The following is a 288358-nucleotide window of genomic DNA, read 5'->3' on the forward strand; positions in this document are numbered from 1 at the left end:
CTTGATCCCTGTCTCCTGTACAATGTCACGAACCTCATTCCATAGTTCATCAGGCGCTCTATCAGATATAGTCCCTTAAATCTATTCCTCACTTCCACTGTATAATCATAAGGGATTTGATTTAGGTCATACCTGAATGGTTTAGTGGTTTTCCCTACCTTCTTCAATTTAAGTCTGAATTTGGCAATAAGGAGTTCATGATCTGAGCCAAAGTCAGCTCCTGGTTTTTGCTGACTATACAGAGCTTCTCAATCTTTGGCTGCAAAGAATATAATCAATCTGATTTCGGTGTTGACCATCTGGTGATATCCATGTGTAGAGTCTTCTCTTGTGTCGTTGAAAGAGGGTGTTTTCTATGACCAGTGCGTCCTCTTAGCAAAATTCTATTAGCCTTTGCCCTGCTTCATTCCGTATTCCAAGTCCAAATTTTCCTGTTACTCCAGGTGTTTCTTGACTTCCTACTTTTGCATTTCAGTCCCCTATAATGAAAAGGACATCTTTGGCGGGGGGGGGGGGGGGGGGTTAGTTCTAAAAGGTCTTGTAGGTCCTCATAGAACTGTTCAACTTCAGCTTCTTCAGCCTTACTGGTTGGGCCATAGACTTCGATTACTGTGCGATTGAACGGTTTGCCTTGGAAATGAACAGAGATCATTCTGTCATTTTTGAGATTGCATCCAAGTACTGCATTTCAGACTTTTTTGTTGACCATGACGGTACTCCATTTCTTCCAAGGGATTCCTGCCCACAGTAGTAGATACAATGGTCATCTGAGTTAAATTTACCCATGCAAGTCCATTTTAGTTCACTCATTCCTAGAATGTCAACGTTCACTCTTGCCATCTGCTGTTTGACCACTTCCAATTTGCCTTGATTCATGGACCTAACATTCTAGGTTCCTATGCAATATTGCTTTTTACAGCATCGGACCTTGCTTCTATCACCAGTCACATCCACAACTGGGTATTGTTTTTGCTTTGGCTCCATCCCTTCATTCTTTCGGGAGTTATTTCCCCATTGATCTCCAGTAGCATATTGGGCACCTACTGACCTGAGGAAATCCTCTTTCAGTATCCTATCATTTTGCCTTTTCATACTGTTCATGGGGTTCTCAAGGCAAGAATACTGAAGTGGTTTGCCATTCCCTTCTCCAGTGGACCACATTAGGTAGATATATTCCCAAGTATTTAATTCTTTTCGTTGCAATGGTGAGTGGAATTGTTTCCTTACGTTCTTCTGTTTTCTCATTGTTAGTGTATGGGAATGCTAGGGATTTCTCTGTATTGATTTTATATCCTGCAACTTTACTGTATTCATTGATTACCTCTAGCAATTTTCCAATGGAGTCTTTAGGGTTTTCTATGTGGAGGATTATGTCATCTACAAACAGTGAGAGTTTTGCTTCTTCTTTTCCAATTTGGATTCCTTTTATTTCTTTTTCTGCTCTGATTGTTGTGGCCAAAATTTCCAAACATATGTTGAATAGTAGTGGTGAAAGTGGGCACCCTTGTCTTGTTCCTGACTTTAGGGGAAATGCTTTCAATTTTTCACAATTGAGGATAATGTTTGCTGTGGGTTTGTCATATATAGCTTTTATTATGTTGAGGTATGTTCCTTCTATTCTTGCTTTCTGGAGGGTTTTTATCATAAATGGATGTTGAATTTTGTCAAAGGCTTTCTTTGCATCTATTGAGATAGTCATATGATTATTATCTTTCAATTTGTTAATGTGGTGTATTACACTGATTGATTTGCAGATATTGAAGAATCCTTTCATCCCTGGAATAAAGCCCACTTAGTCATGATCTCTATGATAAGAAAGGCAGTGCTACACAACTGCAAGACTCTTGACACCTTATAGCATCTCAGGGAGATATCTGTGCTATAATTCAAACTGAATGCTGTTTTTTTTGTACCTGATAAATCCTTTAATGTAACGCATTTGAACCACATGAAAAATATGATTTCTGCTCTAAGTGACCCATTCCCTAGTCTTGACAATCTTTAAAAAAAGAAACCTGGTGTGGGAGGCTTATGGCTAAAATATTTACTTTTAATTCCACTAATGTTATTAACTATGCCATTTGTATTTTGCTTGTTTCACAGGATTATTATTTCTTGTATTACCAAGTATATGACCGAGCCTTCAACAGAAATGATGACTAGACTTGAAGCAGTTGATCAAATGTATAGCTCGATATATGATCAATGATTGTAATAGTGTAACTCTAGAAGGCAATGGCAACCCACTCCAGTACTCTTGCCTGGAAAATCCCATGAATGGAAGAGCCTGGTAGGCTGCAGTCCATGGGGTCGCGAAGAGTCAGACACGACCGAGCGTCTTCATTTTCACTTTTCACTTTCATGCACTGGAGAAGGAAATGGCAACCCACTCCAGTGTTCTTGCCTGAAGAATCCCAGGGATGGGGGAGCCTCATGGGCTTCCATCTATGGGGTTGCACAGAGTCGGACACGACTGAAGCGACTTAGCAGCAGTAGCAGCAGGTCATGAGGTATGATCATTTTAATATGTTGTTGGATTCTGGTTGTTAGAATTTTATTAAGGATTTTTTCATCTATGTTCATCAGTGATATTGGCCTGTGGTTTTCTTTTTTGCGTGGCATCTTGTTGGTTTTGGTATTAGGGTGATGGTGGCCTCATAGAATGAGTCTGGAAGTTTACCTTCCTCTGCAATTTTCTGGTAGAGTTTGAGTAGGATAGGTGTTAGCTCTTCTCCAAATTTTTGGTATAATTCACCTGTGAAACCATCCGTTCCTGGGCCTTTGTTGGCTGGAAGATTTCTCATAACACTTTTAATTTCCGTGCTTGTGATGGGTCTGTTAAGATTTTCCATTTCCTCCTGGTTCATATTTGGAAAGTTGTACTTTTATAAGAATTTGTCCATTTCTTCCACGTTATCCATTTTATTGGCATATCAGATCAGATCAGATTAGTTGCTCAGTCATGTCTGACTCTTTGCAACCCCATGAATTGCAGCATGCTAGGCCTCCCTGTCCATCACCAACTCCTGGAGTTCACTCAGACTCATGTCCATTAAGCCAGGGATGCCATCCAGCCATCTCATCCTCTGTCGTCCCCTTCTCCTCCTGCCCCCAATCCCTCCCAGCATCAGAGTCTTTTCCAATGAGTCAACTCTTTGCATGAGGTGGCCAAAGTACTGGAGTTTCAGCTTTAGCATCATTCCTTCCAAAGAACACCCAGGATTGATCTCCTTTAGAATGGACTGGTTGGATCTCCTTGCAGTCCAAGGGACTCTCGAGAGTCTTCTCCAACACCACAGTTCAAAAGCATCAATTCTTTGGCACTCAGCTTTCTTCACAGTCCAACTCTCACATCCATACATGACCACAGGAAAAACCATAGCCTTGACTAGACAGACCTTTGTTGGCAATGTCTCTGCTTTTTAATATGCTATCTAGGTTGGTCATAACTTTCCTTCCAAGGAATAAGCGTCTTTTAATTTATTTGCTGATTGTAGTCTCTTATGATCCTTTTTATTTCTGTGTTGTCTGTTGTGATTTCTCTATTTTCATTTCTAATTTTGTTGATTTGATTCTTTTCTCTTTGTCTCCTGATGAGTCTGACTAATGGTTTGTCAATTTTATTTATCTTCTCAAAGAACTAGCTGTTAGCTTTGTTGATTTTTGCTATGGTCTCTTTTGTTTCTTTTGCATTTGTTTCTGCCCTAATTTTTGTGATCTCTTTCCTTCTACTAACCCTGGGGTTCTTTATTTCTTCCTTTTCTAGTTGCTTTAGGTGTAGAATTAGGTTACTTAGTTGACTTTTTTCTTGTTTCTTGAGGTAAGCCTGTATTGCTATGAACCTTCCCCTTAGCACTGCTTTTACAGTATCACATAGGTTTTGGGTTGTTGTGTTTTCATTTTCATTAATTTCTATGCATATTTTTATTTCTTTTTTGATTTCTTCTGGGATTTGTTGCTTATTCAGCAGCGTATTGTTCAGCCTCCATATGTTGGAATTTTTAATAGTTTTTCTCCTGTAATTGACATCTAATCTTACTGCATTGTGGTCAGAGAAGATGCTTGGAATGATTTCAGTTTTTTTTTTTTTTTAATTTACCAAGGCTAGATTTATGGCCCAGGATGTGTTCTATCTTGGAGAAGGTTCCATGTGCACTTGAGAAAGGTGAAATTCATTGTTTTGGGGTGAAATGTCCTATAGATATCAATTAGGTCTAACTGGTCTATTGTATCATTTAAAGTTTTTGTTTCCTTGGTAATTTTCTGTTTAGTTGATCTATCCATAGGTGAGAGTGGGGTATTAAAGTTTCCCACTATTACTGTGTTATTGTTAATTTCTCCTTTCATACTTGTTAGCATTTGCCTTACATATTGTGGTGCTCCTATGTTGGATGTATATATATTTATAATTATTATATATTCTTCTTGGATTGATCCTTTGATCATTATGTAGTGTCCTTCTTTATCTCTTTTCACAGCCTTTATTTTAAAGTCTATTTTATCTGATATGAATATTGCTACTCATGCTTTCTTTTGGCCTCTATTTGCATGGAATATCTTTTTCCAGCCCTTCACATTAAGTCTGTATGTGTCCCTTGTTTTGAGGTGAGTCTCCTGTAGACAACATATATAGGGGTCTTGTTTTTGTATCCATTCAGCCAGTCTTTGTCTTTTGGTTGGGGCATTTAACCCATTTACATTTAAGGTAATTATTGATAAGTATGATCCCATTGCCATTTACTTTGTTATTTTGAGTTCGAGTTTATACACCCTTTCTGTGTTTCCTGTCTAGAAAAGATCCTTTCACATTTGTTGTAGAGCTGGTTTGATGGTGCTGAATTCTCTCAGCTTTTGCTTGTCTGTAAAGCTTCTGATTTCTCCTTCATATTTGAATGAGATCCTTGCTGGGTACAGTAATCTGGGAGGTAGGTTTTTCTCTTTCATCAATTTAAGTATGTCCTGCCATTCCCTTCTGGCCTGAAGAGTTTCTATTGAAAGATAAGCTGTTATCCTTAGGGGAATCCCCTTGTGTGTTATTTGTTGTTTTTCCCTTGCTGCTTTTAATAGTTGTTCTTTGTGTTTGATCTTTGTTAATTTGATTAATATGTGTCTTGGGGTGTTTTACCTTGGGTGTATCCTTTTTGGAACTCTCTGGGTTTCTTGGACTTCAGTGACTATTTCCTTCCCCATTTTAGGGAAGTTTTCAACTATTATCTCCTCAAATATTTTCTCATGGCCTTTCTTTTTGTCTTCTTCTTCTGGGACTCCTATGATTTGAATGTTGGGGTGTTTAACATTGTTCAGAGGTCTCTGAGGTTGTCCTCATTTCTTTTAATTCTTTTTGCTTTTTCTCTCTCTGTTTCATTTATTTCTACCATTATATCTTCTACCTCACTTATCCTATCTCCTGCCTCTGTTATTCTACTGTTGGTTCCCTCCAGAGCGTTTTTGATCTCATTTATTGCATTATTCATTATATATTGACTCTTTTTTATTTCTCTGAGGTCCTTGTTAAACATTTCTTGCATCTTCTCAATCCTTGTCTCTAGGCTATTTATCTGTAACTCCATTTTGTTTTCAAGATTTTATATCATTTTCACTATCATTATTCTGAATTCTTTATCAGGTAGATTCCCTGTCTCTTCCTCTTTTATTTGGTTTGGTGGGCATTTATCCTGTTCCTTTACCTGCTGAGTATTTCTCTGCCTTTTCATCTTATTTATATTGCTGTGTTTGGTGTGGCCTTTCTGTATTCTGGCAGTTTGCAGTTCCTCTTTATTGTGGAGGTTCCTCACTGTGGGTGGGGTTGGACAGGTGGCTTGTCAAGGTTTCCTGGTTAGGGAAGCTTGTGTCGATGTTCTGGTGGGTGGAGCTGGATTTCTTCTCTCTGGAGTGCAATGAAGTGTCCAGTAGTGAGTTTAAAGATGTCACTGGGTTTGGTGTGACTTTGAGCAGCCTGTATATTGAAGCTTAGGGCTATGTTCCTGTGTTGCTGGAGAATTTGTGTGGTATGTCTTGCTCTGGAACTTGTTGGCCCTTGAGTGGTGTTTGGTTTCAGTGTAGGTATGGAGGCGTTTGATGAGCTCCTATTGATTTATGTTCCCTGGAGTCAGGAGTTCTCTGATGTTCTCAGGATTTGGACTTAAGCCTCCTGCCTCTGGTTTTCAGTCTTATTCTTACAGTAGCCTCAAGGCTTCTCCATCTATACAGCACCGATGATAAAACATCTAGGTTAATGATGAAAAGTTTCTCCAGAGTGAGGGACTCCTGGAGAGGTTCACAGAGTTACATGGAGAAGAGAAGAGGGAGCAGGGAGATAGAGGTGATCAGGAGGAGAAGAGGGGAAATCAAAAGAGGAGAGAGCAAGCTAGCCATTAATCACTTCCCTATGTGCTCTCCACAGTCTGGACCCTTCAGAAATGTTCATGGAGTTACACAGAGAAGAGAAGAGGGAGGAAGGAGACAGAGGTGGCTAGGAGGATAAAAGGGGGAATCAAAAGGAAAGAGACAGATCCAGCCAGTGATCAGTTCCGTGAGTGTTCTCCACAGCCCAGAACACACAAAGAGATTCACAGAGTTGGGTAGAGAGAGAAGGAGGAGGGAGGAGATAGAGGCGACCTGGTGGAGAAAAAAGAGGGTCAAAAGGGGAAAAGAGCAATCAAGCTAATAATCTCACTTCCAAGTAAAAATAGGTACTGAAGATTGGGTTCTTGAAGTTACAAAATTGATAACAAATACCAAAAAGCAAGGATTAAAAATCTAGAGTAGAGGTTAAATTCTCAAAAAACAATATTAAAAAAAAAAAAAAAACTAAGTCACAAAATTATAAAATATATATATGAAGTTTGCTTTTAAAATAGGGTCTTTTTTTGCAAGGTAATAGTAGGTTATGAAAGTGAAAGTTAAAGGAGCAATAGAGGACTTAAAATTTAAAATTTTTTAAATTTATAAATGATAATAGTAAAAATATTTCTAGGACTTTCTCTGGAGCTGTTGCAGACAGTGTGAGGTCAGTTCATTTTCAGATAGTTCCTTGATCCGGCTTATACTTCTCAAGATCTATAGGACCCTTCCTATGTAGTCGGTGCTAACTACAGGGTTTTAATCTGTTGGACCTGTCACTTCCAAAGTGGTTCCCTCTGTTTACTTCAGCTTCTGTTTGCTGGTCTCTTCAGTGTCTAATTTGCGCCTTGACACAAGGGGGCGATGGTGGTCACTCTTTTAGGCTCACTTGTTCAGTCGTGCTGTGGGGAGGGAGGAACACTGCAAACAAATATCATTGGCGTATGTGGGGAGTGCTCACAGTGTTTCAAACGCACTGGGTTTGCCCCTGCTCATGGCATATGTGCTTTCACGGTCTACACTTCTCAGGCTCTAGGTTGCTCTGCCAGGAACTGTCTGAGGCGGGCCCTAGTTTGCATGCCCTTCCCAGGTCTAAGTTGCTCAGGTTCAGGTTCTCAGGTACTCCCCAAAGGTGCAGACTCAGTTGGGCCTGCGTTTTGTGCCCTTCCCAGGTCCAAGCAGCTCAGGTGACCAGGTGCTTGGTGAGCACAGTCACCCCCCAGGTAGGAGGTGTGTCTTATCACCTCCCGCATCCCAGCTGCTCGGTTTTCTGGGTGTACAATGGGCATGCCTTCTCAGGTGTGTCTCTTCTAGGGAGCTGATCTCTGGCTGCGACCCTCCCTGCAGATGTCAACTGTCCAGAATCCTAAGAAGTCTTGGTTAGTAAGGAAGCCTGCTTGCAGTTCGGTAGAGGAGGCCTCTCTGGGGCCACGATTGCCCCCTTCTGGCTCTGGCTACCCCCGCCTGCCTCTCTCTGGCAGGGGATGGGCCAGTCCATGGCCAGCTAGTTCTGCTCAGTCCTTTGTTCTGTGAGCAGGCCTGGCAGTGTCTTAGGTTAGGGCTTTTCGCGGGATAGTTCTCTCTCTCTCTTTCATTTTTCTCTCTCTCTCTGGCAATCCCACAGTCTGGGTTGCTATCTCACGTTAGTTTCCTCAGATTGCCCTCAGGGTAGCCCGCGCCTTCCTGTCCAACCACTGCTTGCTAGTGGTGGGTGCGAGCATCTGCACTGCTTCTCCACTGGGAGTTGCCATTAGGCACGTAATCTGTGGGTTTTAATTATTTATTTATTTTTCCTCCCGGTTATGTTGCCCTCTGAGATTCCAAGACTCGCCACAGACCCACCGGTGAGAGTGTTTCCTGGTATTTGGAAACTTCTTTTTTAAGACTCCCTTCCTGGGACAGATCTCTGTCCCTACCTCTTTTGTCTCTCTTTTTATCTTTTATATTTTGTCCTACCTCCTTTTGAAGACAATGGGCTGCCTTTCTGGATGCCTGATGTCCTCTGCCAGCATTCAGAAGTTGTTTTGTGGAATTTGTTCAGCGTTCAAATGTTCTTTCAATGAATTTGTGAGGGAGAAAGTGGTCTCCCCATCCTATTCCTCTGCCATCTTAGGACCGTCCCCCTGGATTTATAGTTTTCATTTTTATTTGTCTATCACTTCATCAGTTCAGTCACTCAGTCGTGTCCGACTCTTTGCAACCCCATAAATCCCAGCACTCCAGGCCTCCCTGTCCATCACCAACTCCCATAGTTCATTCAGACTCACGTCCATCAAGTCAGTGATGCCATCCAGCCATCTCATCCTCTGGTGTCCCCTTCTCCTCCTGCCCCCAATGCCTCCCAGCATCAGAGTCTTTTCCAATGAGTCAACACTTTGCATGAGGTGGCCAAAGTACTGGAGTTTCAGCTTTAGCATCATTCCTTCCAAAGAAATCCCAGGGCTGATCTCCTTCAGAATGGACTGGTTGGATCTCCTTGCAGTCCAAGGGACTCTCAAGAGGCTTCTCCAACACCACAGTTCAAAAGCATCAATTCTTCAGTGCTCAGCTTTCTTCACAGTCCAACTCTCACATCCATACATGACCACTGGAAAAACCATAGCCTTGACTAGATGGACCTTTGTTGGCAAGGTGATGTCTCTGCTTTTCAATATGCTATCTAGGTTGGTCATAACTTTCCTTCCAAGGAGTAAGCGTCTTTTAATTTCATGGCTGCAGTCACCATCTGCAGTGATTTTGGAGCCCAAAAAAATAAAGTCTGACACTGTTTCCACTGTTTCCCCATCTATTTCCTATGAAGTGATGGGACCAGATGCCATGATCTTCGTTTTCTGAATGTTGAGCTTTAAGCCAACTTTTTCACTCTCCACTTTCACTTTCATCAAGAGGCTTTTTAATTTCTCTTCACTTTCTGCCATAAGGCTGGTGTCATCTGCATATCTGAGGTTATTGATATTTCTCCTGGCAATCTTGATTCCAGCTTGTGTTTCTTCCATTCCAGCGTTTCTCATGATGTACTCTGCATATAAGTTAAGTAACCAGGGTGACAATATACAGCCTTGACGAACTCCTTTTCCTATTTGGAACCAGTCTGTTGTTCCATGTCCAGTTCTAACTGTTGCTTCCTGACCTGCATACAAATTTCTCAAGAGGCAGGTCAGGTGGTCTGGTATTCCCATCTCTTTCAGAATTTTCCACAGTTTATTGTGATCCACACAGACAAAGGCTTTGGCATAGTCAATAAAGCAGAAATAGATGTTTTTCTGGAACTCTCTTGCTTTTTCCATGATCCAGTGGATGTTGGCAATTTGATCTCTGGTTCCTTTGCCTTTTCTAAAACCAACTTGAACATCAGGAAGTTCACGGTTCACATATTGCTGAAGCCTGGCTTGGAGAAATTTGAGCATTACTTTACTAGCATGTGAGATGAGTGCAGTTGTGTGGTAGTTTGAGCATTCTTTGGCATTGCCTTTGTTTGGGATTGGAATAAAAACTGACCTTTTCCAGTCCTGTGGCCACTGCTGAGTTTTCCAAATTTTCTGGCATATTGAGTGCAGCACTTACACAGCATCATCTTTCAGGATTTGAAATAGCTCCACTGGAATTCCATCACCTCCACTAACTTTGTTCATAGTGATGCTTTCTAAGGCCTACTTGACTTCACATTCCAGGATGTCTGGCTCTAGGTGAGTGATCACACCGTCATGATTATCTGGGTCATGAAGATCTTTTTTTGTACAGTTCTTCTGTGTATTCTTGCAGGCTCTTCTTGATATCTTCTGCTTCTGTTAAGTCCATACCATTTCTGTTCTTTATTGAGCCCATCTTTGCATGAAATTGTTCCCTTGGTATCTCTAATTTTCTTGAAGAGACCTCTAGTCTTTCCCATTCTGTTGTTTTCCTCTATTTCTTTGCATTGATCACTGAGGAAGGCTTTCTTATCTCTTCTTGCCATTCTTTGGAACTCTGCATTCAGATGCTTATATCTTCCCTTTTCTCCTTTGCTTTTTGCTTCTCTTCTTTTCTTCTTTTCGCTTCTCTTCTTTTCTTCTTATTTGTCTATAGATATTTTAAATTTACCCTTTGATATCTTCTTGGTCCTTTAGTAACATAGTTTAACATCCACATGTTTGTGATTTTTAGAGTTTTTTTTTTTTTTTCCTTATAGTTGATATGCAATCTCATAGCATGGTGGTCAGAAAGGATGCTTGATACGATTTGAATTTTCTTAAATTTACTGAGGCTCATTTTTTGGCTCAGCATGTGGTCACTTCTGAAAAATATTCCATGTGCACATTAGGAGAATGTGTATTCTGATTTTGGATGGAATGGTCTATAAGTACCATTCAAGTTTATCTGATACATGTTTCATTTACTGCTTGTGTTTCCTTATTGATTTTCTGTCTGGAAGATCTGTACATTGTTGACAGTGGGGTGTTTAAGTTACCACTACTATTTGACTACTGTCAATTTCCCCCTCTATGGACATTAGTATTTGCCTTATATGTTGAGGTGCTCCTGTGTTGGGTGCATATATATTTACAATTATCATATATTCTTCTTGGATTTATCACTTGATGGTAATGAAGTGTCTTCCTTGTCTCTTGTAACAATCTTTATTTTGAAATCTATTTTTTTCAATATGTATATTGTTGCTCCAGCCTTCTGTTGATTTCCATTTGCATAGAATACCTATTCCCATCCCCTCATTTTCAGTCTGTATGTATCCTTAAGTCTGAGGTGGGTATCCTGTACACAATATATGTAATGATCTTGATTTTTTATCCATTTTGCCAGGTGTATGTCTTTTTGTTGGGGCATTTAATCCATTTACATTTAAGGTACAAATATATATATATATATGTTCTTTTGCCATTTTGTTAATATTTTTCTATTTGTTTTTGTAAGTCTTTTTTCTTCCCTTCCTCTTTTGTTCTCTTGTGATTTAATAACTAAGTTTACTATGTGTTTTGGATTCTTTTTTCTGTTTTGTGAATGTATCTATTGTGGATTTTCAGTTTAGTTACCATGAGGTTTCGAAATAGCAGTCTATATATACAAACAAGATTGTTTTATGTTGATGGTCTTTTAATTTCAGTTGCATTTCCAATATCCTGCATTTGTATACTCCTAGAAGAAAACTGCAGAGAAGGCAATGGCACCCCACTCCAGTACTCTTGCCTGGAAAATCCCATGGACAGGGGAACCTGGTGGGCTGCCGTCTATGGGGTTGCATGGAGTTGGACACGACTGAGTGCCTTCACTTTCACTTTTCACTTTCATGCATTGGAGAAGGAAATGGCAACCCGCTCCAGTGTTCTTGCCTGGAGAATCCCAGGGATGGCAGAGCCTGGTGGGCTGCCATCTATGGGGTCACACAGAGTTGGACATGACTGAGGCAACTTAGCAGCAGCAGCAGCAGCAGCAGCAGAAGAGAACTGAGTACCAAAGAATTGATGCTTTTGAACTGTGGTGTTGGAGAAGTTGACTCATTGGAAAAGACTCTGATGCTGGGAGGGATCGGGGGCAAGAGGAGAAAGGGACGACAGAGAATGAGATGGCTGGATGGCATCACTGACTCGATGGACATGAGTCTGAGCGAACTCCAGGAGACAGTGATGGACAGGGAGGCCTGGCGTGCTGTGATTCATGGGGTCGCCAAGAGTCAGACATGACTGAGTGACTGAACTGAACTGAACTGATACATGTTTCAATGCTATTCTCTCAAATCATCCCACCCTTGCCTTCTCCCACAGAGTCCAAAAGTCTGTTCTTTACATCTGTGTCTCTTTTGCTGTCTTGCATATAGGGTCATTGTTACCATCTTTCTAAATTCCACATATATGCATTAATATACTGTGTTGAAGAGGAACTAAAAAGCCTCTTGATTAAAGTGAAGGAGGAGAGTGGAAAATTTGGCTTAAAGCCCAACATTCAGAAAACTAAGATCATGGCATCTGGTCCCATCACTTCATGGCAGATAGATGGGGAAACAGTGGAAACAGTGTCAGACTTTATTTTTGGGGCTCCAAAATCACTGCAGATGGTGATTGCAGCCATGAAATTAAAAGACGCTTACTCCTTGGAAGGAAAGTTATGACCAACCTAGATGGCATATTCAAAAGCAGAGACGTTGCTTTGCCAACAAATGTCTGTCTAGTCAAGGCTATGGTTTTTCCAGTGGTCATGTATGGATGTGAGAGTTGGACTGTGAAGAAAGCTGAGCATCGAAGAATTGATGCTTTTGAACTGTGGTGTTGGAGAAGACTCTTGAGAGTCCCTTGGACTGCAAGGAGATCCAACTAGTCCATCCTAAAGGAGATCAGTCCTGGTGTTCATTGGAAGGACTGATGCTGAAGCTGAAACTCCAATACTTTGGCTACCTGATGCGAAGAGTTGACTCATTGGAAAAGACTCTGATGCTGGGAGGGATTGGGGACAGGAGGAGAAGGGGATGACAGAGGATGAGATGGCTGGATGGCATCCCTGGCTCAATGGACGTGAGTTTGAGTGAACTCCAGGAGTTGGTAATGGACAGGGAGCCCTGGCATGCTGCAATTCATGGGGTCACAAAGAGTTGGACACGACTGAGCAACTGAACTGAACTGAACTGAATACTGTGCTGGTGTTTTTCTTTCTGACTTACTTTACTCTGTATAATAGGCTCCAGTTTTATCCACCTCATTAGAACTAATTCAAATGCATTCTTTTTAATAGCTGAGTACCATTCTACTGGGTATGCATACCACAGCTTTCTTATCCATTCGTGAGACGGGGCACTCAGGGCCGGTGCTCTGGGATGACCCTGAGGGATGGGATGGGGAGGGAGGTGGGAGGGGGGTTCAGGATGGGGGACACATGTACACCCATGGCTGATTCATGTCAGTATATGAAAAAAACCACTACAGTATTGTAAAGTAATTAGCCTCCAATTAAAATAAATAAATACATTTAGAAAAGAATGTATGCAGAAAAATAATAGTAATAAATTTAAAAAATGTTTTAATTAAAAAAGAAAAAAAAAGGGATGAAACCCTCAAAACCACAAAAGGCCAATGTAGAGGCAGGCGTATTTAAAGGAAATAAAAACGTGATTAATCAAAAAAAGAAAAAATTCTCTAAAGCATAGATTTAACAGTACTAATAAAATCAACAACTACAGCAACAGCTGGAGGGATGGGGAGAAGAAAAGAGAAAAAAATCCAGAAGCAACTATGGAGCACGTTAAGAATAACTAATGTTTATCTGGATCTCAGCTGTCAGTGTCTTTTCCCTCACTGTGAGTCACAGTCCACCTTGCCTCACTAGGATGCCCACTAATACTGGGCTGGTCTGTGAACTTGATTTGGAGGTAGTTCAGACTCTAATCCGGTCCTACTCCTGCATATTCTTGCCTCTAATCTCTGCATCTGCCCATGCTAGTGGGTTTTCTTTTGCAAGATCTCTCATTGTCTATTTATATATTCCACAGACACCAAGTCTGCCTAGTTGATTGCGTTGATTTAATCTGTAGCTTGTACCATTGGTGGGAAGGTTTTGAGTTCTCTTCCTTAGCCATACTGCCCCTAGGTTTCAATTGTGGTTCTGTCTCCACCTCTGTGTGTGAGTTATCCACAGGTGTTTACTCCTCAGGCTGCCCTGGAGGACTGGGTCTGCCCCAGGGAGGACTGGGTGTGGAGGTGGTGTAGCTGCTTGGATTGCAGGGGCCCTGGCTATACCAGGTACTCAAGGAGGCCAGCAGCTCAGACAACAGGGAAAATGGTGCTCTTAGGACTTTTTCTGGTCTCTAGCTGCTCTGTTCCAGTGGGGATCACATGTAGGAGTGGCACGGGCACTTGGATCATGGGTACCTTGGCAATGACGGGTAAGCAGGGGTGACAGTGCCAACTGTCGCCATAAGAATGGAGGTATTAGGGGTTTTTGTCTAGCTTCTTGTGGCTCTGCCCAATGAGGACTGAGCATGGAGGTTGCTGCTTATATTGTGGGAAGTCTGTCAGCGCCAAGTGTACAGGGACAGCAACTGCCTCAGCTGCAAGAGCTATGGTCCTATTATCCTATTACAGTCTTTTCTTAGCCTCTGGAAGCTGGTGATCAGAGGGCCTGTTTGGCTGGTCCTTCTCTGTTGCTTGGCCCATTCATGCACTTACAGGACTCCCCAGTTTGAGTTCTTTTTTGTTTCCTTCACAAGCATTTCCCACTACATTCCATCTTCTCTCTCAGGTCCCCTTGGGCTGTCTCCTGCAATAGCAGACCTTGCCCTGGAATTGCTCTCCAATCTCTATGCTCCAGTTACAAGTCGCTGTACTTTATAAGGGACTTGCACCCCTTTCCAGGATATGTATGGCTGCGGCAAGGACTGTCTGTGTGATTCTCATTCCATTCAGACTGTCACAGATCAGCTGCTTCACTCCGAAGCACCTTCAAATTCTTCACCTCTGTCCCAAACAGTTGCCCTGGTGTGGGGATCTGACCCCTGCTTCAGTTCCCCCACTCCCAGGTACACATCTAGTCCTACTCACTCTCTTTTTTTTCATCATCCTTCCTTTGTCCTACCTACATTGTTCTATATATTCTTTTCTGGTGGTCAGGTATTCCTGCCTGCTCTCAGCAGGTGTTGTGCAAGATATCTTGTGTCTGGAGGTGTATTCCTGATATACTCATGGAGAGAGATGTACTCACATCCACCTACTCTTCCATCATCTTGGATCTCCTAGATGATACCACTTTAATGGCAGAAAGTGAAGAGGAACTAAAGAGCCTCTTGATGAGGATGAAAGAGAAGAGTGGAAAAGCTGACTTAAATTAAAGCTCAACATTCAAAAAACAGATCATGGCATCTGGTCCCATCATTTCATGACAAATAGATGGGGGGAAAGTGGAAACAGTGTCAGATTTCATTTTCTTTGGTTCCAAAATCACTGTAGGTGGTGAGTGCAGCCACAAAATTAAAAGACACTTGCTCCTTGGAAGAAAAGCTATCACAAACCTAGACACAGTATTAAAAAGCAGAGACATCAATTTGCTGACAAAGGTACATATAGTCAAAGCTATGTTTTTTTTTCCAATAGTCATGTATGAATGTGAGAGTTGGGCCATAAAGAAAGCTGAGCACCAAACAATTAATACTTTCAAACTTTGGTGCTGGAGAAGACTCTTGAGAGTCCCTTGGACTGCAAGAAGATCAAATCAGTCAATCCTAAAGGAAACGAACTCTGAATATTCATTGAAAGGACTGGTGCTGAAGATGAAGCTCCAATACTTTGGCCACCTGATGTGAAGAACTGACTCATTGGAAAATACCCTCATGCTGGGAAAGATTAAGGGCAAGAAGAAAAGGGGGTGATGGCAGATGAGAGGGTTGGATGGCATCACCAACTCAGTGGACATGAGTTTGAGCAAAATCAGGGAGATAGCGAAGGACAGGGAAGCCTGGCATGCTGCAGATCATGGGGTCACAAAGAGTTGGATATGACTTAGCTACTGAACAACAACTATATGCTACTATATGCTCTACAGATAATTAATGAGAGTGCACTGTAGCACAGGGAATCTACTCAATGATCTCTGGTGACTTCAGTGGTAAGAACAATGTATGTAAAAAACAATGGGCATATGTATATGCATGATTCATTTTGCTGTACAGCAGAAACTAACACAACATTGTAGAGCAATTACATTCCAATAGATGCACGATGCTGGATGCTTGGGGCTGGTGCACTGGGACGGCCCAGAGGGATGGTATGGGGAGGGAGGAGGGAGGAGGGTTCAGGATGGGGAACACATGTATACCTGTGGCGGATTCATTTTGATATTTGGCAAAACTAATACAATTATGTAAAGTTTAAAAATAAAATAAAATTAGAAAAAGAAAAAAAAAAGAAAATTTCTATATATAAATATGAATCAATGTTATATACCACATTAACAAACTAAGGAATAAAAGCAATATTATCATATCAATAAATGCAGAAAAACCTTTTGACAAACCCATATATGATAAAAAGCCCTCCAGAAAGTGGGCATAGAGAGAACAAATGTGTGTGAGTGTGTGTGTGCTCAGCCATGTCTGACAGCCTGAGATCAGTTCCCCAGAGGGGACACATGGCACACCTGGGACTGTGCTCTCCCGGCACACCTGGGAAATTGAGCAGCAGAGACTGGGCAGGTGAATAAGATGCTAAGATGCATGGCCCACCTGGGACAGTGTGCTCCCCAAGCACCCAGTCACCTGAGCTACTCGGACCTGGGAAGGGCACAAAACACACAGCCCATCCGGGTCTATGCCCTTGCAGAGCACCCAAGAACCTGAGAGCTTAAAACTGGGAAGTGCATGAAATGCAGGGCTCACTTGGGACAGTGCCCTTGCAAAGCACCCTGGAGACTGAGCAGGTAGTTCAAGGAAGCACACACTGCCTTGGGCTCTGGTAAATCCAGTGTGGTCCATCCACTGCAAGCACTCCCAACACGTGTCAGTGGTATTTGTAGTGTCCCTCCATCCCCACAACACAGCTGAACAAGTGAGCCTAAATGAGTGGCCACCTTCGCCCCCTTGTGTCAGGGCAGAAATTAGACACAGAAGAGACTTGCAAACAGAGGATGCCAAAATAAACAAAGAAGGGGGAACTGCTCTGGAAGTAACAGGTGCAACAGATTAAAACCCTGCATTTAATACTGGAGACTTATGAGGGGCATGTATAAAGCAGAACAAGGGACTATATGACACTGAAATGACCCCACACTGCCCACAACAGCTCCAGAGAAACTCCAAGATATATTTTTACTACTATCATTTTTTAATTTAAAAAATTAGTTCTTTATTACTCCTTTAACTTTCATTTTTATAGCCTATTATCTTTCAAAAAAAAACTATTTTTAAAAAACAAATTCCATATTTTAAAAAAAATTATTGTGATTGATTATGTTTTGTTTTTTTATATTGTATTTTTGAGAGTCTAACCTATATTCTAGGTTTTTAATCTTTGCTTTTTGATATTTGTTATCAATTTTCTACTTCTAAGAATCTAATCTTCAGTATCCATTTTCACTTAGGGATTTGACTACCAGCTTGATTGCTCTCACCCCATTTGGCTCCCCTCGCTGGCTGCCACGGACCATGCAGAAGCGTGGCTGGGAGGAGCTACCCCCCGCCCAAGGCTAGGGGCGGCAGCCGAGAGGAGCAACCCCACGTCCAAGGAGCAGTGGCTGCGCAGGCGCAGGAGGGCCAAGAGGAGCTACTCTACGTTCAAGGTCAGGAGGGGTGGCAGTGAGGAGATAACCCTCGTCCAAGGTAAGGAGCAGTGGCTGCACTTTGCTGGAGCAGCCGTGAAGAGATACCCCACGGCCAAGGTAAGAGAAACCCAAGTAAGACGGTAGGTGTTGCTAGAGGGCATCAGAGGGCAGACACACTGAAACCATAATCACAGAAAACTAGTCAGTCTAATCACACGGACCACAGCCTTGTCTAACTCAATGAAACTAAGCCAAGCCATGTGGGGCCACCCAAGACAGGCGGGTCATGGTGGAGAGGTCTGACAGAATGTGGTCCACTAAAGAAGGGAAGAGCAAACCACTTCAGTATTCTTGCCTTGACAACCCCATGAACAATATGAAAAGGCAAAATGAGAGGATACTGAAAGAGGAACTCCCCAGGTTAGTAGGTGCCCAATATGCTACTGGAGATCAGTGGAGAAATAACTCCCGAAAGAATGAAGGGATGGAGCCAAAGCAAAAACAATACCCAGTTGTGCATGTGACTGGTGATAGAAGCAAGGTCCGATGCTGTAAAAAGCAATATTGCATAGGAACCTGGAATGTTAGGTCCATGAATCAAGGCAAATTGGAAGTGGTCAAACAGCAGATGGCAAGAGTGAACGTTGACATTCTAGGAATGAGTGAACTAAAATGGACTTGCATGGGTAAATTTAACTCAGATGACCATTGTATCTACTACTGTGGGCAGGAATCCCTTGGAAGAAATGGAGTACCGTCATGGTCAACAAAAAAGTCTGAAATGCAGTACTTGGATGCAATCTCAAAAACAACAGAATGATCTCTGTTCATTTCCAAGGCAAACCATTCAATCGCACAGTAATCAAAGTCTATGGCCCAACCAGTAAGGCTGAAGAAGCTGAAGTTGAACAGTTCTATGAAGACCTACAAAACCTTTTACAACTAACACCCCAAAAAGATGTCCTTTTCATTATAGGGGACTGGAATGCAAAAGTAGGAAGTCAAGAAACACCTGGAGTAACAGGAAAATTTGGCCTTCGAATACAGAATGAAGCAGGGCAAAGGCTAATAGAGTTTTGCCAAGAGAATGCACTGGTCATAGCAAACACCCTCTTCCAACAACACAAGAGAATACACATGAACATCACCAGATGGTCAACACAGAAATCAGATTGATTATATTCTTTGCAGCCAAAGATGGAGAAGATCTATACAGTCAGCAAAAACAAGACCGGGAGTTGACTGTGGCTCAGATCATGAACTCCTTATTGCCAAATTCAGACTTAAATTGAAGGAAGTAGGGAAAACCACTAGACCATTCAGGTATGACCTAAATCAAATCCCTTTATGATTATACAGTGGAAGTAAGAAATAGATTTAAGGGACTAGATTTGATAGACTGAGTGCCTGATGAACTATGGAATGAGGTTCGTGACATTGTACAGGAGACAGGGATCAAGACCATCCCCATGGAAAAGAAATGCAAAAAAGCAAAATGGCTACTGGGGAAGCCTTATAATAAATAGCTCTGAAAAGAAGAGAAACAAAAAGCAAAGGAGAAAAGGAAAGATATACGCATCTGAATGCAGAGTTCCAAAGAATAGAAAGGAGAGATAAGAAAGCCTTCCTCAGCAATCAATGCAAAGAAGTAGAGGAAAACAACAGAATGGGAAAGACTAGAGATCTCTTCAAGAAAATGAGAGATACCAAGGGAATATTTCATGCAAAGATGGGCTCGATAAAGGACAGAAATGGTATGGACCTAACAGAAGCAGAAGATATTAAGAAGAGGTGGCAAGTATACACAGAAGGGAAGAGGAACTAAAAAGCCTCTTGATGAAAGTGAAAGAAGAGAGTGGAAAAGTTGGCTTAAAGCTCAACATTCAGAAAATTAAGATCATGGCATCTGGTCCCATCACTTCATGGCAGATAGATGGGGAAACAGTGGAAATAGTGTCAGACTTTATTTTTGGGGCTCCAAAATCACTGCAGATGGTGATTGCAGCCATGAAATTAAAAGACTCTTACTCCTTGGAAGGAAAGTTATGACCAACCTAGATAGCATATTCAAAAGCAGAGACATTACTTTGCCAACAAATGTCTGTCTAGTCAAGGTTATGGTTTTCCAGTGGTCATGTATGGATGTGAGAGTTGGACTGTGAAGAAGGCGGAGCACTGAAGAATTGATGCTTTTGAACTGTGGTGTTGGAGAAGACTCTTGAGAGTCCCTTGGACTGCAAGGAGATCCAACCAGTCCATTCTGAAGGAGATCAGCCCTGGGATTTCTTTGGAAGGAACGATGCTAAAGCTGAAACTCCAACACTTTGGCCACCTCATGGGAAGAATTGACTCATTGGAAAAGACTCTGATGCTGGGAGGGATTGGGGGCAAGAGGAGAAGGGGACGACAGAGGATGAGATGGCTGGATGGCATCACTGACTCGATGGACGTGAGTCTGAGTGAACTCCGGGAATTGGTGATGGACAGGAAGGCCTGGCGTGCTGCAGTTCATGGGGTCGCAAAAAGTCAGACACGACTGAGCGACTGAACTGAACTGAACCGATACTTTCCACATTATATATCCCTTCTTACTTTGCTATAAATTAATTGTCCATATATGCATGAGTTTCTCAGCTACCTATTCTGTACTATTGATCTATTGTGTCTATTTACATGCCAATAACATATTGTTTTGATTACTATAGCTTTGCAATATAGTTTGCAATTAGGATGTGTGATACTTCCAACTTTGTTCAACATTCTGAAGATTGTTTTGACTAACTGAGATATTTTGTGGTTCCATACAAATTTTAGAATTTTGTTTCTCTTCCTGTTAAAACTGCCACTGACATTTTGATAGAGATTACCTTTACTCTACAGCTGTTTTGGTAGTATGACTATTTTAACACTACTAATTCTTCCAATCTATGCACACAGAATTTAATTACATTTTTTTTGTCTTTAGTTGATTTTATCACTGCTTTATAATGTACAATTTAAATTATTTTACCTCCTTGGTTAAATTTACTCCTAGATATTTTATTCTTTTGAATTTACTTGGAAATGAGATTGTTTCCTTATTTTATCTTCCTGATATTGTGTTGTTAGTGCATAGAAATGCAACTGACTTTTGTATATTGATTTCATATCCTGCAACTTTACAAAATTGGTATGTTAAATCGAACATTTTTTGTGAAATACAGATTTTTCTATACACAACAGCATATTTTCTGTAAATAGAGACAGTTTTATTTCTTTATTTAAATATGGATGCTTTTTATTTCTTTTGCTGGCCATTTCTCTGCCAAGATTCAGTACTATGTTGCATAAAGTAGGAAGTATGTTTCATAATCTTAGATGAAAAACTTTCAGCTTTTCACCAGTGAGTATGATGTTAGTTGTGGGCTTGTCATAGATGACCTTTATGTTATTGAGGTATGTTTCCTTTATACCTAGCTTGTTGAGATTTTTTATAATTAGATGTTGAGTCCTGTCAAATATTTTTGTATATCTATTGACTGTGTGCTCAGTTGTGTCCAATTCTTTGCAACCCTATGGATTGTAACCTACTGGGCTCGTCTATCTAGGAAATTTTCCAGGCAAGACTACTGGAGTGGGTTGCGATTACCTACTCCAGGGGATTTTCCCAACCCAGGGATCGAACTGGCATGTCTTGTATCTCCTGTACTAGTATACATATTCTTTACTGCTGCCACACCTGGGTACCCAAGATTTGTGTGTGTGTGCCTAAAATCTGTACAAAGTGCTAGAATGCCTTACTGCCAAGGGGTGAAGAAACAGTAGAAGCTAAATCAACTCCAACTTTGTATCTGAAGCCAAGAAAAGATCACATGATTTTTATTCTTCATTTTGTTAATGTGATGTATCACCTTCACTGATCTGCATAATTCCATCCTTGTAATGAATCCCACTTGATTATGTTGTCTGATCTATTTAATATATTGTTAAATTCCATTTGTTAATATTTTGTTGAGTATTTTTGCATCTATGTTCATCATAGATATTAGATTGTAACTATTACTTTTAGTGTTCTTATCACACTTTAGTATGTCAGTAATTGTCACCTGTAAAATTAGTTTGATAGTTTTCTCTGATTTGTGAAGTTTTAAGAATGAGTGAGTGAGTGAAGTCGCTCAGTCGTGTCCGATTCTTTGTGATCCCATGGACTGTAGCTTACCAGGCTCCTCCATCCATGGGATTTTCCAGGCAAGAGTACTGGAGTGGGTTGCCAATGGACACTAATTCTTCACTAAAATTTTGGTAGAGTTCACTAGTGAAGCCAACTGGTTCTTCATATTTACTTTTTGGTGGTTTGATTCAAATGATTCAAGTCCTTTACTTGTAATTAATCTGTTCAGATTTTTTATTTCTTCATGATTCAGTCTAGGTGGATTATATGTTGATAGGAATGTTTCCATTTTTTCTAGGTTGTCCACATGTTGGCATATTATTGTTCATGGTAGTCTCATGATCTTCTATTTGTGTTATATCAGCTATAATATCTTCTCCTTCACTTCTAATTTTATTTATTTGAATCCCCACTCTTCTTTTCAGTATCTAGTGAAATGTTTGTTTCTTTTATTTATTCCTTCAAAAAACAGCTCTAAATTGTATTGGTTTTTTTTCTATCACATTTTTATTTCAGTTATTTCTATTTTGCTTCTACCAACTTTGGGCTGAGTACATTCTTCTTTTTATACTTCCTTGAAAGGTATAAAGGCAGGCATATTATTGATCTTCCCTTTTTATTATTGTAGGGATTTATTGCTGTCAACTATTCTCATAGAATTCTTTTTGATGTAATCCATAAATTTTAGTGTTTTGCTTCCTTTCTCATTTCTATAAAGATATTTTTAAAATTTCTCTTTTGATTTTTTCCTTTGATTTATTGAGTATTTAGTAGCATATCATTTAATCACCACATATGAATTTGTAACTGTGAATTTTCTAGATTTCCCCTTGCAATTTATTTCTAGTTTATACCAGTGAGGACAAAAAACGTCTTATACCAGTATGGACAAAACAGATGCTTGATATGATTTTAATCCTCTTAAATTTATTAAGCCTGTTGTTAGTCTATAGTAGTATCTATCCTGGGGAATGTTCCATGTGTGCTGTGTGTTCTGTTAGATTAAATAATATGTAAATGTCAGTTCAGTCCACCTCATCCAAAGTGTGGTTTATGTTCAATGTTTCCTCATAAATTTTCTGAAAGAAAGAAGATCAAAAAAGAATAGATGGAGGAATTGAAAAATATAAATTAAATTCAATGGGAGCACTGAATATGAACTAGAAAGAGTGAAACAAAAAAGATAAAAGATCATCACATAGTTCAGTTGCTTTTAAACATGGCTGCTCATTAGAAACATATGTGGAGTTCTGGTGAAAAACAGCAATACCTGGGCATTTGTATTTTTCAAAAAGTTTTCAAGATAATTGTGATATGCATCTGGATTTTAAATAGTGAACACAGGTTTTTCTATTAAATGGTAGTGATGATACAGAGTTCTATTGTTTGTAGAGCAATCATGATACAATGGTATTAAGTGTGTAATAGTTACATAATCACAATAGTAAAAGATGTTTATTAGTTTTCACAATCAAGAAAAGAATAGTTTTCACAATCAATAGCCAGACAAAAAAGAAATTACAATTGCCAGCCATATTGGGAACAAGATTAACCTAACAATATTTGGGGGGGGGGGTCAAGCAGAGTGATGTGGTAGGTGGAATTGCATACATGCACATGTTTTCATCCACTCAGCCAGTCTATGTCTTTTGGTTGGTGCATTTAATCCATTTCCATTTAAGGTAATTATTGATATGTATGATCTTAATACTGTTTCTTAATTGTTTCGAGTTTATTTTCTGTAGGTCATTTCTTTCTCTTGTGTTTCCTGCCTGGAGAAGTTCCTTTAGCATTTGTTGTAAAGCTGGTTTGGTGATGCTGAATTCTATTAACTTTTTCTTGTCTGGAAAGCTTTTGATTTCTCCATCAAATCTGAATAAGAGTCTTGCTGGGTAGACTATTCTTGGGTGTAGGTTCTTCCCTTTCATCACTTTAAATATATCGTGCCATCCCCTTCTGGCTTGTAAGGTTTCTGTTGAGAAATCTGCTGATAGCCTGATGAAAGTTCCCTTGTATGTTGTCATTTTTCCCTTGTTGCTTTTAATATTTTATCTGTCTTTAATTTTTGAGAGTCTGATTACTATGTGTCTCCATGTGTTCCTCCTTGGGTTTATCCTATCTGAGACACTCTGTGCTTACTGGATTTGGTTGAATGTTTCCTTTCCCATGTTAGGGAATTTTTCAGCTATTATCTCTTCAAGTATTTTCTCAGGTGCTTTTTCTCTCTCTTCTACTTCTGAGACCCCTATAAGGTGAATGTTGGTGTATTTGATGTTGTCCCAGAGGTCTCTGAGTTTGTCTTTGTTTCTTTTAATTCTTTTTTCTATATCATATTCTGTGCAGTGATTTCAACCATTGTCTCTCAGGTCACTTATCCATTCCTCTGCCTCAGTTATTCAGCTATTGATTCCTTAGTGCATTATTCATCTGTTTGTTTGTTCTTTAGTTCTTATAGGTCTTTGGTAAACATTTCTTGCATCTTCTCCATTGTTTTCCCAAGATCTTGGATCATTTTCACTATCATTATTCTGAATTCTTTTTTCTGGAAGGTTGCCTATCTCCACTTCATTTAGTTGTTTTTCTGGGGTTTTATCTTGTCCCTTCATTTGGGACATAACTTTCTGCTTTTTCATCCTAATGAACTTTCTGTAATGTAGTTTTTGTTTTAGCTGCTGTGGGACTTCAGTTCTTTTTGCTTCTTCTGCCTGCCCTCTGATGAAAAGTTCCAAATTTTTAAAACTTGGAGCTGAGAATTCATCTCCTCTGAAGATGGGATGGGGATAAAATACAAGATCACCCAAACATTTCCCTTAGGACCCACAACAATAGCTCTGTGAGTCTCACACTTTAAAAAAAGTGAATTTTTAGCCTTAAATAATGTTGTTACATACAGACATTTTCTGATGGAAATGCAAGTATAAACGATAGGGATAGAGTAGGATATTTAGGGCTTCCCTCATGGCTCAGATTGTAAAGAATCTGCCTGCAATGCAGGAAACATAGGTTCAATGCAGGAGACACAGGTATAGCACAGGGAACTATAGTCAATATGTTGTAATAACCTATAATGGAAAATAATTTCAAAAATAATATATGTGCATTTATATAACTGAATCACTTTGTTGTGCTCCTGAAACATTGTCAATCAACTATACTTTAATAAAATATATATATTAAGAAAAAAATGGGAAATTTTGTAAAATGAATATTCCAAATTTGAAAGAAAAATTACACATGTTGGCTAAATAATCTGTAGTAATCTTCAACATTACCTAGCCTTTTACCACATTTTCTTCAAGTATCTTTGGTCAGTCAGTTCAGTCGCTCAGTCATGTCTGACTCTTTGCAGCTCCATGGACTGCAGTTAGACAGGCATCCCTGTCCATCACCAACTCTCAGAGCTTGCTCTAACTCATGTCCATCGAGTTGGTGATGCCATCCAACCATCTCATCCTCTGTCTTCCCTTGCTCCTCCTGCCTTCAATCTTGCCCAGCATTAGGGTATTTTCCAATGAGTCAGTTCTTCATATCAGGTGGCCAGAGTATTGGAGTTTCAGCTTCAATATCAGTCCTTCCAATGAATATTCAGAACTGATTGGATCTCCTTGCAGTCCAAGGGACTTTCAAGAGTCTTCTCCAATACCACAGTACAAAAGCATCAATTATTCAGTGCTCAGCTTTCTTTATAGTCCAACTCTCACATCCATTCATGACTACTGGGAAAACCATAGCTTTAACTAGATGAACCTTTGTCGACAAAGTAATGTCTCTACTTTTTAGTATACCATCTAGGTTGGTCATACCTTTTCTTCAAAGGAGCAAGCGTCTTTTACTTTCATGGCTGCAGTGATTTTGGAGCCCAAAAAAGTAGTCTCTCATTGTTTCCATTGTTTCCCCATCTAATGGTATGAAATAGTATGGAACTAACAGAAACAGAAGAATATTAAGAAGAGGTGGCAAGAATACACAGAAGAACTATACAAAAAGATCTTCGTGACCCAGATAACTACAATGTTGTGGTCACTCACCTAGAGCCAGACATCCTGGAATGTGAAGTCAAGTGGGCCTTAGGAAGTATCACTATGAACAAAGCTAGTGGAGGTGATGGAATTCCCATTGAGCTATTTCAAATGCTAAAATATGATGCCATTGAAGTGCTGTACTCAATATGCCAGCAAATTTGGAAAACTCAGCAGTAGCCACAGGACTGGAAAAGGTCAGTTTTCTTTCCAATCCCAAAGAAAGATAATGCCAAAGAATGTTCAACCAGCCACACAATTGCACTCATCTCACACGCCAGCAAAGAATGTTCAAAGTTCTCCAAGCTAGGCTTCAGCAGTACATGAACCGTGAACTTCCAGATGTTCAAGCTGGATTTAGAAAAGGCAGGGGAACCAGAGATCAAATTGCCAACATCTGCTGGATTATCAAAACAGCAAGAGAGTTCCAGAAAAACATCTATTTCTGCTTTATTGACTATGCCAAAGCCTTTGACTGTGTGGATCAAAACAAACTCTGGAAAATTCTGAAAAAAAATGGGAATACCAGACCACCTTACCTGTCTCCTGAAAAATCTGTATGCAGGTCAAGAAGCAACAATTAGAACAGGACATGAACCAACAGACTGGTTCCAAATAGGGAAAGGAGTACGTCAAGGTTGTATATTGTCACCTTGCTGGTTTAACTTATATGCAGAGTATATCATGCTAAATGCCAGGCTGGATGAAGCATAAGCTGGAATCAAGATTGCTGGGAGAAATATCAAATACCTCACCTACACAGATGACACTACCCTTATGGCAGAAAGTGAAGAAGAACTAACTGCTACTGCTAAGTCACTTCAGTCGTGTCCGACTCTGTGCGACCCCATAGACGGCAGCCCACCAGGCTCCCCTGTCCCTGGGATTCTCCAGGCAAGAACACTGGAGTGGGTTGCCATTTCCTTCTCCAATGCATGAAAGTGAAAAGTGAAAGTGAAGTCGCTCAGTCATGTCTGACTCTTAGCGACCCCATGGACTGCAGCCTACCAGGCTCCTCCATCCATGGGATTTTCCAGGCAAGAGTACTGGAGTGGGGTGCCATTGCCTTCTCCAAGAAGAACTAAAGAGCCTCTTAATGAAAGTGAAAGAGGAGAGTGAAAAAGTTGGCTTAAAACTCAAAATGTAGAAAACAAAGATCATGGCGTCTGGTCCCATCACTTCGTGGCAAATAGGGTAACAATGAAACAGTGAGAAACTTTATTTTGGGGGGCTCCAAAATCATTGCAGATGGTGACTGCAGCCATGAAATTAAAAGATGTTTGCTCCTTGGAAGAAAAGCTATGATCAACCTATTCATTGAAAGGACTGATGTTGAAGCTGAAATTCCAACACTCTGGCCACCTGATGTGAAGAACTGACTCATTGGAAAAGACCCTAATGCTGGGCAAGATTGAAGGCAGAAGAAGCAAGGGAAGACAAAGGATGAGATGGTTGGATGGCATCACCAACTCGATGGACATGAGTTAGAGCAAGCTCTGAGAGTTGGTGATGGACAGGGAAGCCTGTCATGCTGCAGTCCATGGGGTCCAAAGTGTCAGACACGACTGAGCGACTGAACTGAACTGAAACTGATCTTCACGGTGTCTGTAAAATATACATGGCCCTCACTGGGCAAAACCCTAGGAACATAATACTTACATTTCCACACAGGATATACCTAAACAAGTAAACACTCTGTGCGAGTGCAAGTAGGGCCTTCCATTCCTCTGGACCACGACGCACTATGCAACCTCTGTCTTTATCCTAGAGAAGTGCTTCCATCCAGCACTCAGTAACACCCACCCCGTGGCTGATGGGGGCGCCAGATGTAGATAGTGACCAGGGACCCCATTCTAAATAGTGTGGAGGAGGGTCTGCTTATGACAGAGACGGCCAAGCAGGGGACATAAAATAGGAGAGGCAGTGGAGTTGTCCGGGTGGGGTCCACGTCCTGTTACTGGGTGCATTCTGTACACACAAGCCCCTTCCTTGCCTGCAGTCAGTTCATGAAGACTTGACTTCATTAAGGAGGGGTTGGGGAAAGGTGGGGTCTGGCTCCATGCGCCTCCAGCTGGCGTCCCCCACCCCAGGGCAACCCCGCCCAGATTTGACAGAGCTAGCCCAAGCGGAGAGAGAGGCGGGGAGAAGCTGCCGGGTGGAAGGCGGGGCCGGCCGCTTCAAGCCGGCCAATAGGCGGCTCTCCAGGGCTGAGCCAGGAAAGGGCAGGGACGCAGCACCACCGCCTCCAGAGTTTCCCTTGTGGATGCACGGCCCTGGTGACTCCGCTCCTCCCGGCGCAGAGGGGTCTCAAGAGGCCGGAGGAGCGGACTCAGGGCGGGATTTCCGAGAAAGGAGAGAGGAAGGGTGCTCCACCCGCTCTGGAGTGGTTAGGTAAAAGATGAAGGGCCGGCGGCGGCGGCGCCGGGAGTACTGCAAGTTCGCGCTGCTGTTGGTGCTATACACGCTGGTGCTTCTGCTCATCCCCTCGGTCCTGGACGGCGGCCGCGACGGGGACAAGGGCGCCCGACACTGCCCGGGCCTGCAGCGCAGCCTGGGAGTGTGGAGCCTGGAGGCGGCGGCGGCGGGCGAGCGCGAGCAGGGCGCGGAGGCGCGGCCAGCCGCAGAGGGGGGCGCTGGCGGGTCCCCCAGGTCTCCGGGCAACCTCAACAGCGCCATCGGGGAGGCTGCGTCTCGCGAAAAGCAGCACATCTACGTGCACGCTACCTGGCGCACCGGCTCATCGTTCCTGGGAGAGCTCTTTAACCAGCACCCGGACGTTTTCTACTTGTATGAACCCATGTGGCATCTGTGGCAGGCGCTGTATCCGGGCGACGCCGAGAGCCTGCAGGGCGCACTCCGAGACATGCTGCGCTCGCTCTTCCGCTGCGACTTCTCAGTCCTGCAACTGTACGCGCCGCCCGGTGACCCTGCCGCGCGGCCCCCGGACGCGGCCAATCTCACCACGGCCTCCCTCTTTCGCTGGCGGACCAACAAGGTCATCTGCTCGCCGCCGCTGTGCCCTGGCGGACCCCGGGCCCGCGCCGAGGTCGGACTCGTCGAGGACGCTGCCTGCGAGCGCAGCTGCCCACCCGTGGCACTCCGAGCCCTGGAGGCCGAGTGCCACAAGTATCCGGTTGTGGTCATCAAGGACGTGCGCCTCCTCGACCTGGGCGTGCTGGTGCCCCTTCTGCGCGACCCAGGCCTCAACCTGAAGGTGGTGCAGCTTTTCCGCGACCCGCGGGCTGTCCACAATTCGCGTCTCAAGTCCCGGCAGGGGCTGCTGCGCGAGAGCATCCAGGTGCTGCGCACCCGCCAGAGGGGCGACCGCTTCCACCGCGTGCTGCTGTCGCACGGTGTGGGCGCTCGCCCCGGGGGAGCATCCCGCGCGCTGCCCGCCGCGCCGCGTGCCGACTTTTTCCTGACCGGCGCACTCGAGGTGATCTGCGAAGCCTGGATGCGCGATTTGCTGTTCGCGCGCGGCGCTCCCACCTGGCTGCGGCGCCGCTACCTAAGGCTGCGCTACGAGGACCTGGTGCAGCAGCCGCGCGCCCAGCTGCGACGCCTGCAACGCTTCGCCGGGCTCCGCGCGCTCGCAGCCCTCGACGCCTTCGCGCTCAACATGACGCGCGGCGCGGCCTATGGCGCCGACCGGCCCTTCCACCTGTCAGCGCGCGATGCCCGCGAGGCCGTGCACGCCTGGCGCGAGCGCCTGAGCCGAGAGCAGGTGCGCCAGGTGGAGGCCGCCTGCGCCCCAGCCATGCGCCTGCTGGCTTACCCTCGTAGTGGGGAAGACGGCGATGTCGAACCGCCTGAGGACGAGGAGACACAGCCGGAGACCGAGGCGGACAGCGCCACGTAGCCCTCCACCCGCGCCCCCGGGACGGATCCGGGTAAGGTGGCCCCGGGTCAGGGAAGGGACAGGAAAGGGTCTTCTGGGAGCTTGGATCAGCCTGCAGGGGAAGGGGAGGGATGCCGTCTCAGATGGATCTCAGCGGGTGAAAATAGGTCCGAGCAGTGGGGTAAGCCCAGCTGGGAGCATTTGGGAGAGTCATCTGGATCTCTAGAATAGCCACCTGCCTTCTCAGAGGAAGACCCTGAGAAGGTAGAGGTTAATAGCTGAGGCGGGACCCAAGCCTCCGCACTCTGTTTCCTCTCTGAAGTAAGAGGTAGTATGGTCTGTTGAGAATGAGGGAGTGGGGAAAGGAGAGGGAGGAGGGGTCTGAGCGGAGTAGCGAAGGTTTGAAAGTTACAATGAAGCTCGAGATTGGGAATTGACATGAAAAGTATAGTATTTCGTGGACCATTTGAGGTCCATCATTATCATTTAATCTTGAGGCCACTCTGTCCTATGGGGAAACCTTTTGAAGCAGTGTTTGCAGGCACAGAGAAAACCAAAAAGCAGGATTTGAGGGAAAGTTAGTCACTGTTATCCTACCTGCCCCTAATCCGTTTCATATTTCTTCTCTGCCTCTGCCTCTCTGACTAGCAGACTCCGAGGCTTTCCTTTGGATTTACCAAGCAAACAGGCGTAGTCAGGCCTCTCTTGGGACAGTTTTTGTACGTGTATGTGTGTGTGTCTCAGGATCTGGTGTATTGGCCGGGAATGGATTTTGATTTCCCCTGGTGACTCCCCCCACCCCCGCCCCCAATTGCTGGCGCCCGCAGGATATTTGACCATATCCCGTTCACATTAGCTCACAAAAGCTGCCTGATCTGCTTCCTCTAATGCAGACAGAACCTCTGGGCTGGGCTTCCCCAACTCTGCCCCGTCCCCTGGAGAAATGGAACCTTGGATGGGCATTAACATCTTTGGCTGTGACTGCAGAAGGATCTTTGTGAAAAGATATCCACCCCCCATTTTTTTTTTTTTTTGGTTCTTTCTGTGTAAAGCATATATCCAAAGCTATCCTAAGATGCCAAAATGGGGCTTAAATGATCTCAAAATGTGTTCAGTATCTGGGTCAGCCTATGGCCTGTTCGTTGGGCTGAGGGAAGTTTGTTCTGCATGATGCTGACCTCAGGAGTCTAGTGAGTGGAATAGGAATGTGATTCCCCAAACTTTGTATGAGTTGAAAGGGTGCAGTCCAGAGGAGGAAAAGCATCGTGGGCTGGGCGGAAGTGACTTAAGTTTCCATTCATTAGTTTACAGTGTAATTCAGTATTCCTCTGGGATGAAGCTCTAAGGACAAAGTTGAAGATGTTAATGAAGATGGATTTTGTTGCTGTTAATAGAGCCAGGGTTGCAGAGTGATTATGGAAGCTGATTTTTCTCCCAGTGATCAAGTGGTTTTCTTAGTTTCTGTAATTGCTTAGAAAGTCTGTGTTCTTTCCTAAGCAGAGTGAAGGTAAAAGGCACCGGGTGACTTGGAACTTGTCGCTTTTTAACAAAATCATCCTTTCATCTGCTAATCCTGTGTTTACAGATGTAAGTAACATAATGGTTCCCAACCCTCCTTCATGGGTCTGAGGGGCCATCTCTTGAGGACAAATTGCTGCAGTGTTTTATGGCTTTAAGAGCTGACAGTCTCCCAGAAATTTTTAGTGTTATTTTTTTCCATTTTTACTAACATTTGGCACTGACTGGGGTGAGGTAAGAAAGTGAACTGAGAGTAGGATTCGAGGCCACAAGTCTTCATCCTCTAGGAGGTTAGAGTCTGTGTGGATCGCAGTGACTATGGGGCCAGACACTGGTGCTGGAGTTTGGAACAGCCAATTGGGGCTTCCTTTGCAAGCTTGCAGGGACATTTGGGAACAAGCTTTAAGCTCTTTCATTCTCTGGTGATTGAACCCTTCCTCCGGCCTTTCTGCTGGAATTATCAGGCAAGCACCATGTCACCACCAATCAATAGATTTATTAAAATGCTTGTATTCCTGGTTCCTAGAAGGATAATGTTATTGGCCAACTGATGAGTTTCCAAAAGTCTGTCACATTTCACTCTAGGGATGGGAAGGGGATGGATCCTTAGGTACCAATGCACTGAGTTAGGCATAGTGGTTATATCATTGTTATGACTGCCAATAAAAATAATAAATAATCTATAATAGGAATAGAAAAAGTTTTATTTGAGCCAAACTGAGGACTATAGCCCAGAAGACAGGAAGACGGATGACTCTGAAGAACTTCTCCAGAGAAACGTGGTTTTCAGCCCAGTTTTATATTTTTTCAGAACAGAGAACACTAAGCAAGTCAAGAATCCATTCTGTCCAGGTTTTAAAAAAAAAAAAAATCAGCACCTACACAGCCTCAGCCCCTGGGAAGTGAGTCATCATGGAAGGAGCACCAGCATTGGTATCCCAGGAAGGGAGACATTTAATTTTTATTTTTAACATGGACAATACTTTACTTCTGTGCCCTTTTCATTAATAAAGTAGATGAACAGTGTATGTTTGATAGGCCACAAACAGGCTGTTTTAGTTAGCGTCACATTTGAGTTAAATCATGTATAAACCAGAAGGACTTCCCCATACTGCCATATGTGAGTATTTCTTTCATCACGGCATATTATCGGTTTTATAGATGAGAAATCAAAGACTCAGAGAAATCAAATAACTTGCCCAAAGTCACACCTGGGCTGCTGAAGGTCAGGCAACAGTGGTGTTAGACCCCAGAGCTCAGAATCTCTCCGTTATAACACACCCTCATCTGCCCCCACTTACTATCTCCTGGCACACCTTTGGCACTACTACAGCCAGGTTTAGTGGCTAGTCTAGGGTGAGAACCACATTTAGCTTTATTACTAATATTGAAAAAACCAATAAAATATCCCTGAGCACTGCCAACAACAGCTACACAGGAGAGCCTGTGACTCTAGCTAGGGCCGTCTTCCCCATGGCTGTCCTTCACCTGGGACCCTGCAGCATGCCCCTGGCTCAGAAGTGAATTAACCTGAGTGGCTTCTGGATGCTCCAGACCTGACAGCCAGGATTTGGCAGGGTGGGGGGTCAGTGCACTTTTTTTCAGGTCTGGGTGGGAATTGTAGCAACAAACCAAGTCACCAAGGAGCCAGGCCTATTCCATCTTTTCCATCTTCTTGGCTTTCCTTCATCAAATTATCTTCCCAGTGTCACAAGATGGTAGCCTCAGCAAGAAGCATCACTTCCTCACCCAACTATGCAGGGTTGTGAAAATGCAGAAAAGAAGGAAGCTGGTTAGTAAGGGGTGCAGTTTTCCCTCATATGTCTCTCTCGCCTTCAATCTGGTTATAAAACCTTCCCCAGAAGCCCCTACCCCAGCTGACTTCCTTCTATGTCTCACTGACTAGAACTGGGTCACATGGTCTGACCTAACCCAGTAATTGGTGAAAGGGAAAGGCATCCTCTTGACTGGCTTAGACCAGTGGGTTCTCAGCCCTGGCTGAGCTTTACCTTCACCTGAGGAGTTTTTGGGGTTTGTTTGTTTTTTTAATGTTGCTATTAAAAGAGCTCAGTCCACAGAGATTCTGATATAATTGGTTTGGGGTGGGATCCAGTTATTGGGATGTTTTAAAAGCTCCCCAGGGGATTGTACAGTGCAGCCAAAGTTGAGAGTCACCAACTTGGACCAGTCTTGCTTCATGCCCTGGGCTGAGCTGTTGCCACTGGATCAAGATCAGGATGGGGACTAAAAGGGTGACGAGCAGTGAACTGTCTGCCACAGTCATTCATGTGGAAGAACTTGGAGCTGTGAAATACCACACAGCTGTACAGAGTTAATATGGCAATAGGGAAAACAGCTTAAATTAATCATGGCTCTATATATCACCCTCTCACGTTCCTTCAGTGCTTCCCCAGTGGTGCTAGTAGAAAAGAACTTGCCTGCCAATAAAAGAGATGAAAGAGACATGGGTTCACTCCCTGGGTTGGGAAGATCCCCTGGAGAAGGCCATGGAAACCCACTCCAGTATTCTTGCCTGGAGAATCCCATGGACAGAGGAGCCTGGTGGGCTAGTCCATGGGGTTGCAAAGAGTTGGACACGACTGAGTGACTTAGCACACACACAGGCTCACTTCATAGAAGTAATCACTATGTTTCTTGTGGTGTATGTCTAGGAATGTTTTATGCAAATTCAAACAGAAATATAAAGCCCTTTTGTACTTAAATCTTTTTAACTCCTTAAAATTTTAAAATTGAGATATGACATAACTTTATATTATTTTCAGGTGTTACAACATAATGGTTCAGTATTTATATGTATTGCAAAAGATCTCCACAGTTAGTCTAGTTAATGTCCATCACCACACATAGTTACATAGTTTTTTTCTTATGATGAGAACTTTTAAAATCCACTTTCTTAATAACTTTAAAGTATATGGGAATTCCTTGATGGTCCAGTGGCTAGGACTCAGCATTTTCACTGCTGAGGTCCCAGGTTCAATGCCTGGGTAGGTAACTAATATCCCACAAGCCGTGTGACATGGTCATTGTGTGTGTGTATGTGTGTGTATACACACACAATATAGTATTATTAACTTTAGTCACCATGCTGTACATTACATCTCCATGACTTATTTATTTTATAACTGGAAGTTTATACCTTTTGACCCCCTTCACCCGTTTCAACCTCTGCCCCCTGTACCCTCTGCTTCTGGCAACCACTAGTCTGTTCTTTGCATCTGTGAGTTCATGGGTTTTAGGAAGGGAGTAGAGGGCTTGATTTCACATATAACTGAGATTATACAGTGTTTGTCTTTCTCTTTCTGACTTACTTCACTTAACATAATGCCTTCAAGTTCCATCCAGGTTGTCACAAATGGCAGTCTCATTCTTTTTTTATGATTGAATAGTAATTCCTTGGATACTATATTTGCTTTATCTGTTTATCCATGGATGAACACATAGTTATTTCCATATCTTGGATATTGTAAATAACGCTGCAGTGAACATGGGAGTACAGATATCTTTTTGAGTTACTGTTTTCATTTCCTTTGGGTAAATACCCAAGATTGGAATTGCTAGATCGTATGGTAGTTCTATGTTTAACTTTTTAAGGAGCCCCCATCCCATTTTCCATAGTGGCTTCACCAATTTACATTCCCACCATTCTTGGGTGACAAGGAGAGGCATTTTGCCATACTGGATTTCTGCTGTCATCTGTCTAAAGTCCACAAACATGACGGCAAAGATGAAGTTATCAAAAACATGCCTCTGAAGAAGATGGTGGAGAGAATTCGAATTCACAAGTTCCAGATTCTAAATAACAAGGTAATCACTACCTTGGACAAGTACTTGAAACTGAGCAATGGGGAGAATGTGGCCTTTGAGTATGTTCACCTCTCTCAGTCACCCACCCAACAGTCCCTGGTCATCAGTTAAAAGCATGTATATCACCTGTTTTGAAGAATCCATTACCAACTACATTTATTAAATATAAGGGAATGTTTTTCTTTCTATAAATTGTTTAGTGATATTTTTAGGGACTATTTTCAGTATTCTTGTGCCAGTTAAAGTGGGGTGCTTTTGAATCTAAAAACTTAATTTTATAAAGTTGACTTTCCTAGATTAAAATTGTATATGCTTTTGATAATTGGAAATTCTGAGAATATTCAGAAGACTAAGATCATGGCATCTGGTCCCATCACTTCATGGCAAATAGATGAGGAAACAATGGAAACAGTGATAGACTATTTTGGAGGGCTCCAAAATCACTGCAGATGGTGACTGCGGCCATGAAATTAAAAGAGTTGCTCCTTGGAAGAAAAGTTATGACCAACCTAGACACCATATTAAAAAGCAGAGACATTACTTTGCCAACAAAAGTCCATCTAGTCAAAGCTATGGTTTTCCCAGTAGTCATGTATGGATGTGAGAGTTGGACTATAAAGAAAGCTGAGCACCGAATAATTGATGCTTTTGAAGTGTGGTGTTGGAGAAGACTCTTGAGAGTCCCTTGGACTGCAAGGAGATCCAACCAGTCAATCGTAAAGGAAATCAATCCTGAATATTCATTAGAAGGACTGATGCTGAAGCTGAAGCTCCAATACTTCGGCCACCTGCTGCGAAGAGCTGACTCATTTGAAAAGACCCTGATGCTTCCAAAGATTAAAGGCAGGAGAAGAAAGGGATGACAGAGGATGAGATGGTTGGATAGCATCACCGACTCAATGGACATGAGTTTGAGTAAACTCTGGGAGTTGGTGATGGACAAGGAGGCCTGGTGTGCTGCAGTCCATGGGGTCTCAAAGAGTCGGACATGACTGAGCAGCTGAACTGAACTGAGAATATTGGCTGCTAATTGTTGCCTTCACATTCTTACAGAATTATTTTCCATTTTCCTCTGGAATATTCCAACAGCTAGCTGTGTCATAAGATACTGCTGAAATCATCCAGTTATCCTTTAGCAAAGGATCAGTAATGTTTAGAGAAAGATTCGTGGACTTAAACAAGAAACTTTATGCCAGTGAATTGATTTAGAATCCTTTACCGATTAGCATTAATCATAATGATTAAGTATTTAGCTTTTGTTTATGGATTTTTCTGATGGTGTTTTGTGAATAACCTTAGCTAAGTAATTCTTCCCTCCCCTTTTGTGTGTCAGTGTTTCAGAAAATAGTGAACTTGATTCCTCTGCCATCCCTAAATCCAGTTGTGACAAAATCTAATTTGTGGGCTGTGATTTAAAGGTTACAGAAATAAAACTGCTGCTGCTGCTGCTAAGTCACTTCAGTCGTGCCCAACTCTGTGCGACCCCATAGACGGCAGCCCACCAGGCTCGTCCATCCCTGGGATTCTCCAGGCAAGAGTACTGGAGTAGGGTGCTATTGCCTTCTCCCGAAATAAAACTAATAAAACCTAAAAAGTAAAAAAAACTTCCCCTATCTTCTTTTTAATGACTATCTAGTATTTCATTGTAAGAATGTATTGTAACATATTTAACTAGTTCCTAGTCCCAACATTTCATTGCTACATTTTTAATTGCATTTCTAATTTTAATTACATTTTAATGTACATGTAAGTACATCCCTAAGAAAACTTTCTGCAGTATAGAAGAATGAGTATATAGGATATATATATATATATATATATATATATGTACACACACACATATATGTATATATGGATTTCCCTGGCGGCTCAGATGATAAAGTGTCTACCTACAATGTGGGAGACTGGGGTTTGACCCCTGGATCAGGAAGATCCCCTGGAGAAGGAAATGGCAACCCACTCCAGTATCTTGCCTGGAAAATCCCATGGACAGAGAAGCATGGTAGGCTACTGTACATGTGGTCGCAAAGAGTCAGACACAACTGAGCGACTTCACTTCACTTATATACCTATAAGGTATATAGGCTTCTTTACATTTTGTGCTCTGCAACAAGAGAAGCTACTGCAGTGAAAGTTGCACCAACTTCCACCCCCACCAGGTGTTTCTTGGAGTGTCTGTTTCTTAGACTTTCAGCAACAATTTTCAGCAATTTTTCTATTTTTTTTCAATGTGGCTAGTATGATGGATGGAAAATCCTTTTCCCAACACCATTGCCCTCTCTGACCCTACAGTTCATCTCAGACAGTGAATAATTTCTGCAAACCTCAGGTTGTGGTAACCAGATGCCAAGATGAAATTCACTTCTTAGTCCTTCTTCAATGCACCTGTATTTGCAAAGTGTCATTTCTGTGATTCTTTTGAAAGACTAGACATGTTTTGAAATCTAAATGATCATCCTGGTCTACCCTGATGGTCCAGTGGTTAAGAATTCACCTTGCAATGCAGGGGATACAGGTTCAATCCCTGGTCCGGGAAGATCCCGCATGCCATGGAGCAGCTAAGCCCATGCACCACAACTACAGAGCCTACATTCTGGAACCCACAGGCCACAACTACTGGGCCCATGTGCTACAAGTACGAAGCCCATACGCCCTAAACCCTGTTCTCTGCAACAAGAGAAGCCATTGCAATGAGAGGCCCATGCACCGCAACTAGAGAGTAGCTCCTGCTTGCCTCAACTAGAGAAAGCCTGTGTTCACTCACAAAGACCCAGCACAGCCAAAGATAAATAAATAAATAAATATTTTTAAATGTCATCCCTTTATAAAACCACACTTACACAGGCTGTCAGGTTGTAGCAAGCTTCTTATTAAGCTGACCTTCCACTACTGCTACAGGGGATTGTACTCAGTGACTTGAACTTCAGCTATTTCGGGACACTATCACTGGGGAACTGAGGCTGCTTTTAAATAAGATTGAACTCTATACACTTTCACTGTATTCCTGAGAGCCTTCTTTATTGTGTGGGGCAGGAGTGGCAGGCAGAAGTGCCTATTACATTGTTGACGCAGGATTCAGAGGGGTTTTTCAAAGAGGCTTTTTTTAGTCTGGGCAGGGATTTGTTTCCCATGAATACAAATGGAATATAAATAGTTGGGGGTTATGCTTTTAAAAAACATTTATAAGCAGCTGGCTTAAAATTCCTCAGTACTTCTTTTCTCAGCTCTCAGCATAAGCAGCACAGGAAAGACTGAAACTAAAAAAAGCCAAATGGGCCTTCCTTTTATGTGTCCAGTCAAAAAAGGTGGTTAATAAATGAACTTCTGTCTCCATGGGTCTTCTGGCCCCTCATCCTCTCGCTTCATAGTGGAATCCAAGGAAATTGCTCTACTGAAAGAACTAAGGACTTCCCTGGGGTCCAGTGGTTAAGACTGCATGCTACCAATGCTAGGGGCATGAGTTTGATTCCTGATTGGGAAATTAAGAGCCCACACACCACCATGGTATGCCCCCCTCCCCCCAAAAGTTTCTGCTCAGGTGCAATATTAAAAAAAAAAAAAACAGTAGGAACTAAGAAAAAGTGCTGGCCCAAGTTCAAAAGCACAGAGAAGTGGAGAACTATTGGAGAACTGAACAGGAAGCAGTTTCAGTTGGAGAAAAGTTACCAAGCTCAGTGATGTCTTCATGGGAACAGGAAGCCTTCAGCTCTGCTCCAGCCCACAGGTGCCAAGCCAGCGGCATCTGGCCTTCTGCACATGAGAGGCCGTCATGCTGGGTGCTGAAAAGATGTCAGAGAAGCAGCTGATAGTGAATGTTTTGAAATTTTGGGGTTAAGAGGCTGTGGACGACAACCACCCTGTTTGACTTCAGTGATCACCAGAGCGAGCAGATTCCCCTCCCCTGGAATGCATGCAGCAGGGGGCTGGGCTGTAGAGTCACATTCCAAAGATAACCACTGAGGTAGACCTTTTTTGCCACGTGCCATGGGGGAATCTTAGTTCCCTGACCAGGGATCAAACCTGTGCCCCCCTCAGTGGAAGTGCAGAGTCCTAACCACTGGACTACCTGGGAAGTCCATGTGCTAAGTTGCTTCAGTCGTGCCTGACTCTTTGGGACTACATGGACTGTATCCTGCCAGGCTTCTCTGTCCATGGGATTCTCTAGGCAAGAATACTGAAGTGGGTCACAGTACCTTCCTCCAGGGATCTTCCTGACCCAGGGATCAAATCCACGTCTCTTATGTCTCCTGCTTTGGCAAGCGGGTTCTTTACCACTAGTGCCACCTGGGAAATCCTGGGAAGTCTGTAGACTTATTTTTTACTCGTGGAATGGAAGCCCTTTCTGTTAAAATGTTAACCTTCAGGTAGCAGCATTAGAAGGAGACCCGGAAGGCACAGGAGTGTTGTGAGGACACAGAGAGATCTCTGGGCCCTGATAGCAAGAAGCCCCAAATCTGGCCTGAAATCCAAATGCATAGAGGGCTGGCGTGGACAGATTAATATTGCGTGATTAAGATGGTTTGGTCTTGGTAACCAGCAGGCTGGAAACAAAGAAACCAGCTTAACTGAAAGGCTGAAATAGAGCATTACAAAAGCATTTGTAAAATATGGGGAGCAGGTTGGGGCTGGAGACTGAGTTCTTCTGTAAAGATTATGGATTGGGAAAAGTTATGAGCAGCCTCCTGCAAACTAGGTTGAAGCAGTCCTGACATACGTACAGCTCAGGTGAACATCAAGGAAAAATGTCTCAGGGATTTGAGGGTCACTTTGCCCATGACTGAGACCAGACATTACCAAAAAGGACTCATTACTGCCTTAGAGAGTTTATGAGAACAGCAAGCCAAAAACACTAACATCAAGATAATGTTTTAAAAATAGGACTTCCTTTCAAACAGCCTAGAACTGGCATATGTTAAATATACAGATTTTAGAAGCAATAAAATAGATGCTCTCCCTTCCTCTAATAAAGGATTATCAATAACAAGGATGCAAGAAAGGAAAACAATATATATTTCAGGTTCTGCAAACAATAAAAAAGTTAAACTTTGTTGCCTTTTTGTCCATTCCACTCCCCACCCCATCCCCCAAGCTGGGGATTGCCAAGGGGACCATTTTGCAAAAAAGGAGATGGTTGGCTAAAAATAAACACACATGGCCCTCCCAAAGAACAACAAAACTCCCAGCATTATTAAATGCCTTTTAGATTTGTTTTTATTTCTCCACAGTCAAAGGGGAAGATAAATTATTTTGAGCTCAGGAAAAATCCATCTCCTGCTCCTAAGTATGGCAATCTCTGGCAAGCCTGTGGGCCCAGGAGAGGAGAATGTCCTTTGGGAGTGAACCTACACTTGGTCATGGCACCATTTTATCCCCACTAGACTGTAGATAGTTCTAGGAAAGGGTGGTGCCTTGATGTCTCAGAAGGGAGATAGAACCAGAAGTGATGGGCTAGACTTGGGCTGACCCAAAGACTCTGTACTCTGACTAGCTATTCTAACATGTGAATCCTGAAGCTGATGTTGGGGGCAGCCCTAGCGCCCCCCACTCCATTGACTTATAGCCTTGTAGGGGCTAAAGGGCTGCCTAAATGACAGGTCCAAGCTCTGGGTACTTCCTAGCCCCTGCCACCCCTACTTGGTAGATGGCAAATATCTGCAACTGGGCAGTCAAATAGATAGTATAAAATACTGACTCCTATTCCTTTATTTAAGTTGGGGATGACTTGACTCACAAAAGCAATTATGTATGCTAATTAAAATTGTGCCTCAGAGCAGCTCAAAGGAAAGGAAAATCCCAAGTCAACGAGGCAAACTCACCTCTTCCCAAGTTTTATTAATGCTGGTTTGGAGTACATTCCTTTTGTTCTGAAGTGAGCTAAAAAAATTTGGGTAATTTTTAGCCGGTAGTGGGTATGATAAAAGTGGAAATAAAATATAAAATTAAAATAAATAAAAGAAAATAAAAGAAATAAAAGACAAAATTATTTTATTCTCATAATGACCATTTCATTTCTGCACTGGCTGACTCTGGGGTTTGGCTAATGAATCACATGGAATGAGGTTTTACTCTGAATTCTGGAGTAGAGAAGTGAGTCCTCTTCTCCCACTGGGAGTAGTGAGGGGTAGGGGTGTGGCTCAGCTTTGGACATGGGCTGGTGGCTTCTCCCCTAGTTTCTCCCTTTACTCCCCAGGCAAGAGTTTTGTTTGTTCATGGCTTTTTGTTTGTTTGTTTAAAAAAAAAAAAAAGTCTCTGTTTTCACCTGAAGGGAGAGTTGTATTAAGTAGGACTGAATTATTGACTAATGCAGATAGACTGGTGCCCCCTGCCACTGCCACTTAATTTTTCAGATTAAAAGTTTGGAAACGATTTATAGCATGTATACTGCTTAAAGTACTTTTCTAGGCTGTTTAAGGGGGGCTTGCTTTATATTAGCAAACTCAATGTTTCCTATTCCATTTTGCTTCACAATCACAGAGAGAGAATGCTTGCACTTTGACATAGCTGGTATTTCAAGTATTATTTTAACATTATCCCTAGGCAGCTCCCTTAAAAAAAAAAAAAAAAAAAAAAGACAACTTAATGGCTGTATTGTCACAAACATTGTCAGTCATTTCCCTTTTCCTTGGCACTGCATCTCACCGATTTGAGGTGAAAACAGGAAGGTGAAGAAAGCTTAACCCAGGTTAACAGATAAGCTTAGATGGTAACATCACCCACAGGCTACGGTTCCAGAATAGGATATCGGAAGATGACCCCCCACCCCCACCCCGCTCAAGAACCTTTTGCCCTTGAAAAGGAGGCTGAAGGCCTATCCTCGGCCCATTTGTTCTGCAGGTCTGGAAGGAAGGCTATTACAATAGGCTGGAAAATAATTCCCCTGTGATAACAGGATGGGTTGAATACCCGGAAACCTCAGCTCCCTCAGCCCAAGTGCCAAGTCCCGGCACTGACGTCTTTAGCATCTGTGAAGTGGCTTCTGGTGGGGAACATGGGGCAACTAACTGGCACAAGTGTGTAGGCAGGGACATGCAAAACCAAGAAAAACTGGAAGGAAAGAAGGGCGAAGAGAACTAGTGCAATTCAAGGAAGGGAGGGAGGTGCCCGTGCAGGTTGGCAGAGCCACTGGGGACACCCAGGCCTACCTAACGTGAAATGGGCCAAGAAGGCCAGAGAGAGGCAAATTCATTTGGCTGAATCTTCTGTTGTCAACCTTGAAAGCCAGCAGGAAATTATTTCTTCCTCCTCCCCATCCCAGCTTCGAAGGTTGAAAAAAGTATGATTAAAATGCTAGGAGTGTTTTCCTGAGTTGTTCCACCGAGGGAGCCTCAGCCAAGCCAACTGCAAGCAATTGCAGCCTGGAATGAAAATTTCCCTTTAATGGCAGTGAGGCTGTTAGTAGGTCAACCAGCTGTATTTAGGGCCTGGCTGGTCACTTAAATACTCAAGGGAACTATAGCAAAGGAGATAAAATACACCCAATTCATGGGAGTATGACTTTCTATCTTTAAGTGAACAGTCTGTTTTTTAACAGTGCAAGTGAATTTGTGAATTAATTTGAGTATTAGGGAATGACAACACTTCAGTGCCACATATTAAAAGAACCATTTGTAGATGCATCACAAAACAATATATAGAAGTCTCTGTGATTCTGGAAATTAATTTCACTAAGATAGTTTTTTAAATTATCTATTCTTTCTTATCATAGGTCTTTAAATAGTTTTGACTTAGGAGTGACCAGAAGGGTCTACAGCATTTCAGGTGGTTCAGGCAGTAGCAAACATTCTCCCCAGATGCTGAGCAAGAAGAAATCATTTTGATCAAGAAATATAGTACCTTAAAATTTAACTCTACATGATTAAACATCTAGCAGTTGGGAAAAAGGGCAAAGCTATATTCTTGGCAACTGTAACTGGCTGATAACCTGAGAGTTCAGTTTTAAACTGTGCACAAAAACTTGAATACTTCATCGCTCTAAATAAATCAGTCCCTATAGTATTAAGAAGAGTGGGGTCTGGAGTTAAATTCTTAATCCTATATCTAAAGGATTTAAGAATTTGGGGGAACATCACACTAAGAATTCATGGAAATGTTTGTTTTAAACACATCCAAAAAGTAATGAAAAATGGTAGGAAATTAACTGAGAGTTTTTATAGGATCTACTTGGAGGTGAAGTCAGAACTGTAAGGTATTTGAGCCACCCTGTTCTGGTGCAGTAACATTTAGAAATTGAGACCAAACCCAGAAGATGGGAATCCATTTCCAGTGTAAAGAAAGGGCCTGGTGGGGTTGCTGCCTGTGCCCTGTCTGGCTCAGCAGGACTTCAGAACTGTTCTTCAAAGACCCCAGAAGCAGTAATATATCTTTGAGGGCACCTATCTCTTCTCTATGGGTTTCCTAGGTAGCGCAGTAGTAAAGAATCCGCCTGCCAATGCAGGAGATGCAGGAAATGTGGGTTTGATCCCTGAGTCAGGAAGATCCCCTGGAGTAGGAAATGGCAACCCACTCTAGTATTCTTTCCTGGAGAATCCCATGGGCAGAGGAGCCTGGTGGGCTACGGAGTTGCAGAGTCAGACACAACTGAGCACACACACACACGTCTCTCTCTCCTCCCACCTTGTAATGCTGGGCGATGTTATAAAAAATCTGAACTTATGAAAAGCAGCTTTTCAGGCAGATATTTTTAAAAAAATCTTTAAATAAGGTTTTTAATAAAAGGATTTAAAGAGTACTTATGGGTCTGGAGGTTGGACTGATAGCATCTCTATAAATGTCTGTCGAGACATGGGCTCTGATCAGGCAACATTTAGCACTTGGTTGGTTATAGACAGACAGCCACCCTGAGTTACTGCCAGGTTGTTCTCAGATCTTTAAAATGACCCCAATGGAGAGCTAAACTCATTGCATAAAGAGTGATTGCGGAAAGCTTTTTATTTTGAAATAAGTATAGATTCATGGAAAGTTGCAAAAATAGTACAGAGAGATAGAGTGTACCCTTCACCCAGCTTTTCCCAAAGGTAATGTCTTACACATCTTAGATGTAGATCAGTATCAACACTAGGAGATTGACATTGGTACAATCTACAGGCCTTAGTCAGTTTTCAACAGTTTTTACATTCACTCATTTTGTGTGTATTTATGTGTATAGATTTGTCCAATTATATCACATATGTGTAAATACTATCACAATCAAGATACAGAATGGTTCCATCAGCAAAAAGAAACTCTCTTATGCTACCCATTTATAGTCACATACCTCACCTTACTTTCCCTGGCAAACACTAATCTGTTCCCCATCTCTGCAAATGTATTATTTCAAGAATGTTATAATATATAATATTATATGATTATAATATATATAATCACATATATTCATGATATATAATACTCATATAAATATATATAATCATTATATAAACATATAATATTAAATGATTATAATTATATATATAATATATAAATATAGTAACATATAATATTATATATTAATATATAATTACTGTATAATAATATATAAATATATTATACAATTATAATTATATATTATATAATATATAATATACATTGTATAAATATACATAATTATGTAATGTAAATATAATATACCTTATATTATAATCACATAATATATAACCTTTTGAGATTGTCTGTTTTCATTGAGCATAATTCTCTAGAGATCTATCCAGGTTTTTGCATGTCATCAATGTGCTAAGTCACTTCAGTCATGTCTGATTCTTGTGACCCTATGGACTGTAGCCTGCCAGGCTCCTCTGTCCATGGGATTCTCCAGGCAAGAATGCTGGAGTGGGCTGCCATGCCCTCCTCCAGGGGAATCTTCCCCACCCAGGGATTGAACCTGTGTCTCCTGTTGCTCCTACACTGCAGCCAATTTTTTTTTTTTTTAGGAAACTATTTGATTTAAAAAAAATTAATTTATCTATTTTAATTTGAGGCTAATTACAATATTGTGGTGGGTTTCGCCATACATCAACATGAATCAGCCATGGGTGTACATGTGTGTCACACCATCCTGAACCCCCTTCCACTTCCCTCCACACCCCATCCCTCTGGGTTGTCCTAGAACACTGGCTTTGAGTGCCCTGCTTCATGCATCAAACTTGCACTGGTCATTTGTTTCACAGATGGTAGTATACATGTTTCAATGCTATTCTCTCAAATCATCCCACCCTCACCTTCTCCCACAGAGTCCAAAAGTCTATTCTTTACATGTGTGTCTCTCTTGCTGTCTTGCATATAGGTTCATCATTATCATCTTTCTAAATTCCATATATATGCATTAGTATACTGTATTGGTGTTTTTCCTTCTGACTTACTTTACTCTGTGTAATAGGCTCCAGTTTCATCCACCTCATTAGAACTCACTCAAATGTGTTCTTTTTTATAGCTGAGTGATATTCCATTGTGTATATGTACCACAGCTTTCTTATCCATTCGTCTGCCAATGGACATCTAGGTTACTTCCATGTCCTAGCTATTGTAAACAGTGTTGGGATGAACACTGGGGTACACGTGTCTCTTTCAAGTCTAGTTTCCTCAGTGTGTATGCCAAGCAGTGGGATTGCTGTGTCATATGGCAGTTCTATTTCCAGTTTTTAAAGGAATCTCCACACTGTTCTCCATAGTAGCTGTACCAGTTTGCATTCCCACCAACAGTGTAAGAGGGTTCCCTTTCCTCCACACCCTCTCCAGAATTTATTGTCTGTAGGCTTTTTGATGGCAGCCATTCTGACCGGAATGAGATGGTACTTCATTGTGGTTTTGATTTCCATCTCTGATAATAAATGATGTTGAGCATCTTTTAATGTGTTTGTTAGCTATCTGTATGACTTCTTTGGAGAAATGTCTGTTTAGTTCTTTGAGCCATTTTTTTGATTGGGTCATTTATTTTTCTAGTATTGAGTGCAGCTGAATTTTTTACTGCTGAACCATTGATTCATTCCTTTTCATTGGTGAGTAGTGTTCCATAATATGAATGTACCACAATTTGTTTAACCATTAACCCATTTGAAGGACATTTGGATTGTTTCCAGTTTGGGACTATTACAGATAAAGCTGCTATGAATATTTGTGTATAGGTTTTTATGTGGATGTAAAATTTCATTTCTCTGTGATGAATGCCCAGAAGTGCAATTGCTGGATTGTGTGGTATATGTATGTTTAGTTTTATAAGACACTACCAAAAAGAATATGAAACTACCAAACTGTTTTTCAGGGTGGTTGTACCATTTTACATTCTCATCAGCAATCTTTGAGAGGGAAATTTGTTGCAGCCTCATCAGCATTTGGTATTTGTCTTGTCACTATGTTGCATTTTAGCTGTTCTAATAAGTATGAAGTGGTATGTCAGGGTGGTTTTAATTTCTGTTTTCCTAGTGGCTAGCGATGCTGAACATCTTTTCATGTGCTTATTTGCCATCCATGTATTCTCTTTGGAAAAATGTTGATTCAGATGTTTTGCCCATTTACTAACTGGATTGTTTTTTACTCTTGAATTTTGAGAGTCATTTGTATATTCTAGATAAAAGGCCTTTGTCAGATATGTGGTTGCAAATATTTTCTCTCAGACTGTATCTTTTTTTTTTAATCTTCTTAACCAGATCTTTTGCAAGAGCAGAAGTTAAAAAATTTTGATGAGATCCAATTTATCATTTTTTCTTTTGTGTATTGTACATTTGACGTAATGTCTAAGAACTCTGCCTAGCCCTGGGGCCCTGAGGATTTCCTCCTGTTTTCTTGTGTGAGTTTTATATATTTTTTATTTAGCCATTCCTCATAAATTTTAGGATAAGCTTATCTATATCAACATTTAATTCTGATTTATTTTGAGTTAATTTTTGTATAAAGTATGATGTTCAAGTCAAGGTTTTTTTGTTATTTTGTCTACGGATGTCTAAGTGCTTTTGCACCATTTGTTGAAAAGACTGTCTGTCCTTCAATGAATTGCTTTTGCACTTTTGTCAAAATTTAGTTGGCCATACACATATATATGTCTGTGTATGGGCTTTTTTTCCCTCACTGAACTATCTGGCCCTCACCAGCATTACATGTGATTAATATAGTTAAATATAGCTTAGTATTGAATAGAGTGATTATTCCTACTTTGCTAGCTTGCTAAGTCACTTCAGTTGTGTCTGACTCTGCAACCCTATGGACTGGAGCCTGCCAGGCTCCTCTGTCCATGGAACTCTCCAGACAAGGATGCTGGAGTGGGTTGCTGTGACCTCCTCCAGGGGATCTTCCCGACACAGGGATTGAACCCATGTCTCTTGCATCTACCTGCATTGACAGGTGGGTTCTTTATTGTTAGCACCACCTGGGAAGCCCTATTCCTACTTTATTCTTTTCCAAAAAGGTTTTAGCTATTCTGATTTCTTTGCCTTTCCATGTGAATTTTAGAATAAGCTTCTCTATATGTGTAAAAGTCATTGATAGAATTTGATAGGAATATTATTAAACCTATAAATCAATTTCAGGAAAAACGACATCTTTACTTGAATCTTCCAATCCACAAACATAGTTATATATCTCTATTGATTTAGATCTTGTTTGATTTCTTTTCTTGGTGTTTTGTAGTTTTTAGCATACAAGTCCTTTAGTTCTTTGGTTAGATTTATACCTAAGTATTTAATTTGAATGATTATAAATGAGTATTAAAATTTGCTCTAAAAATGTTCATTTCTAGTATATATAAATACAATTGATTTTTTAATATTGAGTTTGTAACCTGCAAATTTGCTGAATTCATTAGTTCCAGGAGTTTGTTTTGTTCATTCCTAGGAATTTTCTATGTACATAATCATATAATCACAAATAGGGGCAGTTTTATTCCTTTCCAAAAATATGGTTTTTCTTTTTCTTGCCTTATTTAATTGGCTAGAACGTCTAGCATTATGTTGAATATGCATGTTAAGTGCAGATCCCTTTGTGTTCTTCCCAATCTTAAGGGGAAAATATTCAATTTTTGCCTATAAGTAATGAGGTTAGATGTAGGTTTATGTAGATTTAAAAAAAATTAAGTTGAGGAAGTTCTCTATCTGTAGTTTACTGAGAATTTTTATCATGAAAGGGTGTTAAATTTAGTCAATGTGTTAAATTTGTAAGTTTCTTGAGGTGGGTGCTCTGATGATTGGTTTGAGACCTTTCCTTTTATCTAATATAAGCATCTAATACTGTAAATTTCCCTATCAGTACTGCTTTGGCATGTGTCACAAATTTTGGTGTGTTGCATTTTCATTTAATATATTTTTGTTAACTTCCCATGGACTATTTAGAAATATATTCCTTAATTTCCAACGTCTGGAGAATTTCCCCCTATATTTCTGCTATAGATTTCTAGTTTGATTGCATCAGGATTAGAGAACACACTCTGTATTGTTATTTCAGTTCCTTTCAATTTGTTCAGGTTTGTTTTATGAACCAGGATATGGTTTGTGTACAGAATGTTTCATATATGTTTAAAAAGAATTTCATATATAATTTGATATATGTTTAAGAAGAACAATGTTTCTACTGTTATTAGGTGGAATGGTGTATAAATGTCAATTCAAACATTTGATTGATAGTATTGCTTTGTCCTTTTCTATCATTGTTGATTTTCTGTGCAGTAATTCTATCAATTGCTCAGAAAGAGGTATTGAAGTTTCTAACTATAAATTTGGATATGTCTATTTCTCCTTTCTATTTCAGTTTTTGCTTCAAGGAATTTTAAGTTCTGTTGTTTGCTATACACATACACATTTGGGGTTGCTATCATCTTCTTGGTGGGTTGAACATTTTACTAAAGTCTATTTTATCTAATATTAATAAAGCTACTCATTTCTTTTAATTAATATTTGTATGGTTATATTTTTCATCCTTTTACTTTCAATCTACTATATCATATTTGAAATGAATTATATATATATATATATATTTTATATGAGCATATAGATGGATCATGTTTTTAAAATCATTCTGTTGGTCTTTTTGTATACCACATTTGTGGGGTTTGACCATTTATATTTAATGTAATTATTGATAGTATAGGGCTTATATTTTCCAGATTCTTTTTCTTTATCAGATCAGATCAGTCACTCAGTTGTGTCTGACTCTTTGCGACCCCATGAATTGCAGCACGCCAGGCCTCCCTGTCCATCATCAACTCCCAGAGTTCACTCAGACTCATGTCCATCGAGTCGATGATGCCATCCAGCCATCTCATCCTCTGTCGTCCCCTTCTCCTCCTGCCCCCAATCCCTCCCAGCATCAGAGTCTTTTCCAATGAGTCAACTCTTCGCATGAGGTGGCCAAAGTACTGGAGTTTCAGCTTTAGCATCATTCCTTCCAAAGAAATCCCAGGGCTGATCTCCTTTAGAATGGTTATTATAAAATATTTAATTCCCTGTGCTATATAGTAGGTCCTTGTTGATTATTTTATATATAGTACTGTGTATAAATCAACTTCCTGATTTATCCCTCCCCTACCCCTTCTCTTTCCCCTTTGGTAACCATAAGTTTGTTTTCTATGTCTGTGGGTCTATTTGTATGTTATTTTTTTTTTAGATTCCATATATAAGGGATATCACTTGATATTTGTCTTTCTTAGGCTTATTTCACTTAGTATGAAAATCTCTAGGTTCATCCATGTTATTGCAAATGGTATTATTTCATCCTTTTTTATGGCTGAGTAATATTCCAGTGTGTGTGTGTGTGTGTGTGTGTGTGTGTGTGTGTGTGTGTGTATACACCACATCTTCTTTAGCCATTCATCTGTCAATGGACTTTTAGGTTGCTTCCATGTCTTGGCTATTGTAAATAATGCTGTATTGAACACTGGATCTTTTTAAATTATAGTTTTCTCTGGATATATTATATGCCCAGGAGTGGGATTACAGGATTATATGATAACTCTATTTTTAGTTTTTTTAAGGAACCTCCATACTATTATTCATAGTGGCTGTACCAATTACATTCCCACCAAGATAAGAGAGTTCCCTTTTTTCCATATCCTCTTCAGATTTTATTATTTGTACTTTTTGATGATGGCCATTTTGACCATAGTGAGATGATACCTCATTGTAGTTTTGATTTGCATTTTGCTAATAGTGATGTTGAGCATTTTTTCATGTGCCTGTTGGCCATTATATATCTTCTTTGGAGAAATGTCTATTTAGATCTGCTAATTTTTTTGATTGGGTTGTTTGATTTTTTGATATTGAGCTATATGGGCTGTCTGTATATTTTGGAAATTAATCCCTTGTCAGTCACATCATTTACAAATATTTTCTCCAATTCTGTTGGATGTGTTTTTGTTTTGTTTATGGTTTGCTTTGCTGTGCAAAAGTGGCTTATTTAGATTACACCTATGTAACTAATCATAACCTGCTGTTCTCAACATTTTACTACAAGTGAAGTGTAGAAATTTTATGTCCATTTATGTTCCATTATCCTGTGCCCTTTATAATTCTCTTGTAATATTTTCTCTGTATATTGAGAACCATGTTATACAGTGTTATAATTTTTGCCTCAACTATCAAACATAATTTTTTAAACTCAAAAGAATAGTCTATTAAATTTACTTGTATTTTATCCTCTTCTTTCTTCATTCTGATGTTTCAAGTTCCTTCTTTTATCATTTCCTTTCTGCTGGAAGAACTTCCTTTCACAGTTCTGTTGGCAACAAAATCTAGTTTCCTTCATCTGAGAGTGTCTTTATTTCACCTTATTTCTGAAGGATATCATTAAATATAGAAGTCTGAGTTGACAATTATGTTCTTTCAGCTCTTTAACAATGTGCCACTTCCTTCTGGCTGCCATGGTTTCAGATATGAAATCCACTGACATTCATATCATTGTTTCCATAAATTATGCATCATTTCTCTCTAGTTGTTTTCAAGATGTTTTTGTCTTTACTTTCCTGAAATTTGATTATGTGTATTTTGGTGTAGATTTCTTTGGGGGTTTGTTGGGGGTTCACCCAGTCTCTTGAATCTGTACTTTAATGTCTTTTGCCAAATATGGGAAATTTTTAGCCATATTTATCAAATGCTTTTTCAGCCTCAATCTCTTTTTCCCTCTCTTTTTAGAAACTTTAAAAAATGAACAGTAGATAACTTATTGTAATACCACAGGTTTCTGATGCTCTGTTCACCTCTTCTCACTCTATTGACTCTCTTTTGTTCAGATTGGATAGTTTCTATAGTTATGTTTTCAGATTCTCTAATTCTTTATCTGTCATCTCTATTCTACAACTGGGACCATCCAGTGAGCTTTTAAATTTTTTTTTAATTTTTATGTATTTATCTTTGGGTCTGTTGGGTCTTTGTTGCTGTTTGAGGGCTTTCTCTAGTTATGGTGAGTGGGAGCTCCTCTAGTTTCAGTGTGCAGACTTCTGATTGCAGTGGCTTCTCCTGGTGCAGAACATAGGCTATAGCGTGCACTGGCTTCAGTAGTTGCAGCATGCAGGCTCAGTAGTTGCATGTCCTGGGCTCCAGAGCATGGGCTCAGTAGTTGTGACTCCTGGACTGTTGTCTCATGGCATGTGGGAACTTCCTAGACCATGGATTGAACCTGTGTCCCTTACATTATCAGGCAGGTTCTTAACCATGGGGCCACCAGAGAAACCCTAAAATTTTGGTTATTGTATTTTACAGTTCTAAATTTTCCATTTTGTCCTTTTTTCATTTTTGTTTTATATTTCTTTACCAGGAATTTTTTTTCAAGTTGTGCTTATTTGGAAGTACTTTTATGATGGTGGCTTAAAATCCTTCTTGGAAAATTTCAGTATCCATGTCATTTCAGTGTTGGCATCTGTCAGGTGTCTTTTCTCACAAGTCAAAATCTCCCTGGCTCTTGGTTTGACAGGTGGTTTTTATTGTATCCTGAACATTATCTGTATATTTGAATATGTTATGAATCTCTGAATTTTATTTAAGTCTTCTATTTTAGCAGGCCTCCACTGACAGTGCACTGGTAGAAGGGGTGCATCACCTGGTTATTGCCAGGTGGGTGGGGTAGTCCAGAAGCCCTGGCTTCCCACCAGGCCTCTGCTGACAGGAATGTGTGCATGCACACTAAGTCACTTGTCATGTCCAACTCTCTGCAACTCCATGACTGTAGCCTGCTAGGCTCCTTTGTCCATGGAATTCTCCAAGCAAGAATATTTTCCATGCCCTCTTCTAGATCTCCCCAACCTGGGGACTGAACCTGGGTCTCCCACATTGCAAGCAGATTCTTTACCATCTGAACCACTAGGGAAGCCCTCTACTGACAGGAGGGTTTGTTGTTTTTTGTTTTTTTTTTTTCCTGAGGTGGTTGGGTTTTGTCTTTCTAGACTGACCCTCTCCCTCTCCTTTGGCTAGAGAAAACAGGCTTTTCATGGGGCCTTTATGGTCTATGGCCATTGACATTTCTGGTCTGCTGGATTCTTCGGCACCCATTTTAGGATATAGAGGAGGCAAAAAGAAAACCCAGGCAACTCATGGCTGTGTTGTTCCACAATTCCCAACATCCCTAATCAGTCTACCTTCTTTTCCCTTTCTTTGAGAGTCTTTTCTTTATTTTATAAATCATGTTTGGGAAGAATTTTAGTTATACTTGGTGGGAGGAATAAGGAGAAATGCATCTATTCTATCTCACCTAGAACCATAGTCAGCCCATCTGGAAACTGGTTTTTATTAAACTTAATTATACTGAAATTTGACATGCTGGGGCTTTCTTTATGTAAATAACCTGTACTAACAGAATGCTAAGGGTCATTAGGCCTCAAGGCATTTATGAAATCAGCTCTTTCCTAATGCTTAGTATGATTTTTTATTGTACATTTTTAATCATCCTGAAAGTGCTTCTTACCCAAACACTGCATCAGTAGTTTTATTAAGTTTCATCACATTAGAAAATAACATCAATGGCATTACTTCATTTTTTTTAATGGTTGAGTGATATTGCATTTTATATATGTACCATATCTTCTTAATACCATTTGCAACAACATGGATGGACCTAAGGATTATCATACTGATCAAAATAAGACCAAGAAGGAGAAATGTCATATGACACCCCTTGTATGTGGAGTCTAAAAAGAAATGATACAAGTGAACTTATAAAACAGAAAGAGACTCACAGACTTAGAGAATGAACTTATGGTTGCCAGGAGGAAGGATGGGGAGAAGGGATAGTTAGGGTTTTTGAGGTGGACATGTACACACTGCTATATTTAAATGGATAACCAACAAGGACCTACTATATAACACATGGAACTTTGCTGAATGTTATGTGGCAACCCAGATGCATGGGGAGTTTGGGCAAGAATGGATACATGTATATGTATAGCTGAGTCCCTCTGCTGTTCACCTGAAACTATCACAATGTTGTTAATAGGCTTTATCCCAAAACAATAAAAATTAAAAAGAATGTCAAATTTGGCACATATCCAGGATCAGAGGAAGAATCACAGGAAAGCCAGAAACTGGTGGCAGAACATGTTCATGCTGCTCCCATAAAGTGATACAGCACTGTGTTTTAGTGAAAGGAAAAAAGCCCAGATCCCACAAAGGTGGGAAGCTGGACACGTTGCTTACATACAGCCTCAGTTTTACAGAACAGCTGATAGTGGTTGGAATGATTGATTTCACACATGAACTGGTACACAAGTGAAAGATGGATGGTTACATAAAGAAAGTGAGGTCGCTCAGTCATGTCCAACTCTTTGTGACCCCATGGACTGTAGCCTACGAAGCTCCTCTGTCTGTGGAATTTTCCAGGCAAGAGTACTGGACTGGGTTACCATTTTCTTCTCCAGGGGACTTTCCTGACCCAGGGATTGAACCCGGGTCTCCCACATTGCAGTCAGACACTTTACCTTCTGAGCCACCAGGGAAGCCCTGGATGGTTACATGGTTGGTGCCTAAAGATACAGCTTCAGTCCCAGCCCTTACCCCACTCTACCCAGCAGGTCTCAGAAAGTTCTCCTCAACAAGCACTCCACAGCAGCAGCTGCAGAAAGCACAGTCACACTATAAGAGGAGCCCCCATCTTTTTCCTGTCTATCCTCCCCAAACGCCTTTTGGGTCACGAGCAGAAATTATAAATACTGATTCTGTATGGATTTACAGCATTTGATAATGCAGCTTAGGTAAGGAAGATTACAGGTTTCATATTTAAGAGGCCTTATATTGTCAAAGTTCAACAGGCTTTCCATCTGTGGATTTCTGTATTCTGAAGTTCAAACATCCTTTGTTTCTTTCCTTCCAGGTCAGTCACCATAGACCGGGACACTCAGCATGTGGTCCCAGCGTTAGAAGAAGCCACGCTGTGGGGGCAGTCTATCACACTGTCAGAGACTGGGGCTTGACTTGGTACCAACTGCTGTGCAGTTGGAACAGGAATATCATGAGCTGTTAAATAATGACTGACACATTGGTTGAAACGAAGTTTCCAGTAAGGAAGTGACAGTGCAATGCAGATAATTATGGCAATAAAATAGGAAGAGCTTTAGTTCCCAGCCTGACCCTGCCTCTGTTGGAGTCAATTCAACAAGGCATTCTCAGAACAAAGAAAAGACGTGATTTGGTACCATTTCCCATCAGCAGGTGCCTGGACAAATCATCAATGTGAAGACGGGCCAAGTGCAGTCCTGTGTATCTTGATTGAATTACTTAATATTAAATAAAAGATCTGGGTGGTGTATTTTAAAATCTGACTCATCCAGCTCTTCTTCAAATAGCTCCCCTGGCCCCCACCCCTAAATGGATTTTTTAAAAGTAATTTCCTGGGGTGGGAGAACCCTAATGAACTGAAGGAAATGTTTGCTTTTAAATTGTTCTATCTGATGTTTTTGTAATTATACTATTAAATGATTCTGGAGTCACTCTGTTAATGACAAGATTTGTTTTTGCTTTATTTTTCTAGGGAGCAGATTTTATGATATAGTTCAATTGCACGATTTAAGGAGCAGTTAGTCTACATATAGAGGAATACAAGGACTATGAGAGAAACTGTAGGAAGCTCAAGAATCTTAGCAATTCGCCAACCTGTTAAAGATGTTTGCAGGCTGGGAGAAGTCACAGGTTTCAAGTGTTTATTTCAACTCAAAGACACATTTTTAAAGTCTAAAAGTGTTGCTGTGATTTTTTAGATCCAATCTTTAAAAATTTTTTCAAGCATCTAAATTAGTGGTCAGGAAAAGCCTTTTCTGAGAAGACTCTGATAGTAAATAGCTCAGGCTTTATGAGCGCCAGTTGTTCAGTGCCCTTACAACTCAGCTCTGCGTGAAAGCAGTCAGTCACAGACAAAATGAGTGAGTAGAGTGTATGCCAATAAAACTTTATTTACAAAAACAACCAGTAGACTGGATTTGATCTAGGGGCCACTGTAATTTGTCCATCTCTGTTTTAAATGAAGTTGGAGAGGAATAGCTTCCACCCAGAACAGAACCTCTCTGTGTGGGAAAGAAACAAACTAAGAACAAGCCCATACTGCATTCTTCTACTAATGGACAATACTTTTAAAAGTATGAAACAAGATGAGCTCAGCCAGTTAATCTTTTTATTTTGATTTTTGTTTAAAAAAAAAAAGGAAAGAAAAGAAAAAGGCTTTGAGAAAAATGTGTTAAATATCAGTAAAGGGCAGGAAAACATGTAGCTAGCTTTACAATATCAATCTAAACATATACACAAAGGCAAACATTAAGTAAAATGCTAGGGAGAGGGAACACATTGGGGGCCTAACTCCAGTTTTCTTTATTGCACATAAAGGTTGCTGATAATTCCAAGTCTTCACGTTTTCACAGTTAGACATATTTTAATATTATTTTATATAACATGTTTATATAACACACTATGTTAATTTTATAAAACCACCAGTTTGCTACTATTGAATGGAAGTAAAAGACAAAAATTTCCCCAATTACAGTATGGAGGCTGTCTATAAAAAATTCCCCTGAAGGTCACAACAGCCCCTATTAAATTCATCCTAGTCTATTTTAAAAACTGCTTTTCAGCTACTAAATGAATCTTGATGGCCTCCCCATTTAATCATTTTAATGGACATAGTAAAACTTCCTAAGTAAGAAATATCAGATGTATTTTATGTAAAAAACAAACCTAAGTGACCCTACTATGAAGTCATACTTTTGAATGAGTGATTTCAGTGACAGATTCCAAACCCATAGACTTAACACCCATATGACTGAAAAACCACCCCATTGCTTCTCCAAAGCTCACAGCTGGAAAACCATAACTAAAGTCGACCCCCAAATGTCCATGCAGTTAAGACACTCACCCACTGACACTGGGATCTTAACTTGTTTGAAGTGCTTTAGACAGCAGATATAGAGTTTTTCATGATGTTTCCAAGTCCTTTTCCATCTGAGTTCCTCCAACACATACAGGCCCACCCAGATAATTTTCCACTGGCCAAAAGTCGAGCTGACCATGACACTTGGTAGTTCTGTGAAGTTTTTTGAAAAGGTGGCTGTCAGGGTAAGAAAGTGACCTCTCCTAAGTGCTCTTGTGTCTGTTGCAGACCTTTTCAAAGGGCAGCAGAACAGGCAGCCCTCCTTGTCGTTTTCTCCAAGGCTCATGTAGCAGAAAACTGGCTGCCTGTGTGTGCCATGTGGGCCGTAGTTAGAGTATACCCTGCTTATAAAAATAAAACATCAAAAACTTTGGTTTTACTCTTTACAACTTCTGCTAGCCACTGGCTGACAAATGGGTTTGTTAATTTACAGAAACTTGCTTATGAAACTCAGAACTGGAAGAAAAATGGTTTATTTCTAGGTTTTGTTTTGAAAGGATTGTCAAAGAGCCTACTTGCTTTTCCTCATTAGACACTAGCATTGGTTTCCAGAATACTTCTCTGTACGTTGTTCTTATTAGGTTTTAGAAAGAGGGGAGGTCTTTTCAGGTATCCACATGGTGAAAACAGCATTCAGGTGGGTTGTTTCTAAACTGTAAGTCTTGGTCACGGAATGCCCTCAATTTACTGTACCTGTATCAGAATGCAGCAATTGACACTGGTGATTCAGACTGTCAGTTAAAAACACAGAAGGGATCAGAATTCAATGACAATATTTGACAGACTAGCTCCTTCACTAACTCATCTACAGAAGCAACATCAAAAAGCAAGCATGAAGCCTGTCAAGTGCCCCATTTCTGAAGCGGAAAAAGAAGTCATATAGTTACTGAATCAGCAAGCTGACTTTCCTGATGCCCTCAGTCCAGGTTCCATTTTATAGCAGATGGGAAAATCAGCTTTCTGATCCACCTCTTAGAGCTCACAATGGGTACCAAGGTAGATTTCCAAGAGGATGACTTCACCCCCAATGAGTTGCTTGTTTGCCCTGCCAGCAATTTCACCTAAGTGCATTAGCAGTGTTTCTACATTTAGAAATCATTTTGTTCACATTAGATAGCTGACATGAAAACATTAACTTCCACTGCGGACAAAGAAAGGGGGAGCTATGATGGGGCTTGGGCATGTGTGCGTGAAACAGACGTCTGTTTTTGAAACAAACATTATTTGTTTGCCCTAGACTGAAATGTTCATGGATAGCTGAGAGAACATTTTTTCAGGTTTTCTACAGAGATATTTGTTGACTGAACCATGGAGGACATTTTCAGGTCTAGAGAACACAGCCTAAAGAACTCCTTGCTGTTTACTTGATGAAACATTTGATGTCACGGTGTGATTTTTGGCTGCAGGACATCAATGGTTGTTTGTCTGGTCACTCCAACAAGTACCCTGATGGCCAGAGTCCATTTAATCACATATGCCCTTCCTATGCCTGTTTCCTAGGAAGAAATACAGCCTTCTTTAAATTCCAAATTTCCTTCTTTAGTTCAATTCTCCTTGTAGTCCTCAAAAAGCGTATGAGAAGGAATTGCAGGTGGTTTTGTCTTTCCTCTGTTGGTGCTATACAAAAGTTTGCATCTCCTTAATTAACCTGCTACTGACACCATTGCCACATGAGACAGCAGATTTATCACAACTTTCCAAGTAATATTGTTACTCTGCTCTAGCAATGAATGGGCCCATTCTTATTTCGAGGAGTCCAGCATGGATGCAGGCATGAGTACAAGCAAAATGTGAAGAAAAAGATCACTTGACTGTGAAAGGGACTATTAATATAATATCAGGTTAAACTGCAAAGATAGCATCTCAGAAACTGTTACATTTGACTAGTCAGCAGTCCATTTAAAACAAAACCCCCTTTCCCCCCCAACAAATGGGAGCAAAGATGACAATTTTTAATCCCCCCATACATACACTCTAGTCACCCATCTCTCCCTCTCATGCTCTAAGATTTTCAAAAGTGACCTTTTCAGTTGTACTTTACAAAGTATGTTCTTGACTTCTGCAAAGATTATTAGCATGAAACTCTCACAACTATGCTCTCTGTATTGCTGATCAACCTGTTTGTTCCACATGACTAACAATTTAAAATGTTCTTTCCTAGACCATTTCTTTAAGGTTCCAAATAGGGTCCACTGCAAGTTCTAGACTAGAGGCTCTCAACCCTAGCTGCACATTAGAATTCTTGAGGATCCACAACAAAACATGGCAGCCAGGCATCAACCTACTGAATCTGAATCTGAGGGTAGGGCCCTGGCTTCAGTATTTGTAAAAACTGGCCAAGTAATCTTAATGTGCAGCCAGGTATGAGAACCTGTGCTCTAGAGCTTTTGACTACTGAAATGCCACCCCCCCAACCCAGAACAAACATGTTTCTAAGATGACTTGGGATCACTCTCTCAGGGGAACTTTCTTTAGATGGCTGCTAACCATTACTTAGCAGTTTCGATCTGATTTCTGCCAGACTGGCAGCAAATACTCGGCCTTGAGTGAAGAGGTTTCGGCCTTTGTGGCACATTACTTTTTTGTCACTCAGCATAGGCAGGATACTTCTGAGAGGTGGAAGTTTTCTAATAAGTGAACTCACTTCCCAGGACCCCTGGTAAAGTCAGGATTAATCTCCACATCTTGCAAACAAAAATTAGGACCACAGGTCAGTGACTTAATGATTCACTGAATGAAAAATCTAACCAAATAACTACAAATCTAGCTAACTTTTGGGCTCAGCAGATCTCCGTTTACTTATATTTAACCAGGTTAGAATAAAATGTTTGCAGTGGAGAATACAAAGCCCATGGTAGACCATAAAATCAAAATGGACTTTAGATACAAAGGAAAGAAGGGAATAAAAATGATTCATTTATATTATGTTGAATCATATGAAACTGCCATTTCTGTTTTCTTAAATGGTTGAAAATCAGCAATTTCGTATGACTCAGCCTATAATAAATTTTTCCTGGTTTGCACAATTTATCAATTCAAAAACAAAAGTGTCAAACAATGTCTTATTTAAAAAAATATGTCAGCTAAAAAGATTAAATTATTGATTTCATTATGAGTGTCCTAGACTGAACTGGACCAATATTTTGTCTGCTGTAATAAGAAAAATGCCCACATTTTATGAAAGCTTTTTTTTTTTTTTAGAAATTGGGTTTTCAAATAGGCTATCACTGAAGCATAGGAAGACTTTCTAGCCTAGTTTCTAAGAGTTCTCTCAGTATTTCACTACTACAGGTGTGGACAGGTGAAATAGCTCATCCACAAAGAACCCAAACTTTTGACAAAAACCTAAATTTTAAACCACATTTGCACATTAAGTTGGTACAAGGTTCCCCAGATACCATGAAAATGGCCCTCTTCTACATGGCATTCAATGTCAAGACATTCAGACTCTCAAGCTGTCTACTATAGTCGACAGAACCTTCCAACCTTCCACCAGGTTGAATAATGCTTAACTTTCCATTGACTCATCTCTGATTCCTCATGTGGCCACTGAAATCTCATGCATTTATGAACACAAAATTTGGAATTCTACTCAGTCATTAGAATACTATCTTGTATTTTCTTTGCAGTTAATTTTGTTTGCAGTGAGATTTCTTCCCTCTGAATACTAGCCTGTTGCCTCTTAGGCTTCTTGCTGCTTTCTCTTTCATAGATAAGACTGCATCCCACAAATTGTGGTGTTATTTCTAAAGCCACAGTAGAACCCAATCCTATTCATTATTTCCCAGGCAGTCAGCTCATATGGAATACCTTGAGAACTTACAGATTTTTGCAATGATATCACCATCAGTTTCTAAACAGTTTCTCCTGTCCTCAGATTAGTTAAAAACAACAGTATAACACTATTTTGCCTTTGGTTTCAAACATTCCAGTAACTTCTTACTTATGGAGATTTCCAGAGAAGGAATTGGAATTCATTTCTCCATGTTGAAATGTTCATGGACATATTTTCCAGTCTTCAGTCTAGAAGAAACACAGGGAGTCAAAAAGGGGCAGGAATCCTGATAGGAGGGTGCAGTCACACAACCTCATTGCTGGAGCCTCCAGTCAAATTGCTTTCTCATGTTTTCTGTCCATTTAACACCAGTTTCTCACAGTCCTTGGAGGTCTAATAGCAACTGCCATCCTTCACAGTCTTAGCCTGTTCTCCCCTTGTATGCCTATAGCCAATGAAACCTACACCGCTGTGTCTGGATACAAAGCCTCTCCTGGGAGGAACCCCTACCACCTGCCACACCTTTTTCAGATCTGCAGGTGAATGAATGAAGACAGCGTTAAAGCATGCTATTTGTTTAACTCTGAACAGCGCACTACGTGAAAAAAGTGGGAATAGGTCTGCATTTGCCTTGATTTAGAGACACTTTCACCCCACCAGCTGCATCTTGGCTGAAATTTTAAATAAGATATCTTCAGACCCCAATAAAACAGAAGTGTTAGTTCCATTCAGTCAAGGCCCCATGTCAACATGGGCTTGCAGCCATCCTCACCCCGCCAGTGGGTCCTCCCCAACCCCATCACTCAGGGCTCTGGGCAGGAAGGCGCACATTATCCTCCAGGGGGAACACCAGGCGGGTGCCCCGGCTGGAAACCTTTTGGTCTCCCATTCCTAGGTCTCGTTCCAGCACCTCCTCAGAGCTGCTTTTCATTCTCCGACCACCCTCGAGGCTCATGGAGGCTGTGTGGGAACCTGAGGAGCCGTTCGCAGTCACTGTGCTATCCCCGAAGGTCAAGGTGAGGTCACCCTCGGTCAGGATGAAATCAGAATCTTCCTCTCTCAGTGGCTCTTGGTTCTGAAAAGTGCAGCAAACAACAGCAACATCATCAACCACATCAACCACAAGTGGGAGACCAATATCTTCCCAGGCCAAAGCCAGCCCCAACTCCTTATCTGAAAATGGGGATCATAAACCTGGCCTGCCTTGAGCCCCTAGTGTGATAACTGGGAGTAAACTCTAGAGTGCTAGTCCATGTAAAACTACTGCTGAACCAGGACTTTGAAGACCAGTGAGCAGTTCTGATTTTAAATGCCTGATAGCACAGGGACAAAAAGTAACAAAAGGAAAGAAAGGGTGATTAGCCTGGATTTTCAGCCTCTCTTGTGGCTCAGTGGTGAAGAATTCTCCTGCAATGCAGGAGATGCGAGTTTGATCCCTGGGTTGGGAAAATCCCCTGGAGAAGGGAATGACAACTCACTCCAGTATTCTTAACTGGAGAATCACATGGACAGAGGAGCCTGGCAGGCTACAGTCCATGGGGTCATAAAAGAGTCTGACATGACTGAGCGACCAACACTTTCACTTTCAACCCAACAAGAAACGAATGGGTAAGGTCCTCGGGTGAACCCGCAAATTAGATTTTGGATCTTCTCTTTTCTGGGAAAGTATTCTGGGAGGTCGGGTAGGCTCCTGCTCTACACAAACCATCCTAAACCCATCTGGTTTACATTTAAATTGCTCTTTGTCTTACTAAGCAATTGAGGAAGAGGATGAGCCATAATTAGGATTTCCTTCCCATTCCCACAGAAACATCCTAATGGGAAGGAAGCCCTCAGGTAGATGAAGTGAGGGACTGAGAGGGAGGGGACATTTTCTTGAGCATCTATTGTCTGCATGTCACAAATGTCACAAAAGCTCTCATTTGATCCCTGCCCCTTCCCTGTGAAGGGCGCATGCACTCAGGTCACAGAGAAGAAAACTGGAGAGACCCCATGGGATCTGCCCAAGGTTGTCCGGCTGCTTGGAAACAGAGTTAGAATTTATGCTGCTGGTAGATGGGTTCTCCCCACAAAAAGGATGTGAAATATTACCCTGTTGGGAAACAGGACTGGCAGGCATCTCATGCTAAGCAGTGGTGGTAACAGAACAGACAAAGCTGAGTAAAGCAGGCTAAATTAGCCAAGTGGCAGCCACTTGAAACTATAAGACTACAGGGAGAGCATCGGGAAGCTGCGTGGGGTCAGACACAACCTTTCACCCTCTGGATGGTTTTACAAGCAAAGTGAGGGGTGGTGCACTCCCTGCACTGCTGCCAACCTCCCACCCCCCCTGCAAGGCCATCAAATACTGGGAACATCTTCCTTAAATGGCAAACACATGGTTCCAAGCTGCTCCAGGTAAATGGTTCTTTCTTTCCTATTTCCAACCTACCTTCAAAGCACATCAGAAATCCTTTGGCCTCTACCTGAGAGGGTCTCCTTGGTGCAGGATGCCGAATCTGCCTCCCTGACAGCCACGTGGTCCCCACTCAGCCAGAGGTTCAGTCACACTCCCGTGTTCAGGCCTGGGATCCTCATCTATGTGAATAACCACCAAACAGTACTGACCTCCCTCCTCTTCCTGGCACCCTTCCTTCAGCTGCTGACCTCATAGGAAAGTGAGAAGTGTTAGTCGCTCAGTTGTGTTTGACTCTCTGTGACTTGATAGATTCCCTGGTGGCTAAGAGGTAAAGAATTCGCCTGCAACACAGGAGACCTAGGTTCAATCCCTGAGTTGGGAAGATGCCCTGGAGACGGGAATGGCTACCTACTCCAGTATTCTTGCCTGTAAAATTTCATGGACAGAGGAGTCTAGTGGGCTACAGTCCAAAGGGACACAAAGAGTTGGACACAACTGAGCATGCCACTCTGTGACTCAATGGACTATAGTCCACCAGGTTCCTCTGTCCATGGAATTCTCCAGACAAGAATACTGGAGTTGGTTGCCATTCCCTTCTCCAGGGGATCTTCCCAACACAGGAACTGAACCCATGTCTCCTGCATTGCACACAGATTCTGTACCATCTGAGCCACCAGGACCTCATAGGAGATGTCTGTTAAATGCACTGACCCAGGGAAGACCCTTGGGTTCTGCCTGCCTCACCTCTCCTATCCTGGCCCATCTCTGGGCATGTACTGGTGACAAGCACATGCTTGTTTTCTGCATTGTTTCTTAGTGATGGGTTCTCCACTCTCCACAGCATCACTCCACTTAACCAGGGCTTTTAACAGGCAAGCACACGAGGCCTCTTGCCTTCTGCCTCCAATCCTCACTGGAATGAGGCAGGGTACCAATGTACAGTTCAATAAAAATCCTCTAGTCAGGCAAAGTATAATTCTAAAACTCACTCTAATCTGCCCCATTCCCCATCTCCATTAGTTCACAAAGTCCTGAACCCCCATCTGTTCTGTGATGGTTTCCTTAACAACAGATGGCATCATGTTCCCTGTTTTAGCACGCTCCATTTCTCCCATTCATACACGTGCTAAGTAATGTTTTTGTTTATCTCTGTCAAAATCTCTCTCCCAGGGCTCCTTAGCTCCCAGTGTTCAGGAGGAGACTCTCCTGGCACATATTTTGCTGTTTTGAGGTTTGGAGTCACGTGGAGACAGAGAGGAATACAGACAGAACAATTGCGTGTGTGCGGAATTCCCCAAATGGAGCCAAGCCACCCCATCAGCAGCACAGAGCTCCTCAATGGGAGCCCTGGGACGGCCCACTCTGACCCCTCACAGTGGGAAGCAGAGCCAAAGTTCACCGACAGGAGGAAACAAGACTGGATGGTGACCCATTCCACAATGAAACCCCCAAGCCCAGAAAAATAGTACCATGGTAACGGTCACTCAGAAACAGGGATGCAGTAAAACCCAGTGGAGAAGGATTTCCAGATTGATGCTTAAGGAATGTTCTATGCAGATGATAAAGCCATCCCACCCCTCTAATTCCAGATGACAGGATCAACAAATTTTTGTTCAGCTGAGGTCTGGGTAATTACATAACTAGCTTTCCAGTGAGGGCTGCTTTGGAAATGTGACAAAATAACCCTGCAGACACCTGCAAGCAAGAGGGTTGTGGTAATTTGTGCATTTAAATAGCCACAGGTGGCGCTAGTGGTAAAGAACCTACTTGCCAACACAGGAGATGAAAGAGACATGGATTCGATCCCTGGGTCAGGAAGATCCCCTGGAGGAGAGTATGGCAACCCACTCCAGTATTCTTGCCTGGACAGTCCATGGTATTCTGGTGGGATTCTGGTGAGCCTGGTGGGCTACAGTCCATGGGGTCACAAATAGTCAGACACAACTGAAGCAACTTACCACACATGCACATTTTCATTAAGTGGAAGAACACTGTTTTCTAGGCAGTTCTCAAACCTAAATTTTGTTTAGAGTGAGTACAAATAAGGAATAATGAAAACCATCCATATCTCCCAAAGAACCTCAGTGAAGTATAAAATGTCCTACAGGTGATGGGGGAGGGCTACCCAACAGTGTGTCAAACAGTCAAAAGAATGGCTCATCTGAGGCCCTCAGCCAGTACTCCACTCCACTCTGTCACCTCTGACTTCCTCAGTTAAAATTCCAAAGACTTTCTGCTGTCACTTTCTCAGCAGCAGGCCTCTCCATGTCTGGAGCTGAGACCCCAGTCAGGACCCCAGCCCCAGGCAGTAGAGGCAGTATGGAGGGTGGTTCTAACCTGCAGAACAAGTCACCCCATCTTGGGTTGGCTGCGGGGAGTCCACAGCCGAAACATGACCCCAGGAAGCAAACATTGGGCAGAATCTTGAAGTGGTGAGGGGAGCACTTTCAATTTAAGTGCCTGGAAGTATATGGAGTTTACTCTGAGGTGTGAGGCAATAGCTGGTAAATTTGCAATTAGATAAGATGTATATAAAGTTTTAAATAGTGGGTGAGTTATTTTACTATTACAGAGACACGAAAAGTGACCCTTGTAAAAATGAAGAAAGAATGAAGGCTTTAGAAACTGCTTAAAAGACACTAGAGTTGGAATGCCAAGACACAAGGAAGCCCAGTGAAACAAAATCAGCGTGATCAGTCAGAGCTTCTTCAGCAGAAGAGATCAGGACACCAAGTCACTTCCCTTTGTTTCTGATGACAGAACACATCCAAATGACCCATGCTGTCACTTTACACAGAGGTCCAAACTAAGCAAAGTATTCCACACTCAAATAAAAGATGTATCGTGCTTGGGGCTGGTGCACTGGGACGACCCAGAGGGATGGTATGGGGAGGGAGGAGGGAGGAGGGTTCAGGATGGGGAACACATGTATACCTGTGGCGGATTCATTTTGATATTTGGCAAAACTAATACAATTATGTAAAGTTTAAAATAAAATAAAATTAGAAAAAAAAATAAAAAATAAATAAATAAATAAAAAGCAGATGGGAAATCATAAAACTAACTTTTTAATCTATTGGTCTGTATCCTTCCAACATAAAAGATAATTAGCATTATTATCTAGGCTCATATTCCATTAAAAACTCACCACAAGCATTAAAAATCACTTTACAAAACCAAAGGGAAATGGTGCTCTCAGCATCCGACCCATTTTTTTGTGTGTGTAATTTAAAAACAGTTTATCAGAGATGGCACAGGAATTTCATTTTTATATGAGGAGGGGCTGGGGAAGCTGGAAGGCTCAACTGTCTTTAGGTGAAGGAGACATTGATGCTGTTCTCTGCCATGTTTGGTGGCAACTGAAAGCAAAGGCCATGGCAGAACTGCAGTATTACCATGGCAACTCGGCCATGCTGTACTTACCTCATATACCTGGGGACTGGTTAGACATTGAGCGAGCAAGCCACACCAGGCTGGGAGGGTGGTGGTTAATGGGGGTCCACTGTGCGTGAGGATGGGCTTCAAATAACTTTAAAGAAGAGAATTAAGGAAAACTGCCTGCAAAGAAAACACACACCCAACAAAATGTGTTCAGAAATCCCAAGGAGTAAATCATCTGGCATTCTATTCCTCTTTCCCCCATTTTACCAGTACAATACAGAAAGTATGGTACTTGTAGTCTGCAAATATCTGAATCCAAGAATAAACTATAGCCCATCATCCTTAAGTGTTAACCGTTAACTTTCAGGTTGCCAGTTCCCCATTTTCAGTTAAAAATACTTGATTAAAATACCTTTCTCTCTTCTTTGTTATGGTGAATGAGAATTTTGGTTTTGATCAGCCTTCCAGCTTTTGACACACAACGAGCTCATGTTTTGGAAACAGGAAATCGTGTAGCTGGAATGGAGATATTACAGCACCTGGGTCCCCTTTGCTCAGAAGTCACACAGTGGAAATGTTTGAGGTGGACAGGAACTTAGAGGACAAGGCAAAATGGCTTCACAAAGGTCACTCAGACCTCAATCTCCCACCTTCCCATACTGGACTATTCTTCCCTCTACCTGCTGCCTCTCTCCCAGACTCTCTCAACAGTTTCTCCACCTTGATATTACTGGCATCATGGGCCAGATTACCTTTGCTGTGGGGACTGTCCTGCATTGTAGGATGACTAGCAGCATCTCTGGCCTCTACTTACTACATGCCAGGAGCACCCCCAACCCCTCCCTTAGGTGTGACTAGAAAAACGTCTCCTGACATTGCCCAATGTCCCCTGTGGGGAAAACCTGTCCTCGATTGAGCCCCCTGCTCTAACACAAAGGTCAACTGTTCTGTGGAAATTGGCTCAGGGTTTACGAATCTATGGATATGTGTGCTGCCAAATGCATAGTCCTGTGTTGGAAGCACCACGAAGCATGTATCACTTTATGATGGAGGTGGGACCATTTCTGATATCCCCAGTGTAAGCAATGGGAAAAGGTGGAGACCAACAGGATCACCTCAGATACAGGAATGGCCAAGAGACTTTAAAGGCAGATGGGGAGTCACAGCTGTACTCAAGAATATGACTGCTCCAAAGCACTTCCTGTCTTCATTCAGAGCACCAGGAGAGAGAAAATGTTGCTCTATATCCTGCTTATTTAACTTATATGCAGAGTACATCATGAGAAATGCTGGGCTGGAGGAAGCATAAGCTGGAATCAAGACTGCCAGGATAAATATCAATAACCTCAGATACGCAGATGACACCACCCTTATGGCAGAAAGTGAAGGAGAACTAAAGAGTCTCTTGATGAAAGTGAAAGAGGAGAGTGAAAAAGTCGGCTTAAAGCTCAACATTCAGAAAACTAAGATCATGGCATCTGGTCCCATCACTTCATGGGAAATAGATGGGGAAACAGTGGCTGACTTTATTTTTCTGGGCTCCAAAATCACTGCAGATGGTGATTGCAGCCATGAAATTAAAACACACTTACTCCTTGGAAGGAAAGTTATGACAAACCTAGACAGCATATTCAAAAGCAGAGATATTACTTTGCCAACAAAGGTCTGTGTAGTCAAGGCTATGGTTTTTCCAGTGGTCATGTATGGGTGTGAGAGTTGGACTGTGAAGAAAGCTGAGCACCAAAGAATTGATGCTTCTGAACTGTGGTATTGGAGAAGACTCTTGAGAGTCCCTTGGACTGCAAGGAGATCCAACCAGTCCATCCTAAAAATCAGTCCTGGGTGTTCATTGGAAGGACTGATGCTGAAGCTGAAACTCCAATACTTTGGCCACCTGATGCAAAGAGCTGACTCATTGGAAAAGACACTGATGCTGGGAAAGATTGAGGGTAGGAGGAGAAGGGGACAACAGATGATGAGATGGTTGGATGGCATCACCGACTCGATAGACATGGGTTTGGGTAGACTCCGGGAGTTGGTGATGGACAGGGAGGCCTGGCGTGCTGCGGTTCATGGGGTCGCAAGGAGTCAGTCACGACTGAGTGGCTGAACTGAACTGAACCGGAGGAGACGGAAGGGCGACCCTGGGGTAAACTTCCGGCTGGCAATTACTCACCAAAGGAAGATGTGTGGGCTCTGCTGGGACTTGTTATAAACAGAATAAGCTCCCTCTGCCTGCTCTCCTCATTCCTAGAAAGAGCCCCTTTAGCCCTATCAGTTTTTTTGTGTCTTCACTTCAGAAGCTGTCATTGGCTGGATTCGCAGAATGACTAATACAAGAGTCCCAGAGAAGCTGGAGGCTGCCTTGCACTTCCCTGTCTTGGGCAGTTCAAAGACAAGCTGCCTCTTCCCAAACACAAAAGGCCCTCTAACAAGTTTTTTTAAAAGGGGAAAAATATCTACAGATTTTAAATATTCAAGTTGTTGGAAGGGCAAAAATGAAATATCAAACCTCTCTCCCACCCAATCTTTCTGGCAATTTACCATTACAACTTTACAGAATACATTTTTTGCCTATCTCCTGATTTATGCACTGTAGTCAGAAGCTTTTAAGAAGGATGGTAAATTTAATTCATTTACATTTCTGCCTCTTTTCAATTTTCCCCTAATTTTTATTATAATTTTATACTTTAGATATTTAACATTTGTGTTCTGTAACTAATAAGCAAATCTCTGCTTTGTCTATGGATTGAGCCTAATGTTAATGACCAATAAGTAGCACTTATAATAATGCAATTTATGAATATTATTCACTATAACCAAGCAGAGTGGTTGGGACACTATTAAAGTAAATGTAATACAACATCATTTAAACTCTGTCAGTAGAGAAAATTTGAGTGTCCTGCAAAAAAAAAATATTTTAAAATTTCTTTTTGATTTTATTTCTTCTGGGTTATAACAAATCACTGCTTCTTCAATGGTGTCCCCTTAGCTGTATTTTGTTTTGTTTAATCCTTGTATTACTTTTCCCCCTTCTCCCAGAGGCTTCATGGTGCTAAACTTTCTGAATTCTTACATGTTTAAAAGCCACCATTCTTTTTTGTTTATTTTTGATTAATAGTTTGGGTGTAGAATTCTAAGCTCAGAAAAAAATTTTTCATCCTAGAACTTTCATTTTGTTGATGGTTTCCCTTCTTGTGCTTGTGATATTTTTTAGTTTTATGTAGTCCACATTTATTTTTGTTTTTGCTGCCTGTGCTTTTGATGTCAAAGACAAAAAAAAAATCAGTGCCAAGATCAATGTCAAGGAGCTCTTCCCCTTTGTTTTCATCTAGGAATTTTATGTATTAAGTCATTACATTTAAGTCTTTTAATCATTTTAAGTTGATTTTTGTGAGTTGTATAAGATGAAGTCCAGGTTCATTCTTTCACATGTGGATATTCAGTTTTCCCAACACCATTTATTGAAGAGACTGCCCTATTCCCATTGTGTATCCCTGCCTGTTGTTCTTGCAAGGATTTATTTTTGGGCTTCTTATTCTGTTCCCTTGATCTGTGTGTCTATTTTTATGTCATTGCCATACTTTTTTGATTACTATACCTTTGTAATGTAATTTGAGATCAGGAAGTGTGATGCCTCCAGCTTTGTTCTTTTCCCTCAAAATTGCTTTAGCTATTCAGTGTCTTCTGTGGTTCCATACAAATTCTAGGATGGTTTTCCTATGAAAAATGCCATCAGAATTTTGACAGAGACTGTACTGAACCTGAGGTTGCTTTGGGTAGTACACACATTTTTAACAATATTAATTCTTCCAATTCATGAACACAGGCATCTTTCCATTTATTTGTGTCTTCTTCAATTTCTTTTATCAATGTTCTTTAATTTTCAGTATATAGATCTTTACCTCCTTGGTTAAATTGATTGCTAAGCATTTTATTGTTTTTGATGCTACTGTAATGGAATTGTTTTCTTAATTTCTTTTTTGGAAGTTCATTATTAGTATATAGAAATGCAATTGATCTTTGTATGCTGATAATATCTCCTGCAACTTTAATGATTTACTTTAAAAACTCTGAACAGTTTCTTGATACAATCTTTAGGGTTTTCTATATATGAGATCATGTCATCTGCAGAGATAATTTTACTTCTTCCTTTGATTTGTATACATTTTATTTCTTTTTCTTGCTTAACTGCTCTGGTTAGAATTACCAGTACTGTGTTGAATAGATGTGGCAAGAGTACATACCCTTGCCTTGTTGCAGATCTGAGAGGAAAAGCTTTCAGCTTTTCACCACTAAGTATGATGTTAGCTGTGGATTTGCCCTTGCTGCTGTTGTTTAGTCGCTAAGTTGTGTCCAACTCTTTATGACCCCATAGATTGTAGCCTGCCAGGCTCCTCTGTCCATGGGATTTTTCCAGGCAAGAATACTGGAGTGGGTTGCCCTTTCCTTCTCCTGGGGATCTTCCCCACCCAGGGATCCAACCCACATCTCCTGCACTGGCAGGCAAGTTCTTTACCACTGAGCCACAGGGAAGTCCCAATGGCATGAGAGGAACTGGTAATTTTGTGTTTTGTGACCTGTCTGGTAATAGATGAATGTACCTATTTGTAATAACTCACTGAGCACTTATGATTTGTGTACTTTACTATATATATTCTTTATGTCAATACAAAATTTTAAACATTTTCAAAATCTGCAAAGACCATATATAAGCTACCTACCCCTTTGATCACTATGTCAATTTAAGAAATCGGGACAAGATAATCTACTAGAATAGAATCTGCTCTGCATGTAGTCCAATGAAGGCAGGATCAGACTTGGCCAGATTTGGTCCAGTCAATAGGAATAATCCTTCCCACATGAATTAACTGGCCAACCTCCACTTTCATTCTTGACCACAGTATGGTTCAAGTGTAATTTTAACTAATTTACCTACATAGGCATATTTCCCTTGAACACAAAGCTCTGAAAAGCCACGTGAGTCTACCAGGCTATGGGCTGGCTACCCTAATGATGTGCATGTTCCTCTTGGCTAGGGAGATGCTTGTTATGACTACCCATGATTGAGTGAATGACCATTGCATGTGTCCCAAGAGAGGACTGGGTGCATCTGTAGCAAGCACACATCTTTCCTTACTCATCAGAAGTCACACTGACAACCCAACAAGAGAATTTCATCATCAGTGTTTCACAAATACAGGGAAGCCCCTTAAAAAGGATACTTGTGGTCAAAGCTGTACCACAGCCTGAATAGCCATGCACTCTCCTGCTTTGTTCGGTTTCCTCTGGCAGAATCTGAACCATCCTAGGAACAAACAAGAAGACAGATATTTAGTTGCAGAAAGGGGGTTGATATAAGGGAGGAAAGCTTCCCTTTTAACCACAGTCTTTAGAGATTTGAGCTCAGAGTCAAACCTCCTGTATCACCAAAATTTCAAAGATATATCGGGAGGTAATACTTTAACACATTATTGATCAGAGATGTATTAACATTATAGACATAAGTTTCTGCAAAACCCCCCCAGTCAATAATGTGTTAAAAGAAACTGAATAAATCCAAAGGTAGACCAATCACTCCCCAAAGAAAAAGGCTTGGTTATGTCTGGGGGTTAGATCAACTCAATGAAGCACACAATTTCTGAGTAATTTTCCTCAGAGTGCCTTTTGGCAGATTAATTACCCTAAAGTAGTCTAGATCCTAACAAGTCAAAATTAATTTTTAGAGAATACTAAAGAAAGCATCTGTAAAACCAACTTTCCCGGCTCCTCACCCTGCCAAGCTGGCCTAGAGAAATCACACAGTTGAGTTTCCTAACAAACCAATCAAGGGTTCTTGGTGGTCCTTACCCAGCCAGGCAACTGCCTTGTGTTCCAAGCAGTCAGTAACTTGCCCTACCAGCTTTAGGAAGGCAAAGGTGATGGGCAGGGCAAAGAGAGCCAGAACCAGCATCTCTGTTATTTTCTCTGCCCTCAAGTAGTACCTTCCTTTACTATTGTTCCCATGCCTTTCCAACTCAAACATCCCCATCATTTCATTTTCAAAAGAACTGGCAAAAATCAAACATTTATTTAAGGTTTAGGAAATCTGTTCTGTGCAAGTATTATAAGCAGCACACTTAATATTAAAAAGTGGACTGATGGCAGAAATCTGAGGGCACTCCTGGGGTTCCATGTTGCTGGATGATAAGCTCTAGAAAGTACAGGCTACTTGTGAAACGTAGCATCTTTATCATCTTCCTCTGGACTGTTCTAGGGGGAGGCAGCTCTACAAGTGAGGGGCAACAGACAACAACCAAATAAAAGTTGAGTCACAATTTAAAGTATGTATCAACAGTTCTAAATCTCAGTGGGTGTAAATTCTACCTGTAGTAACAGATGCCAAGGATGAGTCAAAAATTTCTGAGAAGGTAAGATATACACAAGTAGAGGCAGAGAAGTTAGCAAGCACTATTTACATTCCTAAAGTTTCCAACGGCCAAGATGACTTTTAAAACAGAGTACCCCATGGTATTTGAGGAATGTTTAATAACCTGTATCTGGAGAAGGACATGGCAACTCACTCCAATATTCTTGGCTAGAGAATCCCATGGACAGAGGAGCCTGGTGGGCTACAGTCCATAGGGTCGCAAAGAGTTGGACACGACTGAAGTGACTTAACACAGTAACCAATATGGAAATGGCTCAGTTAAATGGGCCCATCTGTGGATGAGGAAACAAAAAGAAGAGACCCTAGAGACCAATTTTATTTCACATTTTAATAAATTATGCAGGAGAAAGGGGGCACAGAACGTCTCCATTTGTAGACAATGATCATTTCTTCAGCTAACTAATTGCTAGTCTAATAACAACTCTAGGGAGATCTCATAATACCACATGAGTGAGTGGAAAAGTGGTAGATGACCATTTTGAGAGATGACTGTTTACAAAGAAATTAAATGCTTATTTATCAAGTGACAGGCTCTAAGTTCTTGGTTCTGTCTGTAGAATCTTACTAAAGACAAATCTAGCAAGATGATAAATATCTTCCAGAAGGATGCTATATACCATCAGGCATAAGGTAAGTTCCCGAAAGTCAGTTTTGTTTGCTCTCCCACTAAAACAACAATAAAAATGGAAAACCCCTCTTCTGTTATCCTAACCTCTGCACTGCCAAACCACAATGCATTCTCATCAACTGTAACACTTAAGCTCTTGCCATCTCACCTCAAGGAAGCTACAGGAGACTGACTTATATAAGCCCCAAGAGGGACAATGAAAATGAGCAAAGCAAGGGAAAGGTTTCTTTCTGAAGGCAAATTAAGCAAATTTTTCCTCGGCCTACAAAGAGATATGCCTGCTGCTGCTACTGCTAAGTCACGTCAGTTGTGTCCGACTCTGTGTGACCCCATAGACGGCAGCCCACCAGGCTCCCCCATCCCTGGGATTCTCCAGGCAAGAACATTGGAGTGGGTTGCCATTTCTTTCTCCAATGCATGAAAGTGGAAAGTGAAAGGGAAGTCACTCAGTCATGTCCGACTCCTAGCGACCCCATGGACTGCAGCCTACCAGGCTCCTCTGTCCATGGGATTTTCCAGGCAAGAGTGCTAGAGAGGGGTGCCATTGCCTTCTCCGGATATGCCTGCAGTCCACAAATAAAATAAAGTGACTGCAGAAATATAAGACACTAAGAATCAACCCTGAAAGGTTACAAATTCAGGGCAAATAAAAGGTGCAGCTCTGCAACAGGGGTGTTAAACACCTCTAATTCCCAGAGAAGGGGCCAGAAGCATGGTTATCAGTTCAGTTCAGTTCAGTCGCTCAGTCATGTCCAACTCTTTGCAACTCCATGAATCGCAGCACGCCAGGGTCCCTGTCTATCACCAACTCCCGGAGTTTACCTAAACTCATGTGCATTGAGTCTGTGATGCCATCCAGCCATCTCATCCTCTGGCGTCGCCTTCTCCTCCTGCCCCCAGTCCCTCCTAACATCAGGGTCTTTTCCAATGAGTCAACTCTTCGCATGAGGTGACCAAAGTATTGGAGTTTCAGCTTCAGCATCAGTCCTTCCAATGAACACCCAGGACTGGTCTCCTTTAGGATGGACTGATTGCATCTCCTTGCAGTCCAAGGGACTTGAAAGAGTCTTCTCTAGCACCACAGTTCAAAAGCATCAATTCTTCGGCACTCAGCTTTCTTCACAGTCCAACTCTCACATCCATACATGACCACAGGAAAAACCATAGCCTTGACTAGACGGACCTTTGTTGGCAAAGTAATATCTCTGCTTTTGAATATGCTATCTAGGTTTGTCATAACTTTCCTTCTAAGGAGTAAGCATCTTTTAATTTCATGGCTGCAATCACCATCTGCAGTGATTTTGGAGCCCCCAAAAATAAAGTCTGACACTGTTTCCACTGTTTCCACATCTATTTCTCATGAAGTGATGGGACCAGATGCCATGATCTTCGTTTTCTGAATGTTGAGCTTTAAGCCAACTTTTTCACTCTCCTCTTTCACTTTCATCAAGAGGCTCTTTAGTTCTCCTTCACTTTCTACCCATAAGGGTGGTGTCATCTGCATATCTGAGGTTATTGATATTTCTCTGGCAATCTTGATTCCAGCTTGTGCTTCTTCCAGCCCAGCGTTTCTCATGATGTACTCTGCATATAAGTTAAATAAGCAGGGTGTCTGGACAGGAAGAAGTTGGATTCTTCCCCAAAGCCTCTGGGAAAATCAGGGAGGATCTGTGTGGAACAGGACTGATTTAAGTTGACCCAGAAGATAGCCAACAATTGTTTCCCAGCAAGATTTTGGTGGTGACCATGGACAAACTGGTAAGCCCTTGCTGCAGGCTCTGAGCCAGGGTCGGTATGGGTGCAGGTGATCCTAAAATATGCGGGGACTTGCTCTCACACCACATCCTCCTCAAAACCTCCAACCCCACCAGCAAACAAATACCACCAGCTCTGCTTATCACCAAATTTTTGAGCATAAGACTATGAGTGGCTTTTCTCTTGCATTCATTAAGCACCTACTGTGTGCCAGGCCCCACGCTCAGTGCTGCCAAACACAAAGAAGAATGAGACCCCACACCAGCCACTTGAGAAGCACATTTCCAGAGGAGGAGACAGACAGACCTATGCGTATGTGGTGAAGAAAAAGAAAGCATGTTAAAGACCTGGGCAGTGGCCAAAGGTCCTATTTTGAAATAATTTTTCTAGAATTAATGAATAATGATTTCTGGGCAGAGTTATATTTCATTGCATTCTTATGATTAAAGTATATATTTTTTATGTTAAGTTCACTATAATAATAAGAAGAGCTTATTTTTTTTTCAGAGAGGCAGTAGAATATTGCCCTTCCCCTCAAAGATTTCTACATCCTAAACCCGGGAGCCTGAGTGTTATGTTACTTGGCAAAAGGGTCTTTGTGGATGGACTTAAGGTTTTCCAGGTGGGCCCAGTATAAACACATGGACCTTGATAAGTGGGTGGGGGGCTGGGGGTGGGCAAGAGAGTGATGTGGTGATGGAAGAGGCAGGAGAGGTTCAGAGCATGACAGGGGCTTGCCCTGCTGGTGCTGGCGCTGGCTTTGAAGGTGGAGAGGCCAAGAGTCAGGAAATGTGGGTACTTCTAGGAGCTAAGCTTGATTCCTGGCCAATGGCCAGAAAGGAAACAGGACCTCAGTCCTACAAGTATGTGGAAGTGAATTCTACCAACAAGCTGAATGAGCCTGGTGATGGCTTCTCCCCCAGAGCCCAACCCCACAGACATCTTGATTTTGGCATTGAGAAACCTGAAAGAGGGAAGCCAGTAGAGCTTACCAGACTTCTGACTCACAAACCTATAAGACTGTGTTGTTTTAAACCTCTGAGTTTGTGGTAATTTGTTATAGCAGTGATAGCACACTAATGCAAAGTTAAAGAGTACACAGTTGATGACAATGGGGGCCAAGATTTCTCAGAAGGGGTAACAAAGGGTTTAAAAACAGGGAATTAAGTGCTCAACTTTGGCCACCTGATGTGAAGAGCCAACTCATTGGAAAACACCCTGATGATGGGTAAGACTGAGGGCAGGAAGAGAAGGGGATGACAGAGGATGAAATGGTTGGATGGCATCATCAACTCAAGGGACATGAGTTTGAGCAAACTCCGGGAGACAGTGAAGGACAGGGAAGCCTGGCGTGCTGCAGTTCATGGGGTGGCAGAGTCAGACACGACTGAGTGACTGAACAACAAAGCACTACACTGCCTCCACCAGGGCTTCTCAAACTGTAAACTGCACACAAACTTCCTGGGCCCTCTGCTAAAATGAAGATTCTGATTCCACGGGTCTAGATATGGCCTGACAGTCTGTATTTCTAACAAGCTCTCTGGTGATGCCCAGGTTGCTGTCCATGGGTACACTTGGAACAATGGGAAGAGGCTTGTGGTACCTTGTGGAGAAGCAGACAAGACCCTCTATGATCTCACTTCTGCCACTTTCTACCCTCATCCTTCATCACACTGTCACCAAGCCCTTAAGGAGAACGACTCATCTGTCTTATTTGCAGATGTACTCCCAGAGCCTGAAAGAATGTCTGAAATATAACAGATGCTCAATAAATATGTGTCAAATGAATGAATAAATCAAGTTTGAACTTCTAAGAAAAAAAAAAGGAAAGGGAAACCGGGGGCCACGATGGGAGGCAATCAAAAAAAGAAAAAGCGTCATGGGGAAAGGGGTCAGAGAATAGTAATCTGAGCAAAGGCACTTGAGCAACTGTTTTGAAGTTAAAGATGTAAGGGCCTGGCTATCAGATTTCAGCCTGGAAGGAAGCTGGGGGAAGGACCCAGAAACAAACAAATCCAACTTGCCCAGAAAGGTATATGTCAGTGCAACAGCTGAGTTTTTGCAGTTTTCAGTCACACACACACAGGCACCACAAACATAGAAGTTTCCCTTCCTCCACATTCCACTAATATCCTGCTTGTGACCTTGTCCTGCGGAGATGACAGAGGCGGGATACATTCAGATTCATGCTCCGAGCTACTCCACATCGGCTGCATCAGTGAGCATGCTTCTGTAAACTCGGGGAAGGAAATGAATGATGTGTCTGCCTGTCCAGCCAACATAAATCTCAGCTGTGTCTGGCATAAAACATCCCCTCTTGAATGGGTTGGGAGGCCACCCCCAGGCCCAGGCAGCTTGCCTCCAGCTGGGCTTGTTTTTGTTTTGGTTGCAAAGTCACCAAGACCTCCGGAGAAACAAGGCAACAGAGTTTTTTGTTTTGTTTTGTTCTAATGAGTCAAACTTGCCAGGGACATGAAGCTGAAGTCTATCCACAATATTCTTATGCTTCCCTCACCCAGAGCCAAGAGTTCTGGCCAACAGCTCCCTTCCTTCGCCCACATGAGCTAATATTCTGTGGTTCTGTAGCCATGACTCTGTTTATAACCTCAGGCTTCTAGCACTGGTTAGGAAAATGGTGCTCCTTATAAAAAGTGCTTTCCCATCAAATAGCACTTTTTTGTTTGCATGTTTGTTCATTTAGCAAGAGCATTTAGAAATGAGGTAGAGAGAAGTGCCCTTTCTTTTCTAATGGGGAACAAACATCTGGACTTTCCCCATCTCTGATTTCAGTTTCATGACAACACTGAGCATGTGACCTGGATCCAGTTCAGGGGAAGCTGCGAGAACCCAGGGTTTCACCCAAAAATGAGAAGACCATTTACTTCTCTGTTTTACTGGTTTCTCATGACCACTGAGTGCTCCCAGCCCTATTGTTAATGGCTTATTGGAGCAAGACAGTCAGGCCAGGAGGATGTGGAGAAATGAGGCCCTTTCTGCACGAGGGCCTGAGTCATTTTTTCAGAAGGTGACCTGAGAAACCATGCTTGAAGTTCACCTTTTTTCCCCCCATCTGACAGAAAGACTCAAAAAGCCAAAAGGCCTTCTGCATAATATGTATGAGGCTTAGAAGGCAGCCAGTTAAAGGGAAGGTGTGACACAGTTCCTGACTAGGGCCAGCTGAAGGGGCACCACTGGGAGTGCAGCAGAAGTGACCATCACATGTGTGATCAAAACTGGCCCAAAGGATGGCCTCCCAAGCTCACCCTGGGGCTAGGGGTGCTACCTTAGCTATCACTGCATGAACTAAATGCACTGCCAAAACCCTTAACACTTAGGATGCACTGCTTTTTAAACATTTCCACAGCAAGTCTGTTAGTAAGTCAAGCTACAAGCCCAGTGTCTCTGAGAGATACAGTAAGTTCAGCTGCTGCTGCTGCTGCTGCTGCTGCTGCTAAGTCACTTCAGTCGTGTCTGACTCTGTGCGATCCCATAGACAGCAGCCCACCAGGCTCCCCCGTCCCTGGGATTCTCCAGGCAAAAACACTGGAGTGCATTGCCATTTCCTTGTCCAGTGCATGAAAGTGAAAAATGAAAGTGAAGTCGCTCAGTCATGTCCGACTCTTCGTGACCCTATGAACTGCAGCCTACCAGGCTTCTCCGCCTATGGGATTTTCCAGGCAAGAGTACTGGAGTGGGTTGCCATTGCCTTCTCCAAAGTTCAGCTACATGGAACCAATCAAACCATTTCACATATTTCCTTTGACAGATGCTTACGTCCAGAGGCAGGAGCAATTGAAAACAGCAAAAGGGCGGGTGGGGTAGGGGGGTTGGTTAAGGGTGTTGACGGGTTTGGAACTGTCAAGATGAAATTGCCCCAAGCCCTGGCTATCTAGCTGGTAGTGACCTGCTTTTCTTACAAAATTAATCTTGACTAGCCACAGGTCTAGGCAGGATGTGGTGTATCCTACCACAGCCATTATTTTCCTTTCAGTGAAATGAGGATGTCCATTACGGATTTCACCCAGCTTTCCTCAGGTCCAAGTTTGGAGATACCCAAACTGTTAGATTCTAAGTTAGCTGCAAGAGGCACAGTTCCTGAACTCCTACTTTCTAAAGTCCTTAAAGTGAAAGTCAAAGCATTAGTTACTCAGTTGTGTCCAACTCTTTGTGACCCTATGGACTGTAACCTGCCAGGCTCCTCTGTCCATGGGATTTCCCAGACAAGAATATTGGAGTGGGTCACCATGCCCTCCTCCAGGGGATGTTCCTGACCCAGGTATTGAACCCCCGTCCCCTGCATTGCAGAGAGATTCTTTACCATCTGAACCACCAGGGACTTAAAGCTCTAGTCAAATAGCAACTTTTCCAAAGGAACTTCTCATTGAAACCACACGTTACCAAGTGGCACAATGGCCGATTCTAATATAGTCACAAAGGTCTTCTGGAGCACCATTAAAGTGGGCACCAAATCTCCAATGAAGCTCACTGAAAGTTCATCCCAAAATGCCTAGAACTTTCAGAGGTCCCTTATGGGGCCTCAACCAAAGAATGGCCCATCAGGCTGTGACCACCCTCATACAGAGAAAGACCTCAGAGAAAGCTGTGGTGGCACCCCTGGGCCCAACACAGCACCACATTTTGTGAGACTTGTTAAAATCTGATGTGGTTGCTGGAGTCATTTAGAAGATCCTAGGGAATCTAAGACATGCAAACTCGATTTGGGATTAACTGCAATGGTGAGTGTGATTCAAAGCTGACTGGAAGAAAAACAAACACTTGATATGGCTTTGCAGATGATACCTGCACATGGTCAGTGGAGTTTCCCATACCCTGTGCCACTCTTGCTCCCCTATATTCCCATCAAATACCAATCAAGACCCCATGGGCCAGGCACTGTGCTCAGTACTGGGTATTCAACACTGAACAAAATAGTTCTTCATTCCCCAGGCCAAAGAAAAACATTTTGGAAGCAAATTTCTGCTCCTATCATAACTTCCCTTTCCCCCACCATGCCTGCCCAGGAAATGCCGGCCTGAGAAAGGGGAAAAACCTGGAGGCAGAATCATCCCACCAGGCCTACAACAGGGGTGATACTCTGCCTCTGCTTTGCTGAGCATGCGCCCCCAGACACATTGCCTCTCTTGCATCTGACACCACCCAGGTGCCTGCTGCCATTGACTTGGCCTCTGGAATTTCAAATCATGAGTTCCCACTCCCATATCCAAAAAGCACACACTTCCATGTCCCATGGGACCTTTAACCACAGGGTACTCTTCCAAAGTGTCCAATGAAAGGCAGGGGGTCAGTGTTGCTGGGTAGTTTCCTCCAGCTTTAAAACATGGCTGCCACCTCGCTGATGCTTGTTCCATCCAGAGGGGATGGTCTCTATCTCTTCCCGCTGAATCTGGGCTGGCCTGAGCAACTCGTAACCAAGAGAAAGTCCTGGAAGTGATGTTGTATGACTCCCAAGGTTAGGCCACAGAAGGCCAGAAAGCTTCCACCTCACTTGCTGGGACATGGGCTTTTGGAAGCCAGAGCCATCAGGTAAAAAGTCCCACAACCGAGGCCAAGGAGAAGCCATCACAGGCATCCTGCTCACCAGTCCTAGTCTGTGTCCTCCAGCCCAGTTACCAGACACAAGAGCGAACAAGCCTTTGGAAGATTCTAGCCCTCAGCTGTTGACTGACCCCAGCTTTTTTCATGGAGCACAGGCACGCTGTCCCTACTACGCCCCTTGCAAATTCCTGACCTAGACAACGCATGTGGATGAGAAATTGTTGTCCACTTTCCCACGTTTGGGGCACCTCATGATGCTGCCAGAGTAACTGGAGCTGACGGCAAAACCAACGGCCAGCCTATGCCTCTCCCCGCTCCCCCAGCACAGTCTCCATCAGGATTCTCTGCAGCAGCAGGAACTCTGAGATGAGACACAGGGCTCTTGCCCTCACTGCTTCTATAGCCTCCATCCTTGGCACTCTGTTCCAGGCTGACACTGCTGCCACTGTCCCACCCAAGCCTTAACTGTTAGTCCTGCTGCAAACTTCACTGCCTATGGGGCTGAGGGCTGCTGCTCTGCTACTATGGGACCATGGAAGCTGCCAGACCCTGGAGGAGCAGGAGGGCCAGCCATCACCCAGCATCCCTTCTTTCTGGCTTATGCTCCCTAGGCTGGAAAATCAATCCCATCTTTCTCCTTCCCAGAACAAGCTATCATGAGCCAATTGCCAATGTATCCATGTATCCATTTTTGGAAGGGGAGAGTCAGTCATACAGTAGATGCTCTTTTTGGGCCCTTAATATGTTGTTTGAGAACAGGGACTCTGGAGTCAAATCCTGGCTCCATCATTTTCAAATTGTCTGACCACAGAGACACACTTTAACTCTCAAACTTCAACTTCTAATCTGTAACCTGGGCATAACAGTTCCTACTTCATAAAGTTGTTCTCAAGATCACAGTGAGGGAATCCATGTAAACTGCTTGGCATGTAGTAAATGCTCAAATAAATTCTAGCTATTTTTAATAACACCTTCCCACAAAGAAGCATCTTTTGTGACTTACCCCTTGTAAGACTTGGAAGCTGTCATTGTTGGGTGGTGGGTCTTGGTCTGGGTCAACACCAACTCTGTAAGTCATCAGGGAGAAAGACAAGGAGAGAAAAACATAGAGTGTTAGCTTAGACCATGGCAGCCAGGCCAGTTAAGCAGCTAAGAGGCTGACCACCTTCCCAAGGTGGAAGGAGTGGTTAGCTAAAAGAAGGGGAAGGCTGTCATGCAGAAAATTATGAGAAAGTGGTCGTACCACCCAGGGATAGGCTGGGTAATCGATCTGTATGCTAACACCTTAAGCAAGGCCTCTGGGGAACGGTACAAGCAGGAAACTGTCTGTCTGCCTTTCTGCAGCAGACGGTCCTAGGTAGCCAAAGGCAGGTCCTGCCTCTTCCTGTCTGCTGCTTCCTCCCTTCCACCTGACCTGAGAACTCACAATTTGAGATCAATAACTGAAGATGGAAAGAAAAAGCAAGGTGGCAAAATTCACTAATAATGAATTCCATGAAAACACTAGGGTCATTGTCTTAGCAGCAACATACCAACTATTGCTCTATGTATCTGTTGATTCTTTATCCCTGAAACTTCCTCATTTTAAGGCAGAGAACAGTAGTACTGATGACACTGATAATATGGGGGCAGTGGAGGAGAAAACAAGGATGCCAGGAAACAGTCCTGGAATCCAGGAAACAATTGGAGTTCACTTCTCCCTCCAGTACTGCAAAGAATGTGTGCTCAATCGCTAAGTCATGTCTGACTCTTTGCGACCCCACAGATTGTAACCCACCAGGCTCTTCTGTCCATGGGATTTCCCAGGCCAGAATACTGGAGTGGGTTGCCATTTCTTCCTCCAGGGGCTTCCCCAGGTGGCTCAGGTAAACAATAGCCTGGCAATGCAGAAGACGTGGATTTGATCCCTGGGTCTGGAGGATCCCCTGGAGGAGGAATTGCAAAGAATGGCTGGTATCATAAAAAGAAAACAAGAAACACAGCTTTCAGCACATCTGATCGGAGTTTAAAGAGTGCTGCCAAATGGCCCTGACCAGGGGTTTTATTTGTAGTCTGGAACCAGGGCGCTGACTGCAATGAACAGACAGTAGATATGCAAAGCCCCATATGTGCCTTATTTTCTCTCCTCTCCCTCCCACTTCTCCACCTATGATGCCCAGGATAAATCTTGAGAAGTGAGACTAATGCAAAGAAGGAATAGAAGACAACATAGATGTACCCCTTTCTCAAACGCAACCTCTACCCACCCTTATTCCAGGCTTGCCGAGCACTAAGCCAAGGTTTGTGTCCCCAGATGGAGGCAGGGAGGTACAGAAGGAAAGGGAACATTTACTCCATATTTTGCTGAAGGCAAAGTTTAAAAACTACAAGATGAATTCATGTATTAAGCAAATATTTACTGAGTGCCTACAATGCCAGATCTTATTCTGAGCACTTAGTTAAAACCTGTAATGTACCTGGCACCAGATTTCCTCCCTGGGGACCTGAAGTTTGATGGGCTTTTGGTAGTTAGTTAAATGGACTCTGTTGTGTCTACAGGCTGCTTTCTGAGGCCCAGAGGCTTGGCCTCACAGTTGGACATTAGCCAGGGACTTTTGAGCATCAAACCTTTCAGAGACTTTTGGATGCAAAATTCATCCAATTCTGAGGCACCAGGGCTAGCTACCCACAGAGGTCACATAAGAGAGCCTCAGTGTGCCTGAAGGGTCTGACATACCAGAGGAGAGGTCACACTGAATTCCTAGCTGTTGATCTTTAACCCTTACCGGTTTTGAGGTTCTCTTAATGAATGTTTCATAGAGAAAAGTCCTCTAAATGGTGTTAGCACCTGTAAGATCTGGTGTTAGCATCTGTAAGATCAACAGCTAAAAGTCCAATATTAGGCCTTATTCTGTGGATTCTGTTGGTGAATGGAGCCACTTCATGGCAGACTCATTTACTTAGATGAGTTTCCTAGTAAAGACTCAGAGAGGGGCAGAGCATGGGTTACCAGTAGTCTGTCTCCCAGACAGCCTACCGGAATGCCCATGACACAGCAGCCCTCTGCCTAACCATGGACAGGCTACTGTGGAAGCAGGAGCATCAGCAGTTCAGATCCAACCAGATCGTCTCTCCTTTCTTGACCACGAATTCTGAAAAAGATGTATTAGCCTTTATAAGTGGCTTCCACACCAGTAAAGATAAAACAAAAGGATTTTATCAGCCTAGATGAAATAGGAAGCCTCTGGGTATGAGAAAAGGCTTAAGTGTGCCTTGTCCTACAATGAAGAAAACAAAACCACACATAATAAAAGCTGCCAGATGAAATCTAGCCCCCTCGATTCTTTCCACTAACCTCTTCTAGGAGAAGAGAACTAAAATAAATTCTGTTTAACAAGAACTGCTTATAAAGACTAGTGTTAATCCGCTCAGTTGTGACCAACTCTTTACAATCCCATGAATCGTAGCCCGCCAGGCTCCTCTGTCCATGGAATTCTCTAGGCAAGAATACTGGAGGGGGTTGCTGTGCCATCCTCCAGGGGATCTTCCTGACCCAGTGATTAAACCCTGGTCTTCTGCATTGCAGGCAGACTCTTTACCGTCTGAGCCACCAGGAAAGCTCACTTATAAATACTAGATTTGGACTATTTTCATTCAAGTCCTGGCAATGTAAGAGGAATTCATCTATTTAGCCTGTGCCCACATGGCCAGGCCAGAATTCAAACAGTGGAGCACAAAACATTGGAAAACACTGATAAATTCACAAAATTAGGCCCATCTTAACCTCATCTCAAACTTGCTTGACATTTATGCTTGGGGGAACTTGAGAGTGATTCTAGATGCACATGATTCAGTAGAACTTTTTGCAATGATGGTGGTCTTCTAGATATACACTGTCCAATATGGAGGCCACTGGCCACATGTGGCCATTGTGCAGTTGAAATGTGACCAATAGGACTGAGGAACTGCATTTTAACTTTTATTTCATGTTAATTAATTACAATTTAAATTCAAACAGACACATGTGGTGAGTGGCTAAAACTGCAAGGAGATCCAACCAGTCCATTCTGAAGGAAATCAGCCCTGGGATTTCTTTGGAGGGAATGATGCTAAAGCTGAAACTCCAGTACTTTGGCCACCTCATGCAAAGAGTTGACTCATTGGAAAAGACTCTGATGCTGGGAGGGATTGGGGGCAAGAGGAGAAGGGGATGACAGAGGATGAGATGGCTGGATGGCATCACTGACTCGATGGACGTGAGTCTGAGTGAACTCCGGGAGTTAGTGATGGACAGGGAGGCCTGGCGTGCTGCGATTCATGGGGTCGCAAAGAGTCGGACATGACTGAGTGACTGAACTGAACTGAATAAGTACTGGGTTGGCCAAAAATTTTGCTTGCATTTTGAAAAACCTGAACAAACTTTTTGGCCAATCCAATACTAATTCTGGCCCTGTCTCTCTAGCATCACTGTTTTCTCTACAGAAAAAATGACAACTGTCTGTTACCTTCTGCCACCTCAGTGATAAAACCTGAGATTCTTGCTAGGATCCTGCAGAGACACAACTCTGTAGTCCCACATATATTAAATAAAAATTTGTTTGAACTGATTACTCAGACATTGGAGAGATATCTCACTTCACCAGCATAGAAAAGAACACTGATACTCTCTGAAAGTTCTTCTCTATAGATAATCATCAAAAACATGAAAAGAACAACAGGATTAGAAAATTTCCAGTTTTTCACTCACAGGGTAATAACTGCTTCAAGCAAAGGTCATCAGAGTATAATTTTACCAATGGGTAAAAGGCTGATGGGACTCTGACTATTCATATGATGTTAAAGGTTTTCTTTAAAAAAAATATTTATTTGGCTGCATCAGGTCTTAGTGGTGGCCTGCGGGCTTCTCTAGTTGTTGTGTACTGGGCTGTAGAGCACACTGCTTCAGTTGCTCTGGGGCATGTGGGATCTTAGTTCCCCGACCAAGAATCAAACCCATGTCCCCTGCATTGCAAGACAGATTCTTTATCTCTGGGCCACCAGGGAAATCCCTACAGGTTACTTGTTTAGTTACAAAGGGAAAACAGTGCTTTTATAAGCGGCAAGACCTGGGATCTAAAGTGGTCAAATTTAACATCACTAATAATGAGGGACAGCTGGACAAGACACACAACCTGATATGATGCAACAAGAAGTGCATAACTTCCTTTTACATTATTTTTGGCCAAAAATCAAATGATTCTCTATCTCTAGTCAAGAGGAAAACAAATCCGAAAATTCCAGATTGTAGAGCAGCAGTGGCCACAGGACTGGAAAAGGTCAGTTTTCATTCCAATCCCAAAGAAAGGCAATGCCAAAGAAAGCTCAAACTACCACACAATTGCATTCATTTCACACACTAGTAAAGTGATGCTTAAAATTCTCCAAGCAAGGCTTCAGCAATACGTGAACCATGAACTTCCAGATGTTCAAGCTGGTTTTAGAAAAGGCAGAGGAACCAGAGATCAAATTGCCAACATCTGCTGGATCATGGGAAAAACAAGAGAGTTCCAGAAAAACATCTATTTCCGCTTTATTGACTATGCCAAAGCCTTTGACCGCATGGATCACAATAAACTATGGAAAATTCTGAAAGAGATGGGAATACCAGACCACCTGACCTCTTGAGAAACCTGTATGCAGGGCAGGAAGCAACAGTTAGAACTGGACATGGAACAACAGACTGGTTCCAAATAGGAAAAGGAGTACATCAAGGCTGTATATTGTCACACTGCTTATGTAACTTATATGCAGAGTACATCATGAGAAACGCTGGGCTGGAGGAAGCACATGCTGCAATCAAGATTGTAGGGAGAAATATCAATAACCTCAGATATGCCGATGACACCACCATTATGGCAGAAAGTGAAGGACCTCTTGATGAAAGTCAAAGAGGAGAGTGAAAAAGTTGGCTTAAAGCTCAATATTCAGAAAACTAAGATCATGGCATCTGGTCCCATCACTTCATGGGAAATAGATGGGGAAACAGTGGAAACAGTGGCTGACTTTATTTTTCTGGGCTCCAAAATCACTGCAGATGGTGATTACAGCCATGAAATGAAAAGACGCTACTCCTTGGAAGAAAAGTTATGACCAACCTAGACAGCATATTAAAAAGCAGAGACATTACTTTGCCAACAAAGGTCCGTCTAGTCAAGGCTATGGTTTTTCCAGTGTCATGTATGGATGTGAGAGTTGGACTGTAAAGAAAGCTGAGCACCAAAGAATTGATGCTTTTGAACTGTGATGTTGGAGAAGACTCTTGAGAGTCCCTTGGATTGCAAGGAGATCCAACCAGTCCATCCTAAAGGAGATCAGTCCTGGGTGTTCATTGGAAGGACTGATGTTGAAGCTGAAACTCCAATACTTTGGCCACCTGATGCGAGGATCTGACTCATTGGAAAAGACCCTGATGCTGGGAAAGATTGAGGGCAGGAGGAGAAGGGGACGACAGAGGATAAGATGGTTGGATGGCATCACCAACTCGATGGACATGGGTTTGGGTAGACTCCGGGAGTTGGTGATGGACAGGGAGGCCTGGTGTGCTGCGGTTCATGGGGTCGCAAAGAGTCAGACACAACTGAGTGACTGAACTGAACTGAACTGAATGCAAGACAATTATCCTGGAAAACCTTAAAAAATAAAAAATAAAAAAAAAAACCTCAATGTCATAAGCGATCAAAAGGAAGAGTGTAGGATTATCCTCAATTAAAGGACTAAAGAGATGACAACCAAGTCAGTCAGAGGAATAGGGCAGAGAGCCACCATGGGCCTGAATTTTTTTAAAAAAGAAAACAAAAAAAGAGATGACAGCCAAAGGAAACTTTGATTGGATCCTGGATCCTACATGTGTGTATAAAATTTGTGTTACTAAAAGTATTGTGATCATGAGAAGATTAGGTTCCTAAGGGATACATGCTGAAGTATTTTAGGGGCAGAAAGTCATGATGTCTATAATGTACTCTGAAGCACTCTGAAATGGCTGAGAGAAAGAGAAAGAAGAAAATGACAGAATGTTAACAATTGGTGTATTCAGGTTAGAACTTGGATATTCAGTGCTTTTTTGCAGATTTAAAATTTTCCACAATTTAAAACAAACATTTAATTATATCTTTAGTGAAAACGTTTCACAAATATTGATACATGAGTACTATTTCTGTCTCTCTGATTTAATCTAACTTACTAATAATGATGATTCAGGATCTCATATTAGTCCAGGGTCTAAAAACAACAAATTGTAAAGATTCATGGACATAAGGTGCTAAAATAGGTAAATAGGTAGATACAGAGTCTAGCAATTACATGTTTTTTCCCCCAGATAAATCCTCCAATCTTTTGTTGAGCTGCTTCTTCTCTTAAAAATGAAGGGCAGGAGAAAAATTCTATGTTACTGAAACATGTGGTTAATCTTCAGATCTGGTTGTGCATGTCCCCTGGAAACCTACAATTCTGAGCAGAGTCCTACCCAGCACCCCCATTTCCTGTTCTTTTCTCCCTCTGCTGTGGAAGCTCTGATCCTTGCTGTAGCCACTTGCTACCAACTACCTGCCTGAGATGCAGCCCTACTCCTGACCACACAGAGCCTCCAAAGACTCCCCAGGGCCATCCTATAGACAGAGAAATGCAGGAGGGCCCATTGGAGGGTCTCAGAGGTCCCTGCTACTGATTTAAGTGCTGAACAGGAGAAAGGTTTACTACTGGGTTTTAAATGCCAGAAGAAAACAGACCAGGAACCTTGTGACACAGATGGGGTTCTGCTCTTTCACCATTCAAGGCTGTTTACTTCAGGATAATTGAATGATTACTTTTCTGGCAGGGTTGAGGGACCCTTGGACCAATCCCCCAGGATGATACTAGATCCCTACAAAGGGCCTCACCCTTGGGACAGGGCGTGTGGTGGTGTGCTGAGTAGCAAGAAAGATCAGGTACATTATTTAAAGTATAATGCCTCAGAAGACTTGGGGTTCTCTAACTTTCTGAAATTCCTAGTTTCAGGCAACTGTCCACAATATACATTTCCCTCCTTACCTATTATAATGCTTTTGATTTAGGCCACTGTATAAATCTAAAACTTTTGTGCTGGTTTATTACATCATATTTTAGCAGTCCCCTGATACATCAGGGTTGAGTTCATCTGACGACATACAATAGTCTTTCTTTCCAGAATGAACTGAATTATCCTTATTTTCATTAAGAATGAGACAAATGTGGTAATCCCATACCAAATGAGAAAAAAAGCAATCACACTGATGTGCTCATTCCAGAATGAATAGATATAGAATATGAATAATTTCCCTTTTGATATATGTATATTCTGATTAACCACCACATAAAATGCCACAAAATCTCAGAAATTTTAGAAGCATTCTATTTTAATCAATAGACGGGTTTTTTAAAATTTGAATGGCTGAGGTCCTAAATAAATTTGGGGAATATGAGACATATGCATTCATATCAAATCTTAAACAATTGATCAGAATCTGAACTCTCTCATGTTCCAAGTGTAATAACATACTTTGCTGGAAGGGCCTTCCTCCTTGAAGGTTGGATATTTCAAAGAAAAGGGTTTCCTCTGAAACTTAACTGGTACCTACAGTCAGGTCTCTAATATGAACATCTTTGTGTGTGTATTTTAGGAAAAAAAATGTGAATCCAGAGATCTTAAATGCTTCAATTAATTGTATACATGTCATTAACAGTTTACATCTGGGGCCTGGCAATGTCCCAAAATTCATGCCCCATGACAGGTACTGTTGCTTTCACCACTGTCCTCAGAGAGTAAAACACTTTCACAAGAAGAACAGACTTCAAAGCTATTTTGCATTTGCTTTATCTACCAGCACCCAGAATCAGATCAGGAAGAAAGAATGCCAGTAAAAGGTCCATAAGGGAAGAAGAAATACTAAAGTCTTTACTCTGATTGCCCAATATCACCACCCTTAAGCATAATCTGTCATAAATTTGGTCACTGAGAAACAAATTGCATTAGAAAAGTCTTTCATGATCTTATGTTTTTTTTTTTTTTAATCTGTTTTTGTATCTTCTGATTCACCATGGTTAGGTACAATTTAAAAATCTATACTTCAAAACTAAAATGGCATCAGTGCTTATTAATTAAGCTGATGTAAACCATATCCAAATCATGGCTGAAATACAAAATTCGAGTACTCTTTATGACTTAAAATGCTTATTTACTAGATCACAAGCAGGATTTTGTGGGGAAAATGTTTGTGGCTCTGAAAATGGGCTACTCTTAACACAAAGCTCAGCTGTCAAGCAGCTACTCATCAACTCTGGCTTTGGTGCTGACAAAAACTGTCCAAAATGGGGAGGAAGGGGACAGACTTTCAGGAACACCAACACATCAATCAACTCAGAGAAGGGTAGAACGACCAGACTTGACCAGACCTCTTGCCCCTTAAGGGGCAAGGGACTGGTGCCCACAGGAAGAAAGAAAGAGACCAATAGCATAAAGAGAAACATCTCAGGTTAGAGAGAGGGGGAAAAAAAGCCAGGCCTGGTTAATTTGCTTCTGAGGATGCCCTTATGTCACCTGAAGTACTGCCAGCGGTGTTCGTTCTGGTCCTCTTCGGAGGGCTCCTCGATGCCAACTCTGGGCAGCAGAAGAAGGGAACATGAGTGTGACAGGGACCACAGGGGAGCCAGGGGCTCTGGGCACGTGACCTGGACCACATCCATCAAAGACCAGGGCATCTCACTTTACACATAAATTTGTACCCTCTCATAAATTGTCCCCATTCTCTGAAACCCAGAGAGGGTGCCAAATTTATGTAGAAAGAAACAATGTTAGAAGCCAGGTCAAATGAGGATTGATTAGGAATGAAGCCTCTCAAAATACAATGAAATCAGGGGGAAAAACACAACTCATAGAAAATGACTTCAAACTACTTTTCACAAATTTATCTGTTTCACAATGCAAGACACATCCATACAAAAACTAGAAAAGAGAAAGCTATTGACATATATTTGAAGTGTTTATACACACTTTTACACATATTTGACAGGAAGAGCAAAGAACACAAAATTACTGAAAACAGCAACAACGGAAAACAAAATGGCCTTTTTTCCTACAAGTAATCACATTATTCATGGGTTCAACCTAAAGGTCAAGAACCCAACTTCTGCTATTTTCTTTATCTTATGGCCTCAAGAGTTGACACAGTCCATTTTCACCTCCCTCAATAATTACTGGGTTACTCAGAATACATTAGAATTTTACTATAATTCTAATGAGCAGAATTTCACAATCTCAGTACTACTGACATTTTGGGCCCTGGCTTTTACCTGCAAGATACCACCAGTAGCACCTTCCTCCAGTTGAAGCAACCAGAAATGTCTCCAGACATTGCCAAATGTCCCCTGAGAGGGCAAAAATGCCCGAAGGTGAGAACCTCTGCACTAAATCTTGCATTCTCAATGGGGGGTGATACAGCCTCCAGGGGCATGAAAATCTGTCATTTAGGGACAAAAATTTTTTTAGATATTATAGTGGTTTATAGCCCTCTAAAGTTCCATAGTACATAAACAGATATATAGATCTGTTGTAGTAAAAAAAAAAAAAAAAAAAAAAATCAAAAAAAAAAAATCAATGGAAGAGACAGATTAAAAGAACATCTTTAAAGGCTCCTCAGAGGAACAGTGATGAAAAAAAAGGTTGAGAGACACTGTGCTAGAGAGTGCCCAAATTCTCATGCTACTAATATACACTGAAATATACAAGTGAGAACATGATGCTTCTTAAGGTGGTACTTTTAATTAGGCACATGTTGGGAATGTGACTTAAATCAGACTTTATATATTACTGTAGTATCAAAAAGCTATAACAAATTTCAGAAAAGCAAGCTGGATTCCATTAATGCAAAATGCACTAGTAATAGTACTAGCAGTAGTTCTAATGCTATGATTACTAACGATAATATTATAGCTAAAATATACTAAACGTTTTCCATATGCCAGATGGTACATTTAATGGGAGAACTCTTTATCACATTTATTTAGTGTCACATTTTATGTTCACACCATTGTTATCCCCATTACCTGGTGAGGAAACTGAGAGTCAGAGAGGTTACGAAGTTGCCCAAGGTCACAAAGGCAGAAAACGGTGGAACCAAGATTGCAACTGAGGCTGTTAGACCCAGAGCCACAGTGCTACAACTTACAGGCTATTGCCTTTGACTATAAGGTGGCATCTTTAAATTCTTTTAAAATATCCAGTTGCAAAGGATATTACATAAAGAGCTCAGAGCTTCTCCTTGCCTTTATTCCTTAAGTTATCTTACACAGAGCTTTATCTTAAACTCTCAGTGTGACAGGATTATACCTAGCAGAGTGTCCCTACCTGTCCCTTAGTGACTGTATTGCTGCACTCTGGGGTATGAAGGTTTTCCTGTTCCTTTGGCTGCCTGGGTGTATGTCACTGATTCCCCTATCACCACCACCCCTTCATGGGCATGTCACTTGAAGCTGGGCCTTCCAAGAGGATGGCCACCACGTCACCAAAATGTGCTCAGGACATATACAAGGCTCATCTGCTGAGTCTGCTCATCTGATGGTTTTTTGAAGTTGCCAAAATTACACCTTTGTGAATAACAACACTTGCTCAAGAGACTAAAAAAAAGATTACACAGTTTATTGCTCAGTTGTGTCCGACTCTTTGCAACCCCATGGACTGTACCCACCAGGCTCCTCTTTTCATAGGATTTTCCAGGCAAGAATACTGGAGTGGGTTGCCATTTCCTCCTTTAGGGGATCTTCCCAATCCAGGGATCAAACCTGAGTTTCCTGTGTCTCCTGCATTTCAGTCAGAATCTTTACAGCTGAGCCATTGGGGAAGCCCCCATGTAGTAGTTTACTACCAGAAAGCAATTTGGGAATTTTGTCATCAAGTTTTAAAATAGCAAATACATGCTCAATATCGCTAATTATTAGAAAAGTGCAAATCAAAACTACAATGAAGTATCACCTCACATTGGTCAGAATGGCCATCATTAAAAAGTCTACAAACAATGAATGCTAGAGAGGGTGTGGAGAAAAGGGAACTCTCCTACAGCGTGGTGGCTCAGAGGGTAAAAAGCCTCTGCCTGCAATGCGGGAGACCTGGGTTCGATCCCTGGGTTGGGAAGATCCCCTGGAGAAGGGCATGGCAACCCTCTCCAGTACTCTTGCCTGGAAAATCCCATGGACGGAGAAGGCTGGTAGGCTACAGTCCATAGGGTCGCAAAGAGTCGGACACAACTGAGCGACTTCACTTTCTTTTCCTACAGTGTTGGTGGGAATATTAATTGGTGCAGCCACTATGGAAAACAGTATAGAGGTTCCTTAAAAGCTAAAAATAGAACTACCATATAATCCAGCAATCCCACTCTTGGGCATATATTCAGAGAAAACTCTAATTAGAAAAGATACATGCACCCCAGTGTTCACACAGCACTATTTACAAGAGCCAAGACAAGGAAGCAACCTAAATGTCCATCAACAGAGGAATGGATAAAGAAGATGTCTCTCTCTCTCTCTCTCTCATGCACACACACATCAAAATATTACTCAGCCATAAAAAAGAATGAAAAATGCCATTTGCAGCAACATGGATGGACACAGAGATTATCATATTAAGAGAAGTAAGTCAGACAAATATCATATAATACCACTTATATGTAGAATTTCAAAAAATGATATAAGTGAACTTATTTACAGAACAGAAACAGAATCACAGACATAGAAAACAAACTTATGGTTACCAAAGGGGACAGTGGGGATGGGAGGATAGGAGTTTAGGATTAACATACACACTACTATATATAAAATAGATAAACAACAAGGTCCTACTGAATAGTACAGGGAACTATATTCAGTATCTTATAATAAACTATAATGTAAAAGAACTTGAAAAGTCTGTGTGTGTTTATGTATGTATCTGAATCACTTTGCTGTACAACTGAAACTAACACATCATAGATTAACTATATTTCAATTTTTAAAAATGGTTTAAAATAATAATAAAATAAAATAACAATCATAAAATTCTAATTTAAAAACACAAGTTGGATTTCTGGAAGGCAGTGACCTGGTTCTGTATTTGTGGATATATTCATTTTATATTATACAGAGACTACAAATTCAGTTCAGTTCAGTTCACTCAGTCGTGTCTGACTCTTTGCAACCCCATGAATCACAGCACGCTAGGCCTCCCTGTCCATCACCATCTCCCAGAGTTCACTCAAACTCATGTCCATCGAGTCAGTGATGCCATCCAGCCATTTCATCCTCTGTCGTACCTTTCTTCTCCTCCTCCCAATCCATCCCAGCATCAGAGACTTTTCCAATGAGTCAACTCTTCGCATGAGGTGGCCAAAGTATTGGAGTTTCAGCTTTAGCATCAGTCCTTCCAAAGAACACCCAGGACTGATCTCCTTCAGAATGGACTGGTTGGATCTCCTTGCAGTCCAAGGGACTCTCAAGAGTCTTCTTCAACACCACTGTTCAAAAGCATCAATTCTTTGGTGCTCAGCTTTCTTTATAGTTCAACTCTCACATCCACACATGACCACTGGAAAAACCATAGCCTTGACTAGACGGACCTTTGTTGGCAAAGTAATGTCTCTGCTTTTGAATATGCTGTCTAGGTTAGTCATAACTTTCCTTACAAAGAGTAAGCGTCTTTTAATTTCATGGCTGCAGTCACCATCTGCAGTGATTTTGGAGCCCCAAAAAATAAAGTCTGACACTGTTTCCACTGTTCCCCCATCTATTTCCCATGAAGTGATGGGACCAGATGCCATGATCTTCGTTTTCTGAATGTTGAGCTTTAAGCCAACTTTTTCACGCTCCTCTTTGACTTTCATCAAGAGGCTTTTTAGTTCCTGTTCACTTTCTGCCATAACGGTGGTGTCATCTGCATATCTGAGGTTATTGATATTTCTCCCGGCAATCTTGATTCCAGCTTGTGTTTCTTCCTGCCCAGTGTTTCTCATGATGTACTCTGCATATAAGTTAAATGAGCAGGGTGACAATATACAGCCTTGATGTACTCCTTTTCCTATTTGGAACCAGTCTGTTGTTCCATGTCCAGTTCTAACTGTTGCTTCCTGACCTGCATACAGATTTCTCAAGAGGCAGGTCAGGTGGTCTGGTATTCCCATCTCTTTCAGAATTTTCCACAGTTTATTGTGATCCACACAGTCAAAGGCTTTGGCAGTCAATAAAGCAGAAATAGATGTTTTTCTGGAACTCTCTTGCTTTTTCGATGATCCAGCAGATGTTGGCAATTTGATCTCTGGTTCCTCTGCCTTTTCTAAAACCAGCTTGAACATGTGGAAGTTCACGGTTCACGTATTGCTGAAGCCTGGCTTGGAGAATTTTGAGCATTACATTACTAGCGTGTGAGATGAGTGCAATTGTGTGGTAGTTTGAGCATTCTTTGGCATTGCCTTTCTTTGGGATTGGAATGAAAACTGACTTTTTCCAGTCCTGTGGCCACTGCTGAGTTTTCCAAATTTGTTGGCACATTGAATGCAGCACTTTCACAGCATCATCTTTCAGGATTTGAAATAGCTCAACTGGAATTCCATCACCTCCACTAGCTTTGTTAAAAGTCATTGTTAACTCCATGTCCTACCCTGGGCTTCTGGACTTCTGAGAACCCACTAAGTACCTTATCAGGACCTCTGTCAACAGCCTGGGGAAGTAAGAAACAACTTGCTATTGATCTCACTGAGGTCATAGAGCTCAAAACACCACCCTGAACTTCAGGGGATTTCTGAATTATTTTAGAAATAGAACCTGTTTCACATAAATGATTCGTGGTCATTAACACCATAAGCCACAAGCCAGAAAAACCAATCAGTCTCATTACCTTATTCCTGGGGGACTTTGTTTTGATGTAATCACTGCAAATGTCAGTTTCTGTCTCCTACATAATCACTATTTATATACATCTGGAAAAATGTAATGAACTGACACCATATGTATTTTTTACCCATGGTACAATTTGCTTCATTACACTATCCAGGTAGAGTTGGATAGAAAGAAGGAACTAATAAAGATAGAAGCAGAAATCAATGAAATTGAAAACAGAAAAACAATACAGAAAATCAATGAAGTAAAAAGCTAGTTCTTTAAAAGAATCATTAAAATTGACAAAACCCTAACAAGACTGAAAGATACAAAGAGAGAAGATATGAATTACCAATATCATGAATGAAACACGGGATATCACTATAGATCTCACAGACACCAAAACAACAATATGGTTAGACTATGAACAACACAAACATGACAATTAGATGAGATGGACCAATTTCACAAACTATCACAACTCACCAATATGAAATAGATAATCTTAATATCCCTATAGCTATTAAAGATATTGGCTTCATAATTTATGTAACAAAACTCCTGGAAAAGAAGACTAAAGGACCAGATGGTTTCACCAGAGAATTTCATAAAACTTTCAGGAAGAATTATTAATAACAACGATTCTACACAACCTATTCCAGAAAACAGAGGACTCAGAAAATTGCCCCAACTCATTTTGTGAGGTGAGATTACCCTGATACCAAATCAGCTAAAGGCAATACGAGAAAAGAAAACTGCAGACCAGTATCCCTCAAGAACACAGACACAAAAATCCCTAACAAAATATTAGCTTGTAAAATTCAGAAATATGTAAAACATTTATACAAGCAAGACTAGTTTTAAAGAAGCAATGCTGGTTCAATATTTTAAAATTAATCAATGTAATCTACCATATTAACAGGCTAAACAACAACAAAATATAATGATATGAACTAGTACAGAAAAAGCATTTGATAAAATTCAACATCTGTTCATTATAAAACCCTCAGAAAACTAGCATTCTGTACGAACGTCCTCACGTTGATGATAAACATCTATGAAAAGTCTATAGACTTAACATCACACTTATTGGTGAAAGACTGAATGCTTTCCCCTTAAAATTGGGAACAAAGCAAGGATGTCTGCTCATGTCACTCTTGTTTAACACAGTTCTGATGGCTCTAGTCAGAGCAACAAGTCAAGAAAAGGAAATAAAAGGGACACTGGTTGGAAAGGAAAAGATAAAACCGTCTCGGTTTGCAAACTACCTTCCTAGAACTAATATGTGAATTTGGCAAGGTGGCAGGATATAAGATCAACACACAAAAACCAACTATATTTCTATATCTTGGCAATAAACACATGGAAACTGAAATTGAAGATAGAATAACATTTAAAATAGCTCAAAAAGAAGAAGAAATACTTAGAAGTAAATCTAACAAAATGTGCACAGACTGTATAATGAAAACTATAAAATATTGATAAAAGAAATCAAAGAAGATCAAACAAACAGAGAAACATGCCATGTTTGTGGATTGGAAGACTCAACAAGGTAAAGATGTCAATTCTCCTCAAACTGATAAATCAGGTTTAACACAATTTCTTTGAAAACCCCAGCACAATTTTTTTTAGGAAAAAAATATATATGGAAAGGAAATAGAATAGCTATGAGAATTTTGAAAAAGAAGGATAAAGTGGGAGGACCCACTCTACCTCATGCTCAAGTTGAACATATAATCATAGTTATCAAAACAGTATGGTTCTGGTGGAGGTACACACATATAAATCAACAGAGCAAATAGAAACAGACTCTCATGCATACCACCAACTGATTTCTGGCAAAGGAGCAAAAACAATTCGATGGAGTAAGGATAGTCTTTCTAACAAATTATGCTGGAACAACTGGATGAAAGTGAAAGAAAAAGTTCAGTCATGTCTGACTCTTTGCAACCCCATGAACTATACAGTCCATGGAATTCTCCAGGCCAGAATACTGGAGTGGGTAGCCGTTCCCTTCTCCAGGGGACCTTCCTGACCCAGGGATTGAACCCAGGTCTCTCACACTGCAGGCGAATTCTTTACCAGCTCAGCCACCAGGGAAGCCCGGAACAACTGGATAGCTACAGACAAAATAAAACTTCAACCTGAACCTCATGTCTAATATTAAAAATTAAGTCAAAATGGATCACAGATTTAAATGTAAAGCATAAAACTAAAAAGTCTTTTTGAAGCTAACATAGAAGAAGATCTTTGGGACTAGTGCTTGATGAAGAGTTCTCAGGCATTAACACCAAGAGCATGATGCATTTTAAAAAAGATAACTTGCATCTCATCAAAATTAAAAGTTTTGCTCTAAGACAGACTCTATTAAAAGGATTAAAAGACAAGCTAGAGTAGGAGAACATATTCACAAAACACATATCTGAAAACAGACTAGTTTCTAGAGCAAATGCAAAACTCAATAAAAAACAAACAATACAACTAGAAGATAGACAAAAAACTTGAACAGATATTTCACCATAGATATTCAACATCATTAGCCATGAGAAATGCAAATTAAGACAACAATGAGGTATCCCCACATACCTATTAGAGCAGGTAAAATAAAAAGTATCAATACCAAATGCTGGCAAGGATGTGGAAAAATTGGATGTTTCATATACACAGTCATTTTGTGACCTTTTATCATGTAGGAGCTGTTATTTTTAAGTGCTAATTTATATATCACTGTAATATTTTCACAACAATCCAATTATTATGTGTGTACATATACACTTGTGTGCCTCAGGGAAAGAGGCCCATGCTCTCAGCTCTGGGCAGGACTATTTCAATGGCCCACTTTTTGAAGTGGGTTTGAGAATGGGCAAAATGTCAAAAGTCAACTCTCTACTCTCAATGGATAATTATTTGGTCCTATATATAATGATAGGTGGGGTCATCACAAAAGGAACTTATGAAATAGCCTGAAAAACGTGATTTAACCTGGCTCTGAGCATCTAGGGCATCTACTGGGTGACAAGGTAAACTGGAGCCGGAAGTAATCACAGAGAGGTCACCAAATGCAGATTCTCAACTGTGTGCAGGGTAAACCATTTTTTGCTCTTATTTTGCTACACAGAACAGAGATGGTACCATCTTATATCTCAAGTTTAAAGCCAAAAATTTGTACGTTTTCTTCTTCAGATTTCTATTTCCATAGATGAACTATTTTCCTTCATGTGACTCTTGAGATTCATACCAAGAAACTGAAATTCTAATCATCCCAGATTTTCCAACACAAAAACAGTCACTAACACAGCAAGCCTTTTGGGCAGTATAGTACAGTAGTAAAGAGCATGCCAGGGTTCAAATCCCAGCTTGTTCACTTACAGCTTTGTGACCTTGGGCAAGTTACTGCTCTATGTCTCAGTTTCCTCAGCTCTAAAATGAACATAATAGTATTAGCTCCCTTATAGGAATGCTATGCGGAATATCTTAATGTAAGTGTTGGCATCTCAAAAAACAGCTGCAGCACAAGTTTTAGCTATTAGAAGACTCTTACTGATAAGTCCACCCAGGTTCTGCAGACCCACCCAGATCTGAGGCTAGGACATGGTAGCTCAGAAATGGTGCAGCCAGCACCAACAACTCCTGGTGACAACCAATGGTGGCCATGCCCAGCAACCCCTGCCTCCCATCAATATAAAAGTTCCAGAGGGGAAAGACTATTCTCTCAAACCCGTTTTCTCCCTGACCCCAAGGATCACTGCAAGATCCTTGTTGGTTCTTTCTTCTCCAAACTAGATGTGCTCCGCAATTGTCAGCTCCACACAAACCAGCAGCCAGCAGAGAAAGGAAAAAAAGAAAAAAACATTGCCATCTTGTGGATTTTTAGAGAATTCTTCATACCTATGTGCCACCAGAGTCTTCTCATCCCCAGCATGTTTACCCTCTGCAGATCTGAAACTGAGGCAGGTGGTGAGAGCACCTCCAATGATGTAGAAAGCACACTCAGAGCTAAAGGGACCTGGAGAAAAGCTGACAGCACACTTTCGTTTAACGTGAAGACATATGGAGGCCCAAAGGCATGAGGAGCTTGTCTTAAACCAGGGCCAGAGTTAGGGTATGGGTCTCTCAACCCATTTCAATGTCCTCTTTACTGTAAGATGCTGGACCAGCTCACAAGCACAGCTTGGAATTCAAATGCTCTTAAAAAAAAACTTAAACTTGGGTCAGTGCTCCTCCATCCTGACACAGCTAACAAAACCACAGGCTGGGGATGTCCATGAGGCTGCAAGAAATGAGGGTGATGCAGGAAATGTCACCTCTTCTGTGCATGCAAGCAAGAAGAGCAGCATAGTTTCCTCCTAAAACAAAACTCTAATTGCTTCTCCTTACTTCCAGCTGATGAACTTATTTTTCAAGTCTGTAGATTTGATTTCAGAGGAGTATGAAATGCCAGACACTGTCAGCAGCTATGTCTATTCCCCGTCCTGTAGCTTTAAGACTTTTTGAATTCTTGCCTTAATGTCTCAGCATTACCAAGGTCCAGGTTGTTTCTTACTCTGCTTTTATACCCACAAACATTTTAATGATTTTTTTTTCGTAGAAAATGCAATACTCTGAATTTTTATTAATTTTTTAAAAATTTTAATCCTTCCCCAAACAAAACAAAAAAAAATATTAAAGGCTTTCATGTGCTAAGCTGTATGTAGCAGCCTCTGCGTGGGAATAGTGACATAGTTAGACACAAAACTGGCCTTGTTTCAAACCAACCTTATATTAAGCCATGACAACATGGGCGTCGTGCCTCCACCAATGATCCAGACAGTGAAGAAGACGATGAGGAGAGTGGTCGTGAACATCATCTGGCGTGCGTAGGATGCCGTGTCTCGGATGGCCAGTGCAAATGCCATCGCTCCCCTGAGGCCTGTGGGGACCAAAGAGGAAGCTCTCTTGTCCTAAGGATAAATAACAATGTGTCCCCAGACCTACTGCTTAGCCACACAGGTCTAATAAATTGTATCTGCTTATGCTTCAAAAGTCAAGTTGTTTTCTATAGAAAGAACCTTAAAGGAATTTAAACGATTTCCTCCTATTTGAAGTTTTCTTTTGCAAAATGCCCAAAGGCAATAAGAAAAACACCGCCCTGTTTTGTACAGCACATTGTGAGAATCCCATATGTGAATACCCCATAGTTTTGGATCTAATTTGGTGTGTGGCTAAATTAACAACTTTTCTGGATCTGCTGAGAGTACCTGTGAAGCTTATCCCATACCCGTGGAATCACACTGATGCTAGTATTTGGCAATCAGCAAGAAACTCAAGCACCAATGTCCACTCATCAGAAAATAGAAACATACAACTGCCCATCAAACCAAATGTGCATATGGCCTCGTTGTTGTTTTGTTGCTCAGTCATGTCTGACACTTTGTGACCCCATGAACTATAGCCTGCCAGGCTCCTCTGTCCATGGGATTTCCCAAGCAAGAATATGGATTGGGTTGCCATTTCCTTCTCCAGGAACCCATCTCCTTCATTGGCAGGCAGGTTCTTTACCACTGAGCCACCAGGGAAGCCCCTTAGAATAATAACACTCTTTCATTACTGAAAGAATTCTCCTGCTAGTAACATGAAATAAAAAGAAATATAAATAATAATATAAGCTTTCCAAGTCTGTGATTCAAGTACTACCCAAGTGCTATATAGTCATTATAAACTTAAGGTACAGGCTAGGTATGAATATGTGAAATGTACAAAACAGCAGTTACTTAGCAAAGCCAGGCAGAGAAGTAACAATATAACCTGATCTGTATCAGGAGATGAAGACTTCTTCTATAAAGGGTCAGATACTAAATATTTTAAGCTTTGTGGGCCAAGAGGAAAAATCAATGATATTAGGTATGTACATAAAAGAGAAAAAAAATTTTACATGAAATTTTATTGATAAAAATCAAAAGTATAATAAGTATAATATATAAGTACCCTATTATAAGAGCTTCCCTAGTAGCTCAGCTGGTAAAGAATGCACCTGCAATGCAGGAGACCCCAGTTCAATTCCTGGGCTGGGAACATCCACTGGAGAAGGGATAGGCTACCCATTCCAGTATTCTTGGGCTTCCCTGGTGGCTCAGATGGTAAAGAACCCACTTGCAATGTGGGAGACCTGGATTCGAACCCTCAGTTGGGAAGATCCCCTGGAGGAGGGCATGGAAACACACTCCAGTATTCTTGCCTGGAGAATCCCCATGGATAGAGGAGCTTGGCGGGCTATAGTCCATGGAGTCACAAAGAGTCAGACATGACTGAGCAACTAAGCACAGTACATAGCATAAATGCCTATTCACCATGGGTAAGACTGCCTGTATAGTATGAGAATGAAAAGTTATACTCACTATATTTATTTGTATATATTTCCACTTTTCCCAACAATTTCATGATTTCATTCATCTGAGAACCTCACTGCAATTCACTGGAGCAACTCAATAAAAGTTATATTAAAAAACAGAGCAAGGTTGATGTTCTCTATTAATTTGTCTTATTGAAATACTGACACACATCTAGATCATCCTACAGCCAGCTATGACATCACTTAATATTTCAACCTTTAAATGGATGCTGTCTCAAAGAAGAAAACCTGAGGGTCTGGGAGTGATAAAGTGTGCTTCATTTTTCTTTATTAGGTAAATAATGTAGGCAATATGGAAGTGGAACCTCAGGTATTTCTCTCATAGCCTTGAGGAAAATAATTTTGAAGTTTTGATAGCAGATATCTTTAAACAGTACTGTGTATCTCTCAGTCTTTTAACACAGAAGATGATGAACACACTTTATCTAGGTGACCAAGTTATCTCCAATTCATCTTCTTCTTTTCCACTGGCATTTTTCTCATATGTATGGAGGCTCTGCTCTGTCTTGCCTTCCTGAGAAGCCTCTAATGTTTCCCAGATGCTCTTGAATAAAAGTGCAACTCTTTGGCATGGCACTAGGGCTTCTCTGTGGTCTAGACTCCAGCAATGATTCTCAAAGTGTGGTCCTCAAACCACCATCAGCAGCAGCAACAGATGAGAAAACATTACAGCTGCAAATTATTGGGGCCCACTCCATTCCCTCAGAATCACTCTCTGGTGGTAGGGCCCAAAAATCAGCTTTAACCAGCCGAATAGGTGATTCACATGCAACTTGAAGGTTTGCACCAATTCACATGAAATTTCCCTTTCCAACCTCACCCGCATTCTGCATTAGCCTGTGTGTCTCATGTTTAAACCAGACCATTCAGTTCAGTTCAGTCGCTCAGTCGTGTCCGACTCTTTGCGACCCCATGAATCGCAGCACGCCAGGCCTCCCTGTCCATCACCAACTCCCGGAGTTCACCCAGACTCATGTCCATCGTGTCAGTGATGCCATCCAGCCATCTCATCCTCTGTCGTCCCCTTCTCCTCCTGCCCCCAATCCCTCCCAGCATCAGAGTCTTTTCCAATGAGTCAACTCTTCGCATGAGGTGGCCAAAGTACTGGAGTGTCAGCTTTAGCATCATTCCCTCCAAAGAAATCCCAGGGCTGATCTCCTTCAGAATGGACTGGTTGGATCTCCTTGCAGTCCAAGGGACTCTCAAGAGTCTTCTCCAACACCACAGTTCAAAAGCATCAGTTCTTCGGTGCTCAGCCTTCTTCACGGTCCAACTCTCACATCCACACATGACCACAAGAAAAACGACAGCCTTGACTACATGGACCTTTGTTGGCAAAGTAATGTCTCTGCTTTTGAATATGCTATCCAGGTTGGTCATAACTTTGCTTTCAAGAAGTAAGCATCTTTTAATTTCATGGCTGCAGTCACCATCTGCAGTGATTTTGGAGCCCAAAAAAATAAAGTCTGACACTGTTTCCCCATCTATTTCCCATGAAGTGATGGGACTGGATGCCATGATCTTTGTTTTCTGAATGTTGAGCTTTAAGCCAACTTTTTCACTCTCCACTTTCACTTTCATCAAGAGGCTTTTTAGTTTCTCTTCACTTTCTGCCATAAGGGTGGTGTCATCTGCATATCTGAGGTTATTGATATTTCTCCCAGCAATCTTGATTCCAGCTTGTGCTTCTTCCAGTCCAGTGTTTCTCATGATGTACTCTGTATATAAGTTAAATAAGCAGGGTGACAATATACAGCCTTGACCTACTCCTTTTCCTATTTGGAACCAGTCTGTTGTTCCATGTCCAGTTTGAACTGTTGCTTCCTGACCTACATACAAATTTCTCAAGAGGCAAGTCAGGTGGTCTGGTATTCCCATCTCTTTCAGAATTTTCCACAGTTTATTGTGATGCACACAGTCAAAGACTTTGGCATAGCCAATAAAGCAGAAATAAATGTTTTTCTGGAACTCTCTTGCTTTTTTGATGATCCAGTGGATGTTGGCAATTTGATCTCTGGTTCCTCTGCCTTTTCTAAAACCAGCTTGAACATCAGGAATTTCATGGTTCAAGTATTGCTGAAGCCTGGCTTGGAGAATTTTGACCATCACTTTACTAGTGTGTGAGATGAGTGCAATTGTGCAGTAGTTTGAGCATTCTTTGGCATTGTCTTTCTTTGGGATTGGAATGAAAACTGACCTTTTCCAGTCCTGTGGCCACTGCTGAGTTTTCCAAATTTGCTGGCATATTGAGTGCAGCACTTTCACAGCATCAGCTTTCAGGATTTGAAATAGCTCCACTGGAATTCCATCATCTCCACTAGCTTTGTTCGTAGTGATGCTTTCTAAGGCCTACTTGACTTCACATTCCAGGATGTCTGGCTCTAGGTGAGTGATCACACCATCGTGATTATCTGGGTTGTGAAGATCTTTTTTGTACAGTTCTTCTGTGTATTCTTGCCATCTCTTCTTAATATCTTCTGCTTCTGTTAGGTCCATACCATTTCTGTCCTTTATTGAGCCCATCTTTGCATGAAATGTTCGCTTGGTATCTCTAATTTTCTTGAAGAGATCTCTAGTCTTTCCCATTCTGTTGTCTTCCTCTATTTCTTTGCATTGATCACTGAAGAAGGCCTTCAAGGCCACACACAGCAATGCTTTCCTGCCCTTCTGACCTTCTGCCTCCTGAAATGCCACTGAATCCAAGCCCAGTTGGAAGGCTACCCCGTGGACGAAGATGGCCCTGGGCCCTGATTTTCTCCACATTTATGTCACATCTCTTTTGTGCAATTCACCACCCTCTCTTGGGAGAAAGTTAGCTTTTATATTGTGTCTCCCCTCAGTGGACTGTGAGCTCCCTGAAGGAGGCTGGTTTCTATATCCTCCACAACCTAGAAGCGTGGCTTTTATGAAGGGAATGCCCAACAAATGTGTGTCAGAGTGAAAGGAAATCTTTAGGGCTGGCTGTGTACTTAAATGGAGATGCAAGGGAGTAGTAGACAACACCATTGCTTTGCTGAGCAGTGCCTAATGATATGATTTTAGTATGATTCTCTGAGGTCTCCAAGAACTACTGTGTGGCAGTAAAGGGCTGCCACTTGCTGTCCCTCTTGTACATCCCCTCCCCCTTCCCAGACAGAGGTACCTCGAAGGGTCACAGTGGCCTTTTACCCCACTATCTTCTCCCTCTGCTCTGCAGGGATGCTCTTACTTGAGTCTTGTCTATAAAATCGGATGTTTTCCACTCTCACTGAACCATCTGTTCATGCCAATTGTTCTCTCCTTTCTTTTCCTTCACATATTTATTGTCCTTTATCCCTTCAGTGGCTTCTCCACTTTTCTCGGCTTTATAGTGAACAGGGGGCATCTGGGAGACAGTGTAAGTCAAGGAGAACTATCATGGCTCTTATCTTCCAGTTTGGGATTCATCTTGCTAATGTGGGTGTATTTTATTTCTTAGAAAGTTAGAGCTAGGAGGGATCTCAATTGATTATTTCAATTCATTATGAGAGGACACTGAAGCTCGGAGGTGTCAAATAATTTGGCCTGTACTCTTCATCATTAAAGACTTATTTTCCTTCTAATTATAGGTCTGAAGCCCTTCTGGAAGATTAAGGGTTATGAACACCTACTAAAAAACAATCAAGTACTCTAAATACATATATATCTCCAGGTACATATCTCCTTGGGTGGTAGAGATAAACATGCAAATATTTTACAGGAAAACGTTCACATGTGGTAGTATGGTTTACAAAATCAGTATCAGCTCTATTTAACATGTCTGTCTGTCTGTCTACTCAGCACTTCAGGGGATCCCAAAGAACCAGAAACTTGAATTTCTGTCTTTTTATGAACCTTATTGATTGCATTTTAATCATACTTACACTGCCTGCTTAATAAAACTCACTTTATTGACTTTTTTTTTTACCTGAAAACATCATCATGTGTTGAAAATTCCAGCCAATCTTGTGCCTTCTGCCCAAGTTGAGGAAGAAGGAAAGTGGGTAGATGTGGGCGGCTCTGCCCAAGAAGATGGCAACCTGACCACCAGGTGGAGGTTAAGGGCTCAACATGTTCCCCAAATGGCATTTTCACACAACCTCTGATTGGGCAGAGAATTTCAGGAACACCATGACACCTTGTTATGATCAGGAGAGTTGCACAGAGAAGGCAGGCTGTCTCATTTGCCTCTAAACAAGTCAGCAGCAAGTGGGATTCGACTGGCCAATTTTCCCAACCTCCAGCTCACAGAGATAATTTCTGGCCTGTTAAACACACTGTTGTAACTTTTTGATCTGATTAAACTGATACTGACCAAGTCTCTGATCTATCTAAAAAAAATGAGTTCAGAGAGAAGCTAAGGTACCATGGCTGGGGTGCAGAGTTAAGAGAAGTAAAGAGTGTGTTTGGACTCTACTGGGAGGAACAAAAAAATCATAAGAAGAAAAAAATTACTAACCTGAGTCAAACTATAAACAGACGGTTTGCTGGGTAAGGTTGTAAGCTTTGGTAAACATTCAGGGTGTGTATGCCCAGGAAGAGCCTACAAGTAAGAGGTGGGGAAGCTTACAGTATTTATACAATGAAGAAACATTCATATTCCTCACAAGGATCAGCCTGGGGAGAGTTCTCTGCCAAAGTGGCTAACATGTCTTTGGGGAGGTAAGAGATGGAGGAAAGGCAGAGTGTGGAAGAGGAACTCACTGTGCAAACCAAAGAATTCAAGGAAACTGGTCATTCGTCACTTGCTGAGTTTAGAACAGAGCCCAACAGAGAGAGGCACACTGCCCTGCTCACAGCAGGGAACTACTGTGCAAGCCAGAGGAACAGGGAGCTTCCGTTTCAGCAGAGCAACCACCAGCTGCCGGAGCTGCAGCTGTTTCAGACAGAAGCGAGGGTGGGACTCTCTTCTGCCTTCCCTAGGATATAATTCAAACTTCTCCTCTGCTTCTTTTCTCTCTCTCTCTCCTTTTTTTCCTTTTTGCTACTGTTGTGTTTGTTTTGTTTTTAACAGGAGAGAAGAGGAGTCCTCAAGTGGAAGTGGCCTTCAGGATTCACAGAGGCCCTGGCTCCCCCCTGAAAAAGGCCCCCCACCATAAACAAGGGCAGCATTTTCACTATGTCTCACAGGATGCCATGCTAAGAATACAAATCACAGCGACATGCAAGGTCTTTCTTAAGAATAAAAACACTGATCTGCCAGATCTTTAGCTCTTTGTCTGGTGAGTGTGTAAACCTAGGAAATGAGCCCAGTTGAAGTAGATAATACTCTTAACAGGCAGGAGTCTGGCATGGCATGAGGCCACTGTCTCTCTCTCTAGCCACTTGGTAAGTATCAGTTATTCCTCCACAATAAGTGAAAAGCTCAGAAGAGAAAAAACACTCCTCTTTGGGGGACCAGCATCCCAAGATCTAAGGATATCCATGAGGCCTCAGAAAAGGCAAAAGGGAATAGGCAGCAATAGTGGCCTCCTGCTCTGGGTTTGGAGCTGAATTGCTATAGTTTCAAAGCCCAGAAGAGTTCACTTTAATGAAAACAATAGGGTCTGAGGCCAAGAGAGCAAAGCCCTCATCTATCAATGCACTGCTGGGCATTCATGTATCTCCTCACTTCAGAGGAGCCAACCCCCAAACTGTCTCTCTTCCAAAATACTGCTGTCACAATGGGACTAAATCAAGGAACCGAGCATTTCTCCATTTTATCTTCTGTTCCTCTCCATTTCCTTTTTTGAAAAAAGAAAAAAAAAAAGGGCGGGGGGTCTTTTCCACCATGGGGAGGCGTGGGTGAAAGCACACACACCATGTGCAGGCTGCCTGTACCCACGTGCAGTTGAGAGCAAGGGTCACAGAAGCTTGACCTCTTGGATTGGAATTCATGTGCCAATGAGAAAAAAACAATTTGGGGGACAGATACGGGTTGCCGATTTTTAGATCTGTTAGGAAGGATGCTTTACAAAACAAACTACCACCTGCCAACCATCTGCGTAACAGAAAGGCCATCTGACACAGAAAATGAAGAAAGGGTATCTAGAAACAACATCCCGAATATTCATTGGAAGGACTGATGCTGAAGCTGAAGCTCCAATACTTTGGCCACTTGATGTGAAGAGCCAGCTCACTGGGAAAAAAACAAAAACAAAAACAAAAAACCCTGATGCTGGGAAAGATTGAGGGCAACAGGAGAAGAGGGCGACAGAGGATGAGATGGTTGGATGGCACCACCAACTCAATGGACATGAGTTTAAGCAAACTCCAGGAGATGGTGAAGGACAAAGAAGCCTGGCATGCTGCAATCCATGGGGTCACAAAGAGTAGGACACGACTTAGTCACTAAACAACAACATCAACACAGAAAACTCAGAAAGGGCAACTAGAATCAACATCAGTCCTTGAAATCAAATACTTTTAGCTTTATACATTTACCACTTATGCCTTCTCATCATAAAAACACCATGAACCAGTGCTGGTTCAGTCACCTCCCCGCCAAACCAGAGATTATCGTTGTTATGGCTTCCCTGGAAGTGGTCATCTCTCTGTGTAGAAAATGGTGGAATCAGAAAAGGATACAAAAGCTCCAATGATGAAAACAGGGCTGAAAACGTGCTTCTGGAATGTAAACAGTGCCAGGCCCATGTAGGAGAAGATGAAGTTCTCTGCCAGGAAGTGTAATACCTCAAAGAGCTGCACGGAAAGGGAAAAGCAAACCATAAACCCCGTGGGTCCGCTCCCTCATATTCCAGATCACTGGTGAAGACGCACGGCTCTCCCTCACCTGCTTCGTTCGGCTTCTGGATTCCACTGACAGATTGTTGTAGGTGTAATGAGCTTGTGTGATTCCACAGAAAAGGACGGCTACCACACCTGGCAAGAGAATTCAAGAAAAATCCATAGGGGGCAAGGAAAGAAGCTGGAAACAATCTCTCCCTAAACAAAAAGTTAAGGTAGGAAAGCCCAGTTTATCCCACTTCCTGAAAGTTTTGGAAAGTTGCCTATTACTGAAAGTGCCCCCACCCCCACTTCTCATATCAACCTTTGCCTTCTCCCAACTCTGCTCTCCTTCAAAGCCAAGGCCCTCAGTTTTCCCCCTTGTTCCAGTTTTAAGGGTTTTCTCTCCCCTCTTCTAAACTCCTACTGAATTGACCATCTGGATGTGGCATTTAGCATTCACTCCCTCATAGAGACTGTGAAATGTGTACTGGTCACACACTTCTGTCATATTCCTCTCTGTTTGCTGAATGAATGAATTTAATTTCAAACCAATGATTTGTATTTTTGCATGGTCCAGGGATTCAGACAAAAAGGATCCAGAGTACTAGTCCATTTATCCCAGCCCTAAAAAATCAAGACTTCTGGTTAATAGTGATTATTTTGTTGTTCAAGACAATTAACACACCTGTAAATATACAGGACTTTGCCTATATATTTACAGATGGTTGTCAAGTTTTAAAGGAAGTAGGTTACATAAAGATACATTACAGTATTTAGAAAAGATGATGAAAAGCACTTCCTAATTACCTGGGTCACAGAGAGCAACTGTACTTGAGTTTTCTAACAGAACAAATCCAATGATTAACTTTTTTTTAATGAGAGAATGCGAAGAAGTAACACCACACAATCACCCACACTAATAATCTATGAATCTAGCACCATAAAAACACAGTCTTGAAAAGCGGTGATTAAACAGATCAGACACAAAACAAGGAAAACTTGTGCTCACACTCATCTGAGTAGATGCAAAATGATCTTTAAAAGGATATATATTTTACTTGTTATCACTACTGTCTGTAAAGTAACGTAGCAATTCAGGGGAGGATACAAACAAGGTGGGCTTCCCTTGTGGCTCAGCTGGTAAAGAATCTGCCTGAAATGTGGGTAGACATGTGTTTGATCCCTGGATTGGTAAGATGCCCTGAAGCAGGGAAAGGCTACCCACTCCAGTATGCTGGCCTGGAGAATTCCATGGACTGAATACTCCATGGGTTTGCAAAGAGTTGGACACGACTGAGCAACTTTCATTTTCACTTTACAAACAAGGTATTAATATATTCAGTAACTTTTGCAGCTGCTGCTGCTGCTGCTAAGTCACTTCAGTCGTGTCCAACTCTGTGCGACGCCATAGACGGCAGCCCACCAGGCTTCCCCATCCCTGGGATTCTCCAGGCAAGAACACTGGAGTGGGTTGCCATTTCCTTCTCCAATGCAGGAAAGTGAAAAGTGAAAGTGAAGTTGCTCAGTAGTGTCCGATTCTTAGCGACCCCGTGGACTGCAGCCCACCAGGCTCCTCCATCCATGGGATTTCCCAGGCAAGAGTACTGGAGTGGGGTGCCAGTGCCTTCTCCGAACTTTTGCAGCTAGGCATCCACTTATGGTCAGAATGAGTACTCAAAGATCTAACTGAGTTTGAAACAATAAAGCTTCAAAATTTTATATATTTTTTAAAATACATAGCTTTGGGGGAAACTAAACTATTTCTAAGGCAGCACACAGGGCTCACTCGGCAATCCTGCATAGGGACATTCTGTGAGTGGTTTATCAACTCCAGGCCACAGCTATTAAGAATTTTGCCCTCCCCTCAAGCTCCCATAGCTCCAGCCACAATGAGGGTAAGGGCGACCCAAGGGCAAAGGAAACCCACCTGTGAACCCACAAGCTTCTGCCAAGAGGAACGTGCTCCACGACATCAAAAAGAAGAGTGCAGTCTCCAGCAGGGGAAAGCAGTGCAGCTTGGTGAACTTGGTCACGTCAGCTCCTGTCAAGGAACTGTCTCCAGTAACAAACATCACAGTCACTGAGAATCATTCTCTGTTAGCCCAGGACCCCTCCCCAAAAGGCTACTCTTTCCCTTCAACTCTTCCTTTGGGGCCCCAAAGCTGCTGCATGGTTTTGAATATAAAGAAAATGAAGCTTCTCCAGTAGAATGGAGGTTTCTGAGCACTGGGAGTCAGGGGATAGGGAGGACAGTATTCAACAGGCACACAGTTTCTGTCGCAGATGATGAGAAATGTTCTGGAAATGGTGGCAATGGTCACACAACACCAGTGGATGCACCTAATGCCACTGAATTATATATTTAAAATGGTTAAAGTGGCAAACTTTATGTTAGGCATATTTTACCACAATTAAAAAATAATAATAATGTAATATACCAAAAACCAATGAATTGTACACTTCAAATGGGTGAACTATACAGCATGTGGATTTCCTCTCAATAAAGCTGTTTTTTTTTTAATCAAGCTTTCCAAGGGAACTAGAAATGGGCTCTCTGTGCTCCTGGTAATGCCCATATTTCTGAGATGCACAGTTGAGGCCTGAGGTGTGACTGGCAGGTGGGTTCTGGCAGTGCTGGGAGTCCCTCAGGCAGACCTCGGAAGATGAGGCAGGGAGACTCTGACCTCTGTGGACTACTAAGGCCTGAGTCCATCACAGGTGCCTAATGCATGCATGAGGGAGAGAGGGAGGGAGAAATGCACAACTCCAGGGGCAACTACAAAGTGCTGTCACTTTTGGGGATTGGCAATTCCCTTCCTCACACTGCCATTCCATGGAGTGGTGGGGGGGGGCAGCACAGCTTAGAAGCATGTCATGAGTGGTTTCACTGAGCAATATAAGTGTTCAGAGCATCAGAGAGCCTTGAGGAAGAAAGCAATCTACATCTGTACAGTCCAATATGATAGCCACTAGCCCCATGTAACTACCCAACACTTAAATATGGCTAGTCTGAAATGAGATATCCTGTAAGAGCAAAATACACACCATATTTCAAAGACTTGGTACAAATCCTGAAGGGATAAAATCTCATTACTAACTTGTATAAATTCCATTAATAATCTGTGTATTTACTGTAGGCTGAAAAGATGAGGCTCACATTTGTGGCTCCCATTACATCTGTATTGGTCCCTGGTGATCTATATGCTGTTGGAAGAAGATTTGATGAAGAACTCAGTGCACCTGTGGAAGGCTTGCCTGCTCACTCCTACACTTTGCTTTTATGCTGGTTGGTTGACTGGCTTGTTGGTTTTTAACTCAATATCATGCAGTCCTCGGCTTAAGGAAGGTCACCTTGCTAAAATTCCCACAGACAGCCCCTGGCTAGTGAAGGCCATGTTAGCCCCATATGGCCTGGAACAGCGGATGACAGCAGCCAGTCTGGGGCTAAAATACTTCACAGCCTGCTTCCTTCCATCCTCCTGACAGGTGGTCTCCAATTTCCAGCCTCCTGGCTCTTCCACTGTTTCTGTGCTGCCTCCCACACCTCCCAAATGACGCTTCCTCCAAGCTCCTGTCTCCAACTGGTTTGTAGGAAGAAGAGAAACACAAAGGTGAGGACAGAGCTAAGCCCAGAGCTACACTCTCAAACATTTTCTCTGACTCTTAACTAGGCCATCAGCTGTCAAGTTTCACCAAAGGGTGACATTTCAGGGGTCCCCAGCCCCCAGTGGAACAACCAATTTAAGATTCATTTCTGAAAGGAGGAAATGAGAACTCTCTTTTCACAAGTGCAAGGTCACATAATCATACTCAGGCAGGTGCAGAAACCACAGAAAGGATATTAGAGCAGTCACGACACCAGTCACAGCTCCCATGGTAAAAGAGCCACTAAATATACCTAGAAAAATGCCAACTGATTTAAAAAAGGCAGCAGCATCAAAGGCGTGAGTGTTCAGCCCCGCTGGCTGATAGGCAACAATAGACCTGGAGTTTAAAGAGAGAGAGAATTAGAAAGTACTGGGCTGGTTTTATACCATGGTGCTTACAAGTATTGACAAACATAGATATCTACACTCTGCAGAGCACTCCCCATGCTGTATTCATTTAATTTAACCTGCAGGAGCCATATTATGAAGGTATCAGCATTCTGATCACTGCCCACTGGACAAAGCAACATAACTTTATCAACTAAGTCTATAAACCTCATTTAGAAAAGCACCCAATTCAAAATTTAACACTTTTAAGGTGGGCCTCTGATTTTAGCCCAGAGCATTCAGGAAGCCAGAGTCTCTTTTCCCAGGCAGAAACATTGTTACTTACGAGGACAGTACAATGGCAACAGCATCATTTAGGACACTTTCTCCAAACAGAAGTGCGTAAAGGTCCACGTCTGCATGCAATTCATTAAATATCGCCAGTACGGTCACTAAAAGATGGGCCAAAAGCATATAAATTGGTTGTAGTTTCTGAATGAGGAGTGATATGATGCTTGATTCTAACAACACTGCGCTTTCCACTGTAATCCCATCACACTCTGAAAATACTTCTACTACAGAACTTTAAAAATCATCACAATTAATGCAACTTGGCTCTACTGATAAGTTGAAATCTCATTTAAGGCAGAAACCCTATTTTATTTTTAATTTTATTGAAGTATGGTTGATTTACTATGTTGTGTTAACTTCTGCTGTACAGCAAAGTGATTCAGCTATACACATATATTCTTTTTCATATTCTTTTCCATTATGGTTTATCACAGGATATTGAATATAGTTCCCTGTACTATACAGCAGGACCTTGCTGTTTATTTATTCTATATATAATGGTTTACATCTGTTAATCCCAAATTTCCAACCCATCGCTTCCCTACCCTCCTCCATCTTGGCAACCACAAGTCTGTTTTCTATGTCTCTATGTGAGTCTGTTTCTGTTTCACAGATAGGTTCACTTCTGTTGTATTTTAGATTCGACATATAAATTATGTCATATGCTATTTGTCTTCCATTGTCTTATTTCACTTAGTATAATTTCTAGGTCCATCCACATTGCTGCAATGGAACCCTATTTTATTGATCATTGTGCTCCCAGATTCTAGCATAGGGTCAGGGCACAGAGAAGGCTTTACTAAAGATATGTAAAATAATCCAAGTCCTCATTTATAACAGACTATACATAATTACACTTCTCACGGGTTTCACATTTCACAGGTATTTAAAAATCAACTTTTTTCCAGACCAGCAGTTCTCACACTTTTGATCTCAGGACTCCTTTACATCCTTAAAAAATTCTGAGGCTGGCAAAGAGTTTTAGTTTTGTGGGTTATAGCTTTCAATACTTACTGTATTGAGTAAAACAAAAAATTTAACTTATTAATTTAAATTACTAGTAAACCCACTCTATATTAACATTTTTTACTGAAAAATAATAATTTTTTCCATAAAATAGTGTAAAGACAACTACTGTTTTACATTTTCTCAGGTCTTTTTAATATCTGATGTAATGGAACATGGTTTTCACATCTGTTTCTATATTTCATCAATAGGGAGTCAGTGTCACAGTTATGTAAGCCCTGGAAAACTCCACTCAACAGTACACTTCTAAGAAAGAATGTAAGCAAAAAAGACAAATGATATACTACTGCTAAGTTACTTCAGTCGTGTCTGACTCTGTGTGACCCCATAGACAGCAGCCCACCAGGCTCCCCTGTCCCTGGGATTCTCCAGGCAAGAACGCTGGAGTGGGTTGCCATTTCCTTCTCCAATGCATGAAAGTGAAAAGTGAAAGTGAAGTCACTCAGTCGTGTCCAACTCTTTGCAACCCCACGGATTGCAGCCCACCAGGCTCCTCCGCCCGTGGGATTTTCCAGGCAAGAGTACTGGAGTGGGGTGCCATTGCCTTCTCCAGATATACTACTATTACTCTTAAATCAGTTTTGACCTTATGGAACCCCAAAAGGGTTTTGGAGTTTCTGGACTTTGGTTCTACTGATAGTTGAGGCCATATAACTCTTTGTCGTGGGGGCCACATGGTGTGCCATAAGATAGTTTAGCAGTACCCTTGGCCTCTACCCACAAGATACCAGTAGCACCACACACTCTGCCCTGCCAAGCTTTGAAAACCAAAAATGTCTCCATACATTGCTGAACATGTGCTGTGGTGGGGCAAAATCATTCCCAGTTAAGAACCACCACTCTAATCTGTACACACAGGTGGGGTTCACTCGCAACACTCACATTCAACTACCTTTTGTTTTGTTAGTTTCTGCCATAAGAAACTGAGGAACTAAACTCACTTCTTTAGTTTCCCTTGTGGTAAGTGCTACCTCTTGCTGCCTGGAAGAGGGTGAAGCCTGGATACAGTGTGGTCATCTTGCCTCCATGGGGCAGTTCAGTCACTCAGTCATGTGTGACTCTTTGCAACCCCATGGACTGCAGCACGCCAGACCTCCCTGTCCACCGCCAACTCCCAGAGTTTACTCAAACTCATGTCCATTGAGTCAGTGATGCCATCCAACCATCTCATCCTCTCTTGTCACCTTCTCCTCCCACCTTCAATATTTCCCAGCATCAGGGTCTTTTCCAATGAGTCAGTTCTTCGCATCAGAGGGCCAAAGTATTGGAGTTTCAGCTTCAGCATCAGTCCTTCCATTGAATATTCAGGGCTGATTTCCTTGAGGATGGACTGGTTGGATCTCCTTGCAGTCCAAGGGACTCTCAAGAGTCTTAGCCAACATCACAGTTCAAAAGCATCAATTCTTCACTGCTCAGCTTGCTTTATAGTCCAACTCTCACATCCATACATGACTACCAGAAAAACCACAGCTTTGACTAGACGGACTTTTGTTGGCAAAGTAATGTCCCTGCTTTTTAATATGCTGTCTAGGTTGGTCATAACTTTTCTTCCAAGGAGCAAGCATCTTTTAATTTCATGGCTGCAGTCACCATCTGTGGGAGCAGTGGCTGCACAGCGTGGGGGCAGCAGTGAGGAGATACCCCACATCTAAGGGCAGAGAAGCCCCAGGAAGATGGTAGGCGCTGGAGCAGCAGCTGCGTAGTTGCTGCATGGCCCTGGAGCATCACTGAGGAGATATCCCACATCCAAAAGCAAAGGAGAAGCCCCAGAACGATGGTAGGAGGGGTGAAATCACCTTTAGAATTAAACCCCACACCTGCCAGAAACACTTAGAGGGCTCAAACAAACCTTGTGTGCACCAGGACCCAGAGACCCCACAGAGACTGAGACAAAACTGTGTTTGAGTGTCTCCTGTGGAGGTACAGGTCAGCAGTGGACTGCTGTGGGGGCAGGGGCTCTGGGTGCAGCAGACGTGGGTATGGCATAAGCCCTCTTGGAGGAGGTCACCATTAACCACACCATAGAGCCGCCAGAACTTACACAGGACTGGGAAACAGATTCTTGGTGGGCAAAAACAGAACCTTGTGTGCACCAGAACCCAGGAGAAAGGAGCAGTGACCACACAAGAGACTGACCCAGACTTGCCCTTATGTCTCCAGGAGTCTCTGCCAGAGGCCTGGGTCAGCGGTGGCCTGCTGCAGGGCTGGGGGCACTGAGTGTAGCAGTGCATGCATGGGACCTTGTGAAGGAGGTCACCATTATCTTCATTACCTCCACCACAGTTTAGCCCAGGTAAATAATAGGGAGAGAACACAGCCCCACCCATAAACAGAAAATTGAATTAAAGATTTACTGAACATGGCCCCGTCCATCAGAACAAGACCCAATTTCCCCCTCAGTCTGTCTCTCCCATCAGGAAGCTTCCCATAAGCCTCTTATCCTTATCCATCAGAGGGCAGACAGACTGAAAACCACAATCACAGGAAACTAACCAACCTGATCACATGGACCACAGCCTTGTCTAACTCAATGAAACTATGAGCCATGCCATGTAGGGCCACTCAAGACAGACAGGTCATGGTGGAGAGTTCTGACAAAATGTGGTCCACTGGAGAAGGGAATGGCAAAGCACTTCAGTATTCCTGCCTTGAGAACCCCATGAACTGTATGAAAAGGCAAAAAGATAAGACAATGAAAGATGAATTTCCCAGGTCGGCAGGGGCCCAATATGCTACTGGAGATCAGTGGAGAAATAACTCCAGAAAGAATGAAGAGACAGAGCCAAAGCAAAAATAACACCCAGTTGCGAATGTGACTGGTGATGGAAGTAAAGACTGATGCTGTAAAGAGAAATATTGCATAGGCACCTGGAATGTTAGGTCCATGAATCAAGGCAAATTGGAAGTGGTCAAACAGGAGATGGCAAGAGTGAACATCAACATTCTAGGAATCAGCGAACTAAAATGGACTGGAATGGGTGAATTTAACTCAGATGACCATTATATCTACGACTGTGGACAAGAATCCCTTTAGAAGAAATGGAGTAGCCATCATAGTCAACAAAAGAGTCTGAAATGCAGTACTTGAATGCAATCTCAAAAACAACAGAATGATCTCTGTTCATTTCCAAGGCAAACCATTCAATATCACAGTAATCCAAGTCTATGCCCTGATGAGTAATGCTGAAGAAGCTGAAGTTGAAAGGTTCTATGAAGACCTAAAAGACCTTCTAGAACTAACACTCAAAAAAGATGTCCTTTTCATTATAGGGGACTGGAATGCAAAAGTAGGAACTCAAGAAATAACTGGAGTAACAGGCAAATTTGGCCTTGGAATACAGAATGAAGCAGGGCAAAGGCTAATAGAGTTTTGCCAAGAGAACTCACTGGTCATAGCAAACACCTCTTCCAACACAAGAGAAGACTCTATGTATGGACATCACTAGATGGTCAATACCAAAATCAGATTGATTATATTTTTTGCAGCCAAAAATGGAGAAGTTCATACAGTCAGCAAAAACAAGACCAGGAGTTGACTGTGGCAGAGACCATGAACTCCTCATTGCCAAATTCAGACTTAAATCGAAGAAAGTAGGGAAAACCACCAGACCATTCAGGTATGACCTAAATCAAATCAAATACAGTGTAAGTGACAAACAGATTCAAGGTATTAGATCTGATAGACAGAGTGCCTGAAGAACCATGGACAGAGGTTCAAGACATTGTACAGGAGGCAGGGATCAAGACCATTCCCAAGGAAAAGAAACATAAAAAGGCAAAATGGTTGTCTGAGGAGGCAGACAGCTGTGAATAAAGGAGAAGCAAAGGCAAAGGAGAAAAGGAAAGATATACCCATTTGAATGCAGAGTTCCAAAGAACAGCAAAGACAGATAAAAAGGCCTTCTTATCTTAAATGAACAATGCAAACAAGTAGAGGAAAAGAATAGAATGGGAAAGACTAGAGATCTCTTCAAGAAAATTAGAGATACCAAGGGAACATTTGATGCAAAGATAGGCTTGATAAAGGAAAGAAATGGTATGGACCTAACAGAAGCAGACAATATTAAGAAGAGGTGGCAAGAATATACAGAAGAACTACAAAAAAGATCTTCATGACCCAGATAATCATGATGGTGTGATCACCAACCTAGAGCCAGACATCCTGGAATGTGAAGTCAAGAGGGCCTTTGGAAGCATCACTACGAACAAAGCTAGTGGAGGTGATGTAATTCCAGTTGAGCTATTTGAAATCCTAAAAGATAATGCTGTGAAAGTGCTGCACTCAATATGCCAGCAAATTTGGAAAACTCAGCAGTGGCCACAGGACTGGAAAAGGTCAGTTTTCATTCCAATCCCAAAGAAAGACTATGCCAAAGAATGTGTTAACTACCACACAATTGCACTCATCTCACACGCTAGCAAAGTGATGGTCAAAATTCTCCAAGCCAGGCTTCAACAGTACGTGAACCGTGAATTTCCAGATATTCAAGCTGGTTTTAGAAAAGGCAGAGGAACCAGAGATCAAATTGCCAACATCCGCTGGATCATTGAAAAAGCAAGAGAGTTCCAGAAAAACATCTATTTCTGCTTTATTGACTATGCCAAAGCCTTTGACTATGTGGATCGCAATAAACTGTGGAAAATTCTGAAAGAGATGGGAATACCAGACCACCTGATCTGCCTCTTGAGAAACCTATATGCAGATCAGGAAGCAACTGTTAGAACTGGACATGGAACAACAGACTGGTTCCAAATAGGAAAAGGAGTACGTCAAGGCTGTATATTGTCACCCTGCTCATTTAACTTATATGCATAGTACATCATGAGAAACGCTGGGCTGGAAGACGCACAAGCTGGAATCAAGATTGCCGGGAGAAATATCAATAACCTCAGATATGCAGATGATACCACCCTTATGGCAGAAAGTGAAGGACTAAAGAGCCTCTTGATCAAAGAGGAGAGTGAAAAGGTTGGCTTAAAACTCAACATTCAGAAAACTAAGATCATGGCATCCGGTCCCATCACTTCATGGGAAATAGATGGGGAAACAGGGGAAACAGTGGCTGAGTTTATTTTGGGGGGCTCCAAAATCACTGCAGATGGTGACTGCAGCCATGAAATTAAAAGATGCTTACTCCTTAGAATAAAAATTATGACCAACCTAGACAGGATAGTAAAAAGCAGAGACATTACTTTGCTGACAAAGGTCTGTCTATTAAGGCTATGGTTTTTCCAGTAGTCATGTATGGATGTGAGAGTTGGACTATAAAGAAAGCTGAGTGCCAAAGAATTGATGCTTTTGAACTGTGGTGTTGGCTAAGACTCTTAAGAGTCCCTTGGACTGCAAGGAGATCCAACCAGCCAATCCTCAAGGAAATCAGTCCTGAATATTCATTGGAAGGACTGATGCTGAAGCTGGAACTCCAATACTTTGGCCCTCTGATGCGAAGAACTGACTCATTGGAAAAGACCCTGATGCTGGGAAAGACTGAAGGCGGGAGGAGAAGGGGACGACAGAGGATGAGATGGTTGGATGGCATTACCGACTCAACGGACATGAGTTTGAGTAAACTCCGGGAATCGGTGATGGACAGCGAGGTCTGACATGCTGCAGTCCATGGGGTCACAAAGAGTCAGACACAACTGAGCGACTGAACTGAACTGACATGTCTTTTACTCTATGGCTTCCCCCTTTCGTTCCTTTCTATTAGCTCTCTTTTCATAATTCCCTATTGTTTAGTTTTCTCTTTTCTTAACTGTCCAATCCTGATGTATACAGTTCTAACTTCTATCGTTTTGTTAACTTCCTTTTGCTTCTGTTGGCATATTAATAAAGTTTCATCTTCTTTGTGAGCCTCTTTTTCTGGTATGACTTCATTATCTGTAACTTTATTATTCAGAGGGGTTATCCCCACTTTTTCTTCTGTTTACATGAAATTCAACCTCAATCCATTTCTGCTGCTCACAGTAAGTGAGGTGGGTAGAAGCCCAGAAGAGCTTTCCTAGTTTCATGGCTCTATGGCTCCCTCTTCTGGTTTTACACTGAAATATTAAAAAATACAGCCTCTGGGTGCAGCCACCCCCTCAATACAACCACTTCCTCAATCTGAGATCTACTTCCTCTGGTCTCCTTCACCATTAAAATCTGAGCTTTCTTTCTCCTTTAATGCCCCATCAATCAAGGTCAGTGGTCCGAGCAGGTCATTTTTAGGGAGTACCTCTGTTGTTGCAGAGAGATCTTCCACAAGGGATTTCCTGAGAGCCCTGAGGACCCAGGTCCCTCCAGCAGTCTCACAGCTCCTCCAGTCTCCTTGCCCTCACCCACAAATGGGAGCCTGAAAAGCCTTCTCCCAATATCAACTATTGTTACCTGACAGAAGCATAAAATTCTTGACTCCCAGTGGGGACCCGTTCTTTTGAGTGTGAATACTTGTGGGATATTTCTGGGTGCCCTGACAATCAAAACAACCAGTAGTCCCATCTTCCCTTTGCTTCCTCCAGCATAGCTGCTGTTCTTATCCCAAAGTCTCACTGCTGTGGGTAGTTTGACCCCACCGGTTGATATCAGGGGATTCATCAAGATACTCTGTCAGCTAGTTCAGTCTGTTTTCTCTTTTGCTGTCCTGCTTGCTCTATTTTTGATAGAGATTAAGGGAGATTCCCAATCTACCCCTCATTGTGCCCTTCTTTACAAAAAGTTTAATTCATTTTTTTGAGAGTAAACAAAAATAATTTGGATTTGAAAAATGTCAACTATATCACAAGGCAGATCCAGATAATCATAAATCTAGGCAATTAAATCACTACTGTAAGCATTCAGATGTGAACCAGACATCAACATGGGGCATCACCAGCAGGCCTACTTTCTAGAAGACAGACATGTCATCTCTTCATAATACATCTTCAGTATATAAGGTCAATCTCTTTCTTCCACCCCTAAAAACAGTTAAGCAAGTTACACAACCAGCAAAATCTTCAGGGATTAGGCTAAAAAAAAGTTCTTGTCTTGTGGATTATATATTACATGAACAATATGTGCATCTCCTTACATAAGACTTGTGATGGTTAATTTTATTTGTGAACTTGACTGGGCCATGGGGTACCCAGATATTTGATTAAACACTATTGTAGATGTGTCTGAGGTTTTGGATGAGATTAACATTTGAATCAGTAGACTGAGCAAAGCAGATGGCCCTCCTCAATGAGGGTGGGACTCATCGAATTGGTTGAAGATTTCACTGCAGATCTTGGGACCTCTACAGTTTCCATAATCACATGAGCCAAGGCCTTATAATCAATTAATATCTTGTTCCCTCTCCTCCTCCCAACTATGTACACACACACACACATATCTATTTATTCTGTTTCTTTGAAAAACCCTAATACAAAATTGTTACTCTAGTTTATTATTATATGACATAAAAACTGTCTTGTTTTGAACCCAATGTTGAAGAAAAATTATCAAAACAACAACAATAATTAAGGTTTTACCAGGAAGCAGGCACTATGATAAACATTTTACAATTTTGTTTAGTCCTCATGAAAACCCTAAATGGGTAGTATTATCATATCCCCCAATTTAGAGATGAGAAAACAGGCCCTGTGTGATGGGCTGTTTTCCTGCTGCAGTATCAAACTTCCCAAAATCTCAGTGGTTGGACCTGACTGAAGTTTTATTGATTACTCATACAGTATGTCTACTGGGGGTTGGCACCAGAGGCCTCTGTTCACAACAGTCAGTCACTCACTCAAGAACTGAAGACTGGTGTAGGTCAGTCTCAGTGAGCAGAGCATAGGGCTGGCAGTCCAGGAAACCTGGGTTCCAGGACTTTATCAGCAAGGGTCCTGGCAAGAACTAGATGAGCAATTTGAGGAGTGTTTAAAAAGGGATTATTTATAGACGTGTAGAGAGAGTACAGGGCTTCCCTGGTGGCTCAGATGGTAAAGAATCTGGCTTCAATGCAGGAGACCGGGGTTCGATCCCTGGGTTGGGAAGATCCCCTGGAGAAGGAAATAGCAACCCACTCCAGTATTCTTGTTTGGAAAATTCCATGGATGGAGGAGCCTGGTGGGCTACAATCCATGGGGTTGCAAAGCATCGGACACGACTGAATGACTAAGCACAAGCACATAGAGAGTATGGGAAAGAGGGAGTGCAGTTACCTGCAGCTGAAAACAGGGAGCTTTTATGCCATCCCTGAGCCTGAAGGAGTGACTGTCAGAACCAGGAGCTATGTGGAGAGGGTCACTCAACAGGAGCTGTGACCTCTGATCAAGAGAAACAGGCAGCCCACAGGGACCGTGCATGTCTACCCCTGTTTCAGTCTCTTACTGGTGCTGCCCCATGGACAAATCCAATGGGAAAGGAGAAGGCATAGGAACCTTTGAAATCTTCTGTACAAGTCAGCCTCCCAGTGCCAAGAAGAGAGTGGAGAAGGATGGTGTGTAAACCTGGAGGGGCAACTAGAAGCCATCCAATAATGCACAGCAAAGTCCAAAGACTTAATAAAGTGAAGGCTTGAGCTACATAATTTTCAAAAGCCCTTTTGACTTTTAGACACTATTTTCCTAAAATACTACTGTGAAAGTGAAAGTCACTCAGACGTGTCTGACTCTTTGTGACTCCATGGACTATACAGTCCTTGGAATTCTCCAGGCCAGAATACTGGAGTGGGTAGCCTTTCCCTTCTCCAGGGCATCTTCCCAACCCAGGGATCGAACCCTGGTCTCCTGCATTGCAGGCAGATTCTTTACCAGCTGAGCCACAAGGGAAGTCCAAAATACTACTATACCAATAGCAAAAATATAATGTACGGTTAGCTTATTTATCTATGATGATAAATGCTAGCTTTATAATTAATTTTAATAATTAACACTTTGCACTAGTCTAAACTTGGCTGTTCTGATTTTCAATCTCTCATTCTCCCTGCCCATCACCTTAGAAAGCAAGGCAGGAAGTCTCCCATGGCCCTCCTGGGCAACCCTGTGTCCGACCAAGATGAGGACTACAGGTGTGGACAATCAGGTGATGGCGGTGGGCAGGGGGGTGGGGAGATAGGCAGGGGATGACAGACTAGGCAGGTGACTTCTAAAGACAGGGAGTAAACAAGCTGCTCGCCTCACAGCTCAACCCTTGGAATCAGAGAGAACAGGGTCACAACAGCTGTTTCCAACTGGACATGGACTGAGAAATCATAATTCACTGACTGAAGACAGCTGTTACAGGTATCTTAAAAATGTGGGGAAAATAAAAGAATAACAGAAAAAGAAAGAAAGAGAAAATATCAAGAACCTGACTTTGTTCATTCAACTAACTTTTCCTGAACACTCCATTTGTATACAAAAGAGCACTGAGCACTTGTAAACCCTCGGCACAAAGCAGCAAGTAAAGTTATGTAAGAAAAAGACCCGACTCTAGAGCTGTAAGAGCTACTAACTGAAGCAGTAAAGGAATAATAACTGTAAAGGAAGAATAACTAGGCAAGTGGCAGATTTGAATTCAGTTTCAAAGACTAAGCAAAAGACTGACCAGCCTGGGTGGTGCAATTAGAAAATTACTTTTTGACAGCACTGATCACAGGTTTTGAAACCTATGAATGGGTCTGGTTTTCTTGAGGGGTGCAAAGGTGCCAGGATTACAATGAGAGGAATCACCACATAATGGTTCATAGGAACGGTGCTCATTTCCTCTGGTAGCTGTTTACAGCTATGTACTATGGGTTGGAAACATATATTTTTTTTCCTGAATTGTGGATCCAATTTTAGTCCAGTGCACAAAGATGGCACATGGCACTCATGGCACACAAGTACAGAATGGAGAGGGCTTCTGGTTACAGAGCAGCCTACATCACCCCACACATACACTGTTCCCATCAACGGGAAGACCAAAGACTGGAGCCAAGTACAGTGAAGTCACAAACAAGGACTTTTATTTTTTCATATCCCTCAATATCACGACATAACCCCAAATCAGAATTTTTGTTGGATACACCATGCACAAGAAGTCAATCTAGTCTTATGTTTCCCTCTAACTCTACACTGAAGTTTTTATTTCTTTTATGGCCCAAATTCTCAAACAACAGATTTTTAGGAAGCTGGTAAAACACTTTCAATTTACAAAAACATTATACATTTCAGAAAGATTTCCATTAAAAAGAAGTTAAAGTTAATGTTCCGATGTTTAGTAAGTTTCAAATTTCAATTTTCTAGAACTTCCATTTATATAAAACCCTTACAGTGCCAATCTTCACGGGCCAAATAAAAATGGTGTGTCATGGTAATGCCTTCCATTATTTTCTACCACAGTATGGACACATTAAAGTGAAGTAAATAATTACAAAGATAATATGGAAAAATAAACCTTTCTATCCAATTAAATGCAGCAACACTAATAGTTCAGAAGACAGTAACAATAATCTTTATGTTACGCTAACTTGCCTTTGCTTATCAGTGGTACCAGTAAGATATTAGTAATAAACTTATAGATGAGTATAGTTAGTAATATATTTTCAGAAACAATAAACATCTTTCTTAGACTTTAAAGAATTGTTTTTCAATAGACACACATCCGGAAATGTCACAGATATTGTAGTATTAGAATAATAAAGCTACATTTCAGAGTACTTGTGTTAAATGGTAACCTATTATTAAACATACACACAGGGAAAACACAGAAATCTCTGCCTGAGTCTGAAAATGTTTATTAGTTCAGATCAGTTGCTCAGTTGTGTCCGACTCTTTGTGACCCTATAGACTGCAGCACGCCAGGCTTCCCTGTCCTTCACCAACTCCCAGAGTTTGCTCAAACTCATGTCCATTGAGTCGGTGATGCCATCCAACCATCTCATCCTCTGTCATCCCCTTCTCTTCCTGCCTTCAATCTTTCCCAGCATCAGGGTCTTTTTATAGAGACCAATATAATCAGCAGATGCTATGCTCAATGCTTTACATGCATTATCTCATTTAATCTTCACACCAGCCCTTCATAATAGGAAATAGGTACCATTACTCCTAATTAATAAATGAGAAAACTGACACTCAGGAGATAAAGTGTGCCCAGGACACCCAGTCAGCAGCTGGCAGGGCTAGAACTCAAACCACCACTTGCAACTCCACACCCCACATTCTTGTCACAAACAAGGGTGCTTCAACCAGCCAAGTCTTCACTATCAGTTTACTTAGAGTGTTTGTAAGAAAATAGGGGGTGAAAGAGGTCAATGCTTTTCGGATCATCGAGATTTTTCAGAGCCACACAACTGTCTAGAGCTGTGCTATCCAATGTGGTAGCCACTAGCCACTTGGAGCTATGTGGGATGGGGAGGGAGGTGGGAGAGTGTTCCAAAAGGGAGGGGATATATGTATACCTATGGCTGATTTGTGTTGAGGTTTGACAGAAAACAGCAAAATTCTGTAAAGCAATTATCCTTCAATAAAAATAAATTAATTAAAAAAAAAAACCAGTTCTTTGGTTGCACTACCTCACATGTCAAGTGTTCAATAGCCACACATAGCCACTGGCTACTGTAAAGCACTAGGAAGATTATGGAATATTTCTATCATTGCAGATAGGTCTGCTGGCTAGCACTGATCTAGAAGACCCCCAAGAGGCACAGGGAAGTTGTTTGGGTGGGGGGGGAATTTTAGTATCTTAGAGATCATCACTGCCCAGAATATTAGAGTCATCACCGACACTAAAAAGACCTTTCCATCTGTACTATGAGAACAAGATTAGCTCTTTCTCCATAAATTCTTTCCCTACAATGGTGTGCTCAGTAGTTAACATTAGAGGAAAGAATAGCTGTAACTATTTTATGTGAACTAATTCAATTATGGGTTCCAACTTGAAGAGGAGAGCCTGTTTGTTTATTCTGAGCTGCAGGGGAGGAAGGGTATATAATAATTCCACTTTTAAGAACTGGTTCAAATAACACTTGAAAAATACAAAGTAACAGATTTATGAATAGGAACCACACCACAGTGTATAGGAACATTGCACAAAAGGACTTCACAAATTAAATTACATTCACTACAGTACTAGTGTACATTTCTACTAAGCAAAGATATTATTTAAACCAAATGATATGCTCCTAAAAAGAAGGCAAAAGCATAACACTGAGAAAAAAAGACAGTCTAAGTGAAAAACTTAGGACCAAATTAGACATTCTAAAATGAAAGACAAAAAGGAGGAAACACAGGTGGAAACAACTCAAGCGCTTGTTGGCAGATGAATGGATAAGCAAAAATATGGTATATTCATACAATGGAATATTATTCAGATTTAAAAGGAAGGAAATTCTGACACATGTTACAACATATATGAACCCTGAGGACATCATGCTAAGGAAATAAGCCAGACACAAAGAGACAAATACTGATGATTCCACTTATCTGAGGTATCTACAGTAGTCAAACTCATAGAGACAGACAGTTGAATGGTGGTTGCCCAGGTCTGGGAGGTGGAGTGGGGAGAGAATGAAGAGATGTTGTTTAATGGGTACAGAGGTTCAGTTTTGCAAGACGAAAAAATTCTGGAGATTGGTTGCACAACAATATGAATATACTCAATACTGCTGAACTATACACCTAAAGATGATTAAGGTGGTAAATTTTATGTTATTTTTACAGTAATAATAATATTTTTTTTTTAAGGGAAAAGCAAGCCCTTCTTAGAAAAGCCATCTAAGTCCATTAGACCACTTGACTTACTGGTCTCTTCCTCTACTTTTATGAAAGGTAATCATTGCTCTGAGCTTTTTAAGATTTAAATAATGGAACATTATGACAATAAGGCCAAATATGCAAATACCTGGGTCAGTAGCAGAGATAATTGCTCCGAAAAAGAGGCAATCTGTGTAGTAAAATTTATCCGAGAGCTGCCCCACAATCTTCATGAGCTTCACCACACCATACATGAGATTTCTATAACAAGAAAAGGTAAACTGTGTCAGAAGAAAAAGAAAAGAAAACCCACCTACTCGAATAAGCCGGCAAATACACAAGCAGAGGAGTACTAGAATACTGCACTTCCAAAGAGGTTTGTGGAACCATCAGGCAGCTGTTGTGGTTGGACACTAACCAGGAACATGTGCAAATAAGACTTTGGCACCAAGTAATGGTCTGCAGCTACTGTCATCTTCCTGAAGTATATTAAGCATTCCATTTTTTTAAATTGTACTTACAACTATAAGGTACGATCATCAACTAGCAACAGTTAGGGCATTTTAAGCAACTGGGTAGTAGGGAAGAAAGGAAGAGAAAGAACCCTGCAAAATGGGTAATGAATTGCTACAAAACTCCCAGGATTCTAAGACAGTGCATTTAAAGTCATGTAAATGAATGGACTGGATCAAGCTAGACAGAAAACAAATGGGATGGCCACAAGGATCCAATGGTCAACCTTCTCTGCCAATAATTATCACAAAACAGGGAAAAGAGGCAAAACTCTTTAAAATCTTCCATTAAAATATCAGTGTACCCACTGACATATCTGGCTTCTCACTCTTGGCATGGGTTAGACAGGCAGCCCACCTTACACACTGTGCAGAATGTGATACAGCCCAAGAAGGACCACCAAGTTAATATTTTACCTTGAGCAGAGCACATTTCCTACAGGACAGCTCACAAATTAGGGGGAGTGAGGAGTGTTAAAAGGCCTAGTACTTGTTATTAAAGGAGTGTGTGTGTGTGTGTGTGTGTATGTGTGTGTGGGCAGCAGCTGTAGGGATTAGGGGAATACAAACAACCACAGAATAAAGAGAAATTAAGAAAACAATCCCACTTACAATGGCATAAAAAGAATACAAAACTTAGGAATAGATTTAACCAAAAATAAATAGGCACAGTATAGACTCATTGTACCCTATAGTCAATCTCCAGTAAATAGATTCTTGTTAGTCAACACCATATCATTGTTCATCTTTGTACTGTGGGTGTCTAGAACAGTAGATTGATTATCTAGGAGCTCAAGAACTATTTTCAGAGTTGAATCCTTTTGAGAATAAATAGTTATAGTTATAATTTAAAGTTTTGCCTACTGTGTGCTGGACATTGTTCCAGACACTTAAACAGTTATATTTCAATTCACAGGAACTCTATGATACCCTGGAGGAAGAAATGGCAACCCATTCCAGTATTCTTGCCTGGGTAATCCCATGGACAGAGATGCCTGGCGGGCTACAGTCTGTGGAGTCGCAAAGAGTTGGACACGACTGAGCAACTGAACTCTATGATATAGATTTGATTTGCTCTTTGTTACTTATCCGGGCTTCCTGGTGGCTCAGAGATTAAAGCGTCTGCCTGCAATGCACGAGACCTGGGTTCAATTCCTGGGTCAGGAAGATTCCCTGGAGAAGGAAATGGGACCCCACTCCAGTATGCTTGCCTGGAGAATCCCATGGACAGAGAAGCCTGGTGGGCTGCAGTCCATGGGGTCGCAAAGAGTCAGACATGACTGAGCGACTTCATTTTCACTTTCACTTTCTTGTTGCTTATCCAAGGCTTCTTTCATCTACCTTTTAAGTATTTCTTAAAACTAGACCTTCCTCTACATTTCCTTCTATCATAAGCTTCAGTTCAGTTCAGTTCAGTTGCTCAGTCGTGTCCGACTCTTTGTGACCCCATGAATCGCAGCACGCCAGGCCTCCTTGTCCATCACCATCTCCCAGAGTTCACTCAGACTCACGTCCATTGAGTCAGTGATGCCATCCAGCCATCTCATCCTCTGTCGTCCCCTTCTCCTCCTGCCCCCAATCCCTCCCAGCATCAGAGTCTTTTCCAATGAGTCAACTCTTCACATGAGGTGGCCAAAGTACTGGAGTTTCAGCTTTAGCATCATTCCTTCCAAAGAAATCCCAGGGCTGATCTCCTTCAGAATGGACTGGTTGGATCTCCTTGCAGTCCAAGGGACTCTCAAGAGTCTTCTCCAACACCACAGTTCAAAAGCATCAATTCTTCAGCACTCAGCTTTCTTCACAGTCCAACTCTCACATCCATACATGACCACTGGAAAAACCAAAGCCTTAGACCTGAGCAATAGACTTCTCTCTGGCAGCATTTTCCCCATCATCACCAATGCCAGTATCCTGTCACTCTCTTACTGGACAAAGTCCAAGCCCCTCCTTTTTTGGTGGCATAAAAGGCTACTGCTTTTATCTCCAGCTTTCCAGATAATATTTTAAAATTAACTAAAGTCCACAGTTCATTCAGGTTTCCTTAGCTTTTACCTAATATCCTTTTTCTGTTCCAAGATTCCATTGAGGATACCACATTACATTTAGTCATCATATCTCTTTTGTCTCCTCTTGGTTTTGTCTCCTCTTGACAGTTTCTCAGACTCTGCTTGTTTTTGATGACCTTGGTAGTTGGAAGGAGTACTAGTCAGGTATTTTGTAGAATCTGAGACCTGTCTGATTTTTTTTCCCATGATTAGACTAAGGTACTTTGATTTTAGGAGGAAGACACAGTGGTAAATGCCATTCATATCACAAACATCAGAGGTACGGAGTATCGACTGATTTACCAATTTGGGCGTTAATCCTGATCACCTGGCTGAGGTAGTATTTGTCAGGTTTCTCCACTGTAAAGCTACTCCTTCTTACTTTGCATGTGGTACTCTTTGTAAGGAAGTCACTATGCCCACAGTCAAAGGGGGGAAGGGCCAAGCTTCATCTCCTTGAGGAGGACTGGATCTGCACCAATTATTTGTAATTCTTCTAACATATCACTTCTCCCCCATTTATTTATTCATCCAATCATTTATTTATATCAGTATGTGTGTGTCAGTAGCTCAGTCGTGTCCAACTCCTTGCAACCCCATGGACTGTAGCCCACCAGGTTCCTCTGTTCATGGAATTCTCCAGGCAAGAACAGTGGAGTGAGTAGCCATTCCCTTCTCCAGGGGATTGTTCTGACCCAGAGATCGAACCTGGGTCTCCCACACTACAGGCAGATTCTTTACCATCTAAGCCACCAGGAAGCCCTTTATATAAATATAGACACAAAGATACTTGTTTTATACTTTGAATGGTAATGCAAAACAATGTAATTTATTTTGTTGTTCTTTAGTCATTAGGGGGTGGTTTCAGATTGGCTCTGTGTTCCTTTGACATGGTTTGGTATCTTTTTGTTTGCTTGTTTCTGAGCACTTCCTTACTCTCTGGCACTACAAGATGCTCCATTGTCATCCTGCATATTTGCCATCCCAGCCTAGAATCAGCCATTTCTGCAAAGGGCCTTGGCTCTTCACATTGAAGAATGACATTAGAAACCAAGATCCTGGGACTAGGTTTTATTTCATTTCATGTTAATTAATCTTAATTTCAATTTAAATAGTTACATGTGGCTAGTGCTTCCTTGATGGCTCAAGCAGTAAAGAATCTGCCTGCAAAGCAGGAGACACAGGAGACATGAGTTTGATCCCTGGGTGGGGAAGATCCCCTGGAGGAGGAAACGGCAACTCACTCCAGTATTATTGCTTGGGAAATCCCATGGACATAGGAGCCTGGTGAGCTACAGTCCACAGAGTCACACAGAGTCAGACACAACTGAGCATGCACACGCACACAATGTGGCTAGAAGTTACCACAATGGCTGATGTAACTCTAAATCTTAATTATAATCATCACCCTTATGGCAGAAAGTGAAGAGAAACTAAAAAGCCTCTTGATGAAAGTGAAAGAGAAGAGTGAAAAAGTTGGCTTAAAGCTCAACATTCAGAAAATGAAGATCATGGCACCTGGTCCCATCACTTCATGGGAAATAGATGGGGAAACAGTGGAAACAGTGTCAGACTTTATTCTTTTGGGCTCCAAAATCACTGCAGATTGTGACTGCAGCCATGAAATTAAAAGACACTTACTCCTTGGAAGGGAAGTTATGACCAACCTAGATAGCATATTGAAAAGCAGAGACATTACTTTGCCAACAAAGGTCTGTGTAGTCAAAGCTATGGTTTTTCCTGTGGTCATGTATGGATGTGAGAGTTGGACTGTGAAGAAGGCTGAGCACCGAAGAATTGATGCTTTTGAACTGTGGTGTTGGAGAAGACTCTTTTGAGAGTCCCTTGGACTGCAAGGAGATCCAACCAGTCCATCCTAAAGGAGATCAGTCCTGGGTGTTCATTAGAAGGACTGATGCTAAGGCTGAAACTCCAATATTTTGACCACCTCATGCGAAGAGTTGACTCATTGGAAAAGACCCTGATGCTGGGAGGAATTGGGGGCAGGAGGAGAAGGGGACGACAGAGGATGAGATGGCTGGATGGCATCACTGACTTGATGGACATGAATTTGAGTAAACTCTGGGAGTTGGTGATGGACAGGGAGGCCTGGCGTGCTGCGATTCATGGGGTCGCAAAGAGTTGGACACAACTAAGTGACTGAACTGAACTGAACTGAACTGAAACATCAAAATATTGGACTCTGGTAGTTGCCAGGGATTTGGGGGCAGGGGAAATGGGGAGGTGTTGCTCAAAGGGTACAAACTTCCATTGATAAGATTAGTAAGTTTGGGGATCTAATGTACAACATAAGATCACAGTTAATGATACTGCATCTTATACTTAATTAAATGTTGCTAACATGGTCTCACCACAAAAAAGAAATAGCTAACCATGTGACCAGATGAAGGTGGTAGCTAAGACTACAGTGGTAATCATTTTGCAATTTTCAAGTGTGTAAAATTAACACACTGTATACCTTACACTTACACAATGTTATGTGCCAATTATAGCTCAATAAAGCTGGGGAAAAATATTCAACTCTGTGGACCCATGTGGATCTCATCTCTTTGGAAGTGTGGTAATTTGGTTATATGACAAAGCGTTTACTTACCCAATAATGAAGCAGGAAACAGCAGTCCCCAAGAAGGCATAGGCCAGAATAGACCCAAGATTTCTGAAAAAGTGTCTCTGAATAAAACAAAAAAGCAGGAACCATATTGTGAATTTTGACAGTGAACATTAGAAACACTAGAAGTCTCTAAAAAGTGAAACTTTACTTACTGCTTTCATCAAATCAAGTAATAACTGAAGTTACTCCTGAAAAATGCGATTAGCCTTAGAACATCATGATTTTAAGATGTTCTTTGTCCTACCAATCACTGAGCAAGCAAGCGGCTTTAGTAAATTTCAGAAAAAACTACTCTGCCTGATTGTATTAAATCACTGTGTGTGTGTGTGTGTGTGTGTGTGTGTGTGAATAGACTGAACATTTTCACAGATTTAACTCGATGATTGTATTAAATCACAGGGTGTGTGAGTAGACTGAACATTTTCACAGATTTAACCCAAACTATTTTATCCTAGTGATTCAACTAGTCACTTCCAGTTCTGGTAGTACTTAGAAGAACATTACAGATACAAGTTTGAAACTAATAAGCTATGAAAGTACAAATGAGTTTTCAGCTTAACTCAGCATCGAAGAGTCTCCTGATATTCATGTGAATTAATCTCTGAAGCCTGGGAAAGAGGGACAATAGAGATAGATGTGGAGAAACAAGAAACAGGTAGTTTCATCTAAAATGGGCAAATTTATAAGGGTGTACACACATGCACATGCACAGATTTACTTCTCATAAACCATCAGGTCTGTGGATACTATGATGGGGAAAAACCCCATTCGTGGGACCCTGAACCACGACCCTTATTTTTCAAGGCATAAAGCTGTTCTCATTGGACAATCAACTATGTAACAAAAATGGGACAAGCAATATCTCCTAAACACTCTCATCAAACAGGAATCAGGAATATTTCATCTAAAAATTTTAAAAAGCAGGAGAGCCCCAGCATGTGAGATGTGCACCACCAGGGAAAGAGAAGGCCAAGAAGGCCAAGAAGAACTTGACCCGGATCAAGTAGCCATCACGAAGTCTGACAAGACAAAGAGCTATGGGCATTCACTGGCCTGCTTTTCAGACAGAGGATCTAAGACCTTGGCTTCAGCCTTCCCCAGTGCCCGCCCCTCTCTGAGGCTGTAAAGAAGGCATCAAGGAATCCCTAGTGCCCATACACCATCTTCTCAGAAGAGAATCCTTCAAAGGCTTCCCACACTAAGTCACCAAATGAAGGCACTGCCTGCACATATTATAGACATATTATGTTTGCCTCCTATATCAGTCACTGTCCTCAGTCTTTATCTTTTTAATGCTAATGCATTTATATGCCACTGTTTTAGAAAACAGTTTGATTTCCAAAAAAAAATTCAAAAACTGTGAGCCCTTAAAAGTTCCATCAAGTGCTTAAACCAAAGAGGGAATACATCAAGGACAAGACATGAGACCAATGAAACCCATGCAGAGTACCCATGAGCAAAATTTTAATCCTAGATATGCTTTCCCTTGCCACTTGGCTTTCTTCTGGTGATCATTCCCATGGTTGGTCTGAATATGTTAAGTACATCTGTATTCATGTTATTAGCCAAAGCAGAAAATTAGAAATGTAAATCCACTACCGAAAATGCATTCATGATATATTCTAACATCACCACACACTGTACACACAAATTACCTATCCCCAGTCGTATCAGCTGATGTGAACTGGAATTTTAATGCACTTTGAAAAGGTGTAACATGCCACTTATTTGTATATTATTACACTTAGTACTTAACTACATACTTCATACTTTACAAAGTACTTTCACATACATTAGCTCATCCAATTCTCACAACAATCCCATCATGAAAGTGTTCCTTGGACCATTTTATGAGAGACATCTAAGGCTCAAAAGTGGGATGTGAGTTGCCTAAAGTCACATGTCCACCACACTGATGCACCAGAACTGGAAACAAGGTCTGCTGATCCCAGGGCATTGTACCACATCCTTTTAGGGAAGAAGAACAGGAGGTGTCTCATGGAATCCTATATTTTTCATCTTCTAATTTGGCCTTAACAGTTCATGGTCATGTGTGGGTCACAGAAACATGACTGGTTTAGTCTCTCCCTTACTTTTCCCTTTCCATTATAGAATGGCAAAAAGAAACAAAAGGAGATGGCATGCCCTGGTAATGCCATTAAGAATATAAACCTAAAACAGACCAAGATTTTCAATGAAAATCTACCTTGGCATCCCAATTCCAGTTGTACCATTCTAAGTTTTATGTTCCTACTCCTTGGGAAACCTTATCATCTTCCATTCCCCTGAAAAATTTTAACATGATGTGTGTGTGTTTGCTGGGGGAAATTCACAAAACATGAAAGCCTCTACAGGCAAATTCTTTCCCTGCTAATGCCCTGTAAGCAAACTGAGTGGTAACACAAAATCTAAGCTAAGGCCATGGTACTTTTTTCAAGTTAGAAAAAGAAAGGCCCGTGTCTGAATGACAACTATATGTACATAGGTCAAGGGGTATGAATCTGTTTACATATCAGCAGTCAACTGGTGAAACACTTATTACACATTTTAACTGAAAACATTTAATCAGAGATGGCAACTACCTAAGAACCAACTATTTACGTGCCTGATCAAAAAGGAAGAGACTAAACTAATAGCTAATAATAACCTTTAAGACTAGCATTTCAAAAACAACTTAAATTGGTAACTGGCAAAGCCTATTATTAGTTTTTTTCTTCTGAGAAAATGAAGCTGACAAAGAAAAAGCTATGCAAACACTAAGGTGGTTTTTTCCAGCCATTACAGTGGCTTTAACAACCAATGCTTTGGTTTCATTTTCAAGCAACTATGACCTTGATTATACATTAAGATAAGTTATTTAAAATACCAAATTCTTCATCACCCATTTGATCTGAAGAGCAGTTCCCAAATTCTTCATTTAAATAAAGAATAACATCATTTATATCTGTAAGATCATCTATTTGTTACATGTCAACAGCTGACATACAGATTCTGGTTACTTTGGCAACCTCATAAATTACTCAGAAAATGGATACTTTTAAAAAGTTTTATTTTTTTATTTATGGCTCTGCAGGGTCTTTGTTGCTGTGAGGGCATTTCTCTAGTGTGGTGAGCAGGGGCTACTCTCTAGTTGCAGTACACAGGTTTCTCATTGTGGTGGTTTCTCTTGTTGTGGAGCATGGGCTCTAGCGTGTGGGGCTTCAGCAGTTGAGGTACGCAGGCTCAGTTATTTGTGGCTCCATGGCTCTAGAGCATGGGCTCAATAGTTGTGGTGCAGAGGCTTAGTTGCTCTGTAGCATGTGGGATCTTCCTGAATCAAGGATCAAACCTGTGTCTCTTGCATTGGCAAGTAGATTCTTTACCACTGAGCCACCAAGGAAGCCCAAAGATACACTTTTTGTACTGAAAACTTAACTCTAGAGATAATGTAACTCAGAGGAACAAGAACAATCCTAGTCCCTCCAGTCAGACAAACAGGTCATAACCTTGACTCAGTCCTGAACCATCTACATAACCTCACATGTCATTTGACATCCTCATCAGTATTAATCAAATGCAGGACATTGTCTACATGTCAGTGTATGTGTGCTGGGCTGCTGTGCAGGAATACAGCCATCCATTGTGGAGAGAGAACTTAAGTTCTATCCCTTCTCCCTGAAGATGATGCAGTAAGGAAGAACCATGTGATCTCTAAAGGGAGAGATGGGCTTGACCCTGACTTGCAGCCTTGACCCTCTTATAAAAAAAAGTGGGGGAACACTATTGCTCCCATAGTCTCTATGCTATGAGCAACAGAGGCAGCCTTTGGCAGGCCCAGCAATTCCTAGGATCTTCCCATTTCAGCCTCCCCACCTGTGACTGTGACCAACCTGATGGCTAAAGGGTATGTGTCTTCAATTTATGACGTTAGTAATAAGGAGCCCCATTACCAAGGGCTAACCTTTATCATTCAACATGCACTACCAGGAACTTTGGGTCATAAATTGATCATTCAGTTGCCAATTAGCTCCTTGTGTCTGTTTATAAATGAGTTGGAAACCTGGGGGAGAAAGGGTATGAGGTAATTTGCCACCCTCACATTCATACAGTTTCTATGATGATTAGAAATAATGTATGTAAAAACAGAAGTAAAGGATATATGCAAAGTTCCTTATATCAGATGTTCCATAAATAACTGTATTTGTGTGGGTTGTAAATAGTTTAAAAACAGTTTGAAAATTGCAGAGCTGCTTTGACAGAAGAACTGGCCAAATGGGGAGGCACTTTCTTATAAAATCAGTTGGGATTGTTTCCTCCTCTATGTTCTGAAAGATTTTGTGTAGGATTGGTATTATTTCTTTTTTAAATGCTAAATAGAACTCACCAATGAAGCCATCTGAGCTTGTATAAAGTTTTTTAATTATGAAAGCAATTTATTTCATTAATATAGGACTGCTCAAGTTTTCCATCTCTTCTTGGGTCAGTTTTGGTAATTTGTACCTCTCAAGAAATTTGTCCATTTGTCCATTTCACCTGGGTTGTCAAATTTATTTGTACAAAGTTGTTCATATTACACTCTTACTGTCCTCTTAAGGTGTAAAGGGTCTGTAGCAATGTCACCTCTTTCATTCTTGATATACGTAATTTGTTTCTTTCCTCTTTTTTTTTAACCTTGATTGATCTATCTAGAGATTTATCAACTTGGAAGGCATTCTCTACTTCCTAAGGATGTTATTGAGCTTTATTGGCAGTCAACATCTCTCTTTTCTAGGCTCACTGAAAAGGTTTCCTTTAGTCCCCTTTCAGAAAGACAGCTGAAACAGGTTCCTTGGCTGTTATCTGAAGTAGGCATTTTTGGAAACTAAATTTTCAAAGAATAGTCCCACAGTGGGGGAGGAAGGCAGCCACTAACACTATTTATAAAGGTATTTAGTATTTTAAATATTTAGAGCCTTAGACCCAATCTTGCTGCTGAGCACAATGACCCTCCCACAAAAATGACAGATTTTTTTTTAAGTTTTTGTTTTTTTCTAATTTTTGGCCACACCCTCTGGCATGTGGGACCCTAGTTCCCCAACCAGGGCTTGGACCCATGTCCCCTGCATTGGAAGGCAGAGTCTTAACCACTGGACCACTATAGAAGTCCCAGTAATGATTTTTTTTTTTAATTTTTTATTTTGGAGTAATTATAGATTCACAGAAGTTGCAAAAATAGTGTAGAGAGGTCCTGTGGTATCTTCACTGGTTATACCTCAAATAATTGTACTACAATATCAAAATCAGGAAATTGATATTGGTACAATGTGTGTGCATAATTCTATGTCATTTTATCACATGTGTAGAGTCTTATAACCACCACTGCAATCAAGATGCAGAACTGTTCCACTTTCATGAAGATTTCCCTCATGCTATCCCATTTATAGTCACAGTCACCCACTTCTTTTCCCCACCATCCCTAACCACTGGCAACCACTAATTTGTCCTCCATCCCTATAATTTTTTCATTTCTAGAAAGCTATATGAAGGAAACCATATAGTGTGTGATCTTTTGAGACTGGATTTTTGCACTCAGCATAATGCATTTGAGATCCATCCAGGCTGTTTTGTGTATCAGTGGTTTGTTCCATTTTATTACTGAGAAGTATCCCACAGTATGGATGTTTGTTTAACCATTTACCTATCATGGGACATTGTTTGTTTCCAGTTCTGGGCTATTACAAATAAAGTTTCTATGAATAATCATGGACAGTGTTTTGTGTAAATAGAAGTTTTCAATTCTCTTGGATAAATCCTCAGAATTAAGATCTCTGGGACAAATGGTTATTTCAACTTCAGTTTTATAAGAAACTGCAAAAGTGTTTTCCAGAGAGGCTATACCATTTTACATTCCCGACAGCAATGGATGAGAGTTCTAGACTTTAAAACAGAAATGAATCACTGATGATGATGAATCAGCTGCTATCTCTGAGTAGGTACAGAACATAGTAATAACCAATCCGGGAGAAGGAAAAAAACTAGAAAATTGTGCAGGTAACTTAACATAGAGATTCCCATGCTTTAAAAAATACCGTAAAAAAATACCTTACCTTCTTTAAACTGTACCCAGCATGGAAAATAATTGGAGGGAGCAGAATGTTGAAAAAGACCTCTGGATCAAATGTTACCTAAAAGTTTAAAAAAAGCATTTTTATTTAATACTAATTGGTGCCATATTATTTCCTTAATATTTTAAGCCACTGACTAAAGTTTGAATATTTTCAAAAATGACATAAATGTGAAAAATCACACAGGAGAGAAGCCACAGCTCCCATGAACACTGGTCTGTTCTCCATACAGCACTTCTGCACTCTACTCTTGATGGGCTGTTGAATATGTATTAAGACACAACAATTCAGTGCAAATTTGAGAACCAACAGAAAGCTTCTGGGTCAATGTTCTTAAACAACAAAGGTATACATATGGAATTTAGAAAGATGGTAACGACAACCCTGTATGCGAGATAGCAAAAGAGATACAGATGTATAGAACAGTCATTTGGACTCTGTGGGAGAGGGAGTGAGGGGATGATTTGGGAGAATGGCATTAAAACATGTATAATATCATATAAGAAACGAATTGCCAGTCCAGGTTGGATGCAGGATACAGGAAGCTTGGGGCTGGTGCACTGGGATGACCCAGAGGGATGGTATGGGGAGGGAGGTGGGAGGGGGGTTCAGGATGGGGAACACGTGTACACCCATGGTGGATGCATGTTGATGTATGGCAAAACCAATACAATATTGTAAAGTTAAAATAAACTTATATTAAAAAAAAGAAAAAAATAATAGTAATAAAAAAGAAAGAAAAAAAAAACAACAAATGAAAACATCTTGATTTTTATTAAACTGTTATAAAAGTTCAACTACAGTAAAAGGTGCAGGCATAATTCTTTACTAATTTTCTGCATCCTACCACCTAATTATTTATAGATATAATTTTAATGAATTTAAGTCTCTTTTGACTGACAGTCATTTGTGATATGTGATGTGGCCTAGACCAAAGTCTCCAGTAGTGTTAATGGCTTCCTAAACATCAACAGAAATTTATCAACTCTTTCAGTTCAGTGGCTCAGTTGTGGTCGACTCTGCAACCCCAGGGACTGCAGCACACCAGGCCTCCCGGTCCATCACCAACTTCCGGAGTTTACTTAAACTCATGTCCATCAGGTCAATGATGCCATCCAACCAACCATCTCATCCTCTGTCTTCCCCTTCTCCTCCAGCCTTCCATCTTTCCCAGCATCAGGGTCTTTTCCAATGAGTCAGTTCTTCACATCAGGTGGCTAAAGTATTGGAGTTTCAGCTTCAGCATCAGTCCTTCCAAATATTCAGGACTGATTTCCCTTAGGATTGACTGGTTGGATCTCCTTGCAGTCCAAGGGACTCTTAAGAGTCTTCTCCAGCACCACAGTTCAAAAGCATCAATTCTTTGCCTCTCGGCCTTCTTTATAGTCCAACCCTCACATCCATATATGACTACTGGAAAAACCATAGCCTTGACCAGATGGACCTTTGTTGGCAAAGTATATCTCTGCTTTTTAATATGCTGTCTAGGTTGGTCATAGCTTTTCTTCATAAGAGTAAGTGTCTTTTAATTTCATGGCTGCAGTCACTATCTACAGTGATAGCCCAAAAAAATAAAGTCTGTCACTGTTTCCATTGTTTCCCTTTCTATTTACCATGAAACGATGGGACTGGATGCCATAATCTTAGGGTTCTGAATGTTGAATTTTAAGCCAGCTTTTTCACTCTCCTCTTTCACTTTCATCAAGAGGCTCTTTAGTTCTTCTTCACTTTCTGCCATAAGTGTGGTGTCATCTGCATATCTGAGGTTATTGATATTTCTCCCAGCAATCTTGAGTCCAGCTTGTGCTTCATGCAGCATAGCATTTCACATGATGTACTCTGCATATATGTTAAATAAGCAGGATGACAATATAAAGCCTTGACATACTCATTTCCTGATTTGGAATCAGTCGTTGTTCCATGTCCAGTTCTAACTGTTGCTTCTTGACGTGCACACAAGACTTCCCAGGAGGCAGGTCAGGTGGTTTGGTATTCCCATCTCTTTCAGAATTTTCCAGAGTTTGTTGTGATCCACGTACTCAAAGGCTTTGGCGTAATCAATAAGGCAGAACTAGATGTTTTCCTGGAACTCTCTTGCTTTTTTGATGATCCAATGGATGTTGGCAATTTGATCTCTGGTTCCTCTGCCTTTTCTAAATCCATCTGGAACATCTGGAAGTTCACAGTTCATGTACTAAGGAGACTAAAATTACCTGTAGGTAATCAGGGAAACTGGGCTTCCCTAGTAGCTCAGCTAGTAAGGAATCTACCTGCAATACAGGAGACCCCAGTTCAATCCCTATGTTGGGAAGATCCCCTGGAGGAGGGCATGACAACCCACTCTAATATTCTTGCCTGGAGAATCTGCATGGACAGAGGAGCCTGGCAGGCTACAGTCCATGCAGTTGCAAAGAGTCAGACACAACTGAGCTACTAAGCACAGCACAGCACAATCAGGGAAATCACTGTGAAACTATTAAAAAAGTCTTATGACATCCAGAAAAGAATTAAACATTCTATAAAGCCTCCTAACCCTTTTAAAGAATTTGCTCCTGTTTCTAGATTAACTGGCTCTTATTTCAATTAATTATTTTAAATCTTCATTCTAATTATTAAATGTGTAATAATTAAAGATTTAATAATTCTAATTATTAAATTAGCATTTCTCTTTAGAAACTGAAACTGTTGATTAGCCTAATTCACAGTATGTTTTCATTCAAATTATGTTTTATTCTATCTTCTTGCTAAAGATAAAAGTAGTCTGAAAAGCAGAGAATATCAGAATGAGAAGGGGCCTTGGACAATATCTATCCAATATGAGGACACTGGGGCCAAAGAGTTTGTGACTTGCTGAAGTCTCCAAACCCAGAAATGTATGAATCAGCACAAGAGTTCCCTGACGCCCACTCCAAAACTCTGCATCAACCAAGCTGCCTCAACAGGCCTCTTCTCCCTTCAACTGACAACAATAATCTTAGCTGTGTTTGTTCTACTACCTTTGCTTTATGTGGGAAAAGTTTAAAAAGGAGGGATCTGAATATACGTTTTTCTAAAGATAACAGAGTAAAAGTCAACTTCATCTTCTATTACGAAACTCAAAGATGGAAATGGGCTGGGGTTCTTCCCCTTTCCCCTACATCCTCTCTAGTATGAAGGACTTGGGTGGCCATTTCAAAACAGCCATTAGTGTGGTATTTACACTGGGTATCTTTCTCAGTTGCATTTAATTTCACAAATGTTTATGGAAATCCTATGCATTCTTATGAAGGGTTGAAAGGAAAGAGCTCACTAGAATTGCCATTAGGGACAGAGAGATGATGGGCATGTTTAATGTTCCAGGTTGAGAATAATTTTCTTTAAGGATTATGGCAGATCCAGAGAACAATAATTTTCAGAATGCAAGCTACACTCTATGACTGCAATCACTAACTGCAGTCAATAAATTGGGAAACGTAAATTGTAGAATATGGTAGAAAGAATCATGAAGAACTAAGAATAACTTCTGAACACTGAATATACAAGCTAAAAGAAAAATGAGAAACCAATCTTATTTTAAGAAAGAAACAATCTCATCCCTAAACCATAACAAGGATAAGAAACATAGTCAAGAAGAGATGGGAGTTGGAGAGAGGAGCTGAGTGGGATGTACAAGCGCAGTGCACCACTGGTGGCCCACATCAGTCTGACAAAGCTAAAAGGCTCAAGTTCAAATCTGGTTCCTTCTCTTCATCACAGTCCAAAAGTTTCCTAGCCAAACTGAGAACCAGGAATGTTATTGATGTTCTAGGAATTTGAAAATATTTCTCTTCACAAGGTCAAGACAGAATTGGAAAATCAAATACCACATCAGTTGTTTTTAATTAAATAAAGCAGTAAGAATTTTGCATTAAAAGAGAAAGATCATGTCAGGACCGTAACAGCTCACCTTCCTCAGCATGTCGTTCTGCTCTACACTGTTGACCTTGCCGGGGCTGATTTCTCCTTTCAGGGTGTATTCAAAGAACTTCCCACTGACATTCACTAATAAGGTGCTGAAGGCCCTGTCTTCCTGAGTGCAGCTGAGTGACTTGTCATGACCACTGGTGGCAGTGGTGCCATACCTCAGGATCACCCCGACGATGAGTCCTGAAACAGAGTGGAAGAAAACATCAGGCCTGTGGAAGGACAGAGAGATTATTTTTTGGAGGCCAAGGAGAGGGTATATATTTTAGGAACAACTCTACAGTCCTTCAGAAGGGTTAGGCATCCATCTATTCTGGTTTGGGTCCCTCAGCCACCAGGAGGACAAGGTAGGCCAGTACCTTTTAGGGTTATGATGGCACTCTTAGTATTCGGAACCACTAATAGTGTCTTACATCCCAGGATTTTGTGGGAGGAAGATGGGTGATAAGAGGCAAAGTTGTTTGCTGCCCAGCAGAACCACTGAGCTCTTTGATTTCTACCAGCAGCATCCCTCAGGCCATCCACAAGCAAGGACAAGGCCTCGAGAATTTCTAGTTGCTACAAAAGCAACTTATTTTGCCACACACCAGAGGAAGGGAAGAAAAGAAAAGAAAGGCTTTTGCTTAGGTCATTTCAAGTATTGGATATCATGGAGAAAATAATTATATCCCTTAGGGAGCCAAACACCACAGTGTAAATTTTCACAGTCATGATTCAGGAACTGGAGAGCTGGCTTCTTGAGGCTGCAGCATTGACACAGCTAGCATAATTAGCTGCAAGTCTTTCCATCACATTTTGTTCTTAGTAGGGTTTTCCCTTTATGAGGGAAAAAACAGCAAAACTGTGTGTAAGCATTTAATCCCATGAGTTATAAAGAAATGTTGCTCCCCTGGTCCTGGATATGAGTCACATATGCCCAAGTTAAAATGAGTGAAATGTGAAAAAAAAAAAAAAAAAACACACAAATAACCACAAGACACTTTCTATAATTCTCTCTTAGGAGGAAAATTTCAGATTTCTCTTTAAATTCAGTTGTTAGAAATATTAAGAGAGAGAATGGTACAATGTTCCTCCCATCTCATTTTGCCATTAAAGGAGAAAGTTATATGAGAAAAAGAAAGAACAATGTTTACTATATCCCATGTATAATGTGCTTCCCTGGTGGTAAAGAGTGCTTCAGATGGTAAAGAGTCTGCCTGTAGTGTGCAAGACCCGGGTTTGATCCCTGGGTCAGGAAGATCCTCTGGACAAGGAAATGGCAACCCACTTCAGTATTCTTGCCCGGAAAATCCCATGGACAGAGGAGCCCAGTGGATTACACTTCATGGGATCGCAAAGAGTCTGACACAGCTGAGCAACTTCAATTCACTTCATTTCATGTATAATGTTCTACAATGTCTCTTATCATCAAGATATATAAGAACTCACAAGACATTGTTGAAGAACAAATAATATATAAAATCCAGAAAGATATAGTTCTTTAAGTCACACACTGTGCTCTATTGTTTTATTATTGATGTTATTATTAATATTAAAGACTTGTTCTAACATAATTGAACTTTGTGAAAAAATAAAGTTGTAAATTTTTACTCCAAATTTAAAATGAGGTTCTTAAAAATCTCAGCTTGAGACCTTGGTCTCTACCATCCAGAAGGTACACACGTGGTGTACATTTGGCAGCCAAATAGACTGGAATCCTGGGCAATCTTTTTGTCTGGCTTGGCTGTGCCAACTCTCAGGAAAATTTGTCATAAGAGCTGTCCATAAGGGGCCTTTTTCATCTTTACTTTCATTGTGTCCACCTGTACAACCAAGGTCCTTTATTTTTTAAACTATTTTGGGGAGTAAACCTTCTAGATTTTGTGAAGGTTGCATCCTATGTACTCTCTTGTGCAGGAGGCTCTTGCATGTTTTTGGTGTGAGTCACTATTAAGGTATATCTCATCAATGGCCAGAGGATGGATTCTTTAAACTGGTGAAACTTCTAAATTGGCAAATTTTTAGCTTTCATTATAAACAGCTATTTTATTGGTACCTATGAAAAACAAATTAGATCATGGATAAAAAAAAAACATTAGATTGTTAATTAGGTTGATTGATTAATAGGAAAATAAGAACATAAGAAAAACTATACAGATTTCTTTATAACAAGGTGAAAATTTTAAAGGGACTCATCCCAAAAGGATAAAAATCCTTATATGGTTATCAAGAAATAAGATAAAGAAAATAGATATTAATGGGATCAAAACAAAATGTTTTGATACAACACTACTATGGAGCCCTATATTGAGGTCACAGGACAAAAATCTCTAGAATTGACCAAGCCCCATAGCAACTGTTGCCATGAGCCCTCCTGACCTAAATTTAAATTAGCCTGTTCCCTGACTTCATATTAGGTAAAATATTCACCATATAGCTTTCTGACCAATCACCTAATGCCACCCTTCTAGCAGGAATTTTCTTCATCTCGAGGCTACAAAATTGACCACTAGCCTGTGAAATGGGTCAGCTCTCCCTGGTCTGTCAGAAAGTCAGATGCTATGTTTGCAGCACCCTTCACTATCTTCGTTCTTTGTTCTCAATAAACTCACTCTCTTCTGAAATACTTTGTGTCTGGAAATTCTTTTCTAAGCCACACACAGACCACAACAACTATCTAAGGTTGGATGGGCCAGAAGGACCCCCCCACTACTGGTCCCCAACATTAAAGGGCCCCAAACAGTTCAGTTCAGTCACTTAGTCATGTCCAACTCTTTGCGACCCCATGGACTGCAGCACACCAGGCTTCCCTGTCCATCACCAACTCCCGGAGCTCTCTCAAACTCATGTCCATCGAGTCAGTGATGCCATCCAACCATCTCATCCTCTGTCGTCCCCTTCTCCTGCCTTCAATCTTTCCCAGCATCAGGGTCATTTCCAATGAGTCAGTGCTTCGCATCAGGTGACCAAAGTATTGGAGCTTCAGCATCAGTCCTTCCAATACACACACACACACACACACACACACACACACACACACACACACACGTATATGCTTTTAACCCAACTGTAAGTCAATTTTTACCCAATGTGTAACCAGGCCTCTGACAAAATTAATGATGACTACACGTCTTGACGTGGTCATTCATACAGTTAACTCTATATAGAATTAATTGTAATAGTGCAACTCTAGATGTGGGAATAAGCAACAAAGAAAATACTTCCTGGATCATAATAGACTAGCAAAACAGAAGATCCAGAGAATTTTAGGTTATAAACAGGGCTTAATCCAAAACTTAGCACACTGAGCAGCCTATCAACATAATTCTCATCTGATCTAGGAATTAGCCCTCTTAGCACCATGGGACAAATTAACTGGTCAAGAAATGCCTCCTAAAACTTGGTCTAATTTACATCCAACAGGAAGTGCTGTGAACTACAACAAAAAAAATGTTGCCTGCAATTCTAGTAAACAAAGAATATTTCAGATCAAAGAAACCACCACCACCACCCCTCAAGGTGCACCCTGGAGAGAAGTTAGATGGAGAAAAATAGGCTATGTGTCTCGATAGTTAAGATGCATATCAAATGAATAATTTCAATGAGCCCAGACTCTTACATCTTCCCATACATAGATAAGCATTAAATTCATTAACTTGAGAGGTCTGGGTTTTGTGATTAGCAGTAATTTTTTGATGTTATTCCTGGGCTGTATAGCTGTCAGCAAGCTTCCTGAATAAAACACGTTTTTCTTCAGTCAACAAAGTCTTCATCAGGAAACTAAAATAAGTCATTTATAAAAGGCTGTCCTCCCAAATCAATACCTGCTTCACATAACTCACTGTGTTTACTCGTTATTAGCAAAGCTAACTATAAAGCTAAACCATGATAGGACAGGGTCTTCACAATGACTAACAAAAGAGGAGGTATAATATTGTGATTTATAATAAGAAATATATATTTGGTCTTCGTCCCAGTTTCCTGGTACACAGCACCTAAAACCCCTGGAATCCCTAAGGCTCTAAGTGTCTCTTTGTATGCTAAAGAGATGACTGATAGCTGGGGGCTCCCAGATTAGCCTCTGAATGGGGGCTGCTTGCCAAGGGAATCAACCAGTTGATTAGAGAGTTGGAACTTTTAAAGCCACCCAACCCCTGAGCTCCAGGCAGGGAAGAGGTCCTAGAGGTTAAATTGATCATTAATGACCAATGATTTAGTTAACTATACCAATGTAATGAAACCTCTGTAAAAATCCCCAGAGTACACAGGTTCGGAGAGCTTCTGGACTGGTGAACACATGAGGGCAGAGAAGAGCAGCTGACGGAAACTCCGTGCCCACTCCTACATAACATGCCTCATCCATCTCTCCCATATGGCTGTTTCTGAATTATATCCTTCTCTAATAAATCAGTAATACAGTAAGTAAACAGGTTTCCTGAGTTCTTTGATCTATTCTAGCAAATGATCAAAGCCAAGGAGGGGAACATGGGAACCTCTGACTTACAGTCAGTTGGTCAGAAGTTGGATTTATGACTAACCTCTGAAGTGAGAGGGGCAGAGGTTTTGTGAGGCCTGTGGGATCTGATGATACATCCGGGTAGATAGTGTCAGAGAGTTAAACTGTGGATACTCAGTCGGTATTCGCTTGAGAGCTGGAGAATTGCTTGGTGTGAGAAAATTCCCACACATGTGGTCACAGAAGTGTCTAGTGAGGGTACTGAGAACAGAAGGGATACAGGAGATTTTTCTTTATAGGAGGTTTATATTTGCAGACAAATTCCTCTACTACAGGAAATGTCCTTGAAGTCTCTCTCAGTAATCATCACCATCATACCTAGAAGTGTTATTAGATGATGAATACTGTTTTTACATACTTATAAAATCTTACCCTCCCTACCTGGGCCCAAGGTGCCTATGTTAAACATGTTATGGTGACAATAAAGATGATGCTGCTGCCCCCTTGTGTTAAAACATGACAACAACAGTCTGCTAATTCAAGATAGAGTTTGAGTAACTCCTTAAAACATCTACATTCATATTTATTACCACTGTACTCCATGGCACTAAAGGACAGTCACTGCTACATTAAGTTCACATGTGACATCTTCCACTTCAAGAAATAATAAGATATTAGGAGTATTAGGAGTGTAGAGGGATAGCTTAGAAAGAATATAATAAAGACTTAGAAAAAACATGAATGGCATATTTCCATCTTCTAGACATGGAAGACATCCCCCGACAGGAAACTATAAAGAGATCATAACTACAAGGAATTAGGATTTGACACTAGATATTTTTCAAAGCTTAGAAAGTTCAATATTACCCCAAAAAATGATGGAAAGCAATGGAAGCATTAATGACTTTACTGGATCAACATCATAATGTTCAAGATTACAAACAGCAATAATCTATGAGTGTGGGCCAGAAAAACAGCACATGTCAGCTGATGAAAAGAGACTCACTGATTTCACAGGTATATGACTAATGCTAGGAAAAAAATTAGTTCTGAACTTTTATAGAAAGCAAATATAGATGAAATTCCTTTGACATCTGAGGTGGTTTAAAGCAGCCTGATGAACTACAGAGGTGCAAAAATTCAAAACTTTTTCAGTAGAAAAAAATTCAAAACTACTTCAAACTTTTGAGTATGAAAAAAATTCCTGTATTTATTAATTGTGCTGATGGTGTACAACTGCCAGATTTTCTAATGTTTAAAAGAAACACCTAACCAAAAAAAGAACCCTATATACAGTTTATGAATGTACCCCATTGATGGTATGAGGAAGGAACTTAATTATGGACAAAGTATGGTTCAAAAATTCTATAAGGCCATAAAAGAAACTAGCCTCCATTCTGTGACTGAGTTTGTCAGGAAGACAGTTGAACAAATTGACACTCAGCTGTAATTCTAGACAACTATCCACCTGCTGCAATATTTAAGTGTCTCCATCAATAAGCCTTTGTTAAGGAATTGGGAACAGGTGCATGGATGCCCTGTTCTCTAAGGAGCAGATGATCATCAGTAGGGTTTGGCCACCACTATGGGGATTTTTACAGCACTGTAGAAGTTGTTCTGAGTTCTAAGGCTTCATCTGAAATTCTGAGAAAACAAAATGTCCCATTCCACATCCATTACACAGTGTCTGAAGAGAGTGATAACTATTTCTAATTGAGCAAATTAAGAGAATGCAATGGATCCCAGCAGTGACAATGATTTTTCAGATTTGGGAGTCATTCAAGTGACTCTGGTTTTGAGAATGTACGTTACAGCCTTTTCAATATCCTTTTTTACTTGTTCTACTACTTACACAGCTGTGTTATTCACTGATATATTCATTTCAAGGAGAATTCATTTAAAATATTTTTATTACTAGTTTTGAGTATGTAGTGAAATAACTTTTTAAAGACAATTTTATTGACGTACAATTTAAATAACATAACATTCCCCATTTTAAGTGTACAATTCAATGATTTTATTAAATTCAGAGTTGTACATTTGGAGCATTTCCTTTGGCAGTCACTCTGTTTCCCACTCCCACCCCCATGCAACTACTGATCTATCTTCTCTCTATAGATTTGACTTTTCTGGACATTTCATAGAAAAGAAATCATACAATATGTAATCTTTTGTATCTGGCTTCTTTCTCTCAGCATAATCTTTTCAGGGCTCACCCATGTGGAAGGAAGATATTAATACTTCATTACTTTTTTATTGTTGAATAGTATTTCACTGTATGGATATAACATATCTTGTTTATTCACCAGTTGATGAGCATTTGTATCGGTTCCATTTTTCTGCTATTATGAGTAATGCTGCTATCAACTTTTGCATACAAGTCTGGATAGACATATGCTTCCATTTCTCTATTGTAAACACCTAGGAGTGGAACCACTATGACATATGGTGAATCTATACTTATTACTTTAAGAAACTGTTGAAGAGTTTTCAGTTGGAAAACTGTATACCATTTTATACAATTCATATCCCCACCAGCAAGGTATCAGAGTTACTTTATTTACAGAGTTTATTTACATGCTCTAAACTCTTTCTTATTGTCTTTTGATTGTATCTATTTTAGAGAGTGTTAAGTGGTATCTCACTGTGGTTTTAATTTGGATTTCCCTAATGCCTAATGATGTCAAGCATATTTTTATGTGCTTATGGATCATCTGTGTATCTTCTTTGGTGAAACGTCTATTAATTCAAATCTTTTGCCATGTTTAAATTAGATTCTCTTATTGAATTATAACAGACTTTGGTGTATTCTGATACAAGTTCTTATTGAATATATGATTTGAAAATATTTTCTTCCAGTCTGTGACTTGTTTTTTCTTTTCTTTCTTTTTTTAAACTTTCTTGATGCTGTCTTAAAATGTTTCTTACTTTTAATATTGTCTTAACAATAAAATGGACTTTTTCCCTTTGTGTGTACACTTCTATGAATCTTTAAATTTTATTTTTTATTGAGGTAACATTGGTTTATAACATTATATATATTTCATAGGTACAACACTATATCTGTACTTCTGTATACAATACAGCATAGATTCACATAAGCACTACCACAATCAGGATACCAAACAGTTCTATCACTCCCAGAAAAAATCCCTTGTACTATATCCCTTGACAGTTACACCTTCACCTTACCTAAAACAGCAAGAGTCATTGATTTGTTTCCCATTACTAGAGTTTTGTTGTTTCAAGATTCAGTTCAATTCAGTTGCTCAGTCGTGTCCAACTCTTTGCGACCCCATGGACTGTAGCACCCCAGGTTTCCCTGTCCATCACCAACTCCCGGAGCTTATGCAAATTCATGTCCATCGAGTCAGTGATGCCATCTAACCATCTCATCCTCTGTTGTCCCCTTCTCCTGCCTTCAGCCTTTCACAGCATCAGGGTCTTTTCCAATGAGTCAGCTCTTCGCATCAGGTGGCCAAAGTATTGGAGTTTCAGCTTCAGCATCAGTCCTTCCAAAGAATATTCAGGACGATTTCCTTGAGGATTGGCTGGTTGGATCTCCTTGCAGTCCAAGGGACTCTCAAGAGTCTTCTCCAAAACCACAGTTCAAAAGCATCAATTCTTTGGTGCTCAGCTTTCTTTATAGTCCAACTCTCATATCCATACATGACTACTGGAGAAACCATAGCTTTGACTAGATGGACTTTTGTTGGCAAAGTAATGTCTCTGCTTTTTAATATGCTGTCCAGGTTGGTCATGGCTTTCTTCCTAAGAGCAGGTGTCTTTTAATTTCATGGCTGCAGTCACCATCTGCAGTGATTTTGGAGCCCAGAAAAATAAATTCTCTCACTGTTTCCATTATTTCCCCATCTATTTGCTGTGAAGTGATGGGACCGGATGCCATGATCTTAGTGTTCTGAATGTTGAGTTTTAAGCCAATGTTTTCACTCTCCTCTTTCACTTTCATCAAAAGGCTCCTTAGTTCTTCTTCACTTTCTGCCATAAGGGTGGTGTTATTTGCATATCTGAGGTTATTGATATTTCTCCCAGCAATCTTGATTCCAACTTGTGCTTCATCCAGCCCAGTGTTTCTCATGATGTACTCTGCATATAAGTTAAATAAGCAGAGTGACAATATACCACCTTGACATACTCCTTTCCTGATTTGGAACCAGTCTGTTGTTCCATGTCCAGTTCTAACTGTTGCTTCTTGACCTGCATACAGATTTCTCAGGAGGTCAGGTGGTCTGGTATTCCCATCTCTTGAAGAATTTTCCATAGTTTGTTGCAATCCACAAAGTGAAAGGCTTTGTTGTAGTCAATAAAACAGAAATAGGTGTTTTTCTGGAACTCTTGTGCTTTTTTGATGATCCAACCGATCTTGGCAATTTGATCTCTGGTTCCTCTGCCTTTTCTAAATCCATCTTGAACATCTGGAAGTTCATGGTTCACATGCTATTGAAGCTCAGCTTGGAGAATTTTGAGCATTACTTTGCTAGCATGTGAAATGAGTGCAATTCTGTGGTAGTTTGAACATTATTTGGCATTGCTTTTCTTTGGGACTTTAATGAAACCTGATTTTTTCCAGTCCTGTGTCCACTGCTGAGTTTTCCAAATTTGCTGGCATATTGAGTGCAGCACTTTCACAGCATCATCTTTGAGAATTTGAAATAGCTCAACTGGTATTCCATCACCTCCACTAACTTTGTTCGTAGTGATGCTTTGTTCATAGTGATGCTTTTTGTAGTGATGTTTTTCAAGGTTAAACAGAGTCAAACTATGTGACCTTTTGAGACTAGCTTCTCTTGCTCAGCCAAATACCTAACTTCATTACTTTTTACTGTTGAGTAATATTCCATTGTGTGAATACACTACAGTTTATCCACTAACCTGCTGAGGGACATCTGATTTGTTTATAACTTTTGGCTATCACAAATAAGGCTGCTATGAACATTCGTGAACACGGTTTTATATGAACATGTTTTCACTTCTCTAGGGCAAATACACAGAGTAGGATTGCTCAGTTATTGGGCAAGCATATGTTTAACTTTATAAGAGTTGGCCAAATCATTTCCCAGAGTTTCTATACCATATTCGCAACAATCCACCCACCCCCCAAGCAAGGTTTGAGAGTTCTAGTTGCTCTGAATCTGAAAACTCTTGACAATACAACAGAAAATCTGCAAATAGCCAATCAGCCAGCCTGGGAGTAATGCTACTCTGACAGAGGTAGATTTTAACAAAAGAAATAAAGTGAGTTTGTAGCCCTTCAAGACAAATGTTCTGTCTTGCTTTCCTTAGTATGCTGCTAAGTCACTTCAGTCATGTCCGACTCTGTTCGACCCCATAGACGGAAGCCCACAAGGCCCCGCTGTCCCTGGGATTCTCCAGGCAAGAACACTGGAGTGGGTTGCCATTTCCTCCTCCAATGCATGAAAGAGAAAAGTGAAAGTGAAGTCGCTCAGTCGTGTCCGACTCTTAGCAACCCCATGGACTGCAGCCTACCAGGCTCCTCCGTCCATGGGATTTTCCAGGCAAGAGTACTGGAGTGGGGTGCCATTGCCTTCTCCCTTCCTTAGTATACGTGACACTAAAATAGTGAAGATCAGGCCCATCAGCTAAGAGTTCAACCTCCAATTCAATGCCCCTCTTTTTCAATAGCTGAAATTCCAAAGATTTGATTAAAACCAACATGGGACAGGTTTATGTAGTTCAAAATATACCATCAATTCTAAATAGTTTCCCCAAATGTGTAATGTTACAGTTAAGAACAAGAGGAAGAAAATGACTTTAGGTTTTAGATATCTACTTGGAAAAACAAGACATGGAAAAATCACTATATTGTCCCATGAAGTTCTTAGGACACCAGGAACATCTTTCCATCACTTCTGTGCTGCACAGCATTTCTCTGTGGGTGACCAGATACCACATACCTTCTGACAATATTTAAAAACTGGAGATACCCACTCTAATATATAATGGAAGAGTGGGAGAGTCTTTCATTGAAAACTAGGAACCAAGGAGGCGGACTTGGACTCAGTGACTGAACTTTTAACTATAGGAGTCCAATATGGTAAGCAAGTGTAAATAGATTACATTTGCCTTGTTCTAGGTGGGGCCTCTGCTGGCTCAACACCTCTAGGGCCTGGAGGGATTATTTCTGCCTAATCCAGGGCTACAGTCTCAGGAAGCCATTTTGTCGTACCTAAACCACACTCTCCAAGCTCTACCTATCTGGCTCCTTTATCTCCCAAATGGTTCCATTTTGATAGCAGACAGAGTATCACTAATTGAACCCCTCAAATCCCAAGCAATATGGATGACCACTTAAAGTCTTAACCATATTTTCTTTAAAATGCTTTCAAAATGGAATTCAAAGATGCTTGAAAAAATAATGGGAGGCCAGTAGATTCCTGGATTAGGTCTAAGGACTTTAGGTCAGGTATATGAATATTTATTTGATTCTGTCTCACACTCTGACATTTCTCAAAATCAAGGACAGTAAACCCGTGGCTGAGTCATCACTCAACACATTTTACTTGCTGTTTTGTGCGTTCTCCAATTTAATTAAAACACACTAATCAAATTCACATCAACTGCCAAAGGACTACCAATGTTACCACAGCAATTTATCACCATTTTCCTGACCCATTCGCCACTCTTTAAAGGTCTAGGACAAGACTTTCAGCTAAACATTAGCTACCTTTTGAAATAAATTAATCAATCCTTCCTCTGAGCCTCTGCCTGGAACTCTGTTCCCACTCTCTGCTCCCTACCATCTTCACTGGATTAACTCCTACTCACCCTTCAAGTCACAATGTAGATATCATTTCTTCCAGGCAGAGAAGCCCATCCTGATACCTCAGGACTGGGATGTATTCTTCACAGTCAGGGTTGCCCTCACAGATTTCAACATGAAAGAGGCTTCCTGGAATTGTTCAGGGCACAACGAACACAACCATACATGGCAATCCATCTCATCATGCATTTCCAAAACAGTCTCTGGTAGAGAACAGTTATCAGAACAATGATTGCACTACACTGGGACTGCCACTTAAGTGCCTGACCCTCACCCTGAAGGTTAATTTTCCTGAAGGCAATGTGCAATGAGCACTCACCTCCCATCCCTGCAATCTGACCACTACAATCACTGAATAAACGACAATACATTATGGAGATGTTAGCCAACAGCCTTGTATTAACAAGGAAATTTGAGTTTTAAGAACCTTTAGTTCTGACTCCTATTTTAAACCTCCTACCTGCCATTAAAATCAAGGGTGCCAAACTTTATTAGCCTTTATAATTTGGCTCAAATTAATAAATAAAAGTCAAGTACTCTTATAGGATAAAAAGTCTTCAATGAGGGACTTCCTTGGTGGTCCAGTGGCTAAGACCGTGTGCTCCCAATGCAGAGGGCCCAGGTTTGATCCCTGGCTGGGGAACTAGATCCCTCATGCCACAACTAAGAGTTCACATGTTCTGCGACTAAGACCCAGTACAGCCAAATAAATAACTGGCAAAAAAAAAAAAAAAAAAACCCTCCAATGATTTTGAGGCATATTACAGAATCTACTTCCTAGAAGCCCTGCAATCAAACAACACTGCAAATAAACAAATGCACTAATCACAGCTATCTTAGAGAGCCATGGAACTGGAACACACAATAGCAACCACATTTGCTGCTCTAGTTACTCCAATTACTAAGGAATGGTTGAGCTTTAACTAAAATAAATGCAAATATAGAGGCATACACAAGTGAAAAGGGAGGGTTCTGAGAGCACACAGTAAAATAAATGAATAAAACAGAGCTTGTACATACTTACTTCACTTTTTGTTTGTGATGCCATATTAAGAAAAAAAATATATTTAAGAATTCACCTGAATTCAAACGATATAGTCACGGCTATGTTTTTTTCCAGTAGTCATGTATGGATGTGAGAGTTGGACCATAAAGAAGGCTGAACATCAAAGAATACATGCTTTCGAACTGTGGTGTTGGAGAAGACTCTTGAGAGTCCCTTGGGCAGCAAGGAGATCAAACTGGTCAATCCTAAAGGAAATCAGTTCTGACTATTCATTGGAAGGACTGATGCTGAAGCTCCAATAACTTTGGCCACCTGATCTGAAGAGCTGACTCATTGGGAAAGACCCTAATGTTGGGAAAGATTGAAGGCAAGAGGAGAAGGGGACGACAGAGGAGGAGATGGCTGGATGGCTTCACTGACTCAGTAGAATGAGTTTGAGAAAACTCCGGGAGTTGGTGATGGACAGGGAAGCCTGGCATGCTGTAGTCCATTGGGTTACAAAGAGCTGGACATGACTGAGTGACTGAACAACAACAACCAACCAAATAAACTATCTGCAATGGACTCACTGTGTCCTCTTCAACTCCATATACTGAAGCCCTAACCCCCAAAGTGACTGTATTTCGAGACTGGGCTTTTAGCAGGTAATTAAGGTTAGATAAGGTCATAAGGGTAGGGTCTTAATCCAATAGAATCAGTGGCCATTTAAGAAAAAGGAAGAGAGATCTTTCTGTGTGTGCACACACACAGAGGAAAGGCCAAGTGAGCACACAGTGAAAAGGTAGCTTATCCACAAGGCAGGAAGAAAGGCCTCACCAGGATCCAACCCTGCCAGCACCTGGATCTCAGCCTTCCAGCCTGTGAGAAGATAAATTTCTACTGTTTAAGCCACCCAGTCTGTGGCATTTTGTTACAGCAGTCCAAGCATATGAATGCACCATCTTTTTGAGAAACTGTAGGTGGCTTCTCTGGACCATCAGCAATATCTCTACAGCTAACTCACATCCCAACCTCCCAACTAGGAAACATGTCCTTCTCAGATTAGAACATCCCAATGTTAACAGTAATATAGGGTCCCTAAACCCTGTTCAGAGATGTTTCCAGCTTATTTGTTTTGCTTTTCTCATACCATTACCACAATGAGTATTCTTAATCTTCCAAAGAAGACTCACAATACTGGCCTTCTGACATGAAGTCCCACTTTTGTAGAAAGTATTATGCTATGTCACAAACCAAGAAATTACCATACCTCTGTCCTCCCTGATCAAACATCATAGGATCATATCCAAGTTTAATTTTCATTAATGCTTTTAAAATATCACACACTTGGGACGATGATGAAAATGTGCTTAGAACTTTAGTCACAGGCACACAGTACATAATTTTTTATTTAGATGACTAATCAAAAATACTGGAGTGGGCTGCCATTCCCTTCTCCAGGGGATCTTCCTGACCTAGGGATTAAACCAGAGTCTCCTGCACAACAGCAGACTCTTTAACTGAGAGACCAGGGAAGCCCAAGACGACTAATACAACAATTCAAAAAAGTGGGACAAACATTTAAGTTCAAATTTATTAATTACATATACTAATCAGATCACTATAAGAAGGCCATAGGGCATCCTTGGAGTAGGTGCTGAGTCTCTTGTTTCCTAGAGCTGCTCTAGAACCTGCAAAGGAGAGGCTGTTCAGCCTGGGGCCCATCTATCTCCTGCCTCAAACTAAAGACAAAACATAAAGCCCAGAAGTTGAGAGCTATATTTTATTCAGTGGACAAAGCTGAGGACTTAACCCTGGGACACAGCATTTAAGAGATCAATCCCTGAGCCTGTGGACTGGAAGCACTGACCCCAAGACCCTACCAGAGAACTAACCCCTAAGGAGTATCAAATAGTGAGAACTCACACAAAGGAAATCACTTGAATACAAGACCCGGCATCTCACAACCACCAGTAGCACCGCATGCAGGACGCCTCATCTAAACAACAAACAAAACAAAAACACAAACCCAATCATCATCAGACAGGATTACCACCTCACTCACCCTTGCCCATCAGAGGAAAAACAAACAAACCTACAAAAACTCAGCACAATTCTCACCCTATACAAAGCTCACACAAACCACTGGACCAACCTTAGGAGGGCAGAAACCAAAAGGAAGAAAGAATTCAACCTTCTTCAAGGAAAAAATTCAACTTTGCTTGAAGCCTGGGGAAAGGAGACCTCAAACACAATAAGTTAAAAATATAATGAAAAGGCATAGAAATCCTACACAAATGAAGAAACAAACTAGAAACACAGAAGTCCAAATAAATGAAGAGTATTTCCTAGTTTGCCTATTTCGGCAAACTACCTGAAAAAGAATTCAGGCACATGATAGTAAAGAAGATCAAAAACCTTGAAAACAAAATGGAGAAAATGCAATAATCAATTAACAAAGACCTAGAAGAATTAAAGAATAAACATGCAGAGACTAACAACAGAATTACTGAAATTAAAAATACTCTAGAAGGAATCAATAGCAGAATATCTGCAGCACAATGAATCAGTGAGCTGGAAGATAAAATAGTGGAAATAACTTCTGAAGAGCAGAATAAAGTAAAAAGAATGAAAAGAACTGAGGATAGTTTCAGAGACCTCTGGGAACTGAGGATAGTTTCAGAGACCTCTGGGACCAATCACCAGCATTCGAATTATAGGGGTCCCAGAAGGAGAAAAGAGAAAGAAAGGGTATGAGAAAATTTTTGAAGAGATTAGAGTTGAAAATTTCCCCAACATGGAAACGGAAATAGCCAATAAAGTCCAAGAGGCACAAAGAGTCCCATACAGGATAAACCCAAGAAGAAACACACCAAGACACATACTAATCAAACAAACAAAGACTAAACACAAAGATAGAATATTAAAAGCAGCAAGGGAGAAGCAACAAGTAACATACAAGGGAAACCCCATATGCTTAACAGCTGATCTTTCAGCAGAAACTCTGCAGGCCGGAAGTGAATAGCAGGATATATTTAAAGTACTGAAAGGGAAAAAAATCTATAACCAAGATTACTGTACTCAGCAAGGATCACATTCAAAATTGATGGAGAAATAAAAAGCTTTTCAGACAAGCAAAAGTTAAGAGAATTCAGTACCACCAAACCAGCTTTGCAACAAATCTTAAAGGGACTTATATAGTCAAGAAATACAACAAAAGAAAAAAGATCTACAAAATCAATCCCAAACAATTAAGAAAATGGCAATAGGAAGATATATATCAATAATTACTTTAAAAGCAAATGGATTAAATGCTCCAACCAAGAGACACAGACTGGCTGAATGGATACAAAAACAAGATATATTATATATATATATATATATATATATATATATATATATATATATATATATGCTGTCTACAAGAAACCCACTTCAGACCTCAAGACACATATAAACTGAAAGAGAGAGGATGGAAAAATATATTCCAGGAAAATGGGAAGCCAGAGAAAGCTGAAGTACCGATCCTCATATCAGACAAAATAGACCTTAAAATAAAGATGATTACAAGAAATAAGCAAGGACACTACATAATGATTAAGGGATCAATCCAAGAGCAAGACACAACAATTGTAAATATCTATGCACCCAACATAGGAGCTCAATACATAAGACCAACACTAACAGACATAAAAGGAGAAACTGACAGTAACACAATAATAGTAGGAGACTTTAATACCCCACTCACAGCAATGGACAGGTCATCAAAACAGAAAATTAATAAGGAAATACAAGTCTTAAATGATACATTAGGGGAAATGGATGTTATTGATATCTTCAGGACATTCCATCCAAATGCAGAAGAATACACCTTCTTCTCAAGTGCACATGGAACATACTCCAGGACAGACCACATCTTGGGTCACAAATCAAACCTCAGTAAATTTAAGAAAATTGAACTCATATCAAGCATCTTCTCTGACCATATTATGAGACTAGATATGAATTACAAGAAAAAAACTGCAAGAAACACAAACACATGGAGATTAAACAGCATGTTTCTAAATAACCAATAGGTTGCTGAAGAAATCAAAAGGGAAATCAAAAACTTTCTAGAAACAAATCACAATAAAACATGACAACTCAAAACCTATGGGATGCAAAAAAAGCAGTTCTAAGAGGGACGTTTATAGCAATACAATTCTACCTCAAAAAATGAGAAAAACATCGAATATACAACCTAAAAGTGGTGGTACATATACACAGTGGAATATTACTTAGCAATTAAAAGGAATGCATTTGAGTCAGTTCTAATGAGGTGGATGAACCTAGAACCTATTATACAGAGTGAAGTGAGTCAGAAAGAGAAAGATAAATACCATAATTTAACACACATATAGCAAACACCCTCTTCCAACAACACAAGAGAAGACTCTACACATGGACATCACCAAATGGCCAACACAGAAATCAGATTGATTATATTTTTTGCAGCCAAAGATGGAGAAGCTCTATACAGTCAGCAAAAGCAAGACCGGGAGCTGAATGTGGCTCAGATCATGAGCTCCTTATTGGCAAATTCAGACTTAACTTGAAAAAAGTAGGGAAAACCACTAGACCAGGTATGACCTAAATCAAATCCCTTATGATTATACAGTGGAAGTGAGAAATCGGAGAAGGCAATGGCACACCACTCCAGTACTTTTGCCTGGAAAATCCCATGGATGGAGGAGCCTGGTAGGCTGCAGTCCATGGGGTCGCTAGGAGTCAGACACGACTGAGCTACTTCACTTTCACTTTTCACTTTCATACATTGGAGAAGGAAATGGCAACTCACTCCAGTGTCCTTGCCTGGAGAATCCCAGCCTGGTTGGCTGCCGTCTCTGGGGTCGCACAGAGTCGGACACGACTGAAGCAACTTAGCAGCAGCAACAGTGAGAAATAGATTTAAGGGACTAGATCTGATAGAGTCCCTAATGAACTATGGATGGAGGTTCATGACATTGTACAGGAGACAGGGATCAAGACCATCCCCATGGAAAAGAAATGCAAAAAAGCAAAATGGCTGTCTGGGGAGGCCTTACAAATAGCTGTGAAAAGAAGAGAAGGGAAAAGCAAAGGAGAAAAGGAAATATATAAGCCTCTGAATGCAGAGTTCCAAAGAATAGCAAGGAGAGATAAGAAAGCCTTCCTCAGCGATCAGTGCAAAGAAATAGAGGAAAACAACAGAATGGGAAAGACTAGAGACCTCTTCAAGAAAATTAGAGATACCAAGCGAACATTTCACACAAAGATGGGCTCAATAAAGGACAGAAATGGTATGGACCTAACAGAAACAGATGATATTAAGAAGAGATGGCAAGAATACACAGAAGAACTGTACAAAAAAGATCTTCACGACCCAGATAATCACGATGGTGTGATCACTCACCTAGAGCCAGACATCCTGGAATGTGAAGTCAAGTGGGCCTTAGAAAGCATCACTATGAACAAAGCTAGTGGAGGTGATGGAATTCCAGTTGAGCTCTTTCAAATCCTGAAAGATGATGCTGTGAAAGTGCTGCACTCAATATGCCAGCAAATTTGGAAAACTCAGCAGTGGCCACAGGACTTGAAAAGGTCAGTTTTCATTCCAATCCCAAAGAAAGACAATGCCAAAGAATGCTCAAACTACCGCACAATTGCACTCATCTCACACGCTAGCAAAGTAATGCTCAAAATTCTCCAAGCCAGGCTTCAGCAATACGTGAACTGTGAACTTCCTGAAGTTCAAGCTCGTTTTAGAAAAGGCAGAGGAACCAGAGATCAAATTGCCAACATCCACTGGATCATGGAAAAAGCAAGAGAGTTCCAGAAAAACATCTATTTCTGCTTTATTGACTATGCCAAAGCCTTTGACTGTGTGCATCACAATAAACTGGAAAATTCTGAAAGAGATGGGAATACCAGACCAACTGACTTGCCTCTTGAGAAACTTATATGCACGTCAGGAAGCAACAGTTAGAACTGGACATAGAACAACTGACTGGTTCCAAATAGGAAAAGGAGTACATCAAGGCTGTATATTGTCACCCTGCTTACTTAACTTATATGCAAAGTACATCATCAGAAATGCTGGGCTGGAAGAAGCACAAGCTGGAATCAAGATTGCCGGGAGAAATATCAATAACCTCAGATATGTGGATGACACCACCCTTATGGCCGAAAGGGGAGAGGAACTAAAAATCTTCTTGATGAAAGTGAAAGAGGAGAGTGAAAAAGTTGGCCTAAAGCTCAACATTCAGAAAACGAAGATCATGGCATCTGGTCCCATCACTTCATGGGAAATCGATGGGGAAATAGTGGAAACAGTGTCAGACTTTATCTTTTTGTGCTCCAAAATCACTGCAGATGGTGATTGCAGCCATGAAATTAAAAGACGCTTACTCCTTAGAAGGAAAGTTACGACCAACCTAGATAGCATATTGAAAAGCAGAGACATTACTTTGCCAACAAAGGTCCATCTAGTCAAGGCTATGGTTTTTCCAGTGGTCATGTATGGATGTGAGAGTTGGACTGTGAAGAAAGCTGAGCACCAAAGAATTGATGCTTTTGAACTGTGGTGTTGGAGAAGACTCTTGAGAGTCCCTTGGACTGCAAGGAGATCCAACCAGTCCATTCTAAAGGAGATCAGTCCTGGGTGTTCATTGGAAGGACTGATGCTAAAGCTGAAACTCCAATACTTTGGCCACCTCACGCAAAGAGTTGACTCATTGGAAAAGACTCTGATGCTGGGAGGGATTGGGGGCAGGAGGACAGGGGACAGCAGAGGATGAGATGGCTGGATGGCATCACTGACTCAATAGACATGGGTTTGGGTGAACCCTGGGAGTTGGTGATGGACAGGGAGGCCTGGCGCGCTGCAATTCATGGGGTTGCAAAGCGTCGGACACAACTGAGTGACTGAACTGAACTGAACGCACATGCACAGAATCTAGAAAAATGGTACTGAAGAATTTATTTACAGGGCAACAATGAAGAAATAGACATAGAGAATAGACTTATGGACATGGGGAGAGGGAGGGGAGGGTGAGATGTATGGAAAGAGTAATATGGAAATTCATATTACCATATGTAAAATAGATGGAGAAGGCAATGGCAACCCACTCCAGTACTCTTGCCTGGAGCTAAGTACGGAGGAGCCTGGTAGGCTGCAGTCCATGGGGTCGCTAGGAATCAGACACGACTGAGCTACTTCACTTTCACTTTTCACTTTCATACATTGGAGAAGGAAATGGCAACCCACTCCAGTGTTCTTGCCTAGAGAATCCCAGCCTTTTCGGCTGCCGTCTCTGGGGTCGCACAAAGTCGGACATGACTGAAGTAACTTAGCAGCAGCAGCATGTAAAATAGATAGCCAATGGGAATTTGCTGTATGGCTCAGGAAACTCAAACAGGGGCTCTGTATCAACCTAGAGGTGTGGGATGGGGAGAGAGATGGGAGGGAGGTTCAAAAGGGAGGGGATATATGTATTTAAAAAAGCACATAAAGATAGTTCACAAAAAAATAAATAAATAAAGAAGACTATAGGGCATCCTTTTTAAAATTTTAGTATGAATTATATCAGATACCTAAAACTATAGGTATAGTGTACATAAGGGATAAATAATAACATAATTGGGAAGGAACATACAAGCAGGTTCAAAGGTACTACTAATTTTCTGGACAGTAAGTACAGGTGTTTATTCCATTTTTATCTGTATATAAGTTATACATAGTATTTCAACTTTTTAGTATACTCCACAAGAATTTATTAGGACAAGAATGGTTCACATGGTCTCCCTGCTGTGTAATGTTTCAACTTCTCCTTCTGCCTCTCTGTGCCTCTTCCAGGATAATGCCTCAGATACACCATCCAGTTCGCCAGTTCTCTCTTCAGTTCTTTACCCTCTCCATTGGATTTGTTGTTTCAATTACTATTTTTAATTTCTTGAAATTCTATTTAGGTTCTTTACCACATACACCTGACTTTTTTTTGTTTGTTAACACAATCTGGACTAGGATTTGAATACAGTATTTTCAATAGTCATCTCTGCACCCTGTGAGAGATGCACCTCTTCACCCTGCTGCTCACTTATTCCAATCTACATCATGGAATGGATAACAACACATTATTATAAAAGGCCTCCGTGCCTCCTCCAAACGGTAATAGCTAAATAAACTCTGGCCGTCTCACAAAGTCTGGAACGTGTTTGTCACTCAACAAGTGTTTGCCAAAAAATGAGATAATAAAAATCAAAAACTATGATTTGACTACAAATAATATTGACAGATTATACACATAGGGAAGGATCCCTAAATTATGAAGGTAATGCCTTTTTCCCTTGCAATTCATGTCTGGGATTTGGCAGGCAATGAAACAATATCTGGAAAAATTACAGTTTTGTATTTTTGAAGCAATTTCTTGAGTCATGAAATTTGTGTCTGGAAAGTAGCCAAAGTCAACAACCAGAATGAACACTAATGACACAACCAGACACTTCGCATAATGTACCCAGCAAAATGCTTTATGTGTTTATGTAAGCAGAAAAAAAAATGTAAGTACTCACTGGGTTTATTTCAGTCCAGCTCAAAACTATATCATATTTAACAGCCTACTTGATAAAATTATTTTAAAACAAAACACAGAGTGGAGAAGTTCTGATAGAAAATCTGCTGTTCACCCTTTTAAGAGTTGGTACCAAACAAACACACATGCACACACATGCGCTCACATGCACACACGCACACATACTGCATTCCAAGAGGGGAGGGCTCTAGGTTGGGTGCTGAGGAGACTTTGAACTGACTGGGACATAGTACCTGACCCCTCAGCACCCACCCCCTACCCACCCATACCCACACAAACACACACTAGCCCACCCTGGGGAACACATAATCAACAATGAAGTTAGTCAAGCTGTGACAAGCACCACAAAACAGAGGCATAAAAAGGTGGCACAGTGAGGAACAGAATGAATAACTCTTTCAGGTGAAAAAATAGTTGAGGAAAGCTTCACAGAAAAGGCAACTTCTCAGTTGGACCTTTCAAGATGAGTCAGACTTCTATTGATGAAAGAAGGGGGTGCTATATTTCAGAGAAAGACCTCAGCATGAGGTGGGAAAGTCAACACTGACTTGAGCAACAAGGCTGGGGAGAGGGAGGAAGGTGGAGACTGACCATCAAGGCGGGAAAAAAGATGGTGAGCCATCTCCTTAAGCCAAGCTCACAAGAGCAGACTAACCCACAGGAAACAAGGGCCACAGAGCCTTTTAAGCTAAGAAGGGGCATGATCGGGCCTGACTTTTGGAATATACTACAGCAGCAGTACAGAGAATTAACTGCTGGAGAGAGAGGCTACAAGTACAAGAACTTCATCAAGCTGTCCTAGAAACACCACACCTCTCAGGGAAAAAATGTCAAAATCATTTCTCCAATTAAGAAGATCCCTATATTATCCCATATGCCTCCACCTCTTTCTTTTGTTCAAGAGCTAGTTATCATTAGGGTTCAGACAAGTAGGACCCAGGATGCTCTGAAACCCACCCAAAGCTACAGATTAAAACAGATTTAGGAGTGATTATTTGATGCTTTTTGAGAGTCCCCTGGACTGTAAGGAGATCAAACAAGTCAATGATAAAGGAAATCAACCCTGAATATTCATTGGAAAAACTGACGATGAAGCTGAAGTCCCAATACTTTGGCCACCTGATGTGAAGAGCCGACTCATTGGAAAAGACCCTGATGCTGGGAAAGATTTAGGGCAGGAGGAGAAGGGGGCAACAGAAGATGAGATGGTTGGATGGCATACTGGCTCAATGGACATGAGTTTGAACAAGCTCGAGATGGTGAGAAACAGGGAAGCCTGGCATGTTACAGTCCATGGGGTCGCAAAGAATTGGACACAATTTAGTGACTGAACAACAGAACAACAAAGACCTATAAAGACAAATCAACCAAATGTAGTTATAGGGACCTTATTTGCATCTTATATCAAACTGAAAAAAAAGAGTCAAGTGGGGAAATGTGAACTCACTGGATATCTAGCAAATATTATGAAATGATCATTATTTTTGAAGGGTGATAATGTACTATGGCTATGTTTTTAAAAGATTCCTTATCTTTTAGAGATGAATACAAAAATATTTATGAATAAAATTTGGAATTTTGTGTCAATGACATGGGGAGGGGTAGCTGTGGGGGATACAGATAAAACACAATTGACTGTGCGCTGGTAATTAACAATGCTGGGTAATGAGTACACAGGGTTTGGTTTATTATACTTCTTTCTGTGTGTGTTTTGCACACCATCAAGAAATTCTCCAATACCAGGTGCATTTTCTGTAATTCAAGTCAAATCTGACACTATCTACCTAGAGATAGTATCAGGTCCTACAGGTTAAGGGCTCAGTCCCACAATACCCCCTCAACCCAACTTCAGATGCCAATCACAAGTCCAAGTTATTCACCTGTGCTCTCACCAACTGGCCATAGTTCAATGGCCCCCACAACATTGTCTTCGGGTTTGACTATGCTGGAGAGACTCACAGAACTCAGAGAAACATTTTACTTACTAAGTTACTAGCTTATCATAATAGGATACAACTCAGAAATAGCCAAAAGGAAAGGGAAGATCCCCTGGAGAAGGGAATGAGAACTCCCTCTAGTATTCTTGCCTGGAAAATCCCATGGACAGGAGTCTGGTGGGCTACAGTCCATGGGGTTGCAAAGAGTCAGACACAACTGAGTGATTAACACACACACACACACACACACACACACACACACACACGGGATGCTTAGAGCAACGTATGTGGGAAGGAGTGCAGAGCTTCCGTGCCCTCTCAGCACCATCGGCCCCTAACAGCACCTCCCCATGTTCACCAACCCAGAACCTCTACAATCATGTCCTTTTGGGGTTTTAATGGAGGCTTCATTACACAGGCATGATTGACTAAATCATTGGCCATTGGTGAACTGAGCTCAAACCCAGCCCCACACCCCCTCCCCAGAGGCCAGGGAGGTGGGGTGGGACTAAAAGTCCCAACTCTATAATCACAAGTTGGTTTCCTTGGCAAGTAGCCTCCACTCTAAGGTGCTTTCAGAAAGTCATCTCAGTAACATAAACTGAGATGCGGTTGAAAGGGGATTGTTATGAATATCAAGATGCCATTCTAGCTTTTATTATTTAGGAAATTCCAAGGTTTTTAGGACCTTGGTGCCAGAAACAAAGAGATCAAATTTATATTTCTTAATATAAATCACACTATCATAATTTTTGTGATATTGTGATTTACTGTCTTCACATTTACGTGTTTGAAATTTTCCATAATAAAAAATGAAAAAAGTCATCCACCCAGGTGGCACTAGTGGTAAAGAATCTGCCTGCCAATGAAGGAGACATAAGAGACCTGGGTTTGATCCATGGTTCAGGAAGACCCCCTGGAGGTGGAAATGGCAACACACTCCAATATTCTTGCTGGAGAATTCCATGGACAGAGGAGCCTGGTAGGCTATGGTCCATAGGGTCACAAAGAGTCAGATACAACTGAAGTGACTTAGCACGCATGCATTCACCCAACTTGAAGCTTCAAGGCAGTGATTCTAGCAACTGTAGTTCCAAGACAGTCTTCTCCTCCATGCTCCAGAATCTTACATCCAATTTCTGCTTGACATTTCCCTAATACCTCTAACTAAACAGGTCCGAGAGGTAATTCTCACTCCTCCCTATAAACATTGTTTCTCGCCCCCATTCCCTGTCGCTGAATCCTTATCTCATTCATTCATAAGGCAGTCACCTAGTTCTGCACAAGTAGCAACAATTCTTCTTGCATAAGCTGCTTTCCAAACAGCCTTCCGGCACCCACCTCACACTCCTCAGCAGTCCACCTCAAAACCATTACAAGGATAGCAGTCTACAATAAACACATCTCCCAAGCTTTGAGCCTTCTGGTAGCTCCTCGAGATCTACAGGACAAATGTCTCCACTCCTGAGCAAAGCATGCTGTCGCTCTCCTTGTGTTTATCAGGTCCTGAGGTTTTCCTGATACCATCTTAGTGAATCCAGTTCTCACAGAGAACATGAAACCCATTTCAGAACTCATTATCCGATTAGTAAGAGCCACAGCCAGTTGACCTCTGACAGCCACAGTTACAGGGAGGCACCTCCTAGGGCGGGGTGGCTAGACAGCCCTTATGGGAATGCCAGTGTCACCATTCAGCCACCATTGGCCAATGTATTCATGCCATGGCCACCTGACTGCCTCCACAAGAGATGGGACCCACGGCTCATATATTCACAGTGACTGGCTGCCTAGATAAGCAAAATGTGGCCTCAAAACAGAATTTTGCTGTGTGACTAAATATCTATTTAAAGGTTGAACTCAAACCCAATCAACTGTTCTCCTCCTTAACATCAGAGTGACAGCTCTTAGCAAAGGAATCCAGATATTAATCATAAAAGGAGGAAAAGCCAAGAAAAAGGACATACTCTGTGGTAAGAATAACAAATAGGCATATGAATCACCTTTATAAAAGGTACTCAAAATAGGTTAGCAGAATGCAAGTGGGGAGTGTTCAGAGACTAGGCCAGGCCATGGACAGCAGAGGTCAAGGTGTCTTTTTCCAATAATATCAACTATGTTGTCTATTTCCCCTTCCATGTGCCTCTCAGTCACTCAGCTCCAAACTACAGTTTTGGCGGGGTTTTTTTTTTTTGCAGAGAAATTTTTTTCAAGTCTCCCAGGCCTCAAAGCATTGATAATAAATAACACTGAACAGAACAAAGTGAAATCTGGGATTGGTGACAGTAGTCAATTTAATGACAACATCCATAATTGGTACCTCTCAAGGTTATACATTCAACAAATATTCATTGAGTAGCTTACCACATGCCAGGCACTGGGAGTACAGCAGTCAATGAGAGTGACAAAAATCCTGCCTTCATAGGGTTTACATTCTACTGAAGGAAAGAATGGTTTAAATAAGTCACTTCAGTCGTGTCCGACTCTGTGTGACCCCAGAGACAGCAGCCCACCCGGCTCTGCCGTCCCCAGGACTCTCCAGGCAAGAACACTGGAGTGGGTTGCCATTTCCTTCTCCAATGCATGAAAGCGAAAAGTGAAAGTGAAGTCGTTCAGTTGTGTCCGACTCCTATCGACCCCATGGACCGCAGCCCAGCAGGCTCCTCCGTCCATGGGATTTTCTAGGCAAGAGTACTGGAGTGGGGTGCCATTGCCTTCTCCAAAAAACAAGCTAAATAAGTTAAATAATACATTATAAGTACTAAGGAGGAGATAAAGAAGGGAAGGAGTAGTGTTGTGGATGGTCCTGGGGTAAGACAGTGGTGCAGTATTACACAGCAAGGAAAGAGGTTTCAATGAAAAGAAGAAGTACCATTATATTCTCCACTAGTTATTTGTTCATATTTCTAAAAATAAAATGCCCACATCTTGAAGTTGCTAAATAACACAGGGAGGCCAGTCTGGTCTCCTCTGATGACCTAGAGGGGTAGGACTGGGGAAGGGGAACGAGGAAAATATATAATAATGTCTGATTCACATTGTTGTACAGCATAAACCAACACAAAATTGTAAAGCAAAATACCTATAGCTGATTCATGTTGATGTTTCACAGAAAACAACAAAATTCTGTAAAGCAATTATCCTTCAATTAAAAAATAAATAAATTTTAAAAAATAAAATAAAATAAATGCCCACATCTTAATTACTGAAATTAACAAAAAAACAGTGTTCATCTCATCATATATGAGATGACATCTCATTGTCATCTCATATAACAAATTTGACAAACATATACTGAGAACCCACTCTATGTATTTTGTTGTTGTTCAGTCGCTCAGTTGTGTCCAACTCTTTGTGATCCCATGGACTGCAGCACACCAGGCCTCCCTGTCCTTCACGATATTCTGGAGCTTGCTCAAATTCATTTCCATTGAGTTGATGATGCCATCCAACCATCTGATCCTCTGTCTATGTATGTCACTCTATGTATAAGACCATATCAAGCACTAAAGGGGATAGACCACAATAGTACATGATGATTGCTGCCCTCTGAGAGTTCATAATCTAATTGAAGACAAACTGTAGAAGAGAAAAAAAGGCACTGGAGACAGAATACATCTACCATCCTTCTAGTTATATTCCAGCATCCAGTGGACGCTCTTGGTTCTCAGAAGAGTCACAAAGTAGTCAAATGCTGGGTGGACACGGATGTCACCTCATTGTCTACCGGGGTGCTGATGGCAGCCTAGTGTAACAGAAAGGAAAGGCCTGCTGCAGATACAGCAGCAGAATTAGTCAATGAAATAAGACAATTAAAAAGACAAGAATGAGGCAAAAGGACAAAGGAGAAGTAAAAGAAAACACCACAGCTTTCCATGTAGGTGGCTAGTAAGAAGTGTATATCATTTACAGAAATGAGAATGTTTAGTGGGAAAGCTGGTGTTAAAAGTGGAAGGTGCCAACTCTGTCACTGATTTCAGAGCATGGCACCTTCAGGGGGAAATGGTCCAAATGAGGAAACCATTTGCCTCCAAGGGAAGAAAATGGGATAAATTTCTGTCCAGCAACAAAGGGAGGCCTATTTTTCAGTTGTTTTCTCTTGGAACTTATGAATTTTGTACCATGCTATGTATTATCTTGTCAAAAAATTAATTTTGAAAAGTGAGTTTCAAGAAAGTATTATAGGAATTACATTTTTTCCTGATTAATTATTAGTATATAAAGTAATTTTCCTATTGCAAAAGTAATACATATACACACACATTTCTAAAAGACAGCAATATAAAATCATAAAAGGCAGAAAGCAAAATCCTATGTATTTCACTTTTCAAAATAACCTCTGTTAACATGTGGACCGAATACAAAGACCTGTAAGGCAGCTATGCAAAAGTGACATCTGAAGCCACAGATCAGAGAGTGAAAGAAAGTTATGAGAACAAGGGCTGGCCCTCGGGTCCCTCCACATTTCAGCAGAGTGAAAGCAAGGACAACTGGGCAGACAGAAGACTCTCCTGTGTGACGGGAAGAATCTCATTCAAAAATACTACTGAAAGCATTGTGAATGTAGCTGGAATAGGGGAGAGGTGAGGGGCTCCCACAGATGTAAAGGTAAGAGAATGAAGGCTTTCCTCAGAGTTAGTCAGCAAAACCGCCATATGTGGGAGCAAACCAGAAGGGTCAGTTGTTCCTGTGCCCTGAAGAACCTCAGTTCAGTTCAGTTGCGCAGTCGTTCTGACTCTTTGTGACCCCATGAACTGCAGCACGCCAGGCCTCCCTGTCCATCACCAACTCCCAGAGTTCACCCAAACTCATGTCCATCGAGTTGATGATGCTATCCAGCCATCTCATCCTCTGTCATCCCCTTCTCCTCCTGCCCCCAATCCCTCCCAGAATCAGAGTCTTTTCCAATGAGTCAACTCTTTGCGTGAGGTGGCCAAAGTACTGGAGTTCCAGCTTCAGCATCAGTCCTTCCAATGAACACCCAGGACTGATCTCCTTTAGGATGGACTGGTTGGATCTCCTTGCAGTCCAAGGGACTCTCAAGAGTCTTCTCCAACACCACAGTTCAAAAGCATCAATTCTTCAGTGCTCAGCTTTCTTCACAGTCCAACTCTCACATCCATACATGACCACTGGAAAAACCATAGCCTTGACTAGATGGCGCTTTTTTTTAGCAAAGTAATGTCTTTGCTTTTGAATATGCTGTCTAGGTTGGTCATAACTTTCCTTCCAAGGAGTAAGAGTCTTTTAATTTCATGGCTGCAATCACCATCTGCAGTGATTTTGGAGCCCAAAAAAATAAAGTCTGACACTGTTTCCACTGTTTCACCATCTATTTCCCATGAAATGATGGGACCAGATGCCATGATCTTCATTTTCTGAATGTTGAGCTTTAAGCCAACTTTTTCACTCTTCTCTTTCACTTTCATCAAGAGGCTTTTTAGTTCCTCTTCCCTTTCGGCCATAAGAGTGGTGTCATCTGCATATCTGAGGTTACTGATATTTCTCCCGGCAATCTTGATTCCAGCTTGTGCTTCTTCCAGCCCAGCATTTCTCATGATGTACTCTGCATATAAGTTAAATAAGCAGGGTGACAATATACACCCTTGACGTACTCCTTTTCCTATTTGGAACTAGTCTGTTGTTCCATGTCCAGTCTAACTGTTCCTTCCTAGGAATCCCCAAACCACAAGGCAACCCACCTGGGATGTACCTGAGATTCACTGTGAGGAAATACAGTCCATCATGTGATACCCAGTTTGAATACGATGGAAAAATAGAGGAAGAAATGCTAACCTCCCAAAGTCAGATGATGAGACCATCCATGCAACCACTGGCTTATGGGAAGGATACAGTGCCTGCCCTGCACCAGCAGTGGAGACAGAGGGAAGGGGACAAGACTATCCCTGGCAAGGAGATGGGTTCATCAGCCTTTCCCAGTCTGCATATAAGCATAGCCTAACCAACTGCTTGTGTCCTTATTCTGTCCTCAACCTTGGGATGACAAGCCAGGGTCCTCTGCTGCTACACAGAAAAAGCTCCACTCTGCCTGCACCTACATTCTGCTATGCTGGATAGTAAACTCCTTACCACAAATTAATAAAGCAGCACTCTGGTTGAGGTACAGGTTTTCTGAGCCCGACCAACATGAGTCTGGCCATGGGAGACAGACTCACTCAAGTTGCTGAAAACTGCAGCTTTTAATCAGGCAATGTCCTTGTCTAGAGTCTGAGCCAAGGAACATGCTACCCATGTGACCTTTGGCAGCCTGCCAGCCTTCACCTAGCAACACCTGAGCCACAGGTCTTTTTTTTTTTTTCTTGCTTCTCTATTGACTTCTTCTTTAATTCTGTATTTGTTTTTTTTCTTTTTTAAAAAATTTATTCATTTTAATTGGAGGCTAATTACTTTACAATATTGTAGTGCTTTTGCCATACTTTGACATGAATCAGCCATGGGTAACTGCAGCTTCTGTTCTCCCAGTTCCATTTCGCCACTCACTCCTCTAATGTCAAGGATGGATACATCCTCCATATCTGTTTTAAGGGTGATTCAGTTCAGTCGCTGAGTCGTGTCCGACTCTGCAACCCCATGAATCGCAGCACGCCAGGCCTCCCTGTCCATCACCAACTCCCGGAGTTCACTCAAACTCATGTCCATCGAGTCAGTGATGCCATCCAGCCATCTCATCCTCTGTCGTCACCTTCTCCGGCCCCCAATCCCTCACAGAATCAGAGTCTTTTCCAATGAGTTAACTCTTTGCATGAGGTGGCCCAAGTATTGGAGTTTCAGCTTTAGCATCAGTCATTCCAATGAACACCCAAGACTGATCTCCTTCAGAATGGACTGGTTGGATCTCCTTGCAGTCCAAGGGACTCTCAAGAGTATTCTCCAACACCACAGTTCAAAAGCATCAATTCTTCGGCACTCAGCTTACTTCACAGTCCAACTCTCACATCCATACATGACCACAGGAAAAACTATAGCCTTGACTAGACGGACCTTTGTTGGCAAAGTAATGTCTCTGCTTTTGAATATGCTGTCTAGGTTGGTCATAACTTTCCTTCCAAGGAGTAAGCATCTTTTAATTTCATGGCTGCACTCACCATCTGCAGTGATTTTGGAGCCCAGAAAAATAAAGTCCGACACTGTTTCCACTGTATCCCCATCTATTTCCCATGAAGTGATGGGAACGGATGCCATGATCTTCATTTTCTGAATGTTGAGCTTTAAGCCAACTTTTTCACTCTCCTCTTTCACTTTCATCAAGAGGCTTTTTAGTTCCTCTTCCCTTTCGGCCATATGGGTGGTGCCATCTGCATATCTGAGGTTATTGATGCTTCTCCCGGCAATCTTGATTTCAGCTTGTGCTTCTTCCAGCCCAGCATTTCGCATGATGTACTCTGCATATAAGTTAAATAAGCAGGGTGACAATATACAGCCTTGACGTACTCCTTTTCCTATTTGGAACCAGTCTGTTGTTCCATGTCAAGTTCTAACTATTGCTTCCTGACCTGCATACAGGTTTCTCAAGAGGCAGGTCAGGTGGTCTGCTATTCCCATCTCTTTCAGAATTTTCCACAGTTTATTGTGATGCACACAGTCAAAGGCTTTGGCATAGTCAATAAAGCAGAAATAGATGTTTTTCTGGAACTCTCTTGCTATTTTGATGATCCAGCGGATGTTGGCAATTTGATCTCTGGTTCCTCTGCCTTTTCTAAAACCAGCTTGAACAACTGGATGTTCACGGTCCATGTATTGCTGAAGCCTGGCTTGGAGAATTTTGACCATCACTTTACTAGTGTGTGAGATCAGTGCAATTGTGTGGTAGTTTGAGCATTCTTTGGCATAGTCTTTCTTTGGGATTGGAATGAAAACTGACCTTTTCCAGTCCTGTAGCCACTGCTGAGTTTTCCAAATTTGCTGGCATATTGAGTGCAGCACTTTCACAGCATCATCTTTCAGGATTTGAAATAGCTCCACTGGAGTTCCATCACCTCCACTAGCTTGTTCGTAGTGATGCTTTCTATGGCCCACTTGACTTCACATTCCAGGATGTCTGGCTCTAGGTGAGTGATCACACCATCGTGATTATCTTGGCTGTTAAGATCTTTTTTGTACAGTTCTTCTGTATATTCTTGCCACCTCTTCTTAATATCTTCTGCTTCTGTTAGGTCCATACCATTTCTGTCCTTTATCGAGCGAATCTTTGCATGAAAAGTTCCCTTGGTATCTCTAATTTTCTTGAAGAGATCTCTAATCTTTCCCATTCTGTTGTTTTCCTCTATTTCTTTGCACTGATCGCTGAGGAAGGCTTTCTTATCTCTCCTTGCTATTCTTTGGAACTCTGCATTCAGATGCTTATATCTTTCCTTTTCTCCTTTGCTTTTCGCTTCTCTTCTTTTCACAGCTATTTGTAAGGCCTCCCCAGACAGCCATTTTGCTTTTTTGCATTTCTTTTCCATGGGGATGGTCTTGATCCCTGTCTCCTGTACAATGTCACGAACCTCCGTCCATAGTTCACTGGGCACTCTATCTATCAGATCTAGGCCCTTAAATCTATTTCTCACTTCTACTGTATAATCATAAGGGATTTGATTTAGGTCATACCTGAATGGTCTACTGGTTTTCCCTACTTTCTTCAATTTAAGTCTGAATTTGGCAATAAGGAGCTCATGATCTGAGCCACAGTCAGCTGCCAGTCTTGTTTTTGCTGACTGTATAGAGCTATTCCATCTTTGGCTACAAAGAATATAATCAATCTGATTTCTGTGTTGGCCATCTGGTGATGTCCATGTGTAGAGTCTTCTCTTGTGTTGTTGGAAAAGGGTGTTTGCTATGACCAGTGTGTTCTCTTGGCAAACCTCTATTAGCCTTTGCCCTGCTTCATTCCGTATTCCAAGGCCAAATTTGCCTGTTACTCCAGGTGTTTCTTGACTTCCTACTTTTGCATTCCAGTCCCCTGTAATGAAAAGGACATCTTTTTTGGTCGTTAGTTCTAAAAGGTCTTGTAGGTCTTCATAGAACAGTTCAACTTCACCTTCTTCAGCATTACTGGTTGGGGCATAGACTTGGATTACTGTGATATTGAATGGTTTGCCTTGGAAACGAACAGAGATCATTCTGTCGTTTTTGAGATTGCATCCAAGTATTGCATTTCAGACTCTTTTGTTGACCATGATGGCTATTCCATTTCTTCTAAGGGATTCCTGCCCACAGTAGTAGAGATAATGGTCATCTGAGTTAAATTCACCCATTCCAGTCCATTTTAGTTTGCTGATAACTAGAATCTTGACATTCACTTTTGCCATCTCCTGTTTGACCACTTCCAATTTGCCTTGATTCATGGACCTAATATTCCAGGTTCCTATGCAATATTGCTCTTTAGAGCATCAGACCTTGCTTCTATCACCAGTCACATCCACAACTGGGTATTGTGTTTGCTTTGGCTCCATCCCTTCATTCTTTCTGGTGATTAGATAATACCAATATTTTCTGCTAACCCAGTCACTTTATACAGGGGTAAAAGTCACAGTTAAAAGCCATCAGAAAACAGCTTGGCATAATGCAACCACAAAAATCTCAAATATACAAAGTCTTCATCCTTTATCACTGAATCAACTGTCCGACTCAGATGTGGCTGACTGAGCATTGCCCACAGATGAGAGAGAACCCATTATGGCTTAATGTACACAGAGCAAGCAGGTTGTACTCCCCTCCCAAGGCCCATTCTCTCCCTTCTTCCTCCAAGACAACCATTGCTCACTTTAGGTTATGTCCAGTCCAAGGTTTACTAAATATCCATAAATATATAATATTATTTTGCTTCAAATTACACCAATAGTATCATATAGAATTAGGAAATAGGTTCAGCTGTTGGAACAAAGACCCAAATAATACTGGCTTAACTGAAACAGGAGTCTCTTTCTTTCACATAAGGGCCAGAGTATAAGGGCTTCCTTGGTGGCTCAGTGGTAAAGAATCCACCTGTCAGCGCAGGAGACACGGTTTCGATCCCTGCTCCAGGAAGATTCCACATGCCATGGAGCAACTAAGCCTATATGCCACAACTAGTGAGCCTGTGCTCTAGAGTCTGGGAGCCACAACAACTGAGCCCACAAGCCACAACTACTAAAGCTCACGTGTTTGGAGCCTGTGTTCTGCAACAAGAGAAGCCACCACAATGAGAAGCCAGCATACTGCAACTGGAGAGTAGCCCCTCCCTGCTTGCTGCAACTAGAGAAGAGCCCCTGCAGCAACAAATACCCAGCACAGCCATAAATAAATATATAAAATTTTTTTAAAGTGAAAAGTTGCTCAGTCATGTCTGACTTTTTGCGACCCAATTGACTATAAGTCCATGTGGTTCTTCAGGCCAGAATTCTGGAGTGGGTAGCCTTTCCCTTCTCCAGGGGATCTTCCTAACCCAGGGATCAAACCCAGGTCTCCCACATTGCAGGCAGATTCTTTACCAGCTGAGCCACAAGGGAAGCCCACAAATACTGGAGAGGGTAGACTATCCCTTCTCCAGTGGATCTTCCTGACCCAGGAATTGAACCAGGGTCTCCTGCATTGCAGGTGGATTCTTTACCAACTGAGCTATGAGGGAAGCCCCATTTTTTTTTAAGAGAGTATAAATATTCCTGGGATAAAATAGCGGGTCCCTAGTCTCATGCCTCTGGAGAAGGAAATGGCAACCCACTCCAGTGTTCTTGCCTGGAGAATCCCAGGGACGGGGGAGCCTGGTGGGCTGCTGTCTATGGGGTCGCACAGAGTCGAACACGACTGAAGTGACTTAGCAGCAGTAGCAGCAGTCTCATGCCTCTACCCTCCATGAAGTGTTGCCCTCATCATCAGGCTCACATTTCAGGGAAAGAAAACTGAGACCAGACGAGGAAAGGCCCTCCCTTTCTCTTTATGGGGATAGTCTTTAAATTGCACATACTACTTCCACTCACACCTCACTGCCCAGGACCTGGCCATATGGTCAGATCTTGCTGCAAGAGAGGCTAGAAAAGAAAGCCTTCTTTTGGGAAGCCATTTCTCCCTTCTAAAATTCCACTGTGTGTGTGTGCTCAGTCGCTTCAGTCATGTTCAACTTTTTGTGACCCCATGGATTGTAGCTCGCTCAGCTTCTCTGTCCATGGTTATTCTCCAGGCAAGAATACTGGAGTGGGTAGCCATTCCTTTCTCCAAAGGATCTTCCCAACCCCAGGGACCAAAAGTATGCCTCTTATGTCTCCTGCATTGCAGGCAGATTTTTTACCACTAACAGCACCAGGGAAGGCCAAAGCAGATATTCTGGGGCAAGTAGCATTCTCTTCTATATTTACTGAATGGATTCTGCTGCATCACCCTATTTTTGCTCAACATGATGTTTTCAAGAGTTATCCATGTTCAAAACATAAACGTTCATGCATATTCATTGCTGTTCAGTTGTATGTTGTGCATCTTATAAGGGCTCACATGACATGTGCTTTAGAATTTAGGAGCTGTTAATCCTAAACTAGGCTTTATGAATGTATCATATTTATTAAGCCTTTCCCCTATTTCTAAGTAACTGGGTCTTTTAAACACTTAAATTACAGTATTTGGATCATATCAGGGGAAATGTTAAACCAGTTAAATGCTAAACAAATGGACCAATCTCAAGTACCGTCTGATTGTTTCTAAAGCCTTTAAGGTACCCTACAGCAAGCCAATTAAAATAGAAACTGACAATATTAACTATACCGTACATAAAAGTGAAGTGAAGTTGCTCAGTCGTGTCTGACTCTTTGCGACCCCGTGGACTGTAGCCCACCAGGCTCCTCCGTCCATGGGATTCTCCAGGCAAGAATACTGGAGTGGGTTGCCATTTCCTTCTCCAGGGGATCTTCCCAACCCAGGGATCAAACCCAGGTCTCCTGCATTGAAGGCAGACGCTTTAACCTCTGAGCTACCAGGGAAGCCCACTGTACATAAAAGGAGGAACTAAATGTATGGTCTTCCTTGACTGTCTGTTGCTGTAGTCATGCATTACATGCTTTCTGGGTTTCTTGACAACTGAAACAAAAAGAAAACTTGTGTTCTAGCTGATTTGCATCATCTGATAAAAGGAAATAAACCAGCTAAGTAAAATGAATGTTTGCTTCATTCTAACACAAATCTGTCATAAGAGCCTTCATCTAAGTTCAAATAGCAAGAAAGAATAATGTCTTTCACAACCAGTTAGATACAAAATGCACGAGGCTTCTCCAGGAGAATGTTTCCTTGGTTGACCCTTAAAAAGCAGACTTAAAATTTTTTCCACTGAGGGTCACGGGAGTGCCCCAGTTTCAACAAGAGATTCCAGCCTGGAGGGGGACATCCATGAGGACCTGACCACTCAGAAAAGGCCAATTGTCCCCCAAAGCCTAATGGCTTCCCTGCGGTCTGGTAGTTTTGGAGACCATACTATTACTGACTCTGGTATAATTAGGGGATTTTCCTCTCTCCTTTTTACTCAAAGTTTCAAACCATTTTGGAGAAGTGAAAGGATACTGGTTATTTCTGTGTGCGTGTTTTTTTTATCATGACTGCATAGTATGTTCCTTTTCGTTTTTACTCATATTCAGTAGTAATTTTGTCTAAACCACAGTTACCATACACTACCTCAAAGTTGTTTGCTTCTTCCTATTAGTCTAAGTAATTTGCCCCAAACAGATAAGGTACATTTAGTATTTTAAGAGATAACAGTTTCAAACCAATCACTGCAGGATAGGTAATACTTACTAAAGACCCACTTTTACTAAGGATTCTACTTACAACATTATCTCTTAATTTTCACCAAAACTTGAATTAGGAAGTAGGGATTATTAACACTACAGTTAAGAAAACTAGGTCTTAAAGAGTAAATAATTTGCCTAAGGTCACAAAGCTGGTCTGTGTATAGAACTAGGATTCAAACTCATATATTTCAATTCCAAAGCCAGAATTCTTTCTGCTATTTCCTGATGCCTCCCAGATGACAAATGAACTATAGGTAAAATTTTGCTCAGCTTTATAAATAATATAGTACCTATTTTACTGAACTCCTAAACCTGTCCTCATCACAGGCTACTCTCTACAATCTGGCCACAATAAAGTACCCCCCTCATTTGATTTCCTACAATGCTGTACAAGGACCTCTTTCCTCAATCTGATCTAACAGTTTTTATCATTGCCTCCACATTTACAGACCATATATTCATTCAACAAACATTTCTGAGCTTCTACTATGCCCCATACAACGTTATAGTCTCTGGGGGATACATACCAGAGAACAAAACAAAGAGAAATTCCTGCTCTCATGGAACTTATCCCTTCAGTTCAGTTCAGTCACTCAGTCATGTCAGACTCTTTGCGATCCCATGAATTGCATCACGCCAGGCCTCCCTGTCCATCACCAACTCCCAGAGTTCACTCAAACTCACGTCCATCAAGTCAGTGATGCCATCCAGCCATCTCATCCTCTGTTGTCGCCTTCTCCTCCTGCGCAGAATCCCTCCCAGCATCAGAGTCTTTTCCAATGAGTCAACTCTTTGCATGAGGTGGCCAAAGTACTGGAGTTTCAGCTTTAGCATCACTCCTTCCAATGAACACCCAGGACTGATCTCCTTTAGAATGGACTGGTTGGATCTCCTTGCAGTCCAAGGGACTCTCAAGAGTCTTCTCCAACACCACAGTTCAAAAGCATCAATTCTTCAGTGCTCAGCTTTCTTCACAGTCCAATTCTCACATCCATATATGACCACTGGAAAAACCATAGCCTTGACTAGACGGACCTTTGTTGGCAAAATAATGTCTCTGCTTTTCAATATGCTATCTAGGTTGGTCATAACTTTCCTTCCAAGGAGTAAGCATCTTTTAATTTCATGGCTGCAATCACCATCTGCAGTGATTTTGGAGCCCAAAAAAATAAAGTCTGACACTGTCTCCACTGTTTCCCCATCTATTTCCCATGAAGTGATGGGACCAGATGCCATGATCTTCGTTTTCTGAATGTTGAGCTTTAAGCCAACTTTTTCACTCTCCTCTTTCACTTTCATCAAGAGGCTTTTAGTTCCTCTTCCCTTTCGGCCATAAGGCTGGTGTCATCTGCATACCTGAGGTTATTGATATTTCTCCCAGCAATCTTGATTCCAGCTTGTGCTTCTTCCAGCCCAGCATTTTGCATGATGTACTCTGCATATAAGTTAAATAAGCAGGGTGATAATATATAGCCTTGACGTACTCCTTTTCCTATTTGGAACCAGTCTGTTGTTCCATGTCCAGTTCGAACTGTTGCTTCCTGACCTGCATACAGGTTTCTCAAGAGGCAGGTCAGGTGGTCTGCTATTCCCATCTCTTTCAGAATTTTCCACAGTTTATTGTGATCCACACAGTCAAAGGCTTTGGCATAGTCAATAAAGCAGAAATAGATGTTTTTCTGGAACTCTCTTGCTATTTTGATGATCCAGCAGATGTTGGCAATTTGATCTCTGGTTCCTCTGCCTTTTCTAAAACCAGCTTGAACATCTGGAAGTTCACGGTTCAAGTATTGCTGAAGCCTGGCTTGGAGAATTTTGACCATCACTTTACTAGCGTGTGAGATGAGTGCAATTGTGTGATAGTGTGAGCATTCTTTGGCATTGTCTTTCTTTGGGATTGGAATGAAAACTGACCTTTTCCAGTCCTGTGGCCACTGCTGAGTTTTCCAAATTTGCTGGCATGTTGCCTGCAGCACTTTCACAGCATCATCTTTCAGGATTTGAAAGAGCTCAACTGGAATTCCATCACCTCCACTAGCTTTGTTCTTAGTGATGCTTTCTAAGGCCCACTTGACTTCACATTCCAGGATGTCTGGCTCTAGGTGAGTGATCACACCATCGTGATTATCTGGGTCGTGAAGATCTTTTTTGTACAGTTCTTCTGTGTATTCTTGCCACCTCTTCTTAATATCTTCTGCTTCTGTTAGGTCCATACCATTTCTGTCCTTTATTGAGCACATCTTTGCATGAAATGTTCCCTTGGTATCTCTAGTTTTCTTGAAGAGATCTCTAATCTTTCCCATACTGTTGTTTTCTTCTATTTCTTTGCACTGATCACTGAGGAAGGCTTTCTTATCTCTCCTTGCTATTCTTTGGAACTCTGCATTCAGAGGCTTATATCTTTCTTTTCTCCTTTTCTTTTCACTTCTCTTCTTTTCACAGCTATTTGTTAGGCCTCCCCAGACAGCCATTTTGCTTTTTTGCATTTCTTTTCCATGGGGATGGTCTTGATCCCTGTCTCTTGTACAGTGTCACGAACCTCCATCCATAGTTCATCAGGCACTCTATCAGATATAGCCCCTTAAATCTATTTCTCACTTCGACTGTATAATCATAAAGGGATTTGATTTAGGTCATACCTGAATGGTCTAGTGGTTTTCCCTACTTTCTTCAATTTAAGTCTGAATTTGGCAATGAGTTCATGATCTGAGCCACAGTCAGCTGCCAGTCTTGTTTTTGCTGACTGCATAGAGCTTCTCCATCTTTGGCTGCATAGAATATAATCAATCTGATTTTGGTGTTGACCATCTGGTGATGTCCATGTGTAGAGTCTTCTCTTGTGTTGTTGAAAGAGGGTGTGTCTGCTATGACCAGTGTGTTCTCTTGGCAAACCTCTATTAGCCTTTGCCCTGCTTCATTCTGTATTCCAAGGCCAAATTTGCCTGTTACTCCAGGTGTTTCTTGACTTCCTACTTTTGCATTCCAGTCCCCTGTAATGAAAAGGACATCTTTTTTGGGTGTTAGTTCTAAAAGGTCTTGTAGGTCTTCATAGAACCATTCAACTTCAGCTTCTTCAGCATTACTGGTTGGGGCATAGCCTTGGATTACTGTGATATTGAATGGTTTGCCTTGGAAATGAACAGAGATCATTCTGTCGTTTTTGAGATTGCATCCAAGTACTGCATTTCGGACTCTTTTGTTGACCATGATGGCTACTCCATTTCTTCTAAGGGATTCCTGCCCACAGTAGTAGATATAATGGTCATCTGAGTTAAATTCACCCATTCCAGTCCATTTAATAGGGGAAAAACATAAGAAACAAAATAAATTATGTAAGTAAAGAACATGGTAAGCACAAAGGCAAAAAAAAAAACGAAAAAGCAGAGAAAGGGTTAAAGACAGTAGTGTGAGGTGGAAGAGGGCAATTTTAGAAAGAACCAGTAGAAACTCTAGAACAGAAAAACATAAGCTGAGAATTTTATTTCAACTTCAACAGCAGACTAGACACAGTGGCAAATGGGAAGATAAATGTGTTGAAAGAGATTCATTCGTCAAGCAAATGAACATTTATTGAACATCTACTATGTATCAGACATTGTGCTAAATGTAATTTCTCCATCTCTGTAACCTCACAGACTTTCTTTTCAGCTGGATTTCACTTCCAGGTTAAAACTCAACTTTCTAAAGTCTACTCAAGTTTCTTGTTCATACTGATATTTCTCTTCTTTAAACAATTACTTATTATTCTAAAATAATAAATATTTGGGACTTCCCTGGTGGCCCAGTGGTTAAGATTCTGTGCTTCCACTGGATGGGGTGTGGGTTCTATCCCTCAGTAGGGAAACTAAGGTCCTGCAAGCTGTGCAATGCAGCCAAGAAAAAAAAAAGTATTTGCATCACAGATCACACCAGTTCTTAAATTATTCCATATCCCTAACTAAACTGTAAACTCCTAAGGACTAGCTTTAGATTTCTTTTACATGTCCCACTTAAAATAGCACAGTACACACAGCAGGCATTCAATAAATACTTAACTATCCAATTACCACTAATTAGCTAATGAACATTGTGCAAATTGCTTGGGCCCTCCTGGGCCTCAGTTTTCCTTCCTGGCAGCCAAGGTTAAGTGAGCTCTATTTGCAAAGCCCGAACTGACAGGCAGCTCTCCTGCTCAAGCAAGGTTAAGTGGGTGAATTTTGGCCTAAACCTGACTGAGTTCAACTCTCTGCTTCTCAATTACTAGTTTGATGGCTGTGGGTAAATTACTTATCATACTGTGTTTTCCTCATTTATAAAGTAGATATGTTAATAACAGTACCTGCCTCATAATGTTGAGTTAATATTTGTAACCAAGGACACTGTCTGTGATTGGGAAAATGTAAGAATCATGCTCAGAATACACTCATATCAAGGAAACAAACACCAGAAGCTCTGAGATAAGGGTTGACAATAAAGAATCAATGGGATCAAATTTCTGAAAGTATTGAGCTCCTATAAACTATCCTATCAGAACAGTTAACTATCCTCTAATCAAACCTACTTGTCATCAAAATGTCAATTAACAGGGGATTTCCTCATTGGTCCAGTGGTTAAGACTCCACACTCCCACTTGCAGGCAGCACAGGTTCCATTCTTGGTTGGGGAACTAAGATCCCACATGCCACACAGCCCCAAAAAAAGTCAATTAAGAAAAAATTCCTTAATATTATCCCATAACATTATCCTTAAATTACTGTCATTACAGGAGTCTAATTTTCTAAAGTTTGTGAGTATGAGTGTGTGTATATTAGCAACCAAGAGTCAGTCATGTTCTGACTCTTGCGACCCCATGGACTGTAGCCCACCAGGTTCCTCTGTCCATGGGATTTTTCAAGCAAGAATACTGGAGTGGGTAGGCATGCTCTCCTCCAGGGGATCTTCCCAACTCAGGGATCCAACCCATGTCTCCTGTGTCTCCTGCATTGCAGGCAGATATTTTACTGCTGAGCCACTGGGGAAGCCCTTTCTAAAGTTTAATTGTATATTATAACAGCTGCATCGTGGACTAAATCTATTTGGAGGATGGTTGGGGATTAACCACAGTATATATTATTTCTAGGTTCTCATTTTTGTCAAAGTCTGAATGTCAAAGAGTTAAAAACAAGATTATCTTTAAAATACATAGTGAACAAATGCCAAAAATATTATCTGCTTAATTAGGGAACAAGCAGAATGGTAAAAAGCTGGTTTCAAGGAGGAAAGGGGAGATCAGTATATATAGCCAATGGAAGAAAGAATATAGCAAAAAATATTGCTAAATTAGATTTTAAAATACTAATTTTTATGGTCTAAATGTGTGTCCCTTTCCTTTGTCCCCTCCATCCTCACAATTCATATGTTGAAATCCTAACCTTCAAAGGTAATATAGGAGATGAGGGTTTTAGAAGGTCTTCAAATCATAAAAGTAGAACCCTCATAAATCAGATTAGTGTTTTCTAAAAGAGGTTCTAGAGAGATCCCTTTTGCCATGTGGGGACATACAACATAAAAGCAGCTTAACTGAACAGCTTTTTCTCTATAATGGCTCAACTACAATTAGCTCCTAGAAATGGTCACAATATTGTTAATAACTATAGTGTGATTCACTGATCCTAAAATTAAAATATGAGTCCAGTAATAAAAGTTCTGGATCTAATCAAATTTCCATTAATCCTTGGTTAGTTAAGAATGACAAATGTCATATAGAATCTATTTTTCAGCCTTGGGAAGTCTTCACTCCTGGCAAAACCCTCCAAGGTAGGCAGGGCACATATTAGCCTTACTTTGTAAATCAAAATGCTGGGATCTACAGATAGTAAGTGGTCTGCTCAAGTACAGATGGGTATTGAAGAGTGAAGCAAAGACTCAGACCCAAGACTTCTGACTCCTAAGCCAGTGTTCATATGAATAGAACTGTATGCACAATACATCTCCAAGTGGCTAACTGGTTAAGTGAACATTTGCAGGGCCTTAGAGGGCTCTGCCTTCCAGTAATTTCTGGTAACATATGCTTATTTTTAGAGTAACTACAGCTCATAACAAATGGAAAGCAGCCAAGAAAGGACTCCCAGTTGCCTGCGTTACTCAGCCACTGGATGCTGTAAGCCCTGAGATGCCTAAGGCAGGATCCTACTCAATAGGACAAGATGCTCTAGCACAGGGCAGGAGAGCTGCAGTAGAGGCAAGTGCTAAGGAAGCACAGAGGAAGAGAAGTAACTACCTTGCCCAAATCTGCTCTCAAACTCCCCACTGACTCACCCTGAAAAACACTTGAAATATCAAACTGCAAGAGATCTAAGCCTATTGTCAAGGCACTAATTCTTCTCATTCAAAATACCCAGCAACAGGAAATTGATTTATAACCAAACAGGAAGGGATGACTCTGATATCAACAGGCAAATAATTCCCAACTGACTTTCAACCCAATTTGAAGTTGTTTTGATTATGGTTTAGTTTTTCTCAATTTCTTTTTCATTTTTTTTTTCCTTTTTCTTATTCCAGTTCCTGGGGAAAGGGAGAACCACCTTGTCCTGAAGTCAGTTGACTTCCAGATAAAGCCAGAAGTCTAACCAAAAAGATAAGGGCTGCCCAGGACAAACACAAAACAAAAACCCTAGGCCTGTATTCCCCACATTGTACATTTTATCCGTATGGTTCTCTTCTTTCCATATATATATTTATATATATATTGTACAAACGTTGCACATTTCATTGTACGTTTCATCCATATGGTTTTCTCTTTTCCATATGTGTGTGTGTATATATATATAAATATATATATATATAAGTATATATAATCTATTAAAATATATATTTTATATATATATAAAACCACATCTTTTCTATCCATCAATAATTATATATCCTCATCTGGTTAAAGACAGTGACTAGAATTATGGTACTCATCATGTTGAAATGTATAAAAATATTAAACTGCTACATTGTGTAACAAGAACTAACATAGTGTTATAGGTCAATTATACGTCAAACATAAGCAAACTCATAGAAAAAGAGAACAGATTTGTGCTTACTAGAAACGGGCAGGGGAGAGGAGGTGGAATTTGATGAAGGTATTCAAAAGGCAAAAATTTCCAGTTATAAGACAAATAATTATCAGGGATGTAATTAATGGGCAACATGATAAATATAATTAACACTGTTGTATGTTATATATGAAAGTTATTAAGGGAGTAAATCTAAGAGTTCTCATTACAAGAAAAAAAATTTTTTCTATTTCTTCAATTTTGTATTTATATGAGATGATGAAAGTTTACTAATTATTCCATCAGCCAAATCATTATGCTGTATGCCTTAAACTTATACAGTGATGTGCGTCAATTTTATCTCAATAATATCAGAAGAAAAAAAAAAGAGCTTAAAGCAACAAAAAAGAAAATAAACTGTAAAGACACAATGTGGATATAACATTTAACTTTTTACATAGTTGTAAAATAAACAAATGATAACTTAAAAAAAAAAAACTAGTCATGGTTCTCCGCCCTGGACATTTGGTCATATGAGTTATGCCAAAGCAGTCACTAGAATAATCTAATTGCATTTTCCCCCAAAATAATGAAATAATCGGGAAGAAGGTATCACATTCTTGAGCACTGCAGACAGGATTTACATCATCAAAAAGCAAAGCTGCAGTTACAGTCCCTATTCCTAGAAAATACTCAAAAGGTACTCCAAGTAATATAAAATGGATATATATATATATATAATATAGATGATAATTATACAAAGGCCAAATAACAAGAAATCCCACTTACTACCACAAAAATTGCCCTAATAAGTTCTCTGATTAATTTCTATTATGTTTGGGTAATAAAGTGTTACTTTAATGTCACTGAGAAAAAATACTGTTCAAAGAAGTCTAAGCAGTCTTCTTCTTAAATATCTTAATAAATAATGATGTAGGGTCACCCAAAATCTTCATTCTCCTAAAAAAACATAATTTAATATATATCCAACTGATTAAAATGACTTGAAGTAAAAGCATAAATAAAGTTAAAAGATGAATGAATACATTGAGAACAGAAAAAATCCATAATCAAAAAAAGAAAAATTCACCTTAGGAAAACCATAGAAAATAAGCTTAAAATTCTGTGCTTGTTGCTGACAAGAGCAAAGTGGAAAACATGAGAATAAACATGAGTTTCCTACTCTATCTAGCCTGTGCTATGTTTAGTCGCTCAGTCGTGTCCGACTCTTTGTAACCCCATGGACTGTAGCCCACCAGGCTCCTCTGCCCAGGGGGATTCTCCAGGCAAGAATACTGGAGTGGGTGGCCATGCCCTTCTCCAGGGGATCTTCCTAACCCAGGAATTGAACCCAGGTTTCCCACATTGCAGTTGGATTCTTTACCGTCTGAGGCACCAGGAAAGCCCTATCTAGCCTAAAGGTTGATAAATTTAAAAATTATTTTGTTGGTTCTTTTCTCTAAGAACAATCTGTGTCAGGGTCTTTCTGGAAATTGAGGGGAAGAGAGCCACTAAGGTCAACAATTGACTTAAGGCGTTCCAAATATAAGTAGCCCCTAGACAAAACTAAAGACATGATATCAGTTTGATTCTACAGGGACAACTCTGGGGGTAGAATGTGCATGTGCACCCTAAATCACTTCAGTAGTGTCCGACTCTTTGTGACCCCATGGACTATAGCCCACCAGGCTCCTCTGTCCATGGGATTCTTCAGGCAAGAATACTGGAGTAGGTTGCCATGGCCTTCTCCAGGGGATCTTCCCCACCCAGGGATCAAACCCACATCTCTTATGTCTCCTGTACTGGTGGGCAGGTTCTTTACCACTAGCACCACCTGGGAAACCCTACTTCAGGGCAAAATAATACGGTCCAATTTTTCATTTCCTGGTGTCTTAGGATGAAATTATTCATTTTTTTGGCTGTTCTGGGTCTTCGTCACTGCAGGTGGGCTTTGTCTAGTTGTAGGGAGCAGGGACTACTCTCTAGTTATGGCACGTGGACTTCTCATTGTGATGGCTTCTCTTGTTGCTGAGCATGGGCTCCAGGGAGACCAGCTTCAGAAGTAGCTACACATGGAGTCAGTGGCTGTCATTTACCCACAGGCTCATTAACCATGATGCATGGGCTTAGTGTTCCTGTGGCATGCGAGATCTTCCTGGATCAGGGATCAAACCGATGTGCCCTGCATTGGCAGGTGGATTCTTAACCACTGAACCACCAGGGAAGTCCTGAAATTATGTTTTCAAGAATTAATAAATTACATATTCCTTAAGAACATTCTCAAATTCTAAAATTTTCAGCCAGGCTTCTGACACAAGCAGGATGAATGACCAACATGACTAAGATCATTACTGAGGACCTGAATAGCTGGTTACTTAAAAGCTCTATAAACTACAGTTTCCAAGTGTGCCAGTTGTAAAAATATTATTTTTTTTTTAAAAAAAAGGATCTTGATTTGTATATTCTTGCCTGCTAAAGAGAGGTTCTAAATTAACAAACAAGAGTTTCCTAAGAAAGCAACTCTGGTTCAAGCACTTGAGCAATTACTTGAGTCAAGCACAAAATCTTGGTACCACTGAGGGGCACCTCATCACCTCCACATTCTATCCTTTTCCAGTCCGGCCAACTCTACAACTGAAGCACTCACTCTTCCTGCTCATCATAATGAGTTAGTAGTTCAACTTACTAATATTACTTTGGTTCAAATCTCCTGCCTGAACTTTCCACAGTAATTTCTTAACTTTCCTCTCTGCTTCTAATCTGGTTCCTTAATCATCATGCATTCTCCAACTACCACCAGACTAATTTCTCTGAATCACAAAAAAGCCAGTCATGCCACGATGGTGGTGGTTCAGTCGTTCAGTCATGTCCAACTCTTTGCCACTCCATGGACTGTAGCCCTCCAGGCTCCTCTGTCCATGGGATTTCCTAGACAAGAATACTGGAGTGGTTTTGCCATTTCCTTCAGGGGATCTTCCTGACCCAGGGTTCAAACCTGGATCTCCTGCATTGCAGGTGGATTCTTTACCTGAGCAACCAGGGGAACAGTCATGCCATAGCCCTGCTTAAAATTCTTCAGTGACTTCATCACCTATGGAAAAAGAAATCCAATCTCTTTAACATGGCATTCAAGGCCCACAAAGACCTGGCATCTGTCACCTCTCCAATTTCACTTCCTACCACCAAATGCTCCTCACACATAAACACTCATCCTATTCAATACCCTGGAGTGGCCATCATTCACTTTGCTATCATCCTGGTAATGCTGTCTTCCAAGAGTTCTCTCGCAGCATTGGCAGAGAGGGAAAAAGGGGGGAAAGACAGAGGGGAAAAAAAGGAAGACAAGGAAAATAGAAAAGAAGGGAATCTCAGCTAATTTCATCATCCAATCTCATCATCCAATTAAACCCTGGGGATCTCTGAGATGATGTATCAAAGCAAAACCACCTACATAGTCAGACTGTCAAGACTATATCCTGAATTCCCAGAGCAAAATCTCTCCCCAAAGTGATAAAGCATCATATAAATGGATGTTAAAGATGAGGTCTCCTGGTACAAGAAAATCCAAACCTAAGAACAAACAGATTGAGGAAAGGACTTCAAACCACATGGCCACAAGATGATTACCTCTGGTCCAAATACACACAATGATATTAACAGCACTTTTAAAATACATTGTCTAACTGTGTCAATTATCTTACTGATCCTATTTGAGGATATAATGTGATTTAACTTTGAGTCAATCTTACAAAAATCTAGGAAATAACTTTTATTCTTAAAAGAGTTTAATATAATAGCCTGCTTAGGTTAAAATGTTCCAACAGATAATACAATTTTCACTTCTAAAATGAAATTACTCAGTAAGAACTGCCAGAAAGAGATGTTATTAATAATTCTCCAGGATGATAGAGAACACACAAGATGTGTTTCCATTTTACCACTCTAATCAGCTAGCAGAAGAGTGGAATTTTTAAAGATGCAAATAGTTCACCTAGGTCATGTTACCATGGATAGAAATCAGAGCTGCAAGAGAACAGGAGACTGAGGGAAAACAGCACTTCCCTCAGCCTATGGTTTCTCTGGCCTCCACAGCTAGAAACAAATGGTTCTCTTTCTTTAAAATTATCCATTAAGCTTCCAAGAAGTAAGTAAGCTTGCTTCAAAATTCAACTTCCCACAAAGTCATCTTCAGATGCTTCACAGTTTTAAATTATTGTTAGTATCACGACACAGCTTGGATTCCAAAGTGAAGGGCCAGGATGAGGAAAGGTATTTCCATCACCACGCATCACCATTCAACTCACTGCAGACTATAGAGACTCTCATGCAGCCAGTATTTGAGTCATCATGAATGAAGCTATCAAGGACTTTGCCTTTAGGGACCTTGTGGTCAAGCATGAGTAGGGAGGAGTAGCCAATTAAAAGTAAACAAAGAGAAGATGATTATATATTGTGCTAAGTGCAGTTAGTGAAAGCAGTTGGTGACATTCACCAACAAGGGGCATTTTTTCCCATTCTACTTCCTACATTCTCAATCAGCATATAATTTCATGGTTTGGACTATGAATTGCACAAATACTAGAATAAACATAGGTTTTCTATTCTAGTCTAAGGGTTGATAAATCAAAAATCTATTTTGATGATCCTGTATTCTATGAAAAAATTGCCTCTGATTTTTTTGTGGAGCGGTGGGTGACAGGGTACCAAGATCAACAACAGCCTTAGTGGTACTTTGCTACAAAGTGCAAAGGTGTTCCACATATGAGCAACCTGTGAATACAGGTTTCAAAACAAGCCAAAAGCCTTAACTTAAAAGAGTTTAATTTAACTATATTTAGAATCATCACTACCTTAATGTTTAAACATCTGGGTGCAAGTCCTCCTAATAAGAGAGAAATGTCTGTTTGTTCATGGCTTTTGTAAATATAAATGCAGTGATCTAAGGCTTAAAAAACACTTTGTAACAATGTTAGTTAATCTAGCTAATAAGAATTTTTGGCAGAAAAAAGGAACATTATAGAGTAATTTTATGTGCAAGTAAGAATTGCTTCTGCCCCAAATCTTAGCTACCTAAATTACTCTAAGATTAGTTGCAAAAACTAAAATTCAGTGAGGCAAGAAGAGTTTTATCAACCTCATTTATGACATTTAATTCAAGCATTATGCACAAAGAAATGGAATATTAAAGAAAGTAAGCAGTAAGAGACAGATGCTGATCACAAAGTCCTTTTCACAGGCATTTCTACCAATAAAAACAGGAAAAATAGCACTAAACATGTGATCTGAGTGCTCTAAAATTTTATATGACAAAGCTACTCCTTCTTTGTGCCTGCAGGTCATTATAACAATAAGACTGCAATTTACTAGACGCCATACACAAGTTCTGCTCTGGGCTCAAAGCAGAGGTGTGTCAGGGAAGGGGAACCCCAGAAGATTCTCCCATAGTAAGCAGTAACCTTCTGTCATTTTAGGCCACCACACAGAAACAACTGTTACAGCTTCAGTCATAGAGTGGGATGTGTCATGCTTCATTTGGTACAAAATAGGACAATGAAAATACCAACAACTTGAACAGTACTGTGGAAAAAAAAATGTTGCCTGTCACTTCAGTAAAAAAATAAATAAAAGAATGTTGCCTGCCTTTCAAGTACCTAAATTTTCCCAACCATCAAGCCATGAGCCAGTGAAGCCACCCTGAGGAGAATTCAGGATGGGGGAGAAACAGGGTACTAGCCCTAAATAGTTAAGACACATATCAAAGGAATAATTTGATGTTATCAAGGAGCATAGACTCCTGCATCTTCCTATACACAGAAATGCGTGTGTGTACGCACATGCACATGCTCAAGTCATATCTGACTCCCAGGCTATAGTCCTCAGTAAAGCCTTGAAATAAAACATAACTCTCAACTCTTAGGTTCTGTGGGGTTTTGTTTTCAGTCGACAGTATACTTTAGCAGCCCCTGCTTAGCCAGCAGTGAGAGGAAACTGGAGTACTGGGGTAAAACATCAGGCTGCTTGCAGTGTTGGCCTATCACTGCTTTGTAGCAAAGAATAAAAATCATGATGAAAAAGTCACTTTCAATCTACCCACCTAACAAAGAAAGATGAATAAAATATATAAATCACTACTACACATAAGTAGAGGACTTGATGTGAGAGGTATTATATTATATTATATTATATTATATTATATTATATTATATTATATTATATTATATTATATTACAACCCACTCCAGTACTCTTGCCTGGAAAATCCCATAGGCGGAGGAGCCTAGTAGGCTGCAGTCCATGGGGTTGAGAAGAGTCAGACACGACTGAGCGACTTCACTTTCACTTTTCACTTTCATGCGTTGGAGAACGAAATGGCAATCCACTCCAGTGTTCTTGCCTGGAGAGTTTCAGGGATGGCGGAGCCTGATGGGCTGCTGTCTGTGGGGTTGCGCAGAGTCGGACACAACTGAAGCAACTTAGCAGCAGTATTATATTATATTATATTATATTATATTATATTATATTATATTATTAGAGGTTTCCCCAGTGGCTCAGTGGCAAAGAATCTGTCAATGCAGGAGACTGGGGTTCAAACCCTGGGTCTGGAAGATTCCTTGGAGAAGGAAATGGCAGCCCATTCCAGTATTCTTGCCTGGAAAGTCCCATGGACAGAGGGGCCTGGTGGGCTACAGTCCACGGGGTCACACAGAATCAGGTACAACTGAGCAACTGTGTACACGCACATAGGGCTCATTTTGGACAAGGAACAATTTGCTTTCTTTGTTGTGACTGAAGGGCCTGGGTGGGGCAGTCCATGTATTAACGATGAGATTTCTCGCAAGAAAAGGCAAAAGAAACCTTCAACAGAGCAACGTCTGAAGCCCTGAGAAAGCCCCAAGTGCACACCCATTGCTCAGACCTTACCTGGGTTTCCTCCCAGAGCAAACTCCCTCACTCCGCTACAAAGAAGGCAAAGCAGGAGCATCACAGCCATAAGCCCTGCAAAGGACGCCAAGAGGAACTCTGAGGGAGTTCCTATCTGTCAACAGATATGAAGTAAGGCCCTACAGCTGTGGTACAAGCCTTCCCTGGTAGCAGGATGGGGGTACAAGCCAAAAGGTAGGTGCTCCCCTCAACCATGTACCATGTAAGTGAGCCAGGAGACAGATGGGCTCCAGGCTACACGTTTACATCTGCCCCTCTGTTCATACTTCCTGGGGGGGAAAAAATGGACTCCAGGCCAGACATTCACTACAAGACCCCTGTTTACATTTCCCAAAGCAAAAGACAAATGGGCTCCAGGCTACATATTTATGACCAGACTCCTGTCTACATTTTGAGATCTGCACTCCCACGTAAAAAAACAACAACAAGAATAGGGTGGGTAACCAGAAATTGGACACTTTTATGGCAGGAACAGAGAGGGGCTGTTAGAAGATCAAGAGGTCATACATTTCCCACCCTTGGGGCAAGGGAGACATGACACACACGCCAAAGTCTTCAAGAGGTCAAAAAGGCAAGGGATGGTGCAGAGAGCTCCAATCAGGGCTCTGTGACAACCTAGAAGGGTGGGATAAAGGTGGGATAAAATGGGAGGGAGGTTCAGGAGAGAGGGAACATATGTATATCTATGTTGATGTATGGCAGAAACCAACACAATGTTGTAAAGCAATTATCCTCCAACAAAAAATAATTATTTTAAAAGGGCAGGGGATACCAGACCATAGTAAGTCTTGCTATTTTCCTCCCATATGCCTTTGTGATGAAGTCCATCTTGACTGAGAGGTGTGTGCATACCCAGGGGAATGTCCTGAGCCAAATTATCCACAGGGTCAAAGCAAGACAACTGGCCAAGAAGAAGATAGAGGTGCAGAAGACTGCCCACTTATAAAGGTTTAAATTTTCCCAAGATTTGACTCTTGTGACTCTCTCACTGAGTTCACCCATGAGTCTTTCCACTTGTACTCTGCTTTTCTAATAAATACTTCACTTTCCTCTATACCTTCTGTCTCCTTGTCAGATTCTTCCTTTCATGGTAGACAAGGACTGGGGATTTAGATTCTAGCCACTGGCCCCTATGGTCTAGCAGTTCGGATTCCTGGTTTCCACCCAAGTAACCAGGGTTCAATTCCCAGTCAGGGAACTAAGGTCTCGCTTCCAACCACTGCTCACAGCTAGCTATTGCTCACTGTAAGCTACTGCCCACTACTATATGCATCCAAAATCATAAGGAATCCGTGCTCCCCAGAAAGTACCCAATAACATAACTCTGTGCAGCTGTAACCCACATAAGCATACTGACTCAGTTATCAATGATGACATTAAAAAAAAAAATAACTCCATTCATTTGCTATCAGGAAGAATGCAGAAGAGAAGTTAGAGGAATTGAAACAGTTCAGAGCACAGATTCTAGAGCCAGAACGCCTGGGTTCAAATCTCAGCTTCACTGTTTGCTAGGCTGGATGGCCTCAAGCAAGCCACTTTACTTCTTTGCACCTCAATTTTCCCATCAGTAAATGGTAAGCAGTATTGGGTTGTTATGAGGAATTAAGTGAGTGAATATCAAGTGCCTGGAATAGTACTTGGCACATATGAAGCACAGTTTATTAAATTTTTTAAAAGTAAAAATAATGAAATTAAAGTGCTCACACAACTAGGAAGAGCTCTGACCCCATTTAGACCTTATATCAGAGCTGTAGATGGAGTTCTGCTCTCCCAGACCACTTGCCAGAACTGCTAACAGGAGTCTCAGTGGCCATCATGGGTACAGATATTCACTATTCTCATCTTCTCCTTGCTATAAGCCTGATTCAGGTCCTCCTTATCCCCAACACAACTGCTCTACAGGCATCTCCCCAGCTCGTATCACTAACCTCTCATTCCCAGGTAGCTGTGAAGCTGCAGTGATGGGTTCAAGCTGGCAATAAGACTCCCAAGACACAAACAGGCTTTCAGTTAATACAATATTTACTTAGCTTTAGAGAAGAATGTGTGTGTGCATGTGTGCATGTGCTCAGTTACATCTGATTTTTTGTGACCCCAGGGACTGTACCCCACCAGGCTCCTCTGCCCATGGGATTTCCCAGGTAAGAATACTGGAGTAGGTTGCCATTTCCTCCTCCGGGGGGGGTCTTCCCAACCCAGGGATCAAACCCATGTCTCCTGCATCTCCTGCATTGGCGGGTGGTTTCTTTATCACTGAGTCACCTGGGAATCCCTTTAGAGAAGGATATGGGACAGGAAATACATCAGGCACAGCAGCTTCATCTCCACGAGAGGCCCAGAAGCCATCCAAGTGCACAGTTCTTCTGTCCCCTCACTCACACAGGTGGTGAGTGACTGCCACAGTGGGAGCCAAGATGTCTGTGGGTCTTGTTGAGATGCCACAGCCCCTTTTCCCATCAGACTTTTTATACTGTCCTCTGTAGGCCAAAGGTCCACATGCCAACTGACAGTTCCCCCAGCCAGGTACAACTCCATACAACAACCGAGGCAGGCACAACATCCCCCAATTATCTTAACTGTTTTCAAACACACCAAGATCATTCTTCAGGCAGATCTAAGTCAACCCAAGCCTTTGTGTGTGTCGCTCACGAATATTCACCAATCTTTTAACATAATAGAGCCTCAGAACTCCCAAAGGGCAATTGAGATCCACAATCTGTTTCCTGTATTATGTTCCTGTGTTTCCTGTATTATGACCTACAGTGATCCCCATATGCCCTAACCTCGCCACATAGCCTGACCTGGCTTTTGGTGCACTGTGTTCCACTCGGTGTTAACTCCCTGGGGGCAGAACCCTTATCTTTATTTCCTTTTCCCACTGCCTGGCACCACAACATAGTCTCTTAAACCTGAAAAACTCAGCAAAATATTAACTGCATTTAAGCAACTAATAAAGCTGGGTCACAATTATTCTGCTACAGTGACGGGATGCTATGTCATTTTAAAAGTCTATGTGTCTGGATGGCAGTGAGAACCCACATGAAATGTTAAAGACTACAAGCCTAATCCAAACCACTCTTTTGATTCCCAGAGGAGGAAGCAGCAGCTCCAGAGGGATCATAAAGCTAATTTCTTAATAACCCCCTGCACACAGCACTCCCACAGCAGTCTTTGTGAGGAAGGTCTGTGTCTCTGTACAATGCTAAGTTGCTTCAGTCGTGTCTGACTCTGTGCGACCCCATAGACGGCAGCCCACTAGGCTCCTCTGTCCCTGGGATTCTCCAGGCAAGAACACTGGAGTGGGTTGCCATTTCCTTCTCCAATCTCTGTACAATAAATAGCCACAAACGCTGGGCTAGTCAACACATGACTTAATTCTGCGAAAATCATGGTTGGGTTTACTTGGGTCTCTTTAGGGAAAGACTAAAATCTGTCATTAATAGACAATACCAAAATAGCAAGGAACTAATCAAAATAAATTAAGGATGTCCCAAAGTTTGACTGAGGCAAAAATCAGCTTCAGACTTCAGAAGTAACTGAATGTCTCATCTCCTGCAATGGGGAGTACTGGGTATTTTTCTTACTGTTAGTGACCAATGATCATGCCATAACATATACATAGAATGCCATCACATGTGACTAGCATATCAACATAAGTAATATAAACAAGGCATGTCTTTTATATTTATTACAAAGCCTATTTGTCATGTGGAGTACAGATAGCCTTACGTGCTTTTGTATGTAAAGAGAATCAAGAATAAATGCTGATTAATAACTGTGAGAGCTGTTGATTTTATATACAAAAGTTAACTCATTAAGAATGTATTAAGATGGACACAAAAAGTAAAAACCATAAAAGGAAAAACTGACAAATTAGACTTGGTCAAAAATTTAAAACTTCTACCCTTCAAAAGACATTGCTAAGGAAATGAAAGACAAGCCACAGACAGGGAGGAAAACTGCAAACTTCTTATTTGATAAAGAATTTGTACCCAGAAAATATAAAAGCACAACTCAACAAGAAGACCCCAAAAAAGTTTTAAAATGGGCCAAAAATATGAACAGTGCACCAAACAAGGTATATGGATGGCAAATAAACACAAGAAGTTTCACATCACTGATCACGGGAGATAGATGCAAGTTAAAACAATGAGATACCACTTCACACTAGGATGGCTAAAATTGAAAATTCCTAAGTAACAAAAATCGGTAAGGCTGTAAGGCAATCTTCCACACTGCTGCAGGGAATGCAAAATGTTTAGTCCCTTTGAAAAAGGTTGCCAAGTTTTTCTAACGTTATATATCCACTTACCATACAACCCAGAAATCTCACTCTTGAGTATTTATCCAACAGAAATGAAAAAAACATGCCCACACAAATATGTGTAGACAAATGTTCATAGTGGCTTTTATTTATAATACCCAGAACTGAAAAAAAAAAAAACCCAAATGTTCAACAAATGGTGAATATGCAAGTAAACCCTGATACACCCATGCAATGGAATACTGCTCAGTAATAACAAAGGAACAGACTAGCAATATACACAGAGCTGCAAAAATATTATGCTAAGCGAAAGAAGCTAGACACAAAAGGGTAGCTAATATATGACTTCATTCACCTTGAGTTTTAGAAAAGGCAAAACTATCAGGACAGCAAATAGATCAGTAGTTGCTGAGGGCTGGGATAGGAGGTAGGGCATGGCCTGCAAAGGTTCATGAGGACTCTGTTGGAGGGATGGATGTTCTATACCTTGATTTTGGTGGTGATCACACAAGGGTGTGTGGGGGGAAAAACTCACTTGACTGTATATGTAAAATAAATGAATTTTACTGTATGTAAACTATACCTCAATAAATGACTTTTAAAAAGGAATACATTATTAAGAAATAAATAGGTAAACAGACAGTGAATGTTTGTTGAATGAACAGTGCAATTGCTAAATAACTTAAGGAAAAATAATATATGTGGTTAAGTCAACAAATAACCTAAAACCTTAAGTAACAAGACAAGATAGAATAGCAGACATTAGGTTATAATTCTAATCCGTGTAGAATTGTTTCGTACCATTAATACCGCAAGGGCTTCCCAGGTGGTGCTAGCAGTAAAGAACTTGCCTGCCAATTCAGGAGACATAAAAGACACAGGTTGGATCCCTGGGTTGGAAAAATTCCTTGGAGGGCATGGCAACCCATTCCAGTATTCTTGCCTGGAGAACCCCTGGACAGAGGAGCCTGACGGGCTACAGTCCATAGGGTCACAAAGAGTCTGACATGACTGAAGCAACTGAGCATGTATTAATATCACAAAACAAACTTCTAGAGTTGTATTTAATTTCAAGTTATCTCTTTGGTGTCACACACATCTGACGTAATGAACTCTCATGCAATCTAGAAGCTGACAGTGCTGAGAAATTATACTCTGTAATCTCAAACTTTGAAAATATGATGACTGACATTTCTAATAAAATTGCAGTAACAATGCATCCCTGAATAGAATATCAGATTTATGGAACTCGGGTTAATTCTAAGATGGTGATATTTTGGTTTGGTCTTGGCCAAATATGAATTTTCACAACTTACCATTCAACAATTAGCCAAAATATTCAGTGTATCTCTAATACATGTGATTTCAGGATTTCAAGCCAGCCTCCACCAAATCAATATCAAAATGCATTCTGGATTCAGCCTTCTCTGCCTTCAAAACTTAAGATAAATCCACCATTACTAACAATCACACTAGAAGCCCTAAGCCATTTTCAGTACTTTGATTTTTTACATTAATTTTCAAGATACTGGATTGGCCAAAAAGCTTGTTGGGATTTTTCCTTATAGAAAAAACCCAAATGATCTTTTTGGCCAACCCAATACTTCATTTCAAAGCAGAAATATAGTAAAAAGCCTTTGATAATTTTCAGGAACTATCCTGGGCTATGGAAATGAAAATAAAAAATAATGTAGCTAAGCAAATTTAAATAGGGCTTCCCAGGTGGTGCTAGTGGTAAAGAATCCACTTGTCAATGCAGGAGATGTAAGAGATGCAGATTTGAACCCTGGGTCAGGAAGATTCCCCTGGAGAAGGGCACAGCAACCCACTCCAGTATTCTTTCCCAGAGAATCCCTTGGACAGAGGAGCCTGGTAGGCTACAGTCCACAGGGTAGCAAAGAGTCAGACACAACTGAAGTGATTTAGCACGCACACAAATTTAAAACAAAAGCATTCCAGAACAATAGTACAGTTTAAAGACATAGTGGACAAGACCTCATTCATTAATATAATAATAACAAAAATGTAAAATACCTAGGTATAAGAAATGTGCACAACTGAAGAGGAAAACTCAAAAATATTCCTGAAGAACACAAGAGTATTGAAAACTGCAAAGGCATAGGAGGTCCTTGAATAGGAAGAATCAACATTCTAAAAATCATTCTTCTCACATTAAGTCTTAAATTCAACACTATACCAATAAAAATACCAGTAGGCATTTGGGCAGGAACTAGAGAATTCTATCAGTTCAGTTCAGTTCAGCTGCTCAGTCATGTCCAACTCTTTGTAACCCCATGGACCTCAGCACGCCAGGTTTCCCTGTCCATCACCAACTCCCGGAACTTACTCAAACTCATGTCCATTGAGTCAGTGATGCCATCCAACCAGCTCATCCTCTGTTGTCCCCTTCTCCTCCGGCCATCAATCTTTCCCAGCATCAGGGTCTTTTCCAATGAGTCAGTTCTTCGCCTCAGGTGGCCAAAGTATTGGAGTTTCAGCTTCAGCATCAGTCCTTCCAATGAATATTAGGGACTGATTTCCTTGAGGATTGACTGGTTGGATCTCCTTGCAGTCCAAGAGACTCTCAAGAGTCTTCTTCAACACCACAGTTCAAAAGCATCAATTCTTTGGTGCTCAGCTTTCTTTACAGTCCAACTCTCACATCCATACATGACTACTGGAAAAACCATAGCCTTGACTAGACAGACCTTTGTCGGCAAAGTAATGTCTTTGCTTTTTAATATGCTGTCTAGGTTGGTCATAACTTTTTTTCCAAGGAGCAAGTGTCTTTTAATTTCATGGCTGCACTCACCATCTGCAGTGATTTTGGAGCCAAAAAAAATAAAGTCTCTCACTGTTTCCACTGTTTCCCCACCTATTTGCCATGAAGTGATGGGACCAGATGCCATGATCTTAGTTTTCTGAATTTTGAATTTTAAGCCAACTTTTTCACCCTCTTTCACTTTCATCAAGAGGCTCTTTAGTTTTCACTTTCTGCTATAAAGGTGGTATCATCTGCATATCTGAGGTTATTGATATTTCTCCCAGCAATCTTGAGTCCAGCTTGTGCTTCATCCAGTCCAGCAATTCACATGATATACTCTGCATATAAGTTAAATAAGCAGGGTGACAATATACAGCCTTGACATACTCCTTTCTAGATTTAGAAACAGTCTGTTTTTCCATGTCCAGTTCTAACTGTTGCTTCTTGACCTACATACAGATTTCTCAGGAGGAAGGACAGGTGGTCTGGTATTCCCATCTCTTGAAGAATTTTCCAGTTTGTTGTGATCCACATAGTCAAAGGCTTTGGCATAGTCAATAAAGTAGAAGTAGATGTTTTTCTGGAACTCTTGCTTTTTCGATGATCCAAAGGATGTTGCAATTTGATCTCTGCTTCCTCTGCCTTTTCTAAAACCAGCTTGAACATCTGGAAGTTCATGGCTTAAGTATTGCTGAAGCCTGGCTTGGAGAATTTTGAGCATTTTCTTTACTAGCATGTGAGATGAGTGCAATTGTGTGGTAGTTTGAGTATTCTTTGGCATTGCCTTTCTTTGGGATTGGAATGAAAACTGACCTTTTTGAGTCCTGTGGCCACTGCTGAGTTTTCCAAATTTGCTGACATATTGAGTGCAGCACTCTCACAGCATCATCATTTAGGATTTGAAATAGCTCACAGAAATCTATAGCCACACACAAAACTAAACAGACAAGAACTAGGAAAACAGGTGGAAAAAAGATCAGTGAGAGACATTAGCCCTAACAGATTTTAAATACATACAGGTATTTAAGATATGATAGAGAAGGCATCTCAAATGAGCAGGGTCAACATGAACTTTTTAGTAACTGGTGTTAGGATAACTAAGTAGATATTTGGGGAGCACCTTTCTAATAATGAAGTCCAGACAACTTAGAAGTAAAAATTCCAGTACTTGATAGCAACAACAACAAACTTCTGAGGAGGAAAACATGCAAATCACTTCAGTTATGTCTGACTCTTTGCAACCCTATGCACTGTAGCCCACCTGGCTCCTCTGTCCATGGGGATTCTCTAGGCAAGAATACTGGTGTGGGTTGCCATTTCCTTCTCCAGGGGATCTTCCCTACCTAGGGACTGAACCCATGTCTCTTATGTCTCCTGTACTGGCAGGCAGGTTCTTTACCACTAGTGCCACCTGGGAAGCCCAGGAAAACACATAATCAAGGTTAAAAAAGATAAACTGAAAAAAATATTTGCAACTCATCACAGACAAAGGGGTGAATCTCCCTTGCTGCTGCTAAGTCACTTCAGTTGTGTCTGACTCTGTGCGACCCCAGAGACGGCAGCCCACCAGGCTCCCCCATCCCTGGGATTCTCCAGGCAAGAACACTGGAGTGGGTTGCCATTTCCTTCTCCAATGCATCAAAGTGAAAAGTGAAAGTGAAGTCGCTCAGTCGTGTCTGACTCTGTGCGACGCCATGGACTGCAGTCTACCAGGCTCCTCTGTCCATGGGATTTTTCAGGCAAGAGTACTGGAGTGGGTTGCCATTGCCTTCTCTGGAATCTCCCTTAGTATATAATATTAAAAGGTCCTAGAATCAAGAAAAAGACAAGTCCATAGGAAAAAATAAAGAAATAGATAATTCATATAAATATTATATAAATAGATAATTCACAGGAAGAAATTATAAATGGCTCTTAAGCTTTTGGAAAGATATTCATCATTATTTATAAGAGAAATGCAAATTCAAGACACTGAAACACCATTCTTATCTCTCAAACTGACAAAAACCCAAGTCTGACAACACACTCTTTTGGCAAGACTGGGAAAACAGGCACTTTCATTGCTGTTAAGAGTGGAAAATGGTACAACTTCTAATGAGAAGACGCTGGCAATATCACCCAAAATTGCAAATGTATTTACCTTTTAAGCCAGCAATCTTACTTCTTGGAATCTACCTCACAGGTACAACCACACTTGTACAAGATGTTCAAGGGTATCCAGTGCAATACGATTTGGTTACAGTAAGACTGGAAACAACTCTAGCATCCACCAAAAGACTAAATTATGGTATGTCCACACAACAGACTGTGTGCTTTGCCCAGCTGTGTCTGACTCTTTGTGATCCCATGGACTGTAGCCTGCCAGGCTCCTCTATCCATGGGATTTCCCAGGCAAGAATACTGGGGTGGGTTGCTATTTCCTTCTCCAGGGGGATCTTCCCAACCCAGGGATCAAACTCACATCCTGCATCTCCTACCTTGAAGTTATAAAAGAATGGGGAACTTTGTTCTAATATGGCAACATCTCTAGGATAACTTGAAGAAAAAACATAAGGTACAGTCAAGGACTATTTATATTTATATATAAATATATATATACATTATATAATATATTTATTAATAGTCTAAAATCTCTTTAGTTTTTCTGTAAGAAAGACTTTCTGTAAGAGGAAGTTAATGTTCAGTAATTAATATTTCAAAATTTTATTTTATTTGGAAATGACCTAGCTATTTAATAAACTTTTATCATTTAGTTTAGTACAATTCTAGAAATTTAAGTTACCCCAATCCTAAGAGATTATTTTAGATTATAATAGATTATTATATTAAAAATATAACTATTTTTAATAGAGTTTATCTAAAAGTTTTCATCTCATTTATATATTTATATATATATATATATATATATATATATAAAGAGTTACCTTTTTGTTGACAAATTTAGTTTACCTTAAACTTAGGCATAATAAAAGTATTATATAATATTGATGAGTTAAGACATGTCTTAATTAGATTGGCAAATAATTATATTTAAATTATATTTATATTTAAATAAACATTATATTGAATATTTTTCAGTTCACGTGAATTTGAATTTAAATAGAGTTCATTAACTTCATATTATCCAAAAACAAAGACATACATTGAGACATAGATAATTTTAGATAGAGTTTTCCGCTTGAAATTTAAAATATCTTGATATACATATATACTTTTTTTTTCTTGAGTTCTATCAATTTGTTTATGACTGGAGTTCCAGATAGAGTGGGCTGTGTATCCCAAGGACATGATAAGAATTAACTTTAGGTTTTTTTCTTAGGCCTATTTTTGTTTCCCAGACAGAATTGGAGCTCAAAAAAGTATTTTAACAAGTTAACCTTTTCCTAACTGCACATGTAAGAAGAATCGGTTTTGCAATTTCAAAAAAGATTTTATTTTAATCAGTTTTCTCTGGAGTCTAAAGAATATCATGGCCATTCAGTGTCAAAAATATCATTTCTCCTTTTTATAGTTACAGTAGATTATTAATGATATATGCATGAGGGAATTGCTGTCACATTGCATGTAAAGCCTTGGCTACAAAATTTTGACAAATAGTAGGACTGTTAAGCATACCTTGAGGTAAAACAGTCTATTGAAATCTTTAATGAGGCCCGATATGATTAGGATAAGGGAGAGTGAAAGTGAATCTCTCCCAGTCTAAAGGGTGTAAAGGTATATTAAAAAAGCAATCTTGTAAATCAGTAATAATAATGTGCCAATTTTGAGGAATAGTAGGAGAAGGCAATGGCACCCCACTCCAGTACTCTTACCTGGAAACTCCCATGGACAGAGGAGCCTGGTAGGCTGCAGTCCATGGGGTCACGAAGAGTTGGACACGGGACACGACCGAGTGGCTTCACTTTTACTTTTCACTTTCATGCACTGGAGAAGGAAATGGCAACCAACTCCAGTGTTCCTGCCTGGAGAATCCCAGGGACGGGGGAGCCTGGTGGGCTGCCATCTCTGGGGTCGCACAGAGTCGGACACGACTGAAGCGACTTAGCAGCAGCAGCAGCAGCAGTAGGTGATAGGATCCCTGGTTGTAATGCCCCATAGGTTTCATAGATGCATTAGCTTTTCTAAGGTCTGTTAAGAGATACCATTTGTTAGATTTCTTTATTATAACAAAAAAAGGAGAGTTTCAAGGAGAGCAAGATTCCTCAATATGTTTTAATCCTAATTGTGTGTCTATAAGTTCTTTAGTAGCCTGTAATTTATCTTTCGTAAGGGGCCATTGCTCTGTTCAAATAGGCTTGTCATTCTTCCAAGTTATTTTAATAATTGCTTTGTTTGTTAAATGAGCAGTGGCCCTTAGGAAACATGTGGAGTGTATATCTGAGTTTGCCATTGCATAAGTAAGTCCCTTCCTATTAGATTAAGGGGTGCATCTATCACATAAGGTCTTAATGTTGCAGGCTGGCCTTTTGGTCTTTCATATGGGTAGATTTGAACATTTTGATAATTTTCTTGTACTTTGGTTTGAGAAATTCCTGCAATTTGGCAAGAGATTTTTTTGTATAGGCCAGGATTTGGGCCATAAGTGTTTGGAAATAATAGTAATATTAGATCCAGTGTCGAGGAGACCAGAAAATCTTTTACCATTAATTTTGATATTTATATTTGGTCGGGCATATTCAGATACCAATGATGTCCATAAGGATTGTTTTAATCTGTACTGCTGAATCTGCCTGTCCATACATCATTAGAGGAGTTAATAAAAATGTAAGGTAAAAGAAGTAAATTGAGCAATTTTGTCCCCCTTTTTGAATTGTCATAGAATCTGAGATGACATCATAATTTGAATCTCTCCTTTATAACCTGAATCAATTATTCCAGGGTGAACAGTAATTCCTTTAGAAGTCAAATTAGATCGGCCAAATAAAAGACCAAAGGTTTGTGGGGGCAGAGGTCCAAAAAGTCCAGTAGGTATTTTAGAAGGGACTGTTGGAGGGTAAAGGAAAAAATCATTTAGGGCTGGTATATCGATGGCAGCACTGCTGGATGTTGAGGGTTTGAGGGAAAAGATAGAATTTGCCCCTGGTTTTTTTTGAAGGGGACCTGGGGAGTCCCCTGCTTGGAGTTTCCTGGAATAGGTTTTCCTTAAATATCAAATTTAGATTTACAATCTTTGGCCCAATGCATTCCTCTATGGCAGCACGAGCAGATTTTTGGAGGATTTTATTAGCCTTCTTAGGGCAGTCCCTTTTTAAATGGTCCTTATCTCCACTTGTAAAACATCCTTTATTTCCCTTTTTAAAGGTACCAGCCATTGTTTCAGCTAGCATTTGTATCTTTTGAGTTTTTGATCCTAGATTGTGACAAGCCTTCAAATAATCAACAATAGTCCCAGTCTCATGAATTGGAGTGACAGCTTTTTGACATTCCTGATTTGCATTCTCATAAGCAAGTAATTTCTCTAGCTGTTTTTTGGTTTCTTCTCCGATTACAGTATGGGAAATAGCAGTTTCTAATCTAGCTAAAAAATCAGCATAATTTTCGTTAGGTCCTCGTACTATTCTAGTGTAGCTACCTGTAGGCTCTTCTTGAGGAGTAATTGGATCCCAAGCTTCAAGGGCCACTGTTTTTAATTGTTCATGCAACAAGGGAGGGCATTGTATTTGAGCTTCTATGGTATCAAATTGTTTAGCGCCAGTTAACATTTCAAAAGTAATTTGGTTTTGAGGAGTGCCAGCTCGAGCATTCTTGTTAGCTTGATCTCTGCCTATATCATGAAAACACACTGTCCATTGAAGATATTCTCCTGGTTTAAAGAGAGCTTTTATTAAAACTTGCCAATCATAGAGAATAAAGTTTCCAATAGAAGATGCCACAACATTTAGAAGCTCTTTAGTAAAAGGCAAATGTGGGCCATACATAGTTATAGCCTTTTTCATTTGTTGCATGTAAAAAAGATTAATACCATCATATTGAGGTATTTATGTGCCCTTGAGTATCAGGATTTCTTAAAACTGGAAAGAACGGAGAAACCATAAGCTTCAGAGACTTGCGATTGCAAAGCCAGTAATTCAGAGAGCCTCTGTCGCAGAGGAGAGCGAGTAAGTGCTGATTTTTTGCAAATATGAGTCTGTGCTAAGAACTTATCATTATTGTTCAGAAAAGCATTGCCAGTTTGGGTGTCAAAAAACATCTCAGGAGAGTCGTTATCAGAATTATTAGGTTCTAGCAAAGGAGAGACTTCTGGATTTGTGCCTGCTGGCAGAAAGAAAGTGAAATCGCTCAGTCGTGTCCGACTCTTTGCGACCTGTGGACTGTAGCCCAAACTCCTCCATTCATGGGATTCTCCAGGCAAGAATACTGGAGTGGGTTGCCACTGCCTTCTCCAGGGGATCTTCCTGACCCAGGAAAAGCATTTGGAGCAGCCGGGGCAGGGCTAGTAGGAAAATTTTTGAAATATTTTATGTTGCTCTAGTTGGGCCTTTTGTAAAGTTTTATCATTTAATTTATATTCATGTAATAAGTGTTTTGTCTGTTGTCGAATATTGGGAGGGCTAGAATTTACCTTGAAATGGTAGAATTACAGCTTTAATGAGAGCCCATAGGGGCCAGAAATCAATTGGAATATTTTCTCCCTGCCTGGCAGCTCGTTCAACATTTTCTTTGACCTAATGCCAAATTTCTAAATCAAAACTGCCTTTATCAGGGAACCAAGGATTACATTTAACCACTGTTTGAAAGCAAGCCTCTATTCATTGGCATGAAACCAAAAGTCCCTGAGCTTTAAACAAATGGTGAAGTAAAGTAGAGAAATGATGGGGCTTTCCAGCCATTTGACCTGTGTCTTAGTACTTACCGACCTCAACAGGTCCCGACCTCAATAAGCCCTGAGTCACTCCGTCCGAAATACCACGTATACCAGAGTCCCTGTTCTGGGCGCCACTTGTTGGGGTTCTTTAATGGACCAGAACCTGGTAGTCCAGAGTCGACAATAAGAAAGTGAAAGAGAGAGCCAGAGGGAGGGAGAGAGAGAAAGAAAGAAAGACACAGGGACCCAAGCTCTGATGGAGCAAAGGTGCTTTAATGATCTTTGTGTGAGTATATATAGGCTGTTGTACAAAAAATTTCTTTTGACAATGATAAAGATCAGAAAACCAAACGTACAGCAACCGTTACCAAGGGAACAAGGGATTAATAATGGTCACAAGGTCAGAAGACAATCCATATCTCAAGAAAGAGGATCGAGACTAAGCAGTTTTGTCATAAGGAGAATGTTTACTGAAGTAGATTCAAGCCTGTCTCATCCTATGACCTCAGTCCTGGGAGTGGCTTGCCATTCCACTGATAAGAAACAGAGGATTTATGAGAAATAGCACGTAGGAATCCTCCTGTTAAACATTCCCTGACACCTGACAAAGGACATGGGATATACTATCTTTTATAGAGAAGAGTAGAAATTAGCATTTATATTTGCATATGCTTACATTTACATGAAGAAATAAAGGAAAGACAAACAATTTACAAAAGTGGTTACTACAATGTCAAGGAGAAATAAATAGAGGGGGTTGGGGCTTATTTATTTATTTATTTATTTATTTACTTAGCTGCCCGGGGTCTTAGTTGCAGTCAGGCCCTTGATCGACCTTCATTGCAGCATGAGGGATCTTCAGTTGTGGCTGGTGAACTCTCAGTTGTGGCTGTGGGGTCCAGTTCCCTAACCAGGGATAGAACCCAGGCCCCCTGCATTGGGAGCGCAGAATCTTAGCCACTGAATCACCAGGTAAGTCCTGGGGCATACATTTTTCAATGTGTCTCTTTTCAATTTCTTTTCTATTGGACCATGTAAATACATTATCTATTCAAAATTTCTTAAATACTTGCAAGAGACTCAGGAAGAGCAAAAAATAGGCAAGACTAAACAGTAAGATTATTAAGAGATACTGATGCATGTCATAAAACTATACATACTATTTCAATTATTACCAAATTTTTTTTGTTGTTGAGTCCAACTAAAATTCCTTTTGATCACATTCTTTATATGATCTCAATCTTTTAAAATTTAATAAGGCTTGTTTTATGGCTAAGCATATGATCTATTCTATAGAATGCTCCATGCATGACTTTAAAAAAAGTGAAGGTGAAAGAGTTACTTGCTCAGTTGTATCCAACTCTTTGTGACCCCATGGGCTATAGCCCACCAGACTCCTCTGTCCATGGAATTCTCCAAGCAAGAATACTGGAATGGGTTGCCATTTCCTTTTCCACGGGATGTTCCTGACCCAGGGATCGAACCCAGGTCTCCCACATTACAGGCAGATTCCTTACTGTCTGAACCACCAGGGAAGCCCATGTGCTTAAAAAGTATGTATATTTTACCTTTCTTGGGTAGTTCAGTTCAGTTCAGTTCAGTTGCTCAGTCGTGTCAGACTCTTTGCAACCCCATCAATCGCAGCACGCCAGGCCTCCCTGTCCATCACCAACTCCCAGAGTTCACTCAGATTCATGTCCATTGAGTCAGTGATGCCATCCAGCCATCTCATCCTCTGTCATCCCCTTCTCCTCCTGCCCCCAATCCCTCCCAGCCTCAGAGTCTTTTCCAATGAGTCAACTCATTGCATGAGGTGGCCAAAGTACTGGAGTTTCAGCTTTAGCATCATTCCTTCCAAAGAAATCCCAGGGCTGATCTCCTTCAGAATGGACTGGTTGGATCTCCTTGCAGTCCAAGGGACTCTCAAGAGTCTTCCCCAACACCACAGTTTAAAAGCATCAATTCTTTGCCACTCACCTTTCTTCACAGTCCAACTCTCGCATCCATACATGACCACTGGAAAAACCATAGCCTTGACTAGACGGACCTTTGTTGGCAAAGTAACGTCTCTGCTTTTGAATATGCTATCTAGGCTGGACATAACTTTCCTTCCAAGGAGTAAGTGGCTCTTAATTTCATGGCTGCAATAACCATCTGCAGTGATTTTGGAGCCCAGAAATATAAAGTCTGACACTTTCCACTGTTTCCCCATCTATTTCCCATGAAGTGATGGGACCACATGCCATGATCTTCATTTTCTGAATGTTGAGCTTTTAAGCCAACTTTTTCACTCTCCTCTTTCACTTTCATCAAGAGGCTTTTTAGTTCCTCTTCACTTTCTGCCATAAGGGTGGTGTCATCTGCATATCTGAGGTTTTTGATATTTCTCCCGGCAATCTTGATTCCAGCTTGTGTTTCTCCCAGTCCAGCATTTCTCATGATGTACTCTGCATGTAAGTTAAATAAGCAAGGTGACAATATCCAGCCTTGACATACTCCTTTTCCTATTTGGAACCAGTCTGTTGTTCCATGTCCAGTTTCCTGACCTGCATACAGATTTCTCAAGAGGCAGGTCAGGTGGTCTGGTATTCCCATCTCTGTCACAACTTCCCACAGTTTATTGTGATCCACACAGTCAAAGGCTTTGGCATAGTCAATAAAGCAGAAATAGATGTTTTTCTGGAACTCTCTTGCTTTTTCCATGATCCAGCGGATGTTGGCAATTTGATCTCTGGTTCCTATGCCTTTTCTAAAACCAGCTTGAACATCAGGAAGTTCACGGTTCACATATTGCTGAAGCCTGGCTTGGAGAATTTTGAGCATTACTAGCATGTGCTGATGCTGCTGCTGCTGCTAAGTCGCTTCAGTCGTGTCCAACTCTGTGCGACCCGAGACGGCAGCCCATCAGGCTCCTCTGTCCCTGGGATTCTCCAGGCAAGAACACTGGAGTGGGTTGCCATTTCCTTGTCCAGTGCATGAAAGTGAAAAGTGAAAGTGAAGTCGCTCAGTCGTGTCCTACTCTTAGCGACCCCATGGACTTCAGCCTACCAGGCTCCTCCGCCCATGAGATTTTCCAGGCAAAAGTACTGGAGTGGGGTGCCATTGCCTTCTCTGACTAGCATGTGAGATGAGTGCAATTGTGTGGTAGTTTAAGCATTCTTTGGCATTGCCTTTCTTTGGGATCAGAATGAAAAGTGACCTTTTCCAGTCCTGTGGCCACTGCTGAGTTTTCCAAATTTGTTGGCATATTGAGTGCAGCACTTTCACAGCATCATCTTTCAGGATTTGAAATAGCTCAACTGGAATTCCCTGACCTCCACTAGCTTTGTTCGTAGTGATGCTTTCTAAGGCCCACTTGACTTCATGTTCCAGGATGTCTGGCTCTAGGTGAGTGATCACACCATCGTGATTATCTGGGATGTGAAGATCTGTTTTGTACGGTTCTTCTGTGTATTCTTGTCACCTCTTGTTGGGTAGACTGTTATATAAATGCCAGTTAGGTCAAATAGGTTTATGGTGTTGTTCAAATCTTCTGTAATCTTGAAGATTTTTATCCAGGTGCACTTTCAATTATTGAGAGAAAGGTATAGAAGTCCTACACTTGATCTTAGCCAAAAGGTTCTGAAAGAGATGGGAATACCAGACCACCTGACCTGCCTCTTCAGAAACCTATATGCAGGTCAGGAAGCAACAGTTAGAACTGGACACGGAAAAACAGACTGGTTCCAAATAGGAAAAGGAGTACATCAAGGCTGGATATTGTCACCCTGCTTATTTAACTTATATGCAGAGTACATCATGAGAAACGCTGGGCTGGAAGAAGCACAAGCTGGAATCAAGATTGCCGGGAGAATATGCAGATGACACCACCCTTATGGCAGAAAGTGAAGAGGAACTAAAAAGCCTCTTGATGAAAGTGAAAGAGGAGAGTGAAAAAGTTGGCTTAAAGCTCAACATTCAGAAAACGAAGATCATGGCATCTGGTCCCATCACTTCATGGGAAATAGATGGGGAAACAGTGGAAAGTGTCAGACTTTATTTTTTTGGGCTCCAAAATCACTGCAGATGGTGAGTGCAGCCATGAAATTAAAAGATGCTTACTCCTTGGAATAAAAGTTATGACCAATCTAGATAGCATATTCAAAAGCAGAGACATTATTTTGCCAACAAAGGTCCGTCTAGTCAAGGCTATGGTTTTTCCAGTGGTCATGTATGGATGCGAGAGTTGGACTGTGAAGAAAGCTGAGTGCCAAAGAATTGACGCTTTTGAACTGTGGTGTTGGGGAAGACTCTTGAGAGTCCCTTGGACTGCAAGGAGATCCAACCAGTCCATTCTGAAGGAGATCAGCCCTGGGATTTCTTTGGAGGGAATGATGCTGAAGCTGAAACTCCAGTACTTTGGCCACCTCATGCAATGAGTTGACTCATTGGAAAAGACTCTGATGCTGGGAGGGATTGGGGGCAGGAGGAAAAGGGAATGACAGAGGATGAGATGGCTGGATGGCATCACTGACTTGATGGACGTGAGTCTGAGTGAACTCTGGGAGTTGGTGATGGACAGGGAGGCCTGACATGCTGCGATTCATGGGGTCGCAAAGAGTCGGACACGACTGAGCGACTGGACTGAACTGAACTGAATAGAAGTCCTTACTCATTATAGTTGAACTGCATATCTCTCTTTTCAAGTCATCCTGCATATTGTAACCCTACTTATTTAACTTATATGTAGAGGACATGATGAGAAATGCCAGGCTGCATGAAGCACAAGCTGGACTCAAGATTGCTGGCATAAATATCAATAACTTCAGATGCAGATATGCAGATATGCACTCTTACGGCAGAAAGTGAAGAACTAAAGAGCCTCTTGATGAAAATGAAAGAGGAGAGTGGAAAAGTTAGCTTAAAACTCAACATTCAGAAAACTAAGATCATAGCACCTGGTCCCATCATTTCATGGCAAATAGGTAGGGAAACAATGGAAATAGTGACGGACTTTATTTTGGGGGCTCCAATATCACTGCAGATGGTGAGTGCAGCCATGAAATTAAAAGATGCTTACTCCTTGGAAGAAAAGTTATGACCAACCTAGACAGCATATTAAAAAGCAGAGACATTACTTTGCCAACAAAGGTCCATCTAGTCAAAGCTATGGTTTTTCCAGTAGTCACGTATGGATGTGAGAGTTGGACTATAAAGAAAGCTGAGTGCCAAAGAATTGATGCTTTCGAACTGTGGTGTTGAAGAAGACTCTTGAGAGTCCCTTGGACTGCAAGGAGGTCCAGCCAATACATCTTAAAGGAAATCAGTCCTGAATATTCATTGGAAGAACTGTTGCTAAAGCTGAAACTCCAATACTTTGGCCACCTGATGTGAAGAACTGACTCACTGGAAAAGACCCTGATGCTGGGAAAGATTGAAGGTGGGAGGAGAAGGGGACAACAGAGGATGAGACAGTTGGATGGCATCACCAGCACGATGGACATGAGTTTGAGTAGGCTCCAGGAGTTGGTGATGGACAGGGAAGCCTGTTGTACTGCGGTCCATGGGGTCACAAAGAGTCGGACACGATTGAGCGACAGAACTGACTCATTATCATTGAATTATATATCTCTCTTTTCAAGTCTGTCGGGTTTGCTTCATGTGTTTTTAAGATGTTTTTAGGTGTATACACATTCATAATTTTTGTATCTTCCTGATGGCCTTATGAAGAGTCCCTCTTTATCTATAATAATATTTCTTGTCTTAAAGTCTATCTTGTCTGATATTAACATAGTTACTCCAGTGCTTTAATGATTCATGTTAGGTGGCACATACTTTTCTATCCTTTTACTTTCAACGTGCGTGTGCATGTTTGTCTGTGAACCTAAAGTATAGTTCTCAGCAGGGAGCAATTTTGCCCCCTAAGTGACATCTGGCAACAACTAGAGAAATGTATGTTTATCACAACTGCATATCTACTACTGACATGTAATGGATAAAGGCCAGGGATGCTACTAAATCCCTTGCAGTGCACAGGATAGCCCCCAAAACCAAGAATTATTCAGTCCAAAATTTCAATGGTATAAGGTTGAGAAACCTTACCTAAATTATGTCTCCTTTAGACAGCCCTGGTGGCTCAAATGGAAAAGAATCTGCCTGCAGTGCTGGAGACCCGGGTTCAAACCCTGGGTCAGGAAGATCCACTGGAGAAGGAAATGGCTACCCAATCCAGTATTCTTGACTGGAGAATTCCATGGACAGAGGAGCCTAGTGGGCTACAGTCCATGGGGTCACAAAGAGTCTGACACAACTGAGGGACTAACACTTTCACTTTTAGACAGCATAGAGTTGGAGCTCAGTTTTTCTCCTAGTGTGACAATTTCTGCTTTTTGATTGCAGTATTTAGTCCAATAACATTTAATGGTTGGATTTATGACTTCAATCTTTGCTACTGATTTTCTATGTTACATATCATTTTGGTTCTTTGTTATTTTCTCACTGCTTTCTTGTGTGCATGCGCATGCGTGCTTGCTTTCCCTGGTGCACTTGCGTGTGTGCGTGCGCGCACTCTCTCTCTCTCTCTCTCTCTCTCTCTATATATATATATATATATATTTGTGTGTGTCGAATTATAATTCCTTTTTTAAATTATATTTTTGTGCTATTTTTTATTTTCATAGAAGTTGTTCCAGGAATTACAACAAACATCTTAATCACAATCTACTTCAGTGTGATGCTGATTTCAGTTCAGTAAAATATTGAAAGTTTCTTCGATTTTAGCTCTATTTCCACATACTTCCTTCATAGCAGTATTTTAAAATACAAGTCTTCTGTATATAGTACAAACCCAACAATACAGCAGTATAACAAATGCTTAGTTCAACTTTCTATCTTTTTAAAAGTTTAGAGAAGAGAAAAATATACTTATGCAGTTTTTAATAGTTACTCATATTTACATTTTCCAATGGTCTTTATTTCCTTGTACAGATTTGAGTTATTGCCCATTGTCATTTCCTTTTATACTAAAAGACTTCCTTTAGTATTTCCAATAAGGCAGATCTGCTAGGAACAAGTTCTTTCAGTCTTTATCTGGAAATGTCATTACTTCACCTTCATTTTTAAGAAAAAATAACTTTATTGGTTTATACATAATTTACATTCCATAAAATTCACCCAGTGTATGATTCAATCATTTTTAGTAAACTTACCAAGCTATGCAACCATCATCACCAACATCCCATAAGAACCCTGATACCATTTTACAGTTAATACCTGTTTCTACCTCCAGCTCCAGGCAACACTAATCTATTTTCTGTTTCTATACATTTGCCTTTTCTAAACATTTCATGTAAATGGAATCACACAGTAGGTGACCTTTTGTGCAAGACTTCTTTCATTTAGCATAATGTTGAGATTCATTCATGGTTTAGCATGAATCACTACTTCATTCTTTTTAATCACTAAATAGTATAACAGTCCCCCAGGGTAATAGGGACTGCAAAAACAACTGTGCAAACTGAAAGCAAGGAAAGCAATCTTAATAATCAATGGGGAAAACATTAATTGTTCAATGATCCTTAAAAAATGTCATCAAAACATTAAGATTCTTACTCTTGGCTATAAATGTAAAAGAAATGAAAAGAGAGCAAAACTAATATTTATTTAGTATACTTTAGAACACCCAAAAATATTAAGAATTAAAAGTTTTTTCTGTTAAAAAAACTTATCAAAAGTAGTTTGAATAGTGCTTGCTTTCTTTTTCTCACTGTATAATTTACATTACAGAGGGATACTGACTAAGCATCTTGTCTATGCCTTGGTGAACTGTCACACTCCTTTCTAGGTTAGGATCAGCTTCACATTATATCCTTAGCACTTTCTATGACACACACAAATCTTGAAATCTCTCCAACAGCTCCTTCAATCTGAAGTGCTTTGTTTTTGTTTTTTTTTTTTCTGGCATCTCTTCCTCTGGATCATCATCCTTTTCATCACAACCACTTTGTTCGTTTATATCAATTCTTCACTAAGTTCATCTGGCTGTATATCTAGTGTTTCTCAAATGGTGGCAGTGTTGACATTTCTGCTACCAACAACTTCTTCTATTATTCCCTTTATGTTTGATACAAATTTCTCTTCCAGTGTTGTCACTTTTCACTTGTCTGCTGCACTCTCATCTTTGCTGGCCAATTCCCTCTTTCAGTCATCCATTTTTGCAAAATGTCACATGGGTTTGTCACTGGGAGACAAGGAAGCAACCCAACTGCAAGCTTTGCTGTCTGTGTATGAACTGAATAATAGGTGGGTGGTGACCATCACAGACAGACTCTGAAAGATTGGTCACTCATCTTGATGTCCATCTGTTATTTATGTAGTACAAACAGTTAGCAGGAAAGATTGAATTTTATGCAATTACTCACAGTTAATATACCATCGGCTCCCCTGATGGCCCAGTGGGTAAAGAATCTGCATGCAATGTAGGAGATGCAGGAGACTCGGGTTTGATCCCTGGGTCAGGAAGATCTCCTAGAGGAGGAAATGGCAACCCAACCCAGTATTCTTCCCTGGGAAATCCCATGGACAGAGGAGCCTGGCAGGCTACACTCCAAAGGGTCAAAGAGTCAGACACAACTGAGCAAAATTTGAACTATGTTGTTAGGGGACTAGTGTTATTTAACCATGGTCACTGAAATTCATACATATCAGACTGATGTGAAGTGAGGACTACCTATGTTTTGGGTGGGTAGGGTTTCTAACTTGCTTCTAACCAAAAGAATATGGCAAAGGTGATGGGATAGCACTCTTGTAATTATGTTACATTATATGATAAAGGTGAAATGATTTTTCAGATATAATTCAAGTCCCTAACCTTCCTTGTTATGAAGTCTACTTTATTTGAAATTAACAAGCTACTTCAGCTTTCGTTTAGCATTTGCATGGTGTATTATTCTGAATCTGTATCTTTATATTTAAAGTGGATTCCTTGTAAACAGCATACAGTTTAATCTTTTAAAAAAATACAATCTGACAAGTTCTGTCTTTTAGACCATTCACATTTTCACATTTAAATTACTGATTAATTGTGATCAGTAATTACTGATCTGGCAGGATTAAAATCTACTGTCTTGTTAGCTGTTTTTTATTTGTTTCATTTGTTCTTCATTTGTCTTTTCCTCTCTGCTTTCTCTAGGCTTTACTGAGTATTTTTTATGATTGCATTTTATCAATTCTATTGCTATCTTTACTTGATGCTTGTTGGCTTGGAAGCAGGGAGGTGGGAAACAGGGGCAGTCTCTTCTGTTTTGATCAGTTCTCAATATTAGATAGGTACTGTGGCCCTGGGTCTTGGGGCTGTGGCTTTCATAAGCATGTGATCCTCATCCACAGCAAAATTCTGGGCTCAGAATTATGATATTCCTTTCCTCCCCTAAGAGTTCAGTTCAGTTCAGTCACTCAGTCATGGCCGACTCTTTGTGACCCCATTGACTTGCAGCACACCAGGCTTCCCTGTCCATCACCTACTCCCGGAGCTTGAATATAGCTTCATTGTTTTTCCTGCTCTCCTTTCCCAGGTGCAGTGGGTTTCTACCTGTTTTTGTTCCCTTTCTTCCCGCAAATGAAAACTTTTGTTCCTTTGGGAGATGAGGAGATATGTCTGGGCAGATTTGGGCAGTGGCTGTTGTTCCACTATCTTAGCCAGCATGCAGGAGACACTGTCTCAGGAATCTCCCTGATCTTCCCTGGGAGGACCTGATGGGGACCCTGAAGGAAAAGTCTGCAAGAGGATGAGAACCTTTTAAACCTATGGCCCCCAACCTTTGGCAATTCATTAACAATTTGATCTTACTGACTTATATGACATTCAGCAGTGTCTATCTCAGGTAAGCTAATGTTCCCGTGCTATTTACCCCTACCGTGGCACCTGTGTCTTCTGATTTGGGGTTAGCAGTATGCCCAGAAACCTCAGTGTTCTGGTGGGTTCAAGAAAAATCATGAATTTGCAATTTGCCTAGCTTTTTTCTTGTTTTAAGGATAGGAACTCTACAGTGAACATCTCTGAACTCAAACCAGAAGGTTGTTCATTAGCTATTCAAGTGTACTTATACTTTACATGCAGTCTTTTCCCACAAAGTCTAGATATTTGAAACACTGAAAGACTGTGTCAAGCAAATTACAATGTACTAACAATTCACTGGACATTTTGCTAATCCAACAAATAATCGAAACATTGAACATTCCTAAAGTATTGATGCACAAGCGCAGCCGAGAGGAGCTACCCCACGCCAGAGGTCAGGGGCAGCGGGTGAGAGTGCCAGGCTGTGACGGCATGGGAACGGCTGAGAGGAGCTACCCCACATCCAAGGTCGGGGCAGCGGCTGGGAGGAGCTACCCCACGCCCGAGGTCAGGGGCAGCGGCCGAGAGGAGCAACCCCACGTCCAAGGAGCGGTGGCTGCACAGGCGCAGAAGGGCCTAGAGGAGCTACTCCACGTTCAAGGTCAGGAGGGGCAGTGGTGAGGAGATACCGCTCGTCCAAGGTAAGGAGCAGCAGCTGCGCTTTGCTGGAGCAGCTGTGAAGACACACCCCATGTCCAAGGTAAGAGAAACCCAAGTAAGACGATAGGTGTTGCAAGAGGGCATCAGAAGGCAGACACACGGAAACCATAACCACAGAAAAACTAGTCAATCTAATCACACTAGGGCCACAACCTTGTCTAACTCAATGAAACTAAACCATGTCCTGTGGGGCCACCCAAGACAGGTGGGTCATGATGGAGAGGTCTGACAGAATGTGGTCCACTGGAGAAGGGAATGGCAATCCAGTTCAGTATTCTTGCCTTGAGAATGCCATGAACAGTATGAAAAGGCAAAATGATAGGATACTGAAAGAACTCCCCAGGTCAGTGGGTACCCAATATGCTACTGGAGATCAGCAGAGATATAACTCCAGAAAGAATGAAGAGATAGAGCCAAAGCAAAAACAATGCCCAGTTGTGGATGTGACTGGTGATAGAAGCAAGGTCCGATGCTGTAAAGAGCAATATTGCATCGGAACCTGGAATGTTAGGTCCATGAATCAAGGCAAATTGGAAGTGGTCAAACAGGAGATGGCAAGAGTGAATGTCGACATTCTAGGAATCAGCGAACTAAAATGGACTGGAATGGGTGAATTTAACTCAGATGACCATTATCTCTACTACTGTGGGCAGGAATCCCTTAGAAGAAATGGAGTAACCATCATGGTCAATAAAAGAGTCCGAAATGCAGTACTTGGATGCAATCTCAAAAACGACAGAATGATCTCTGTTCGTTTCCAAGGCAAACCATTCAATATCACAGTAATCCAAGTCTATGCCCCAATCAGTAATGCTGAAGAAGCTAAAGTTGGTTCTCTGAAGACCTACAAGATCTTTTAGAACTAACACCCAAAAAAGATGTCCTTTTCATTATAGGGGACTGGAATGCAAAAGTAGGAAGTGAAGAAGCACCTGGGGTTAACAGGCAAATTTGGCCTTGGAATACGGAATGAAGCAGGGCAAAGGCTAATAGAATTTTGCCAAGAGAACGCACTGGTCATAGCAAACACCCTTTTCCAACAACACAAGAAAAGACTCTACACATGGGTATCGCCAGATGGTCAACATCAAAATCAGATTGATTATATTCTTTGCAGCCAAAGATGGAGAAGCTCTATACAGTCAGCAAAATCAAGACCGGGAGCTGACTGTGGCTCAGATCATGAGCTCCTTATTGCCAAATTCAGACTTAAATTGAAGAAAGTAGGGAAAACCACTAGACCATTCAGGTATGACCTAAATCAAATCCCTTATGATTATACAGTGGAAGTGAGAGATAGATTTAAGGGACTAGATCTGATAGATAGAGTGCCTGATGAACTATGGATGGAGGTTCATGACATTGTACAGGAGACAGGGATCAAGACCATCCCTATGGAAAAGAAATGCAAAAAAGCAAAATGGCTGTCTGGGAAGGCCTTACAAATAGCTGTGAAAAGAAGAGAAGCAAAAAGCAAAGGAGAAAAGGAAAGATATAAGCATCTGAAAATGCAAAGAAATAGAGGAAAACAACAGAATGGCAAAGACTAGAGATCTCTTCAAGAAAATTAGAGATACCAAGGGAACATTTCATGCAAAGATGGGCTCGATAAAGGACAGAAATGGTACGGAACTAACAGAAGCAGAAGATATTAAGAAGAGGTGGCAAGAATACACAGAAGAACTGTATAAAAAAGAGCTTCACAACCCAGATAATCACAATATGGTGTGATCACTCACCTAGAGCCAGACATCCTGGAATGTGAAGTCAAGTGGGCCTTAGAAAGCATCGCTACAAACAAAGCTAGTGGAGGTGATGGAATTCCAGTTGAGCTCTTTCAAATCCTGAAAGATGATGCTGTGAAAGTGCTGCACTCAATATGCCAGCAAATTTGGAAAACTCAGCAGTGGCCACAGGACTGGAAAAGGTCAGTTTTTATTCCAATTCCAAAGAAAGGCAGTGCCAAAGAACGCTCAAACTACCGCACAATTGCACTCATCTTACACGCTAGTAAAGTAATGCTAAAATTCTCCAAGCCAGGCTTCTGCAATACACGAACTGTGAACTTCCAGATATTCAAGCTGGTTTTAGAAAAGGCAGAGGAACCAGAGATCAAATTGCCAACATCCGCTGGATCATCAAAAAAACAAGAGAGTTCCAGAAAAACATCTATTTCTGCTTTATTGACTATGCCAAAGCCTTTGACTGTGTGGATCACAATAAACTGTGGAAAATTCTGAAAGAGATGGGAAAACCAGACCACCTGACCTACCTCTTAAGAAACCTGTATGCAAGTCAGGAAGCAACAGTTCAAACTGGACATGGAACAACAGACTGGTTCCAAATAGGAAAAGGAGTACGTCAAGGCTGTATATTGTCACCCTACTTATTTAACTTATATGCAAAGTACATCATGAGAAACGCTGGGCTGGAAGAAACACAAGCTGGAATCAAGACTGCCGGGAGAAATATAAAAAACCTCAGATATGCAGATGACACCACCCTTATGGCAGAAAGTGAAGAGGAACTCAAAAGCCTCTTGATGAGAGTGAAAGAAGAGAGTGAAAAGTTGCCTTAAAGCTCAACATTCAGAAAACGAAGATCATGGCATCTGGTCCCATCACTTAATGGGAAATAGATCGGGAAACAGTGGAAATAGTGTCAGACTTTATTTTTGGGGGCTCCAAGGTCACAGCAAATGGTGATTGCAGCCATGAAATTAAATGACACTTACTCCTTAGAAGGAAAGTTATGACCAACCTGATACCATATTGAAAAGCAGAGATATTACTTTGCCAAAAAGGTCCATCTAGTCAAGACTATGGTTTTTCCAGTGGTCATGTATGGATGTGAGAGTTGGACTGTGAAGAAAGCTGAGCGCCAAAGAATTGATGCTTTTGAACTGTGGTGTTGGAGAAGACTCTTGAGAGTCCCTTGGACTGCAAGGAGATCCAACCAGTTCGTTCTGAAGATCAGCCCTGGGATTTCTTTGGAGGGAATGATGCTGAAGCTGAAACTCCAGTACTTTGGCCACTTCATGCGAAGAGTTGACTCATTGGAAAAAAAGTCTGATGCTGGGAGGGATTGGGCGCAGGAGGAAGAGGGGAAGACAGAGGATGAGATGGCTGGATGGCATCACCGACTCGATGGACGTGAGTTGGAGTGAACTCTGGGAGATGGTGATGGACAGGTTGGCCTGACGTGCTGTGATTTCATGTGGCTGCAAAGAGTCGGACACGACAGAGCAACTGAACTGAAGTCAAAGTGTTGATATCTAATTAAGGATTCTGATCAGTTTCAAATAACTGATATACCTGCCTGGGTTACAATAATTTCAATTGTTGGCAATTCTCTGGCAGTCCAATGGTTAGGAGTCTGTTCTTTTACTGCCAAGGGTGTGGGTTCAATCCCTGGTCAGGGAACTAAGATTCCTACAAGCCGTGCAGTAAGGCAAAAAGAAAAAAAAAACTTGTTTTCACCAACTTATATGTTCCTGTAACATACAAAATGTTTGATGTCCATTTGGCCTTTTGAGGTAGACTAAACTCAAACCTGTATCATTGACCTTGTGTCATTTGCAGGGCTTAACCAGGCCCTCCATACCAGTGGTGGAGACTGAGAATACAGCAGGTGCTTAACTGACTCACTCCCCTGGAGATGTCCTCTTTTACAGAAACCCAACTGTAACTAGGAATGTTCCTAGTTAACTGAATTGTAGAAATTAAAGAGATATCACTCTAAAACATGAACTCAGAGATTAGTACCCTCCATAGGCACAGTTTCCCTGGCTGAACTCATCAATAAAGGGCTTAGAGATGCTAGGGTATCACTGTTAATGTAGCCCCTGTGATTAAAAAACAAAAAGACATTGTTACAGAAATATCTACCATTTTGCTTACAAAGATTAATAACATATGCATTAAATTATAATGTTATTTACACTACAAAAAGGGTCCTTCCAGGAATTCCCTGTTGGTCCAGTGGTCAGGACTCAGCGGTTTCACTGTCATGGCCTGGGTTCAATCCCTGGTTGGGGAACTAAGATCCCACAAGCAACACAGCAAAGCCAAATAAAAAATAAATAAAAAAACATAAGGGTCCTTCCTTCTCTCCTCATATTTACCATCACTTCCTCTCCTTAAATAATGTATAATAACTCAATCAAACAGCATCAGTAGTTAAGCTTACAAAATAGCTAATGTGGGGTCTGTTCATGCAGATACTTAACATTTCAACTGTGAACAACTATTTAACATAATAAGCTCATCCCATTCTTTAGGCATATATTATCATAGCAAATGCAGCTTTTACCTCAACACCTAGCGTCCTTTCCCCCAGACTGCTGACAGGAATATTGGCTCCTTGGACCCTTGACCATGCAGCTTTCCTCCTCCCTTCTGGGCCATATCTAGGTATTAGAAATATTGTATTTCAGAATGGACATTCAGTTTGAGGAAGGATCTTCACACCAGTCCTGGACTTATGTGACCTCAGATCCATTTTCTACCCTTTGTTGTTCTGCTACATGTTCCAGGGACAGGAAACAAGGAGAAACTCCTGTAATCTACATTTCCAGGCCCCCTTCCAAGTGGCTTCCAGTTAAATTCATCCAATGGATGGCACCAGTGAGAGACAGGAGGATGAGAGGAAACAGGCGAGGGTATTTTAGGCAACCTCACTCCAGGACTCTGGTAACACCACCTTCTCCCTATGTCCACCCCAGGGGTGACAGTGGCTTCCTGCTGTTGCTTTATCTCTAGGTCACTTCAATGCACCCTGGTTGGCTTCTCAGCTTTTCCAATGCCTGTTTCACAATTGCCTCCTACTGAACTACTTGCCTCTTTTTTTCTGACTGGGATTGAGACTTCATCTGCCACATTAGAGCTCCACCCTTTACCAAATATCCCCACAATGAATAAAAATCACTACTGTAAAGAAAAAATATTGCCTGTCATTCCAGTTCTACAAAGATCAAACCATTAGCCACTACAGTTGCCCACCAGTTCATACATATTCTGGCTTCTCCATCACCTCTTAGAAGAAGTTCCTCAGAACTATCTGAGAGGCTGTCTCCCAGGCTCAGGTCCCCAAATAAAACTCACAACTTTCATGTCATGCATTTTTTTTCAGGTGACACTGCAGTATTACCGTCTTGTCTATGTCTCTCTCCAGTACCATCATAAACACTCTGTACAACACCGCCATTGAAAAGAGACAATTTTCTCATTCATACCACTGAAGAGAATCACTCCAGCTCATTCATAGCCTACTCTGTTAATGAACGCAATTGTTTCTTTCCCTGGTTCTCTCAGCAGTAAAAATGTACAATAGCCAACAGATTCCTAGACTAGAATAAGATCATCCATGGTAGGCTTGTTTTAAATGTGTGTTCATGTGTATATAAAAATGAATAGCTGTTGAGGTATGGCAGAAACCAACACAATACTGTAAAGCAATTATCCTCAAGTAAAAAATGCATAGCTGTATAAAAACACAGATACACACACGAAGTCCAGATTTCAATATAAGTAACACAAAAAGAGTGTGTATGGGGATTACAATGACCAAAAAAAAAAAAAGACCAAAACTCCTTTATGGAATTAAGGCATCCACTCTGAGACAAGACAGAGAAAGAGGGACTGGAATTAGCTTCATGCCTGAAACAAAAACAAACATAAATACACAAGATAATGGTTTTCAAGACACTGAAAGGAGGCAATGAAGAAGAGGTGATTGAGAGATGGGGGCGGGTAATAAGGTAAGTCCTTGACTGCTCCAGCTTATTGCCTTAAGAGAGTTTCCAAGCCACAAAACAAGGAGGGGAAACAGAGACATGTCTAGCTGACTCCCGAAACTGACAAAGCTGGGATTCTGGATACAAAAGCAGCTAAAGTTCATAGGACTGAGTACCAGAAAGGAGACCCAAACAGAGAGAGAATCCTGGAGATCCAGAGGTCTCTCCCTCAGGTATTCAGAAGAAATCAGCATATGCCTATGAGGAGAAAGAATAATTTGAAAGGATTATGACTACAGGGTTTTGGGGGGGGGCATGATAAAAGTGCCCTAAAGTTGTGAATAATTGATAGAATTACATAGAAAATCATTAATACAGAAGATTTGAAATAAAACAGCCAAAACAATTCTACAAAAGAATACAAATGGAAGACTCACACTACCCAATTTTAAGATGCACTACAAAGCTGCAGCAAGCAAGATAGTATGGTACTGGCAAAAAGCTAGATACAGAGATCAGTGGAACACAAGAGGAAGTCCAGAAATACATCCACACAAATATGGGCAGTTGAGGGAATTCCCTGGCTATTCAGTGGTTAAGACTGTGTGCTTTCACTGTCTAGGGCCCAGGGTTCAATCCCTGGTCGAGGAAGTAAGATCCCGTAAGCTGTGTGACATGGCTATATATATATATATATATATATATGGAATTGATTTTGGAAAAAGTTGCAGAAGTAATTCAATGAAGAAAAGATCACCTTTTCAACAATGAAACATCCATATGCAAAAAAATAAACCTCAACTTAAACTTATCTTAGTCAAAAAATAACTCCAAATAAATCACAGATCTAAATGTACAAAATGCAAAACCATAAAGCTTTTAGACGAAAACAAAACCCTCCTGACCTGGGGTTAAAGAAAAAATTTTTAGACATGACACCAAAAGCACAATCAATAAAAAAGGGAAAGTTGATAAACTGGATTGCATCAAAATTAAAAACATTTGCTATACAAAAGACACTGTAAGATGAAAAAAGGCTACAAACTAGAAGAGAACATTTTCATATTACATATTTAACAAAGGTCTTGATTCCAGAGTATAAAAAGAACTCAAAATTCAAAGAAAACAATACAATTAGAAAATGAGCAAAACACTTGAACAGTCACTTCACCAAAAAGAATATGTGAAAAATGACAAATAAGTACAAGAAAAGATATTAAGCATCAGGAAAATGCAAATTAAAACCACAGTGAGATACCACTACACATCTATTTGAATGGGTAAAATTAAAAATACTAACAATACTAAGTGCTAAAGAGAATGTGGAGCAACTGGAACACTTATATATTGCTGGTTGGAATGTACAACTACTCTAGAAAACAGTTTGGCAATTTTCTTATAAACCTAAACACATGCTTACCCTATGACCCATCAATCCCAATCTTGGGTATTTATCATAGAAAAATGGAAACTTACATTCACACAAAAACCTGTGCTCATAGTTTATGCTTGCTCAGTAGCTCAGTCTTGTCTGATTCTTTGCAACCCCATGGAGTGTATGGAATGCATGAACTGTAGCCCGCCAGGCTCCTCTGTCCCTGGGATTTCCCAGGCAAGAATACTAGCGTGGGTTGCCATTTCCTCCTCCAGAGAATCTTCCCCACAGAGGGATTGAACCTGCATCTCCTGCATTGCAGGCGGATTCTTTACCAATGAGACACCAGGAGAGCCAGTAATGTTCATAGTAGCTCTATTCATGATCACAAAAAAAAAAAAAAAAAAAAACTGGAAACAATCTAAATGTCCTTCAATTTGCAAACAAACTATGGTATATCCATAAAATGAAATCCAACTCAGCAATAAAAAGGAACTAATTATAGATACTTACAATGACATGGCTAAATATCAAGGGCTTTATGGTAAGTGAAAAAATTAATCCCAAAAGGTTACATACTGAAGGACTCCATTTATGTTGATATTTGAAAGACAAAACAATAGTGATGAAGAACAGGTCAGTGACTGTCAGAGCAGTGTGGTAGCATGAGTTTTTTAGGGTGAAGGAATTCATATTCACCTCAATTGTGGTGGTGGTGGTTACACATATCTATACATGTTATAAAATTCATAAAACTGTACATCAAAAGTCAATATTACTCATGATAATTTTTTAAATAAAATTAATAAATCTAAAAAAGAGATGATTTTTAAAAATAAAAGTGTCATGAAATTGAAGAAGCCTCAGGAGAACAAAAAGCTAAGAGTCAGATGATACCACCCTTCAGGAAAAAGTTAATATAATAGGCCAGATGTTGCTATCTCTAGGAGGCCTGCTTATATGACTGACCCATACAATAGTTCCTGAGAATTTGAGCTTTTGTAAAATATCCCCCATGCTACTAATTGATAAGGTTGTTTCATGTGCCTGGAATACTGAATACAGCTAGATAGTTTCTACAAATGTAATTCATACAGCACACCTGCTTTCTTCTGGGAACCAGAAATTTTGGTAAGAGTACCTAATCAGTCCTTATTTTAAAAAAAATATCTGAGCCTTGAACAAGTTTGCTAGACAGAAACACTGTGCATACATTGTTGCATTTACTTGCTGCTGCTGCTGCTGCTAAGTCACATCAGTTGTGTCCGACTCTGCGACCCCATAGACAGCAGCCTACCAGGCTCTGCGGTCCCTGGGATTCTCCAGGCAAGAACACTGGAGTGGGTTGCCATTTCCTTCTCCAATGCATGAAAGTGAAAAGTGAAAGTGAAGTCACTCAGTTGTGTTCGACTGAGCGACCCCATGGAATAAAGCCTACCAGGCTGCTCCATCCATGGGATTTTCCAGGCAAGAGTACTGGAGTGGGTTGCCATTGCTTGCCGGAAGAAGCTTATTCTGTGAAACCCCACCCCTTTAGAAGCCCACATCTAGACTCTTTCATACTCCACCTATTACATCTTTTTCCCTTGCATATAAAACCCTAAAGAATACACACCAAAAAAAAAAAAAAAATGTTAGAGATGATAAAACAAATTCAACAAAGCTACAGGGTATAAAATCAACACCCCCCCCCAAAAAAAAACACTTCAGTCCTACTTGTATATGCCAGTAATGAACAATTGAAAAAGGAAATTTTTAAAAATCATATATAAAAATTAACTCAAAACAGATCAACAGTCTAAACTTAAAGGCTAAAACTGGGAATTCCTTAGAAGTCTAGTGGTTAGGAGTCAGACCTTTCACTGCCAGGGTTGGGTTTGATCCCTAGTTAGGGAACTTAGATGCTACAAGCTGTGCAGCTCAGGCAAATAAATAAATAAATACTAAAAATATAAAACTCTTAGAAGAAAATATAGGAGGAAAGCTTTATGGCATTAGATTTGGCAATGATTTCTTCTTGGATATGATACCAAAGCACAAGCAACAAAAGAAAAAATATATATAAATTGACCTTAATCAAAATTAAAACCATGCACATCAAAGGACACTATCACAGAGTGAAAAGGCAACCCAATGGATAGAAGAAAACATTTACAAACCATATATCTGATAACAGAATAATATCAGGAATATACAAAGAACTCCTACAACCCAACAACAAAAAATAACCCAATTTGTAAAACAGGCAGAGGTGTGAATGAATACTTCTCCAAACAGATAAACAAACAGCCAATGAGCATGTGAAAAGCTCAACATCTCTAACCCTTCAGTTCAGTTCAGTCACTCAGTCATGTCCGACTCTTTTCGACCCCATGAATCGCAGCACACCAGGCCTCCCTGTCCATCACCAGCTCCCGGAGTTCACCCAAACTCATGTCCCTCGAGTCAGTGTGCCATCCAGCCATCTCATCCTCTGTCATCCCCTTCTCCTCCTGCCCCCAGTCCTTCCCAGCATCAGGGTATTTTCCAATGAGTCAACTCTTCGCATGAGGTGGCCAAAGTATTGGAGTTTCAGCTTCAGCATCAGTCCTTCCAATGAACACCCGGGACTGATCTCCTTTAGGGTGGACTTGTTAGACCTTCTTGCAGTCCAAAGGACTCTCAAGAGTCTTCTCCAACACCACAGTTTAAAAGCATCAATTCTTGGGTGCTCAGCTTTCTTCACAGTCCAACTCTCACATCCATACATGACCACTGGAAAAAACATAGCCTTGACTAGATGGACCTTTGTTGGCAAAGTAATGTCTCTACTTTTGAATATGCTATCAGGTTGGTCATAACTTTTATTCCAAGGAGTAAGCATCTTAATTTCACAGCTGCAATCACCATCTGCCGTGACCTTGGAGCCCCCAAAAATAAAGTCTGACACTGTTTCCACTGTTGCCCCATCTGTTTCCCATGAAGTGATGGGGCTGGATGCCATGATCTTCGTTTTCTGAATGTTGAGCTTTAAGCCAACTTTTTCACTCTCCTCTTTCACTTTCATCAAGAGGCTTTTTCGTTCCTCTTCACTTTCTGCCTATAAGGGAGCTGTCATCTGCATATCTGAGGTTATTGGTATTTCTTCCGGCAATCTTGATTCCAGCTTGTGTTTCTTCCAGTCCAGGGTTTCTCATGATGTACTCTGCATAGAAGTTAAATAAGCAGGGTGATAATATACAGCCTTGACGAACTCCTTTTCCAATTTGGAACCAGTCTGTTGTTCCATGTCCAGTTCTAACTGTTGCTTCCTGACCTGCATACAGGTTTCTCAAGAGGCAGGTCAGGTGGTCTGGTATTCCCATCTCTTTCAGAATTGTCCATAGTTTATTGTGATCCACACAGCCAAAGGCTTTGGCATAGTCAATAAAGCAGAAATAGATATTTTTCTGGAACTCTCTTTCTTTTTCCATGATCCAGCGGATGTTGTTAATTTGATCTCTGCTTCCTCTGCCTTTTCTAAAACCAGCATGAACATCAGGAAGTTCACGGTTCACGTATTGCTGAAGCCTGGCTTGGAGAATTTTGAGCATTATTTTCTAGCATGTGAGATGAGTGCAATTGTGCAGTAGTTTGAGCATTCTTTGGCATTGCCTTTCTTTGGGAAGTGTAAATCAAACCCATAATAAACTAACACTTCACAACAACTAGGGTGACTGTCTTTTTTTTAAATATTTATTTATTTGGCTGCACCATGTCTTAGTTGTGGCATGTGAGATCCAGCTTCCTGATCAGGGATCAAACCCAGGCCCCCTGCATTGAGAGTGCAGAGTCTCAGCCACTGGACCATTAAGGAAGTCCCTGCTTCTGCTGCTGCTAAGTCACCTCAGTCGTGTCCGACTCTGTGCGACCCCATAGACGGCAGCCCACCAGGCCCCCCCGTCTCTGGGATTCTCCAGGCAAGAATACTGGAGTGGGTTGTCATTTCCTTCTCCAATGTATGAATGTGAAAAGTCAAAGTGAAGTTGCTCAGTCATGTCCAACTCTTAGCGACCTCATGGACTGTAGCCTACCAGGCTCCTCCATCCATGGCATTTTCCAGGCAAGAGTACTGGAGTAGGGTGCCATTTCCTTATCCAAGGAAGTCCCTAGGGTGACTATTTTTAAAACAAGTATTGGAGAGGATGCAGTGATATTGGAACCCTCGTGCACTGTAGTGGAAGTGTAAAATTTTGCAGCTACTTTGGAAAACAGTTTGGTAGTTCCTCAAACAGTTACCCATATAATTACCTTATGACCCAGCAATTCTACTTATAGGTATATACTCAAAAGAATTGAAAATAGGGATTCAAACAGACACTTGTATACAAATGTTCATAGTAGCATTATACCACCAGTTGCCAAAAGGTAGAAACAACCCAAGTGTCCCTAAACTGATGAATGAATAAACAAAATATAGTGTATATTTAAAATGGGATACTAATCAGCCACAGAAAGGAATAAAGTTCATATACCTACTACAACATGGATGAACCTTGAAATTATTATTCTAAGTGAAAAAAATCAGACCAAATATTGTATGAATACACTTATATGAAATTTCTAGAATAGGCAAATTCATTAAGACAGAAAGTAGCTTAAAGGTTATCAGAGGTTAGGAGGAGGGAGGAATGGGGCATTACTGCTTAAATGAGTATAAGGTTTCTGTTTGGAGAAATGAAAACATTTTGGAAATAGTGGTGATTGCCACACAATTTTATAAATGTTACAAATGTTAGTGAATTATACAGCTAAAATAATTAAAATGACAAACTTCATGTTATACATATTTTACCACAAGAAATAAGAAAAAAAACCATGTGGCTTATCAGCTAAATATACAATTTTCTGCAAATATCTATTCACCTATCCCTTCATTCTCCTTCCTTAAACAGTTCTCTGTGATTCAAGCAGATGTTTTCACAAAAGTTTCCTTCTCAGCATAAATCTGAGGCACAAGAACTTCAAGGATCTTTAGTGCTAAGCAGTGTTATAGCATCTTTTTGTTAGACAAGGTAGAATCCATTAAATAAATGTTGCCATAGCACCTACTATGTGTTACAACTGTTCTAGGGACAGAGACAGCAGCAAACAAAAGACACTCCAGCCTGCACTGGGTTTCTTTCTAACGTATTTTGGAAACTCTCTCCAGGAGACTGATATGTCTGTGACAACTAGCACAGTAAGAGCAGAGAGACCCAAGAGTGTGACAGACCCAGTTCAATTTGCCTCCCCACCTCTGTGATAGTGATGTGTAGAAATGAGAATACTTTTAGGCAACTGCTCCCACCTGAGAAGGCCTAGAGCAGCCACTCTGATCGTTGTTTGACTATTTTGCCCCGTAACACTGGAAGCCTTCTGTCATACTGTCTTAGTTCAGGCTGCCGTAACAAAGTACCACAGGCTGTGCAGCCTATAAACCAGAGAAATTTCTCTCTCCCAGTCCTGGAGGCTGGAAATCCAAAACCAGGGTACAGGCATGTTCCAGTCCTGGTGAGAGTCCTCTTCCAGGTTGCACGCTGCCAACTTCCTGTTGCACCCTCACAGGATGGACAGTTCTCTGGGGCCTCTTTTTAAGGGCACCAATCCCATTCATGAGGGGCTCCACCTTCAACCTAATTACTTCCTAAAGGCCAAACATCCCATTACCATCATCACCCTGGGAATTAGGATTTCAACATAGGATTTTTGAGGGGCACAGACATTCAGTCCATAACACATAGCAACAGAGTAACACCTGGAATGTGGTCTTTGGAATACAAATGAGCAGGTATCTTGGCTTCACTTGGATTCAAGGGCCCAAGGCCAATCTAGCAGAGGAAAAGGGATTCTTATAAACTGGCCAACCTCACCCCTTGCAGCTGTACACTGGAGTTTGGAGCCAAAGCCCCAGCTAATAATAAAGGGTTACTTTGCTTTGTTTTATACTCTGGGCATGAATTTCCCTCAATGACCTCCTGGAAGCAGGTGATCAGGGCAGAATCCAGGTTCCCCTCTATCCTAGCCAAATACATCCTCAACCTATTGATCCTATCCTTCAATAGATCCCCATTTACCAATCTCAAATGTGTGACCCTAAACAAATGAGGTACTAAACCTAACTTTCAATTTATTCCTTGAATAAATTTATTCCTTGAATAAATTCCTTGAATAAATAAATACAGTCTTCATTACATTTTCTGTTAAGGTTATATGGCTTAAACTATGCAAAATAATATGGTGCTTGACCATGATAGCAGGTATTCAATAAACAGGTGCTATTTTATACCACATTTATTTAATTACAAGCAGTGTAGTAAATGAATTTAAAGGATCAAAACAAATATTCTGTAGCAGTGAGTTTCAAATTTCAGTATTTAAAATCCCTGGTAATGCATTGAGTGACAGATTTCTGGGCCTCACTGAGACATTCTCAATCAGTCTGGGGCCAGACCTGCCATTTTTAACAAGCTCTCCAGGCGATGCTAATAGGTTCATTGAAGCAACTTAATAAAACTCGAGATGAACGCCCTTTTCAAACTGGATCACTTGAAAATTTACTTTATCAACAACCAACAACAAAAATGCATGAAAATCTTACTACGTTTCTTTTCTGGATTACATATGACAAAGTATTAATCAAATACTTAAGCAGAGATTGGCTAGCTGCTTTCCAAACCTGTTCCTCTTACTCCAACTAGACTACATCTTCCTGCCTCCCTTCCAGTTCAATGTGGCCTCGTGACCAAATTCTGGCCAACAGAAACAGCGAAGCAATGTGCACTACTTCCAGGTTTAGTATGTAAGTCTTCCCCTTATGATCTTCTTCTCTGTCCTTCCTTCATGGGCTAGAGGGGGAGGATTCCAACGGCCCAAGGGACAGATAAGCCACAAAATGGAAGGCGCCTGGTCCCTGAATCACCACTACATGGAGACCCACCTGCCAGATCCCTGCACTGGCCCACTGCATGAGAAAAAAATGAAGTTTTTTCAAGTTAGGCCATGGAAATTTGGGGTTGGTCTATTATAACAGCTAGCATTACCCTAATACAGATATCTACATTGATTAAAAGAGAGGGAGCAAGCTTTAACCAAAAGAGAAAAGTCTCCTAACATATATGCCCTTCTAAGTGAACAGAGGCAGTTTTTCAAAAGACATGTGAATCTGAAAATCAAACCAAAACACTGAAATGAAAAGGAAGTTACAGATTCTCAAGTCATGCAAGCCTAACCATTTCATGAAACCTACTGTTAGAGTTTCACAGTGTCACAGAGAGTTTAATGAGAGTAACAGATGGTTTATCCTCACATGGTAGAAGAGTGAGAAAATCTGGTCTCCTCTTCTTATAAGGGCACCGATCCTATCATGGAGACTCCACCTTCATGACCCCTTCTAAACCTAATTTACTCCCAAAGATCCCACCTCCAAAGACCATCACACTGGGGAATGGGACTTCAACATATGAATTTTTGAGAGAACACAATTCAGTCACTTATCCTGCCTTTCTGCTTCCCCTGACATAGACAGACTTTTGGAAGAAACCAGGACAACTGTCTTACAGATTGTCCCATATTTTGGATATGTCTGTTTCCACACGGTATTTTATAACTTATTTCCCTATCCCCTATATTTCCTATCAACTGGAAGATGCTCCTAAAACCTCCATTAGATTCAGATGAAGCATCTAAAGGATGAATACTACACAGGTAAAGCTGTCTGCTTCCTCTTGTAACACAACAGGAGGCACATAATACTGGACAGTTCCATGAGGACCAAGGATAAATTTGATGACCTGGTTATAAGATGCTGACTGCCAGACCTCTCTACTGTAAAGGCACCTTTTTTCCTTTGTGATAGATAAGTAATCTGTGGTGTGATATTCAACAACATGCAAGTACCATGTTCCCCACAACCTCTCACCTATGGCTCTGGAATTCATTGAAAATCCTTGCCAAAGTTAATTGTCTTTGGGGGTTGTGAAATGGTGATTTCTAATTACATCATTCCAAAAAGGCTCTAAGAAATGCTTTCAGGAAATATCATTTTCCTAACTTTAAGATACATTTTACTTCCATTTATAACTTTTAAGTAACAACTGCTACCTAACCACATAACTGATCTGTTTCTAATGCATTTTTTGCTATAAAAAAGTTGTTTGCTTTATTTTTTAAATGTTTCAATTGTAAAAGTAATGGTCAGTGTTATAGAAAGTTCAGGCCATTCAGAAGAGTATAAAAGGAAAAGTAACATCTCCCTTTCCTCCCTCCCAACAACTGATCCCACTGTCAAAGTTTGTGCCTCTTTCCAGAGATGCACACATGTTATATGTAAATGTATATATATCATGTTTATGTATTTATATCACAGGACTTAAAAAAATAAATGAAATGCTATACATACTGCTTTGTGCCTTGTTTTTTCCACAACACTAAGTGAGCTGCCTTAAAAGGACATCTCAAAACACCTTTTTCCCAACTGAACAGTATTCCTTAGTGGGAATATGCTGTAGTTTAACCAGTTCCTTCTTAATGAGTATTGCAACTTGTTCCTGCTGCAATGAATATTATCATCTATATAATGTAACACACTAATGTGATTATTTCTAAAAAATAAAGCCCAAGAATGGAGACTGCTGGATAAAAAAGTAGAACAGCTACCTTATAAATTCTTTTCTAAGTATTAACAAATGGCCCACAAAAAATTATAATGTATACCTATGGCTGATTCATGTTGATATTTGACGGAAAACAACAAATTCTGCAAAGCAATTATCCTTCAATTAAAAAGTAAATAATTTTTTTAAAAAAGAAAATGACAATTCTCATCACTCGCACTAACTGTATCCTAATGCCTTTTTAAATTACAGCAGGACTCTACCCAAGTAGCAATGCTGGCCAAATAATCACAAGTCTAAATTGAAAATGAGAACTAATATTTACCAAGTAAGTAGCAGACACACTGCACTTGACCTTTACAATATCACAATAACAAAAATTCTGTGAGGTGAGTGACACTGTCTCCATTTTTGAAAAAAGGAAACTAAGGTTCAGAGAGCTTGCCCAGTATTGCACAGCTTTACAAGTAAGAGGGCCAGCATTTGAACTCAGGGCATCTGGTACCAAACTGAGACTATACAGAGCTTCCCAATTAACCAGGAAGAGTGTGGTTCTGAAATGTTTGCTCACAAGCTCAAATGTTAATTTCACACTACTGCAAAAAGCCATAATTTCCCCTTTCAGACTTTGCCTATGAACCCTCCCTCAGCCTGTGCTTAGCAATCCAGCACCAGCAAAACAACAACGAGCCCACAGTCCATGGAACCTGGAAGGTTCTGACCAACACATACTTGAAAAGATGATAGGTGTGGAGGAGGGGCAAGCGAGAAGCAGGTGGTAGGCTAGCATGACGAAGTTAGATATTTTGGACCCATATCAGCTGTCACAAAAACATTATGGGGAAAGTGGAACTACACACGAGAGAGAACCACAATTAACTGACACAGTCTGTTTATGCCACCTTCCCTCTTCAAACACTTGCTATTTCTGCTGCACAAACACGAGGGGCTTGGTAACTTTAGGATGGCACTTAATCACGTACAGAGCCAGACAGCCAGGAGCTCCCTGCACTGACAAAACAGGTTAGACTGATGCCAGGCGAGCGCCTTATCCGCTGCCCTGCAGCCCTCATCACAGGGTCTGGCCCGGTTGGGGGCAGCTCCCTTTAAGGTCCCTGGAGAGTCCAGTCTATGGTCACCTTCCCTGGTAGCTGCCTGGACCAGTGGTCAGGGAGGAGGAGTGCTTCTAACAGTCCCTTGGTGGGTGGTAGAATTCCTTTCCATTTAAATGCTAAGTATTCACAGCCTGTCTCTTACAGTCCTTAGGTCCTTTGGGATCTATCTGTGCACACCACTCCAAAGTACATCAACTCTTCTTTGGAGACAATGAGATAAAAGGAGAAAGGAAAAAGAGGGAAAACCTCCCCCCTTCCCCAGTTATGTCTCCATTCCAGACCCAGGGCTCCGAGAAAGTTCCACGGGTACAGCTGACAACTGAAAAGTCACAGAAAATTAATAGCAATTTGATTTAAATAGGGAGTAGTGGGCATCAAACTGGATGATTTGAGGAGTATCTTAAAATGCCACAAGAATGCCACAGAACGGAAGCATGGACATGCTATTAGGTGATTCCACTTCCAAAGTCCAAAAAAAAAAAAAAAAAAACCACAAAAGTATATAAAGTGATGTCTTCCCTCCCACCCCTATGTTCCACCTACCTTCTTCCTCTCCTACAAGGAAACCAATGGTGTTAGGCTATTGCATATCCTCCTAGAGATATTTTATGACTATACCAGCAAATACACATATTATCACAATTTATTTTAATATATTACCATATATTAACACATTGTTTATACACACACACACACACACACACACACACACACACCACAATTTATTTTAAATATTAAAGCTTTTCCTCTCAAAGTACCACTTAAGTATTTTTTAAAGTGCCAGGAATTATATTTTTTTCATTTCAAGGTAAAACTTTTGAAATTCACAGTTGAACTCTTTCACTCGTGAAAACCTACCAACATTTAAAAGTTAAATTGGTTATCTCCATAAATTTACTTGGGCACCCAGTACACAGCAGATACTTAACAAATGTTTCCTTAGATCATTTTGCCCTTTATTGCTCAGAGGACACTCACTTCCTCTACTGATATCAAGAAATGAAATCTGATGTCTTTCTACTGAGAAAGAGAAGTCCTGAAATCTGCACTGCATTCACTTAAGTATTCAAAGATTTTCATATTGAATTTTTTAAAATCAGAATTCCTATCCCTTAAGTGTGTGTGTGTGTGTGTATATATATATATATGTGTATATATATATATATATATATATATATATATATATATATTTTAGTTTGCTAATCAAATGACATCAGAACCCAGATTTGGGGCTGGGGGGTGTGGAACTTAAAACAGAAGACTAAATATCTCTTAGAGAAAAAGAAATATTTTCTCTCAGTTATAGGCAATCCACATCAAAATATTAATATTTGGCAGAACCTAGGACATCACACATTGACAAACAAATTTCTTACTGCATTTCACAGTAACACTAAAAGCCAAAGACACAGAAGAAAATTACAGAGAATGCTATGACAGGATGTTGCCTTTTCTGAACATCATCAATTAAACCAGATTTCCGTAACACAAAGTGAAACAGTACACTGGTAGCACAATCCCAATGACTAAGAGATTGAGATGAGTTCAAAAAGTACAATATCCACAACGGAAAATTCTATTGTTGTTTTCAAGCCTTAAGATAAAGGTGACTGAGCTCCTAAGAACATGGAGTACTCCTCAGAAAATATATTTTTAAATCTCATTTTCCATGCACTTGGAGCATATATTTATGAGCCCGTCCAATCTACCTTCTAAAAGTATTTCACACTGTACTTTAATGAATTGGATCTAGGAGCTATAAAATAAAAATATTTTTATGGCTAAAGGCAATGCTCATTTGCTCAGAGTCAACCGCCTGAAATGACATGTTTCAACTCCCCACTGTGCTATCAGCTCAGGAAACCTTCGAGCTTACCTGCTTTAGCCTGGGCATCAGTCATTTGTCACAGATTGATACAAACCACAAACCTCAAGAATGGCCAGGTTTTTTGTTCACATCTGTAATTTGCAATAACTAAACTCAGTTTTAGACCTGGTCCTGCTTCAATTCAAGATCTGTTTAGGCCAGGTCTCTTTAAAACCTAGAGGGCTCCTGGAGAGCACTTCATAACTTTGGTGACCATGAGCCAGGGCTGTCAACAATCAAGCACCATGAGTAAGTAAGGCCCAGGGCCAAGGGTAACTGTCACATTAAAGATTAACGTTTTCACTTTCCATTCTCTATCACAGAATCCTGAATGGAAATTGAGTGGAGAGATCCCTCCAGTATAACTGATGAAGTCAAATGTTTCCTACTGGGAACAGTCATTAAGTGGACTCATCTATTTCACATGAGGATGCCAACCTGGGCCTTAACTCCACTGAATTAAATTCAAAAGGAGAATACTTGGTTCCCGTTTGAAGTCATGTCATGGTGGGCAGGTGTGAGGGTGGAGGGGGTGGCATGGCAGGGGAAGAGGGATGATTCAGATTGTGGCTGACATCCATGCAGTGACGCCAAGATCTGTGCTGACCCTTGTGTATGTAATACACCATGTGCCATTAAACTCAAAAAAGGATGATGGCATAGTCCATCTTTCACAACAAAAGAAGGCTGACTCCAGAATTAAAACCACTACTTTTCCTCTTCATACAGCCTTAAACGTATCTTCAAAGCAGCGTCCTTGTTACAATCGGAGGAATGCAAAAGCTCCTCTTCTCTTAAAGAAAGCAAGTGGGTATAACTTCCCAATTGGACACAAGGGTGGGAGGCGTGCCCATCTTCCCGACTAGGCCCGCCATGGCGGTACATCACCGTAGGTCTTGGACCACGCTCACCTTTCACAGGGCTTCAAGCTCCGACTTTATTTACAAGACATCCGGGAACACAGATGTCAGAACTGGGCGCCCACCCAGGTTGCCCATTGATGTGGCATCCACCAAGCCCCGTCAGCTCTTACCCACCCTCACGGTGGGCTGCCTCCTAGGGCAGAGCGATCCCTAGGAGGTCACCCCCTCCTGCTCCGGCACACACATCCTGTGGAGCTGAACTGGGGCTGGGGGTGGGGGTGCGAGGGGTGGGGTGCGAAGCTGAAACAGAACCGATTGGACTGAACCAGACCACCCCGGTGCCTTTCATTTTCCTGGTTCCCCCGGGAAGCAACGTCGAAATGAGGTGGAATTCATTTTCATGGTAATAGGGAGCCGGAAAATGCAGACAGTTGACCTTGGGAGCCGAGACCGTCTCAGCGGGAAACGGAAAAGAAACGAAACACGTCGGCAAGTGAAGGGGGAGCACAAGGCGGCGCGGGGAGGGGAAGGGGTGGGGAGAAGCACAGCAGCCCGGGTGCCCGAAGGGAGTAGGGGATGGTGGGCGAGGGTGCAGGGTGTGCTCACCGTAGATCATGGCCAGCCCGGTCTCGTGCAGGAAGCGAACCCGGCGGTGCTTGAAAAGCCAGATGGTGAGGATGGTGAGCGTGAGCAGCAGGATGAAGGTGAGCAGGCTCACGCTGTCCTGCCGGTGGCTCTCCTCTGCCTCCTTCTCCGTGGCGAGCTCCTCCATGGCGCTGCTGTCCTCAGCCGCCGCCCCATAGGAGGAGGCCGCGGCCGCCCCGCGCAGCCCCCGACCCAGCAGCAGCATCAGCAGCAGCCGCGGTGGCAGCGCCCGGGCCGCCCACCCCGGGCCGAGGCGCGCCGCGTCACCAGGCTCCATGGCCCCAGCGCCGCCCGCGCCTCCTGCACGCTGGGACCGGCAGCCCGCGCCGTCGGCAGCTTCCCCTGGCGCCACCGACCTGCCCGAGTAGCCGCGGCCGCTGCAGCTCCTCCTCCAGCTCGCGCCGGGCAGGGACCGGGGACGCGCCGGGAGTCGCGCTGGGGGAGGGGCGCACGCAGTGCGCAGGATCCCCAAGCACCGCCCCCCGCCCGCGTACCTGTCCGGCCCCCCGCCGCGCCGCGTGGGGGTGGGGGGGGCTCTCCCCAACCCCGTCCCGCCGCCCTTCCCCCCTCCAGCGAGGTCGCCTGTCGCCCTCTAGCCCCCGGGCCGAGCCGAGGGCCCCTCTCCTCACTGCGCTCCTCCCTCGGTGCCGGGGTACCTGGCCAGGCCATCTGCGCTCGTGGGCCCGCTTTCTGGGCACTCGCCGCCGCGCTTCGTAAATGGGACGCCAGAGGTCGCCCGTGCCTGGCAAGAGCATCTTGGATGTGCGGTCTCAATTCCTGTGTCTGGGGCCACTCGAAGTGTTTGATCCCCGGCCAGTGTATAGCCGCTCTGGGCCCAATAAAAGTGGCGTTCTGGAGGAGCCCAGGAACCTTGAAGCCAAGGTACCCCCGTACACCTCTCTTCCCGCATCTCTCAGAGTGACTTCCAGCATTCCGGGCTTCCCAGAATCCGTCAGGGTTAATTCAAACAAACCTCTGCTTTAGCCTGACCCAAAGTGAGAACCAATAAGGGATTAAAATGAGGGAGCAGTGTTAAAAATAGCACCCTCATCACTTGGCAAGTAGAGGGACTTCTTTTTCTGCACTGTGGAACTAACCCTCAGGGAAGCAGATTGAACCAAAAGGAACTGGACACTTGCCCTTCTGGGCAGATGAGCAGCAGGTGGTTCAGTCAGTTCAGTGGCTCAGTCATGTCTGACTCTTTGCGACCCCATGGACCGCAGCACACCAGGCTTCCGGTCCATCACCAACTCCGGGAGCTTGCTCAAACTCATGTCCATCAAGTCAGTGATGCCATCCAACCAGCTCATCCTCTGTTACCCCCTTCTCCTTCTGCCTTTAATCTTTCCCAGCACCAGGGTCTTTTCCAATGAGTCAGTTATTGGCATCAGGTGGCTGAAGTACTGGAGTTTCAGCTTTAGCATCAGTCCTTCCAATGAATATTCAGGACTGATTTCCTTGAGGATTACTGGTTGGATCTCCTTGCTGTTCAGGGGACTCTCAAGAGTCTTCTCCAACACCACAGTTCAAAAACATCAAATCTTTGCCTCTCAGCCTTCTTTATGGTCCAAATCTCACATCCATATGTGACTATTGGAAAAACCATAGCTTTGACTATGGACCTTTGTTGCCAAGGTAATGTCTCTGCTTTTTAATATGCTGTCTAGGTTGGTCATAGCTTTTCTTCCAAGGAGCAAGTGTCTTTTAATTTCATGGCTTCAGACATCATCTGCAGTGATTTTGGAGCCCAAGAAAATAAAGTCTGTCACTGTTTCCGTTGTCTCCCCATCTATTTGCCATGAAATAATGAGACTGGATGCCTTGATCTTCGTTTTTTTGAATGTTGAGTTTTAAAGTCAGCTTTTTCACTCTCCTCTTTCACTTTCATCAAAAGGCTCTTCAGTTCCTCTTCGCTTTCTGCCATAAGGGTGGTGTCATCTGCATATCTGAGGTTATTGATATTTCTCCCAGCAATCTTGATTCCAGCTTGTGTTTCATCCATTTTGAATAATGTACTCTGCATATAAGTTAAATAAGCAAGGTGACAATAAATGAGGCGGAATTACCTTGGTGGCCCTTTTATGTTGACCTCCTGATAGCCCAGGGAGTTTTTGATGATCCTTAAGACCAGGCCCAGCTCCGTCAAAAAAAAAAAAAAAAAAAAAAACATTCATAAAGTGAACTCTGAATGATAAAGCCTCTTGGAACAAATCCTCAGGAACTAGAATTTTTCAATCCACCTTATTCGCCTGGTCAAAGAAGGAAAGAGAGATGGAATTAATGAATCACTGAATTCCCAGTGCCTAGCTCTGTGCTCATAAGTGTTTGCTGAAGCACTCGGAAATCTATGCCAACTTTCTGTATTTTTTTCTCCCAGAGGAGTTTGCATTTTTATGAGAATTCATTGAAGAAAGCAAAGCTTAACTAAAAAGAGTAATAAGGGCAGAGATGGCATCAGGTAGGAAAGATATTTGGAGCACTGCAGATTTCCTGATTCCCCTTCAAGTCCCTCTGCCAAGCCTGTTTAGTACCTTCTTTGCAGCAAGAGAATCTCTTAGTCTAGATTTTAGCTAACATCTTTCCATATTCCTCCAGCCTGTCACACAACCTCTACAAAGTCCATATACCTTGAAGTTTCATGGAAGTTCCCAATGAAATTGCAAGCACTTGAGAAAGCTAACCAATGGGAAAACTTGATCTAATTTCTAGAGACTCACTAAAATCCATTTTGCTGAAAATTGGCCATACTGATCCTAAACTTTGATATTCAACCTCATAGATTCCCAAAAGTCAAGGAAAGAGCTTCTCTCTGTAATTCACACTGAGAACAACTTAGGATGTACCTTAAAAGTACAGATTTCATAGTATTTACAACAGATTATATTGTCTAAAAGTGCCAGAAACCATGTTTCCAATCTCACATATTTTTCCAGAACCTTTCCACTCCCCCATTAAGAGATGGCATCTATGTTCACTCTTGAACCTTGGTAGACCCTTACAACCACCTCAAAGAACAGAAGTTTGAAACTTGGAAAGTTACGTCATAAAAGGCAATCTGGTTCCTGCCTAGCTCACTCTTACACTCTTGCTCTGCACTCACTTTGGAGCCCTGAGCTTCCATGTAAGAAATCTGGACCATAATGAGATATCACCACCTGTCAGAATGGCTATTATCAAAAAGGCAAGAATAACAAATGCTTGTGAAGATGTGGAGAAAAGGGAACCTTTGTGCAGTTAGTGGGGATGTAAATTCCACCATGTCTATGGTGGTGAAGCCACTATGGAAAACAGTTTGAAGAGTCCTCAAAAAACTAAAAATAGGGTTATCATATGATCCAGCAATCCCACTTCTGGGTATATATTCAAAGAAATTGAGATCAGGTCTTGACAAGATACCTGCAGCCCCATGTTCATTGCAGCATTACACACAATGCAAAGATATGGAAACAACCTAAGTATCAACAGATGAATGGATAAAGAAGATGTGAGATATATATATATATATATATTGCAATATATATACCATGTTATTCAGCCATGAGAAAGAAGGAAATCCTGCCATTTGCAACAACATGGATGAAATATGAGGGCATTATGCTAAGTGAAATAAGTCAAGAGAAAAACAAATACTGTATGATCTTACTTATATGTAGAATCTAAAAAAGCCAAATTGATAGAACAGAGTAGAGTGCTGGTTACCAGGGACTGGGGACATCAAAGAGATGGAGAGATGTTGGTCAGAGAGTGTAAACTTCCAGTTATAAGATGAACAAGTTCTGAGAAGCTAATGTACAGCATGGTGATCATAGATAATAATACTGTACCATATACTTGAAAGTTGCTAAGAGAGTAGAGCTTAAATGTTTTCACCACAGAAAAGAAGGGGTACTTATGTGACAGGATGGAGATATTAGCTAGTGGTACAGTGGTGATCATATTGCAATGTATATCAAATCAAATTGTCATATTCCTTAAACTTCAGTTCAGTTCAGTCAGTCGTGTCCGACTCTTTGCGACTCCATGAATCGCAGCACACCAGGCCTCCCTGTCCATCACCAACTCCCAGAGTTCACTCAGACTCACGTCCATCGAGTCAGTGATGCCATCCAGCCATCTCATCCTCTGTCGTCCCCTTCTCCTCCTGCCCCCAATCCCTCCCAGCATCAGAGTCTTTTCCAATGAGTCAACTATTCGCATCAGGTGGCCAAAGTACTAGAGTTTCAGCTTTAGCATCAGTCCTTCCAAAGAAATCCCAGGGCTGATCTCTTTCAGAATGGACTGGTTGGATCTCCTTGCAGTCCAAGGGACTCTCAAGAGTCTTCTCCAACACCACAGTTCAAAAGCATCAATTCTTTGGCGCTCAGCCTTCTTCACAGTCCAACTCTCACATCCATACATGACTTACACAGTGTTATATATCAATCATATCTCAATAAAGCTGGAAATTTTTTTTTTAAAAGAAATCTATCTTGATGTTTTCATGCTGGAGAAACCATGGAGAGACCACACAGCAGTAAAGATGAATACAACTGAAGCCCTAGCTTTTTGAGTGTTCCCAGACCAAATGCCACACACATGAATGAGTGAGCCTTCTGATTATTTTATCCTCAGCCACCATTTTACTATAAATATATGAGAGACCCTCCCCAAGGAAGAATCATCTAGCTAAGCCTAATCAATGCTTTAATCTATAATAATAACATGATTTGTGTTATCTTAAGCTACTAAGTTTAAAGGTGATTTCTTCCACAGCAATAGATAACCAGGGACTTCCCTGGTAGTCCAGTGATTAAGATTCCATGCTTCTACTGGAGGGGATGCAGGTTTGACCCCTGTTTGGGAACTGAGATCCTACATGTTGCATGGTGCGAGCCCCCCCCCCCCACCAAAAAAAGTATTCATAACCGGAAAAGTATTTATAGTATAAAGTGGTTGCCTCAGGTAGAGTATGAAAAGAATAGCACCAACTATTCACAAATATATACCAAAGAAAACACTTCATTATCTATACATATTTATATATGAAAACTAATGTATACAAGGGGTATGATTATACAAGGGTTCTGATTCCAGTTAACACAGAATAATCACACTCAACCCATTATCTCCCACTGAGTGAAACTATAAGACCTGAACAGAGTGCATAGAGCAGCTATTCAAGAACTGTTAAAAAAAAATACATCGTACCAAGCAAGTTGAGGGAAAAAAAACAGAATTCAAAGTGAAATGATTAGTAGTGACTTTACCATTTTTTCCCTCCAGTAGCCATGGACTGGACTGAAAGCAGCCCAAAACCCAGTAGGGGGCACGGTGGAAAGAGCAGGAAATACATCTCCTAATATTCAGAGAAAATAGGGAAGTACACCAGGTTGTTTCTCCATTCTCTCACACCCTAGCCAACAGGCAATCCCCTTTCAACAGCTGAATCAACCATGACGATGGAAGCAGGAGTACTCTCAAGTGCCTGAAATGGTGAGGGAAGGGGGAATCTTTCCTCTCTGATTGGAGTATCTGTGGCCCCAAGACAGTGGGGCAAACCCCAAATTTATATATATTTTCTCTCTTTGCCCTCCTACTGCTTGGGTAAAGTTGCAGAAAGTGAACAGCAGAGAGAAGTAAATAAAGACTCAGATTTTTTACCAAAGAATTGAAAAGGGGAACTCCAAGGTACTGCAGAGTACCAGGGATTGTGGAGAGGGAGATGCTCAGAAAAACAACCCTATTCCATTGTTTTATGAGCTCCTAGATTCACCACAACCTTCATGTGGATATGATCCTACCTTAAAAACCAAAGACTGGTAACTCAACTAAGAAACAGATCTCCAACCAGATCTAGACTAGGCACTGGATGAAAACCGTATGTGTGTGTGTGTGCGCACTACTTGTTCAGTCATGTCTGGCTCTTTGCGACCCCATGGAATGTAGCCTGCCAGGCTCTCTGTCCATGGAATTCCCCAGGTAAGAATACTAGAGTGGGTTGCCATTTCCTTCTCCAAGGGGTCTTCCTGACTCAGGGATCAAACCTGGGTCTCCCGCATTGCAGGCAGATTCCTTACTGTCTGAGCCACCAGGGAAGCCCTAAATAGCACAGCAAAACTTTTGAAAATTGAATTCATTTTGGAGCCATGATCCACAAAAGGCAGGTCACAACTTAAATTCTGGACCCAACCATGTTGACTACAAGCTAAAACAAAAATATGAATATGTCCCCATGGGATTAAAACAAGATAAAAAACCCCATAACATAATATTAAAAATGTCCAGACTGCACCCCAAAATTATTTAGCATTCGAAGAACCATGAGAATCTCAACTATTGATTGTCTATTCAAAAGGCAATCAACAGACAACAATGCTGAGATGACATATGACATAAATGTTGGAATTATCTAAAAAAGACTTTTAAAAAGCTATTATAAAAATGCTCCAACAACCACTCCTCCACTTTTTGGCTAAGATCAAGTGTAAAAATGCTCCAACAATTTAAAGCAAACAATCTTGAAATGAATATAAAGCTATTAAGTCTCAGCAAAGGAGTAAACAATTTTAAAAGATCCTAATAGTAATGTTATAATTGAAAAATATAAATAATTGAAATTTTTAAAGGTGAATAAATAGGCTCAGTAGCAGAATGAAGGTGAGTCAGTAAATTTGAAGATAGATCAATAGAAAGTATCCAACTTGAACAACAGAGAGGAAATTCTGAGAAATACATTGATATGTTGTTCATTCACTTAATCTTATCTGACTCTTTGCAACCCCATGGCCTGCAGCATGCCAGGCTTTCCTGTCCTTCATTATGTCCCAGAGTTTGCTCAAACTCATGTCCATTGAGTTGGTGATGTCACCAACCATCTCATCCTCTGTCATCCCCTTCTCCTCCTGCCTTCAATCTTTCCCAGTATTAGGATCTTTTCCAATGAGTCAGTTCTTGGCATCAGGTAGCCAAAGTATTGGAGCTTCAGCTTCAGCATCAGTCCTTCCAATGAATATTGAGGGTTAGTTTCCTTTAGGATTGCCTGGTTTGATCTACTTGCTGTCCAAGGGGCTTCATAAAGACCTGTAGGATAATAGCAAAAGGTCTAACATTCCAGTGTTTGGAGTCCCAGGACAGGAGAAAGAGTGTGACACAGGAAAGAAAGTATGTGAGCATATAATAACTGAAAACATTCCAAAGTTAGCAAAAGAAGTAAACCTACAGATTCAAGCACTTAAACAAACTGCAAAAGGACAAACTCAAAAGAGTCAATGTCCACACAAATTATATTTAAACTATTGAAAAGAAAAACAAAGAAAATATTTATGTATTTAAAGCAAATATTTATAAATATATTTTATATATAAATTTATATTTATTTAAATGTAAATATTTATACATTACATTTAGAATAATGACAATTCAAATGACTATGAGAGTCCCTTGGACTGCAAGGAGATCAAACCAGTCAATCCTAAAAGAAATCAGTCCTGAATATTCATTGGTAGAACTGATGCTAAAGCTGAAGCTCCAATACTTTGGCCACCTGATGCCAAGAACTGACTCATTGGAAAAGATCCTAATACTGGGAAAGATTGAAGGCAGGAGGAGAAGGGGACGACAGAGGATGAGATGGTTGGTGACATCACCAACCATCCTACTGCTTGGGTAAAGTTGCAGAAAGTGAACAGCAGAGAGAAGTAAATAAAGACTCAGATTTTTTGCCAAAGAATTGAAAAGGGGATCTCCAAGGTACTGCAGAGTACCAGGGATTGGTACATGGTACCAATGTACATGGTACATGTCGATGGACATGAGTTGAGCAAGCTCCAGGAGTTGGTGATGTTCAGGGAAGCTTGGCATACTGCAGTCCATGGGGTCGCAAAGAGTCGGGCATGACTTAGCAAATGAACTGTGCTGAACTGATGGATTTCTCATCAGAAACCAACATGATCATAAAGAAGTGTACAACATTTTTAAAGTGCTGAAAGAACCATCCATCCCAAATAATATATCCAGCAAAACTAGCTTTCAGGAATACAGTGAAATAAAGACAGTCTCTGAAGAAGGAAAACACTGCCAACCAACCTGCTATAAAAAGATGGCTAAGAGAAACCCTTCTTCTCTTTAAAATAGGCTCATTCATTTGAAACAAAAAGGATAACATGATCTAATGGGATTTTTAATGTATGTAGATGTAATACACAAATAGCCATAACATAAAGGAATGGGAGGATAACATACTATATGTTAGTATGGTTTATATATTCCACTTGAATTGGTAAAATATTGATTCTGGGTAGGTTGTAAAAACTTAAGTATGTATGTTGTATCCCCTAGAATATACAAAGAGATAAAAAATATGTAAAATACAATAGATAGACTAAATAGAATACTAAAAAGTGTTCAAAGAAACCCAAAAACAGGAAAGGGGAAATGGAGGGGAAAAAAACAGAGAGAACAAAAGAAAACAAATAATAAAAGGGCAAACCTAAATCCAAACATATCAATAACTACATTAAATGTAAATGGTCTAAACAAATCAATTAAGAGTGTCATAATCATTATGACAAGATAGGTAAAAAACCAGGACCCTAAAATAAGTACCTAGAAATCACTTCAAGCACAGAAGCCGGCAAAGAGCAGCCTTGGAGCAGAACTGGGAGCCGGGGAAGGGCTGTTGGTTTATCACACCCAAGAAGGCACAATTGTGCAGAAGCAAAAGCTTGAGAAAAACCTGGAGGTTGGAAGCCAAAAGAGCATCAGATATGATGTGATGAAAGCCAACACCAGGCTGCCCAAGAAGCTAGCACTGTTGAAGACCCCCACCAAGAAGGCAGCAACTTGCTCCTCCACCAAGACACCTTCCTTAAGAATGCTACCTCAGAAGAAGCCATCACTGCAGCCCCCTCCTCTTTGCTCAGACCTGTGCAGGTAACTCCATAGGGAGGAGAGGCCTCACTCTGAAGAGCCTTGAGTTGCACCTTGAACTTTAATGGGGGCCTGGCCCAAAAGCCTCTTGATGAAAGTGAAAGTGGAGAATGAAAAAGTTGGCTTAAAGCTCAACATTCATAAAACGAAGATCATGGCATTTGGTCCCATCACTTCATGGGAAATAGATGGGGAAATAGTGGAAACAGTGTCAGACTTTATTTTTCTGGGCTCCAAAATCACTGCAGATGGTGATTGCAGCCATGAAATTAAAAGACGCTTACTCCTTGGAAGGAAAGTTATGACCAACCTAGATAGCATACTCAAAAGCAGAGACATTCCTTTGCCAACAAAGGTTCGTCTAGTCAAGGCTATGGTTTTTCCAGTGGTCATGTATGGATGTGAGAGTTGGACTGTGAGGAAGGCTGAGTGCCGAAGAATTGATGCTTTTGAACTGTGGTTTTGGAGAAGACTCTTGAGAGTCCCTTGGACTGCAAGGAGATCCAACCAGTCCATCCTAAAGGAGATCAGCCCTGGGATTTCTTTGGAAAGAATGATGCTAAAGCTGAAACTACAGTACTTTAGCCACCTCATGCCAAGAGTTGACTCATTGGAAAAGAATCTGATGCTGGGAGGGATTGGGGGCAGGAGGAGAAGGGGACGACAGAGGATGAGATGGCTGGATGGCATCACTGACTCGATGGACGTGAGTCTGAGTGAACTCTGGGAGTTGGTGATGGACAGGGAGGCCTGGCGTGCTGCGATTCATGGGGTTGCAAAGAGTCAGACACGACTGAGTGACTGAACTGAACTGAACTGGCCCATGAGCAGGTGATCAGTAGGTCCAAAGTACACTGGTTAGCTCCCCAGGGTGCTGACGACCCCACACAGGCCAAGGCGAGGAGGATGCCTTTAGCCACTTTCCATGTCCACCTTCCTTCTCCCCACATCCTGTCCACTGGTTTAACCCAGGGCAATAAACCTGACTTTGTCATTCAAAAAAAAAAAACAAGGAAGAAATTCACTTCAAATACCCCAACATAGGTAGGTTTAAAGTAAAAGGATGGAAACATATATACCATGTAAACATGAATAATAGAGAGCTGGGATGGCTTTATTAGTATCAGACTTAGACTTCTCAGCAAAGAAAATTGCTAGGAATGAAAAAGAACATTCCCTGATAATAACTGATCTATCCACCAAGAAGACATTGCAATCCGTATTAGTTTTCCATTGCTGTGTAACAAATTACCGACAAACTGAGTGGCTTAAAACAACACATATCTGTTACCTCACAGTTTCCTTAGATCAGAAGTCAGGGCATAGCTTAATTACGTTCTCTCTGCTTCAGATGTCTGCATCTAGGTCTCAGCTAAGGATGCAGTCTCATCAGAAGCTTAACTAGGGGAAAATCCATTTCCAAACTCACCCGGATTTGGGGAAGAATTCATTTCCTTGCAGCAGTATGACTGACTAGATTAACTAGGGCCCTGGATTTTTGTTGACTGCCCATTGGAAGCCACCATCAAACAGAGGCCATATGCAGTTCCTAGAGGCTAACTGAGGCTCCTGATCATGTGGGTTTCTTCAACATGGCTTCTTACTTCATCAACCCAACAAAGATAATCTCTCACTCCAGTTTGCTAGGATGGAATCTTATAGGAGTGACATTTCATCGTCTTTGCTATGTATCATAAAAATCAAGAGAGTGACGATCTATAACCCTCACCATATTCTACCCATTAGAAGCAAGTCCCAGGTCCTGCCCCTCCTCAGTGGGAGGGTATTACACAAAGGCATGAACATCAAGAGGTGAGTTCATTTTGATGCACCTTCTTAGAGACTGCCTACCACACAATTTCTAGCAATGTGTGCATCAATTACCACAGCTTTTAAACACATGAGGCAAAAGATGACAGAACTGAAAGAAGAAATAAACATGTCCACAATTACAGTTGGGGGTGTCAATACTCCTATCTATGTACAGATAGAACCAATAGACAAAAAATCAGCAAGGATATAGTATATCTGAACACTACCATCAACCAATTGGCTGTAATGGACATTTATAGAATGCTCCACCCAACAACAGCAGAATACACATTGTCTTTAAGTACACATGGAATAAATGGATGGCAAAAGGAGAAGAGGGAGGCAGAGGATAAGATGGTTAGATAGCACCACCAACTCAATGAACATGAATTTTGAGCAAACTCTGGGAGATAGTGAAGGACAGGGAAGCCTGGTGCACTTCAGTCCATGGGGTTGCAAAGAGTCTGACACAATTCAGTGACTGAACATGTGCACATGGAATAAAAGTCTGCAACCAGTTTCACTGGGTTAAATTCAGCAGGACTGTTTCTTTTTGGAGGCTCAAGAGGAGAATCAGTTCCCTTGTCTTGTCCACCTAATGGAGTTGTATTACCTGCCTTTCCTCCATTTTCAAAATCAGCAGTATAGCATCTTGCTTCCATTGCCACATCTCCTACTTCCTCCTTTGACCTTCTTGCCTCCCTTTCTTAAGGACTCTTTCAAGTGCTTTTTCTGAGCCCACTTAGATAATCCAAATAATCTTCCCATCTCTAGATCTTTAACTTGATCACGTTTGCAAGTTCCCTTTTGCCAGTAAGGTAACATAGTTACAGGTTCTGGGAACTAGGACATAGATAGAGGAGGCCATAATTCAGCATACCTCATAAACTTGTTGAAGAAATTGAACTCGTAAAAAACATTCCAAAGAAGAATTTTACAGACCCAGGTGAGTTCACTGGTAAACTCCATTTTCAAGAAGAAACAATACCAGTACTATACAATCCCTCATAGAGAATATGAGAGGAGTGAACACTTCTCATTTTATGAGGCTAACATTACCCTGACACCAAAACTGACAGACAGTTCAAGAAAAGAAAACTACAGACCATTATCTCTCATGAACTTAGACATAAAACTCCTGAACAAAGTATTAGGGAATTGAATCTAACAATAAAAGGAATTATATATTGTAATCAAGTGGTGCTTTTCCTGGTATTGCAAGGCTGATTTAACACAATGAAATCTACCATAATAACTAAAGAAAAACCACATGATTATATTGGTGCAGAGAAAGTATTTGACAAAATTGTTGACTTGTCCATTCATGATAGTAACTTTCGACAAAACAGAAATAAGAGGGAACTCCCTCAACTTGATAAAGACCATATATAAAAACAAAACCAAAAAAACAAACAAACCACTATAACTAACAACATTCTTAAGGTTAAAGACTGAATTATTTCCCCCTAAAATGAGGAAAAGATCCTGATGCTGGGAAAGATTGAAGGCAGGAGGAGAAGGGGACGACAGAGGATGAGATGGTTGGCTGGCATAACTGACTCAATGGACATGAGTTTGAGCAAACTCCAGGACATAGTAAAGGACAGAAGAGCCTGGCATGCTGCAGTCCATGAGGTCGCAAAGAGTCAGACATGACTGAGCAACTGAAAACAAAGATGAGGAAAGGTCTTCCCAGGTGGCGCTAGTGGTAAAGAACCACTGCAGGAGACTAAGAGACATGGATTCAATCCCTGGGTTGGGAAGATCCACTAGAGAAGGGAATGGTTCCAGTATTCTTGCCTGGATAATCCAAAGGACAGAGGAGTCTGGCGGACTACATTCCATAGGGTCGCAAAAAGTCAGACACCACTGAGGTAATTTAGCATGCATGCATGCAGGCAAGATGACGAAAGAGGCAGGAAGATCCACTATAACCATAACATTTTAACAGTGGATTGAAACTCTTAGTGAAATAAAGCAGAAAGAAATAATAAAAGACATACAGATATTGCAAAAATCACAATATATAAAATTAAATATAATACTGAGAAAACAGAGGAACAAAAAAAACCAGAAAGAACAAAATGAAAAGGAAGCAGATAAAAAGGAGTTCTCAAAGATTATTAGAAAATTTCTCCAATTCACAGATGACATGATTGTCCACTTAGATGGTCCCAAGGAATCCATAAAATCTTAGAATTATTATTATATACTAGCCACGTGCAATTTGAGATGAAATTTTTTTAATATATCATTCACAATAGTGGAAAATAAAAGAAAATACTTTGGCATAAATTTAACAAAACATGTTCAGGATCTATATGCTAAAAACTATAAAACACTGATGAAAATAATCAAAGAATGTCTAAATAAATGGAGAAACATACCATGTTCGTGTATCAAAAGACTAAACTTGGCAAAGATGTTAGTTATCTCCAAATTTATATACAGATTTAGTGCAATTCAAGCCAACATCTATGCAGAAATAATTGTAAATATAGACAATGGAAATCTAAAATTAATAGGAACATCAAAGTGGGACTTCCCTGGTGGTCCAGTAGTTAAGACCCTGTGCTTCTACTGCAGAGGCTATGGGTTCAATCTCTGGTCACAAGCCTCACAGTGCAGCCAAAAAGAATGAAAAAGAAGACTTATTATAAAGGTACTAGTAGTAAGGCATAAAGCAATCCAGGCAAGGTATTATTGGTAAAAGGAATAGCTATATAGATGAGTGGAATAGAATAGAATCCAGAAATAAGGTCTATACACAAATACGATGAATTGATTTTTGACAAAAGTACATAAGCAATTCAGTGGAAAAAAATACATTATTGTCAACAAATGGTTTGAAACAATTGGATATCCATATATAAAAAATGAACTCAATTTAAAAATGGGTGAAAGACTTCAACAGACACTTCACAAAATAGGATGTGTAGATGGCAATAATGACATGAAAAGATGTTTAACACCAGTAGCCATTAAAGAAAGGAAAATTACAGCCATGAGCAACCTGTTAGAATGGCTTAAATCAATAAAGCTGACAATACCAAGTAAAGGTGAGAATGCAACGTACCTAGAACACTTGCACACTACTGGTAGAAATGCAAACTGGTACAACCATTCAGGAAAACAGTTCGGCAGTTCCTTGTAAAATTAACATATATTTGCCCATAAGAGCAAGCAATCTCACTCCTAGGTGTATATCCAAGAATGAAACTTATGTTCATAAAACCCCTGTATATATTGTTAATCACAGCTTTATTTGTAACACCCCCCAAAACCAGAAACAACCCAAGTGTCCTTCAATGGGTGAGTAAACTCTAGTATATCACACAATAAAATACTACTCAACAATAAAAATGACTAAACAATTGATATACCTAATAACCTGAATGAATCTCAGAGGCATTATGATGAGTGGCAGTCTCAAAGGTTGCATACTATATGAATCTACTTTTTTGACACTCTCTTTTTCTCAGCTTTATTGAGAAACAATTGACACATCACACTGTATAAATTGAGGTGTGCAATATGTTGATTTGAAGAGACACTGATGTATAGAACAGTCTTATGGACTCTGTTGCAGAGGGAGAGGGTGGGAAGATTTGGGAGAATGGCATTGAAACATGTATAATATCATGTATGAAACGAGTTGCCAGTCCAGGTTCGATGCACGATACTGGATGCTTGGGGCTAGTGCACTGGGACGACCCAGAGGGATGGTATGGGCAGGGAGGAGGGAGGAGGGTTCAGGATGGGAACACATGTATACCTGTGGCGGATTCATTTTGATATTTGGCAAAACTAATACAATTTGTAAAGTTTAAAAATAAAATAAAATTTTAAAAAAATAAATAAATTTTAAAAATGTATCATCACAGTATTAGCTACCACTTCCATCCCATCACATAGTTTTTAGGGTAGTTTTGAAAAGATAAAACTGTAGTTATGGAGAATGGATCAGTAGTTGCCAGGAGTTAGCAGGAGAGGAAGAGTGAAGGGATAGTACAAGGGAGGACTTGGGGATGATGGAACTGTTCTGTATCGTGATCATGGTAGTGGTTATATGAATCTGTACATGTGTTAAATTCATACAAGTCCATACTAAAAAATGCATTTTGCTGTGTGTTACTTCAAATAGTTCCTCCCTGTTGTGTGTTAACAAACTCTTTCGTTACCCTTGGACATTCTCCTATTTTATGTTAGTTTAAGGAGGTGGTTCAAGCCTCAAGAAGTCCCCTAAACATTTCACAATATAAGTCAAACCTTTATGCTATACACTTGAAACTCAGTAATATATGTCAACTAGCTCAGTGAAAGTGGAAGAAATTCTAAAATAAAATAAAAACCATGATTTGAAGGAAAAAAAAGTCCCCTAGAGATGTGTCCTAAGTTCAGTTACCCTGAAATGTGGCAGGATGTGACAGGAAAAGAAACCTGAACCCTTAAGTCCAGGCATTTCCACAGGTTACTATGAAGTCTGAGGGCATAAATCATCATGGTGAGGGGTCTGTTTTCTAGAATTGGAAATGAAGTATCCAAAATTAACTCTCTGGTGCATGCATGCTAAGTTGCTTCAGTCGTTTCCAACTCTTTCCAACCCTGTGGACTGTAGCCCAAGAGGCTCCTGTGTCCAAGGGATTCTCCAGGCAAGAATACTGGAGTAGGTTGCCGTTTCCTACTCCAGGGGCTTTCCCACCCAGGGATCCAACCTGTGTCTCTTAAGTCTCCTGCATTGGCAGGTGAGTTCTTTACCAATAGCACCACAGGGGAAACCCTAACTCCCTTGTAGGTTTTCACAGATAAGCTGCGGAGTTACTTACTCAAAATTTAATTTTAAAAAATCACTTTGAGTATTTTCAACAGAAGAGATTTTCTGCAGGTAATTGGTGATACAACAGATAGAAAAGCTGGAATGTGATGTACCCCAAGAGAATAGAAAGTGGAAGACCCTAAGCTGGAGAGACAAAGAAAGAAGGGAGTTTGATAAATGACCAGGGGTCAGGGGTGTGTGAGAGACGCTGGGACCACAGCAGGCAGTCCTTTTAGGTTCAGCCAATGGAAGGCCCTCATGGGAGAATGGAAGGCAGCAAGGAAGCAGGGCGCAGACTTCCTTCCTGAGTTCTGCTGCTCCAGATTGCTCTGCCCAAGTGGAATTTCCTTCAGAGCTTCCAGAACCAACCTCAGCCACAGGACCCCATGAGGCCCAAATATCAATTCCACAGGGCATCTCTTCTGAACCACTAGGTTCTGGTAACCCCATCTGTTCCCTGCTGTGCTTTCAACCCTAGGGATAGCAGCTGCTGCCTGAAATTATTCTGTTATCTCATACTTGCCTTTTTACTCTCTCATTGCTCCAACACCTATGTAGCCAATTCCTTGTAAGCTACTTATTCTACTTTCCTGACTAGACCCTGAGACCCCTCTCTTGCTGTTGTTTTAGTTGGTGTCTCAGTCATGTCTGATTCTTTTGCAGCCCCATGGACTGTAGCCCACCAGGTTCCTCTGTCCATGGAATTTCCCAGGCAAGAATACTAGAATGGGTTGCCATTTCCTTCTCCAAGGGGTCTTCCCAGCCCAGGGCTCGAATCCGCTTCTCCTGCATTGTTAGGCAGATTCTTTACCACTGAGCCACCAGGGAAGCCCAAGTCCCCTCTCTAGATACACACTGTACAGTCTGAGGACAGCCAATGGTACAGCTGACCCTGAGCTCATTGTGTTTGTTTTGCCTCTGCTTGAAATTGTGCCCGAATTTGAGGATAAAATCAAAATTCCTAAGCATGGTACATAAGGTCTATGGTAGATGTTGCTGGTAGCCCCCAATTTGAGTGTTGTTGTTGTTGTTCAGTCGCTCAGTTGTGTCCAACTCTTTGCAAGCCTATGGACTGCAGCATGCCAGGCTTCTCTGTCCTTCACTATCTCCCAGAGCTTGCTCAAACTCATACCCATTGAGTCGATGATGCCATCCAACCATTTTATCCTCTGCTGCAACCTTCTCCTCCTGCTCTCAATCTTTCCCAGCATCAAGGTCTTTTCCAATGAGTCAGCACTTTGCATCAGGTGGCTTGGATGCCACCTGATTGGAGCTTCAGCTTTAGCATCAGTCCTTCCAATGAATATTCAGGGTTGATTTCCTAGAGGATTGACTGGTTTGATCTCCTTGCAGTCCAAGGGATTCTCAAGAGTCTTCTGCAGCACCACAATTTGAAAGCAGTATGTGTGAGTTCCTTTAAAACCGAGTAGGACCTGTGGGGCTCCTGGGCATGGAAGTCTTTCTGTGTCCCATTTCTTATTTGTACTGAATAGACTCTAGCCTCCATGACCTTCCCTGAGTCCCAAAGGGCAGATTTGAACAGTTGCTAATCCACAAGGGAAGGGAATTGAGAGACAAAGGAAGAGACCTCATACCTGGTTAAAGGATCCAGAGAAGCTCATCAGGAGACCAGATTAAAGGAGTGTAGGCCCTGCACACACCATGATCCTTATCAGCAATCCCACCCTTGAAGCATTGCTATAAAACTCTTCACCAAATCCCCCTGGGTTGGGACAAGTTTTTGAGACATGAGCCCACTGTGTCCCCCTTTGCCTGGCAAAGCAGTAAAACTATTATTTTCTCTTTCACCCAAAACTCTGTCTGAGATTCGCTTCAGCACAGGTACACAGAGGCCAAGTTTTTGCCATCATTTTCTACTTCTGAACCCAGGGAGGGTTTGAACCTCTTTCAAGTTTTTGGTGGCTTTATGATTTGCTTTTGGCCAATGAAATGAGAGCAGAAATGATGAGTGGCACTTCTGGACAGACATATTTAAGTGCAGGTGCGTGATTCTCTATGTTCTCCTCCCCCACAGTGGTGAATCCTGAACCCTCAGGTTGAGAGGGGACCACGTACTGCAGAAAGCCCATGTATGACGAGTAGTCTGGGTAGATTTTTTTTTTTTTTTTTTTACTATGGGGCTGTTACTGAAACCAAGCAAGACCCTGAAGGGCACAAAAGCCTTTCTGTGTCCCCCTTTTCTTGTTTGTAGGAAATAGGCTTCATTCAACCTCCATGACCTTCCCTGAGTCCCGAACAGCAGATTCAAACAGTTGCTCCTCAGGGAAGTAAGAGAACGCAGAAACAAAAGAGCAGTCAAGAAACAATAGTGTAGCTTTAAAGCAGCATCCTTGTTCCTGCTCAAAGAATATACATCAGAGTATCTTTGAGCTCTTCTACAGGAAATAAGGTCCCCATCCAGGTGGATGATGGTAACTTCAGACTGAGAACAAAATTCTTAGAGCACAGACCTTCTTACCTCACTACCCACTAATCAGAAGAAAGTCACACACCCTGCAGCCCTCATTCCAAATTTTGCCTATAAAAACTTCTCCTTGAAAGCCATGGAGATTTCAGGTTTTTCTGAGCATGAGCAACTATTCTCTTTGCTTGGCCCTGTGATCAGTCTTTGCTCCAAACTCTGACATTCTAGTTCATTTGGTCTCACTGTGTGTCAGACACACAAACTGCATTCAATAACATTACCATAGTCAAATCTAGCCTATCCTAATACATTTGTGATTTCTCTCCTGCCCATCTCTCTAGATTCATCTCTAGCTGTGGCCCCAACTCTCTCACTCTCCCATAAGAGCATTCAGACAGCTTAACTCCTTTGGGCTGTTGCATCTGCTTCTCTTTTTGCCTTACTAATCATTTTGACTTGATACCTGCTCCCAGTTGTTGAAAACCCAGTTGAGATGCTATCTGGTCCAGGAAGCCTCCTTAATCTGGGTAAGGTCTGTTTCCTCTATATCCCCCCAACACCTTGTGGTTAATTGTAATATGATCTTTCCCATGTTGTATCACATTATCTACTTATTTGTTGATATCCCACTTTAAGTTCTTTAGAGGCTAGGATTGAGTTGTTGTTGTTGTGTTTGTATTGTTGCTTTTTATATTTATCTCTAGGTAAATAATGCATTGAGTACAATGCCTGGTACATAGTAGATGTTCAAAAAATTTGCTAAATAAATGATTAAACATATATAAATAAGAGGATATGTTTATTTTAATGTTTAGTTATATGCACACAAAGCAATATAAATGGAAGTCATTTTGTGAATTCTATATTTTCCCAAGTTACCTCATGTGGATTTTTTTTTTCTAATTTTATTTTATTTTTAAACTTTACATAATTGTATTAGTTTTGCCAAATATCAAAATGAATCCGCCACAGGTATACATGTGTTCATGTGGATTTTTGATCATCTACTTTATCTAGAATTCATATATTTTTAGTTATTGCTTTCTTTGTCCAATACATTTTCTGCATCCTTCTTATTTTCATTGATCTGTTTCTATGAAAGATCAGCTGGCAAGATCCACTTACTTGATCTGTGTCAGTAAATATGTATAGTTAAAATTCAGTGCAGTTTAGGAAACTGCAAAGGAAAGTTTGGGAAACTGGAAAGGATTTAAATATCTTTTATGTATTTAATGCTATAATACCCTTGTACCATATTCCAGATAAATATTAGGTTACTTTAAAAATAAAATAAGGTTTGGGGGTTTTTTTCCAGCTATTTTATCATCCCCAAATCACAACACTCCATTCTTATTCCATTTCTAAAGACCAAAAATTCCTCCCAATTCAAATTCAGTCTCAGTTCAGATTCTCTTGAAAAAAGGCAAAGTCATTTCTAGACACTCATAGTTTTATGTTTCTCATTAAACACATTGACATTTCTCTAAATGTGAATCGTTTAAGCAAAGCCTTGGGAAATCTCCAGATTCTTTTTTAATTATCTTAAAGTATTCTGAAGATAGTTAAGCAAATGTTGGAGAAAATGTCCTTATCAAGATATTTGAAATTTTTAAAAAGAGCCTATAATGAACTGAAGATACTTCTCAAAGCTTTTATTGACAGTTCAGGTTTGTCGCTTCTATCTGCCTGCTCCTGTCTCACTACATTAAGCAAAATGTAGGTATTGCCTTCCGAGAAGGCAATGGCACCCCACTCCAGTACTCTTGCCTGGAAAATCCCATGGACGGAGGAGCCTGGTGGGCTGCGGTCCATGGGGTTGCTAGGAGTCGGACATGACTGTGTAACTTTCAAGTAGACAACCTGAGCGACTTCATTTTCACTTTTCACTTTCATGCATTGGAGAAGGAAATGGCAACCACTCCAGTGTTCTTGCCTGGAGAATCCCAGGGACGGGGGAGCCTGGTGGGCTGCTGTCTCTAGGGTCACACAGAGTTGGACACGACTGAAGCGACTTAGCAGCAGCAGCAGCAGGTATTGCCTTTTTTTTTTTTTTTTTTTTGATATTGTGTTTGTTAAGCTCCTTCTGCTACTGCTGCTGAGTCACCTCAGTCATGTCTGACTCTGTGCGACCCCATAGACAGCAGCCCACCAGGCTCCCCTGTCCCTGGGATTCTCCAGGCAAGAACACTGGAGTGGGTTGCCATTTCCTTCTCCAATGCATGAAAGTGAAAAGTGAAAGTGAAGTCGCTCAGTCGTGTCTGACTCCTAGCGACCCCATGGACTGCAGCCTACCAGGCTTCTCCATCCATGGGATTTTCCAGGCAAGAGTACTGGAGTGGGGTGCCATTGCCTTCTCCAAAGCTCCTTCTAGCATCCTCCAAATTTGGGCTTGCATCCAGGGATGGCTGCAGTGCACCACTTCATGGGTTGACTAAGGTTGAATAGCCCCTAGGGAACTTCCATGGCTGTGTTGACTATCACAGGTATAAATAGATGATCCTTTTCTTAATGCCAGATGGACAGAAAGACACAATGAAGACCCAGGTACCACTGCCTTCATGCTTGCACAAAACCACACAGACTATATGTTTATGATTCGGTAGCCATGTTAGAAAAGTGCTGCCTCAGACTCTAGTCAGAGATTGTTGCTGTTGTTTAGTCACTCAGTCATGTCCAATTCTTTGCAACCCCATGAACTGCAGCACTCCAGGCTTCCCTGTCCCTCACTATCTCCCAGAGTTTGCTCAAGCAAACACACCCACTGAGTCAGTGATGCCATCCAACCATTTCATCCTCTGCCACAACCTTCTACTCCTGCCCTCAATCTTTTCCAGCATCAAGGTCTTTTCCAATGAGTCGGCTCTTCACATCAGGTGGCCAAAGTATTGGAGCTTCAGCTTCAGCATCAGTCTTTCCAATGAGTATTCAGGGTTGCTTTCCTTTAGGATTGACTGGTTTGATCTCCTTGCAGTCCAAAGGACTCTTCTGCAGCACCACAGTTTGAAAGCATCAATTCTTCGGTGCTTAGCCTTCTTTATGGTCCAACTCTCACATTTGCACATGACTGCTGGAAAAACCATAGCTATGGCTATACTGACCTTTGTCAGCAGAGGTTAGCCACAGTATACCTTAGAGTCCCCTCCATAGACGTCATCCTTCTTCCCGTGGTGGCTATAAACTTTTGCCTCGGACATGTACAGGAAAACTCATCAATTATTATAAAAGGAGTTCAGCAGGTTTATTAGAAATATTTTTGCTATAAGTAGTTGAAAAGCCTATTTCTCAATGGCTAAACAAATAAGAGTTTATCTTACTCATGTAACAGGAATTCTCTCTGTAGAAAACTGCTTGCATAGGTTCAGTGCCTAAACGATGTAAGGACCACAGCTCCCCCAGCATCTATGATGGAGAGACAAATACTGCAGCTAAAACTGAGTCCCCTGCAAATGAGTTTCTCTGCCAAGTTTATGATTAACTTCTCCATCCAAAACTTTATTCCCTTTCTTGTCCTGTCCCTGTTTCTCTTAGGATTGAGGAGTATCAAAGAAAATGGGGATTGAAATTGGGCAGAAGAACAAGATGGCAGAGGAGTAGGTGGACATGGAGTACATCTCTTTCCATGGATACATCAGGAATACACCTTCAGACACAGAAGTGCATACAGAACACCAGCTGAGAGCCGACAGGAGGACCTGACCAGTGGAAAAGAATATATAGAACCACCCAAAACTCGGTAGGACGAAGGAACTAGGGGGAAAAACAGAAGTGTTAGTAGGACTGGACCTACCCTCAGCAGGTGGAGGAACTGAAGCAGGGGTCCTATCCCCACAGCAGGGCAATTGTCTGAGTCAGAGGAGAAACATTTAAGGCTGAGAGTGAAACAGCTGATATGTGGCAGCCTAAATGGAATAAGAATCAGACAGTCCTTGCCACAGCCATACATATGCTGGGCAGGAACACGGGCCCCCTGAAAGGGGCAGCGGCTGGGAGCTGGAGTTTAGGGATTGTGGAGCAATCTCAGTGCGAGGGCTGCTGTTGACTACAGAGAGACAGATCAAGGGGATGTGAGGGAGGAGATCATGGTGGGAAATGCCTATGGAGGAAAGCCAGGCAGCCATGGAAGCAAGGTGATACTGCTGAGTCACATGTAGGGGGTGGAGCCATCACCATAGCCTCTCTCTCTCCACACACCAGCATCCGAAGCTGAACAATAGAGAGGCTGGCCCACCAAACACCTGACGCACTGAAATACAGAGTAGGACCCACCCAAGGTGCCCCTTTAAGTGCCTGATGCACTGATCTACAGAATAGGACCCCAGTCAGGGGGGCCCCTCTATGTGCCTGACATGCTGAGCAACAGAGAAGGACCCCAGGTAAGGGATCCTTCTAAGTGCCTGAAAGGGCGGTGCTATGGAGGAAGACTGGCCAAAGAGGCCTTCTGATCACCAGCTACAAAAGGCTCAAAAAAAGACTGATAGGGCCATAACTCCTGCTGCAGAGGCAGTTTGTGTCCCTGAACACTTGGCGCTGCCAGGGTCCCTGCAAGTAGAGCAGCTGCACCACCTTCATGCTGAACTCTCACTGGGGCAGAGCTGCCACAGCCCCCCCCAAAAAAAGTCTTGTGTTTATGCACGCAGAGTCGCTTATGTCCTATCCAACTCTTTGTGATCCTGTAGACTGTAGCCTGACAGGCTTCTCTGTCAGAGAGGGGGTTCTCCAGGCAAGAATACTGGAGCGTATTGGCCAATACTGGTTGCCATACCCTTCTAGAGCACTATATTTCCTGCTGCTCTAGCCGCCAACCCCTCTGAGTACCTGGTGCTGCCATAACCCCTGCGATCCAAGCAGCTCCACCACTTCCACACCTGGCCCTCACAGGGGCAAACCCAAGCCCTTCAGGGCAGCCTCAGGAGCTAAACCCTAGTGGATGACCCACAAGTAGAGGTGGAAATAAAACCACAGTTGAAATCCAGGGGCAGTGTGGCTAAGGAAGAAGACCCCAAACCTTCCCACAAGCTGTACAAGCTGCAGATTAAATCCACACAATCAACTAAGCAGACTCTATGTATATGGAATATACAAAAGGCCACTGAGAGCTCCCACAAAAGAAAATGCACTCGCTCTGATAGCTGTGGACATTGGAGGCAAGAACACACAGGAGGGACCAGATTAGAATCTGAGCTGCCCACTCAGCAGGTCCAGAGATCAGTACAGTGTTGGAGGGCATCCTAGGGAGGTGAGGTGGACTGTGACTCCCAGAGAGGGAAGGGACTCTGACAGCAGTGACTCAAGAAAAACATTTATTATTCTTATCTTTTGATTTGTTCTGAAGATTCTTTTGATTTTTTTTCTCTTTTTCCCCCCTCTGTTGTAGTTGTCGATTTTATTGGCACTAAGAAATCCAATTAAGCTTTTGAGCTGTGTTTTTCTCTTTTTCCTCAGTCACATTTTTTATTGTCATAAACCTCTGCCTCTACCTTGGGCTTTTGCAGTTCTGTGGAGTTTTCCTCTTTTTTTTTTTTTTTTTTTCTTTTCTCTTGTTTTAAATTTTAATTTAAAATTTCTTAAGCCTATTATTATTTATTCCTTTGTTTGCTTTTTCTACTGTTCTTTTCCCCTTGCAGTTAATCTTTAATGTATATAAATCTTCTTTATCTACCTCTCTTTAACTTTGCATATCTATTCTTTCTTTCTTTTCTTTCTCTCCTTTCCTCTCAACCTATTTTCATTGCTTTATTCCCCAGTTGGCACCTTGCTTTAGTTTTGTTTTCCAGTTTGTGCTTTAATTAGTTTTGTTCTGGTAGATATAATTTTTGGTTTCCTTTGTTCACCAGGTAAATCTATTGTACTTAATTTTTGTTGGAATGTTTTGATTTTTCTTATGGGTTTGTATGTATATGTTTATATTCAGTCACACTTTCTATTGTTGTTATAAACCTCTGCCTCTACATTGGGCTTTTGCAGTTCTGTGGAGTTTTCCTCTTTTTTCCCTTTTTTCTTTCTTCTTCTGTTTTTTTTCTCTTTTCTCTTTTTTATAATTTTAATTTTTTAAACCTATTACATTTTTTTACATTTATTCCTTCATTTGCCTTTCTTACTGTTCTATTCCCCTTGCAGTTAATCTTTAATGTATATAAATCTTCTTCATCTATCTCTATTTAACTTTGTATATCTATTCTTTCTTTTCTTTCTTTCCTTTCCTCTCAACATATTTGTTAGTTTTGTTTGCATTGCTTTATTACCCACTTGGCACCTTGTGTCTACCAGTTTCTGCTGAAGTTATTTTTGTTCTTAACTGGTAAATATAATTTTTTATTTCCTTTGTTCATCAAATCAATCTACTGTACTTTATTTTTGATGGACCGTTTTCAGTTTGCTCATGGGTGTGTATGTATATATGTATATTCCATTATTTTAAGTATTATTTGCCTGATTTTGTAACTGCAATTTGTCTGGGGTTCATCTTTGGTTTCTTATTTTGGGATATTTGCTTTACTCTCCCTTAACGCCATAACAAACCACTTGTGGAATCTTCGTTCCTGACCTGAGATCAAACCCTGAGCCTTTGGAGTGGGAGCACTGACTCCAAGACCCTAGACTACCAGAGAACTAACCCTAGGGGTATCAAATAGTGAGAACTCACACAAAGGAAACCACTTGAATACAAGACCCGGCATCACTCAACCACCAGTAGCACCCTGTGCAGGATGCCTCATCTAAACAAACAAAACAAAAATACAAACCCAATCATCAGCAGATAGGAGTACCACCTCACTCAGCCTTGCCCATCAGAGGAAAAACAAACAAACAAAAACTCAGCACAAATCTCACCCTATAAGCACAAAGCTCACATAAACCACTGGACCAACCTTAGGAGGGCAGAATCCAAAAGGAAGAAAGAACTCAACCCTCTTCAAGTCCTCCAAGCCTGGGAAAAAGAGACCTAAAACACAATAACTTTAAAAAAAATGAAAAGGCAGAGAGATACTGCACAAATGAAGGAACAAACTAGAAACACAGAAGTCCAAACATATGAAGAGGAAATAGGAAAATTACCTGAAAAATAATTCAGAATAATAATAGTAAAGATGATCAAAAACCTTCAAAACAAAATGGAGAAAATGCAAGAATCAATTAACAAAGACCTAGAAGAATTAAATAATAGCATACAGGGACAAGCAACACAATTACTGAAATTAAAAATACTCTAGAAGGAATCAATAGCAGAATATCTGAAACAGAAGAACAAATCAGTGAGCTGGAAGATAAAATGGTGGAAATAACTTCTGAAGAGCATAATAAAGTAAAATGAATGAAAAGAGCTAAGGACAGCCTCAGAGACCTCTGGGACCATATCAAATGCACCAACATTTGAATTATAGGGGTCCCAGAAGAAGAAGAGAAAAAGAAATAGTATGAGAAAAATTTTGAAGATATTAGAGTTGAAAATTTCCCCAACATGGAAAAGGAGGTGAGGGAATGCAGACACAAATGAAAAGCAGTTAAGAAAGAAAAATAGGGACTTCCCTGGTAGTGCAGTGGCTAAGACTCCACGCTCCCAATGCAGGGGCCCAGATTCAATCCTTGACCAGGAAACTAGATCCCACATGCTGCAACTGAGAGTTCACACACTGCAACAAAGAGCAAAGATCCCATGTGCTACAATTAAGACCCAGAGCACCCAAATAAATAAATAAATGTTAAGAAAATTAATGATAACTTAAACAATAGTCAGCAATAAAGCAAAGTTCTAGTTCCTCCTCAAGGAATTATATGTAACAGTCTGACACATATTGTTGAGTGTTCTATGGGAGCTAAGACCCCCCTACCCAGGTGGAGAATTATGACTACATGCTGAACATCAGCACATAGACCCCAGACTATTTGGAATCAGAAGGCTGATGATTGAGATTCCTGAGAAATCACCTTGTTACCTCTCCACCAACCAATCAGAAGAAAATCCACAAGCTGCAACCTCACCCCAAATGTCTTTAAACCCTTCCCCTGAAAGCCATCTGGGAGTTTGGGCCTTGTGAGCACAAGCTTCCAGTTCTCCTTGATTGGTGTCCTCCAACAAGTGCTCATACAATAAGTCCCCTACATACGAACCTGCAAGTTGCAAACTTTCAAAGATGCGAATGTGTGTTCACATGTCCAATCATGGAAGTTAGGTCACGTGTCTGGTGTCCATTGTCATGTGTGTGCATCCTCTACAAGTGGTTGTGTTTTTGTGTACTTTACTGTACAGTACTGTATAGAGTAGGCTTTCCTGGTGGCTCAGCGATAAAGAATCCACCTACAATGCAGGAGATGCGGATTTGATCCCTGGGTCAGGAAGAGCCCCTAGAGGAGGAAATGGCTCCCACACCAGTATTCTTGCCTGAAGAATTCCATGGACAGGAGCAGACTACAGTCCATGGGGTCACAAAGAGACATGATTGAGTGACTAAACAACAGCAACTGTATAGAATACAGTAGTACAGTATATTTGTTTCAAGTCCAGGATGTCCAGAAGCAAGCATAAAAGCAGCGGTGATGTAGCTGGTATTACTAAGAAGCACCAAGTGATAACAATAGAAACAAAAGTGAAAATAATTGAGAAAGTGGAGTGATGAGAGGAAGAAAAGGCAACTGAAGAACTGAAGAGATTCATGGCACAGGGAATGGCAAGGGGATTTTCTTTATCAGAGGAGGCACTGTTAGTTTTTGAGGTACAAGGACCTGAATGCAGAATGGTACACAAATGTTGCAGCAGCCATTCAGAATGCAATCCAGTGCTACCAAGTCATCTATGAAAAAAAAAAAAAAAAAGAGGCTACCTGGGCATCTCTAGGTAGTTTTTTGAAGAGGGTAGATAGAACTGAATCCAGCCAGAGCCTATGCCCTCAATGTCAGGAGTGAGTGAAATTGCAGCTTGCCCTCCATCTCCTATTGCTAATGATCCTTCAGCTCTACCAGCTCCCACCTCTTCTCCCTCCATCAGTCAGTAACTCTTCTTGCCTGTTCACTCCATGTCAATCCCTGTGTGCCAGATGTTGTACTTACTACTCGAGCGCACTAAGCACCGGCGGCTGCGACCGGCTCACTAAGCGAAGCGTGGCTGAGAGGAACTACCCCACGTCCGAGGTCAGGGGCAGAGGCCGGAACTGAACTGAACTGTAAGATTAAAAAAGTTTCTGTACTTTTGTGTTTATTTTTTTATATATTAACTGTGTCAAAACTATTATCAGTTCAGTTCAGTCGCTCAGTCGTGTCCAACTCTTTGCGACCCCATGAATCGCAGCACACCAGGCCTCCCTGTCCATCACCAACTCCCGGAGTTCACTCAGACTCACGTCCATCGAGTCAGTGATGCCATCCAGCCATCTCATCCTCTGTCGTCCCCTTCTCCTCCTGCCCCCAATCCCTCCCAGCATCAGAGTCTTTTCCAATGAGTCAACTCTTCGCATGAGGTGGCCGAAGTACTGGAGTTTCAGCTTCAGCATCAGTCCTTCCAATGAACATTCAGATTCGTTTGATCTCCTTGCAGTCCAAGGGACTCTCAAGAGTCTTCTCCAACACCACAGTTCAAAAGCATCAATTCTTCAGCACTCAGCCTTCTTCACAGTCCAACTCTCACATCCATACATGACCACAAGAAGAACCATAGCCTTGACTAGATGAACCTTTGTTGGTAAAGTAATATCTCTGCTTTTGAATATGCTATCTAGGTTGGTCATAACCTTCCTTCCAAGGAGTAAGCATCTTTTAATTTCATGGCTGCAATCACCATCTGCAGTGATTTTGGAGCACAAAAAATAAAGTCTGACACTGTTTCCACTGTTTCCCTATCTATTTCCCATGAAGTGACGGGACCAGATGCCATGATCTTCATTTTCACTCTTCACTTTCACTTTCATCAAGGGGCTTTTTTAGTTCCTCTTCACTTTCTGCCTATAAGGGAGCTGTCATCTGCATATCTGAGGTTTTTGATATTTCTCCCAGCAATCTTGATTCCAGCTCGTGCCTCTTCCAGTCCAGCGTTTCTCATGATGTACTCTGCATATAAGTTAAATAAGCAGGGTGACAATATACAGCCTTGACGTACTCCTTTTCCTATTTGGAACCAGTCTGTTGTTCCATGTCCAGTTCTAACTGTTGCTTCCTGACCTGCATACAGGTTTCTCAAGAGGCAGGTCAGGTGGTCTGGTATTCCCACCTCTTTCAGAATTTTCCACAGTTTATTGTCATCCACACGGTCAAAGGCTTTGGCATAGTCAACAAAGCAGAAATAGGTGTTTTCCTGGAACTCTCTTGCTTTTTCCATGATCCAGCGGATGTTGGCAATTTGATCTCTGGTTCCTCTGCCTTTTCTAAAACCAGCTTGAACATCAGGAAGTTCATGGTTCACTGGTACTATGTAGCCAATTGTGTTAGTTGGGTATCTAGGCTCACTTTGTTGGACTTATGAGTGCTCTCTCAGAATGGAATTCAGTTGTATGTAGGGGACTTACTGTACCTTCTTTCACCTCAATCTGGTGTCAGTGAATTGGTTGTGCAGTGCAGTGGGCAAGCACACCCAAGTTCTGTTTTGTAACACAGCTCCAACCTTCAGGTCTGTGTTCAGAGCAGGAAAATGGGGAAAGGGCATCTGCAGGCTCTATCCTTATATCAAGAAGGCAAAAGAGTTTCCAGATCTATCTCTCTGAGACCCAGCATATTTCAGCTTGGCTCTTATCTCCCAGAACTTGTTACCACCTCTAGCTGCAAGAGCAAAAACAAGGAACAGGAAACAAGGAACAGGGTTGTCACAGTTGGCTTAGTGCAGTTGTGAGCTTGCTACTTCATAGAAAATCAAGGATTCACTAGCTATGAAAAGGGTACTTACACCAAGGTCTTGGGACTTGTACCAATGTCTGCCTCAGCAAGACTGTTCAGGAACATTATACCCAATTAAAAGACCTTTGTTTAGAATGTGCCATGGAAGGAGGCAGGTACTGTACCTGCTAAGCAGATTCTTCTCCTGTGTTCAGCCATGAAAAAGAAACAAAGTGAAACAGAGCAGGACACTATGTCCTTGCCCTGCCCCACCATGTCCTCTGCCTGTCTTTTGTCTCTGGAAAAAAAAAAAAAAACAGGTTTGATCAGAGAAGTGAGAAATGTGGAAACAAAGGAAAACAATCAAAGAAGATCAAATAAGAATAATGTAGTCATTAAGCATAGTCAAGGACCTTTAAGTTCTTTCTCAAGGGCTATAGATACTATTCTGAGCCATATCCTGTGTGCTGTCTTACAGACACTAACATTAACTACACGATGACCCGACTGTACCCAGGACATGAGCTGCCACAATCCTGAGAATTGGCGTCAGAGAAATGGGAACAAGTTAACGTTGGAACTGGAAATTAACTGTACCTGAAACAATCAAGATGGCACTGGTCAGACCACCAGTGACCAATTTGAGGATGACTGTCAGAGCTGACTGTGCTGTTTCTGCATGTAGCCCCCTCCTTCTGACTATAAAAGCTCTTGCCCCACTGGTTACCAATGGTGGGGAAGTCAGCCTTTGAACAGATGTTCACAACCTTCCCCCTACCAGTTGCCAGCATCTGAAATAAAGCAAACTTTCCTTTCCACCAACCTGGGCTGTTTATTGGTTTTTGAGCAGCGAGCAGCCAGACCCCCCCACACACACCTTTTGGTAACAAAAATACTGACACGCTGCTATATCCATGAACTTTGAAACATTATGCTAGGTAAAGGAAGCCAGACACAAAAATTCACATATAGTATGATTACATTCATATGAAATATGCAGAATAGGTAAATCCATAGAGACTGAATGCAGGTTGATGGTTACCAGGAGCTGGGGACAAGGGGAATGAGAGACATTGTTTAATGGGTTCAGGCTCCGTTAAGGTAATGAAAATGTTTTGGAACTAGAGAGATGATGTTTATATAACACTGTGAATGCACCAAATGCCACTGAATTGTTCACTAAAAAAGGGTGTTCTCTTGCCTTATGCTGAAAAAATGAAGGCCAGCTTTGTGCAAATAATCTTTGTATAACACTTATTCTTCAACTCCTACAAACTCATCTTGGCAGTAGTAGTTTCAGTGCTGCTGCTACTGCTAAGTCACTTGAGTCGTGTCCGACTCTGTGCGACCCCATAGATGGCAGCCCACCAGGCTCCCCCGTTCCTGGGATTCTCCAGGCAAGAACACTGGAGTGGGTTGCCATTTCCTTCTCCAATGCATGAAAGTGAAAAGTGAAAGTGAAGTCGCTCAGTCGTGTCTGACCCTCAGCGACCCCATGGACTGCAACCTTCCAGGCTTCTCCATCCATGGAATTTTCCAGGCAAGAGTACTGGAGTGGGGTGCCATTGCCTTCTCCAGCAGTTTCAGTAAGAGCAACCAATTCACAGCCGAGGCTGAGATAACTAGTCAGCGTTCAATATCCCCTTATTCTATACTTTGCTTCCTTAGTAACTGAAACCTAGTCAATGTGCCCAACTAAAAAGCAAAAATAGAAAACTACAATTTCCCAGCATCCCTTGAAGCAAAGTGTGGCCATCGGACTAAATTCTGTTCAATGAAATGTGAATGAAAGCACTGGGTTGGTCTTCCAGGCAAGATCCTTAACAATGTATGACCATTCGTTCTCTCTCTCTTTTTTTCTGTCTTCCAGCCTGCAAAACAGACTTGATGGCTGAAACATCACCTGCCAACCTGAACCACGAGATGACTTTGAAGATGGAAGCTGTGCTCTGAGTATGGTCGGGCAAAAGGAGACAAGACTGAAGATATTGCACTATTCGTGGACAGCCTAATTCCAGATTTCCTTTACCTGAGGAGATATGGGAGCAAAGTTTCTATCTTTTAATTTGTTAGGAGGAAGGGGTTGTTGTTTACAGGCATACTTAATTATAAAAGATACAGCAGCATAACCTCCCTTAGGCAATCCTTCATTCTCTAACTCATTCAAGATAGTACAGCCCAGAGCATGAGTAACATACTCCCCTCCAAGGTAAGAATGGACCTGCCTACAGGGCTATAGCCCGTTCTGTAACAAGTGCTGCTGCCAGTTACCTGGTCAGTCTGATAAGAACACTAAGAGTACATTTCTATCAGTATACCTTAGAGGTCACAGGTTGGCCAAACCCATTCTGTAAGTACATTTTTTTGGCCATGACATTTATTATTAATACTGTTATTATGTTTATTATTTTTAAATTATATTTGAATATGGTAAGGGGGCATGTACTCTGCAGTTTCCCATAATCCCCTCACTGTATTTTCTCAAACTGAATGCTTCAAATCTGTATAGAATCTACTGGGCTCCCGAAGGCATTAATGAGAACTATCCCTGGAAATGATTCTTCCAATCCAGTACTTAAGAAATAAAGTAAGTGGTGTGAATTAGTCAAGAATGACCAGCTTGAAATGATTCACTAACAATGAACTGAAGTCTAAATGTATTGATAACAGACAATACAAAATATACCCTGTGGCTCCAATGTTAATTTCTAATTTTTCTCCCTGAAGAGAAAGCTTTAGGCTGTGATTAGGGGAGCATTTCTATCTGAGTCTTTCAATTCCACCAGTGTTGGAGTCTGTTTCCTCGTATCTGGACTTCAAAGATTTTCAATCTGTCTATATCAACTGCAGCAGCTCACATATCAACTATGTGTCCAGATTTCTAACTACTGCTACTTCCCAGTTGCTGCTGAGTAGATTGTTCAGCTCTGGAATATAAGTTGGTCCCACTTGAATGTTTTGAGGCCAGAAATCACACCTGCTCTCTTCTCTGCACTCTCCCCAACACCCAGCACACAGGGCGTTGGGCAGAGCAGTCAGTCATCTAGGGCTTCATGTATGGTTTTGCAGGTTGTTTCCTAGAGTGGATGCCAAGGGGATAGGGCGTGAGCCAGGACTAAAATCTAGCCCTCCCTGCTCACCAAACCTATTCCCTGGTGGGGGCTGCTTCCATTTGGGAAGATGAGAACTTTCTAATTTGCACAAAGGTTCCACTGGGCTCCCCAAGCTGAGTGAGAAGAGCTACACCTTCCCAGAAAGTGAGCATTTTTGTAATTCACACAGAGGTTTCTTGTGGAGTGACAGTAGCTCTGGGTGCTCTCATAAACAGTTTTGATATGCTAAGTGAAATAAGTCAGAGAAAGACAAATACTGTATGACATCATTTATATGTGGAATCTAAAAAATAAGGCAAACTGGTGAATATAACAAAAAAAGAAACAGACACAAATGTAGAGAACAAACTAGTGGTTATGGTTGGGGGGTAGGATGGTATGGGCAGCAATACAGGGATGGGGGAGTGGGAGGTACAAACTATTGGATGTAGCATAGACTCAAGGATGTGCTGTACAACATGGGGAACATAGTCAGTATTTTTTAATAACAGTAACTGGAAAGTGATCTTTAAAAATTATATAACAGACTTTAAAAAAAAAAAAACTCTTTGTGACTCCATGGACTGTAGCCCACCAGGCTCCTCTGTCCACAAATTCTCCAGGCAAGAATACTGGAGTGGGTTGCCATTCCTTTCTCCAGGGCATATTTCTGACCCTGGGATCAAACCTGTGTCTCCTGAATTGCAGGCAGATTCTTTACTGTCTGAGCCACCAGGGAAGCCCTTAAAAATTATACAACAGACTTTAAAAAATAAAAACAAAATGTTGAAATGAATAAATGACCTCCATTTATGAGCACTTTAATTCTGGCCGTAGTCCGAGGCACACTCATCTATGGGTGACTCATAGATGACTCACCCAACATCTATGGAAGGGGCACAGACCCCTCCCATCTTAGTCCATTCAGGTTACTATAACAAAATAACACAGATTGGGTAGCTTATAAATAAAAGAAATTTTTATTTCTCATCTTTCTGGAGACTGGGAAGTCCAAGATCAAGGCACTAGCATAGTGAGGGTTGGCTTTCTAGTAAGGGTTGGCTTTCTGGTTCATAGCTGGTACCTTCTGTAGTATCCACTCATGATGGAATGGGTGAGGGAGCTCTCTGGGGTCTTTTTTATAAGGTACTGATTTGGCCAGTAGCATACGGCACAAGTGATGCTGTGTGATTTCTGAGGCTAGATCATATTCTAACTTATTCATTGTAATATTCTCTCTTAGAGCCCTGAGCGGCCATGTAAGAAGTCCCTATCTTGAGGCCCCAGTGCTGGAGAGGCCACATGTAGATGCTCTAGTCAATAGTCCCAGCTGAGCCCAGCCTCTGTAGAACCGTATCCATCAAGGTGCCAGGCGTATGGGTGGCTCCATCTGAGACCCTCCAGACTAGCTCATCTGTTTGATGCACATCGTAGAGTGATTGCTGTCAACACCACACCTGGAAGAGAAGAATCGCCACAGTAAACCATAAGAAAATGATTGTTTTAAGGCACAGAGCCTTTTGGTAATTTGGTAACTGCAACACCATCCTCAAGCTTAGCTACACTCCAAACACCCTGCCCTCCTTGAGAGTGAATGAACTGGTCATGGGTACAGGCTGGGCATTAGGATTTTTAAAATCTTCTCAGGTAATCCGTTCCCCAGTCAAGGTTGAGAATTCCTACTCTTTAAGGTAGTACCTGTATTATCATAGATCACTTAACCTTTCTGCACTTAAGTTTCTTGGATTTCATGAACTGAAAATCACTTTTACACCAAATCACCTGGGTGATTCCAGCTGTCTGCCTGCCCCCTTGCCAGGCAGTTACCTAATGAGTTATTTTTCTTTCAGCACATGTGTATTTTCTCAGCAATCCATGAGGGTTTAATAAATTTCAGTGTTGAGTTGGACGTTATAGATTGGCTGACTTAAACTCTATTTTCTCTTTCCTTACCTATGCTATGGAGGCTATAAAAACTAAAAAGTCCATTTCCCAATCTCCATTATAGTTAAGTCCTGTGACAAGTACAGATTATTTTTAGTTTCTTTTCTTCTACTTCCTCCTTTTTCCTACTGGAATGCAGATGTGATGGTTAAAAGGTACAACAGTCATCTGTATCCAATAGTCAAGGAGTGTGAGGATGGAGGCCTGCATAGTAAGCATACCAGGGCAGAAATCTGAGAAGGATTTTGCATGTGTACTCAGTTGCTCAGTCATGTCTGGATAGTTCTTTGTGACCCCATGGACTGAAGCCCGCCAGGCTCGTCTGTCCATGGGGATTCTCCAGGCAAGACTACTGAAGTGGGTTGCCATTTCCTCCTCCAGGCCAAATGGGAAGCCCCTGAGAAGGATTGCATCTTGCTAATCCTATCAGATAGTCTTATTGGTTCTGAGTTGACTGCTAGTTATACAGCTTCTCTGGTGGCTCAGTTGGTAAAGAATCTGCCTGCAGTGCAGGATACCCAGGTTCAATCCGTGAGTTGGGAAGATCCCCTGGAGAAGGACAGGGCAATCCACTCCAGTAGTCTTGTCTGGGAAATCCAATGAACAGAGAAGCCTGATGGGCTGCAGTCCATAGGGTTGCAAAGAGTCGTTTATGACTTAGTGACTAAACTACCACCACCAGCCACATGTGACTTTAAATTTTAATTAATTAAAAGTCAATAAAATTAAATGCTCAGTCCCTCAATCACATGACAGATTTCAAATCTTCAGTAGCTACACAGAACTACAGACTAATGTATTAAATAGCCAGGACTTTAGAATATTTCATCATCAAGAAAGCTCTACTTGACAGTGATGATCTAAAGCATCTGTAATGTATACTGTGTTTTGAAAGGAACTCAGAAAAGGAAGGAGTGGTTTTTATTAATAAATCATCTTCCAAAGGCAAAACCATGTGTACTTCCCTCCAAAGGCTAAGTTTGTTTCTGAACCCCTGAAGCAACAGGGTTTTGTTTGGTCCCTCTTTTCACCAAAAGCAAACAATGAGAATAAAACCATGCTGAATTCTTCCAAACCAATTATGTTCCATGATCTCTCAAAGCCAGGAGGAAAAAAATGTTTCTGCAATGATTTGAAGTGATAGGCAGAAGTGGCAACAGGGAAATGCTACAGAGATGCAAGTGAAAAACAGAAAAGAATGAGCCAGAACAAAACAGAGATGATTTTTATTCTGTTTCCTAATAATAGTCATCCTTGAATGGCATATAATGGGCTTTCAGACCCACTGGATTTCAGATGAAACTAGGTAACTAGAGGAGGATTTTTATAGCCTAGAGGCCTCAGAGGGGTTTCTGCATAATAGACAGAGGCTACACAATTAACTGCTGTAGCCTTGCATTGCTATGGGTGTCATCTAAATTCTTTTTCTGACTACAATAGTGTAAAAATAAATAAATAAAATCAAAAACAAAACAGAAAATCTCATATCCAAGTTACTATTTGTTTGAATCTTTTCTTGCACACAGGTCCACAAATAACATCACTTCTTCATGTATATCTTTCTACTTGTTTATGCATGGGTGAATGTTCACCTCACCTGTTGTTGTTCAGTTGCTAAATCATGTCTCACTCTTTGTGACCCCATGAACTGCAGAACTCCAGACTCCTCTGTCCTCCCGGAGTTTGCTCAAATTCATGTCCATCAAGTCGGTGATGCTATCTAACCATCTCATCTTCTGCCACCCCCTTCTCCTTTTGCCTTCAGCCTTTCCCAGCATCAGGTATTTTCTAATATGAGTCAGCTCTTCACATCAGGTGGCCAAAGTATTGGGGCTTCAGCATCAGTCCTTCCAATGAATATTCAGGGTTGATTTCCTTTAGGATTGACTGGTTTGATCTCCTTGATGTCCAAGGAACTCTCAAGAATCTTCTCCAGCACCACAATTTGAAAGCATCAATACTTCAGTGCTCAGCCTTTTTTATGGTCCAACTCTCATATGCGTACATGACTACTGGAAAAACCAAAAGACCACATATGTGAGCAGACATGCAAATATGTCTTCTGTCAAGTTTCCTCTCTCCCCATATTCAGCCACACAGATCACAGAACTGTAATTAAAGTACTTTTCTCAGTGCTTCATTTCATCAAATAGTGAAATATCTGGGGTCAATCATATGTATACACTATAATTTATAGCGGGCATTATAGCTTAAAAGAACCAACTTCAGTACTTAAAGTCTTTTCTCTAAATATGGAGTGTGTGAAGTAAGTGTCCATATATCAAGGAAAAGTGATATTGATGAAAAATGCCAGCAGCTAACAAATGGAAAAGAAATTTATAAACAATTGGTTTATCTTTGTCTAATAATTACTATTTTTTCATTGACTCAGGAAATATTTAATGAATTCCTCCCATGTACAAAGATCTGCAATCAAGTTAGTGAATTCATGAAGTCAGAGCCCTCCCATCAAAGATCTTGTCATTCTTTACAAGTCAAGGTTCTTCTGCTCCAACCATAAATGTAGGTTTTTCATAGAGCTGTTGGCAAGGTTGAAATATCACACTCAGAAAATGAGCAGAGATCAAGGTAAGCAAGGCAGCCAGAAGAACAGACCAAAGTGTTCCCCCAAACCTTTCTAGCAGAAGCACCCCTGCTGCTTCCTGTGATTCCTGGAGGCTGGAGTTTAGACTGTGACCCTGAGGTCCCAGCATTTCATTGCCACTGCTGCCCTGGAGACTGGATATCACTGTTGTCATCACCACCAGCACCACACAGATTCCTCACTTGTTGGTAACTCTTTACCTCTCCCACTTGTGATACAAAGTCCCAGGCGGATGTGTTTCTTCAGCTCAGCCTAGATCATGTGCCAGACCCCCAGCTGCAAGGAAGGCAGGCAAAGCAAGCACCAGCTTTTTAAATTTGGTAGTGGAAGGTGGGATCTGTCGAAAATTTATAGGATGAGCGGCAGAGGTAGGGGGTACAGATATCAGGCAATGGATCAACCAAAAATCCATTAAATGAGCTACATATGAAGTAGAATGGGCATTCCAATGAAAGATCACGTCTAGCTGGTGCGATGGAGAAAAAATTCTCCAAAAGATGATTTTTAAGATGAATTTTATAGGACGGTATCATGTGGACTAGGCAAAATGTGGAGAAGAGCATTACCAGTGAGGGGGCAGCATGAGAAAATAAATACACAGAGTTTGGAAAATGTGGAGGCAAGAAATGACAGGAAATTTTATTCCAACAAGCACTTATTAAACATATGCTGTGTGCCAGGCACTTTGTTCAGCACTGGAGACTAAGAAGTGAAAGGCACACTCTTTCTCCTTAGGTGTCCACAGTCTAGCAGGCAGAGGTCAGATCAAACTAAAAGGCTGTACAGCGAAAGAAACCATCAGCAAAGTGAAAAGGCAACTTAGGGAGTGGGAGAAAATACTTTCAAACTATCTATAAGAAGTTAATATCCAAAATGTATAAAGACTCCTCCAACTCAACAGCAAAATAATGACTAATCCAATTTTTAAATGGACAAAGGACTTAAATAAACATTCCTCCAAAAAAGACATACAAAATAGCCAACAGTTATATGAAAAGATGTTCAAAAGCACTAATTATTAGGGAAATCAAAATCAAAATCACAATCCAATATCACTTTATACCTTCTAGTGTGGCTATAACAACAACAACAAAAAGATAAGTATTGCCAAGGATGTGGAGAAATTGGAACATTTGTATTCTGTTGGTGTAAATGTAAAATGATGCAGCAGCTATGGAAAATGGTATGGAGGTTCTTCAAAAAATTAAAACTAGAACTACATATGATCTAGCTATCCCACTTCTGGGTATTTATCCAAAAGAATTAAAATCAGAGATCTCAAAGATATATCTGCATTCCCACTTTTATTGCAGTATTAGCCAAGATATGAAAACAACATAAACAGATGAATGGATAGAGAATGTACAATATAATATTGTTTAGCCTTCAAAAGGAATTAAATTCTTCCCCATGTGACAACATGGGTGAACCCAAACATTAGGTTAAGTGAAAAAAGCCAGTAACAGAAGGACAAATACTTCAAGATACCACTTACATGAGGCATCTAAAATGGTCAAACATATAGAAACAGCAGAATAGTGGTTGCCAGGGGCTGGGGGAAGGAAGAAATGGTGAATTGCTGTTCAATCGGTATAAGGTTTCAGTCCTACAAGATGATTAAGTTATAGAGATCTGCCTTACAACACAATGCCTCTAGTTAAAATTATCCTGTTATACACTTAAAATTTTGTTAATAGAGTAGATCTCATGTTAAAATGTTCTTACCACACACACACAAACAAATTTTAATACACTGGGATACGTGCTCTATACAGGGTAAGAATCACAGACCAGGGTCACCTAACCAGCCTCAAGGAAATTAGGGAAGGTTTCCCCAAGATGGTGGGCTCAGTATGGAGGATAAGTCAGAATTATTACCAGGTGAAGAAGTAGCAAGTGTGGGTGTACTGAGGTTTGAAGGAACTTCCTGGTAGAAAGAATAGCATTGTATTAGTTTGATAGGGCTCCCAGAGAAGAAAGCCCCAAACTGAGTGGCTTAAACAACAGACATTTATTATCTCAGAGTTCTGGAGACTGGAAATCCAAGATCAAGATCAAACAGCATTAGCTTGTCCTGAGGCCTCTCTCTGGGGCTTCCCAGGTGGCACTAGTGGTAAAGAATCCACCTGCCAATGCAGGAGACAGAAGACACTTGGGTTCGATCCCTGGGTCGGGAAGATCCCCTAGAAGAGGGCATAGCAACCCACTGCAGTATTCTTGCCTGGAAAATCCCATGGACAGAGGAGTCTGGCGGGCTATGGTCCATGGGGTCGCAAAGAATTGGACACAACTGAGTGAGCATGTACACACAAGGCCTCTCTCCTCCACTCTCAGGTGATGCCTTCTCACTGCATCCTCACATGGTCATCCTTCTGTCAATGTTGTCTGTGTCCTAACCCCCTCTTCTTATCAGGACACAAGAAATATTGGATTAGGGCCCAATTATATGACTTCATTTTACACCAGTTGTTTCTTTAAAGGCTCTATCTCCAAATAAGTCACACTCTGAGGTCCTGACGACTTCAACATATGAGTTGGGAGAGAGGACACAATTTTCAGCCCATGACAAGTTATTCACAAAGGTATGAAAGGGAAAGAATACATTGTATGCTTGGGCAGTCGCAGGAAATTGACATAACCTGTGGCTGAATGGTGACTGATGAGGCACAACTGAGAAGTTTGGGTTTTACACAAAGATGAAGAGAAAATTTTGGGCAGCATCATGATTGGATCATGTTTTGTTTTGTTTTGTTTTGTTTAGTTACTTTTTTTTTATTTATTTAGGCCACACAGCTTATGGGATCTTAGTTTCCTGGACTAGGGATCAAATCTGGAGCCCCTGCAGTGGAAGCTCAGACTCCTAACCAGTGGACCACCAGGGAATTCCCGATTGGGTCATGTTTTTGAAAGATCACTGATTATGGTGGTACCAAAAGCAGAAGTCAGAAAATGAATTGTATCATTACCAAAAGGTATATGGGAGTTCGGCTGCTCACCACTCAAAAGCCACTAAACAGGCCAGGTTGGTGGAAAGGAAGGTTTGCTTTATTTCAGATGCCAGCAGCTGGGAGGAGAGGGTGACAGACATCTGTCCAAAGGCCAACTCCCCGCCTTCACCGGCAAGCAGTGGAGCAAGAGCTTTTATAGACAGAAGTGCGGGAGGACTATAGACAGAAACAGCACAGTCATCTCTGACAGTCATCTTCAGATGGGTCATCAGTGGTCTGACCAGCAAAATCTTGACTGTTTTAGGTGCAGTTAATCTTCATTTTCAGGTTCCATTTGTTCCCATTTCTTTGCAGTCAATTCTCAGAATTGTGGCAGCTCATGTCCTGGGTACAGTCTGGTCATCGTATAGTTAACTTCTACACTTGGTGTTTTAGTATTGATAAGACAGCTCACAGGATATGGCTCAAAATATTATCTATAGCCCTTGAGAAAGAAATAAAGGTCCTTGACTATGCTGAATGACTACATTATTCTTAGTTGGTCTCCTTTGACTGTTTCCCTTTGTTTCCACATTTCTCATTTCTCTAATTAAACTTATTGTTTGATTAAAGTTTTCCAGAGACAAAAGGCAGGCAGAGGACATGGGGTGGGGGTTCGGGGGCAAGGTCCTGCTCCATTTAAGTATCAGCTAGCTTTATGCTGTGGCAGAAACTTAAACTCAAACTTAGTGGCTTAATGGCTTTATCTCACTATTTTGTGCTTTGGCAATGTGGACTGGGCTCAGAGGGGCAGCTCTTCTGATCTGGGCCAAGCCTGGCTGAACTTCGCTGGGCATTTACTGTTGGTGGCTGGGTCAGCTGGAGGCTGATTGGTCCAGGATAGCTGAGATGGGATGGCTTGTTTCTGTTTCACATGGTCTCTCAGCCTCCAGCATGCTCTTCTGGGTTTTCCAACGTGGCAGTAGGGGTAGGTTTCCAGAGCAAGAGCAAAAGTGGAAGCACACAAGGTCTCTTTAGCCTCTCGCTTGAAATTCACATGATATTGCTTCAACTGCAAAGCAAGCATCAAGGCCAGCCCAGAGCAAGGACTGGAGAAAAAGAGTCCATCTTTTTTTTCTTAGGCCACACTGCACAACATGCAGGAACATAGTTCCCCAATCAAAGATCAAACCAGTGCCCCCTCCAGTGAAAGCTGAGTCTAAACCACTGGGTCAGCAGGGAAGTCCCAAGATTCCATCCCTTGGTGGAAGGAGCTGCGGTTGTTTATGTCCATTTCTGCAATCCACCACAATAGCTAGGAAGTAACTTTTTGTAATTCAGAAGGAAATAAATGATAAACAAATCACGTTAATGACAGTGGGGATGGATGAGAGACTGACTTGCGAGAAGTGACCAGACTTGGTGATTGAACAGGTCCTCTGGCTCTGACTTGAGCGGTAAAGATATTGGTGTCATCATTTGGAAGATGTGTGCAAAGAAAGGGGCTGACTGAAGGTCAGTTTGACCAGATCGTGTCATTAATGGGTTCACATTAACCTCTGCTACAGTTCTAAACTCTTGGCCTTGCATGCACCATCTTTAGAATTTGCTGTAATCATGGAACATTGTTATCTGCTCATGAATGAAATAAAAGAGTTAGTGGAAAGAATACCTCTGGGCAGCCATTTTTTGTTACTCCAGCAAGAAAAAACTTTTGTGTTGGCTCAGACAGTAAAGAATCTGCCTGCAATGCAGGAGACCTGGGGGCCAAGATCCCCTGGAGGAGGGAGTGGCTACCCACTCCAGTATTCTTGCCTGGAGAATTCCACAGGCAGAGGAGCCTGGCAGGCTATAGTCTATGGAGTTAGCAAAGAGTCAGACATGACTGACCAACTAACACTTTTACTTTTCAATCATGGAACATTGTTACTGCTCATGAATGAATAACCTCAGATATGCAGATGATACCACCCTTATGGCAGAAAGCAAAGAGGAACTAAGCTTCTTGATGAAGGTGAAAGAGGAGAGTGAAAAAGCTGGCTTAAAACTCAGCATTCAAAAAACTAAGATCATGGCATCTGGTCCCATCACTTCATGGCAAATAGATGGGGAAACAATGGAAACAGTGACAGACTTTATTCTCTTGGGCTCCAAAATCACTGCAGATGGTGACTGAAGCCATGAAATTAAAAGACACTTGCTCTTTGGAAGAAAAGCTACGACAAACCTAGATAGCATATTAAAAACCCGAGACATTACTTTGCTGACAAAGGTCCATCTTGTCAAAACTGTGTTTTTCCCACTAGTCATGTACGGACCTGAGAGCTGGACCATAAAGAAGGTTGAGCACCAAAGAATTGATGCTTTCGAACTGTGGTGCTGCAGAAGACTCTTGAGAATCCCTTGGACTACAAGGAGATCAAACCAGTCAATCCTAAAGGAAATCAGTCCTGAATATTCATTGGAAGGACTGATGCTGAAGCTGAAACTCCAATACTTTGGCCATCTGATGCAAAGAGCCGACTCATTGGAAAAAACCCTGATTCTGGGAAAGATTGAAGGCAAGAGGAGAAGGGGACGACAGAGGAAGAAATGGTTGTATGGCATCATTGACTCAATGGACATGAGTTTGAGCAAGCTCCAACTCATTTTGGTGCACAAGTTTCTCATGGCGGTGGCTTCTCTTGTGGAGCCCAAAGTCTAGGGTGTGTGGGTTTCAGTAGTTGTGGCTCCCAGGCTCTAGAGCACAGGCTCAGTAGTTGTGGTACACGGGCTTACCTGCTCCATAGCATGTGGGATCTCCCCACACCAGGGATTGAACCTGTGTCTCCTGCACTGGCAGGCAGATTCTTTACCACTGAGCCATCAGGGAAGCCCAAGAATATCACCTTATTCACCTCCACACAGAGCCTGGCACATTCTAGGTGCTCAATACTTTTTTTTTTTGAGTGAAAACAGACTATTATCTCTATGGCTAGAGGTAAAATGCAATGATACTCTTCCTCAGGTGGTCTTCTTTTTAAATTTGCCTTAATATGAGTTTGGCCACCTGATGCAAAGAACTGACTCATTGGAAAAGACCCTGATGCTGGGAAAGATTGAAGGCAGGAGGAGAAGGGGATGACAGAGGACAAGATGGTTGGATGGCATCACCAACTCAATGGACATGAGTTTGAGCAAGCTCCGGGAATTGGTGATGGACGGGGAAGCCTGAAGTGCTACAGTCCATGGGATCACAAAGAGTCAAACATGACTGGGCAACTGAACTGAACTGAACTGAATATGAGTTTGGAAATACACATTGAAAAATATGGGGAAGCTTTTGATATTGAAGATGTGATTAAACACTGGAGTGATTTACTGAGTTAGTAAATATTTACTGAGTGTTTACTATGTCCTTTGTATACATGAAGTCATATATTTTTCAAGACTGAGGTAGTAAGGTAGGTGCTATCATTCTGCTCACTTTACGGAAGTAAAACTCATGGTAGAACCCACACTTAAAGCCAGGTCTGTGCTCTTAACCACTATGCCATAGCTTCTTTAAAATAATTCTGCTAGTTCCTCTAAAAACTTCCTCTATTTGTCTAGGATATGTCTGCTTGGAGACAGTGACTAAATAAATACACTATCAAGTTCCTTCACAGGCCTATGAACAAGTACATAAATGTATGACTATCTGATGTGAATGTTAACATTAGTTCCTGTTTCTTTATATAAATAGCCTATTTGAGTCAAGCAGTAAAAAATCAAAGCTCCAATAATTTTACTACACTATCAAACCAAATGTTTGAACAAGTTAAAGCAGTGTTTTTGAAATATGCTACATTTGCTAAAACACCAAAAGCTCAAGTAACAAAAGCAAAAATAAATAAGTGGGACTAAATCAAACTAAAAAGCTTCTGCACAGCAAAAGAAGCAATCAACAAAGTGAAAAGGCCACTTATGGAATTGGAAAAAATAATGACAGGTCATATATCTGATAAGGGATTAATATCCAAAATATACAAAGAACTTATACAACTCAATAATAAATGAAACGAGCAATCCAATTTAAAAATAGGCAGAGGACCTGAATAGATATTTTTCCAAAGAAGACATACAAATAGCCAACAGGTACATGAAGATGCTCAACATTACAAATCATCAAGGAAATGCAAATCAAAACTACAGTGAGGACTTCCCTGGTGGTCCAATGGTTAAGAATCTGTCTGCCAATGCAGGAGACACAGGTTCAACCCCTGGTCTAAGAAGAACCCACATGCCACGGAGCAACTAAGCCCGTAAGCCACAACTGCTGAAGCCAGCTCACTCTAGGTTCCACGTCCCTCAACTACTGAGCCTGCATGCTGCAACTACTGAAGCCCATGTGCCTAGAGCCCATGCTTCCCAACAAGAAAAGCCATCACAACAAGAAGCCTGTGCACCACAACGAAGAGTAACCCCCTCTCGCCACAACTAGAGGAAGTCCACACACCAGCAGTGAAGACCCAGTGCAGCCATGAAAAAAAAAAACCAAAACACTGCAGTGAAAAATATCACTTCACACCTGTTAGAATGGCTATTACAAAAAAGAGAGAGAGAGAGAGATAACAAGTGTTGGTTACAATGTGGAGAAAAGGGAACTTTGGGGCACTGTTGCTAAGAATGTAAAATTGGTGCAGCACTGTGGAAAACAGTATGGAACTTCCTCAAAAAATTACAAACAGAACTACCATAGATTTCAGCAATTTCACTTCTGTGTATATATGCAAAGGAAATGAAGTCAAGATTTTCTCACAATATCTGTACTCCAGTGTTCAATGCAGCATTATTCACGATAGCCAAGATAGGGAAACAAACTAAATGTCTGTTAATGTATAAATGGATAAAGAAGATGTTATCTATCTACCTATTTACACAGTGGAATATTATTCAGCTGTGAAAAAGAAGGAAATCCTGCCATTTGCAACAACATGGATGGACCTTGAGGGCATTATGTTAAGTGAGGTAAGTTATGCAGAGAAAGACAATTACTGTAAGACCTCACATACATGTGGAAGCTAAAAAAGCTGAACACATAGAAACAGTAAACTGGTGGTTACCAGGGCCTGTGGGTGGAAAAAATGGGGAGATCCCTCCCCATTTGGAAATCCTCATTTGGGAATTTTCTTCCCCAAAGAGTATAAATTTCCAGTTAGAAAATGAATTAGTTCTGAGATTGAATGTACAGCATGGTGACTATAGTTAACAGTACTTTATTATACATACGTGAATGTTCCTGAGAGTAGAACAAAAGAGAATTATGTGAGATGATGGAGATGTTAACTAACTGTACTGTGGTAATGAGTTCACAAAATATCCATATATCAAATCATCAAGCTGTATCCCTTAAACTTTAAATGTCAATTATATGTCAATAAAACAGAAAGAAAAGAGATTCCTAATCAAGGTGCTATCAAGCAATACAATTATTTAAAAAAGAAATATGCTACAAAATGATAGGAAGCTGAAATGAAACACTGGGGTGAATAAAGAATTAGGGCAACTTTTAAAATCCATTCAGAATTATTGAATTTGCTGCAAAAACTGAACAGGAAGTTCCCAAGTTAAAAACAAGGTATATTCTGATTATTCTTTCATAGATTAATTGCTTGGAACTTTGGAAGCAATAATATAAACTACTAAATTCAAGGAAATAGTCTTGATAAATACAGACTTTAAAATCAGAGTTATAGCAGATGTAGTTGAGGAGGGGAAGGAATCGTGAGGAAGGGGAAGGTTGAGCTACCTCACTGAGACCTTGGTGCAACCAAAAAAAAAAAAAAAAGAAATATGCTACAAACTATCAGCAAATAAGCTGAGTTTTCTAATTGTTCTATAGGCCCAGCCCCTTCAATGAATAAAATTATAATGTGTATTCTTTTTGAGAAACAAATTCTGTCAGATGATGCTGTATCCACTATTTATTGTGGTATAACAAACCATCCCAAAACTTAGTGGTTTAAAATAATTATTTATTCAACACGGATAAACTTTGCAGATATTATTCTAAGTGAAATAAGCTAGTCACAAAAAAAAAAAAAATACTGTATGATTCTGCTCACCTGATGCATCTAGTAAAATTCATAGAAACAGAAAACAGAATCGAGGTTGACGGGAGCTGGGAAGGAGGGGGACAGGAGGGTTGTTTTATGGGTACAGAGTTTCAGTTTTCAAAATGAAAAAAGTTCTGGAGGTTGGCTATATAATAATGCAAATACACTTAACACTACTGAACTGTACCAGAGAAGGCAATGGCACCCCACTCCAGTACTTTTGCCTAGAAAATCCCATGGATGGAGGAGCCTGGTAGGCTGCAGTCCATGGGGTTGCTAGAGTCGGACACGACTGAGCGACTTCACTTTCACTTTTCACTTTCATGCATTGGAGAAGGACATGGCAACCCACTCCAGTGTTCTTGCCTGGAGAATCCCAGGGACGGGAAGCCTGGTGGGCTGCCGTCTATGGGTCGCACAGAGTCGGACACGACTGAAGCGACTTAGCAGCAGCAACTGAACTGTACATTTGAAGATGGTTAATTGTGTCTTAACCACAATTAAAAATAAAAATGTTATTATAATTATTGTTTATTATTTCTCACAATTCTATGGGATGGCTGGAATTCAGCTGGGTGGTTCTTTGACTGGTCTTCCGATCTCTTATGCAGTTGTGTTCAGCTGGGATCTCTAAGCGTGGCTGTGGCTAGAACCTCTAAGATGACCTCTCAGACTCCACATGGCCTCTAATCATTCAGCTGTCTAGCCTGGATGACCTTATAGCATGGCAGCTGGGGTTTTGAGAGGAAAAAACAGAAGTTGTCATTCTCTCTTAAAGCCTGGGTTCATAAATCCTTTAATATCACTTTCACCTTTATCCATTGGTCAAAGCAAGTCATACGGCCACACTAGATTCAAAATGTGGGAAGACAGATTCCAGCACTTGATGAGAGGATTGGCAAAGGGCTTGTGGCTATCTTTAATATACCATAGGATCCAACCATCAGATTGTCTGGGTCCAGTGTGTTTTTTTAATAAATTTTTATTGGAGTATAGTTGATTTACAATGCTGTGTCAGTATCTGCTGTACAGCAAAGTGAGTCAGTTATACATATATTCACCCTTTTTTTAGATTCTTCTCCCATACAGGTCACCATAGAGTATTGAGTAGTTTCCTGTGCAGCACAGTAGGTTCTCATTAATTACCTATTTTAAATATAGTAATGTGTATATGTCAATCCCAATCTCCCAATTATCCCTCCTCCTCATTCTCCCTGTTTGTCTTCTACATCTGTGACTCTATTTCTGCTTTGTAAATGAGTTCATTTGTACCATTTTTTTTACATTCCACATATAAGTGATATCATATGATGCTTGTCTTTCTGTGTCTGACTTACTTCACTCCATATGAGATTGTCTGGGTCCTGGAATTAGTGATTATTTCATTGTAGGAGAATATCCCTTATTTTTGTGGAGGACATAGCCTCCATTCCAAATAATCAAGAATATTGAAAGAGGGCTCTATTTCCAACATTCTGAAGCCAGGTATGGGGACAGATTACGGTCATGAGAAGAAGGGGGCAACAGAGGATGAGATGGTCAGATGGCATCATTGACTCAATGGACATGAGTTTGAGCAAACTCCAGGAGATGGTGAAGGACAGGGAAGCCTAGCATGCTGCACTCCATGGGGTCGCAAAGAGTCAGACGCAACTGAGCAACTGAACAACCACATGGGGATAGAAACATAAGAGAAGGATGGATGAGGACCATTTAAGCAAGAGCAACTTTATCAGTTCCTGAATCCTAGTGCCAGGTCAAGCTTTAGTGCTGATGTCTATCCAACATCTCAAACTGAAATACTTAAATCCAAGTACTATTTGGGTCTGAGAGAATTGCCTCTATCACATCACAGTGGGGCTTTAACTATCAAAATAATCACTGTATTGATTTGAAGTTTTTTGGCTACAAGTGGTAGAAAATTCAGCTCAAACTAATTTAGCATCATCATAATAACAAAAAATGATAATGCTTACATCACTGTGCTACACATGAAGATGCACCCCCCAGGTCTCCCTTAAGAGAGCTCTGATAGCCTCCAGCTGGCAGCTCTTTCCAGGGCTGCCTCAAAGTGCAGAGAGTCACCTCCCTCAAGGTCACACCCTTCAAGGCCCACATCTAATGACAGAGCAAAACAGAGGATCACTCACCTTGAGACTTGAACTTTGATAGAAAACACTTGCTCTGGAGACCCCCGCTCTATTGGCCAAGGCTTTGTCAGACCTGCCTCACTGTTGCTCTGCCCAGTCCTGCTTCCTCCTCCTTTCAGAGGTGCTCAGTTGCTCAGTTGTGTCCAACTCTTTTGTGGCCCCATGAACATAGTCTACCGGGTTCCTCTGTCCATGGAATTTCACAGGCAAGAATACTGGAGTAGGCTGCCAATTCCTACTCCAGGGAATCTTCCCAACCTAGGGATAGAAACTGCATCTCCTATGTCTCCTGCATTGGGAGGTGGATTCATTACCACTAGTACCACCTGGGAAGCACCATAGGAGTTGACCCCTTGTAACCATCTTGCAAACATCTCAATGTTTGCTTTTGGAGACTCCAACCTGCAACAATAATTTAATTGACCAGTGGTATATTTGGCTTCAGGCATGGCCATACACAGGAATACAGAGACTCAAAGATGTACTCAAGCTCTGCTTTCTGTCTCACAGTACAGTTCTACTCATGTTCATATGTTCACTCATTCATAAGAGGCAACCTCATGGCTAGAAGGTGGCAGCAAGGAACTTCTGGGGTATCCTTCCAATTTCACAGTCAACAAAAAAAGAAGCAAGAATCTTCATTTATTCCAGCACCCCCAGAAGTCCTCAAGTTCACTCTAACTAGGTCTAGGTGGGTCAAGTGCCCCAACTCTGAACCAAACACTGGGCTGGGAGAAGGTGATGCTGATTACCTTAGACTCAGCTCATATGCTTCACACTAAGGGAGTTAGGGTGGAAGAGGAATAATTTGCCATATGAAAGCCATGGGATGTGGCCAGAGATTGGGTGAAAGGATACGCAGACATGTTCCCCACAATCACTCCCTGAGACACTCTTAATTTTATTCAGGTAAAAATCTAAACTTTGGTGAAGATAAAGCATATCAGTAAGATGGAGTCTGGATTGAGACTTGGAATGTCCCAGTTGAACATTAGCCACCAAAAGCATTTCTGGAATGTCTAACATGTGTGGAACATAATACAAGGCAGTGTTAGAAAATAGTCCCTACCCTCAAGGTACTTAAAATTTATCAATGACAGGAGGTACTTGCAGAAGAGTACCAATACCTTTAAGGAAGAGTAGACTTTCTAATTGGAGAAGGAAATGGCAACCCAATCCAGTGTTCTTGCCTGGAGAATCCCAGGGACGGGGGAGCCTGGTGGGCTTCCATCTACAGGGTCGCACAGAGTCGGACACGACTGAAGTGACTTAGCAGCAGCAGTAGCAGCAGACTCTCTAATAGTCTCAAACGTGTGGCATGGATCAGAATAAGCAAGAAACCTATGGATTGGCTGGAGCAGGCATGTCAAAGCCCACATATCTGACTATGGTGATGCAAGCTGCAGGCTTTCCTGAAGAATCTATCCATTGTTACTTTTAGCTACAAATTTAATAGTCATGGTAAACTCACTCTCCTGCTCATAGTTTAGGAGTCACAGATTATGAAAGGGAGAAGGAGAGTACAGGGTGACCCTAAAGGCAGTAAGAAAGGATGAGTAACAGGCTAAGAGAGAGAAGACAGAATGTGTGGCTGAACCACACTGACTCTATTTTGTCAGCTCCATCTTGGGCCTGCACTCCTACCTCTTCTTTCCACATGACTGAGCTTTAGTCCAAGCCTGGTAAGTCCCCAGTCAACTTTTACCCTTAAATCAAAGTCATGAGAATTGGAAAATAAAGAATAAAACAATTACTAAACCAGAAAAAAAAAAGACTGGAAGGAAATTTACCTAAATGTTTTAAAATCTAAATGAATAATTTTCTCTCTACCTTATTCTAGTTTTCAAATTTTCCACAACAAAGAGGTAATACTTTCATATGAGGTGAAAAGCAAATGTTACTTTAAAACCCCAGCTAGTGGAACTATAAAAGCACTCAGAGGTGAGCCACAGGGCAAACAATCCTAACACATCTAGGTAGCCATGGCACCATGGGACACAAAGGAAAGATTAAATTATATTTAATATACACTTTGAAAGAAGGCAGATAATTCTACAATCTATTTTAAGAAGTATTCTATAAGGAGTGTTAAATTTTAGAGAAAAAACCTTGGCACTAAAAGAGGTTATATGGAAAATTCCCTCTTGGGATTGACATACACAGACTACTATATATAAAAAGATAACCAACAAGGACCTACTGTGTAGCATAGGGAGCTATACTCAATATTCTGTAATAACCTATATGAGAGCAAACTCCAGGAGACTGTGAAGGACAGGGAAGTCTGGCATGCTAAAGTCCATGGGGTTGCAAAGAGTTGGACATGACTGAGCAACTGAACAACAACATATGAGAAAAGAATCTAGAAAAGAAAGAATATATGTATATACATAATTGACTCATTTCACTGTACACCTGAAACTAACACATTATAAGTCAACTATACAATAAAACAAAAAATAAAGAAAATTCCCTTATGCTGAACTGCGCTTGCCCCAGGAAGCTCATTTAGTTGAGCAAACAAGACTTCACTGGAACACACAAGAGAATCATGGGAAAATCACAACCCCCATTAGATGTCTTCCATCTTGACCTTGAGAGTGGACATCAACATGGAGGTGGGGCTAACAGAGGTTAAAGCATACAAAGGACTCTAGGAAGGACAGAGCATCGTGGAGTGGTGCTAGGGCAGGGTTGGAGAGATTTGCATACAACAGCTGTAACCAAACCCAAGTCAAGCAGACCTTCTTTTCTGAGCTGTCATCCTGTACCCTCAAAACATATACACTCTCACATTCTCAATCCCTAAAGGGCATAAGTCTGGTGGAGAAGGCTGAGTCCAGACCTGGCCCAAAAGAGTTAAGTGTCTGAATGAGTATTCTTATCAGTGATCTAAAAATGGTGATTGAGATGATGCTCAATCAGCTTGCTGGTAACACTGAAATGTTTGCATTGTTAACACCTTAGGAGATAACAGGGGACTAGGAACACATATAAACCCAAGTACATTTAAGGAAATACTTGATGAAGCACAGTTAAGTCCTTTGTGCCATAATGGAGTCATATCTCCATAACAAGCAGAAATATAGTGTTATCATAAACATTATGTGAAAAAGCCCACATTTGCTACATTTGGCTTTGGTAAGACCCCTTTTTTTAAATGGTACTCAAAATTTTTGAGGGAAATGAATGGAATTTTATTAATCATAGGATTAATAGGATTGTTAGGCATCAATTATGTGCCAAACACTATGCTTTAGATGTGTTCTCTTATTTTCAAATATGTTTCGGTATGAAATACACCAAAAGATAAAAGTTATAGGCAAATTTTACCAAATGGTTAAAAAGTAAATTGCATGCACACAAAAACTTGCACATAAATGTTTTTAGAAGCTTCATGCATATTTGCTAAAACTTGGAAGCAACCAAGATGTCCTCCAGTAGGTGACGTGTGGATAAATAAACTGATACATTCAGACAATAGGATATTATTCAGTGATAAAAAGAAATGAGCTGTCAAGCCTGAAAAGACATGAAGGATGCCTATTGCTATGCCTATTGCTAAATGCCTATTGCTAAGTGAAAGAAGTCAGTCTGAAAAGGCTGCATACTGTTTGATTCCAATTATGTGACATTCCGGAAAAGGCAAAACTATGGAGACAGTAAAAAGATTGGTGGTTGCCAAAATTTACAGAGAAGGGAGAGAGGAATAGGTTGAGGACAGAGGATTTCTAGGGCAACAAAACTATTTTGTATGATACTGTGATAGTGGATATATATATTATATATTTGTCTAAACTCACAGAATGTACAAGACCAAGAATGAACCCTAATATAATCTGTGGGTTTTGAGTGATTATGAAGCATCAATATAGGTTTATTGATTGTAACAAATGTACAATCTATTGCGGGATATTGATAGTGGAGGGGGCTGTGCATGTGTGGGATTAGGGGGTAAATGGGAATGCTCTGCATTTTTGGTCAATTTTGCTGTGAACCTAAAACTGCTCTTAAAATAAAGCCTATTAAAGTTTTGGTTTTTTTTTTAAGTAAAAATATTGTGTAACCACTAAGCAGGTCAGGAAACAGAATATTATTGTCACCCTTGGCTGGATCTGTACTCTCTTCCCTTCCATTCCCCCCAGAGGTAAACACTACCCTGACTTTGATGCTAATCATTTGTTTTCTTTTCTTTTTTTGCTGCACTGCCACAAGCAGGATCTTAGTTTCCTGACCAGGGATCAAAGCCATACCTCCTATAGTAGAAGCATGGAGTCTCAACCACTGAACCACCAGGGAAGTCCTATTTTGCAATTTATAAACGTATCAAATCAACACATTGCACACATTAAATTCCACAGAATTATATGTCAATTGTATCTCAATAAAGCTGAGGGAAAAATATTATTCACAAGGTCTCTGGAAATTAAATACTTGGGTATAAATCTGGCAAAACATGTACAGAATGTGTATGTTGGATGGCTCTATTGAAAAGCAGGAGTGAAGAGGACAGCGATGGAGATGGAAGGCAAGCAAAGGGCAGCCTCTGCCAAACCATCTGCCTCATCCGAGGGAAGTACCTTGTCCCTAGTACACGCCATGGATAATACTCTGGTGCTTACCTCTGCTTCTACTTACCTGGTCTTCATTTCTGTACTCTTCCTCAGAACATGTTCAGTCTTGACTGCTAAATTATCTATTTGCACAACATTGCTCCATAACAAAAAGGCAAGGGAGAAAGGGAAAGACATACCCAGCTGAATGTAGAGTTTCAGAGAACAGCAAGAAGAAATAAGGCCTTCTTAAATGAACAATGCAAAGAAGTAGAGGAAAGCAATAGAACAGGAAAGATTAGACATCCCTGCAAGAAAATTGAAAATATCAAGGAAACATTTCATGCAAAGACGGGCATGATAAAGGACAGGAATGGTAAGGAACTGACAGAAGAGATTAAGAAGAGGTGGCCAGAATACACAGAAGAACTATACAAAAAATGTCTTAATGACCTGGATAACCACAATGTTGTGATCACTCACCTAGAGCCAGACATCCTGGAGTGTGAAGTCAAGTGGACCTTAGGAAGCATTATTACGAACAAAGCTAGAGGAGGTGATGGAATTCCAGCTGAACTATTTAAAATCCCAAAAGATGATGCTGTTAAAGTGCTACACTCAATACGTCAGCAAATTTGGATCCAACTCAGCAGTGGCCACAGGACTAGAAAATGTCAGTTTTCCTTCCAATCCCAAAAAAGGGCAATGCCAAAGAATGTTCAAACTATGTACAACTGAGTTCATTTCACATGCTAGCAAGGTAATGCTCAAAATCCTTCAAGCTAGGCTTCAACAGTATGTGAACCGAGGAATTCCAAATGTACAAGCTGGATTTAGAAAAAGCAGAAGAACCAGAGATCAAATTGACAACATTCGTTGGATCATGAAGAGAGCAAAGTCC

At 41.2% G+C, this 288358-nt stretch overlaps 2 protein-coding genes across 7 annotated transcripts; one reads left to right on the top strand and one right to left on the bottom strand.

Annotated features, from left to right (window-relative positions):
- Positions 1-27945: 27945 nt before the first annotated feature.
- On the top strand, positions 27946-106598 carry CHST7 (carbohydrate sulfotransferase 7). 4 transcript variants are annotated; one of them, XR_011565156.1, is made up of 3 exons: positions 27946-29630; positions 31076-31165; positions 54170-54800. XR_011565156.1 is itself a non-coding variant. In XM_070783646.1 (2 exons), the coding sequence occupies exon 1, from the start codon at positions 28139-28141 to the stop codon at positions 29597-29599; it is 1461 nt and encodes a 486-aa protein (XP_070639747.1). In that variant the 5' UTR covers positions 27946-28138; the 3' UTR covers positions 29600-29630; positions 106403-106598. The 4 variants fall into 4 exon arrangements, 2 of the variants coding, with proteins under 2 accessions (XP_070639747.1, XP_070639746.1); XR_011565157.1 differs by having other exon boundaries at positions 31079-31165; XM_070783646.1 differs by lacking the exons at positions 31076-31165; positions 54170-54800 and adding an exon at positions 106403-106598.
- On the bottom strand, positions 55449-235780 carry SLC9A7 (solute carrier family 9 member A7). 3 transcript variants are annotated; one of them, XM_070783642.1, is made up of 17 exons: positions 235314-235779; positions 141302-141501; positions 137359-137436; positions 131276-131352; positions 126253-126365; positions 112417-112522; positions 111939-112080; positions 110024-110129; positions 108161-108249; positions 107956-108069; positions 105317-105428; positions 99759-99912; positions 89704-89763; positions 81139-81202; positions 70992-71074; positions 65809-65914; positions 55449-61062 (listed from the first exon to the last, which is right to left on the bottom strand). In XM_070783642.1, the coding sequence occupies exons 1-17, from the start codon at positions 235627-235629 to the stop codon at positions 60787-60789; spliced, it is 2196 nt and encodes a 731-aa protein (XP_070639743.1). In that variant the 5' UTR covers positions 235630-235779; the 3' UTR covers positions 55449-60786. The 3 variants fall into 3 exon arrangements, with proteins under 3 accessions (XP_070639743.1, XP_070639745.1, XP_070639744.1); XM_070783644.1 differs by lacking the exon at positions 111939-112080 and having other exon boundaries at positions 110024-110148; positions 235314-235780; XM_070783643.1 differs by lacking the exon at positions 89704-89763 and having other exon boundaries at positions 235314-235778.
- Positions 235781-288358: the final 52578 nt, after the last annotated feature.

This window comes from Bos indicus, chromosome X (genome assembly GCF_029378745.1).
Source record: "Bos indicus isolate NIAB-ARS_2022 breed Sahiwal x Tharparkar chromosome X, NIAB-ARS_B.indTharparkar_mat_pri_1.0, whole genome shotgun sequence".
In the NCBI taxonomy this organism is placed as follows: domain Eukaryota; kingdom Metazoa; phylum Chordata; class Mammalia; order Artiodactyla; family Bovidae; genus Bos; species Bos indicus.

Bases quoted from the DNA above. Each gene is read 5' to 3' on its own strand.
- CHST7 (XM_070783646.1), top strand. From the start codon at position 28,139: ATGAAGGGCCGGCGGCGGCGGCGCCGGGAGTACTGCAAGTTCGCGCTG.
- SLC9A7 (XM_070783642.1), bottom strand. From the start codon at position 235,629: ATGGAGCCTGGTGACGCGGCGCGCCTCGGCCCGGGGTGGGCGGCCCGG. The intron at 131,353-137,358 runs GTAAGGTATTTT...TGTTTTATTCAG, and splicing joins CTGGGTACAGTTTAAAGAAG to AGACACTTTTTCAGAAATCT. The intron at 112,081-112,416 runs GTAAGTAACAAT...TTTAAACTCCAG, and splicing joins GTTGCCATTGTACTGTCCTC to GTCTATTGTTGCCTATCAGC.